Raw genomic sequence first — 250,183 nt, 5'->3', positions numbered from 1 at the left:
GGTCTTTGATATAATTTTGCTCTCATTCCTATCATTTATCTTATATAATTATAAGAGTATTCTGTGGATTCTGAACATATTTACAGAGCTGCACTGTGATTACTTCACTCCTGAGCAACAAAACTGTTTATTAATGTAAATAAAATGGCAATACACAGAGCATTATGATTTATTATTTATATTTTAGCAAGCTATTCTAAATCGATAAATACATTATGTATTTCCTATGTTAAACAAAAAACAAATCTAATCAAATATAATACAAAAAATATATGACAGAGTAAAAGAACCTCATGAAAAACACTCAGATTTAGGTTCCCCAGTCTGACATACAAAATAAGTGTGAAAACTGATCCCACCAATTAAGAGAAAATGTTCCAAAATTATTAGATTAGGGAAAAAAATAAAAATAAAATTCCAACAAACAAAAAGTCAGCCTTAAAGACTATTTAAATCCTTCTTAATATCCAGAAATGTCTACTATAAAATCTACTGTATTGAACAAATAAGAGGTTATACAGATAAAAGAAGCCCTCCATAAATACTACACAACACCCAACTCTTGAACCCGTCCTTTAGTCCACTTGGGGAAGAAAATATTGTTTTGAAATAAACTAGAACTAGAATCAGAATCTTTCCCATGATAACGCTCACTTAGCTTCTATTTCTGTCTTTCAGTGAAGAAGAGTGACCCCTAGTGGCCAAAATCAACAAATGAGGAAAACACAGTATTCGGCACACACACTGTGATGGTCAGGTATTCACAAACTTTTTTGCCATAAAGTGTATTTCTTCACATTAATATCTGAGCTGCTCATTTGTACAAGGGTAATTTCTGTTTCACTCATTCCAGTGAACATGTTAATGTATTCAACAGCTTTAAACACAGGTGTAAACAATAATCAAGTAGTTCTTGTAACAAAACAAGCAAAGACAAAAGACTCTGATTTGCACGTTATGAGCAGGACAAGACTTTAAAAGCAAGTGCTAATCTAAAAGGGTAAATATACACTGTGTAAATGAGAAACAGGTGAAGTTGATTGACTGGATCAGTGGTTTTCAAAGCTGGCTAGGCATAGTGTTGGAAAACCTAGCCAGGAGTAGGAATCAGTCTCTGACAGCAGATATGTGTAATGCAGCCTGTCTCCTAAATTGAGTTTGACACCATGCTGTAGATGAATATTCCAGATCCATTTGCAAGAACACTTGTTTGTGTTAACTAATCAGACTTCTCTTCAAACTACACTGTACTTAAACCCCTTGTGCCATATAATTTTCACAGCCTTTTTATATTACTCATTGGTGTAGTTATTTTTGGTTGCAGGGTTTGGGGGTTGTCCTTCACTCTTCCTAAATAAAGTTTAAAGATTTGTTTCTCTGTGATTATTGAGAGCCACAATATCATTTTATCTACAAATAAATTTGTATTCTAATATGCGATCATATTGTCATGTGTAGATAGATAGATAGATAGATAGATAGATAGATAGATATACTTTATTGATCCCAAGAGGGAAATTCTATTTAACATTCATTAAAAAAATCTCATAGACTATTGATTAAACCTGAAGTTGTCCATAGCTCTTGCTATATATTTAATGCCAACATCTTCAACATTATAACTATTTGTTAACAAAGTACAATTTCAGTTGCAATGAGGAAATACTGTTTAATAATATGGCAGTTCACCCAGATTGTGTTTGATTGACACAGTATGTTCTTTCAAATGTGGGAGCGGTACAATTTAGACTTTGCATGAAAAGAGCATTTATTTGAGGTGTGGTTGTGCGTGTGTTTCACTTATTTAAAGAATCTGGCCCAGGCATTTCTATCTTACCTATGAAGTAATAAATGTGCAGTGGCAGACACTGACTGCTACATGCTCACAATGTTCCATGTGGACAAGCAGTGACTGAAGTGTAGGCTTTTTAAAAGGTAAAAGCCAGAGTCCTCTAACCCTGTGCGAGATTAATTAAACTCTCATCACCTGAGTGCCATGCTAGTAAGCAATGTGCTAATGCAAAAAAGATAAAAAATAAAAATAATTAAAGGGGGCACTGGTTGGCCAAGTACCACATCTAGAGAGTCCTTTTAAAACAAGACAGAAAGAAAGAATATGTGAGGAGAGAGATGATGACATGCTACCAAGGTCATCTTGGTTTATTTAATGGCCATGGAAAATACTTGTTTCTCATATGCTGGCAATGTCTGTTGTTGTCTTATAAGAGAACACCACTAATTTATATCCAGTCAAAAACATCATAAGGTTTTTGAAGCAGTTCTCCTGCTATTATATAATCATTGTGGAATGTAACCATGACAATGAGCAATACTAACGTTTTAGGCTCAGCCTATATTCAGGGAGTGGTATCTCTTACATATAAATCTCTAGCAGGAGCAACTGTTCCACTTGTTTATTGTTCAAGCTGGACAGAGAATCAGAGGCACAAAACGTAGCTGTCATCAGTCTCAAAAATGGATGGACGGATGTAGATCGAGCCTGCCTTTAGCCAAGCTCAAACTTTAGCCAAGTCCCGGCTTAATATTTAATACCTTACAGAGAAATGTAGTACTAACTAGCGTCATAACACATTCCATAAAGAATGTGCTACAACAAATGTGTTAGAAAGAGGAGCTGAAGTATCGCTGGCTTTCTGAGAAGTATAAGGGTAGCAAAAAAAGTGTGATGCGACAGACCCCAACAACTGTTCCAGCATCATGTTTCTGAATAAATAGCAGAGTCACCTGTCTAGGATGAAAGCTAGCTTGACACAGAAGCATTTGTCGGCACTCTCCCACTGTTGTTCCCTGTGTGTGTGTGTGTGTGTGTGAGTGACATTTGAGATGTTGGATTATCCCATCTTTATTACCTTGCCATGTGAGACCTACAGATTCTTCTAGTGAGAAGGCACATGGCATTCAGCCACCCAATGGAGTAAAGGCAGACTCCATTTTCATTGTTTGTTCTGAAATATATTTTGTTGATAATCACTGAACTGATCTAATCAAGTTGTAATTTTAGTGCAGTCATTCAGACACTAGAATGATCATATGAATACAAATCATATAATATGAGTCACCATAAATACTAGAGACTATAAATCTTTCATTCATATAGCAAACAAATGAGGCACTATGACCCAGAAGCATTGCAAGCCCTTGGTGTAGTGACTAAATGGAATGTTTGACCTCCACTTACCATGAAGAGGTCCTGATGAGGTGCAGTTTTGGAATGTGGATACGGGACATTCTTAACATATCACTGTGCTTTACTGACAGATAGCATGCTTGCCCACATGCTGATAATTTACTGGATGAATACAGAGGTCCCTTTAAGGTCAACTATTTCTTTTAATAACAAGATCTTTCTCAGGTCTAATTTTGGTGTCTGTCAACATTAATGAATTTGGTTTTAGTATTTATAATGCTGAATGGTTACTCATCATTTAAGTATTCATTGTATACGAAAACATTAATGTGTGTCAGGATTAAATAAATAATAAAAAAAAAAAGATTAATTATTAAGTACAGTGGAAACATCATATGTGCCATTATAAATCCAAGAAATTAAAAATTCTTTTAAAAGAATATATGTAGTTATCGGTGTCTATTTGTCCTAATATGAAAAACAGAATAAAGTTGAATTTGGTTATACAGATATGTAGGCTACATTCATGAATTCAGTAGTCAGGTTTCACTGAATTCTGCATCATATTATCATGTGCCATAATGAATAGGATGGTAAAAAGATCTACAAATTTCAGCCAACATTTCAGTATTTTATTTAATGTTAGTTGTACTAAAAGTTCACAGTACATGCAAACTAAATAAAAAATTGGGTATGTGTGTCCCTACATCTAACCCAAGCTTGCGCATGGTGTATTAGCCAGCCCTCATGGTGGGCGATATTTAATCCATGAGGGCCTGCCAGCTCATTCCTCAGGACAAACGCTTGACTATATCTGCTATCAGTACATAAAAGGTTCCATTGTCTCAGCAGCCTGTTGTTCTGGTCTCAAGTAAGGTGGTCGTCAACTAGACAGCACAGAGGTAACCAGTAATAATAATAATAATAATAATAATAATAATAATAATAAATTGTATAGCATCTTCACACCTAAGGATTTTTTTTTTTACAAATGTTTTTCATGTTGTCTTAATGGTTTAGCATTCAGAGTTTCATTTCACAAAGAAATATTCTTTGGGGCACATTCCATTTGTAATAGCAATTCTTTCTTCCTTTTTATGTGCTAAAAAGTGTCACCATGTCAAGGTAAGTATTCCTGTTTTTCGTTTTTGATTTTGCTTATGTGATTTACATTAAAATAGGCAATGGTTCTTTATCTGGGTAACTGTAACAACGTTATATTGCATTTACTGATAGAGAAAAAAAAGATTTGTTTGTGGACTGAACGGGACATGGTAGTTGAACTTAGGAGTTGAACAGATACTTGAACTAATACTGTTATACTAGAGTACCACTGGCAAAATATCATTCAGTATAATACATATAAAAAAAAATACTTCATTACTTTTCTCATTGACACTGTTTTCTGGTATCTTTATGCTCTCCATCGTTTGATTCTGACAGCTTGGTAAGCATACTTTTCAATATTATTGCATATAAAATGATTGCATGTTAATGTGCAGTAGATTTCATTGGTATTATGACTATACCTACAGTGTAGTATTCTATATGTTGAAATTAAAATTAAACTTCTTGTATGATTTGTCTTTGGCATGAATGCCCTGTTCCAGGGACGTCCAAGAGGAAACCCAAAGGCTTTTGACAAGGTATTTATAGAAATCATCTCACCACTACTTAGGTTTATGGATGGATATTACTGATATCAAGTATGACAACTTTTGATCCTCTCATTTTCTTTCAAAAATCTATCATAATATAAAATAATAATGTACTTTTTAGCAAACAGATTGTGACTTTTCTTCTTTTGCTGGTGCATTGCGTGCACACTCGCACACACACACACACACACACACACATATCTATATATAAATATATATCAATCCAAATAAGGTAACACTTAATCATGACAGTATATCACAAAATAAATAATTAAACTTCAGGAATATAAATCAGTCCAGTTAGGAAGCATAAGTGATTATGAATCAGTATCCTTTGCTTTGGTGTAAATGAAAGTAACAACATGTGCACTGGAGAGGCAACAGCAAGACAACCTCCAAAAAGGGACATCCATACGTGCTGTCGCAAAGAGGTTTTGGTGTGTCTCCCAGCACAGATAAGTGCTAAGAGCATGGAAGAGATAATGAGAGATGGGCTGTTATAAGAGGTTAGCTGGACAGAGCCTTAGAAGGGGCTGTAGAACAAACCAGAAGCAGGACCGGTATCTGCTCTGTGTGCAAAGAGAAACAGGAGGAGCACTGTCATAGCCCTACAACATGACCAGCAGCAGGGTACTGGCATGCATGTTTCTGACCAATTTTTCAGAAATAGACTCCAGGAGGGTCGATTGAGAGCCCAACATCTTCTAGTAGGACCTGTGCTCATAGCCCTGCACCATGCAGCTCGTTTGGTATTTGTCAGAGAACACCAGAGTTGGCAGGTCCTTCACTGGTGCCTTATTCTTTTTATGGATGAGAGCAGGTTCACCCTCAGCACATGTGAAAGAGTGTGGCGATGCCATGGGAAAGTTATGTGGCCTGCAACATCATCCTGCATGACAGATTTGGTGGTGGGTCAGTGATGGTCTGGGGAGGAATATCCTTGGAGGGTTGCACAGCCAACTGTACCCTTACTGCAGTTAGGTATGGGGATGATATCCTTTGAACCATTGTTAGATCTTATGCTAGTGCAGTGAGCCCTGGGTTCCTCCTGGTGCATGACAATGCCAGGCCTCATGTGGCCAGAGTGTGTAGGCAGTTTCTGGTTGATGAATTCACTGGCAAATGACTGTCTCCAACATTCCTCAGACCTAAATCCAATTGAGAACCTCTTGTGCATTATGTACACAAACACACACACACACACACACACAATGAGCATTTCAATGCATGTTCTTGATGTTAGGTATTTAACATAAAATTATTGATATCTTTTGGTTAAAAGGGCTGAATTGAGTTTTAATTTGCATGCAAAGTTTTTTGCAGAGAGGACATGTGAGGTGAAGGTGTCTAAACTGGAGACTCTTCTTAACTCAATAAAATTACTGAGTTCAAAATTTACTGGCTTCATTTACATCAACATAAAGGGATATGTTGGATCAAGTGCTATGTTGTTAGCAGTATTATAATGGGGTGGAAGCCATACTGTTAAATTAAACCAAATGGGCAAATGATTAATGTGATAATTGATTACTGTGAAAAATGATTAATGTGATATTTGCAATTAGTACTATTTATGTAGCAATAATTAAGCAACCTTATAGAAGAGTGCTGTCATACTGAATATCAGCATGTCTATGATTTAGTCATAGGCACAGGCCACAATGCCAAATAATCTTTAACTTTTTACCTTTGCTAAATCATATAATTGAGTTTGCACTTAATTAACATGCTTTTATATCCTTACAGCCCAAATGCAAGATTTCTGCATCTCGGAAACTCTCTCTCAAGGTTTGTCTCAATGAGTCAAGACATTTAGTTACAAACTGCCATGGTTTTGTTGCTTACATGGATGAAAGCAGATGAATCTGAAAGTTTGTTATGTTGCAGCCTTGGTGCTTAAATTCTTCAAATTCTAATGGAGAAAATACATGCTGTCAAGTCTCTAGAAAGAAGAACCCTTAGTTAATGAGAGCTTGAAACTAATTTATATTTCCATGTACATAGTTTGCAAAATGGGTCACATAATTTCATGTCCAAACGCGTTGGATGAAATTATTAAGCATAACTAGGATCATAGCAAGATAGCAAGAAGAATGTTCGGTTATGATGTGTTCTCTTAATTCAGAGAACAAACATTACAATGTAAACAAGCATTCTCTAATGTATTGAGACTATCTCTCCATTTCTTTACATATTCCATATACATGGGGAAACTTTATTTGCTACAACACGAAAGGAAGTTTCAATTAATGGACAAATTATGTATTTACATATTTATGGTCTTGAGCCAAATGCCAGGCACTACCCATGCTCAGCTCTCTTGCAAAATGCTAGAAGGGGGAAAAAAGAGGCCTTTCCTATCACCCTGCCTGATGCAGGGATGACACCACAGCTGGACCACAGATAGTGGCTTGCCACAACATTCTGGTTTAGAGCATACAACCCCTTACAACCCCATAACCATCTGGAATTAACATACAGCATCACTGATGAACCTAGAGAGCCTGGAGGTTATTGTCAAAAGTAATGCTATTTTTAGAGACAGCAATTTCAGTTCCACAGATTCAAGGGGCTTAAATGAGGAGTGCTGTAGTTCCTTTGGGACTTTGTCGAAGTCACATTGAGACATGATATGTCTTATTCTGTGTGTTGTACATCTTTGCCCCCTTAAGCAATGTTATAATATTTTGTGATCCCCAACTAGCTGGGAGGTATCTGTTGATACTAGCTGCTGCAGGCATTCTGGGCCCAGCATTATGCCTCTTATCATGTTTATCCCACACTTCCACCAGTGGAGAGCTACCTCAAGACACTGAGTAAGCAGCACTGAGTAAGTTGTCTGAGCTGAGACACAAAACCCTGGTTCACTTTCGGGCCTACTCAAAAGTGAAAGAGGCAAGCACTGAATCAGTCCTGTGTCTTGAGGAATAACAGTTCAGAGTCCAAAATCAGACACAGGAACTGAGTGACTTGAGATGGCTCCAACAAGCTCTTCTTCATATTGAGACAAATACTCAAGTGTTGGATCCTGCTACCTAGACAGCAAAGACGTGCAAATACTGTGTTCATGAATATTCACAAGGCTAAGGAGATGCCAAAAAGGAGGACTCAATATATGTAAGACCTGTCCTGAAACTGAAACCTCAGGAAAGTCCCAAATAGGCACCTTTGAGATCTACAGTGGCAAACCAGTCATCTCCATTTATTGCCTTGTCGTACCATTGGAACCATCAGCATCTTGCATTTCAGGGGCCAAATTTGTTTAATCTCATGATGTCTAAGATTAGGTACTGTCCCTCATCTTGTTTGGGTATGGGGAAATAATGGTAGAAATATCTGACCTGTCAGTTACATTTTCGGATCTTCCTGATGGCTTTTTTTCAGGGTGTCCAATAATATCCGCTGCATTTCTCTGTGTTCTGGGACTATTACTGTGGTTTGTAGAGGAGCCATTGTCTGAGGAGGTACATACTAAAACCACAACTAATACTCCTGAGTCATTATTAGGGCTTTGCCTCAGGGCTGCCCAAGCTGCATCGCTTGCCAGTGAGGAACAAAGAGAGCCTGATTCTGGCCCAATGTCGAGGTGATGGGTGCACATGCCCCCACCCACCATCCCTCATCTGAACCCGTTGCTAAGCCCTTTGCCTCTGAGCTAACTCAAGCTGAGGCCTCAGGCCCCACTGGAGTCTAGTTAAGTTTACGGCTACGTCTATGCCGACAAAAGTGCCTGAGTGCTCCCTAACACAGCGTTAGGCGTATTGGGCCTACTGCAATAGGCAGAGAGCATCTGGCCCAAACATAGTTCAACAAGCAGTGTAAAGAGACAATCCCAGTCATCCATTTGGAACCAAGACTTTGACAGCCAGAAGTGGCAGAAGTTTTTCTGCTGCTACTGCCTGCACTTTCATAACTACTGCCAGAAGGAAACATGCCTAAGATTGTCCGACACACTTAGATATCGCATCTTAGACAGAAAACCATCCATCACTGCCCAAAACAGACTGTGGAACATGATATAAAGGCTGCCATGGGTTAGGGTTAAGGCCAATCTTTTCTGACCCAGCCTCATTTGCCAATCTTCTGCTGGTCCTGGATTATATAAGAGATGCTGTGGGTGTGACAAATTGCTTCTGCACAACCGCCTCAAAGTCTGGAAGAAGGGGAATATTGACAGGGCCAGGCCAAGTCTTTCAGTTTTTGCTAGTCAAACTTAGCTACCAAATATGAAAGGGTGGAAGAGAAATTAATCATTGCTGTTGTTTGACCCAATCAGTTACAAACTTGCTTCCAGAAGTTACCAGTATTTACATCATTTGTAAACCAAAAACATATGCAAGTGTGGTTGGTTGTTTCCATATTCTTTTTTCATTTAATTTATAATTTATACAGTACAATTTTGAAAGGCCATGAAATTCTATCTGTATTAAAAACAGTCTGACGTTTGTTCATTTAGATGCTGCTCCTCAACAGAGCCATGGAAGAGTTGGAGAGGGAGAAACAAGAAAAGGATGAAGAGAAATCACGCTACCTGAATGAAAAAATGATTCCTCTACAACTCTCAGGACTCTCACTGACAGAATTACAAGTATAATTATATTAATATATATTTATTATACCCCCCAAAACAAACAGTTGTGGAAACCTTATATTGCAAACCACCAAGCTGGTTTCCTTTAGAATTACTAGAGTATTTCTACTTGCTCATTTCCTTACCATGTACAATAGCAAAACTTATAATATCTCTTGACCATCACACCATGTAGATAGCCTATGATTGTCCTAACTATGTTGATTTCCCTGTAATTTCTGTCACTGCCTTCTGAAAGGATGGCATGTTCAATAAGCTAAAGAGTTCTGTAAAGTTCTGTAAAACTCTGCATTTGCCACTGCTCTTCTGGCTTTGCCATACTTTTCAATTGAATCAGAAGAAATTTGTCTATCAGGGAAGATTTTGCCAAATGTTCCCAAAGCAGTCCTGAAGGCTCTCCTGTGTTAACCTTGTGAATTGTACCACTAAATTATCATTGCTCTGAGACAACCTGAAGTACTAAAATGGACCAAGTGTGCATACTTCTTTAAGTTAAGCACCAGTTAAACAAAGAAAAACACAAAGAAGAGTTTTAAAGATCTAATAACTTAAAAAAATAAAATAAAATAAAAATACTGCAAGAAGAAGACAATAGATACAAACTTTTTATTTGATTATTAAAGCATGCAGTGTCTCATCACTTGCCCTCAGCTGCATGGCAGAAACGCCAAAGTGCTCGCATGGAGGGATGTTAGATGCATGGGCCCACATCTCTACATTCAGAATGAAACTACAACTAAAAGGAGGGCTACCAGACTGCTGAAATTCTTTGGGTTGTTGAGAATACCCAGAAGGTGGTTGTGATATGGCATCACAGTCACACTCGTAAATTGGCGGTCTTCAACTCATTCTTAGAACTGCAGTTACATTTGTCACCTTCTGTTTTGACCCATCAGATTACTAACCTTTCTGTCAACCATTCAAAAAAATTTGCAACAGGACAGGGTCTAGGGTATAAAGTGTAAAATGCTACTGTGGTACTGTCTATAAGTTGTTGGATTCAAAATAATTTGCATGCTTGCTTATGTCTTTTTCAGAATCTGTGCAAACAACTCTATGAAAAGATTGACATTGTGGATGAAGAGCGGTATGACTGTGAGGCTAAAGTGATGAAGCACAATATTGATGTAAGTTATGTGAGAAACTTACACCTCCACCCCAAATAGATACTGTTTGCTATCACTACAGGGAACGTTGTCAGGGATTGGGGAATAATTGCATGCTTTTTTCTTTTTCAAATTTCCCTATAATCTAAGATTCGTGAACTGAAGCTGAAAGTTCAGGACCTGGGAGGGAAGTTTAAGAAGCCAGCTCTAAGGAAGGTACGTGTTTCTGCTGATGAGATGATGCGAGCTCTGCTGGGCTCCAAACACAAGGGTTCCATGGACCTGCGAGCCAACCTCAAGTCCGTCAAGAAGGAGGATATCAAACAAGAAAAGGTATGAGAGGCTCTAGAAATAAACTTTATAAATAGTGTACAGCAAATAATGTTTATGGTTAAATAAAATATACTCTTTTACATTACAACAGTGGTACTTTCATAAGCCGATATTTAGTGCAGCTCTCTCTATATAGTACTTAATATATTATTTACGTTGGCTGATGGTTAAAATGTTGTCTAAGGGCATTCTCTAAAGGTCAGTTTACCATTATTGTCCTTTTTTATTCATCAGGTCCTGACTTCAGAGGTAGGCGACTGGCGTAAAAATGTGGAAGCCATGTCTGGTATGGAAGGAAGGAAGAAAATGTTTGATGCTGCTGGTGGAACCCAGTAAACCTAATCTGGATGTAACCTTCTAGAGTCCTGTAGAGAGAAGACTCAAAATGGAACAAAAGAAAAAAGTAAAAAAAAAGAAAGAACGTTGCAGTCTCTTTTTTTTAATGCGGCCTAATGAACAAATTTAGAAATTTAATTGGCTTGAAGGTGATTTCACTTCATGTCTTTAACTGCATATTTATTCAAAATATAATCTGAAATGTCCTGTTCTGAGTTACATTAGGGCCATATAATCGACCTTATATTTTGAGTGTAATTTTATATCTTTATTTCTTTAACTGTCAAAGTAGTTCAGAGATTATTTCCATGCATTTAAAACTATGGTCCTAAGTGTATTATTACTGAAATACATCATTGTATAGATGTAACAGAGGTAAAGACCATGAAGACTATGTTTATGTGCTGTGTGAAAGTCTTAATTAAAGATATGTAGCTTCTATAGCATTAAACATTTAGCTAGCAGAGTGTTTTCCTTTTATGTAATTGAGACGTTTATTATTTTTGACATTTAAAGTCAATATTACACTATTATATATTTTATCTAACTCCATCTATGCACACAGTCGTGGTGATAGTGATGCCTATTGTATTTAGTTTTTGTGTTTATTTTGTCAGGGACTGGGTCCAAAAATGTTTCAGAAGCAATATCCAGGAACATCAACTAAATAAGTGCAAAATGCCACGCATTCAGACAAAGTTAATAGCTGTTTCCTTCAAGTAGTTTATTCAACAAATTCATATCTGTCTTTGTTCAGTTTCCAAATGTTTAGGTATATTACCCTAAGATATAGGTAAAGGCCTGAAATGATGTCAGGCAGTTCCTTTCATTTATTTTTTGCCTAAGACTAAACAACAAGATGGTAAATTATCTTAATTGAAATTATAGTAAAATAAATTAAGATTGATGATGATCTGGGTAAACTAGCAGGATAATATATAACAATGCACTTTCACAGAAGACCCACTCATAAATGGGGAGAACATGTAAAATTCCACACAATTCAGGACTGAACCAGGGACACTGGAGCTATGCACCTCACTACACCACTCTGCTGACTTGTTAATGAATACACCTGGTATTTAAATAAATTTCCAAACAAATCTGCCCAATAATCACATCCATACAGTAGTATGACATGACAGTGGTGCTATTTTTACAAATTTACAGTCTTATATATGTAGTTTTAACTTTTCAATTTACATAAAAGTTTCAGAAATGTGTGATGTCTATAACATTTAGTGACAATAAGTACATAAAACAAGTCACAGGTAAATTTTTATAGGTGAAGGGGACCCACATCTCTCTATACACTTACAATGTCTCACAAGTTAGTGTAGTGGGTTCGAAGGGTTTAGATAAGAGAAAACTGGAGGCAGGGATGGAAAACTCAAAAATGTCTCTGTGTGCTCAACTCTCTCTCTCTCTCTCTCTCTCTCTCTCTCTCTCTCATTAATATCGTTTAGCACAGGTGTGTGATACTTACATCACACTTCTCTCGGCTCCACCCTCCATTCACAAACTCAACCACGCCCCCACTTCCACAATAAGCCTTTGAAACGTCATCGTACCTAATAACACCTAATAATGACTAATGCAGTTTTGGTAATCTTAAAGCTTCTAAGAATTATGTCAGAAAGCTCCTGATTTAGCTTAAAAATGAGTATATCTATATCAACACACTCAATATAATGTTTATTGTTATCTTTTAAACATGGAAACAATACATATAAAACCAAAGACTGCCATTTTGGGCTTGAGATTCTCCTTTATTAAACAGCATTAGAAATCACAGCAGGTCTTTCTAGCACTAGTGTGTTATGGCAAGTTTGTTTAGATAAATTCAATAAGTACATTAAACAAGTTACAGGTAAATTTTTATAGGTGAAGTTAGTGTAGTGTCTAAAAATATCTGTGTGTGCTCAACTCTCTCTCTCTCTCTCTCTCTCTCTCTCTCCCTCTCTCTCTCTATAATGAGAGCAATCATTAATATCGTTTAGCACAGGTATGTGATACTTACATCACACATCCCTCAGGTCAACCCTCCATTCACAAACTCGACCACACCCCCGCTTCCACAGTAAGCTTTGAGGCGTCATAGTACCTAATAACACCAGCTAATGCAGTTTTGGTAATCTTAAAGCTTCCAAGAATTATCTCAGAAAGCTCCTGATTTAGCTTTCAATTTTTTAACCAGAAATCTTAGTGTAGTGATTCAGGACTACTCCATCTACGTAGTGTTGGGATTATGTTTGTGATCTTATTAGAGATATGCTAACATCGTGCCAACACATTGCAGAAATGCCAAAGCACCAGAGATAAAAATAGTCACTATGTTAAGATATTTGTATAAGCTAGTGACCTAGTGACTACTTTCATATTTGTGTATATATCTTAACCTAGTCATTACTTTCATTTCTGTGCTGTGTCAGAGATTTTAATGCACATACACATGTCTCAGTGTGCTCAACTCTCTCTCTCTCTCTCTCTCTCTCTCTCTCTGTCTCTCTCTTTCTCTCTCTCTCCCTCTCTCTCTCTCTCTCTCTGTCTCTCTCTTTCTCTCTCTCTCTCTCTCTCTCTCTCTCTCTCTCTCTCTCTCTCTCTCTGTCTCTCTCTTTCTCTCTCTCTCCCTCTCTCTCTCTCTCTCTCTCTCTCTGTCTCTCTCTTTCTCTCTCTCTCTCCCTCTCTCTCTCTCCCTCTCTCTCTCTAATGAGAGCAATCATTAATATCTGTAAGCACAGGTGTGTGATACTTACATCACACTTCTCTCGGCTCCACCCTCCATTCACAAACTCGACCACACCCCCGCTTCCACAGTAAGCCTTTGAAGCGTCATCGTACCTAATAACACCAGCTAATGCAGTTTTGGTAATCTTAAAGCTTCTAAGATTGATCTCAGAAAGCTCCTGATTTAGCTTAAAATTTTTAACTAGAAATCTTAACATAAGAATGATTCAGACCAATCTATCTTTGTAGTGTAGGTATTATGTTTGTGATCTTATTAGAGATATGTTAACATCGTGCCAACACAGTGCAGAAATGCCAAAGCACCAGAAATGAAAATAGTCACTATGTTAAGATATTTGTATAAGCTAGTGACCTAGTGACTACTTTCATATTTGTTTATATATCTTAACCTAGTGACTACTTTCATTTTAAGTACTTGGGGTCAACAGTCCACAATAATGGAGAGTGTGGGAAAGAGGTAAAGAAGCGAGTGCAGGCAGGTTGGAATGGGTGGAGAAAGATGTCGGGAGTTCTGTGTGATAAAAAAATATCAGCGAGAATCAAGGGGAAGGTGTACAAGACAGTGGTGAGACCGGCCATGCTGTATGGTTTAGAGGCAGTGTCACTGAGGAAGAGACAGGAGTCAGAGCTGGAGGTAGCAGAGCTGAAGATGTTGAGGTTCTCTTTGGGAGTGACACGGTTGGATAGGATTAGGAACGAGTACATCAGAGGGACAGCTCATGTTGGACGTTTGGGGGACAAAGTTAGGGAGAGACCAGATTAAGATGGTTTGGACATGTTCAGATGAGGGAGAGGGAGTATATTGGTAGGAGAATGTTGGACATGGAGCTGCCAGGCAGGAGGCAAAGAGGAAGGCCAAAGAGGAGGTATATGGATGGAATAAATGATGATATGAAGCTAGTGGGTGCAAGTGTTGAGGATGCAGAAGATAGGGATAGGTGGAGAGAGATGATTCGCTGTGTTGACCCCTGAAGGGAAAAGCTGAAAGAAGAAGAAGAAGAAGAAGTTTTTAATTTAAAATTTTTTTTACATAAATTGAGAAGCAAATTGAGGAGTACACAAACAAAAACTCTTATTTGTATTATTGTTATTTTATCGGTGTCACCTTAAGAGCAAAACTTATGACAAAACCAAATACTCTTTTTAGTTTAGTCGTTATCTTTTAGTTTTGCTGAGGTGCTTGTATAGTGTTAGGCCAGTAAATCCGGTCTTACCTGTGCACGAAGGTGCATGTCAAAACTCGTATTAATTAAGTTTTAGACACAAAGGTTTTGCACCTAATCCTGAAACGCCCCAAATCTTGACTTATTGTCATAGGTCAGTTTACGTGCTGCTGACCCATTATTAGCTGACTTGATAATTAATTGAGCAGGTTTCCAGGTGTACATAACACACACACACACACACACAGACACACACACACACACACACAGACACACACACACACACACACACATGTATATATAAGTCAGATGAGAAATTGATAAAAACAAAATGAGATTTAATGTAAGCATAATATTGCACTGAAAAACTTCTTTTTCATTATATTTATATATATATTTATATATTTATAATTATATATTTATATATAAATATATATAATAATATATATATTTATATATATATATATATATATATTATTTATATTTATATAAATATATTTATTATACAGAGTCTGTAATTACAATATAATACATTATTATGCATATACTTGCAGTTATTAGAGTTGACAAACTTTAAGTCTGACATAGGCATACTAAGCAAAATGCACAGGTTTAAAGATGTTCATAGGTTTGGCTAGTTCATCAAGTAGAAAATAACAATGCTCATAAGCTATATATATATATATATATATATATATATATATATATATATATATATATAAATACAAGTATACACAAATAAAAGTGTGACACTGTCATGCCATACAATATTTTTACACCTGTACAGTACAAATGCAGCATACATTCAAAATATATAAAAAAGAAAAAAATACTGAAAGTCTATTAAAATTCTAGAGTAAAATACACAAACCTTGTATCAGTTAGTACATAATGTCCCTAAATAGATACATACATTCAATAAGAAATTAATGGAATGAATAGGATAAAAAGGAATGCATATACAGTGGCGGCCATTTTTTGTTGTTTTTTCATTAAATGCAAAACCAATTTTCATAGTTCACTTGCCCGGCCACCGTGGTTATGAATGGCCTGTTATGATCAGACAGGAAAAAAGTGCTACACATATGTTGGGATTTTTCAAACATTGTTGAAAACGCTGTAATCAGGGGTTGTTTTTAAAACATATCAAATGTGTCACGGTTTTAAATTTACTTAACACTTTTGGTGGATCTCTTATTTAATCAAAAGTAACACGTTTTTTTAGCTAAAAAAAGGTTTTGCTTTTTAAGTTTTTTAAAAACTTAAAAACTAGGGCTGTCAGTTTAATGCGTTAACTTAGTAATGAAAAAGTAACGTGATTAAAATACTTTAAGGCAGTTAACGCACCCTCTCCCGCCCTGCCTCGCGCCAGACCTGTACATCATCTTAGCACTGTAAGCTGTAGTGACGATGCAAAACCACGACAAAGATCTTCCCTCTGAAGGGACAATGTAAATTTAAAACTCATCCAGATGGAGCCACTGATCAAACCAGTCATCTGCATTGTCTGCAGTAAGGAATTTGCATACCATCGAAGCAGTTCTAGCCTGAAATACCACATGAACTCAACGCATGTTGTAGCGAGTTCTACAGTTAGCACAACCCCGGCTGCTACAATCAACATGCTCTGCCAAACCACACTGCCTGAGGCTAGTCGCGACAAAACGAGCAAGCCTACATCGGAAATACTTGCAAATACGATAGCTAAATGGATTTCTGTGGACTGTAGGCCTGTTAATATAGTGGAAGACAAGGTTAATGGATGCATTTCGAATAGTCAAGAACTACAGTACTTTCGAAAATAAATCAGCTGTTTGACACTGAAAAAAATCAAAAGAGGAAAGATTAGCTCAAGCTAAATATGTTGTAGTCTAAGTGATAGGCTGTTTTTATAAAAAAGTATTTGTTGTAATGTCTATTTAATGCTCGTTTAACACAGTAATGACTTTAAATGATCATTTTGGGGGGAATTTCTCAGCCATTGTTCATGTTTGATTAAATGCGATTAATTAGATTAATTAATCGTCACATCATGTAATTAATTAGATTAAAAATTTTGATCAACTGACAGCCCTATTAAAAACACTTCACAACGCACTGCGCGTCCTTCTATCAGTTGCTGTACAGTACATGTTGTTTCATTCATTGTTCATTCGTTGTTCCACATGCCATGCTTTGAATGGTAGAAGTGTAAAAAATTCCTGATGTTCAGTCGCTCCACCTCCAGCTTGTTCAGTAGAATTCTGAATAAGATATGAACAGCATACAGAATAAAAAATGATAAACTAATATCTGAAAAAATTAATCTTATTGTTAGATTTTGGGGTGTTACATATTATGTGAAAATAATATGAGTAGCTATGAAATAATAATTTATATATAATTAGATGACATTATAATGGATGACATAAACTTGCATATGAGTTATTAAGTCAAAATTATGACATAGATGGTTGTAAACATCACTATGAAAAGTACTTCTGTACTTTTAAACGCTGAGATGATCTTTCAAATTTTATTAAATATTGGCCTGTACTTACCGGTCCAGCAATTCCCAGTCCTCTCCACCCCACTTGTCTGTAAATTCTTTAATATTCATTCCTCCAATTTTAACCATGTCTGATTTATAAATTCCAACCAGACCATATCCCATTGTTTCCCAGAATCCTGTGTCACACAAAAAAATAGTTATTATAACAAATATAAAAGACATGGACTGTAGCCTAAACATAAATTATCTAAACATAAATTATCTAATGTGTGATATAACATTACAACCTGCAGGGGCCTGGACTGTTGCACCACATTCCAGTCTCATTACTACAGGAGCAAACACCATTTTCCCTTGCACACAGTGTTTACGCAGGGAGTCTAGTATTGTCACAGGATAGTGGAGATGCAGGTCAGACAGAAACAAAATGCTGTTGTCATCCTGATGGAGGAAAGAGAAATTAGCAAAAAAACATAGATTAATAGGTTAATGTTAAATATAGACACAATAGATTAGTGTTAAATGTAGTGATACAGATTTAAGTGTTTCATATAAAGTCTATAAAATGTTTATTATAAAGGTTCTAAAATTATAAATATAATTAAAAAATTATAATATTTAATTATTTATTAAATTAAATGAAAAATGGTTTCCTACTCTAACAAGATCTATTCCTGCTTGGAGTCCTGGTGATCTGCCAAAAGGTCCACCCAGACTCACAAACTGGTAGCTGTGTATAGTGCCAAAAAAAAAAAAAAGACAACACACAAAAAAATATTATTTGTCCATGCATATCACAAAAGTTTATCATGTACACCTGGTCCATCTGGGTTTGATAAGCAAAAGTTCTACCTTGGTACATTTGCATTTTTCAGTTCCTTCTCTACATCAACGTCGGTGCTATTATAGTCTATGAGAATGATGTTGAAGTTTTTGTCTCCTGTGGCTTTGTACACTTTCTCCATTTCCTTTATGAAATGTATGACCCATCTTCCTTGGTTTCTCACTGTTGAAAAAAGTACCAAAAAACAGAGACTATTAAAAAGAGAGCATTTGAGCACAACAAGGCCTTACACCTGGGACTTCAGGATTTCAACTTAGATACTTAGACTGATTACGTTGGATAAGCTAATAAATCACATAGAAATATTATATACAGCTCTGTGGGTGGACCTTAACAACTTTGCTGTAAAGAAAGATAAGAGGAAAATGACCAGATTGGTTTGACCTGTCAAGAAGGATATAGTAACTCTAATAATCGTTATTTACAACCCTGATGAGAAGAAAAGCATCCCAGCTTGCAGAAAACAAGGCTATATTCAAGGTTCAAGGTTCTTTATTGTCAATACCACCATATGTGCAGACATACAGAGGAATCGTAAAACCGTTTCTCTTCTCTCGTCAGTATTAACATTGTAATTTCAGTCAGTGCAACAAAGAACAGATTTTGTGACGGTACCAGCAGTATACTTATAATAAATAGATATAAATAAACCAGAGAAAAATAAATTGAACATCTGAATGGATATATATCTGAGTAAGTGTAAAACAGTGAATTCTATTAAATATACAAATATATTCTAAGGTTCAGGAGCAAGTGTGGGAGGAGGGACATGATGGACAGAGTATGTGGTTTATATTACTACTCTTCATATGCCATGGTTACTGGCAACTGGCAATAGATACTTTCTACCTGAATGCCTATTCAGGACAACATCCTGTTCAAGATATAAGTCATATGCTTCTGTGTGTGTGTGTGTGTGTTTGTGTACCAAAAGTTCAAATAGCCCTGGTCACTTAGGAAAACTCAATGGATTTAGATTTGAAGTGAGTACAGCAGTACACACAATATATAAGCAAATAAATTTTAAGTAATTTATGTGTGGATCTGAATTTGTAACCAATGAGACCACAGTTAGGTCCTAACTGTTTTTAATTTGAACTAAATAAGCAGATAATTAAGGATTAATGCACACAAGTGGAAGAAAACACAGAACATTATTTTTTTTTTCTAATGGGTTTGTATTAAAAACAAGTTCCAAAATAAATGTGCCAAAGAGGTGTTAATATTCTGTGTATAGTTGGATTTTGCCGATTTAGTGAATGAGTTGAAAACAAAAATGTACAGAACGAAAGTTCAGACTGCCTCCAAAACAATATCCTGAATATAAGATATAATTGGTTTAGAGTGGCATGGCATGGTTTTGAGTGACAGTTACGTTAACCTGTAAAACTGGTTAAACAATTCATCACGTTAGGATGTGTTTACTGTCATTATTACTGAGAAAGAAGTTATTACTTATTATTGTCAGTCCATATGCAAATGAAGGCCAAGCTTTGTGCGAGTTAACTCCTAATTAACAAAAGGTAAAAAAAAAAAACCCTTGCCCTATTGCTTTAAAAGAGCTATTATTATAAGTAAATAAGTTCTGACCTGCTAGAATGACATGGACTATCGTGTCTGGATTCCAGGAGAAACCTTTTGGGCTGTAGAGGGTTGGACGTTCTGGATTCTTCTTATTATTTTTGTCCTTCAAAGCATAAAAATACTTGGAGAGCAGAATGATATCCCCCTGTGTGTTCTCCAGCTCTAGCTCCAACAGGTATCGACTGCCCACAGCATCATCTGTTTTCTTCTCCACATTTATCACACGCTTTAAGACCAGATCCCTGCACATCCATGAAAAGTCAAGTTAAATCCTAGGTTATATAAATTAGTGGCCACCAGTCAAAAAGATTCAGGATAAAGAAATAGAGGGTGTGGAATATATACCTTGTTGCATCTGCTTTGCTTAGTTGACTCATGAAGGCTTCAACTACAGGCATGACTTGTTTTTTGATCATTATAATATTTCCAGCTCTATTGCAAGTATTAACAACAAAATCACTCTGCTTTGCTTGGAAATCTGAAACATTCACACTGAAGACCTGTTTCCATTTTGGATTGTTTGTGTTCTCTGTTTTTGATTTGTCCACTTTTAGGGATAACAGAAAACAAAGATTGATCATCAATTAAATTTTCAACATTAGATCAGCTGGATTTTAACATTAGAATGGTATTAGTACTGTTAGCTACCTATTTCTTCATCTTCTGGTCTGTTTTCAATTTTCAGATATTGACCAAATCCACCTCTTGAAAGAAAGCAAACACATGAACGCATATATGAATAAATTAATTAAAGTACATATACAATCAATAATATGAAAGAGAGAGTGTCAAAGTCTACATTACCCTTTATCATATGTTTCATCCTTTTGGTAAAAGCATATCTCTCTCTCAATCCCTTCATTAGCTAGTCTTGTGTGGTCATTGGGATACACAGAGGAGTAGTGAACCTTTAAAAAAAACACAATTAACTGTTATTCATTAGAGTATTAAGGTACGTGGGAAAATAAGAACATTTTTTTCATTTCACTGTCTGTACTGCTTATCCAATCTATGTGTGTGAGGCGAACGTGCTAACCACTAAGCCACTGTATACAGACACCCTATACAGAACATTTTATATAAGATAATAGATAATTTTTCTGGAGTCTGAAATACTCTTCCTATAATTGCTTTAGTGTTTGTGTTTGATAGATGAAAACAGAAGGCTTTCATTCATTGTACATTCATTAACTCTCTTTTCTCAGTAGATCTGGACTCTATCCTGGTTTGGGAAGTGTGTATTTGGAAAATGTTTTGGTTGTATATAAATACTATCCACTTCAGTTAGGGTTCTGCAGCAGGAGTATGGGGAATGTGAAATTTAATGTGGCCCAGCTGCACACTATTTATGAGTATGTCGCTTTCTCTGTCAGTCTATCTTTCTGTTTGTTTGTCTGTCTGTCTGTCTCTCTCTCTCTCTCTCTCTCTCTCTCTCTCTCTCTCTCTCTCTCTCGCTTGCTCACTCTCAGTAACCCGAGGCAGATGTCTATAGCAGCTTGAAAGCATCCAAGCAGCCATCAGTTCAAAGCTCCATTTACTTCACATTCTTTTACTTTTCTTTTTGCTATTTATTTCTGAAGAATAGTGCCATAGAACACAACCAATCTAAAAAGCTCATGTGTATGTTCACTCTGAGTCTGCTGGGTTCCTAAGAAATATTTCATTGTCACTGTCACACAAACACCGGCAATTTAGTGAGGCCAATTTAATGAGTTCAGAGGTTACAGGAAACCAGAAAACCCAGACAAAAACCCACATGTACACAGCTTAAACATGTTTTTCTTTTAATATCGTTTCATTTTAACCATGATTTTCAATTTAGATGTACATATTAATTATAATTTTTAATTCAAAGTATAATTCCTTACAGAACACAAATTAAGGGTGTACTTACGTAATTTATCCCATCATATCTCTCAATAGTGTCGTTATTAAATATATGAAGTGGATAGTATTCACATTCAGGAAAAACATTTTCCAAATCTAAGTTCTTCAGCAGAGGTACTGTTGAGAGAAATAGAGAGGATATAAGTCATGAGAAATGAGTCTGAAGTTTATACTACTGAGAGTTTATTCACTCTAAAACCAGAAAAATCTGTAAAACATTTATTAAGAAAGGAAATGAATAACCATAAATATAGAGGAAACATGAGAAGAATCTCATAAAGATGTACTGTATTTAAAAAGGCTTCTGCCAAAAAATTGTAGGCACTAAGTAAAATTAGTAAATAAATAATTATATAAGTAAGTAAGTAACTATGTAAAGGTATAAATAAATATCCCCAAGGAGCTTTCAATATCCCGGCTCATGAAAATCCTGGGAAAACCTTTTTGAAATACTCACTTCTATACATAAAGTCTCGTGGGTCCGCTCTGACCATGTCCACTTGAGGCTTCTCTGGCTTGAAAACGGGGTCAGGGGACATCCTTTGATGACTGGCTTTTGTTTGAGGGATGTGATTATTTTCCACCAGCAGTATATTAGACTCATCTGTACCCACACAATGATACACACAAATTTATTCACTTAGCAGATTACTCCAAATTTTCTTGAGAAAGAATACAATGAATTCATCTGTGTCATTCAAAATTTGTTTAAAGACAGAATGTCTATGGTTCTGCACTGATTTTAAGTCAAAATTGCAAAGAAGTTTAATGACAGAGATACCACTTCAACTTTTGCTGCGGTACCCGTATTCATTTTTGTATTTGTTTTTGTACTATGAATAAATTGCATATGTTTTGTATTTAGCGTATTGTACAATTTTGTGGGTGAAATAGTAAGTTTATGCTGCTTGTACATGTATAAAATTGACATGGAAAAAGGTTTAGGAAAAGCTTAACAACCCACAAGCACTGCTGATTTAGAATAATAAGAGGAATGAGAGCCGTGCAACTCACCAACATAGCGTGACAAATACTCCGCAGTGATGACCTCAAAAGTACTCTCATCATCATTGCGACGCCACTGAAAACATATGTAATAAAATCCCTTAGTAAAAGACTTACAAGCTTTCACTGCGTGGTGAAAATTCACTTTTTATTGCACACATGTTAATGCAGGATCAGTGTTAGAAATGTAAAAAATGCTGAAATATACAATACAGATGAAACAGACATACAGCAACCTCCAGGTGATCCATTCCTTCACTTTGTTTGTAGAGAACTTCAAAGAAATACAGCATGTATTTTGATAGCCTAAAAAAGGTATTGTATTGGATTAATACACATAAACATTATGTAACTGATTAAGTCAGACACAGAAAATAGTTCCACTTACAGTTTATTCATTTATATATTTTATTATTTGAAATAATAATCATTATTTTCTATATCATTAATTTACTAGAAAAATCTGTATGAAAAAATGGTACTTACATTACAGGCTCAGATATTTGAGATGCAAATTTCTCATACTCTCCTGGGGCTGCCCATTCATCTCCTGACTGAGCAACAATTCAAAAAAGCAATAAGGCATGGGATACTTCTATAATATTGTTAAACAGCATACGTTGCCATTCATTTTACTATTACTATTACCTATATCCACCTTCATTTACCAGCTTCTCAATAACTTGATGTTAAAAAGTAAACATACATGGCAATTTTTACCTTGCCAAGGTAGGCCATCAGATTGACTTTTTTGGTGCTGTCATCTGAACTCAGCCAGAATTCTGCATTATTATCAGAGGCAATAGCAAAAATGTATTCACCTGGTAAAGAGCAAGCAGAAATGGTTAGACACACACAGCAGGACTGCCTAAACTTATTCACCAAAGGCAAAAGTGGCTGCAGACTTTCATTTCAACCAAGCAAGCTTCTACTTGTTTAATCAGTTGACTTTAGTGTTCAGTGAAAAGTAATTATTTGAGGAGCATATTTGCCTACAATGAAAACCTGCAGGCAGACCAGCCTGGGACCAGGTTATATTATAAAAAAAAAAGAAGAAGAAGAAGAATGTACCACTATATCTAGGATGAAGGTATCCAAAGATTCTCAGACCGTAGTTTTTCCATCCAGCACTAACAGCCAGCCTGGTGATTGTGGTTCGAACCTAAAATAATAATACCATACAACAGAGCTCTTAGTAAATGGAGGTTGCCTTTAAAACAGCAATTTGTAAATGTCTATCATGTTGTTTCATATGTATCTAAAAATCACCACAAATTAATCAGTCACATGTATTTACAATTAACAGCTGATAAACAAATATATTTGTTATACAATTCTATTATCTAATTCAGAGCACAACTTAGGGAAGCCTTATTAATATACAGTTCAGTTTGTAAGTAGCATAAGCACAAACTAAAATTGGAAGTCAATCAAAAAGTAAAAATGTACACTATGTACAATGTAAGGAATGCCAGCTTTAATTTTGTGGCATTCACATCTACATCATCATGATGAGAGCAAGTTTTAATTGTTGCATTTGCATTCAACTGTGTGTGTACAGCAGGACCAGGAAAGTACAAAAGCACATAGAGCAGGCCATCGTGATGCAGAGATAATCAGAATAAACTTTTGGTACACATTGAGGAATAACTTAACTGTAGTTAATGACAAGAGAAACCAACAATGACCCGAGAATAAACAAAGTATGGGCTTATGTATTACCCTGACGTTTGTGAAATTAAGCAATTTCTTGCACAATATCAGCATACGCTAAGAGCAGCATTAAGTCCAATGCCACTGTCAGTGTTCCCTGGATATACTCTTGATCTATCCATTCAGAGGATCATGAATTAATGAACTAATGAATGAACAGTGAAAATGCTTAGCTTGAGGAATGAATATTGTACAGAATAAATGTATATAACATGAACTGTAATTGCAGCAGATGAGTGCTCATCTTTTAATCCTCAGAGCAAAAAAAGTCCTAGGAAACTGAAATCTGTAAAAGCTTGCTAGTGAAATTTTTGTGTGTACTTTCAGTTGGATACCTGGAATATAATTTGTGCAGTTTTAACTTAGCCTTTAATCAAACTGCATTCACAATTGCACAATTTAAAGTGCGAAAACTTATCACTGATCTGTGTGTGTGTGTGTGTGTGTAAATGATTTCACCAACATGTGGGTAAAGAGGGTACAGCACGTTCGTCCTTAACTGACGTACAGATCCTCCACACCAGTCTTCAAAAATATGCATGTTCACTTCTCCTAGAAACTGTTACACATGATAAGGTAAGTTATTGAAAAAAACAGCAGTATGGAAATGTTTTTTGGCGCCCTTAAACACTCAAATGCAGCAATTTTTTGTAAAAGAAAATGTTTATTTTTTCACCTCGGGTTTCCATAATGGCTGATCATCTTGTGTGTTTTTCATCTGAGACAGATAAAAAAAATAACCTGTTTTGAATAACCTGTGCTACAGAATATCATGTTCAAATTCTCTAAAATGAAAGATCACAGCAAAGCAATGTTGATAAAAAAAATTATTCTACCTGTCTGTCCCAAAATCCTGAAAGAAAAAATACAAGTCTGTGTCATCACAAGTACAAAAACAACTAGAACTAGACAGAAAAACAAGAAAAACAAGCTTTGGAACATAGGAACCTAGTTGGCTAGCAAAATAAAGAAGATAATTTCCAATACAATGTACACTTCATCAGATCAGGGACAAACATTCATAGGAAAAACAACAACCTGCACAATGCCCTGATTTTCTGTTAAAACAAGGTTTTGCTACTTTTTTTGGGGGACACTGACCCCACAGTTAAATTAAATTAAGTGTCCAGGGAGTGTACACTATATAATCATGATCAGTGAAAGACCTTTTTTGACCCCATGTTCATCTCAGTCCACCCCATATAAGTTTGAGAAGCTATGTGTTAAGTTAAATGATGTCCAGTATACAGTATGTGTGGCAGCTTGGGCACCATTAATTTGTATAAGAGCAACTACCAGCTCTTTAGCATATACTGTAAATAAATTTTAATATCAGCCTTTATTTATAACCTAGACTGACCAGTTAATCTTCGACACCTCTTGGTGTCTTCATGCTCAACCAGTTAGCTAAATGAGAGTTGGGATAATCTCTAAATATTCAATGATTTATATATGGGCATCATGCTTCACAAGTTATTTAATTGGCAGTAGTTCTTGAATATCAAATTAGCTGACTGATTATAAGTAACTACAAGCCAATAATGTGGGAATTTGTTGGATTTTTGGATTTTTTTCCCCATATGAATCTCTGTAAGTAATGGTGAAACAGAATGAGAGTACACAAGTCTTGACTTGACTTGAGTCTGTTCAGTTAGCATCCTGAAAGTTTTATCAAAGTGAAGCAGAATTTAATCTGAGTATAAAGTTGTTATAGTATAAAAATAAATAAAAAGTATTGCAAAAATTCCTGAACCAAGTCATCAAGCACCTACACAAACCACCATTTATACTGGTATTATGGTTAATGTACTAAGATTATCGTTTAGTTGAATAGAAAACTAAGCAGTAATTACTCACCAAGGCTCGGTGTTTCACTTTTATCTTCATAAACAGAAAAACACGTGAAAACGATCAGTGCTACCACAGTCAGAAGCAATACCCTGAAAAGGTAAATTCTTTTGATACTGCAATATGCTCTGAAATTCTCCATGACCATCTTACTCGGAGAATCGCACCTGTCTGAATGTGAGAAACTAGAACACTGTACATGTTTGTGTGTGAGCATGCACCCAAGCAACACACACACGTGTGCATATATACACACCCAAGCAGGCTAATCAACTTTCCTTTGTTGCATTACTAATTAATGATTAGTTTAACTTGACTGATAAAGTGCTGTGATCATTTATGTGTGTGTTAGGGTAAAAATATGTGCAACAGGAGACCAGACTACCAGAAGCAACAGACTCTTCTTTATTTAGCTTAAATGCTTTATACATTTTCCAAACACAAATGTAGAAACTAAATACTATTTATTTTATAAAAAAAAAAAACATTCTTATATAAATTATCTTTTCAAAATATAATTCTGATTCTTACTTAATATTAATAATATTCCATACATAATATAATATTCTTAATAGTTCTTCTTTAGAATAATTTTTCAAAACTCTCACTGTTGTAATGAACAATTAAAGAAATAACTCCTAATTAATTAATTAATCTTAAACATTTCTGTTGTGTTTAAATTGCTTTCAGCACATATCTGTGAACATCTGCCCTACCCTGTTTGGGTAGATTTGCAGCTAGTGCTCCAGGGGCATCTGTGAAGACTGAGGGCATCAGCATACCATATATGACCAGGGTGTGTAGACACTCCACCATTACATCCACATGTGGCTCTTCCAACTTTTAACAATTTTTACCACAATGTTGGAACACCCCCAACCCCACTGAACACCTTTGGGATGAACTGGAAAATGACTGACCCTCAGACCTCCTCACCTAAAATCAGTCATCACCAACATGCCAACATCCAGTAGAAAGCCTTTCCATAAGAGTGGATCAACAAACACAGGGGGAATAAATCTGGAATAAGATGTTCAGCAAGCATGTATGGGCTTGATGGTCAGGTATCGTTTAATTGTGTTATTCAGTTTACTTTACACTACCTTTTTTCTCTTATTTTACTTGAGTTTAAGAGTGGACCTTAAAACTTAAGCAATTATGTAGTTAATACTATTTAACACCAATATTTATTACCGGATTAATACCTTAATTAATCTTAATTAATAATATATTAATTAAGTTTAATACTGGATGAGTGTTATCTAAATAATATGTGCTTGAGAATCTGGAACGTGACGTACACCATTCTCAAGTATAGGCTTTCAAGTGTAATAGGGTGGGTGTGGTGTATTAGAATGCTTTGTGTGGGTGTGAAAAACAAAACAAAACATAATTATCATAGTCTTCTAACTGAGAATAAATAATCAGTCATGGACACACCTGTTTTACGTTGCCCAAATTAAAAGAATGCATTACATTAAAATCCTGTATCACCCCACCCTATAATTATCTGCCAGGGGCAGTGAATACCAATATATTCCATTCTATTTTCTTTGAATCAAATTTGCAGCTTTTCAACAGGTCACAAAACGGATTTATTTAATTTGCTTTTGCTAAAATTCATCTACTTTAACACACAGAGAATTTCTTTACTTACAGTTATAGCTAAGTCAATACAACACATTTTATCATAAATGAGGAAGTCATACACAAACATGAGGAAAAACCTAATGAGGAGGAACCTTGTGTGTTTAATCATGACTGGTAAGATTTTTTGTTCAGTATGTCTACACTGTAAAAAGTTTAGAGCATACACAGCAACATAAAAATCTTAGCACCAATTTCCATTAGCTGTTTCCAGTTTACTCAAATTTTTTGTCAGTCAATTATATTGACTAACACTTTTTTTTTATCAGCAGTAAAACAATATTTATTTGATATAATATATAAATGATTTTTGTACTACAAAATTCAGCTAGTTTAGAGCAAATATATCAATAACGTTTTGTTACACTATATTCAAAAGTTTGGGATCACTTGGAAATTTCCTTGTTTTCTAAAGAACAACCCATTTTTATCCATTTCATAAGCATAAAATGAATCAAATAATTTTTAAAGAAAGATCTACATTGTAGCACAGAGGCCCATTATCAGCATCCATCAATCTCCTGTTAAGTTTGCTAATCCAAGTTACTTATTTTATAAGGCTAATTGATTATCAGAAAACCCTACTGTAGTTGGGCTAGCACAGCTGAAAACTGTTGTACTCATTAAGGAAGCAATAAAAGTGGGCTTTTTTTTTTTAGGTTAGTTTAGTATCTGAAGCGTCAGGAGTTATGGGTTTGTTTACTGCCTCAAAATGGCCAGAAAGAAAAGGAACTTTCATTCTTTTCATGGTAAAAACTTATCTTACCATGCTGTGAACTACTTCATTCATAGAACAGCACAAACTGGTTCTAACCAGAACAGAAAATGGATGGGAGGCACCGGTGCACTATTGAAAAACAAGCAGATTTTCAAGTGGTCCCTTTATCAACCTTTTTAAACAAGACAAGTAATCAGTCGGACTACGGAGGGAAAATGAAATGAAAAGTCTAGAAGCCTGTAATAACTTCATCTGTACTGAACTCTTTAGACCTGTGACTAGACTGGGGTTGGTCCAGTTGGCTTGGACCTCATTGGTCTATTAGAGACAAACAAAAATATTGTACTCTAAACAGTGCCTTATATAGACATTTATATCAATGTTTATATAACAGCTACACTGTTGTTTGCTTAACACAGATTTCTGAATTTGTTGAATAAGCAAACAAACAAACAAATGGTAATCATTTTATTTTTAGGTAAATGGTAATCATTTTATAGTTTTTCCATTTAACTACACCATTAAAGTTTGTCAAGAATGAAAAAACAGTGAATTTAAATGAAAATATGTAATTGGAAATCAGTACCAGTATTACATTTGGCCAAAACACACATTTCATGTCGAACTTGAAAGATTTTAGAGTCCAACCAATAAAGCTACATGAATTAGGTGATTTCTGTAAATCACTAGATAAAGGTGTGGTACAGAACACTGCACCCCTGAACACCCATGACTGTTGTACAAGCCTAAACACACTGTGCGTGCATGCAATTGAAAGTGGGATGTAATTTTGGGCATGGATGCAGAATATGGCACATTATCGACCACAGTGAGACACATTGTTAAACATAAAACCCCTAAAGCTTTAATAACATGCTGCCAAAAATAACGCTTGCTGTCTAGCACATTAGGCATAATTAACATGTTAACAGATTACTGAACACATCTTTAACACTGCTTTGCTAAATGCAATGAACATTTAGCTTTTAAAACCATTTCAAATAATTACAGTAATAATAATAATAATAATAGTAATAATACAGAAATACATACTGTAAATGATGTTCTAAAAAGATAAAAAGAATCTAAAAAAAACACAGCAAACTATCAAATTTACTATGACATCAACAAAGTTAACTCGTTTAAAGGAACGATTCATTAAATGTTATTCATCAAACATATTCTTAAGTTTAAGAAATAAGTCATTATATAGGTTTAAGAAACTTAAGGTTTTTTGTTGATAAATCACTTTACACAGGAAGCCACTGTTGGAAGTCATTCTTGTCATTATTATTGTAGAGTTATTGTGTGATGCATCATATAGTGAGGTTTTGGCCATTCAGAGAAGTTCTTCATCGTTTGAAGAGCTGTCTGTAGAAACTTTGTGCCATTTGGAGATGTTTTTACGCATGTTTGATTCAAAGCATTTTACTGGTTACAGATGACTCTTTTGAAATTCTGTCTACTTTAGAAATTCTTCTATTCCCTTAATCATCATTAATAATATAAACTGGAAGCAAAAATAATACATTACAGTATAATACAAACAGTGGTTACATTCCTTATCACTTACCAAACAGATACTGTATATGTATATTCTTCATATTATTCTCCACATTTGTTACTAGCGAAGTGCCAATAAACTACCTCAAAACATAATGTATAAACCATGTTGACCTATGGTTCAGCTAAGCTTCTTTTAGTGGGTGGTACAGATATGACTGGTTTAGCCACATATTGGAAAAATGAGCAATAAATTTATTCAAAATGTGTCCAGGTGAGTCTGGGTGTGTTTACGTGACTCAGATTTTCTTTCTGCTCCCTCAGACACCCTGAGTACTCTGAATCTCCTGTTCTGTCTTTTTTTTTGCCTATAGGCAGGTAATGTCCTGAATGGCATCAATAGTAGGAGTATCAAAAGAGCTTCATAATGTGCTGAATGTTGATTCTGACTTGCTCATAGCTATTGATACTAGGCTGGAGACGGCAGGGCTGTCTCTGGCATTAGGACTGTTGTCCTAATCTAATGTCCAGTTATAATCTGGATCAGACTCAACTCGTGCACTGGTAGGAGTGGCACTGTAACTCATAACAACTAACTGGATTTGATTGTCTAGGACGGATGGACCTGAGGGTAATGTGGTCTGGATGTTGTATGCCTTTATATACAAACTCTGTCGTCTTGAGTGGAATTGAGTAGCATTGTCTATCACTTGCATCATTATCCACAGCTCAGAAGGAATTCCCATCCAAACAAACATACTTTCCACGCAACTTAGCAGAAGTGTAATTTTCTATATCACATGGAAAGTAATTCACAACAATGATATATTTCTTATCACCTTGCCCAGAACTGGTTGCTATATTTTGTATAAACTTGTTCACCATGCAAAATACACAAGACTTCACTGTCTTTGTAATATCTCTACAAATTACATGCCTAACCAAACCCCTACATTTTGTGAGGCCCTGCTAACCCTCATGAGCTGTAAGTACTCTTTTCTCTTAGAGCAAAAGTTCCACAACTTCAGTTGCCTCATACAGACTTCTAATTATATTGCATTGCAAATGACATTTTCCACAAACTTTTAAACTACAGCTTTATAGTCATCACTATTATTACTAATTATATATTAGTAATTTTCTTCACCCAATAATTGTTACACACTGAATATATGACCTTCTATTGCCCATGCCTATTGTACATCTCAAACATGATAGCTGGAGGTTATTATAGTAATTATTATTGTAAATTTATTGTGTGACATGTTGGCTGTTTCTATACATAAGCCTTCTATTCTATTTAGTTCTAGATTTAGATATTGTACATAATCACTTCTTTGTACTTTTCTTAGTTTTCTTTTCTACTTATTTTTTCTTTATTTACATTTTTTAATGCACAGTCTAAGGTGAAGAAGGCTAGGATTAAATTTCACTGCAAGGTAATTAATTTGTGTTCAGGTTAGTCTAGGTGTGTTTGGGTGACTCAGGTTTTCTTACTGTTCTTACATACAGCCTGCCTCTCAGGTTTTTCAAGGATGCTTGGAAGATGTCTTTTGACCTGTCAAGTGATTTTGACTTGGCATCAATAGCAGAAAAATTGCTATTGTTCTACTAATCTTTGATTCTGGCTTGTTTATAGTCAGTGGCAATAAGCTAGAGATTCTTTGAAAAGGAAGTCTTTGAAATTAGGACTGCTGACATAAAGTAACATCCAAAGACTACCAACAACCAACCACTGTCAAAGCCACATCATCAAAATAGATGATGATCATAATTTGGTAAAAACACCTGAATTTGAGTCCCTGATATTCATGGAGTAAACTAATATCAATTATTATTTTTTCAATTGTATTTGTATAGTGCTTTAAAAAATGGACATTGTCTCAAAACAGCTTTACAGAATATAAACATATACAACAAAAATTTCAAGGTTTAATATAAGACTTATATTCAAATAAATATTTATATTTATCCCTAATGAGCAAGCCTGAGGCGAGGAAAACTGTGACAAGGAGATGATAGGAGGAAGAAAGAAGTGGAACTACAGAGTGTGATTATAATGTTCTTTCTGCAGTCATTTAGAGGTGTGTAACCAGGAGCTCCTAAGCAACTCAATAATAATAATAATAATAATAATAATAATAATAATAATAATAATAATAATAATAATAATAATAATAGTAATTATTATTATTATTATTATTATTATTATTGTTGTTGTTGTTGTTGTTGTTGTTGTTATTATTATTATCAGTATTATAAATTTAATTTATGGGTGCCTTTCAAAGCACTCAAGGACACATTACAAAGTAGTTAGGAACAGCAAAAGTACCATAAACTCAGGCAAAACAATAAAATACACAAATACAAGAAAATACTTTAAGTATAGTAAATTAGATTAACATTAAAGTGAATATGCAAGTTTAAAAAAAATGTGTTTTGATACAGGATTTTAAGGTGGAGAGAAAACTACAACAGGTACAGATGTAACCCAGTTCCTTGAGAAAGGAGCGTGACACTGCATCATGGCTGACACTATTGGAATGCTTTATTGAGGAAGTTGTTTCTGAAGCTATGTGTTCACACATGCCAATTTAATGGCTCGAAAAGCACATATGACAAAGGGGATATATGCCAACAAGTCCATCTATGTCACAATACTCCAACTTCTACTTGTCTGAAAGAAGTGAGAGTGGACACCTGGGGTGTGGCGAGCAACACAGTGTCTCGTTCCCTTCTTAGGGAACCGGGTTACATATGTAACCTAGTGTAGTTCCCTTTTGAGGGAACTCAACACTGTGTTATGGAGTGGGGAGTGGAACCTGGAGTGGGGTCCAGGTCCAGGTTCTAGAACCTGATAAAGGTTCGCACCTCATAGGCCTGGGTAATGGCTTCTAATACCCAGTGTCCCAGGCCTCAGCCACCTGGCACTGCACAGAAAACAAGAGACCATAGGGTGCCTATCCAAGGAGGCCCTGAAGACAGGTTTGTGGTTCGCAACAATGGCAGCCACAAACAATTTTAAAGTAGAGGGGGACAGGAGAAAAAGGGGAAAGGCGAGACTGTAGAAACGCCAGCACTGTTCAGATCTGGCAGTGAACTGGGTCCTGACAGCACTGATCACACCAGAGGCATAAAAGCCTCCACTTCACAGTGTACAACTTTTTAGTGGAGGGAACTGTAGCATTCAACAGAGTCTCCACTACCTCTCCACTACATAGTCTCCACTACCTCATGAGAGACCTGCCTCTAGGAACTGGTCCTCCTCAGGGGCCAGACCCAGAGCTTCCACATCTTGGGGCGGGGGTGTAGGATTGCAACCTGTGCTTGAGACAGGAGATATTTCCTGATGGGAATCTCCCAAAGGGGTGCCATCTAGGAGGTACACTAGGTCCACCTAGTGGCTAGGACTTCTGGGAGCAGAGCTACTGGGGAAAGGTGTACAGGCAGAGCCTCAGCCACATCTGTACCACTTCTGCCCGACTGAAAATCTGCCAAATGTCCCCAGCCGTCCTTTTACACATAAGAAGGGTACGAAGCCTGTGGGGCGTAACCCTTGTGACCTGTGGGGATGAAAGCCTGCACCCCTGAGCCAGAGCTGGAATGGCCTAATGTGAAAAAGATGAAATGGATAACATTGGCTACTGCTACCATGAGGCTGTGCACTCTCTATGTCTCAGTGGCAGACAGGCTTTGGCTTAGCCAAATAGCTTTCACTGCTGAGAGGAGTGAAGCCACCAGAGCAGGAGACAGACATGCCTGCATCATTGTGGAATCCAAACCTACCCCCAAGAAGGTGGTTCTCCAAGAAGGAGAAAGCACACACTTCTATGTGTTCAACTTGAGGCCTAGAGACCTCATATAAACAAGCACAGCATCTCGATGACTGGGAACCATAGTCGTTGACTGGGCCAGAATGAGCCAGTCGTCCAGGTAAATCAATACACAAATATCCATGCACTTCATAAATGTGTGTGGTGATAGAGTTAGACCAAAAGGAAGAACACAATACTGGTATACTTCAACCCCAAAGCAAACCTGAGGAATTTCCTGGGTTCTGGCAAAATGCCTAGGTCTTTGAGGTCTATTGTAAAAAACCAGTCCTCGGACCTGATCTGAGTGTGAACATCTTGAACTTAAACATCTTTAGTGCACAGTTCAGAGCCCGCAGGGCCAGGGTTAGAGCCAACTGGGTGTGCTCGTCTCCCAAACAAACAATGCAAAAAGAGTAAGTGTCATCCTCTGCGATATAGCAGGGGCACGGATGCACACACCTGCTTGCTCGTCTTTTAAAAATCTTTGTTTTTCCCTAGTATAGATAGACAGAACAAACAATTGACACGAACATACACAGAGCACTTCCTGAAAACAAAGAAGCTGGAGTAATGTGATGTAGTTGCCCTTATATGGACTTGTTGGCATGTATTCCCTTTGTCACTTGTCCTATTTGAGCCATTAAATTGGCACACAAAGCTTCAAGACAAGACAAGCTGTCTCAGTGAAGCGTCAGCCAAACGCTATAAGGGTCGAGTACCCTTGAAAAGGAAACAATACTTTGCATGTGATAGTTGTTAGGCAGATGAAAGTATGCAGAGCGAGTAATAATGTGTGCAACAAAGTATGACAAGATGACACCTAGACTTTTCACCTGAAGAGAAGGAGAAACTATGGAATTATCATTCTCAACAGACAGCAGCTGATTTTGTCATTGGAGACGTAGTACCAACCAGAAGAACCTGTTTTATCACTGTTAAGCTTAAGAAGGATTTTGACTCAAAAAATTAGAATGTCAAGGAAACATTAATTTTTTTCCCCACAATTTAATTAAAACATTGAAACTTTCATATATTTTAGATTTATTACACAAGAACTGAAATATTTCAAGCCTTATATCTTTTAATTTAGATAATTATGGCTCATACTCATGAATATTAAAATGAAAATCAAAAATCCAAAAAGTCAAACTTCTAAGTAAAGTATGTTAAAGTATTAACTCACTAAAGTATTTATTCACTTAATATTTGGTTGAGGCTCCTTTTGCACAAATTCCTGTGTAAATGAGACATGGCATGGAGGCAATCAGCCAACTGCTGAGGTGTAGTGGAAGCCCAGGTTGCTTTTATAGTGGCCTTCAGCGCATCTGTATTGTGGGGTCTGGTGTCTCTCATCTTCCTCTTGAAAATACCCTATAGATTTTCTATAGGGTTCAGGTCAGCTGAGTTGGCTGGTCAGTCAAGCAGAGTAATACCACGATCAGCAAATCATTTCAGAGTAGTTTTGGCACTGTGGGCAGGGGCCAAGTTCTGCTGAAAAGGAAAGCAGCATCTCCATAAAGCTTGTCAGCAGATGGAAGCATGAAGTGCTCTAAAATTTCTTGGTAGATGGCTGCATTGACTTTGGACTTAATAAAACACAGTGATGACATGGCAACAGCAACAGATGACATGGCACCCCAAATAATCACTGACTGTGGACACTTCACACTGGACTTCAAGGAGCTTGGATTCTGTGCCTCTGCCCTCTTTCTCCAGACTCTGGGACCTTGATTTCCAAATTTCTTCTTCTCATTAGCCCAGGTAAGACCCTTCTGAGGTTGTCTCTGCTTCAGGAGTGGCTTGACACTAGGAATGTGACACTTGTAGCCTATTTCCTAGACACGTCTGTGCGTGGTGGCTCTCGATGCACTGACTCCAGCCTCAGTCCACTCTTTGTGAAGCTTCTCCATGTTCTTGAATTGGCTTTACTTGACAATCTTCTCAAGGCTACGGTCATCCCTGTTGCTTGTGCACCTTTTTCTACCACACTTTGCCCTTCCAGTCCTTTGGCCTTTCAGACTTTCCATGAATATGCTTTGATACAGCACTCTGTGAACAACCAGTCCTTTCAGCAATAATCTTCTATGGCTTACCATCCTTATGGAATGAGTCAACGAGTGTCTTCTGGACAACTGTCCAGGAAGATACTGGAGATACAAAGATGATACAGCATATACAGAAAGATATTTTGTTTATTGATTAAGAGGTTCTTATCCTCAAAGTCCTCAGGGGGTTGTCATCTTCTCTTTGAAGGTCCAAAATTTTCATGAAGCGAAATCCAACTGGAGCTGGCACTCTAGATGCTTCTAGAATGGGGAACTCGAGGTAGATTAAAAGAAGCAAGTGGAGAGGCATTAGTGTAACTGCTGTTTATAAAATTAACAAGCACAAGATGATAATGTGCATTTGATCATAACCCATCACTGGGTTATGGTACACAGCTAGTAATATGCAAATATATAGTAGTAATAGTAATATATCAAAACATCAGTTTCTCATTATTGAAAAGGTATTGAGTGATGCATCATTTGGAGCTGTGTGTTATTTGAAGAGGTTTTTCTGCCTGCATAGAAACAAGCAGGTTCTGCAAGTCTGTGAGCATAAATAAATAAATATAAACATTTACTTTTAAAATAGAGTGACTACAGTTAAAAACAAGATTTTTGGTGGAGAGTCCATCCATCCATCCATCCATCCATCGTCTATACCTGCTTTATTCCTAATTAGGGTCACAGGGATCTGTTGGAGCCTATCCCAGCACACACTGGGCAAAAGGCAGGGGTACACCCTGGACAGGCCATCACAGGGCCACAAATAGACAGAAACCACACACACTCACTCATATGAGCAATTTAAAATTACCAATCAACCTAATGTACATGTTTTTGGAGTACCCAGAGTAAACCCACACAGGCCCAGGGAGAGCATGCAAACTCCACACAGAAAGGCCCCTGCCTGTTTGAACCTGGGATTCAAACCCAGGATCTTCTTGCTGTGAGGCAACAGTGCTAACCACTAAGCCTTTTTGGTGGAGAGTTTACTCTGAAAATACAGATTGTGGTTGGTTAGAAAAAAAGAACAACTAGACCAAATCTACATATTAAAGTCTCAAGTGTACTCTATATGTACTCTACTTTTACAGGATTTCATTCACCACAAGGGTGCAGTATGACATCAGAAAATAAATTCAGTGTTCTCCTGCAGTTCCATAACTAGCAAAAATGACATTTGGTCAAAGATATTAAATATGGTAGATCAGAAATATCTGCATACATAACTTTAAATAAATACTTGTGCACATCCTTTCATAATTAGGGATGTGACTTAACCAGTCATGTCTGTCCATTGTGTTTTTTCATCATCAACCTTGTTTAAACAAGCCATGTCATCAATTTTCATCAATCATGGAAATCAAATGAAAAACATGTGAAAAATCTCTGTCTCTGTTACTGGGTCTAGTAAGTTGGCTTGGGCTATTAGAGAGGAGCACACAAGCATATTGTATTAGTTCTGGTGGATTATGCAGTGCGATATCCAGAACAGAACTCTGCATAACATCTCAGCTTTCAGTGTTGTGAAGGCACTATTCAAAATAGCAACTATCTAATCAATGCATTAAGATGTCACAGACACTATGCAAGCTATATGAATTATTGGGGGTTAAATTGATCATTATTGGTTGATTAGTTAAAAGTGTTTACTGTCCCCAGTAGTCAGACATTAAAAAGCAGACTGCCAGGATCTAACAGGAAATTTCTGATGTTTTTTTTTCTTGTACCCAAACGATCCTCATAATGAAACACAATAAGACTGCCCCAGGCTGCTTATGCTGCCACACCTATCATTTATCCACCAACAAGAGAAAATGCTGTCTAGGATGAAATCAAGGCTATGCTAAACATAGGACTAATTGCGGAGTCCCACAATGACTGGAACAACCTTTCCTAAAGTTGAAGTCATGATCCATTTTTGGTCAAAAGGTGTTGAAGTACATATGAGAGCAGAAGGGTAAAGTAGCTCAAATCAACATACTATGTAATCAAATACCCACTTAGTAAGTTGTGGGGCTAAAGGCCTCAATTTCAAGTAGTTCGCCTGATATAAATATTATGTCAGTCAATTAAAATCATATGAGACTCACACAAAACCCCACATTATCACATGCTTAACCATGGGGCTTACGTGCCTCAATTTCAAATAATATATTAATTTGCCTGATATTAATATTATGCCAATAACTGAAAATTATTTTAGGCTACACAAATACTCAGCTGAAAAGCCCACAGCCTCACATGCTTAAGTGTGTGGCTTACAGCACTTTCATTTAGCAGATCTAACATATACACAATAATTTTTCACAGTTACCTAAAAGGAATCACACAAAGATTTCTAAAATCTTCATAAACAAATGTATGCTTAGCATATCTAGTTATCCAAAACATCCCACATCACAGCTATGTTCTGATTCTCCTCCTCATCCATATTTTTGGGTTTTCTGCGGTAGTTCTATGTCCTTTGGTCCCCCACAACCTTACATAAAGGACTGGATAGAATTTGGCCAGGAAGGGTCCAACAAGATTCAGAAAAAATAAATATGGCATGGTGGATGTGTGCAGGAAGGCAAACAGTTCAGTTAATCAGGGATGTCTTTTCATCAGAGTCTCTGTACTCTCTGTAAGCCCAGTGTCAATTCGCTGACACAGCGATTCAACTACAGTCTCTCCATACATCAAACTAGTGTCCAGTATTGTGTGTAAAGCACTTTCAACTCCTCAATAAACTTGTTATATCAAGTTTTATATGGCAACCACCCTCATTCAGGTCACATAGTGTACTCTAAATTCTTAGCCAATCTTAAGAAAAACTACATTTGGTTATGCGTTTTGTTGTTGGGTTTTCCTCTGTTCAGTGTGACACCCGGGAAAGTGTTATCCTGGATTTCCCTCTGGCTATGCCGCTCCGACATGGCCTCAAATTCCCCGTGAATTGCCTTGTGTGCCAAAATGATGACACTTTCTCTTTTTTGAAGCTCAAGTGACAGCCAGATAATTCTTGTAATGCATCGCACATGATGCCTAGGCTGTTTACAAATGCGTGGGAAGAGATGAGCAAAGTGAATGTTTGCTTCGTAATGCCATCTGAACACAAGGGGAATCCTCTGTTGCCATTTGAAAATGCACGCAGAATGCTGGGTAGTTATTTGACACTGCTTCTACTTTTCTATAACGTGTATCCAATATCCAACCGCTTTTGCATAGCTGGACGTCTCAACTCTCAGCTCCATTCGATTTTTGTTAGATGTGCTATAAATTGCATATAGCTTGTACATCAATATTTTAAAAGAATTGATATTGCTTTTAGTACTTAACCTAGTAATAAAATTTGAGGAAATATTACGAAATGGAAGGTAATGGATCCAGATCCTGTTCCTGGCAGGAGCAGGTACAAATTGTTTTAAAAAGTGAGGTGATCCTAATATGATGTATAACCAGTGCTATGTATTGCTGTACTGCTCAATTGGTTTGTACCAGGTTCTTTCTAGAAATAAGCAAATCTGTAAAAAAAAATAAGACAATAACAATCTTGAAATAAGTAGAATCATGTAGAAATAAGCTGAAGGATCTTATATTTATATGTCTAATATAGAGAAATAGTTGCATTCAAAAATCTGTTGTTGCTTGTTATAAACTTGTTATAAACTTTTGTTCTTCTTTTTTTTTTTTTAGCTCACGGAAAACCCAAAGAAGTGTGCAACTAGATTAGGAAGACATCTGATATCTGGGCTTCCACTTGGATCATGGGGAGGTGCTTCCCCAAATTGATAAGACAGCAATTGCAATCCCAAATCAAAAAGGGGGTGCAGCTGTGCTTGGTGCTAGCTGGCATTAATTGTATGTTTTTAGCTTCTTTGTACTTAATTATTTTGATGTCACCAGCTCTCTGAAAAAGGGAGTACCAGATCTGGTCTATTGGAGCATTTGTCAGGTAAAAAAAAAAGCAGTTCTGTTGCATTCTGCACTCTTCTCTCCCTTTTGTTCTGCAGACTTACATGTCTAACAGAGGGCTGGGGGCTATTTTGTCCCAGATGGTGGAGGGGGAGGTGTGCCCAGTGCTGTACATCAGCCGTAAGGAAGAATGCGTACAGTATATGTTTTATTTATTCAGTCTTTTTCAGTTGTTCAAAACAGTCTATATTCTACGGTTTCCAAGGTTTCTTGCAAAGTGTTCAACAAATCTTCACCATTGAAGACCTATGCCCTGTTTGAATTGACTGCTTTAAATGCTTTCTTCTCAGTTTTGTTGATTTATTTCTGTTCAGTTCCATTTTCAGTTTCTGTTACATAAATAAATTCATTGACATTCAAAATCTCTGCTGTTAGTCAAAAATCAATATTTATAAAAACAAGGGCTTTAGGATGGCAAGAATCAGACTTTATTAAGATACCACAAAACCGGGAGCCCTGTAGATGATCTGCCTTCAGAGTTTTTTTATACAGTTCCGAAATGACATCCCTTTCACACCTTGATCTTTTGCCACTACCATTCCCATGCTTATTCCCATATGGTTAGTATCATCAAGAGACCAGTACAACCTTTTAAACCTAGCAAACTCAGACGTTCGTGTTGATTTTCAGGCACAATTAAAGAAAAAATAAAAGCATCACTTCCTTAGGTTTCCAGACACCTGTAAACTGGTTTATCACTCACATGGTTGTTTTCCAGCACAAAAGTAAATTTCATAGTAAATTTTCAAGGTCATTTTTGGGCCTAGATTTGAGTGAGAACTCAGTGGTTGTATTTAAACTGGGTTTTATAATATATATCACATAATGCACTAAATATTACAAAGAAAGCTGCACTCCTTTCTAGGTAGGCCCCATCCCTCACACCCCAATGACAGTCAGCCAAATTGGGCTGCGAATTTATGGGTAATGGTGGAAGATCAGGAGTGGCACCGGCAAGGGATCAAAATCATAAGTGCTAAAACATACCATCATATATATAATATTAAGAGTTTTATAATGTCATATGCAATGTCAAAAATAGCATATGATGTTGGAAAATATTCCATAGACTCAATACACCTAAACACACACTTTCTCATCTGTTATAATCAACTGAAGGTTTTCATCAGATTTAGTGAAAAAGCTCAATAGAAGCTTGAGTTGAAACTGCTAGTTTGCACCAAAGTTTTCACTATTGCTCAATGAATGATGCTGGATACAACACTAGAGGGCTGTGGAATACTATATTTTTCTTTGTAAAATTATTCTGAAATTTATGCATCAAGTCCTTAATGTTTCATTTGCACATTCTAGCAAAGGAAAACATCCTCTTTAAGAAATGTATCACTTTTGAGTTTGGAAGTCATTCATTATGTTACAGATTTGGCTAGAAAAATGCCTGCTAAATAAACAAGATAAAGAATGAATTGTAAATCTGTGAAAACAGAAATTGTGCCTCAACAGATCTGTCAGTGCTCTGTTCTCTTGCAGGACTCATGTAATGGCAGCCAATCTATCAATAATATTACACAGAAGCACAACACCATGCCCAGCAAGTGCCACTTTATCTCTGGAGCTCGTTAGGTGCATTTTATTTTTTTTAAATCCATTTTGATGCACAAGGACAGCTTTCACTATATCCACTAAAAGTAAATTTAGACAGTGTGCACTGCACTGAATATAAAAAGGTATGCTTTTCTTTCTCTTTAATATGTGTCTGCATGCTGGAGCATTTTCCACTCCTGATGGAAGAGGCATTATATTTCTGGGCCACTAGATTGTGTCTGCATTCAATGCTAGGATTTTTTACTGTGTGTTTTGGCATAATTTTGGCAGCAAGACCCCCCTGCATCTAGTTAATTAGATAAAAAGAAAAGCCAGGTAAAAAAAGTACAGTCTGTTTGTTAATGTTTGGAAAACAACTCAAACTTCTGTTCTGAGTTACACTGCTTGTGTACATTGTATTAGTGATGGTAGTAAACCAGTGGCGGGCCGTGCATTTCACACCTAGGCCTTCACTGGCCTTCACCAAATCAAATTCTTCTCTGCTGTCAGCCATTGTGAGTTAAAATATATATATTTTATTTAGTTTGTGCGGTTCGCTGCCTCTGACTACTCCAATTATCCAATCAAAGGATGGGAAATTGCTGACGTAATCTTATGCCTGCTAGATGGCCCCAGTGACACCAACTCAAAATCTGATTGGTTAATGGAACAATTTCATTGCCACTTATTTTAAGCTCCGGGCGCCTGCTTTATTGATTCTGAAGGCCTTACGGCAGATTTCTTTCACCCTGGCAACACATGATGTCAGCCACTGGGTGAAATATGATTGGATAAATACTCTTATCATAAATATACACTACTGGAAGCAGCACAACCGAGAGAAAAGCTATGAAATGTAGAGAATAGACTATTGGGAATAATTTAATACACATTCATGGAAAAATATATTAAATATATTAAAATGCAAGGCAGTGATTCAGATCACTGCTGTTTAGGCCAGCAGAGAAGGCCTTGCTGGCCCTGACGGCTCACCACTGTAGTAAACCTTTATTTCCCTCATAATTTTCTTATGCCTAGTGAATGTTTCTAGGAAGTTCCCTTTATTATCTGTAAACACAAGCAATTCACCTATTGTTTCAATTGTCCTGATTTTCTTTACTGTTTTTATTTACGGCATTTTACAATGTTTTTCACTTTTTTTATATACAGCCTTCTAATAGTCCTTTCCTGCAATCATTGCTTGCTTTTGTCTTCCAGACATTCCTCTTTGTATGACACCTTCTACTTGCTAAATCCGGATAGTTAGTGAAAAAACTGCCTCTGTGCTTTTGCAAGGACTTTAGATGTCTGCAGGCGCAGCAATACAGAGTCTGAATCTTCTGAATATTTAAACTCTGAAGGCTAGCAGAAGAATGCATGGTCAATTCATCCTTCAAAGACATTTTGCTTTACCAGAGAGCATATTATTGACAAACACACTCCTATTATTTTATTAATTCATTCATGAATTATAAGTGTAATAAAATACCCAACCACCTGTGTATACATTATTTTTTCATGACCACAATTTACCAACTCTGGGTGTTAGTGCACAGTATAAAAATTTAATTTAAACTAACAGGATGTGCTGACTAGTCATTTTTACTTATTCAATTAAGATACAGTCTCATCTCTTACCTCAACAAATGAACAGAGTATTTCTAGTTCACAGAATCACACTCACAGAATCAGCGTTTATAATCCTCAGGACTACTGCAGCCTCATGGATCGCTGCAGGCAATCATTGGCAAAGTTAGCCATCCTGGAGGAGCCCCTGATAAAAGTGCTAAATTTTCTTTCATTCCTTCAAAAAATAAATGGATGTGACCATATGAGTAAACCTTCTTTATTCTCAAGTGCTCTAGGATAGACCATGATCAGTGCAGTCTTCGACATAGCATTTGTCTCACAGCTCTGATATGTTTTTTTAATATAGACTACAGAGCACTTCTATAAGTTGCTCTATAAGGAAGAAAGGGGGGGGGGTGCTAAATGCTGTAAATGTATTAAAAACAAACAACAACAGTAAACTCCGTATATAAAAGTACAGGAATTCATCCAACTCATAATTCAAGGAAGGCAGCTTTAATGAGCACACAAACAAGAAATCTAAATCAGCAGGCAAGATCATAGTCAAAAAAAATAAGCACAAGTCTAGCAATTTTGCAAACAACACACTGTGGGCTAGACAAGAACCCATGAAACTAGATCCAGAACTAGGTCAAGCCAAGTAATCAAAAAACAGCACAAAGGCTTGGTAACATTGAGAAGAGCAAGTGAACTGAGCACATACGTTGCAGTGAACTGAGTGTGTGAGAGTCTTTCAAAGTCTGTGAGCATGTATGTGGCTGATTGAACACAGGTGTATTTATTCAGTAGCTGGGTGACTGAACGTGGCAGTAGGTGAATATTCTGGGGAGTGTTAGTCCATGGTGGCCATGCTTGTAAGCATGCTATGAAATGGAGTTTGTGAAGTTTGTGGATTGTGATGTAGAGCTTGCGGATTTGTGATACATACTCTCAGGACCTGGAGTAGAACACAAACGATTTTCATGTTCATGAATACCAATTTTCTTTTGTAATTGCTCATAAAATTCTGTTTGTTTCCAGCTTGATCAATGAGGTCCAGTGTTCTTATTGTAACAACTTTGAGAATAGAATGTTTTCGCACAGTTTAACATCGAATGATAAAGTAAAATATTTGCTATCACATTATGATAGGTGAATATCCAATTCCATATTATTGTGTCTGAAGTTATTTTGTTTGTGAACTTACATCAAACACAATCTGGCACTGATATAAAACGATCATAGGAGTGAGAACAGAAAAGAGCAGATGATACAAGTGAGAGAGAGAGAGAGAGAGAGAGAGACAGAGGGATGAAAGATAGAGATAGAGAGCGTGGGATCTGCAACTGTTAACATCCCACTGATTTAGCCCTTTAATAGCAGAGCAGTGGCTTTAACACCAGCTGCCTCTGTCCTTTCCCATAGTAATTAATGCATGAACAACCAATAACACAGTGCAGGAACATCAGCAAAGTAGCTTTTAACAAACATAACATGGACTTTCCTTTTCACTGACACTCTAATAGTGGCGTTTCTCTGAGATGAGGGAGCCTAAGGCAAAATCTCCTCACAGACCCTCAAAGTCCTCCCTCTGGTCAATTAAACTTTATCTCCCAAATCCCTCCTAAAATGTTTTAAATAAAAAAAAAAAAGGATCTCAGCATTGCTGGGCAAGCAGTTACTGCATTGCAAACAGCATAGAGAATTTATGGACTACCCTGCACTTCTAGAATGAGGAAGATTTGATTTAATGTATTAGCATATTATCTATTTACTGCAGATCTAAGCCTGCTATACAGGGAGAAAAGATTACTAAGATTGTCTGAGATCCTGGCAACCTATAGTGCCAAGTGGTCTTTGATGGTTCCAAGGGCTTATAATGTGATGCAATGCAATTTTATACAATAAATTAACCAATCAGTGACCTGTTATTAGCTAGCCATATTTAACAACTGAACTGGTGACAAGTATTTTGCAGTTTCTTACATTGTATTTTCCCCCATTTCTTGCTGTGGTGTTACTTCAGAGAGACAATGATGACCTTAAAAAAATATTCTTCATTACTGATATTAATGAACAATATTAAAGTTCTTATAGTTATAAGAGCTAAGAAATTTCAAACAACAAATAACATTAAATTTGGTCTGTGTCTGCATTTCTTTAGTGATAAAAAATAATTCTATCTGTTTTTGTATTTGCATTTAAACAAGAAATGTGCAGGGTCTCTGAAGTGTCTTTTATGTGAACCTAACCTTTAAAAAACTGGTAAAGGAAGTGGATTTTCGCTTACAAATTCTAACAGATAGTAATGTATCAATTGAACAAGAGATTGGCATAACAAGGATGCTTGTTGTGAAGCCTATAACATAGAGATGACACCCACACAGTTGGCAAATTCTGTAGGTATTACTAGTGAACAATATAGCATTTTTTTCAAGTAATATTTCAGATAAAAAATAAACACAAAGAAATAACAAAAAACAAAAGTTGTGTCAGTTCAGGGATTGGTTTAGCAGGAGTCTGCATCAGGAGCATGGGGGAGAGGGCGGTTAACATGGCTTACATGCTGCTTATCTGTGTGGGCTATATTAGCAAGCTGTTTTCCTTCCTTTGTCTCTTATTGGGCCGAGATGGAGTGCTTGTGTGTGTGTTTGTGTGTGTGTGTTTGTGTGTGTGTGTGTGTGTGTGTGTGCGTGTGCGTGTGCGTGTGCGTGCACGTGTGTGAAGGAGTAAGCCAGAGTGAGTTTCTGGAAAGCAACCAAGCCGGCATTATGTTTCTCTTCTATTATTTTGTATGTCTTAGATAAAATAGTGCACATGCAACCTCTACCTAAAGCCACCGAGTCTCTTTTGCTGAAAGCCGAAATGTGCCACACCAGTGCCATAACCCAGGAGACCAGCAAAGAATAGAAGCTGCAGACTTTGAGGCAACTCCCCTGGGACAGCTGCCAATGGGAAGGCTGGATTTAGTACAGTGCCACCAAGCAGAGTCCCTGGCCATGGCCTTCAACCTGGGGGATGATCACATGGCTGCATGTGTGGACTAAGGAACCCGGTGTGGCCCTATCAGGCCCACAAGCAAAGAGCTGCCTACTCCACCAGCCCCGACTCCCATGACTTCAGCAGCCCAGTCAGGCCTTTCCTTCACATATCTTTAAGGGATACTGAGAAGAGAAGCCACATGCTGTAGCCAAGAGAATGGTATATGGGCAGAACCAGAACCCACCCCACCTCATCTAACATAATTTTTTTGCATTATTCCTTTTCTCCAGGGTGTCACAATGGGCTGGAGAGGGCCTGAGTATGGCTGCTGGGGCTACGGAGAACTGGGACAATTTTAAGCAGTGTGTCCTCGGATGGATGTTAAGCAGGTGCTCTGAATCTCTGTGGCCCTGAGGCCCTCCCACAATCTACAGTCACCTTTGATAGTGGAACAGCAAAGCCAATTCTAATGCTTTTGCTATACACTGAAATCATTTGGGTTTGAGATGTGAAGCTTGGAACATAGCTCCTAATGTTTGCACCTACCCATTTTTATCTGACAGAGCTCTTGAGTTCACCTGTGAAGAATGCCAACATGAAGTCTAGAGTCATGAAGTCATTTTGAATCTGAGAAAAGAGGAATAATCAATCAGTTCAACTGCACAAGTATTGGGCATAATCAGAACAACAAATTTTCCAATTCTTTGTGCGCAGGGGGATTGTCATGCTAGAACAGGTTTGAGTCTTTTAGCTCTAGTGAAGGAAAATTGCAGTTAGTGTGCATAGTGTGTTTTCCTAATTATAGTATATTACAATTAGTGTAATGGTGTATTTTGACATATGTGAAAGAGCTACTCTATTACATGTGCAGTCATCAGAACCAATCCTGAAATATTTCATAGGAACAATAATCACATGTAATTATATAATGGATGGTTTATTTTGGTTCCTAGTTTGTTTTCTGTACATATCATGATTGCTAATTACCAACTACCTACTAAATTCCCAGAATGTGAAGAAACAAAGTCTCAATTAGTACACTGTTTGCAATAATATGAGCCTCTGTAGATCACCAGGGTCCTGACACTGATTAGATACCGGCTTTATATCCTAATTTATTTATTTTTAGTTGTTTTTAAATACCTTGTCTAATACTGAAATCCTAAGTTCACACGAAAGGAACAGTATCAGTCTTGAAAGAGTGAGTAAAGCATTGTGTCTCAGATGTGAGCAGCTTAAGGACCATTGTGGTGTTATTATCCTCACTTTTAAAAGAGGATTAGAAATTTATCAACAAAAGCTCACCAAAAGGTAAGGAGGTATGGATGTGCTCGGCTGACCTGACACTGTGTCTGACAAGAAAAGCTAGTGACATTTAATCTGTACTTTGATGGAGAGAGATTGGGTGTGAGTATCAAAGTATGTCAACACGCTGCAAAGAGAAAGGAGGGAGAGAGTCACTATGCTGTTTTTTTTGCTACTGAGGAGTTATCTGGACCATTAGCATAAAGCATTATACATAATTGTGTTTTATAAAGCATTCATTTCATCTACACACATTAATCAGGTCTTAATGTCATACTGCAAAATGCTGCTTGATGGTAGAAAAAAAAAGCCTGTGTTTAATTGTGAATAAACCATTTAAAATAAACTATTATAATATAATGTCTTTTCTATTTGCCATAATTTGGAATATACAGTCTTTAGGTTCTTGGCTGTTTCTACATACACCGTCTATTCTTATTCATTTCTTTTTGTCAGGCAGGCTACACTTGCATGTAATGCATTGATTGAAAAACAACAACATCAACATCAACAATAACAACAAAAAAAACAAAATGAAATTGTCGGGTAAAGAACATGAACAAGGCCCAGGCAGAAGATCTGGTGATCAGCGAGCAAAGTTAACAGGGCAAAACCAGAACCAAGAAACCAGAAACAAGATCATGAACCAGAGAATCACAAACTGTGAACAAAAGGGATATCAGGGATATCAGGTACAGAATACTGGAGGATACTTTGCATCATGGGATTGTTTGTGAGAGCTTTATATATAGTGTCCCTGGTTATGTGCATGTCTGATTGAGTGTAGGTGTAAGCAGTCAGCAATCGGGTGAAAATGAATGTGACAGTGACTGGGCGGAGCTGGAAGTGTAGTACATGTTTGAAGGTTGTTTTTTTTCTTTATACTTCTTTTTTTTTAAATCTTTGAGTAATCTACACAGACAACAAATGCTTAAACCAGACAAGCAAATCAAAGAAGTCACTGCGGGAATATAAATGAAAGGTTAAAAATAGACATGGTTCTGTATTCTGATATTGTCACTTCTTCAGTGACACACCTCTTTCCACAGCCCAGGGGCACATTAAATAGAAGAAGAAAGCACATCTTAACCTGTTTTCAAGTATCATTTCTTTTAGCCAGTGGGCCAACCTATCTTTAAACTGTGAACTCTTTTTAAGGTGCTTCCCAAAGGACAAAAACAACTTGTCAGTGACCTGTCAGTTGGTGGTCACTTTCATTTAAGAGAATTTAAGAGCACCTTTGGACAAGGGCTGGGCTGGATACATTGTCATCTGTAAGAGCAGATAGCTTGATGGTTTTATAATAATAATGCGGTTTCAAGTACTTTTGGCTGGTAGGCTGGGTTCACATTTGCATCCCAACTTGATTGCCAGCGAGCTAAAAATCGTCATTTTAAAAAGCCTCTTTATATATTAACAATTCTGAGTTTGGTTTGAGACATTCAGCAGCTTCAAGAAAGCTTCTGACTATTTTATATGTTTCAAGCATTAAAACATTAATCTACACCTGTTGTGCAGAAAACACTCCTAAATACACATCTTATAGATCCAGAAAGACATGCTGAGAGGTTGCTCTCAGGGACCAAGTACAGTCCTTCATGATTTGTGGTCCACTGTGCTCCAGTGACCTGTTCATCAACAGGTGGAACCATGGCCCAAAATGCATATACACAGTATGGACAAAAGTATGTGCACCCATATGTGCTTCTTTCCCAAACCACAAAGTTGGAATCACACAATTGTCTAAATTGACTTTCTGGTTCCCGTCTGGTTACATTGGAACTAACTCTAAACCTTGTCCAACATGATATACCTGTGCACAAAGCAAGGCCTGTAAAGACATAGTTCCAGGTTTGGTGTAAAAAAAAAAAAAAAAAATCAAGTATTCTGCACAGAGCCCTGATCTCTATCCCACTAAACACCCTCCAGGTGAATCGAAATGAAGATTCGCCAGACAAAAAGCTTGATATTAGTGTTCCTGTGGACAATTGGGCACAAATGTCTACAAGCATGTTCTAAACTCTAGAGGAACTCTTTCTCAGAATAGTGAAAGCTATTATAGGAGAAAATCTGGGTTACAACATCAAATTATTGCCAATGGATTTAGAATTGGATGCTTAACAACAAGATACAGGTCAGCTGTCCACATACTTTTGGCTATGTAGTGTTTCAGAAAACCAGGTTGTATTGTCTGCTGGATATACTGTTTGTAAACCAGTAATAGATGTAGAAAGAACTAAACCTACTTGTTAATTACACGCATCCTGCAAGACTAAATCTATCAGACCGGACAGTTGACATATGAAGGTGTGCATATGTCCAATTCAAGAACCTCACCTCGACAAACTCTTGTCCCATGGGTGGTAATATACCACCATCCTGCAATCTATTTTAAGGTTATTGAAATTTTTGCAGCTCCCTTTTGAGGATTTTGATATACCGTGATGTTTTTTCCTTTCTATTTTAGGTTTTTCCATACCTCCCCCTAAGGCATCTCACTATTTCTTTATTTTTCTTTTTCCAGGGAGAACACCTTTAGGCATCTCAAATGAGAAATCATGCTCTGGACCATCACCTCAGGGTATGTGCACATGCCCTTGTTGCTAATACAGATATCTGCCTTTACAGTATGACTCAGAGACATTAAGAATGCAGCCGAAACCGAAATGTTCTGGTGGCCTTTCCAGTTTTACTGCTGGGGTCACTGCTGCCAACATCGCTGTCAATGTGCATAAGGTGTAGTGTGTGGTTAGTTGCAATTTCCTGTCAGATTTCTTAAGAAAATTATTAAATATTTTGTCACCATCTATAATTGGTAAAGCAAAACAATAATTTTTATTGACAACTAATGTGTAAACCATAGCCTGGCAGTTGAATTGCCTAAAAAAGAGAAAATTTCAGGTTTTTCCTGGACAGTGAGCACAAACACATTCTGTAGTATATTACAACACTCTTTTACACTAAGATTAAACATCAGATCTAACTGAACAATGACATTAAAGATACAAGAATGCAAATTATGCAAATTACCCCCACACACGGCAATTCCTTTCTCCTAGATGATATAATTCTTATTAATAACGTTACAAAAAGTGAGAATAAAGTAATATTAGAGTCTGGAACATTAAAGGGAAGACAATAGGGGGCAATCAGTCAGAAGAGAACAGGCAGTCAGAATAACTGAAGTTAAAAAAGTTACATTTGCCTGAAGTTAAAAGCAATGAGAGAAGAATTTCCATTAGTGAAAATTCTACAGCATTAGGAACACATTAAAAACACAGTAAGTAGTTTCTGCTGCCCAAACAGGATATTCATCAAGATGTGTTTGGAACCAGCAGCAACAGCTATGCACACAATCTCAGCCAACCTGGAAGCTATGGCACTTATGTCAATATTGCACAGGTCTGAATACATCCAAGTGAATGTTGCACACTTATTCCATTTGCCCAATAGACTGTGGTTGATAACCAGGTGATAGACTGACATTGAGTTGGTGACCCCAGGCTCCACAACCATCTGCTGTGAACTGCATACCTCGATCCAAGACAATATACTGAGGAATAACATAATGGTGAAATATTTCACTGAATATGACCTCAGCTGTTCTGGCAGATTGGTGATGAAATCAACTGAAACATGAGACCAGGGGTGATAAGGAGCTGTAAGAGGCTCAAACTGTCCAGTAGGTCAGTGTCTGGTGGTGTGGGAGTATGCATAGATATAAGAGGAACCTTGAATTTGGAGTTAAGTCCAAATTCAGAGCACACTAATGCTTTAGGATTGATTGATAGAACTATTGATCGAACTCTTCTTTGATGACTCAAATAAGGTCCACAGTGGCAGATGAAATTCCACTGAAATACTGAATGCCAGATGAAAAAATTTTCAGGTGCATGAGGATTAAAAAAGCTAAACACAAAATACTGAGAAACAAGCAGAGGGTCAAAACACAGGTAACGCACAAAACAGTACTGTTCTAATATAATCTGATACAGGAACAGGAAGTAGCAGGTCAACTGGTGTGGAAATGTCATGACCTGATGTTGCATATGCATTAAGAACTTCTGTACAGAAGGGGCTTCCAAACATTTTCAACCCCAAGCATATCTGACAATCAAATGATAACCAAATCCATTTTCTTCCTGTCAGTATGTTTTTATTGTAAACTCTGTTCTTATAATTCATTATAAAAGGCAAAGTTAATGATTGTTCAGCAAGAATTTCACAATTGAGGAAAGCCACAATCAGGCCAACAGTCACTCTGAAGGAGTCACAGAGTACAGTGGCTGAGAATGGAGTGAAGGTTCACCAGACAACCATTTCAATAGCTATGCATAATTGTATTGCAGGTTGGTGGAGAAAAGAAATTGTGCAAGAATGAACAATCAAGTGAAAGCCCAGCTCTGAAGTCCATTGAAATTTGTTTAAAACTTGCAGCCGACATTCAGCATTAAACCAACCTGAAGAACCCGGAGCATATCTGTCAAGAATAATGTAACATAACAGAATGTACCGCAAAAGACTTAAAGCTGCAGTAAAATGTGGCTCTACTGAATACTTGTCTGAATTGGGTGAATACTTTATATATTTCATGTAAGTTGTATTTTGCAGTCTTTAATTATTTCAAAAAAATTGACTTGAAAATGTATTTTAAGAGCATATTGCTTTGCAGTACAAGTATTGGATGAAACAATCTGGGCAAGTGTCATTTTATGCTACAGAATAATCAGCTGACTTCTAAGGCGATTGAAGACTTTTGTAAGGCAGTGTTTCCCAGCAAAATATCTAATCTACCAGCACTACCTGATCAAACATGATTAAACTACATGATTCTTTTCATCTTCTACTTTTAAATAATCATATATTCTCTGTTCACAACATTGCACCACTGAGCCACAGTAAATAATATTGTTGTGTGCACTTATGTGCTGATGAATGACACTAACGAATCTTGAATCTCAAATATTGAATATTGAAAATAAATGTAAATAGAACGCATCAGCCTAAGACAGGGAATGAACGAGTGTGAGTGAAAGATTGGGAGACGAAAAGAATGAAATAAGAATGAGAGAGATTTGATCAGTGCTCAGAAGTACTGTAAATAAATGCAAAACTCCAACATATAAAACAAAGGAACAATTCAGATCAAATTTGTTAGCCAGTCAGTACATGGGAAATTAGTGTAAACAGATCAGTGGATAAACAAGAAAACAGGTCAAACACAGCATGAATGATCAGGAGAATAACACAGCTCAGAACATGCACAACAACAATAATGTTTGCAATGAGTGTCTTTGTGTTTGTATTTACAGGAAAAGGAGTCAGGAAGTGAGCTAGATTTGTAGTGGTAGAGGTTATGCTATATTTCGGGAGATTATGACTTCTGCTAGCAGGCGGGGTCACTATTACGAAAGTTAAAAAATGATAGAAATAAACTTTTTGATTATGTATTAACTCTGAATGGTATTTTAGTTACACCTTGTGCAGCAGTGAAAAGTGTGATTATGTACTTTCATTTAAACCACATGCAGATAATATTATTACATTAGGGAAAATTTGGAATAGGGACAAAATTTCAGCACATTCTCTACCTGTAAGAGCAAAACTCCACATTTTAAGGCACTTAAAACAGACAAATTTGAGTCAGGCCCAAGAACAACGATCCTGGCCGCATGTTGCCTGGCTACAAGAATTTGCTCTGGCAGACGAGGTACTCATTTTACTACCCATGTCATGCTCTAAATTACTTGTGTAGCAAGTTATTACCCTACGACGATGAGGTCTGGTGCACATTCAAATTCAGTTCAATTCAGGTGTTCAGTGGGGTTGAGTTCAGGGCTCTGTATATGACACTTAAGATCTTTCAGACCAACCTCATCAAACTATATTTTCATGGACTTCACGTTGTACACAGAGGCAGTGTAATGGTAAAAAAAAATGTTTGAGTTGCCTTTATTTCTGAGGAAGGGGATCTAAATGCTATTATAGACAATTCTGAGCTTTGGTAGTAGTTTGGATATGGCGCAAATATGGGTGTGATGTTCAGGTTTCTTTTTTGGAAATATAATTACATAAAATGTTGTACTTACAGAATTCACCAAGAATTAAATCTTCCATATAAATGGATGGTTGGTGCCATTGGAACATAATATGAAAATTCAGCATCTGTCCTAATACTTCTGAATTCATCCTGCATATAAATTAATTGCATATGTATTCACCCCTATCACTGCTAAAACCTTTCAGTTAGTTCTCTTAATCCACGGCACACATGGGAGAAGCTGCTCATAGGTCATACAATGTCCAGGCCTGGACATCCAACAGCAATGGCCTTTACGAATAAGTGAAAAAACAGAAAAAGACATTATCAAACCAAAGAAAAGCCACATGAAATCTAGTCTCAAGTCTCTGCAAACATGAAAAATTCTTTGGTTTCCGTTCAATCTGAGCCACTTTAACAAAAAGAAGAGCAAAAATATAAGGATCCAGATGTGAAAAGCTGTTAAAGAAATATCCCAGGAGACTTAGCGTAATTGCATACAAATTTGAATCTTTTCCAACCAGCAAATTTCTGCTTTATTGTTTATTTAGCCTTTGTCACACAGTAAAATAAATACACAATTAAATAGTAAAATTGCAATTAACTCCGATTCACTTCCACATTGTAGCAAAACAAATGCTCAAGGCTTGAATACTCATGCAAGAAACTTGTTGTTAAGAGAATTTCCATCTCAGGAGGTGATTTGACTTAATGAGCCATGCAAAAGAATATTTCTTAGTGGTGTTTTGCTTTAATTTGCTCTACTTTTACACAACATAATCATTGTATCACTAATTCAGATAAATACAAATTAACAATGCTTAATTATCTAAACCATGTTGTTCTTCTGCTGCTGAGTAGCGATGCTGTATCTTCAGCAAAGGAGCAGAATGCAATTTTCCTCACAAATCATCAGCAATTGTGTCTTTAGAAATCAGCTGTCTATGAGGAATATAAGTCTTGGGAGCAACTGTGGTCGGGTTTAACAATCCACGCAGTTGTGGGTGGATTGGCATTTGTGATCTGTCTGCAATGTTTTGTTAGATTTTCCAATGGTGTTTAGAGGATAATAACCATCAGGAAAGGCTGGATTTGAAACAGAACACATTTGTGTGGGCAGCTAGCGCAGTTGTTGTGCTTCAGCCCGGACTTGGCATGTCTCAGCTTATTTCTTTGTTCTTTTGCTTCCTTTGTGAACTACACAAGCAGCGCAGACTTGCTGGGTTTGTCATTTTGCATCAGTGAGATTTATATTAATCTGCATGCATAATGTAGCAGACTTCATTTGCTAGCACAGTGTTTGAGCTGTGTCTTGTTTCATAATGGATAGTGAGATTTGCAGCAGAGCTATTTTAAAATGGGTACATTATGTATGAAATGGCTTTACATCCTTTTCTTATTGTTGTGAATTTGGACCTTTTCATGCCCACATGTGGACTGAGTTGAATACAAGGTTGAAATACCTATAAAGCAAGACTATTATGTAAATTGGCTTTACGAGACTTGGACCTAGTCACCATCGACCCCATACCCCAGCATCACTACAGAAAAATTCTCAATCTGAGCAATAAAAGGTTTATAGCATTGGTGTATAAAAGAAGTAAATGGTAGACCTCAAACTATTCTTACATAGCCTTACTGGGGCACTAAGAAAGCATGCATAAGTAATGGAATAATAACAGACAAACAATATGACACTTTATGTCATAAGACATAAGGTAGTTAAAGCAACTGTACATTCTGATGATGAACTCCGTGTGAAAACTCCGAGTGAATACATCCAATACAACAGGGAGCGAGAGAGAGAAAATAGTAAAAATAAGGAAAGATAGTTCTGACATTTACAGAAATGCAGATCAGGAGGAGTATTTTTGTGGAGGCTGAAGTGAGTCATTTGTTGTTTTTTTGGTCAAAAGTATGTGGACAGCGCACCATGACACCCATATGTGTCGCCACAAAGTTTGAAGCACAGAATTGTCTAGAATGTCTTTGTGTGCTGTATTGCAGTTTCCTAAATCTGGAATGGGAGCATATGGCTGTAATTAGTCAGGTGGCCATACAGTGTATCTGGTTTTCTGTGCAATATCTTTGGTTCAGTGATATATTTGAATATTACACTCTGTGTCTCTGTTCATCAGCATGATTTGACACTGACTGGATAATATCTCCATTTTTAAGGCATCTGTGAATATCACTCACATTAGTATTTCATGCTTCCAGCTTTTTTGTGTAAGCTATATAGATCATGTTACATGTGTATTCATTTTAGGCTCCAATAATATGATCCTGCTACAGTATAAAGTCTATGGGTTGCAAACATACAGTAATGTCACTATGAATACATAAAAATGAATTGAATAATAATCGAGGTATGCCAGTCAAAGAGCGTCACTGCACTACAATGCCAAACTTGTAAGAGTTTTCACATGCTAGTTTCTTTAGGGATTTTGTTACAGGCCATATCAGTAGCAGTGGTGGAGTTAGTTTGGCTGTCTAACATGACAAAAAAACTTCTATACTGACACAAACATGGGGGAGGAACAACCTGTAATTACACTGCACAACGTGGCTGATGCTAGCTGCATGTTTCTAATTGCATACTGTCAATAGGACAAAAAATGTCTTGAACACTGCTGTTGCCTTGGCAACTAAGGGAGAAATTGATGGTAATTAATGGGTGCGCAGAAATATAGAAACAGAGTCTAAACTATTTATACATTGATCTCTTAGTGCAGACTTGTCAGGGTGTTTTTAAGACTTTGAGTTGATTTCAAATGGGATCTATATAATGGGTAATATGAACATCATGGTATAAGCTGCTCTGAGATTTGGAAAATCAGTTTTGTCTTGCACATGGAAATATGGCTTGCTGAATGAATCATTGAGGCTTAGTGAGCTGTTACAACTGTGTGTCATTTTATGTAGATTACTCACAGGTTGACTATTTTGACTGAGATTGAGTCAGAGATGTAGACATGCTCTGTCATTTATTTTTATTTTTCACCGTATGCTCACAGAGTTGAGGTCTGCTCTTCAGCAGAGAGGTTTTCAGGTCTAATTGACTTTGTCACTAGTCTATATGCAGGTGTCAGGACACAGAAGCTGTGACAGTTTAATAAGCACAATAGCAGAGGTACAAAATCTGCAGGTCAAGGTCAATATGCAAGCAATGGTCAGATGATTGGCAACCAGTGTGAATGAGACAAGTTATGGGTAAAACAAGAAAAACAAAAACAGTGTAGATAAACCAGGAAGAAAATTGCGAAATATCAAGGCTTGGTAAAAACAGACAACAGTGACACAGAGTGCGTACTTTGCGATGTGCTTGGTTAGAAAAGTGTTTTATAAAGATGGCCAGGTGTGGCCAGGCTCACTCAGTCAAAAGCTGAGTGTCTGTGAGCGTGTGTGTGTGTGTGTGTGTGTGTGTGTGTGCTGGTGAATGTACTCTGTAGCTGTCATGTCTGTATGTTGCAGTATTTGCTGGGAAATGAAGTTCGGGGTTGGCAATAATATGACAGCAGGCCAGTCTCTAATTCAAAAATAACTGCTTCATCAGAACCAATAAACATTTGATCCAGATGCCTCTCTGTCCAGCCAAATATTCTAATTTAAAGTAATTTCTACATTACTGGGTCCAGAAATGCACACAGTAATTAATTTTCACTGTTGCTTTATTTCAAATGATTTCAGATTTGTCAGATTTCCCTTAGGTTGACATGGGAGAATAAATCAATGACTATCAAAAAGAGAAAACCTTGGACTGTCAAATTGAGCACTGCTCTGAAGAGACAGTTCTGATCACAAAACATCCATTATCTGATAGAATTCTGTCATCTTTACAAATCTATTTTAAACAGCATATTGACGAAATAAGATCGACCCAAAGCATGAAATCTTTTCTAGCTTTAAATGCAGATCAGATATTGAATGTCGCACAAAAGTGGTGTATGACTTTTATTGTGATTCACTTTGTTCAGTTGTTCCAAATGAGTGTCTGAAAAACAACAACAACAACAGCCTTATATTTCTGTGTTGCACAGCCGTGTTGGATAAAGTATACATTTTCAGTTTCCGCCAGCTTGCACTGAAAGGTGTGGGATGCTGATCGAGGTTCGATTTTTCTGTGTTGACAAAGCTTTGTGTAATTGGTCATGAACGATATATTTGTTTCTTACAAGTTGATAACAGTGCAATTATTCAAACAATTAAAGTGCCATTTCTGTCTGCACACACTCCTTGAGGACGGTGACTGATCGGCAAAACTGAACAAAACCACTTCAAAAGTTGCAGTAGAACTATGTTATTGATCAGCCGCTGACTTAAAACTAAAGCATAGATAGATTTACATTCATTAAAAAGAAATATACCAGCATGAGTAATGTAATCATACATGCATCTCAGGATAATTTGAAAATGAAATCCTATACTATAATACATCATACAGACATCAGTATACATTGTAACAACAGTGTGGGTATGTGAAGGGCTTCATTTTAGCAAATTGGACACTGTCTATACCAGAAGATGTTTTTTCCTCCTTTTTTTCTTCTATTTTTTTTCTCTCTTTTTAAAACCAACTGTGCTTTGAAACAATGAGCATAGTGGTGCTTTTGTGAGTCAAAATGGGGTCCTTAATGACAAACTGATCATTTACAAATTACAAAAAATACATGCAATGAACTTACAAGTTGAAGAATGTTGTAGAAATTATTTAAACAGTTGGTTTTGTGAAGAGCCCCATGCAGATATGCTGCCGTGTGAGCATCATGTAGTCTGTGATAGCTGTATGGAGCATCAGTTCAAGAAGTGAAAGTGTATTTATTTTGTTTTTTAGAAAAATGGGTTTGGGGTTATGGGTTTATTTTCCCATTCATACAATGTTAATTATATCTTAATCTATATATTTGGTTCTGTTACCAGGGTTGCCTGGTTCTTTGTATAATATCTGCAGACAGATAGATAGATAGATAGATAGATAGATAGATAGATAGATAGATAGATAGATAGATAGATAGATAGATACTAAAAAACTAATAATAATTTAACCAAAAAGCGCTTGCCTCCTACCACCTGTCAATCACATGACCTGATGATCTGGTACAGCCACAACTCACAAACCCACATTTGTGCTCCAATTAGCAATGTAGAGATAATAACTGTATAGTCTGTATAGGGTTACACCACAGTGGGAAATCACACAGCGAGTTAAAATGAACGTTAGCTAAAATGCTATTCACACAGAAAACCAGGAGAGATTTTTCTTTTCCTTCTTTTTTTCCCCATGAGTTTTTGCCCTCCATTGAATCAATCACTTTCTGTACACTGTGAACCTTATTTAAGATCATAATCTACAATGATTGCACAACTTGTTCGTGCATAGCAAACTGTTTGCATGTAGTTTGTTCACTGGCCCCACTGTCTCATGCCTCATTTGATTTGACTGTATTGTAATTACAGCTGCTCACTTTCAATTGTCCCAATCCCCAATGTTCCATTAACATGATTGTACATTTGCTTAGTGCAAGTTTAAATCAGAATTGAAACCGTAGTCTAATATGAGTATCACATTTCAGTATTGAAATGATGAAATGCTCATCATGTAATATTGTGTGATTTAGGCATTTTAAAAGCTTGATACCTGTGTCCCTTTTAAAGGTGTAATTTCATTCATGTATTATGGGTACATGAATCTGTCAGAACAGTGGTGTTGAACTTAATAATGCTCCTCGCTTGAGCTGATTTTATTGTGCAAGAAAAAATGGGCATAAGTTCAAGATTACGATCGAGCATAACTCAGTCATGTGTCTGTTTTCCAGCAAACTCTTCACCACCTGTGTAGCTCTTGCATAAATTATGACTAGAGCTTAAATACATAGTTATGATTTATGTCGGAATTCAGGTGTATGCAGTTTTTGTATTAAATCTTCACTACAGTTGCTTAGCTAAACTATGATTGTGCCCAGAGACAAACTCTTTTTACAAACATACTGGTGATAATCAACTTTTCAATTAGTATAAACAAATGAATTATTTTATCACAAGTCTGGTATAAAATTAGTCAGGGCACCATTGGCTTTTATTATGAGATGTTCTTTCCCTCTGTTGGGATATCCTCACACAGAATATTAGTCGTTAAAATAACACCTTCAAATTTTAGATAATCACTAGAGGCATATCAGAGCGCAGAAATGGGTTTTGATTTTTAAAACTTCTCTATGATTTTATTGCCCCGTGTAGACTGGGTATAAATAGAAATACTTATAAAAATTACAAATTCTCAAAGCACAGAGTGTCTACATTCATATGAGTCATTAAGCACCAATGTGCAGTGGGAAATGACAAAGAAATCCAATGCTGCATATTGGCACAACAAAAAAGGTGGATAAAAGGATTTTTTCTGGATTATTTTTTATAGTGAAGAGTTCATGCAGTGATAAAACATTGTAAGGGTACATTGTACATTGTTCTAATAGCTGTTTTAGTAAGAGTTCTAGCTAGTAAGGGTTCTAGCTCTTCAAACTACATATTATAGGCACTTTATTATTAGGCCTGCCTTTGTCAGAGCATAGAATACCAGAGTAACTGATTTTAATTGTAATTCTGTAAAATTCATGTGAAATTTTTAATGAAGGAAACCAAATTTTCATAAAGCTAAACTTTATCATGGCTAACTGACAGTCCTGCTTTCTATAATGGACCCTTGGTTGTCCTCCTGGATATGAGCTTGAATTATATTCTTTCAGAAGATAATTTTGATTTATTAATACATTTATTAAGTTTTTGATTTATTAATACATTTATTAAGTTTTTGATTTATTAATACATTTATTAAGTTATTTATTTCAAGTGTTTAGTTTTAGAAAGAAGTAAAATTAGTTATTAATAGAATGAGACCATTTTAAGCTTGAAATTAGTACCAAGTTATGTTCAGAAATAGACCTGGTTGAATGGTATTTGGTGTATGTACTCAGTGGTTTTATTTAACATAGCAAAGAGGGCTGAGACGTAATCCATTAACAGGTAACAGGTAAGGGCTAGGCGATCAACAAATAGCATACACCTAACTAGACAGAATCACAAAATGGGAAAATAAGAACTACATAGGAATGTGACAGTAAAAATTAGTTTTGATATTTCACTGATGCATAGTAACACAGAAAGTATACTTTGGTGTGATTGTGAGAAATAAGAGTCATTTGGTTTACACACCTCATTACAGTGTGGTGTGATTGTAATGAGGTGTGTGTAATGAAAATCTGGTGAGTGAGAACTTAATAGGGTCTGGCAGGAGCGGCCATGTTTGTAGACGGCGCTGAAATTTATGGAAAATTTTGTTTGATACTCATCAACATGACTTCTCTTACCAAGATACCTTTTTTTGCTGTGTCTGCCCTTTTCTAACAGGGTTTGACCTGTACATATATCATCCTGATTCAACAGTTTTTCCCTGTGATTGGAATTATTACTCAATCACCCAGTTTTCTCATGAGTCTGCACATAAGTGTGTGAGAGTTGAGCACTGACACCAGAACACTGGGTTCTTATAAAGTCACTTCAAACAAGTCATGTTTCCATTTCTTGACAATAACTTGACATTTTGATTCTTAAACTCACTGAAATGATTAATAGGATGGAGTTTGGATTAAGGTGAGAGGGAATATGACTGAATATATATATAAATTAGGTAGGCTCATAAATCACCTCCAGCATTTCAGGACAAGGACAATCTTAAACTAGGAGCTGAATTCCAGTGTCTATGAAGAGACGATATCATTCAACATTCTGAAATGTTTGAATGACCTATAAAAATGGTCAATTTAGCCAACAGAACAGCACTCTCGAATCAATCTGTGATTATTTCCTCAACTTTATTCAAGCAAACAGATCTTTAGAATAAAGAGCAATGATGAGGCTGCTTTTAAATGTCATGATGATCGAAGTAATTACACAAATCCCCAAGATCAAATTTTTAGTTAGTATTGATTCAGAGTATCAGGTCACTAGTGTTGCCTTATAATGTTACAAACATAGACAGGGCTTTCTGTTTCCTGTCAGCTAAGGTTATTATTAAATCACGTTGCCATAGTTCTGACTGACACAGCATAGTAATGACAAAAATTTATAGCAATGATTCTATAATTTATCATAGTTATAATGAGCTTTTCAAATAAAAAAGGTGTTAATATAAATGAATTGATATTGTTGCTAAACATTGAATGAGTACAAGGTTGGCTGGATTTCTGAATCATGCATCAGTCTGTAGGCTATGAATGAATGTGTATAAAAAAATGTAATAAATATATAATTTATTACATTGATTTATTTACATATTAAATGCAGATGAAATCAATGGAATTGAAATTTATGAATCTTAATGTTACCTATTTGGGTAATTAATGGTACCCATGGTGGGTAAACATTTACCAGGCTATCACATAATCTCTGGGTGAAGTATGAAGGTCGGTCCACACGAAATATTGCCACAAGGATAAGAATCTGTGAGCTTTGACTTTGTGGAGAGGCTAGTTCCCATAAGATGTTTTTTTTACACAAATGCAGCTACTGTACAGCTATATTATTAATTTTGTCAGTGAAAGGTCATCACAAGGTATGACAGATAGCTAGACAGACAGACAGACACACACACACACACACACAAACAAAACAGCTTATGTAAAGGAAAACAGCTGACACTACTTTTGCAGGCACACAAAATCAAAAATCCTGTTTAGCAATATATGTTACGTTGTTGTCCTAAATAAACCAAAAAACCCATAGTGGAGTCCAATATAAAATACAAACATAAAACTTATTGAGAGGCTAACCTACTGAAAAATCAACAAATGAAGTGAAACAGCAATAGTGTGTCCTAGCTGCTCAAGCACATGACATCTGATGCAGGACACAATAATGAATAATAAATAGTAATAAACTCCAGCTCTCAACGTGCCTCAGCAACAACCTGTCCCCCAGCACACACTCAGCACTCCCATCTCAGCGGAAGTCAAAACACATTTAGCTTTTTCCCCAGCTAATTAACAATGCAATATTACTTTACCTCACACACTTCAGCTCTGCACATCAATACACCCTTCAAGTGCTCATGCTCTTGTATGTCAACTCTTGATCATATTCCACTGCCATTTTTTTTATCTAATACTTGTAATAGTCCATCTTCATGTGACTCACATTATCATTTTCTAGTCTCTGTGTGTAATCTGGTTATCAGTTTACACTACCCTATTGATGAGCTTTTGATAATAAAGCCTGCACTTGGATCCTACCATGCCACCATCACACCCATTCTCTGGCTTTTTGTAAATTCTTCAACCATATGTAATCTAAACTTTCTGTTTAAGAAAAAGAAGAAGCCTTTTATTACCACACATATACATTACAGCACAGTGAAATTCTATTCTTTGCACATCCCAGATTAGGAAGTTGGGGTCACAGCGCAGGGGCAGTGGTGGATCAGCGGTTCTGGGGCCAACAACCCAGAGCCTTAAACACTTACGATCTTGAGATAACAGTTTGTTTATTTGATCACAACTGAAATCGTGGGTTGTTCTACAAAAATGCATCTATAAAGCATACGGATCATGTACATTATTCTTCTTATTTTTTAAATTGTTAAAGGTCACTTCAAGGAGTAGGTCTGTTAAAAATTGATACTACAAACCTCTACAGCAACAAACCACTGCCTAAAAATGAATGAATGAATGAATGAATGAAGACAATATGCAGCTCAAGGACATTCAGTTCAGTTCAGTTTGGCTCCACTCTCTCTCTCTCTCTCTCTCTCTCTCACACACACACACACTCACATACACACACACACAGGTCCTGACAGACTGACAGAAAACAAGTACGTTATATAAGCATCTACAAATGAGAGACAGGTGTGCCACACTAATTTGCTCACTGCACCACACTACCACTGCAGACTCCCACTCAACCACACCCCCACCTGCGACTTGAATGAAATTGGAGAAATGTACATTGAGTATTTATGACTCCTCGGCATAAGAAACATGAAAGATCTGCCAAATGTTTTTGGCACACTGATGATTTTGGCACACTGATGATCCCTTAGTTGATGAATGGTTTCATTCAATCATTCAGGTAGAGTGAAACATTTATCCTGCTCCAGGTCAGGTGGCTCTAGAGCCTATCGTATGAATGCTGGATGCAAGGCAGGAATAACCAGAGAAGCCATGGTCCCAGGGAGAACATGCAGCAGAAGCTCCACACAGGCAGTAATCCGAGCTCACCAGGGAAGTTGGAGCTGTGAGGTGGCAATGCTCCCACTGTGTCAGCACCTTGAATAGGATTAACACAAAATAATTAGTTCAAAGTGTCTGTAGCGAGCCTGAAAAGCGAGCCTGAAATATGTGTCAGCATAACAGACGTATACACATTCAATAGGTTTATTTTAAATAGTAGGTTGATTGTAAAAACCTACTTAAAGAGCTATTAATTTGAACCGAACGATTTCCCTCTCCACTGGAACTGAGGGGCGTAGCCCAAACATTTTTTTTGCAGCATTGTGTGTGAAATCTACATAGATAAATAGAGATATAGTATGCTTCGATTGTCATCTCTGTCTATGTCTGACTGTCTGTCTGTCTATCTCTTTCTCTCTCTGGTTATTTCTTCTGGTATCTGAATGACTCACTCCTTATTCTGTAGCCAGAGGCCCCCAAGGACATATCCCCGTTGGTTTGTTTTCAATTATACTTCTATGGCTCTGTAGCTCAAGGCTCCAAATATTTTCTTTTCTCCTCCACAGTGACACCGCTTGTCAGACCACAGTTCTAAAGGGAACCAAATACACCATGTCCTCTTAAACATGTGCACCACTGGGATTTTAGCAAGGTGTTTTCTCTAATGCTGACTAGCAAAAGTTCCTTTTCTTTTGTATATTACAGTTTTTATTGATGGATCATACTACCTTTCTGTGACATTCGATTTATTGTATTATATTTATAATGATAAGTTTTAATACATCAACAAAAAAAAAATGTGGGGATGAAAAGAGAAGTGTGTTTCAGACTTGTTCAGATTAAGTTTTTTTTATTATTTAAAATAAAAACAAGTCCAGCTGTAAGCACTCCATCTTTCTGTCTCTCTCCCTTTTTCTCTCTCTTCTTCCTTATCATGTCTCAGCCTTCCTTCATGTCATCTCCTTCATGGATCTCTTCACACACTCTGCTTTTTGCACAGGGCTGTTTAACTAGGCGTTCCACTGCCTGCAAATTGAGACTATTATTTGAGCCATCACTGTCCTCGTGCTCGTCCTCCTCATACTGAAGAGACACTTAAAATAATAACATCACAAAACTGGTCATGGAGGTTAATAATGCAGCCATGGTGTGAGCCACAGTGTAGTCTAATGTCACCTGTCTGCTAATATCCTAAATAACCTTGGGCTCTCACATTCTCTCTCTCTCTCTCTCTCTCTCTCTCTCTCTCTCTCTCTCTCTCTCTCTCTCTCTCTCTCTCTCTCTTTATGTGCACCTGTGTTTGTTTGTGTCACTCTGCTAATTGTGAGAGCTTTCAGAAGGTAAAACCATGCTGATGGCTACTCTAAACAGCAAACATTAGGTGCAAGCTGGCAGCACATAGAAAAATGCTTCTCTGATACAGCAGATGTAAGAATATAGATGAACTTCATTTCTATCATTTTTATGAGAATTTTAATTAATATAGCATATATCTAACAAAAATGTTGTTTTCTGTTTAAAGAACACCCAAAGACATCTTAATTAGTATCCTTACTTCGTCACCCATATGATGAAACATTCTAACAGCCTGAATTCCTCTTTATAGTCATTATTTTCAAATATCCATACTGATGAAATGTTTGTTACGGAGGGACCATCGATTGTGCTATGGTTTGAACATGGAGATTGTATCCAATATAACAAATAAAATAAAGTGTAATAATAATTATATTGCAATCGAGTGTAACTTCTGCAAGAAGTACCTAGACGTCATTGTGTTTAGTTTAGACTTCTCTCACAGGCTTTGGATAATGTTGAATTCTGTACAGTGGTGGTTGGCACATTAATAATAACTAACAGCTAGTGTGACTGTACAGAGAATTCTCTTTTTGGAAACACTATGTAAGTACATATAATGAAAATTCTGAAACATTTGTGGCAGCTGAGGCTATGGCATTGAACAGTGAGAGAAGCAGGAGTGTTGGGGATTGAGAGACAAGAGTCCTGTGTTAAATTGTTTATTATACCACACCTACAAAAAGACTTCCACTAAACCACATCCACACTCACCACAAGGATCAATATATATTCTGATATATTTAATATATGTTCAACAAAGGACAAACATAATTCAATATTTGTGTTAATTAAATCTGTATAACTAACAGAATGAAGTGCAGCATTTTTTAGTAACATTGACAGCAACTGTCCACACACACACTCTCTCTCTCTCTCTCTCTCTCTCTCTCTCTCTCTCTCACAAACACACACACACACACACACGCACACACACACAATAAAAACAAAATGCAGATTGACAAGTGGTACAGTGAAGCTATCTATTATAACTTGACTGATTGTTTTTCATTCAGACTGACGTTGAGACATTGAGATGTTACGACATTATAACAGTGATTATAGGTTTTGTCATCAGAGCTCAAATGCAATGTTCTGTCATCAGCACACAAATTAGAGGTTCTGACATCAACACGTTTCACATCACTGCTGTGGATTCTGCCCAAGATTGGTCAACGTCATTGTATTTGACTACTGGTACGTCATCATCTCCCTGATTCAGACCTGCAGGTTGCTTTGCCTGCCGTTTTCAGAACAAAGAGACATGATGTGATGTAGAAAAAAAGGACTTTTTTGGGACAAGACCACATAGAGGAGCCTATTCCTCCTGCTGTTATCATAATGATCCCTGTGCAGTCATCTCCTGTCATGTGGTTTGACCCAGACGCAAAGAAAGGTCATGGTTTCTGGTTTCTGAGCCATACTTTACAAAGGAAAAAAGCAGAAACGAGGGACATGAGCAGAGACAGTTTCTGAGCTGAACCTCAAGAAGGAAAAAAAAAAAAAAAGAATGACATGAGCATGGATCTTGATCTTGTTACATGGATAGAAACTTCAGGAAGGCGCAGTGGGGTTTCCCATGCTGATTCTGTGGTAACATTTGAGATGTAATGGAGATGTCTTTCTTTTGATTATATTTTACATTTAGAAATACTGTAATGCTTCGACTTAGAGCAAGAATTCCTTACAATGTGCATGCTATCCAGACATGGACACATATACTGTGTTTATGGATAGTGATATGATAATGCTTCCTAGATATAATAGATATGCGATGGTGATGCACCACTCTAAACTTATATGTCTAATCATATTAATCATTATAACTAATAGAATTACTGAAGCTAATGCACCTAGAGAATGTGAACATCCTAATGCTTTACTGCATTGTTTTATGAAGGCTTCCCTCTTGAAGTTGAGGGAGTGCTTTGAATGCTTATATTTTCTATTATATTCACTGTCATATTTTATTAATTTACATATGCCTGTTAAGCTATTCATGGATTCAAGATGGAGAATTATATCACAGGGAAACTCAAATTATCAAATGAAACTGGATAATTGGTTTTTGTTTTAAACAAATCATATAATCTTCATATTAATATGATTTTTTTAGTGGATTTACTGTGCATATATAGTTATCTTCGAGAATGGTAATAAAGTTGAGAAATTGTTTCTAATTTAGTCCATGAGTTGTAATTGAGATGTAATGTTTGCATGGTATTGGTAAGATTAAGATGTCTACACAGTAGTAAAACACTGAGAATAGTAAATAAGACTCTTCTGGCACCTAATTGGGAGTTAGTATGTGTAAGGCATGTTTCCTGTATTGTTACAAATTATTTTCCACAGTTTATTTAATACAACAGAGAACTGCTGCTGCCGGGGTTCGATTCTCAGGCAGGGAACCAACCCAGCCACTGAGGGGTTAACTCTGGCTGCTGGTCTCAAGCCCAGATAAAATGCGATGGCTGCATCAGGAAGGGTGTCCGGCATAAAACCTGTGCCAAAATCACAATATGAAGACTGGATGATTCGCTGAGGTGACCCCAAACAGGGCTGAAAACATGGAGAAAGTGAGAGTGGCCATTCTCAGGATGCTGAGGCTTTCTTCCAGTGCCAGGCTTTAGCTTTTTTGGCAATTGAAATCTCACCATCTATGCTGCCTGTTAACAAGGAGCTAGAGATTATCTGCCCTCCTCTTTGCTGTGTATTGGCTGTTCAAAAAACATGTGTTTCCTCTGCCATGCCCTATACAACGGAAAATTGTTGGGACCCTGAGATTAGTAGTTTTGACTTTAAAAGCTGACATGATGGTTCTGACATCAGATTTAAAATATTCATTGTCAGGTAATAAGTGATGTAAAACCTGTGGAATTTGGTAAATCTTTGATTTACTGAATTTACAGAAATCCATTGTTGTCATTGTCTTTACAAAATAGGCATAAGGAGGCAGCATCGAGGCCACGGTAAAGGCTTACCCTAGCTGTCTGGCCCTACCATCCATATTCCTCTCCAATGTTCTCTCTGTCAACAATAAACTGGAATTCAGCTAAGTACCCAGTGGGAAGTCAGGGACTGCTGTGTTCTGTTTTTAGGGAAAGAGAAATGCTAAGTGAACTCTACAGGGCTATCAGTAACTTACAACAATGCACTCTGATGAATTTTTCAACGTCTATAGGGAATTTAACGGCAAATCTGAATGCAAAACAGTGCTTCCAGAATTCCACCAGCATGTTGATTTTGCAACCAGTGGTACGAACATTTTGTTTACGCCTTCAGTTTACAGGAACATTCACTGGTTACTAGTTCTGCAAGAGCATAGATGGCTTTAAGACCAACACCACATGCGCAAATCAGAAATGACTGATGGATGACTGCTAAAGTGGACTTGCTGCTGAAAACCCAAGACAGGTCTGTAGACAAGGCAGCCCCCCACACAGCAAGGCCCAATCTGTCACACCATTTCTACCCAAAATTGACAGCTCATACAACAATCGCTGCATCCACAAAGCCACAAGAACTTCTCTCACCCCTCTCATAGATTCTTCACCTCCTGCCATCTGGCAGAAGGTACAGAGGCACCCATGCCACCATCAGCAGACTCTGCAACAGTTTTATCCCTGAGGCAGACAGACTACTTAACCCCCCGCTGCCTCCCAGTGCTCACCTGGGCTAGTCAAACACCTAGGCCAGTATGACTCAATAGCACTGCACACCACACTTCACAGAGCTGCATTAGACAGTTTTACAACATTAGACATTAGACTGCCACCTTCTACTATACTTAATGTATTTCAGCTAAACGACCCAATAGTTTACAGTTTATAGCCCATGTTCTGGATATTTATTGTCCTATACTCATCTCACACCATTGTGTCTAACTTTAAGTAGTCTTGTGTACCATCGTGTAGCACCGCGGTCTGCGAGAAACAACATTTTGTTCCAGTGTACACAAGCTACAGTATACAGAGGAAGGACAGTAAAAACCCACTTGACTTGCATAAAGCATGAACTAATAATATCCCCGAGTTGTACAATTGTGTAGCCTGCTTTTGTAGAGCATTTGTACAGTCACAAAACTACAACATTGTCTGTTACTATTTCATTTACATTTCAGCAGTACAGTTAATATGTAAGCTCCTATACGCTGCCTTTGATCTGTATGCCTTTTCTTGAATATGGAAAACACCCACTCACAATCTGCATTACTGAGAGGATTCAGAACTGCCTTTACTTTACAAAGACATGGAAATCCTTGCCCTCCTAGAGCTGTTCTCATTCTTTCCACCTTTGCCCAGAACACATCAACCCTGTAGGCTCTGCGCAGCTGGTCACTGGCAACTGCTCAAGCTTAAGTAACTGCAGGCCCTCAGATTCATCCTTTAACAGTGGAAGTGCCTAATATCAATGAAGAATAAGGATATTTAAAATAATCTTTTATTTTTTATAAATGAAATGAAATGAAATTTTCACACAGTCAGTGAAACCTTGAATCATTTTTCATTGCTTTTACACAAAATGCATTATTCATTACATATATATATATATATATATATATATATATATATATATACACACTACCAGTCAAAAGTTTGGACACACCTTTTAATTCAATGTTTTTTGTTTAGGGATTTATTTTCTACATTTTAGAACAATACTGGAGATTTCAAAACTATGAAATAACACACATGGACTTCAGTAATCCATATGTAATGACAACAAAAAACAGTCAGTTGTTATTTTAAGACACGAAGGTCAGGTGTTCTGGAATAGTTCTTGCAAGAACAGTATTGTCAAGTGCATTTGCAAAACCCATCAAGCACCATGATGAAACTGGCTCACATGAAGACCATCCCAGTAAAGCAAGACCAAAACTGACCTCTGCTGCAGAGGAGAAGTTCATTTAGAGTTACCAGCCTCAGAAATCACCAATTAACAGCACCTCAGATTAGAGCCATTATGAAGGCTTTACAGAGCATCAGTAGCAGACATATCTCAATATCAACTGTTCAAAGGACATTATTGTGTATTTTGGCCGCCTTCAGCATTGTTTTACAATGTAGAAAGAAATAAACATCAGGAAAGACCATGGAATTGTGAAGAAGAAGATGTGTCCAAACTGGACTGGTAGTGTATATATATATATATATATACATATATATATATATATATATATATATATATATATATATATATATATATATATATAATAAATATTGAATGCATTTTGTGTAAATTGTTTGTGTAAATCAATGAAAAATGATTCAAAGTTTGGTCAGCATAGATTTCTGTTTCACTGACTGTGTGAAAAGTTTTCATTGATAAAAAATAAAAGAGATATATACGAATAACACTATATATTTGCAACACATTTTTAAAATGCTATCATGCTGCTTTCAAAACTGTTAAAAACACATTTAAAACAGAATGATGTTCAACCTTGTGCAGTTCGACAGTAAACATAATGAAATAAATTTAAAAACCTTAGCTGAATATTTCCATTAAAATCAAATAATAATCATCCCCAACATGGCTAAATGTAATTTCAGCTGAACGCCTACTTTTACTGAAGTTGCTTCAGTATTAACCAAAGCTTGTTAGCAATTTGAATAAAAAAAAAAGTTAACAAATATGAAAAGTCTTTACAAAGATTGTATAACTCTATCTTTATCTGAGAGCATGTCTCTTGAAGTTCTACCCACAGCTGAGTCCTTGGCCCCATGCTGATTGCTGTGGTTTTCAGTCAACCTGACTCGCATATGCCTTTCCTTTTTATAAACCTCATTGGCATGAATTTCAACAGTGGCTTTGTCAGAAATTGATTCATCTCTGACATCATGACACCAATTTTGGTTTAATCTGCATGGAATTTCAGATCGATGTGCTTCACTTTCTCTGAAAGAGTTTGTTGAAGTCATTTAGCAGAGGGAGGATGAACTTCAAGTAATGTAAAACTAGATCAGTGAATGGTTCTAAAAACCAAATTCTTGAACTTTATGAGTCACATGCTACTCCTTAGATACCAGTGATCCTGACCCATTCTGCTCCCCGGACCTACCTGATCCATCCTGATGCCCTAGTTCTCATCATCTGGAGGCTGCTTAGTGCTGCTCAGGATGGCCCACATGAAGACTGCTGTGGATAGTAAAACTTATAAAGCATGAAGATAGCTTTAGAACAGTTTTGCACTCAAGTCTTCATCAGTAAACAGTTGATAACTTCAACAAGAAAGACTTCATGTTAAAACTAGAATGAAAGTTTACATAATTACATTGTTTTTGACCATACAGTATACAGTTATAGATGGGAAATCTTTTTGGTGTCACCCATCTGAGGTTTAATCATTTTTTCCTTCTCAAGGTTTCTTCTTCATATCATCTCAGAGAGTTTTTTTCTCACCACTCATTATGCATTCATAAGTTATGTCCTGAATTTATACATTTCTATAAGCTGCTTTTTGACAATGGCCTAAGTAACTTCTGAAAAGTTTTAACACTCATTCTAGCACCCTCCCTAGAGACAGCCACAATGTAGGACTTCAGCGTGTGCATTTGTGCACAAACTCCTTCACAGCCTCTTTACTTTTAGAGCTAAAGGAATAACATTTATTACTGGGTGAAAAAAGCAATTAATCAAATTGATATTTAAGGATTTTTAAAGGAAGCAAGATCTGTTGTACTGCATAATAACATAGCCTGAGGCGCATAGCCTAAAGACTAAAACCTACATCCAAATCACAGCTATGCTGCTTTTAGTACAACAGCATAATTGTAAAAATATGCATTAACTGCCCACATAATTAGGACACTTGCACATTCATACAATTATCTAATCAGCCAATCATGTGGCAGCAGTACAACACCAAACCTCACGCAGGCCAAGAGCTTGAAATCAAACATCAGAATGAAGAAAAATGTGATCTCTGTGACTTTGATCATCGCTGTTGGTACCAAATGGGCTGGTTTGAGTATTTCAGATACTGCTGTCTTCTGGGAATTTCACACACAACAGTCTCTAGAGTTTACACCATGCCACAGCGACAGAAAATGCTTGTTAGTCCTCCTGTCACTGGATTCATCATTCATGAGCAAATATGGCCTTATGACAAGCAGGCACAAACCTTCTTTTCAGAATCAGCACTAGCTTTATATTCCTACAAGGAAACTGACCGACAATAGGACTGGCAGAGGCTGGTGAAATGGTCACAAAATGGTCATTAGTGAGATTATGTTTTGACACTAAGTTGGTCAATAAAATATCTGCACTTGTAAGTGACTCGGCTGTAGATAGTATACATAGGCGGTAGTATCAGTTTTCTGAATAAACATCATGACTGAGGTGCCTTAGTGATTCTACCTTTTTGTCGCTTGTGTAAAGATTTGCTATGAGGTTTTAGTGTTGAACACTATCTTTATATCATGCTTTTCTACAAAATGCATAGTGTTCCTTAGTGTGCTTCGGGCTTTTCCACTCAGTCAAACTGAGCACTTTACTGGAAACATAATGATGATTCTCTACAATAATGTGGTGTTTCGCTAACAAACATTTTGATAATGTGTTTTGTGTGTAAAAAAGCCATGTGAGCAAAAACAATGAGTCTCAGAGAGAAATTGTGAGACTTGACAGCTAGGTTAAAGGTTCTGACACTCACAAGACTCACAGTGTTGTGATTAATTTATAATGAGTTTCTGCTTTTTTTTTTTTTTTTTTTAACATAATCCTGATTCAGCATAGAGCCTTCCTTACACTGTGTGTGTGTGTGTGTGTGCGTGTGAGATAGATAGATAGATAGATAGATAGATAGATAGATAGATAGATAGATAGATAGATAGATAGATAGATAGATAGATAGATAGATAGACAGTGAGTAGAAAATAGAAAGAAAAATGGGATATATATATATATATATCGAGAGATATATAGCAAAAACAAAATACAGAAATAAACACTGAAAATGAGAGATGGACATAAAGTGGGAAGAAAAATGTGAGGTGAGGGGGCTGGCAGAAAGGGGAAAAAGGAAGAGAAATAGAATATGAGTAAGTAGTTAAAGAATAAAAGTTAAAGAAAGGATGATGAGCAATAAATATAAAAGAGAAATAGAGGACAGATAAAGGTAGAGAGAGAGAGAGAGAGAGAGAGAGAACAAGGAGCAAAGACATAGAATGACACATAAAGGTAAAGTATAGAAAGCTGTAGAGTAAGGAAGAATTGGTAGAAGAGAATGTGTGCATGAATGAGAGTTGGCACATTCAGAGAAGGAGGTTCTGGGTAATGAGGTACCTGCCCTTTCCCCATAATTTTCAGAAATGTCTCATTAAAGAAAAAGTTGTAATGCCATTTTAGCGACTGGACTAAAATGATGATATAGGGAAAATCATATATAAAAATGTAACAGACTAATGAAATTTCTGAACATTGCCCTTCTTTCAGTTGTGTATGATTACCTCCTACCTCATCCAAATCTCTATCCTCAATTTCTCATTTTGTCTGTGCGCTTTAGGTGAAGCTCAGCAAAGCACAGAGAGCTAAATATTTAAATATTTAATTATTAGATGACTTTGCAGTAAGCACTGATTCATAAATCTGGGTATGCCTTAGATTGCTTGCAAGTAAATAATTAAGTTTTAACTTAAGCTACCATTACCAAATTATAGTATTAATGTATGAGTATGTATGAGTACATTAAGCACATTTACACCACAACACAATTCTCTATTCTGATGATATTTAACATGTTGGTTCTAATATGTTATAATGTCTTTAACGATTACAAATTTACATGAACCAGCACTGTTTTGCATCATTTATTATGGTCAAAAAATAAACAGAGCTATGGTTTAGGCAAGTAGACATTTTAGACAGGAAAGCTACTCCATTGTCAGAATCTTGAGGGGGTAGTTTTCTTGGGTAACAATGAAATTTAATGCTGTTTTAGGTTTTTTGCATTTATGGTAACATGTCCAGGGACAAGCACTTTACACTTTTGGTAGGTTGCACTTTCATAAGCAGCAGATGCTGAGAGTGTGGTAGGGAAAAACTCTGGCAGTAAATACATTCAAAAGCTTGAAACAAATTCCACCAAATCCATGGATTTGTTAAATAGCACTTGAAGCTGGCTAAGTTCAAGAGAAACAGTCTGAAGCATTACCTTAGTAAAAGAATTATGCTACATTCCTGGGTTTTGAGTCCTCAAGAGGGAAAAGGGAGAGTATTTATGAGCTATTGAGTTTTTTAAATAGCTGCTATAACATAAAGTAAAAGCATTCAACCGCCTGAAACATATCATATTTGTCGCTCAAAGAAATGATAACTGCACATATTCTTCCTGTCAGTATTTTTATTTCCCCATTATGGATTTTTAAAAAAAAATTATTATTGGTCAAGTATGTCAAAAGAAAAACAGTAAAATGCTGCTTGTATAAATATTCAACTCAAAAGTTGAATCTTCAGATAAAACATATTGTCCTATAAGTCCCAGTTGACTTACAATTGCTCTTCACCTGTGAAATATTAAAACAGCTCCCATTTTCTGAACAAAAATACCTCAGATAACTTAATTCTTAGAAAGAATTCATTGCTCAGGAACAGCCATAAGTAAGTATAAGAGTGGGTTTTTTAAATCAATACATGTGTCACAAACCTAACTCAGGTTATACCTTAATTAACTTTTAATGTACACCATCACTACAGGGAAATATTGTGGAGGCACAAATATGCTCTGGGCATGCTTTTCATCCTCAAAACCCAGACTTCCTTCAAAACTGAGGGGAGAAAGGATGAAGCAAAATACAGGGGGGGTGTATTACAAGAAAATATGCTTCATTCTGCTAAAAAACAAACAAAATAAAAACATGGGAACAACTTTACATATCGGCAGTACAAATGTCCCAAACTTGCTGTCCTAGCAATGCAGGAGTGGTTAAATGTGAATGTCAGTGTTTTACATTGGCCAAACCAAAGCCCAGATTTAAATCCCATTGAAAATTTGTGGCACTGTCTGAAAACTGTAGTCAACAAACATCCAACCAACCTAAAGAACCTGGAATAAATCTTCCAGGCAGAATAGATGACTCCTAAACGGTGTACAAAGCCATTTGAAATGAACCTCAACAAACTTAAAGCGTTCAGCAAGAGGCAGTTCAATCAAATGCTAGTCTGAAAGAGGTTGGAAACTAATGCACACTGTATTTTTTAAAGAACTGCTGACAAATAATGAATTGTCTTCAAAGAGCATATTAGTTTGCAGTAAAAATGCTGACTGGAACAATCTGAGTAAGTGTCATTTTATAATCCAGAAAAATCTGATGACTTTTGAAAGGGCTAAAGACTTCTGCAAAGCCACTTTTGTAAGTGATAGCAATGACTAAGTTGTTCCTTGATGATCCACAACATTTTCTTATAAATGGACAAGCATGTAATGTTTTCTTTAATAAAGAAGAATGTGTACCAGTTTGCAAGCTGCACTGAAAAAAAAGGAATAATGCAAGACCCAGAACAAAATAATCATCTCATGGCCACATATTACACTAGCACTTCATTCATTATTTCTCTATAACAGTGTGGCACATTGTGCTTTTTTTCAATAAGCTTAACAAAGTACAAGGAATACTGAACATTATGCACTGTATAGATTATGTATGGTGTACACAGTAATTTTATGACAGAACAGTATATAAAGTATAAGCTCTTTACTACAGTATATTTAGCTGAATCTAAGCAGATAATATAGCCCTACACTTCAGAATCCATTCTGCTGATGTTGTCAGCAGTCACATCATCAATAAATACATGAGAGCCAGGTCCAGTCTGGCAGTCATCCATGCCCATGGCATAAGATGAAGTGGTAAGCAGATCACAAGAGTTCCTTTTTTTCTCTCTATATATAGCTACAAAAGCATTAGTGAGATCAGCCCCTGATGTTGGTTGAGGAGGTCTGGGGTGCAATTGATGTTCCAGTTCATTTCATAGGTGTTCAGTGGTTGAGGTCAGGGCTCTGTGATAAAACACATGAGTTTTTCTACTCCAACTTTGGCTAGCTACTGAATGTCTTCATGGAGCTCGCTTTGTGCACAGGGACATTGTCATGCTGAAACAGGATTGGGTTTATTAGTTCCAGAGACAGGAACTGTAATGCAACTTATACATATGTACTCCTGGTGGTCCTGCGCTCTCATTGCCGCGGCCTGGGTTCAATTTCTGGGCAGGGTGCTAACGCAGCCACTGAAGAACTCTCAGTGCCGGTCCCAAGCCCAGATTAAATGGGAGGGTTGCGTCAGGATGGGCATCTGGCATAAAACCTGTGCCAAAGACAAACATGTGGACCAAATGATCTGCAATGTATTTTGTTTTTGTTCTGTGTAGCATCTCTGGTCCAGGAGGAACATTGTTTCACTTCACTGTGTACTGCATAAGCTATATATGATTGAAGTGACAATAAAACTTCTTTGACTTGACTTGAGTTGATCTGCTGTGGCGACCCCAAACAGGGAGCAGCCAAAAGAACAACAACAACATATGTATAATATATATATATATACAGAATATACAGTTAATGTTATGGAGCTGAGTTGATGTTCATACAGATTTCTCTCGCAGATCGTCTATACATCCCACTCCCGAGCTCCCAGTGTTCTGAGTTTCCAGTGTGAACTCAGAAACTACCCTGACCTAATAGTTCCTCATGTGCCCTTGGTTGCTGTTGTAGAAAGGACATTAATCAGTTACATTTACATTGTTTACTGTTCAGTGTCACCCAAATGAGGATGGATTCCCTTCTGAGCCTGGTTCCTCTCAAGGTTTCTTCCTCATATCACCACAGGCTTGCTCATCAGGGATGAAATAAATAGGGATAAAATAGTAACTTTAATTTAAATTTATGTCATTTTATGAAAACTCTCCTGTCCTGTCCTGAAGACGTCCTCGTGACGGAAAATTTCAAAAGCACAGTGGCTGTAACAAAATGCTGACAACAATAAATGTTACACAATTTTGTTACACAAAACCCTCATTATTCGTCTTATATTTCCTATGTGGATCGTCGGCCATACCACTCCCTGTGTATGAGCTGTTACTATAGAAACAATAACGTATTAGAACGAGCGCATGAATATGAACCTATCGTTTATTTTACAGCCGGAACTACTGTCCGAGCCGTGCTGTTATATAAAATTAATCCACACCTTCTGACCAATTAGATTCGAGAATTCAACCGCGCTGTTTCACACACACACACACACACACACACTGAATGTGTAAACAAGTGTGTTTGCGGCTATGAGATCAGTAGAGAAAATAAAGAGAGAGCGAAAGAGACATTGGGGAAGGGAGGAGTAAAGAAAAAGAGTCAAAGTGATAGAGACAGAGACAGAAGGGGTGAGAGAGAGAGAGAGAGAGAGAGAGAGAGACAGAGGGAAGCGAGTGCATTTAATGTTTGCGCGCGACAGTGTCGAACTAGAGAAAGTCAGAGGGATTGAGACAGACGGAAGAGCTCTCTCTCTCTCTCTCTCTCTCTCGCAGATGAAGCTGATCATCTAAAGGCAGCAGGGTACATGTGCAGCGGGCTCGCGGGATGCAGCATCGCAAAAACCGACGCTAATCCGCGCGCGCTGATGCGGGATCCAGTGGTGAGCGGGGGCGCGCGCTGATCACGGAACAGAATGCACAGAGTCTCCCCCCCACGTGCTGCAGGCGGATGTGAGCGTTAAAGAGCGAGCTGCGGGGCCGAGGACACAGGAGCAGCGCGAACTGGAAGCGATGCTGCGTTAAGTTAAGGCGCTGGTAAGAATCTCAATCAGACTGCAACATATGTACACGGCGATGACTTTAGCAGCCTGGTAATAACACCGGATAATTTGTGAATGAGTATGCGTGCAGGTGCAAAATAAAAATAAAATAAAATAAAATAAAACTTCGTAAAGCAAAACTGTTTGGTCGGTGATTTGAAGGATAATCGCATGTTAGGTAGTTTGGGTCAGTCGCGCAGCCTCATGCTTTAAGGCGGTTATTGTAGAAGCGCGATCCGTCCTCCCTTCCCACACTGTCGCTCATTTTTGTCCTGTGCACGGTACAATTCACATCAGACAGACTGGAAGGGAAATGCGCACGCCCGCTAAAAATAGACATACAAACGGGTGACAAATTCAACGAAAAATAAGGAGGCTATGGTATGCTGTGAGGGGCTTTTCGCTGGCATTGTTTGGGTCAACTTGTCCCATTATAGGGAACTGTAATGATTCCGAAGTTATTCTAACTGACCATCTTTATCTTATAATGCAATATTTCTATCCTGAAATGTTCCAGGATGATAGGATATCCTCATCCACAGGGCACGAGGGCTCACTGACTAATTTTATGAATACATAAAATAGCCTAATATAAATCACATGCTATGGCCTTTACAGTCACACGATCTCATGTCAGTGGAAGATAATGGACCGACGTGTTAGTCAGAGCTCTCCATTGCTATCAGCAAAACACCGATTGAGGAAGCTGTGTAGGAAGAATCGTTTATCCTTCTCGTTCCAATGAGTTGTAGAATTTATGCCAAGGCTCAGTGAAGCTCTTCAGTCGGCTTTCAGGTGGAATATTTCGCGGAAATTTCAGTCCTGCTCTTTCAAACACTTTATTCTTAATCGGCTTCATAGCAGGGTATGAAGGACTACACGGGGTACACTCAATGTTTTTAACTTTTGTGTAAAGAAATTCGTTGTAGGCTGGAATGGCATCTCGAAATGGTCCAGATTGTGTGTGTGTGTTTGAGAGAGAGAGAGAGAGAGAGAGAAAGAGAGAGAGAGTGTGTGTGCATGTGTGTGTGTGTTTGAAAGAGAAAGAGAGAGTGTGTTTGTGTGAGTATGTGTGTGTGTGTGTGAGAGAGAGAGAGAGAGAGAGAGAGAGAGAGAGAATGTGTGTGTGCGCGATGGGTTGGAACCGCATCCAAGGTTGCCCCCCATTCAGCCAATCATGTGGCAGCAGCCAAATGCATAATATGCAGATACAAGCTATGGTGGGTACAGGTCCAGCAAAAGGCAAAAGTTAAAGATTGGCAAAAAAAAGACCAAGTAAAGATTTTCCAATTTTCAAGTGTTTAATTTCGAGCTTTTGGCATGGTGATGCATTCTGAGATGCCTTTCTGCTCACCATGGTTGTTAAGAGTGGTTATTTATTATTTAAGTTACTGAGTCAGCTTACAAGGCAAATATTAAAGACCTGAAAACAGCCAACAACGTGGGAGAAGAGGGTAGTAAGGGAAATGAAGTATTTAGACACTTTTCTTTTCATAATTAAATAATGAAGTGTATATATTATAATATCCCCATTGCATATATCCACTTAAAATGTACACACATAATGAAGCAAAAATAAATATGTTTAAAAACTGGTTGTTAAATTCATGCAACAAGTAGCAGACATGGTAAGGGTGAAGAAGTTTTCAATGGCTCTTAGGGAGAATATTATTAAACAGCACTTGATTGGAAGAAGCTATAGCAAAGCCCTTAAACATTACTATTAGTAAAACTGTTGAGATAATATGCAGGTAGAAAGTATCTAGAACTAATTGTCCCTAGACAGGTGCACAATAAAAGAAGTCAAAATGTGCTCTTGAAAAGAGCACAAATCCAACAGAAAAGCCAACAGTCATGTCAAAAGAATTGCGGGACAACCTGAAAGCAGCAGAGGCAACAGTTACACAGGAAACCCACACAAATCTTCTCTGCTTAAACAGAAGCCTAAAGATGGATCTAGACAAATCTGGACCATTATAAAACAATATTTTCTGGTCAGATGTAACAAAAATAGAAAGAAAGGTTACATGTATCTTACAAGAACATGATACATACAGTGAAGCATGGGGGTGGGAGCATCATGATACGCAGCTCCACAACCTCTAACATGCCTCAACAATTCAATACTGTGTTTAAAACAGAAGTGTGTGTGGGTTAGTTATTTACAGAGGATTATGAAATTGCTGGCCCACCTTTATGGGTTTCCGACAGTTTCCAAGAGAAATGGGGCAAAATTAAATGACAATAATGCATAAAGCTAATTACTGTACAGCTTAACATACTGAAAATGTTCAAAACTGTAATCACCCATTACAGCTTTGCAAATAAAAGTAATTATGAATACATTTTTCCCTAATCAGCTTTACATTTTCAGTGTAAGTTTATGCCTTACTTTTTCAAATTATAAGTCAAGACATTATGTGAGTAAATTTGAAGTGGAAGGATTATAAATATCAAAACGTATCTGAATACTTATTTCCCTCATGTAATGCTAACTTTATTTAAGCGTAGCTGCTGGATGGATAGCAGCATGCTCTGTCTGGACCATTAAACTTTAAAATGACGTCCAAATAATAGACTATCTATCCCAAAGTTTGGGTTGTTAAAATAACCCAATAACGTACAAGTTACCCCAAACAAATACCCCAAGTAATCTGCTTAGGATGTGTATGCTATATTTGTGTGTAATGCATTGTACTCATATAATCTTAGAGTTTAATGTAAATTAAGAAATAAATATAAATAATTTATAAGGAAATGCCAGAAAAAAAAGTGAAATGCAAAACTTTTTAATTTTTTAACATTATTTTTTTGTGATTTTTTTTTAATCTACTTATATAATTAATTGAAAAAATATATTATGTTCCCCCCAAACCCTGTTATTCTTATTACTGCAGTAAAATGCAACTGAGGACAACATCTTAATATGTAGCAAATTTTACTCAGCTGACATTGTTCATAAAATATATTGATAATGATACCGATGATGAATGAATCCTGTTACTGAAATTCTATTCATGCCATGAAGAAGTATACAGTACAATAAAAAAATCTTTCTTTTTTTTTAAATGTGTCATTGCAGATGAAATTAAGACTGTGAAAATATGTATCTCAAATTGACAATGTTGCTGTCCCAAATGAACAAGCACATTGTCTTAAAAGCCAAAACATGATAAACATTTCTGGCATTTGGCAGATGCCGTGTTCTAGAGTGGCTTACAATTGATTTCATTTTATACAAGCATTTCATACTAAGCAATTGAGGGTTAATGGCCTTGTTCAGGGGCCCAGCAGTGGCAGCTCAGTGGACTTTGGCTTTGAACTCACAATCTTACAACCAATAGTCCAACACCTTAACCACTAAGCTACCAGGTCAACAACATGCAATTAAAATAAGTTTTTAGTCAGTCCTGACATAAGCATGAGCCTTTCTCTCCTGGAATACAACATAAAATGTTTTCCTTTACATATAAATAGTCTATAATACATAGAATATGTTAAGCATATAAAGCATATAATAGATTCATAAATGCTTTATATGCTGTGGGCATTCATAATCTGTTCCAATATATCTAAATATAATCTACAATTAGTTTTAATATGTGGATTTTATTTCCTGTCCTTACCTTGAAGTTTATGTGTAGTTAATTAATTAAATATCAAGTGATAGCTGTTTGTTTAGACAGGACATGGTACTAACTTATCCAGAAATGAGCATTATTTACATCACATGTAAATACATATTAATTCCATGTTGTTGGTATGCTTTTTTAGATGTTGACTAGACTAAATACTAAAACTATGAAACAATTTTGCATACATACTGTTTCCCATTTCTTTACAGTGACTTAAAGTGCCAATGGGGATTGAGGACCTGAGCATGAGGAATGGCCGGGCGCTGTCCGACCAGTGGGCGGACGGTGTGGTGGTACGACCCCGGACCACTGAACAGCACATCACTGTGCACAAGAGACTTGTGCTTGCTTTCGCTATCTCCATCCTCACACTCATCATTGTGACAGCCATTGCCGTGATGCTGGGTGTTCGCTTTGAGAAATGCAGCGGTGGCAGTGAGAGAGTAGTTCTACCTGCTACTGGGTCTAATCAGTCACGAGACGGAAATTCTGAGCATAAAGGGGAAGACACGCAGCCGTGGCGGCATTCACGCCTACCGGCTACGCTACGCCCACGCCACTATGACCTCCAGCTCTCTGTGTACATGGACAATTATACCTTCTCTGGCAAGGTGAGCATCGAGTTTGAATGTGTGAACGCTACCAAGTTCATCGTGCTGCATGCGGACAGGCTGGATGTGGATAAGGTGGCTGTCTACTCAGACAGTAAAAAATCAGGTGCAATGAGGATCCACCGTCACTTCCACTACGCTCCCAACCAGGTCTATGTCATCACTTTGCACCGAGAAATGAAGCCACTCAGAACATACAAGATCAACATCACATTTGAAGCTCAAATCGAAAACGAACTGTTGGGCTTCTTTCGCAGCTCGTACATGCTGCATGGAGAGAAAAGGTAATTAGACCTTTATATTTTGATGCTTTATAGCAAAATCCTTGTGTCCAGCTGGACTTGCATAAACATTCTAAGTGTGTGTAGTAAGAAGGGAAAGTCTATATACACAAGACTTTCTCTAGAGTTGAATTAACACTGCATTGAAAAATGATTGACGGTACAGTTAAATATTAATCTGAAATATTATTAAATGATTCTAGAGATGTTATTAAATGTTGTAAGTACAGATATCAAAGATTTTGTAACCTCCATCTGTGCTTTGATTCTTCTATATATTTTCAAGGTTACAATTTTATGCAAAGAAACACTAGAAATACTACAATACTAGAAAATATTGTAAAGCAGCAAAGGGACTCACACAACTGCCAAGAGAAACTTCATTAAGGCTACTTTAGAACCTAATCTAAATGGCAAAGTTTTTTTTACTGGTTTATAGTTTCTGCCTTCTGCCTATGAATTTTTTTTCATAATTTTACTCTAAGGAGTGAGGACATTTTATATGTACACTATATATACATACACTACCACTCAACAATTTTGGATCACTTGCATATTTCAGCTTGATTTCCGCTATGGAGGAAGACTCCATCAGCCAATCCATCTTGTGGGAGATGCTCCAGGAAGCATGGGGTGAAATCTCTTCAGATTATCTTGAAAAATTGACAGCTAGAATGCCCAGGCTGTAATTACTGCAAAATGTGGCAACGTTTGAAGAAACCATTCATTATTTCCATCAAAATCATTATTTCTAACTCTGACATGTCAGCATGTCCTGTTCTTTTGCTATATTTTCTAATTTCGCCAGATTTACACAATATTTATGTCTCTAATGAGATATTAATTAATGAATTAATTCAATATTAATTAATTAATTCACTTACAAGGTTTATGCAGGACTATATCTTTACAACAATGAGCTCTTTTGCCCTAATGAATATGCAGTTTGGGGCATTTCTTCCTAAAAGTTCAAAATCATGCGTGTCATGGTTAATTGAATACGTTTGCACTATGTAGGGTCATTTACTCAACCTAGCCTTTAATAACAGACATGTGCTTCTAAATGAATTTGCAGTTAACATAAAATGCCTGCTCTTGTACGTCTTTGGCAACAGCTGAAGGGCATTGCTTTAGAGCAATGTGACATAAGTCATACTTTACTGGTGTTGGGCATGTGAGATATATAGATGATATTATCGCTCCTTACATGATATTAGGTATGATATCATGTCACTATATTATATGATCTGACCTGATAACTGTTACAAAGTTTTGTGTAGGAACTCTGAAAAAAGCCCCAGCAGAAAAGGCTTATATGAGTTATCACTCAAACAATAGCATTATAGCTGTCTTTTTCTCCCAAATGAAATGAGAGAGCAGCCTCAATAGCATGTGTATATTATAGACGCTTCTCCTTTACTCAAGCTCATGCTTTTGTCTCTCGCAGAGATGCTCATTTGGCTCCTTTACATTCTATCAACGTAAATGGAGAATATTTCGAGTTGAATAGGTGTGAGTCATTCAAATATAAATGCTTGTTAACTTGATATAGAATATGAGATTCCTCACCACAAAGGAAGGGAGCTACTATTTACGGAGTTATTTAAGAAATTTCCATTCATCTTCAATGACCTCCTTATTCTAGTCAGAGCAAGAAATCTAGGAAAATCTCAGTAACACTGGGTTTGAGGACGGGAATACACCCTGACTGGGATGCCAGTCCTTTGTAGGACACCATCTGCATGCACACACACACACACACACACACAATTTAGCATAGCCAATAGAAAAATAAGAGTGTGCTTATGGCTGGCTTATGGCTTTTATTGGAGTGTATAACCTCATTTGAATGACTAGAGAATCGTATCTTATTGAATTATTTTGGATGCAATTGAACCTGAAGCTATCAAATAAACCTAAAGTTGTTGAATATGGCTGAGAATTCCTTTATGTGGCAAATATCCTGCACAGCATCTCTAGTGGTAATTAGTATTTAGAAGCCACCAGAGGTATAAAAGTTCAAAAATGTGTAGATTCGTATACGCCATTTGAAGACAAGATGAAACCAGTATTCTACAGTATTAGATTTCATATCAGATAATGCAGGTTCCAACCTACAATGGCAGTTTCATCTAGCTAAACCCTGTGATGTAGAGTCTGTTAGAAACAGACCATGAACTGATTTCCAGTCTTTTATTTTGCGTAGTGATTAAAATATATGTAAAATATTTTTTTTCCTATTTCTCACTGCCTGTAATAGACAGTTTTTCATCTGGCAAGATTTGGTTTTCTTTCAGAGTCTCTTTCAGGTCCAAGTTTATCACAGCTAAAAAAACCTCACTCAAATATTGTTCTTCTCTTTTTGTGAACAAAGTGTTGTGGGGATGACAGGTTGTACATGATCTATAGACTAAACATAACCCCAAATTCTTATCTGACCTTCACTTAGTTCGTTGACATGAAGATTAAAAATTGGATGAGTGAAAAAAAACAAAAACAAACAAGGGTAGACTCTGAGTCTGTGGACACTGAGCATACCAGAAGACTGTCCTGATTTAATTGTGTTAAAATTCAATTAAATGAATTCAATTAAATCAATCAATTAAATTAAATGTGCTGAAATTTTACACCTTTTTGTCCTGATCATATTTCTAAAATGGTGGTGGATATACAGTGGAAAACGTCCATTATACAAAGGTATGCTGTGATTTTTTTGTATAGCATATATAAAAAACACTCTCTGAAAAACCACTCTAATCCTGAACGCATCGAACTTGTCCTGAATTTATCTTCATCTACGTGCCCGGCCTGTTCTTGAACCCGTTGCTTATACTTCAGCCCTCCGTATTGCTCTAATACATCAGTATGGAGTCTGTAGACCTTTCACCCATGCAGCAGCTGACCCTAGTGACCGTTCGTGCTACAGGCAGTCCCCTTTATATCGATACACATACAGCACTTTGTCTAGGATGCAGTGTAGAACAAAAACCGGCTACAAACTTTGGGCTTGAAAAAACCCAGTTTAACACAGGGGGTCTAGGCTGTGGGAAGCCCCAGGCACTTTCTGTTTCACTAGAGGATGCTGGCAAATGGTTTGACACAGGCCTGCTCCTAGCAGCAACTCTCAAATCCCAGAATTCTTTTGGCATTCTAGCCAAAAACACTGTGACTCTCACATCAATGCCAGTGAAGTCTTGCATCCAAATCTACAGGAACCGTTCGCACTAGTTAACTAGCACGTAATCATCTCAGTCTGTTTGGCCAATTATGAGTTTTTCTAGAGAGCCAAATCATACTTTGTCCAGTAAATATGGAGAACTAGTGTTAGAAGTACTGTTGACTTGCCAAATAACTTTAATAGCTAATTTGTAGCTGTCAACATTGATCCAAAGAGTTTACAGGTTTATAACATTTACTATTTTACTACTGTATCTGCCCCCACAGCAATAGCAATTCTGCTGTTTACAAAGTTCTTATCTGTTCAAACCACAAGAGACCCATAATCCCATGTTGAGATCTAATTAAATGTGGTGGACAAAACTTCAATAATATCAAAATAACAGCAAAATATTTATGCATAACAGGCAGAACAAGGACTTAATGACAGCGGCCTTATTTACAGCCGTTTCTACAGTAACTATAATCATCAAGCACAAAGAAATGGCTTACTCTACATATGTGGACTACATAGGGCGGAGCATAATGGTCTCTATGTCCTATGTAATGCAGTATATGACCAAAAGGAAGCACTTTATGGTATGCCCTGTGGTTTAACAGCTCATTTCTCTGAGGTTTACCTAATCAGACTTTTATGGTTCACAAATATTCATCTCATTTGAGGTCTAAGCCAAAGTGAAAAACATATTAGTTATGTGGGAGAACCTGCCAGAAGGACAGCAATGTCTGCAGCACTCCACCAATGAGGCATTTATGCTAGACCGGCCAAACGGAAACTATTCCTCAGTAAAAAAAAAAGAGGATATGACAGCTTATGTTGCCAAAAGGCACCTAAAGATATGAGCTCATGTGCAGATATCTAGGTTTAGAGATACATCTCAGTAGCTAATCCACAATAAACCACATTTTCTCTGTATTCTTTTTTAATATATCACAGGCTGCAGATTAGTTATGAAGTTTGTCTGTTGAATTTAGACAGTGGGCAGAGACACAGGTGCTCTGTACTGTATCTGCACACGCATCAATGTAAGAAATTGTAAGAACTGGCTTACATTAGACTGTACTGAATCTTATTTTTTTGTGCCATTAGAGTTTTGTAGTGTTAACAACATCATGTTCCCCAGATATTTTCATTCTATCTGCACTAGTAAGAATAATAAAATGTTTTGCATGAAATTGCACTCAGAGGATCAGAGGAATCCATGCAGTTGCTTCCCTCAGTTTAGCATCAGTCACACTCTACCACCTCCATCTTTCACATCTGCTTAGTGTTCCTTGATTTGCTCTTTGCTGGAGATGCAGTGACAATCTTCCAGCAAGATGATGATCCAAATCTCTTGGGTGGGAAAGCCACATTTCCTCCACTTACTCTTAGACTAGCGCTTAACTTTTACTTTGGAGAGCCCTAATGGGAATCTCCATCAAGCTGTCAATTGCTGAGCTGCTACGACTGTGTGGAGAATTACCCCTAGCCACTCACCAGCCACTCACTGAAGGATTTTTTTTAAATACACTTCTCATTTCCCCAACTGTGGAAATAGCTAAAAGACTGAAATAACATTGAAATAATATTTTAGAATCTGCCTTCCAAGGCACAAAAGAATTATAACCAGATTATATACGGTAGAGATTTAAAATTTAGTTATGAAGTGGACAGGAGTTTATTAGGCCTCTTTTTTATTCCCAACATGGCAACAAAAGAGAGGTAATTGCTCAGGAATCATCCTGAATCCTGACAGCTAATGCAGGCAAAGCTAATGCCAGGCAGGACTAATTATAAAAAGTGAAATTTTGGAGGTCTTAGTTCTTTGCTTCTCAACAGCCCACACTTTCTCTTGACTTTAACTTTCTATTTGACTTTCTTCAGTAGCTATGCAGATTCCAGCAACTGCCAGTTCAAATCCACAAACATCTGTGGCCAGGAGCCCAAGAGAGCAAAATTGGCCATGTGGTCAGGGAGAGGTGGCATGCACCCATGATTGGCTGATGTTGCTGTGATTGACAGGAGAGAAAGAGTATGCCATCCATCCCTCCCTTATCAATCACAGTGGCACTAGCCAATCATGGAAATGTGTGAACTCAGGCATGCAAAAGGGGGCAGATAGCACGTCTGAGTGTTACACCAACCCCTTAATGTTGCATGAGCAGCAGTTTGAAAAGATGCGGTTGGCTTGCTTCACGTGCCTGTTGTGTGATGGGGAGAGCTGCCTAATGGGTGGGAATTGGCCGTGACTAAATTAGAGAGAAAATCAGGGTGAAAACAGAAGAATCTGCAGCTGCTCTCATCCTTATCCAGGTCATGGCTGATGGCTAATGTGGTGCTTGCTGAAATCCTATATTTATATTTCTATGCATATTTTTGTGAACATAAACATGTTTAATCTATAACAGTCTATAATTTGTACATTATATGACTATATTAAAATGTCTCCATAAAACGTTTTCATTGATGCTTTTTACATCTGAGGAGTATTTTTTATTGCTGAAGTGTACATCAAATAAAGCTGCCATCAGGAAATCTTCCACTATTATTTAAACTTTTAAAAGTCACTGTAACTTTTTAAAAGGGCTGGGACAAAGTGAAATTACATTTTAAGTTGTGATTGATTGTTCACTTAAAAATCTTCTGAAATATATTCAGGGTTTCTTGTTGAATCTTTTTTTTCTATTCACTCTCATTTCATCTCCTTTTTTTTGCCACATAACTCTTTATTTTTTCCTCACTTGACCCGATTCTTCTCTTCTTATCTCTCTGATATCCTCTATTTTTCTTTTCTTTGTCCATGTCTCTCAATTTCTTCTCCTAAAATCTTATCTTTGTCTCACCTCTCCTTTTTTCAATCTTCACCACTTCACAGGTATCTTGCTGTGACCCAGTTCTCACCGACTCATGCGAGGAAGGCTTTCCCGTGTTTCGATGAGCCAATCTACAAAGCCACCTTTATTGTGAGACTTAGGCATGATGCCTCTTACCAGTCCCTCTCTAACATGCCCATTGAGGCATCCAGCCTTGATGAGGATGGTTGGATCACCAATCACTTTTACAGGACGCCTCGCATGTCCACTTACTATCTGGCCTGGGCAGTTTGCAACTTCACCTACCGAGAGGCGATCACAGATAGTGGAGTTGTGGTAAGTATTACACAAAGGTTTTTAACCCAGCATGCGTTTCTATGTGCAGAACATAGATTTACTCTGTTTCTAATAGAAATTTATGTTTAGAAATATAGCTAATGCATTAACAATGTGTGATTGAACTAGACTCTGTAAAGTGTGAGCATATATGTACATTTATTGAAACATAGATAAAAAACAGGCAAACATCCGTGTTAGTCTAAAGTGAGAGTTAAACAGAGAACAGTGAGGAGTTAAAAACAGAATAGGTAATCAGGTATCATGTATTGGCAACACTTTGCAATAACCATGTGCTTATATAGTCAGATAGTGAGCAGAATGTGAACAATTTAATTACAATTCTGTGACCTCTCTTGGCAGGGAGGGGTCACAGTCCTTTGCTGTGACTCATTATATACTTAATATATTATATGTTTGAGATGACAACATTTGCAGTAATGCATATGAAAACAGGAACCGAGAGCAGGAATATGTAGCCACACAAGATGCTGATGTAAAAAAAAAAAATCCAAGACCAAGACTGCCAGCTACCAGATTAACCAGTGAGGATGAGCCTGATGATGTTTCCAACAAGCCAGGTGTGAGGAAACAACAGAGGAGGTTTACACCAGGAACTAGTCAGCATTGTGATTATGCTTTAAAGAAAATAAAGGGCACAAGTTAGTCTTGCATGACTATGGAGTAATTGCCATTTTCATGACTCAACAATTTCTTGCACACTTCTCATATGAACCCTTTAGATATTTTCTTAGGATAATGCTGCAGTTTTCAAGATCAGCTGTCAGATTTCTGACTGCAACAAATGTTTATCATTAGTGCTAGATTCATAGAACGACAGAGTAATGTGACAGCTATAACTGCATTAAGCAACAGTTACACTACATTTTTGCATTGAATATTTGGTCATTAGGGTGCATCTAAGTCAGGTGTTTATGGGAAGTCCTGGTGTGACATGTTTCTGGAAAGAAACTAGTACTTCCATGAACAGCTAGCAATAGGCAGGTAGCTTGTTTAATATAATATTCATCTAGTTGCAAGCTGCAAACTTTGCCAAAGAGTGTCAATGTTACCCGCAGTAGCTAGTTCTTGCAACCATAAAGAATCCAGAGTACTGTGACAATACCTCAATGATGATAATGTGAAATGCCTGTTAAAATCTGATTGGCTGACAGTGGCAATGTTTTTGAAAAACATACAAAGCATTTTATACAATTTACTGTATACTTAAAAAACAAAACTTTGTGGGCTCTGCCCCACATGTACTCCCAACTTTCAGTACTTAGACTTCTAATGATAGGCAGTATCTCCATGTTCAGTCTTTAATCCTATTGCCTATAGCAGCCTTTTTCTGAACATGCAGGTTTTATTTGTATAAGGTATGATTGCTGCTTTAGTCTAGATGTACATGTTATACATCAGCTACTAATGTCTAGTGTTTCTCCGGTAAATCCTTGGATTGCACTTAGACATGACCATTTTAAGGTTCATTAGGATTATAACCAACGATGGACACTTTACACATTCATACATAATTCATTTATGCTACTACAGTTAATTGAATATGTAAAGAATTGGACCCGTTTACTCCAACCGCACAGATTATGCCCGAGTTAAACGAGTTAAAACATTTTTAATTAGTCTTACACTCCGTCTGTAAGGTTCCTCATAGACAGACTCTCTACGGGCATTATGTGTTTAGTGAATATGCTCACATCTGGTGCAGTACTAAAGAAAAGAAGAGTATTGTGATTAGAGTGGAATCTGATTGGTAATAACTAGCATGATCATCTGTTTAGCAACCCTCAATTATTTAACCCCTCTGGATGTAATCAACAAGCGCAAATGTTCAAGAAGGCTTCAGCAAGCTAACATGATGTGAAAAATAACATCTGTTATTTATTTATAGGGTGTGCTTTTTGGGTTTGTGCATTTCAAGCAGTTTGAAATGTTTTTTTTAACAGTTCTTTCTCTCTGGAAGTGTAACTCTCATTCTCGTTTTGCAAGGCAGCTAATCTAGCTGCTACTGTCACCTTGGAGTTGATGCTATCTCCCTCATTTCACACACCATGAGCAAGGTACTCCCTGTGCGGACAGCATAAAGTTTCATACTGTGTGTGCAGAATATGTAGTACATTTTATATTGCTAGATTTTGCTTGTTTGTTTCTTCCATTTTTATTAAAGGGTATAGTCATGGTTTCATCCTGTCTTGTATGTGTGGGTGACAAAATCCCCAATAAAATGGATCGCAATTTCACATTTAAGAATTTGGAAAATTTTACATTCAGTATTCATTAAATTTGTAGGTACAAAAGTAAAATTGAACCACTGGTCCATAGTGCTCAGAAGATACTACACCTGCTGTCTTCAATGAGCAGCTCAAGCTGATAGATGTCTGTAATTCCTAATCTAAAGGGTATATTTGAAAATAATATGAAATGCTGTTGTATGTGATCCAATTAATAAGAATTGACATAAAAATATTTCTGCACAAATATTTGTATAAATAGTGCATGCTTTTTAAAGGGTTTGCTTTGACATTTAAATGCTCATAATATAATTATTAGTGGGTAATTCTCTATTAGCACTAGACACTCAGTCTGGCACCACTGTATGGTTTTGATCTTGCCTAGTCCTCACTCTGCCCTCTAGCACCTTCCGGAGAACTTAATCAGTGTCCTTGGCTAGCATCCTACTCTGATTAGTGTAATTACTCTCACCACCATCTGGGTCATTTCTTTCAGCAATGACCGCTCCCATTTAGTTTTACATTTACTTTCAATATTGTGGTTTGTAGCAGTTAGCCATGCACTAGCACTCTTCATCAATCACATTAGATGGGCAGGCTTATCTGGGGAGCTCAATCTGTCAAACTGGTGAAGCTGTGCGAGTAGTATGAGAAGACTAAAGGAATCATCTTGGTGTCAAGATATACAAATGGTCATACTTAATGTGTGCTCCAATACACTGTTCACACTAAATGTGTACACATACAAATACACACTGTACAGTAAACTTTAATGAATAAGTTCTAATCAGTTTGCAAAACAGGGTATATGCAGATATTTACATAAGTACTATTTTATCAAGTTATTTTTAAACCCTGAGATGACTATTTTACAAAAGTATTCATACCTTTTAAATGAAACCACTAAGACTCTTCATAGAGCTGGCCACCCAGGCAAAATGAGAAAAGAAAGGAAAATGGCATTAGTCAGAGTGGTGAACAAGAAACATGAGGTAAATCTGTGAGGTCTACAAGGTCATATCTCCCCAGAGATGGTGAATCTGCCAGAAAAAGAATAAAAACTCCAGCCATCACCAATCCGATGTTTTTACTACCCCTTAATAAAAGGCATGCATTAGAAACAAGGTTGGCTTCTTTGACCTGTTCCTTTTCTTTGTCCAAAACATCTCATCACCTGGCTAATTCCATTCCTACAATGAAGCTTGGTAGCAGCATGATCCTGTGACTATATTTTTCAACAGAAGGGATAGCAGGGACTGGGAAACTTGCCAAAATATAGTGTCATCCCTGTGAAAAACCTCTCTAGAGCACATAGGATTTCAAATTAGGGCAAAGGGTAAACTTCCAACACATCAGTGACTTCATGTCCCAAAATGAAAGCCAGGACATGCAGAGCCTGGACATGAATCCAAATAGAAATCTCTAGTGAGACATGAAATAGAGCAAAATTAACCATCCCTATCCAACCTGTCAGGTCCTAAGAGGTTCTGAATGGTTCTTAGGTTGTAGCATCATCCTGAATGGAGCCGAGTATGCATTATTAAATGCATGATCTGTGAAATTGCATGCTTAGAATTCTTGTCCTGTTGGAAGTTAAAACAAAGAGAACTACATTTCCATGTTTACTGAGTGTCCACATGCCATTTGTATGGATTCTTTTCAACACTGTTTTTCCTTTATCAGTCCTTAATAAAGCCCTGATTTGAGGTGTGTCCAAGCTACACAGTGGCCAAAAGTATGTCAATACCTGATGATGACAACCATACTTGTGCCTTCCCTAAACTGTTGCCACAAATTCAGAACCACAAAATTGTCTAGAATGTTTTTTGTATGCTGTAGCATTAATATTTCCCTTAACTAGTCCAAACCTTACCAGCATAACAGTGTCTCTGTGTACAAAGTGAGATCCATGCTTTGCCAAGATTGGTGTGGAAGATCTCAAGTGGCCTGCACAGAGCCCTGACTTCAATCGCACTGAACACCTTTGGGATTAATTGGAACGTGGACTGTGTGCCAAGCCTTCTTATCTGACATCTTACTAATGTTGTTGTGGCTGAATGGGTACAAATTCCCTACAGGCACATTCCTCTAGTGGAAAGCCTTGCTAGAATAATTGAGATTATTATAACGGAAGGACTAAATCTGGAATGGCATGTGCTAAAATCACATATGGGTGTGATTGGTCAGGTGTTCACATACTTATGGCCATATAGTGTAGCTGTAGGGAGCACAGGAGTTTAGTGTGGTGCTGCTGGAAGTGATGTGAGGTCCAGGTTCCAGATGAGAAGAGGTTGTGAAACCCAGGATGCTCAGCTGTTCTGTAATTCAGTGTGTGATGACTGTGGTGAATAATGAACTGAAGTCTGGGAACTGAATACTAACATAATTGCACTTATTCGTTCCAGGTGAATGCAGTGGACTAGGTGTTATATATGTTGGAAAGCTGTTCTTTCTGTTTTTCATGACTAGCTGCTTGTAGAAATTCATGATGATTTATGTTGAGTGCTACTAGCCAGTAGTCACTGAGGTGGGACACATGATTTCTTTGGCGCATGGAGAACTGTAGTCACCTTGAAGCACACAAGGACAACTGCCTGGAAGACAGGAAGATATTGAAGATATCTGTGATGTCTGTTGATAATGTTAAGCTGAACAGCACATCCCTTGTGCATGTGACCAGGCAGATATAAGGATTGGGTATTGTAAGGACCAGCTGCTTTTAATGGGTGACAACTCATGACATCCATTAATGCCCAATATGCCTGTCAACATACACTATATTGCCAAAAGTATTCACTCACCCATCCAAATAATCAGAATCAGGTGTTCCAATCACTTCCATGGCCACAGGTGTATAAAATCAAGCACCTAGGCATGCAGACTGTTTTTACAAACATTTGTGAAAGAATGGGTCGCTCTCAGGAGCTCAGTGAATTCCAGCGTGGAACTGTGATAGGATGCCACCTGTGCAACAAATCCAGTCGTGAAATTTCCTCGCTCCTAAATATTCCACAGTCAACTGTCAGCTGTATTATAAGAACGTGGAAGTGTTTGGGAACGACAGCAACTCAGCCACGAAGTGGTAGGCCACGGAAAATGACGGAGCGGGGTCAGCGGATGCTGAGGCGCATAGTGCGAAGAGGTCGCCAACTTTCTGCAGAGTCAATCGCTACAGACCTCCAAACTTCATGTGGCCTTCAGATGAGCTCAAGAACAGTGCGCAGAGAGCTTCATGGAATGGGTTTCCATGGCCGAGCAGCTGCATCCAAGCCATACATCACCAAGTGCAATGCAAAGCGTCGGATGCAATGGTGTAAAGCACGCCGCCACTGGACTCTAGAGCAGTGGAGACGCGTTCTCTGGAGTGACGAATTGCGCTTCTCCATCTGGCAATCTGATGGACGAGTCTGGGTTTGGCGGTTGCCAGGAGAACGGTACTTGTCTGACTGCATTGTGCCAAGTGTAAAGTTTGGTGGAGGGGGGATTATGGTGTGGGGTTGTTTTTCAGGAGCTGGGCTTGGCCCCTTAGTTCCAGTGAAAGGAACTCTGAATGCTTCAGCATACCAAGACATTTTGGACAATTCCATGCTCCCAACTTTGTGGGAACAGTTTGGAGCTGGCCCCTTCCTCTTCCAACATGACTGTGCCCCAGTGCACAAAGCAAGGTCCATAAAGACATGGATGACAGAGTCTGATGTGGATGAAATTGACTGGCCTGCACAGAGTCCTGACCTCAACCCGATAGAACACCTTTGGGATGAATTAGAGCAGAGACTGAGAGCCAGGCCTTCTCGTCCAACATCAGTGTGTGACCTCACAAATGCGCTTCTGGAAGAATGGTCAAAAATTCCCATAAACACACTCCTAAACCTTGTGGACAGCCTTCCCAGAAAAGTTGAAGCTGTTGTAGCTGCAAAGGGTGGACTGACGTCATATTGAACCCTATGGATTAGGAATGGGATGTCACTTAAATTCATATGCGAGTCAAGGCAGGTGAGCGAATACTTTTGGCAATATAGTGTACATGTCTTTGTTGTGTAGGAAATGCCTGTGGATACTTTTTGGTATCATTGCACTTTTTCTGATAGTCTGGAGCAAACTGGCCCTTGCTCTGTGGACAGCTGACTTGTCATCTGACCTTAAAGGCAGTGTCTTGGGTTTTCAGCAGTGCACACACTTTTACAGTGACTTATGGTTTCTGATTAGAGTGTGTGATCTTGAAGGAAGGAATATGCTCCAGTCTGTGTGCTCCATCTCATCACTTCAGGAAACAGAATGGAGCATATTCCATCCTTCAAGACCACACACACTTCTGCAGTGACCTATGGCTTCTGCTTATTGTGTGTGGTTTTGAAGGAAGGAATATGCTCCAGTCTATGTGTTCAACACAATCCTGAAGTGATGACACGCCCCGCTCAGAGCAGATTCCTTGCTTGCTCATCACTCAACCCTTTGCCAGTTAACAATTGTTATCCCCCAATCTTTTTTGATTGCCTGTGTTTTAGTTCAGTAAACTGAGTCCTGCTCTTGCATCCACTGGCTATGTGAAGATTGTGCCAAAAATGAATGCAGCAGGTTACAGTGAGCTTGTCAAGCTGTCACCATTCAAGGGTGTGTTGTTGGAGAGCAACAACAGTAATTTGCTGATATCCATGCCACATTAGGGGAACTCAACTCTAACAACTAGCATTTACTCCTGCACTTTCTCCTATTATGGTGTCTCAGCTGCCCTACTATTGCTTAGCTCAATAGGTATGATGAAAACCCTTCAAAATGTCTGGAATTTCTAGTGCAATGATTATAATATACAGTAAGTACTTTTTTTTCTTCTGATGTCAGACAATACCAAGATACTGTAAGTTGCTTTAGTTTGGTATCCTGACATCAGGTCTAACCAGGAGAAATCACAATCTCTTTGCTGAACCCTTCCTTAACATTTTTAATCATTCCTTTAAGGGAAAAGAGGCTGGTGAATGGCTGAGAATATCGAAACAATGGCAACATACTACAGCAGATATACCTTATAGTTTTACACTATAGTTTCAGGCAATAAATTAAATGAAATGAACCAGCCCTTTGAAAAATATTGACACAGAATTTATCTTCAGACACCTTAATGAACTTAAGTCTTGACATTTGTCTTAACAGAAGGATTAATCCAGCTCAAGCCCCTGGCTTCACAGTGAGAGCGTCGACTCAAGTTCATGAACCCGTACAAAAGAGAAATACCAGGTTAACCGCAAATCAGAATGGGTGAGAAATAACAGGAGAAATATCTGTGCTTCAGATGAAGGGAAATATCTGATCACATCACCCAGTGCCCCTACATTCCAGAAATCTATTTTCGTAAAACATTTTTTTTTCTCTTTGTTGTCTTGCAGCTTTAAGACATCACATACATCTTACAGTATTAATCGACAATAGAGCAGCTTGGGACTCCATAGGCCATGGAACCATTTATCATCTGTCTGAACTCTGAATCAAGTATTTGATAGGAAATGATTAGAAGAAACAATCATCACACACTGCAGCACACTTCCGTGCCTTGTCATCAGCATCCTTAGTAAGGTACCCAAGTAAGAAAATGTACACAATAGTCACATAATTCCCCCAATTATCCCATTGTCCTAACATGTCCCTGACTTCAAACACACACATTTTAAGACAAATTAGACAGTAATTAGTGTACAATTCACTCAATGCTATGACCTCACTATGTGATCACCAGTCTGCTCATACACTATACCTGTACCTTTTATCATAACCATTGTCCTATCCATTGTCTCTTGTAGAGAAAAGAAAAACATAAAAGAGTTGAAGGACCTTGGTCTTCATTTATGCCTTGAATACTCGGGTTTAATGTTCTCTTTATTTGCTTCCTCAGCGCTAATACAGATAAGCAACATGCCAACACTTTTTCAAGAGCCAGGATAATGAGCCATCTTGCTCCTTTAATGTGTTCATACAGTAGAAATAGACAGGAAGACAGACAGCTGAATGGAGTGAAACAATAATTAAAGTATAATACAGCAAATGAAAATGGTGTTATTGTAATCAACAGTAAAATCACTATAAATATGTATAAAGAGGCTACTGACATTAAAATATTTTAAGGAATCATTAGTACAATGCACTTTAATGTATAGGCAATCAATAATATAAACATCTTCATTCAAACCAATGGTTCAGATAAGAAATATCTTTAACATCTATGGTAAACAGATCAATAACTCAATAAACTTACAGCCATTGTGTTCTGAGTGGTTTTAAACAAAGGATTAGCTTAGATTCAATCTCAGATCTCCACTGTGTTTACAGCATCATGAATACTAATATCCAGTATGCACAGGTGAGTGTTTCTCATCTGATACAGTTCAAAATACAAATCCTCATGTGTCTATGCAGGCAAAGCTATAAATAAAGCTGAACATTTAATCAAAGTTTTTAAATGACTAAAATAATTTCTGTAATGTGGACGGTCGTAACTTATAAAAATAGACCCAGAAGGAAGACATGGCATCTAAATCGAATTACAGCAAAATACTGCATCAATATCTCTTGGACCTTCAGTGTTTGAGCAGTTAAAATCTGCTAGTATATTTGCTAAAATGTTAGAAAAGGATATTCGTACCTGCTCTATGACTTGTTCTATGCCCCCTTGGTATCCCAAGCCTTCACTAATGACATACTCAGAGGAATGCCTGGACATTTAATGGGCTATACTGGTAATATTGAGAGATACTGGCTATCAGAAAAGCCATAATAGAATGATCTCATCGGCTCATGGGGGCAGAGCAGCCTTTTGAAGTCTACACTCACCACAGAAAATTAAAGTGGGGCATTTATATTCTATTGCATGTATATTCTTATTATATCACATATACCATGCCCAGGGTTAAAGCCAATGGCATTCAAAAGCCAATGCCCTTTCATCTGACTAGTGCCAAAGAAGAGACAAGAGAATGTTATTACATCACAACACCGTAATTGCCCAGCAACACCGGAATTGTCCAGCAGATTCCAACAAAGCATATATTTGTATATAAACATATAAGTGCCTCACACCTAGACGCCCACATTAAATATCGGTGAGACTCCATGCTGACAGACTTTCAAGGATTTGTGAACTTGTTACATGACCAAGCTATGACCATAATCCTAGTTGTGATAGACATCTCTATCTACAGTCTTCTTAAATCAGCTGATGAGCCTTCCTCTAGGTTTTCTGGTTCCCTTCCACTGTCCAAAAACATACAGGTAGGCTGGACTGACTAGGCTGAATTTCCCATAGGTGTGAATGTGTATATGCATGGTGTGATGGACTGGATGGATCTTCACCAAGATGAATTCTTCTACCTTGCTCGCATTGTTACTCTTCTGTGTAATCTCTTCTGTCTTGAAGCATGTGATCAGATGGATTTGATCTGAAATAGATCACAAGGTCTTGCACAGTTTGCGGAGTCCATGCCAGCTCACACAGTGTGCACTGTCATTAAAGCACAAATACCAAGAAACTCTGAAATTCCTGTCAGTATTTCAAAGATTCTCAAGTTGGTTTTCAATAATAGAACTTGTAAAGATAATTGTTGTATTAAAAAAAAACATTTTCGCTGTCACCCTTACATACACACACACATTTGCACTTCAACCCATTCCTGAGTTAGACAACGAACAGCTGCAGGTAGGATGCATTTCCAGATAAGAAACACATTGTCTGTAGCGTGCTAATGGAAAAGCCAGGAAAGGGATTTATTTCCCCCTTGAGTGCTGCATGTCTGCCATATGCTGAGTGCTATTATCCGTCCTCTGGGTATGCAGGTTACCTCAAGACAGCACAGCCAAAAAGGAGCCAAACACAAACTACGGGAAAACACACAGTGGATTGTAATTATGAGGATATGCAAATTGCATTGACGGATTTGAACTTTAGCCTGCACTGTTAGATCAAAATCATAGCTTTGACCTGGATTCATTAGCAGAATCACATGTGTGGGCATAATTAACTAGTACAGACTTTTAAAAAAAATGCTTAATGTTTAATGAAATAAGGATCAGTCAAGAAACGTGACTCGTGAGTAAATGATTTTAGCTAAATTTGACCTATTCAAGTTTTAAACTGTCTACATATATACACCTACAATATACCATTAATTTCAGAAATAAAGACGTTAACTATGCTAAACTATTTTTAGATGATTTTAGTATTAGATAATGCTTTAAAGATGCTTTTTTTTTTACTTCCTTGGCTTACAAATAAGAGGAATCTGTTTAATGCTTTCCTTTTATTGGCTCAATGCCACAGCGCACACAAATTTGTGTGTGTATTTGAAATTAGCTGTATGTGACAGCAACCGCCAATTGGCAAACTGTAATAGGTACTCATTTGTAAAGAACGTAATAAAAAAACATAATGACTTAGGGCCAGTGAAATTCCAGGACAGTGTTAGGTTATACTACTTTCTAATTTACTAATTCCTATACGAAGATGAAAAAGGCACCTCAGAACATTTTAAAAGGCATTTCTGAGTTGATGGCAGCACCTGCATAACCGTAAAGAGATTAACTCATATTTCTGCTCCTCTCTTATCCTCTCCTTGCTAATTTCTGCAGCTCATGCAAATCATTTTTCATGTTTTCCTAGTTTCTTATAATTTACTCATGCAAAAGCGTGACTGATACAGCTCCACATTATCTCCAAACCCCCACCACTGGCTCTTTTCAAGCTTGAAACTTCCAGTTTCTGGATCAGAGTGTCATGCATATGAAAGAGGCTCTTTTGGTATGGAGTTAAAATGATTTCTTTCTTCTCAAAGTGCCACTTGTTTCTGTGATGTACAATACAAGGACAAAAATATCATGATTTCTTATTTTTATGCTCTGTTTCGGTTTGATTAGGATATTTGCTATAGCCAATTAATATTCCGTGCGCAAACATAACATTTACAAATTAATTAGACTTGTTAAAATCCAATCCGACATATTTGAGAGTCTCTCCAGCAGTTTTTAGAAGCCTGATCTGACATCTATTATGTCTTTAATTTAGTCTGCTGTATGTGTACGGCTGCAGCTGGCCGTTCTCATTCAGACTGGTCTCAGCAGCCTGCATCCTGTCACGATTGTATCGAACACTCTGCTCTCTCTGGACTCTCCAGCTACATATGGTTTCCTGCCACCAGTTTGGCCTCCAGGCTCCTTCACAATCATTAATTCTGCAACACAAATACCAGTGTTACTGTGGGATGTCAGACTGTTAAGCTTTATTTTCAGGCCTAGTAGAAGAAACATCAGTGTAGGATTAAAATGACAGAATCAGCCTGAAATCGTCCTGTAAGTCAAGGGTCATCTATTAGAAATTTTATGAAGAATCAGCATTGGATCTTATCTAATAATATAAGTCAGGTTTGTACATGGTAAAGAATAATGTATAGAATTAATGAACTATTGTGGATTTTTACCCCGATGAGGGCTACACAACATTCTGAAGTCGCTTTGGATAACAGAATCTGCTAAATTAATAAATATAATTTTTTTCATTTCATTGTCTGTAGCGCTTATCCGATCTATACTCGGGTCACGGGGAGCCTGTGCCTATCTCAGGCGTCATCGGGCATCAAGGCAGGATACACCCTGGACGGAGTGCTAACCCATCACAGGGCACACACACACTCTCATTCTCTCATGCAATCACACACACTACGGGCAATTTTAGAGACTCCAATCAGCCTAGAAGCATGTCTTTTGGACTGTGGCAGGAAACCCACCAAGCACAGGGAGAACATGCAAACTCCACACACACAGTGAGCAGGAGCGAGACTCGAACCCAGGAGGTGTGAGGCGAAAGTGCTAACCACTAAGCCACCATGCCGCCCAATAAATATAATATATATTAAATATGTTCAAGCCTTTGTTTCATAGACACTACTTATGTATGTACACAGTATGTAACTGTGTATATGAACAGATAACAAGCAGCGCAGTCAGAAACACCTGGACACCTTCTTGTGCACACTGATCTTGTACACAGAATCACCTCACTAAGACAGTATTTATGGCCATTATTGAGGATTTCTATAACATATGTAAATAACATTTTATGTCCTTTTTAGCTTCTATGGAGCAACACCTTTGAGGTGTTAACCAATAATTGGCTGTACTGGTTACATATTACATAGTTAATAATGCCACCCAGGGGTGTAACCTATCTTCATAAACATTTATTAATGATCAAATTTTGTTTACAAAACAGACCATTTTGGTTCTGGCTGATTGGCCAAACTACGTATGAAGCTGTTGTAAAAACAGCTGTGACCTCAATGCAGTTAAGTAACATACGCGCCAGGTTTTAAGCCATTGTTCTGCCCGTAGAATACCCAAATCTTTGTTATGTTGCTTAGCAACCTAAGATTATTGATTTACAGAGTAAATTGTGTGACGGAACACTAAAGAAAATGTTATCTTACTAAGCTTAAACAGGCTATTTGCTTGCACAGGCTAGTAATCAGACAGCTTTGTAACATGAAGTCCAATGTGTACTAATGCATAAGAAGAAGGGGAAAAATGCTGTGTATCACATTGATATTTATTGGTTCATATAGATAGATAGATAGATAGATAGATAGATAGATAGATAGATAGATAGATAGATAGATAGATAGATAGATAGATAGATAGATAGATAGATAGATAGATAGATAGATGCATAATGATGATCACACATGCATAAGAAGAATCTCACCACCCTTGGTAGATAGGGAGGACAGCACATAATGTTTCCAAAAACTCCTTCCACCTCCATCCAAATGCTTGATTCTGTAAGACAGTGTTTTCTCATTTTTGATCCTGGAGTTAATCATGCTGCATTCATTATTTTAGCTGCACATTGTTTTTTTTTTTTTTTGAGTGTGTTTGTTTTCCTCTTTCTAACACAGCTGAATAAACTCACTAGCTGATTAACATGCCATTCAAGGGGTGAAATGAATTAAAAGGTTTAACAGAGTGAAATGTGCAGCACAAGATTGGGATTCCAGGAAAACATTTAGGGACTCTCTCGTCTAGGGACAAGGGTAACTAAGATGGCTTGGCTGTGACGTGCAGATTTGTTTCTCTTTCTCCTCTGTTTATTTCCACAGTTCTTTCCACCAGCTCTTAAGTGTAAGGCTCCTCATCTCCTCTGCGGAGATCTGATAGGATCAGAATCAAAGCATTTTCACTAATGGGAAGTGAGGCACATTGCCATTGCAATCTGATACACTGATTTAGTGCACCATCATGTAACAGATACAGTTTTGTGTCTAGGACAAATATGCATAATGTGTAAACATGAAAGGATAAAAATCATTTTAAAATGGAGTTTGAAAATGCCAGAATATATAGTGACCACTTTATTAGGAACTTACTCATGCAGTCATCCAACCATCAAATCAACCAGTGCATAAAAGCATGCACTTACAGTTCAAGAGCTTCATCATGTAGATACAAGTTAAGAGCTGGAACAGTGTGATCTTAGTGATTTTTATCATGGCACAGTGGCAGATAGACCGGTTTGTGATTTGTCTAATCTCCTGGAGTTTTCATATCACTTGGTCTTTTACCATTTTCAAGTGCCCAATTTTGCCCACTGGATATGGTATTTGCCACAAGATTTGATATGTTGTGCATTCTGAGATGCTTTTCTGCTCACCATGGATGTAAATGGTGGCCATCTTAGTCTGCTTGGACAGTCAGTCTTGTCTTTCTCCTCTGACCTCTCAGAGAACCACCAATTTTTTTAGCACCATGCTGTGTAAACATATTTTCAACATTTACTATTGACCTGTATTTGCATGATTTTATGCTGCCACATGGTTAAGCAGGTATACAGGTGTTCCTATTAGTGTCTGGCAGGTGTATGTGTAAGAGGTATTACTGTATAAAAATAAGCGAGTAGTTAAATAAAAAAAAAATATATATATATATATATATATATCCAGGACCTGTGCTGGTTTGTGGGCTCAAAATCAATTTCACATTGAAGAATTCCTTCTAAACCATGGATCAGTTGTATAGCTTCCTGTTATATATATGGAAAATATCAAGCGCCGGGTTTATAAGCGCCATTTTGTTTTTTGTATTTCCCTGTGGTACAAACACTCAATAAGAGAGAACAGTAAAGACCCATGTTTTGTTAAATGGATAGCATGTCATCATGCAGAAATACCTGCAAAGCACTCGCCCTGTAAAGGTGAGACAAATGCATTGCTCCAGTCCTATGAAAGTGTGGTTTTATTATGGTTCAGTAACCATAATAACACTTTCCCCAGCACCATGAAAGAAGAACCAGGAAGGAAGATGACAAGTTGAACTATGTTACTTGACATCAAGCTCAGTTCGCTTCTACTCCGGATGCAGACTGCACAAGGTTTAGTTGACACAAAACTCAGGAGGAACAGGAATTGGTTTTCTGGATCATCCCTGGGCTTGAAAACAGTGTTAACACTACACTAATCATGCCTAATAATTCAGGCACTGTGTGAAAGTGAGAAAATGACATAAATTAAAGAGAATTTCTATTAAATAAGAGTCTTTCCAGCTCTCCATTAGTGTTCAGAAATAAAATGTTATATTGCATACTGGTTTGGAGCCACTGGTTAGATGTTTGCGGTCATGTTATAGACATATGCGTGTGGTATCTAAATTTGTAGTATCAGCTCAAATATTTAAAGCTCTGTTGGATTTTTTTTTTTTTTTGCTTCGTTCCATTATATGTCAATGCAGGTTGTGTGACTCAGGACCCTTAAGAATTCTCTCTTCCTGTGTGTGGGCTGTGTGTGGGTTGTATCCTGTCTTAGCAACTTTAACACACTTCATTCTGTTTCACTTGTCCATGAACTGTGAGATGCTAAAAATGTTGTTTAGTGTCATTAGCATCCAGTCCAACTATAGATAGCCCTCTGGAACATATACTATCTATTCAGACCAACTGACCACAAACAAACAAATAAATCCTTCAAAAAATATTTCCACATGCTAAACAATACTGGCAACATTTCTATCTTTATTTAAACAATGACATGCTGTATATGAAGTGTTCTGTATATAAATAACATCCATGCAAAAAAAAAATTGTACTTATATTAACTTCTATTTTTATTCTTCAAAAAGCATGAAATTATTCACTCGAAGAAATGAATCACTACAGTATCAACATGTGAAGTGAAAGCATATAACTGCTGTGAAACAATATTCTTTTCTTTGCTGGTGACTGTATGAGTGTGTTATTCCAGGCACATGAAGCCATTTCTTTCACCTGGGTAAGAAACTGTGCAGAAAAAGACACAGCAGCTTCAGCTAGTCGAATAGAGCGATCATTTTCTACAGAGGAGCATCTCAAGCAAACTGTCACATTTTCATATTCTTTCACTCTCTACCCTTTTCTCTTTGTTTTACCTTTAATTTCTTTCCTCAACTCCTACCGCTCTCTTTTATTGGGTGAAAATTACTGCAAGCTTTAAAACACCACATAGTTATACTAAATATGCTGACTGATAAAGGATTTTTTTTTTTTTAAGTTGGAAAATCATTATAAGTTACAGGGGTAACTTTTCCTTTGCTTTTTTTTTTATGTGAAAATATTAGCTGGACATCAGTGTCAGTGGATTCAATTCTCATATCACAGATCGAACAATATTATGCTCTAGTTCATTCAATTACCACAGAGACAAGATAAATGTACTGCCTCCTTCTTTGTTCAGATGTTCAGACCATCTTTTTAAATACTGCTTTAAAAGTGCGATGAAGTTTTCAAGCAGCGCAGTACCGAAGACTATTAGTGACATATTTTCCTAGGGAAAACTATGGAAGCATAAGGACTAGACAATGATGTTGATTATAGCCTTGATTTTGACTTATTTAACAGATCGAACTTATGTGACTGCAAATTTTAATAGCAAAGCTTCTCAATCACAGCTCCAGGTTTTCTGGTTTTAAGATCATGTTGCATTTCATTTTTTCTTCTTATTGGAATCCTATTGTTTTTCTTCCTTGGCTATTCTAAATTTCCTCTAGGTGTGACTGGGATATGTTCCACCATGAGCCTGACCAGGATAAATTTGGCTATCCAAGAATAATGAATAAATGTCAGGTTTTAGTAGTGAAGGCAGAGGCAAGTGCAGATTAGAGATTATTAAAGTGAAGCACACAAGCAAACAAAACTAGATACATGTGGTACGAGTTGAACATGAAGACAATGAGGAATAAGTGGCGTACAGCAACATCCAAATCTGAACAGTGTGACACAAAGAAACCAGAATTTTAATATCAGCACTAATTAGGTGAAGAGGAAACAGGTGCAAATGGTTATTGACGCCATTACTTGGCCGACTGATGGGTAATGTAGTTCTGATCTGTTCTGCGCTACCATGACAACAAATAATTATATTTATTTATTTTAACAATAAAATGAGAAAATGATGCATTGTGTTATCTGTAGTATACAATCTACTTGTGATTATTAGACTATTATTTTAACCATTATCACATCGGCACTGTGAAGAGTGCATTCAATGTTGTTATGATTTAGTTACTAGATGTGTAGATACTCTAAATAATTGTACATCTGTATTAATCATTTTTTCCCCTGTCAGAAGCTCAGTTTAAAATGACAGATTTACTTTACTTGCCAGTTAGTATATGATATGTACCTGTGTTATATAATCCTGAAGAATGTTGTGAACAGATGATCCTAAAAAGTGTCACCAAAAGAAGATATCTTAGCAAGTGAAGCAATCTTAAACAAAGGAAAAGTAATTTCATATCTATTATCATGAGATTATTATATAACAGATCAAATTAATAAACCTGTATGAAATGGTCTTATTCTATTAACAGCTCATTTTATTTCTTTCTAGACATAAAAGCTTAATATGAGCAAAATGATCTGCCAGTAGAATAAGAATATTTCAAGCTCGAAATGAGTAAAATTGTCTACATTCAGGCTTAATAATCTTATATTTGTTTAAAAGCAATCTAACGAAGAGAAGTATTAGAGATAACATTTTGTGCAAGGGTGTGAAATTCAGTGGTGTGTTTATATCTGTGCATGAAGCATGATTAATGTGAACTTCAGTCATCTTAATTTACTTTTAGTAGCAGCAGTAATTTAACTACATTACGGATTAGACTCGTTTTGTTATTGTGTTTTTGGGACAGATCCGGCTGTACGCTCGACCTGATGCCATTCAGAGCGGATCAGGAGACTACGCCCTGCAGATCACCAAAAGGCTTCTCAACTTCTACCAGAATTATTTCAAAGTTAAATACTCCCTGCCCAAACTAGGTAAGCCTGACTGTGTGCACTTGTGTCTTTGCTATTGGCTGGCTGTATAATGTACATGTTGGTGTGTGATTTAGGTGTGTGTTTGAGAAAGAGAGAGTGTGTAAAGGTGTGTGTGTGTTTTCTTGTTTGTGAGTAGCCAGCATCCTACTCTGTTCCACACAAGTGTGTTTCTGTATCTTTGATGTGCTCATTTAAATTCAGCCATCAGTTTCTAGCCTACATTATCCCCACACCTCTTTCTGCGATACCCCATCCACTCAGCCCTAACCTGCTGACTTTTAGTTTAACCTCCCAGAACTATAATCAGTAGTTTTTAATGTCAGTCAGTATCTCTTTTTCCCAGGAGCCAAAAAAAAAAATTGGAATTTGGTTGTGTCCATTTTCGGCATTGAAATTCTTTGTCATGTCATACTCCAAGATAGTATTTAATATCTCATAAAAAAGGGTTTAACAATTATTGTTTTTCATTAGTATTTCTGTTTTACCTAGCCCATTAAGGACAATATATTCATAGAAAAGTTCCAGCAAAGCCCCAATAAAAGCAGTTTTTTCCTCACATTTTATATCTTTAAAGTAAATGATGATATCAAACCCATTTCTGCTCTCTGTGATGCCGCAAGCATCTAAAATTTGAAGGCGTTTTCTTCAGCCACTAAAATTTGTGCAAGGTTATCACAACAGAGGTAAAAACTTCAGACCCTGAAAGCCAACAGTGTCCTGAATAATTTTATATCCGACTTGCAGCTATAAAATAATTCATTTGTTTATACTGATTGAAAATGTCCGATAAGTCAATTTCCATTCAGCCGGGGGAATTGAAACGGCAGTGTACTGGTGAAAACCTGTAAACACTTCAATCATAAATCTCCCAGAGACTCTGATGGTTTGGACACGCCGGTTTGGTTGGAGTACTGTATGTCCTACTAGAGCTGACAAAGACAGCAGGACAAGACTGATCTACATGCAAAACAACAGCTTTATTTTAACTGTAATAATATTGGGCTGATGGCATTTATGTTGCTTGAAGAACAAAGAAGCAGAGACACTGTCCTAGTAATCACATTTTGCTGTAGGGATTAATGTAGAAATGGGTTACAGACTTTGAACAACTGTCACAGAAGTTAGAAAGCTGTAACTGACTTAAATGGTTATATAATGACTTCTAATGTCATTGCTTCCTGTCTGACAGCATCAGTTTGCAGGATGCTCCTCAGGTGTGACCATGTCCTTAGAAAGCTCTTTGCCTTTAGTCCATGTCTCTAACAAGGCTGTTTCATTAAGGGTATGGTATTGATTTATTGCCTAAAGGCTTGTCTTGTTCAGTCTTTTTAAACAGGATAAAGCCTATTTATTAATCAGCCGAGAGATCTTTTTTCCCTTCGAGTTGTCAGCTGGTTAATCTAGGTCAACAGTTTCATAAAAGTCAAATATGGCAGCTAAACATATAAAGATAACATGTTAAACATAGAAAGATAAACATTTTGCTTCTTCTTTAGCTGGATATGCAGCACCTCAACATCCTCCAACACCAGTGATGACATGGATGACTTTAGTGCCTAACACTGTGAACAAGCATTAACAGTTTACCATTTTACTATATTAAAATAAAATAAAATAAATAAACAAATGTGAATGAGAATAAACATTGTAAAGATGTACAATTGCACACAAATGTAAGCAATTACACACAGGAACAACTCATGAGCAAAAGGTTTGGGTTTTAATAGTTAATAGTTTAATATTTCAGGCTCTAGTTCTATATAAATAATATGACTACTTAAGCAAGGGTCATGGTGCTTAGTGGTTAGCTCATTTGCCTCCCACCTCTAGGGTTAGGAGTCCAAAGACATTTGTTGCCGGCTGATTGACATCTCTAAATTTTCCATAGTGTGTTGGCACACCATTCAGTGTTTTGTGCCTCAAGTCCCCTGAGATAGACTCCACATAGCCCTGTATAGGATAAGTGATACAGAAAATGGATGGATGGATAAAGTAATTCAACCGTAAGATGTAAAAGGCATCATATGTTTACTGTGTTAAACTGGCTCTTCAGAATAAGACTACTTTTGTCATAACTGTGCATGTGGGGGGGTGAATTCAGGAGCAAGAGTGTGTTCCTCTGTGAATTGAGTCCTTGAAGGGGAAATGATGTGGATGTAATGCTCGCCTCACTTATGTAAAGGCACCATCTGTGTACTGAGAGAGGCAGCAGTTGCAGGGCCTCAGGTCTCTGATGGCAGGACACTGTCTTTCTGCTCATCCAGAAATAAGTAAAGAGAATTCAATCAAATCCTGCACATTATTACCACTATAGTGTGCAAATTCTACACCTGTGAACTTCTTAAGTCCTTACGAGGTACAAGTATGTTTGTCTGACAAAATATATTCATTTTTCTTTTCATTTCATACAGCAGAATGGCCATTTTACATGGATTTCACAGCATAAAACATTCAGTCTATTAAGCTTGCTATTTAGACCACTGCGAATGATTGCCCATAGATATGAAAAGGTGTAAAAAGCTTATTGGGCTTCATTCCAATTTCAGCCCATAGCTGAATTTATAATGTCAACAAAAGGACTCAACAGGGACCAGCGAAAATTCTGACATCTGTGTTTTTATTTTATGAGATTCTTCATGCTGGGAAGCTAAAGCTGGTGCCTAGGTGAGGTTATAATTTAGCATTTTGCTAATTACCTTTATCTTGACCTTTATTCTTGGTGAATGTCCTTAAAAATGAATGGTACATGTGAAGTAAGATATCATTTTCAGTTATGTTTAGCAGCAATTTCTTATTTTATGTTTTGAGTTATAGAACCAGAGCTCGAGCTTAAGCTTGGTTTTGCTATTCATTCTTTTCCACTTTACTCAAACTATGCTTCATAGCTTCATGATGGATTTAATATTACCTGTACAATTATGATATGATCTGATATGATATGACATGATAAATGACATAACATTACACCATAAAATATATAAAATCTGGAGGTCTTTTGTACCAGGAAATACATATAATTATTGATAAATATTGATGTTGAATGAGAAAAATATATCACACAGCCATAAATAAAAAGAAAAAGGCTTTAGCAGTGAGTAGGAAGTATGGAAAGGCATTAAGAAGAGACTAATTACACATTTATAATAATACAGGCTCAATTAATGTTGAGAAATTACACCTTTATGTGTCTATCTAATTGTGTCTGTGAGTAGCAGAGAGTGAGAATTTGTCTGAAGCTTTTTGCTGGAACTCAGGACTCATAGCTACTGCTCTGACATGGTGGTGTGATCCCTCATCTTGGATGATGGAGTGTTAAGTGCTATTTGATGTTCTCTAGACACCTTTGCTGATCTATGGAGGGCAGAACATAACATACAATAAAAGGAGGGATGATAAGGCCAAAACAAATCAAATGAGTTCAGGACTCTCTTCCCCTCACCTGTCAGACAACCATGACTGGTTTGACACCTTATGTTAACACTTAGCTCGTACCCTCTGAGAGCAGCATGGTGTCTCTCACTGTCTGATGTGCAAATGTCAATTAGCCATCTAAAACCCAATTAGGCGTTTAATTACTGCCTACTTGTCAAATGGAAGCTCAGTGAAGAAAGTGATGCTCTGGGGAGTAATGATGCTAAATGAAGCAACTGAGCAATATACACTCTGATGTTAATGAACATGGCCTTTCTTTCTGGCGGATTGTTCTCCCCTTGTGAAAGTAAAAGTTGTCTGCTCATGTGACTTTTTTGCAGGGTTCCCTAGTAGAAGGGTGGTATGCCTGCCCTGATCCCAGAGAGGGCTTTAGTTTGGGCATGAAAAGATCCCAAATACCTAGTGGATTAAGAAAAAAAAAAAGAAAGCACCAATTCCAGACCTTGTAGCTGTGATTATTCACAAGATTCCAGAGACTGTTAATGAATTGAATAAAATTCAATACCAAAGCAAAATAAGCCTCTAGAAAGTAATTGTGGTCATATTGCCACAAAGGCCGTACAATACATAAACAGATCCGAGAGACAGAGCCTGATGTAGCTTGTCATGTTGATGCAGTTGTCAGTAATCTGCCACCCAACCCACACAAACTGAGTTTGATTAAGTCAGCCACACAGGAAGATAGCCAGTGGCAGATCATAAAGGGAGGCTGGCCAGCCTGTCAAGGTAATTGACTTTTTCCTGTGGAAAGATTCACTTTTAAAGTGTGAGGAACTGATATTGTATCTCTGTACACAAAACAATGAGGATAGAAGTCACTGCATGTATCCATAACAGGTTTCAAGGGTTATTAAAATGTGAGCAAAGAGTCCACCAGACTGTATGGTAGCTGGGAATATCAGTAGATATAAACATGTAGGCATGCAAGAGCAAATTTTCACAGCAGAAAGAACCAATAATGTTCACACCAAGTAGACAGATCAAGGCAATAGTTTGCTCTCAATGTAAAATGAAGAAACACATTGTAGTATCTTATTGTAACTCACATTACCTAGAGATTTGGCTCCCAATTTTGTTTTTACCTGGACATTTTTCTCCCTCATTGAGGTCATTGAGAATCCTAAGCCAAACTTTGTAAGATAACTGAACATATGCCACATGGAATTGTAGACAAAGAGCTAGTGATCTAAATAGAAAAGAACATACAGGGCAATAAACAGGGCAATCCACTCCTTGTGCTTTTGTTCTATTGTGCTGCAGCATCAGCTTAGAAGAACTACTGACTGGATAGAAAATCTGCATCACTGTGCCAGTGCTGAGAAATTCAAAAGCCAAAATGCCAGTGAGGACACTTGTCAAAGAATTAGACACAGCAGCTAAACAGCAATAAGCATACATGTTCCTGATCCAGTTGGATTGAGATAAATGTTGGCAAGGTCCTTTATCAGTTACGATTGAGAGTACTGGGTAATTGATCACCAGCTGAGAGGAAGCAAAATTACACCACATTCAAAAGATGCCAGCTCAAGCCACTGAAGCATGGACTTATGAGAACATGAGGTGTCAAGCTATACCAAACGATAACACTACACCAAAAGCAAACCTACTGAACAGACCATAGCTTGAAAAGGACTCAAGGTCTTGTGGCTTGTCCCGCCCTACAGTGAAAACTGTATACTATACCTATAGCTCACAAAAAATGTGATTAGATATTGCTTTCAGGGTTTTTCAGATTTATACATGACAAGAAGTTGATTATTTTTTTAGCTTACAGTTAAAAGCTGCTGTAATGTTATTGTTTGCTATTCTTTAAATTAATCGATTCAAAGCCAGTCAAAACCTAGAAGACTTTTTTTAGTTGACACAAAGATATGATATATGTTATATTGTGCAGGATAGAAGGCTGCTGAACAAGATGGCAGATATCATGGTATTAAGTAACTGATTGAAATGTCTAATACATGATTAGCGGCGAGCATGAGCAGCTCTGTCATGGAAATTCATTAGTTATGCATGAGCCATGTTAGGCTAGTTGTGAGTAACTGAGTCTGGTAATAAAAGATGGTAAGTGCTAATGCAGACTGGACTGGAGAATAGATTTTTTGACATACACCAACAAGAATATATTTGCTTTAGAACAAGAAGTCGATGTTAGTGTCTGAAGGGGCATTAGACATGTCCTGTATAAAAGAGGTGGTCTATATTGGCACATTGATTTGTAGGGAGTGATTCTGAAAAAGAGAGAGAGAGAGGAGAAGAAAGAAGGAGTGTGTGTGTGTGTGCATGTGTGTGCTTGCGTAAAAGAGGAAGAAATTAATGGACAATCAAATCCAGATGACCTGTAGGGTGTCTCCGGCTTCCGCTATGGGCTGATAGATCATCTGGTTTGATGAGAGTGCTGTGTGTGTAGTTGCTGCTGATGATTCTGTGTGTAAAGTGAGAACTAATTAGGGCAGTGTCAAAAAAGTTAATGGTGATGAACAACAAGCCAAATAGTTCCTGAATTGATTTGGAATGAATGACAAATTATTCAAAAGCCTAAATGATTTAAAATATAATGAGATTTCTGTCTTTTCATTTTTAGCACTAAAGATTCTGGACTTGACTGTTACTCTGCTTTCTAAATTGCAATGTTTTTGACATTCAGGTCAGGTTTCCTCAAAGATTTATATAAATATTTCGTTTTAGAATTGATCAATATTGTAACCATATTCCCCCTCTTTCCATCAGTCATCTGATGATAAAAAGGACATTCAATAGATAATGTCAATCTTTGTCAGTCCATTGTACCTATACTAAAAGCTGTTGCATAAAACAAAGAGAGATTAACTGCAGTGTAAAAGTACCACTGGGCCAGTATTTGTCTGATGATTAACAACCTGTGAACCTCTGAGCCACTTTATGCATCACACAAGTAAATTATAGAGCAAACGTCAGGTGTTTTAATATAAATCTTTGATGCTTAAGAGAGCTTAAAAAAAGGAACGTAAGCTGTCTTGTGAAGGACGGTACAACCATGTGAATATCAATGTATGTAGTCAGATTTTGTTTGATTTTTGAACCATTTATTATGGTCAATTCCCAAATAATAAAACATGTCTAATTGAATGATCTGGAAATTCATTCAATGCATTTAGCTCTGCTGCTTCTCCTTAACAAAGAGCTCATTCTTATCTTTCATATCGGATTTCCTTTTCTACATTTTGCACTTGCTAATTCTTGTGGAAAATATGTCAATTTTCCAATATAGCTATTTTCGTTTGTCCGAATCAGGAAGCTGCTTGACAGTCCAGCCCTCAAGATGACTGAATTGTTTGCCTCTCAGAATCTCTTCCTCTTCAATGTTTTGAGTGTTTTTATTTTTTATCCATCCTGCAGCTGTGACAAAGAGGAGATCTAATTCAAGCCCAAGCTAAGAGCAGTCCATTGTACCAGCCTTGCAAATTCACCCACTCATTTAGCATCTACTAATGGGATTTGTGTGTGTATGAGTGTTTCTCTGTGTGTGTCCCTGTGTTTTGCATTTGCTTGATTGTTTATCAGAAGAGGTTATTAGCACAGAGATTAGAGGGCAGGAAAAAAAGCATCTCTCTATCTAATGCATGTTGTCTCTCAGTTCATGCACTGGTGTAAGAGTAGACATATCTACGCATCTATGAATATGGTAATTAGTCATTGTCCCTCCAGTGATAAACAAGCAATGACCTATTATTAAAAATATTGAGGTAGGACAAGCTTATCGGCCATTGTGTAACTGACAAAGAAATACAATACAAATACTGTTCCTTATTGAAATGATATGAGATACATTATATTATTCATTATCTTGCATTCTTGCATGGAGTTCCACGGTTAGGATTTAATGGATCTTTAGTTTTATGAACCAGCTCATTTAACATAAAAATAAATTGGAGACAGATACAAAATGATGTTGGATAACTGATTATTATATTTATTGAAAAGGAACAGGAAAAGGGTGTCTAGGGTTTGGGAAGAGAAACCTTCAAAGATAGTATTGTCAGCATCTGCAATGAGAGACAGAGAGAGAGAGAGAGAGAATGATAACCCTCTTTTAACATCCCCCAGCCCTTTCACAGGTGGGGCAAATTAATTGGCACAGCCAACACTTCTCCTCCCATCACATGCTCCCCAAAAGGATTCCACTATTAGACCTAAAAGTAGCAAATGACAGAATCAGACTTTTTGAAGTTTGAAAGCCTTCCTCTGTTTTTTTCTTGCATTCAGGGCCCTATGAACTGTAAAGGTAGAGAGAGAAAGAGAGAGAGAGAGAGAGAGAGAGAGAGAGAAACCCACATGAACACACACACACTCAAACAAACAATGATTATGCCTTTATACTCTGGACTGACCTTAAACCACTACTTTACAAATGTGCCCTTGATGTTGTGAACTTTGAGGTGTACGCATTACAGGATTACTGGTTGGATCTTTATACAGTTAATAAAAATTAGTGGGTTGTGGTCTGTTTAAACCACAATAGGAGCAGTGGAGTAGAGAGCGGTGAGACCATGGTGGCAAAATTGTGGTAAAGCTCTCTGTAAAAGCCAGCTATTCAAGGACTGGTGGGGTTCTCAATGTTTAGATGTTTAGGGAACTAATGCAAGGGTTAAGTGGGTCACACCAAGCACTGCCCTACAGCTTTGCCTGGATATGTAACTGTGATTTCCCAAATACTATTTGGCAGGATTCCCAGTGAGATTAGCTTTAGCTTGATATATAGAAAGTTGTCAAATCTGGTCAATGACCAGGAAGAGATATTAATGTCTATAAAAACAGGCAGGGTTCACATCCAGGTTACCCAAACAATGCCTGTTACAAGGCACTGGAACATGACAGGAGCATTAAAGACTCCAAAGGGCATCACTTTATATTAGAGAAAATGATTGTCTTTGAAGGTGGCAGAGAGTTCTTTTTTTCTTGAGCCATTAATGGCACTTGCCAATAACCATTGGGCAAGTCAAACTTATGTTGCAGACATATGTAGCAGATCCGACTCTAACATAATATATGTTCCTGTTTGTCTATACGAGCCATTAGATATATTAACAGGAAGACAGGGTAAGCTCCATGCACTAAAGCTAGGCTTAGTCAGGTCATGAGCCAGCAGATATTCCACGTATATTTTTTCTCCTTTTTCTGGGATTATCACAGTAAGGTTGTTGTTTAATTGGCTGAGCTAAGCCTACACCAATGTCATGCTCAAGGACTGTTGCACGGCGAGGGACATCAGGGAAAATAGAGGGAAATTAAATGATGCAACAAGCAGACAGATGTCGCATTTTTTACCCTAAGACCAGTGAGAAAGTTACCAGGCTTGTTCAGCAAGCATTTTACCAGAGGACAGGATTTTTACACATTTGGCTACGTCTTCAGAGATTAAATTGTTTAGATCTAGGCATTGCAAACTAATAGTTAAGGAGTCTAATGAACTTTCAGTAGCAGGATCACCTAACAAGGAGCACACAGCTGACACAACACCATCAGGTAAAGATCTTCCGATGTGGTGGAGACGGACACCTAACAGTGTAGGGGCCAGCAAATCTGGCTTGAAAAGGACTAAAAGCCTCAGGTGACAAAGCTAATACCTGATCAGCAAGTTTAAAATGGAGAGACTTGGCTTTGTGATTTGCAATTTCAGCATTTGACACTAGGATTTTGCCAGCTTTTTCTAAGCTGCAGCACAAGATAGGTAGAGCCGGTAATGAAAACTGCTGACTTATAGCTGTTGAGTACCTTAGCTGGTGGATCAGATGTTTGCCACTCATCAGTGAGGACATAACAGTATGCAGACAGAAGTGTCTGGCCTAAGATTGGTACATGGGACCCATACAATCAATAATCAGATGTTCAAAAGGGGTCAAAATAGCAAGGATACCTTGAAGTGGAGTGGCAGGTATGCTCTGTTGCACAAGACAAGGTTCTTTAACAAGCAAAGGTAAGTATATAATGGCTCATAGCTTACCATCGAGTGTCACTGGCAACCAGCTGATTGGGGGTTAGAGTAATGTGAGACCTGTCCTTCCTACCAAAAGCAAAACTACACGTCTTTAGTTGAGGCAGCATTTAAACTCTGACCTTGCAACAATCCAATAGTGGATCGTTTGAAATATGCCATGCAAACATTATGTTAAATGTCTTAAATGTGCATTAGACAGTAGGAGACTATGCACACTAAGGTTGTGGCAATGTGATTAGTGTCTGGGGATGTGGTAGCTTTGTGGTTAAGGCATTTGACTACTGCTTGGAAAATTGTAAGTTTGAACCCCAGGTCCACCAAGCTGCCACTGCTGGGCCCCTAAGCAAAGCCCTTAACAATCAATTGCTCAGTTGTAAAGAAAAATGAGATAAAATTGTAAGTTGCACTGGATAAAGGTGTCTGCCAAATGCCAGAAATGTAAATGTGTCATCTACAGTATGTTATTGTTAAGTTAGCAACAGGATTAAGAAACACAACATAACAGACATATATCATTCTAACTGCAGACTAAATATATGTAAACTTTACAGAGCAATATAAAACAGGAAATATACAGAACAGCATGTGCACAGTGGCAACTATGGCCACTTTAGATGCAGGTAAAGCCTGTAGACTGTGAAATTATTGTTCACTATATTTATATTCATAATTACTGATTAATATTAAAGTGTCATTGCGGTTTCTGCATAGTCAGAACTCAAGCTTATAAAGCACTGATAAGGTTTCATTGGGGAGCTAATAACTTGGAAAGTGATAATGTGTGCCAGTCTGAATAAGTACATCTGCCAAATTATGTAAAAATAAGTAAGCTGGGACTTTAAGGGGTTAATTAGAATGACCTCGAAGTCTGAGTGAATGATAGTTGGATAACTGCATGACCAAAATCTTAATAGGGATGACGGATATGTTGATATTACCCAAGAGCTTTCTATTTCTATTTGAAAGATACAATGCAACCTACATTCCATACATAACAGCTTATTTTTAGTTGAACATGAACAAGAACAACCTGAGATGTTTTGTTTATTTAGAGCAAGTCAGTCATTATTAAACACTTGGTTCATAGCAGAAATCTGACTCATTTATCAGAGGGTCAGATCTCTACAGGAAGCCCATTCATCACCCAGAATGACTGCTTGTGACTGGGTGAGTGGCAGTTCATGAACAAGTGCAGGAACTTTATGAACGAAATAAGAGATTTGCTCTTTAAATGCCACATAATCAATAATATCCAAAGTGAATGGGGGTATTTCAGCATGCTTCTCTAGACACATAATGCAGTGCTGAGTATTTAGTGCTGAATATACCAGCACTAAACTGTGTTAGAATCACCAGTGAATTATATTGACAATTAATTCTGAAAACAGGGATTACATCCAAACAAAATGGCCTCCTGAGCACTGGTCAATAATCTGTGATGTAATACCATAATTGTATTGATAATGACAAAGAGGAGACAAGCTGCAGCTGCAGGGGGAAATGACATACTGGACATGATTCTGAAAAGCAACACACATTTACATAAGCTTCTGTAATTATGTAAACCTGCAGTTTGTATTGTTGTCCACAAGAGCTTCAGGATCCTTTGGGTTGTAAAGATTTCAACATTTGCACTCATAATATCTTTTGAATTTGTACTTATAAATAGAGTATGACCAAAATGGATGTATTTATAAGCATAAACAAAGATATATTTGGATACTACAAATTATAGACATGCATATAAAAGTCTACAGTGACAGTTAATCAGCTTTTTGCAGCATTGGTATTTAATTTTGGTCGATTCCTTTTGCCGAATTGTCTTCAATTCCCCAGGGTAACAAGAGTCCCAGTGATGGACATGCATTTTCATAATCTATAAATTATCAATGAGATGAAAGTCAGGGGATGGGCTAGGCAATGCAAGGCCATTTTTAGTTATTTAGTCTGAATGTTTGAGGTTGTTGAAAGGTCATTTTCTCCCCAGATTCATTTTCTTAGCTGATGAAATTAAATTCTCTTCTAATATGTCCTGGTTTCTTCCTTCATCCATATTTACTGTGATGACATGAAATGTCCCAGTACCATTTGCTCCCAGCTCCTTACTTCACTCTGGTTATGGTGTTATTGGGATAATATGTGCAACCATCCCTCCAGACACTTTCCGTAAACCCTCCTTTGCCCACAGCTTGACCCTGGATGAGAACTCCTTGGAGTTAATGATACATTGCGCCAAATGGAGATTGAGATAATGCAAGGGTCTCACCAAGTATGACTTGTGCTTCATGTCAGATCATAACTGTACTTTTAACAAATGGATTAGATTAGAGTAAAGTCTTAAGACCCAGCCCATCTGAACCCATGCTAAATGGGGTGGGGCATAGAGCCAATAAAAATTTAATCTTATGTAGACTTTCCAAAAGTATCATATTAAGTTTGGAAAGTGCAGACCACCTCTGTCTCTATTAGGGAAATAAAGCAATGGCAGAATGAAGAATTGGACATCTGCAGTTCCAGATAAAGTTAGCAAAAAGCCTCTCCATTTGAAAGAAAACTAAATGATTATCACAGTTTTTCAATTTATGAAAGCAGGAGTGACGTTCATCTGGAAATATGATCTTGTATTTGAGTAATTACTGTTTCATAGTTTGTAGGAATCAATTTCTGAAGCTTAGGTGTAATAGTGATCCCCAGGACAGTTAATGAATGGATGATTCGAGGTTGGACGTAGTATCTCTTGTTACAGTAATTAAGATAAAGACTAGATGATTATGACACCCCTGGTGGGTTGTAAAGGGAATTGAGGCCACAAGAGGCAGGCTTTGCAGCGCATGACTGAGTCGTTGCTTTTATTGAGCTTGTCTTTTCTCTTTCATTTCTCTTTCCTCTTACAATGAGTACTTTGTTTGTCAGATCAAAAAACAGTTGACATGGGCTCAGTTGAAATGCTCTCTGTGCAGCCTTTTCCGCTTCACTGCAAGACACGTATAAAAAATCATGTTAAATGCACACAAGTGTACTTATATTCCTGAAATTACTGACTCCTTCTATGGCAAATACAGCTCTCGTCAGTGCCTCCACCATCACACTGATTTAGATTGTGTGTACTCTATATCCAGAAAACGTGCTCCTGCAGGCTTGCCGCTGTGCTATCTGACCCTTGCATGTGATCCAGAATTTAGCTGAATACAGAAGTTTCCCACAGTATCCCATTGCTATGCTCCCTGTAGGCTTTCTGTAGCTGCCCACATCAGATTTAAAACACTAATGCTTGCCTACAAAGACCAGTGCCTGTCTATCTTAAGGCATTTATTGGACCCCAGTCTACACCATTCTCACATCTTACATGGCTCAACCAGACATACCATCCCTCAAGGTACAAGAAAGACATGCATCAAGACATGCATTTTCTCTGACCTGGAACCCAGGTGGTGGAATGAATTGCCCCTGGCTGTCCAAACAACTGAGTTATCTGTACAAGCAATGGGGAATATATATATATATATATATATATATATATATATATATATATATAGGTATGAAAATAGCATACACCTGATACCTCTAAGGCTTTTAATTAGTCATGATCTTCTCAGTCTTCCTGACTGACATATCACTTCTCCAAGTTTCACAGACTCCTACATTTCTTTCTTTGTTGCTTTGCTCAGAAATGCATTTTCTGTATGGATGTCATGCTCACATTTCTACAGATCAGTGTGTTCTGAATGACAGTGAAAAATCTAAGGGGTGACTTTTTTCTGTCTTCAGAATGCCAGCATTGGTGCAGAAAGAGAGGTCAGAGTGGGTCATGTTTAAGGGCTCGGTCAGGGAGTTTCTGCATTATTCAAAATCAAACAAGCTCAGAAATGACTGGCCAGAGAAAAAAAGTGAGCTGAATCTGACTAAATCTCCCTCTCTCTCTCTCTCTCTCTCTCTCTCTCTCTCAGGCCCTTATTTATTAGATGTCTTATAAGGCTTCAAACTCTGCCATTAAGTGTGTGTTGCATTTAATTTATTTATGTGTGTGTGGCTGAGATCTACTGTGATTTCCCACAACAGTGTCAGGGTGATAGCTCTTCAGTTGCTCTGTGCTGTGTGATGATGTAATGTTGTGATGGGTGACAGTGACAGACAGAGAGAGAGGGAGCAAGAGAGAGAGCAAAAGAATTGTGTGAGGCAGTTGATGGACCGAAAAAAAGAATCACCCTCACATACTACATCTTATAGATGCATTGGGTCAACTGCACTACAAATAGGGTGGTAAGGGATACTCTCACTCTCCTCGTTTGTTTTATTCATTTGTTTTATTCTGAATGCTAATATTTTGAAATGCGATTCAGAATCACTCAAGCCACATTTAAATGATTAGTGTACTTGGTAATTTATTCATTTTTGTTACTGTCCTTACACAATCTGTAGTAGTGTAGGAGGAAAATGTTCCATCTGTCAATCTACTTAATGGCTTTCCTATTACACTTAGTGGTTGAATTTTAAAAGCATCTCATGTAACCTTCAAGGCAGCCGAAAGGTCTGTTTTGTGTACCAGTCTTCTGGATCTTTCTAAACCTGTAAATACTTTAGGATACTTATACTAATACTAAATGAAGGGTTTTTCATTTAAGACACAGCTCATGACAATAATGATGACGACAATGGGAAGTTTTAAAATAAACACAGCTTGTCAGTGTGTTTAAAATTGCTATGCATGAAATGCTAAACATTTTGCAGTTTGACTTGGAAGCCTGACAGGCAGATATGTATCGCCTATGATGTGGAAACTAGTGGATGTCACTTTTAATCCTTGAGATATATATAAATACACAGGCGAGTGTGTGAACAATGTCATTGCAATGCACACACGATGTCACACTTCATGTTTATCCAGCCTGGACCTACAGCTGGCATTATATCACATCACCTTGATATGGATTATTTTGAACAACACACCCCGTCATGTTTTATTTCTTACGTACCGTTAAAAGCAGAAAGAGATTCACATTTCAAATACATTATTTGCCTACTCAAAACAATTGACTCTATAGTTATTGTTAGTTAATTATGTTTGTATATAATAATGTATAGTTAATTACACAAGCCAGTGTTGATCTAAAGCAAATACTATATAGTAAATTTGTGCTACTTTGTTTACTACTGATGTCAAGAGCAGTTTAACTTTAATTTGGGTTTGATGAGACTTCTCTGCCATTTCTAATAGGAATTCTGACTTGACGGTCACTCTCTTTGGCTTTTACTAATGTGAAATTCAGAGTTATGAGCAAATGCAGCATAATAGCATTTGTTGATAACAACAATTAGCCTGGGGGATGTTGTAGTTTAGTGGTTTAGGTGTTAGACTACTGCTCAGAAGGTTGTCAGTTCAAATCCCAGGTCCACCAAGCTGCCACTGCTGGGCCCCTGAGCAATAACCCTCAATTGCTCAGTTGTTTAAAATAAAATTGCAATAAATTGTAAGTTGTTTGAGTAAAAATGCGAATAAATATGTTGCAGTTGATAAAAAAATCAATGTGAGAGGATCATCAAGAGCATCACAATGCAATTATAAATAGAGGAGGTTATTTAAATGCGTGTGACTATTTATAACCTCAGATTTTTATTGTGTTGATCCATGTAAAGACATTTGAGCGATTTTATCTGACCATTTTATCAGCGATTCCCTATGCATAGTTTGTAAACAGCAACAGTTATTCAGACAATTAATATCTGTGGATCTGTTTAATAAACTAATTATGGCAAATAACTTTTTGTCATTTTGTTGGCGTCTGACGTCTGAACAATGGTGTAGCTTCTGTCATGCTGGCTGTGGCATCAACTGAGAATCTGCTGAGAGTCTTATAAACCGGTCAGAGGAGATCACACTGGTCTAACATGACAAATCTGCTTGTGTGGAAATCATGGAGAATTATTGTGCACAGTTCTTCCACAGAGATCACAATGAAGGTTTAGATAATCTCATGTATGTTCATCTGGCGACAGTAAAGACTGAGACTGACATGGGAAAACATAGCTGTTAATGGAGATCTTAAGTCCTATGGACATGTAATAGATAGATGTGAGCTTCTCAGAGTTATATGTCTCCATGATGAGATTATTTTCTCAAATAAATGTACATAGAAACATACAGTCTGTGCTATAAGCTCAACTGAGACGTTGATCTGATACCAGTGGACCATAAGGTCAAATGCCTTTTATCTGGCCAAAGCTGCTTTGCCCTTGAGCATGGCAGTTAACCCAGATTTGCTCCAGTGACGTTTAAATGAGGGCTCACTGTGTCCTTGCTTTCCCTTCAAGCCAAAATGGTGCTTCTGTAACCAAGCATGTTATAACCATGCAAAAATAAAAGAAACAATAGGCTATGGATATGAGTGCAACAAATAAACACAGTTTCCTGATCCTCATACAGCAAACCCAGTGACATTAAGGATGACATTTTCAATATATGTGATGCCTGGGATAATTAAAAGGGACTGGATCATGTTAGTTTGTTTTTGACATTTGTATAGTATAAGATCCTTCGAATTGATCAAATAGAAACCTTCAGCAGTTGTTTATTTATTATTCCTCTTTATAATTAATTCTGTTGTGTCAGCTTTGTGGCGGTTGTTTCCAATTCCCTTTCTACTCTTTTTCTCAAGAAATCCAGGTTTATTTTGTAATTGTATCATTCATTTCATTTCTTCCAATATGAAAGATATAGATATCATAACACCATATGTTTTGGTACCATCCTCCTGCATGATCACAACTACACAAATTACATGTGCTGAATGTGCAAAATTTCAACAGAAAGATTCAAGAGGTTTGAAAAGTAATGATTATTGTACTTGATGTAGATGTAATGATAGTCATGCATTCAGAATATTGTTTAAGGAGACAACAAAGAAGATAAAAAATAGTTCCTAAATGAACTTTCTACATAAAATACCATAACAAACAGGTCATTTTCCAACATTAATTTTAAAATTTTAACCATAAAGAAGTAAAAGACAAAAAAATAGTGACCTTCTAGCGATTGTGAATTAATGTGTTTTACCAGTGTGTTGCTTTGAAAATTCATTTTCTCTCAGTGACTAACTGACCTACTGCTGAAATGTAAATTCCAATCTAAGTACACTTAGCTAGCAAGCAGTAATACCTGAGATGTTCTGTGACACACATGGATTTGCTGCCTTTGCTCAAAAACTAGCCCAACTCAGGCCCAACTCTGGGCTAGTTCATAAGGGTATGTGTCCATGCATGAAATATTATTGTTATATTGTACACAAGGGTTGTAAGGATGCAATGTGGCATGAACGCATGTTACAGTCGCTCAATTTTGTGATCATAGTAATTTACTCAAAATCAGACAAATTCTGTGCCATTCAAAGAACCACCGATTTTTTTTTTTTCAGATTTGGACCATTGTAGAATGTCACTATAACACCCATTCAACCGAAACCCTCTTTGATTCATGTGCATTGAACATGAGCACAACTACTTTTAATTGTTAGGAGTTAAAATGAAGAATCATGTTGCAATTTTGCTAATTCAAGTAGTTGATATATACATTTTGGCTGCAACAGTTCCCAACCAAATTAAGAAGGAACTGATTTGTAGCTACATGTTTATTTTCATGAAAGGTGTTCTGAGCTCAGCTAGCTATATATCTAATGGTGCCACAGCAACTTTTTGAAACTTTTAATATATCACAATATAATCACACTGTTACTTGAATGGAGTCGATCAAATGAATGGAGTGTCAAATGGACTGAATATAAATATACCTGATGCTGAAATGTCCTGGAGTTTGCTATAAAACATGTTGAAACAAACATCATGAAGATCAGTGCGCTACTAAAAACAAGTGAAAGTTCTTGAAAGGATTGATCAGTGTTTGGTTGTAAGAATCTGGCTTTTGGTCGATGGCCTCCTTTAGACTCCTAAAGTCATGCTTATGCCATATTCATATTACTAATGTATTAAATAATCCATCACAGGATGTTCATAGTTTGGGCTATTTTTCATAACCGAACATTGATTGATTCTTGTAAGAACTTTGCCCTAGTCTTATATTGATGTCTCCCTGGTCTTCATGATGTTGAAGAATATGCAGCTGTGTTTAATATCTGCAAATCCATCTAAATCTTGAGGGCTACAGCAACATCCTGAGATTAAATCTGTTATAGGTCAATATAAACTCTTCCAGCAACCTTGCATCATATTTTAATGCAAGATAATCTTTGCAAGTAAACCCTGAGATGAAATAAAATTCCTACTGTATAACGAGACAAAAAAAAAATGTCTTACTGTTCCTCTGGTTTTAACAAGGACACTGCCTCAGGTAGGTCATTTCCTCAGCTTACCCTCTTTTGATCAGAATGAAGCCTTTGGTAAGATCTCTCCTTTTTTCCTCAAGAAATTGACACAGGACTCTGCAGGATTCACAGAATTCTGACTAAATTTTTTGTCACATTCATTTCTGATTAAGAAGTATAAATGTATGCTAATGTTCATTTCTTTCTTCCTTCTCACACTTAGTCCCCCTTTCTTTCACATTTATTGGTTACATCTCAAATCAGACATTATTACATTTTTGCTCCTAATTTGTTTAACATTTAAACATCACTGGTATCTGATCGTCTTGCCCTTTCTGCTACATAGAAGAAAGAGGCAAAAAGGTCCAGTGTTCCACATTAGGGCTTTTCACACTGGGCTTAACTCCGGTGTTATCATCATTAGAATCTGTGATTTTAACCCTGGTAGAGAAACATTTCACACTTGTAATTTAGAAGCAGGGTTAGCATGGCTTTCTTTCTAGGGTTATGAAAGCCTGCTCTACTTTTGCAGTGTTAAGGCTGCATTGTGATGTCATGTACATGTACAGTATGAAACAATGTGGGGTTTGAGTGTTACACCTTAGCAATAGACACCTAATCAGAAACCAAAAAAGTTTGTTTCTTTCATTTTCTTTTCTTTTTCTTTTGCGCATCAGGAGGCTTTAAACAGCCAAGGAGGATTTACATGGTGACTTTTTCCTCACTGATGTGAAAGCATGAGAGAAGCCAACATTTTAATAAATCAAAGTTTATCCAATCAAAGTTATTGATGGTGTAAATATGTAAATAAGAAGGTTAAGACAGAGTGTAGGAATGTATGGTGTGAAACGTTTGATTATTTATAGCCAGAATTCATATTTAACCTCGGGTAAAGTATGAGCAGTGTGAAACGTGAAACAAGATAACCCAGGATTCTGTTTACCCAGAGATCACAATCCCCCAGGGGAAGTGTTTCAAGTATGAAAAGCCCTAATGTGTTCTAGCACACATGACTTAAACTCATTACTCAGTTTCAAGTATTAAAAATAGGACTCACATGTTCTCCTGCGCTCAGTCCCGTGTTCACACAGCAGTTAAAACTAGCAGACACAACACTGCAAGTGTATGATAATGCTTTTTATTTTATTTTCGCACACACAGTATAGCAGCAGTATAGATGATTTATTTAGATGATGATGTATTCCGAGTTTAAGAGGATCACAGTTGGACGGCTGGAAGATTAAGTCTGTGTTGTGCTTTTATTCTGAAAAGATTCCATACAAATATGGTTATGTTGTTCGACATGCTGCCAGAGTCTGATGCGTTTGTCTTATTCTATACACTGCTGCAGGAATATTTATGTCACAGTTTTGTGTGTAAGAATTAAACTGCATTAAGACGTGTATAGTGGACCCATGATGGAAAGTGGCTGGAACTGTTCTCAAGATGATTTGATCTCAAGATGTGGCTGTGGTTCTGAAGATGTGGATAAATGAGTGGTTATTGTATGCAGCTGCATATTTATCATCATCATCTGCTCCTTCATCACTTTCTGTCTATGCATTGTCACAGGATTCCTCCATCTGTGACATTCTCACTCACACGCAGAGACACTATGTCTGTCTCTCAGAATCTCTGATGCTTTCACTTGCCTATTCATCTTCCCTTGCTTCGCTCCCTCCTTCTCCTCTCCCTCCCTGCCTCCCTTCCTCCATGTCTCTCTCTCTCTCTCTCTCTCTCTCTCTCTCTTTCTCACACACACACACACACACACCACCACCAAGGTGCATTCTTTTCTTTTTACTTTTTACTTTTTTTTCCCTCTCACTCATTTTTCTCTCTTTGAACCTATTTTTGTACTCACTAGCTTTTTCTCTCTTATTCCCCGCCATTTTTTTTCCTACACATCACTTCTCTCTTTTTTCCATGTTGTTTGTATATCTTTTATAGTAACGATGTGCCTTTTGAGAATATCATACATCAGAACACCCTAGCACAGACTCAGGTTGTATTCAGCTCTTTATGGGGATCATATTCTGTCCACCAGCAATGCAGAGCATCTTAGGAATATCCCAAAACATTGTAAGCAGTCCCAAAGTGAAAGCTGGCTATCCCACCTACACAGACTTCTACACATACATTGTACATTTGACCACATTTCTAAGTCCGTCCATCCGTCCGTCCTTCCGTCCTTCTTTCTTTCTTTCTACTCATTTTACCTTTGCCTTGGGATTCATAAAAGTCTGGAATATATAAATCTCCCCAATTGACTGACATCACGATTCACCGAACACATTTTACAAATAAACACATCTTCTTGTTAACACACTTACACACTTTTCTTTTACATTATTGTCAGTTATCTACAGAGATATTGCCATGATGAGGAGATCATCAGTGTTATTCACTTCACCTGTCAGTGGTCATTATGATATGCCGGATCGGTGTATAGATAGATAGATAGATAGATAGATAGATAGATAGATAGATAGATAGATAGATAGATAGATAGATAGATAGATAGATAGATAGATAGATAGATAGATAGATAGATAGATAGACAGATTTTGTGGCTCAGGCACACAGGCCACATCATTTTTTTTATTGGGATTGACAAGTACCAAAGATTGACAAGACCACACCTGCTTTATTAGAACTGACCTTTTGTGCTAGCAAAAAACAACACGAGTCATTTTGCTTCACTTGGCACTAACCTTTTAGACCACCCAAAAAAAATAAGCTCTCAAGTCAATTTAGCACATTCCTGTGCTTATGAGAACAATCAATCCCCTGAGAGATATAGCAATACATGTGCGCATGTGTGTGTGGGTGCACTTGTGCCATCTCAACAGCGATAACCAATTCCTGTCTCTGTGCTCTCCAGAGGCCGGGAATACAGAGACTGAGATCGGCTTTTGTCTCATCCTGACTCATATCAGTGGAACTTATTACCTCCACTTGTCTGTCTCTCTGTCTCAGATCATGTTATTTGTGTTGTGTGTGTGTTTATACTAATGCATATGCTCTGAGTGGAGCTGAGTAGCCTCATTATCAAAGCGTTGAGAGCTTTTGAGCTCATGATTATGTATTATCAGGATTATATTCAGTCACACAGTTCAATATTATGTCTCTCTCTCTCTCTCTCTCTCTCTGTCTCTCCACTCTCTCTCTTGCTCTTCATGTCTCTCTCGTTGTCTGTCATTCTTGTTCTTGTCTTTCCATCTGTTTGTGTTATGAGAACCATCTGGGATAAAGAAGCTTTAGCTTGTGTTAGCTTGTGTAGTGACTAGTATCAAAGATTATAACCCAAAATTTAATGGTGTACAAATTGATAATGGATAGAGCAGTTATAAATCTCACAATCAGCAAAAAAAAAAAAAAGAAAGGTTCACATTTTTAATAGGAATGCTTAAGCAAGCTGCCTTGTTAGTGAGGAGGATAATGAGAAAGGCCAAGAAAAATCACAGTTTCAGGCTTGTACAATGTAGTTGATTCTTGTGGGTGTCACGTTTCAAAATTGAATAATCAGATGCCACCTACACAACAACAAACTATTTGGCTAATTAGATGAAAGAAGCCTTTCATAAGAGCAACTCACACAATGCAGCATTCAGTGCCAAGCATCCTTTAACCTATGATTTCAATCATCTGTTATGAACAGTCTAAATAGTTTTAACTTTTTTGGCTGTACATATCACCAGTAAACACAGGAAGGAAAAGCCTACATACCCACCGGAAAATATTATTGTGCATTATGTCTGGTTTGGGGATATTTCAAGGCTAGAACCTGACCTCCTTTTATCACTTCACTTTACTAATGTGGAAATTTAACAGCAATTACCCTCATAAGGATTGATGTGGAAAATTCACGGACATGAGGGCTCGAGTATAATTCCTCAGAATGGACCCATGTTTAAACAGAAGCTAGGACAAACACACTGACACACGTCACTCAACACCGTAGTGGAGCGAAGTAATCAAGAAAGAAAGTCTAAATCTAATGAGTAAAAATAGGACAGATATCTAGAAATGAGAGCATTAGTGATATGGAGCATTAGTGATGAAACTAATGCTGGTTGGTTCAGTCAGTATGCACTGTACTAGCAGACAGGTATAAGCCGGCAGTAAACCAGGGAGTTTGAGATGTGTATGTGTGAATCCGAGTGAAATACTGTTTTATGCTTGCAGGTTTGAATGACACAAAACCTAATTATTATTGTTAAAGAAATGCTAATGATGTCCTGGGATTTAAGGGCATCTATTTAAAAAATGACATAATGACTAATAAATAAATAAATAAATAAATAAATAAATAAATAAACAAACAAACAAACAAACTAATGCGTATCAAATGTACCACTGTCAACCTTTTTCAGCACCTCACACAAAACACAGCACTGATACTCAGGATGCACAAACAGAACTGATTTACTCAGCAGATGTTGCTGGATGTGATATTGTTCATATTAAAGAAAATCCTACCACCCTAGCTGTGGCAGTGTGTATCCTCATGTATACTAAACAAGTTCCTGGTGTGTGTGTGTGTGTGATACTCTGCCCATTGAGGATGGCTTCGCTCATTCTCTCATTTACAATGCAGTCAGAATTCTCATCCATATTTAAGCAGCGTAATGAAACTTTTAGCTCAATGACTCAATGGTAAGTGTTTTATTTTCTTACTTTTCTTTCTCCACTTTGCATCACTTGGTTGGTGCTCCCTTGTTCCGTTCCTAAATTTGTGCTTCTTTCTTTTTGCTTTCCTTTCCTCAATTCAGTTTCCTAGTGCAATTAATTTAATTAATGCCTGAGGAGAGCACAAGTTATTTCCTTCACATATGATTGACAAGCGGCTACTTTTCTCAAACCTGAAGTCTTGTAATGTTTGTGTACCAAAAACATTTGCCTTAAGCTCGGGTTTGTACATATAACTGACTAATTTGGCATTACACTCTTGATGTACATATATAGAACACGGTGCATTAGGGTGTGGAAGATTAGTCGGTAAGGAAGGTAGAATTTTAGAAAAGCTCCAGGCTCACGTTTATTCAGTCCACAGTCAACAAAACAGAACAACTTGACAGCAAACGGGTCCGTCATGGACTCATGGCTTTCCTTTTCTACTCTGTGAAGTTTACTTACTCCTCCAGCTATATCATTCTCTCTCTTTCTCTCTCTCTCTCTCTCCCTCTCTCGTTAAGGGAGTCACTGAAAGAACAACCTCTCTTTCCACAGCTGACACTCAACTCTGTAAAGCAGCTGCTGAAGCTATATAACTTAACAGATTAAAGAAATCTAAATGGATACACTCTTATTTTCATTAAAATCATTAATGAAACAATCCATCCCTCCCTCCCTCCCTTCCTTCCTTCCTCGCTTGCTCTCTCTCTCTCACACACACATACACTATTTACATCTCTCTCTCCTCTCTTTGTTTTTGGAGAATGTCTTATACTCTATTTAAAATGTGTGAAATGCGTAAGAATATTTCATTACTCACAGAGAGGATAATCTAGGTGCTAAGTCCTGTAATTCACAGGGAAAAGCTCTGCCTATGGTTATATACCACAATAACCATTAGTGCACTAGTCTGTATCCTGTATGTGTGCCAGAATGGTCTGACAATAAATAATTTGGAGATTTAGACAAATCAGAGTGTTTTTTCCCCCTGTATTAGAAGAAGGTATTATTGATTTATTTTTTTATATATAAAATACTTTTACGGACGGCACAGTGGGTAATGTTGCCTCTATCAAGCCGTTCACACATATCGCAAGAATTTAGCAAGCGGCATGCCATGTGGATTAGAGCCATGTAAAAGCAATTATGGGTGGATTATACAGTATTATAATATAAAGCCCTCATGTGCTGCTTCAAATGTATATTCTACTTTCAGTTCTCAGTAATTGAAGTGAAACTGAAAGGTCAGCCTGAATCCTTTGTAGGGAGTCGTTTGTTTCCCACAGAGCGCTAATTGAATGAACACCTGGCTGCTGGCAGGCTATAGTCCATTGAGAGAGAGAGAGAGAGAGAGAGAGAGAGAGAGATTCTCGTATGGGTCTGCGTTTATAGCTAAACTGTTTTACAGTGGCATTTATGCTATTTTTTGGTGTTGAAGTACCACTTTGTGTCACATGAATATGCGAACACACACACACACATACACAAATACACAAACTGTAGCCGTTTCACATCAGTTTAAATGCAACCAAGTAATCTGTTTGGAATCAGACTGATAGCTTCATCAGGTTCATCCTTTATTTAAACACCTAAACTGATCAAGTGAGATTGATCCAAATTGTGGTGACTGAAGGGGCTGGTGTAGATCTGGAATAATCCGGTAAACAGGGGAAAAATAGTCATGCCTGGCCAGAAGTTATATTAGGTGTATATGCAATTGATGTGTAAACAAATATTTGAATTGGATTTCAATGTTTAGAGTAAATATAAACAGTACTTTTGGAATCTACATTAGATCTAATGAATAGATGGAAATAGTCCTAATGAGACATATCCTGCTCTATCCACTCAGAATGAAAGTACACTTCTTTATCCTGCCTGCTGTTCTGGATGAATGAGTGATAAACACAATAAACCCACATACAAACTGGGTGGTTTTTTTTAAAATGTATTGTACTTGTACTTGTTAGCATATCTAACAAATTTGTTCATAAAATGGAAATTCCGGTAAAATTCCTTGATTTAAGGTTTTAGAAAGATAAAACATTTGCTATTATGGTAACACCGGTCTGAGTGCTTGAAACAGTGAACACAGAATAACTTATATGCTAATGTGAATGCTTAATTAGTCAAGGCAAAACATTTTCTCCAAAGCGACAGCAAGGTGGTCAGTCACACTTCCCCACCTACAATTTTCAGGTCAAGCAGGGGATCTGTCACCAAAAGTAAGTCACTGTATATGTAGAAAAAAGGTGTCAGGTCAGAATATTCAGTAGTTTGGAATACCAGAACACTATCATCTTCCTGGTGGTGGCAGCATTCCAGATACGCCCTATTGAATTCATTTAGAGCAATAAAAATTTTATTCAGACAGGCTGACTAGGTGAGTTTAAAGTTTATTACTGTTTAATACATTTTACTTTCTCATTAAAGCGGTCTGAGGTTCGATTGTTAATGTTGTTAATATTTGGCACTACAAATTATCAGAAGCAGTGGAGATTGTCAAGTGTAGATTTTATTGAAGCAGTGTAACACAAACAACCAAGTAAACCATAAAGTAAAAACAGGGGGAATACGAGCAAGGCTCTTGATGTGACATGATGGGGCTGATGGATAACGCAGTTCAGTGTTGATTCCGGCATAACCACGACATGTATATAAAATTAAATTATAATAAATGTTTATTTTTGTGATTGGATTTCAGATTAGATTTGTATTGACTTTGCTCTTGCTGTTAGTTATATATCATGTTATAAATAAACCATGTATGTATTAGTTTTAGCGAACAGTATGCTACTTGATCAATTTATGATGTAAACATATTTTTCCATGATCCTAAAGATATTTTTATACATGATACTATGTAATTCATATCATCTTGTTATTGCTGGTTCCGGTTTTATGAATGACTCTCTTAGGATTTATTCTTATCAGTTTGTTAACACAATTGTTTCTGTAGTTCAGGTGTGTAGTTCAATTAAAAGCATATAATGTTTACTCAAGCGAATAACTTCTATAGATTTCACTATAGATTACATTATTTTTGCACGCCACTGCTTTTCCAAAGCAGTTAAATCACCTTCAATATGCAGAATTATATCGTATTTTCACCCATGTAAAATTAATCAAGTCATTTTCATTGTCATTGTTTGGAAATAATATTGATTAGCTCATTATAATGGCATCTGACACAGGGTGGATATATTAGATAGCAAGTGACCATAGTACAAAGATGGTGTGATGGAAGTAGGAAAAATGGACAAGTGTAAGGATGTGAGAGAATCTGACAAGGGCCAATTGTGATGTCTAGATGTCTGGGTCAGAGCATCTTCAAAAAAAAGCAGGTCTTGCGTAGTTTTTCCAGTATACAGTGGTTAGTACCTGCCGAAAATGACCCAAGGAAGGACAGCCATTGAACCAGTAACAGGGTCATGAGCACTCAAGGCTCACTCATGTGTGAACGGAGTGAAGACGAGTCTGTCTGTATCAGTCCCATAGAAGAGTTGCTGTAATACAACTGATGCTGACTAAGATAAAAAAAGGTGTCAGAAGACACAGTGCATTAAAGCAGGATAATGCTCCCTGCCACACTGCAAAAAAGTATTTAGGAATGGCTTGATAAACATGACAAAGAGTTCAAAGAAGAATTGGCTTCCAAATTTCCCAGATCTCAATCCATCTGTGGGTTGTGCTGGACAAACAAGTTTGATCCCTGGAGGCTCCAGCTTACTTGCAGGACTTAAAGGATCTGCTGCTAACATATTGGTGTTAGATACCACAGCACACCTTCAGAGGGCTTGTGGAGTCCATGCCTTGACAGGTCAGGGCTGTTTCAGAGACACAAGGGGAACCTACAGAATATCAGACAGGTTATCTTATGGCTGATTGGTATATTATTAACCATTCTTGGATTTTAGTTTTTTAGCTTTAAATCTATAGTCAAGTGAAGCTGTCCATTGAATAATGAAAAGACACTTCGGTATAAGCTGTCTTCAGTAAGTGTGATCTGGACAGCAATGTTTTACTCTACTTTCAGCCATTATCAGCAGCATTGAAGACGACACAGCTACACAGTGACATGATGATTTGAAGACCTCTCAAAGGGCCTGAATATAACCAACTGTGAATCATTGAAACTTTAATGCACATGACTGACATCTCAGATTTATACATATTGGTGTCAGTCAGAGTTGCTTGGAGCTGCATTAGTGCTCACTAGACAAATCGATACGTGTTAACCCCACTAGTATAGCTTGTATTATTAATAATTCATATTGTTTAGTTATATTTGATTATTTGTTTTCATTTCACAATTTCTTTTTGTTTATTTATGGGTGTAGCTAGCTAGCTTTCACTCCCTATTTCAGTGATATTTAGCTGGCTAGTTCGGCAGACACTACTAATGTTATTGATCTGATTTTGGAAAAGCTTTATTATGGTCTAATTTATGGGGCAAAGACTGGGAATTGAACAGGTGGTCATACCACCATATTCAACAGATAATCCAAAAGACACACAGATATATGCCTTAATAACAGGCACCCGTGCCTTTCTTATTTTAAAAAACATGCCATGTGAAACAGCTACATTAAATTGTCCTTAAAGTGAGTAACAGTTTGAACAAGTGTTCCAGTGGAGATGAACTGGTGAGATGCTGGTTCGGGGAGCATTCCCACTTTTCCACTTCTGTAAGGATCCACCGTGAGCCTAAACTGGATAAAGTGATTCCTAGAGTTAAGTGAATAATGTATGGACAATCGATATAAAACATTAATTATATCTCATGTACAATTAATATTCTGTATGATTATAGTAAAAAAATAAAAAGAGAGCTAAAACTGCACAAGAATGCCAATACTGTCTCAACATGTAGTGCTTATTCTCCATCTTCCCTGAATTTCTGTCTCTGTCAATTTTCCTTTCACAGAGAAAGGACAGCATAAATTGATGAGCGAGATGAGCCAAGGAGTGTAAGGTGACCTTAGCCTACATGATGTCTAGTGCTATATAGTATATCTTATGGTCATCTTTTATGACAAATTGGATTTGATGTGAGCGTGGATCACTGCTCACTTTTATGTACTCCATTTGTTTAGAGCTCTCAAAGAGCTCCCACCTAGACATAAGCTGTGATAAATGGATGATTGAAAAGAGAATGATGGAGCGGAAGAGAGATAGATGATTAGAGAGGCCGAAGAGATAAGAAGAGAAGATAGAGGGAAAGAGAGAGAGAGAGAGAGAGAGAGAGAGTAGGGGGGTGATGGAGCAGGTTTAAGCTTAGTGCACACTACAATTTTTACCCTGATTTCCTACAGTCACTACTCACTGCATTCCTGCAGTGACCGCTCATGTAGTGTGCATTGTTCAGCAATGCGATTTTCTCTGTCTGCGAGCAATCCCAGAGGCTCTGATATTTTCAAGCATTTTTTTTCATGGAGTGTGAACCCCTAGTTGCAGCGAAGAAGTACAGTATTGAGGAAAAAGCCGATGAGAGTCTGAGAGGAAGTCAAATACAATGATATACAATCTTTATCATCCCTCTCTCTGTTTAGCAGGACGAGGCCAAAATGTAAGCACAGTAATATTGCTTCTATAAGAAGTTATTGTGTTGGCGTGTCAAGAGAACATCTTTCCTCGCAGCACAAGGTGTAAAAATAGTTACATTTCTTTTCACTATATGCCGCCTGCGACTCCCCAACCAATATTCCCACCACATTTTGTTTTCTCTTGTTTTGATACAAAATAGTGAAAGTCACCCTGTAGACAACCATCGCATTTCATTTTTGTGAAAAGCAGAATCTGAGAGATAAGGCAGTCTCTTCAGATGAAAGGTTGTAAGAAACTAAAGCTGTGTAGTCTGAAAGGGTCAGCAATTTTGAGATGTCCTGTATTTTGCACTCAGCTTTAAACAAAAAAAAAAGTGGGAGATATTGATTAAGCAGTAGATTAAATAGAAATAGAGTAAATAACACAGTTTGTTGTATTGTTTAGAATTATTTTTTTATCTGGAGCAGAGTGTTATATAAAAATAAGTCAGACTACAACAATAATAGGCACAATCTTATGGCCTAATCTTATCAGTAGAAGGAGTAAGAGCAGGAGAAAACTGAGTACTCAAAAGCGCTGGTTAACGGCAGGGAGAGAATTTCACTCATCTCTTATGATAATAGCAGCGCGAACTCTCCCGGCATTGGAATTTGGGCTGACAGACTCTTGTCTGTAGTTTCATTCTAGAGGGAAGCAGTTATTCACCTGATATAGTCTACAGATCACCCAGCCCTCATTAAACAGCTCTTCAAGCTGCTGGATGGCAGACATCTGGGCTCTCGTTTATCAAAGTGTGCATAAAACAAGTACTAAAATTGTGTGAAGGAGCCGACCATATGAGGAAGAAAATTGTTATTTATCACACGTGACCATCAGTGGCCATTGATGAATCCTACACATTCTTAATTGATGTGCTCTTATGGTGCGTTCACATGTCAGAAAGAATTGAAAGAACGTATTTACGAGATGAAAGTCACCACAAAGTCATAATTACGAGTAGGGAAACTATGGATTTTCTTTGAGCTCAGAGTTTCCCGATGTGAAGGCGTGCCAGTCAGAAAACAGGGTGGAATTAACAGATACAACATCTGTAGCTAATGGTTAATTTGTTGAAATTGAACATTTAGTCGTTTTACAAATCCGATTTTAGTTATTTTCAGATATTATGGTTTGGTTTATACAGCAAGAAATACAAGTAAACTGGTTAACATTTAAGCACCAATCGGAGAGAAATGGTTTGATTACAGTATAATATGAAGCAATAATGTTTACCATGGCTTCCTAAATTGATTAAAAACCATTAAAAAGAAAGCAAAAAGCATTCTTTGTTCTAAATTTTCTAATAGCCGTGCTGTATTTTTTTGTAGTTAATTACAAGTACATCCCACTTGTGTTGACTAAAATGACTTGAACACACCTGACATCGTAATTATAACTTCCCAGCTTGTAATTCTGCACTTCTCAGGAGGACTTGCACAAAAACACTGCCATGCAAATTTGAAAAGAAATGTCTTTAGATAACCATATATGGTAAACAGTTTCCCTTAACATGTAGTATAAAAATAGATAGAATATAAAAATATATACTCACCTTCCACTTATACAACAAATGCACATGTAAATTCATCCAGTTATCTAATCAGCCAATCAGGCGGCCACAGCATAATGCAAACAAAAGCAGATTAATGTTCACATCAAACATCAGATTAAAAAAACTGCAAATCTTTGTGATGTTAAATGTGGCATGGGTGTTAGTACCAGGGTTTCACACATAACAGTCTCTAGAGTTTAAACACAATGGTGCAAAAAGCAGAGAGATGAGAAAGAGGAGAATGACTAGACTGGGCTGAGCAGACAGGAAGTCTATATTAACTCAAATAATCTTTACAATCAGAACTCTTTACAACCATGGTGATGAAAAAAGCATCACAGAACACATGAAACCTTGAGATGGATGAGCTACAACTGCAGAAGACGACATCAGGTGTCACTCCTGTCAGCCAAAATCAAGAATCTGAGGCTATCATGGGCACAGACTCACCCAAACTTGACCGTTTGGTCCATAAGACTGGAAAAAGACAATGAACAGGTGAACAAGACAACTGCAGTATCTGAAAGCCATAGTCACAGAGGTCATCATTAACTGAAGCACTTGACCTGTATCTGCATGCTTTTTTGCAATGTGCTCCTGCTAAAAGATTGGCTGATTATATTATGAGTTTTTGTTTGCATTCTATTCCCCAGTTACATTTAGAACCTCTGCGATTGCATGAACATGTTGCTGTCTTTTCTGCTGATGATTTTGAAAGTGTATTGTATTTCAGTGTCAGCAATATGAATAATGGTAAGATATGTCATCATTATTCAGCTGGTAGATGGTTGGGAAATGCCAGTACGGTCTCCGGTTTCTCTGTAAAATAGATCTAATCCCATAATCCCAATCAATCCTTAAATGTGCAGTTACTGTACATTTCATCTTTGTCTGCCTCTTGTAAGCACCAAAATCAGTAATTACTCTCTCGGTTATGCTGATATGATTGACAGTAAGTGATACAGACGCTCTGTGTAGTCATAGAAGATCTATTTTTATTTTGTACAGAAGGACAGGGACAGAAAATACACACACATCTTCACATAAAAAATGCATCAATAAATCCCATTCAGTGAGCAGAAACATGCATACACATGTTTCACGCACAAAACTATGCTTGTGAATAATTGAATAATAAATAAATGAAGCCTTTGGTCTGTTGTAAAGTTGTGGAACAATCAATCCATAGTCCAGTCATTCAACCTTGCATTAAAACACTTACCAAGCTCTTAATATGGGTCAAGTCAAAGGGTTCAGGCTGTTCAAGTTCAGCTCATTTATTCTCTTTTAATGCCAATGCAAGACCAGCTGTTTGTCCCAGGAGAGTCCAATGAATTTACTGTGCAAAAGCTGGTTTATATTCACCAATTCAGACAGGCAGCATCCTCTTCCGGTCACTCATTCATCTTCAGTAACAGCTTTATTCTGGTCAGAGTCATGGTAGATTAGGGAGTCAAATCCCAGAGACACTGTCCAGGAGGCAGGAACTGACCCAGGGTGAGAAACCAGTCCATCACAGGCTGCATTCATTTCTATTCCTTCATTATTTGGCTTTAATTCTAACACTACTGAAAGTGTCCTCTTCTCATCAGTTCTCATCCATCTTATGTATGTGTAGATAACAGCGGGTATAAATCAGCCTTAACACATTCAACAAGAGTAAAATTGAAAAGCAGAGATAAAATATGAAAAGTGAAATGGGTAGAGGTGAAAGGGAAAGAAAAAAGGAAGGTGAAAGGGGAGGTTAAGAAGTGATAGTGGGAGAGCAGTGAAAAATGACCAGCGAACAGTGAAAAATGGAAGGAAAGAGATATGATGGGTGGCGAGAAAAGGAGATTGAAATAGAACAATGAGAAAAGGAGAAAGGCAGTGAGAGAGAACATGACAGAGATGGACAGAGAAAAGCGGTAAAAGAGAGGAGGTTGTGCAGAGGAGATGAGAGTGGAATTGATGAATGCAGAGCAAAAAAAGTGAGAAACAGGTAAAGATTGTGAAAAGGTATAAAGAAGCAAGAATAAAAGAAATAAAAAGGGAAGGAAAGAAGGTGAAATGAGAGATGGAGTATGTGAGACAGATGGCGTGAAAGAGAAGGATGGCTTAAAACATCTGGGAATATCTGCTTTCAGTCTTTATAGTATGTGTTATACAGTAGCTCTTTTTCAGTACAGGGCTTTAGAGTGTGTTCGAGTAGTTAGTGTGTGCCTTTTAAAAGAAAGGTCAAAACAAAGAAAACCCCATTTGTGTCCCAAATTGGTGCTAATGTAGTAAATAAATCTCAGGATATTACAGATACTGACTCTGAGAGGGAAACCTCTAATTCCCCTAGTTATTTAGGATTTCACAAAATAAAACGGTTTTCCTAACTTTTTTTTACTGTAATTAAGGGGAAAGGAAATGTTAAGGTTGAAGATTATTTTCCTAATTGTTCCCGAGTTAGAGGGTTCAATTCCTGCCTCGGCCCTGTTTGTTTAGAGTTTGCATGTTCTTCCAGTGCTTCAGGGGTTTCCTCTGGGTACTCCAGGTTCCCTCCCTCAGTCCAAAGACATGCATGGTAGGATAATAATAAACCTCTAAATTGTCTGTAGTGTGTGATTGTGCACTGTGATAGATGGGTTGGCACTCTGTCCAGGGTGAACCCCAAGTCCCCAGGATAAACTCCAGGTTCCCTGTGTAGGATAAGCTGTGGATGAGTGGGTTTAATAGTTTCGTTTCTAGGAATGTGTTGTAAAGCCACAAGAGCTCCACTAATGAGGGTTCTGTACCACTAATAATGCTGCTCTTCAAAAACCTTTTTGCACCATGTTGTGAATATTAATAGGTGGTGTCAGATGGTTTCAGTCACCAGCTCAAGTCACAGCTACATAGAAAAAGGTCCATGCGAAGGTAGTGTCAATTGTGTGTTTGGAACGACTTTGAAAACCTGTCAACCAAAACTGACATTGGCAATTACACAACATGGCCAAAGGTTTGTGAACGCCTAACCCTCACACCCATGTGTTGTTCTTCCCTAAACTGTTGCCACAGAGTTAGAGGAAAACAATTATCTAAGATGTCTTTGTGTGAAGCAATACAATTTCCCTTCACTTTAACTATAAAGCACAAACATGTTCCAGAAAGCCACAAAGCCCCTGAGCTCCATGAAGACATGGTGTGTTAAGGTATTAAGGAGTGGAAGAACTGGAGTGTCCTGCACAGAGCCCTGACTCTGGCTCAACCCCACTCAATACCTTTGGGATGAACTGGAACACCAACTGAACCCCAGACCTCCTCACTCTTACAACATCAGTGTCTGATCTCACTAATGCTCTTGTAGCTGAATGATCACTAATCCCCATAGCCATGCTCCAACATCTAGTGAAAAGCCTTCCCAGAAGAGAGGAAGTAAAAATAGCAGCATCGGCATACTAAATCTTGAATGGCTTAGTAGATTTATTTGCACTGGCAGTATTTTATTATAGGAGCTATACAGATATCTTAGCTGGTATGTATAAAGCTTCTGAGAATTGTTCTTTAAAATATTCTTCGAAATCTACCTAAGACATAGAAATAATGACACTAAATTTCTTTGGGAAAGTTTTCCGAGCAGCTCTGAGCCAGCAGCTGCTCTTAACAGTTTGAGACTCCACTGTGTCTGTGTGTGTGTGTGTGTGTGTATGTGTGTGTGTGTGAGACTTTCGTTAAGTGGGTGCACGAACCTCTGTTTCTTACAGTTTTGGTAGTGTCAAGCAGGTGAGGTGTCAAGCTGCTGGGTTGATTAGCCATGGGGGAATCTGTTAACCCAGAAGAGAGAGGTAAACATAATTATGGAGGCTTTGTGATTTCAGACTCAAGGATGCACTGAGCCAATGCTGAGTAACTGTGTTTACTTTTAGAATTAAGTTATATGTTAACTATTCAAATTATGACCTAGCGGAATAATTATTCCCTGATCCAATGACAACATCTGTTTATATTACAGTTTAAATAATGAAAAATATTTCTTTAAATGGATTGTTTGTATTCTTATTATCCCTTTATCTAAACTGTAGTAAATATGTGGACTATGTGTAGACATGCATTTTAGTACTTTAAGCATCATAACAAGCCACTTACATAATATTTTTGTTAATATTAGGCTAAACACAACTGATGATTTTACCATTTTTTAGTGCATTCCTAGTGAGGCTGGCTTCCTCAGTGTCCTCACTTGAAATGTACAAACCCAGTACACTTATTTTTGATTTTGAGTAAGCTGGTGTCTGAGCACAGGATCAGATATGATATGATGCCCCTGGAGCATTGTGGCTCAAGGGCATTACAAAAAAAAGGTCCAAACGTGCTGGGGCTTGAACTCATGATGATCTGATCTGATTGGTTGTAAAATAAAATACTGTAAATATTCTCTTATTTGAGTGTGTTTTTTTCTGTTCGCTTGTATTTCAAGTTTATTTACTGCTTTGTTTGTTTGTTTTTATTGAGCTATCATTAAGAATTTATAGCTATTTTCAGGGTCGTTAACTCAGACTTGTGTAAGTTCTGAGCCACATTCCACCCTGTTAGACTTTTATGCGTCTCGACCCTTAGCCTGTTCATTCGACAACTCGAAGGATTTTTCTCTGGTTCTCAGCTGATGCCTGATTATCTTGACCCGTGCCTGCTTTACTGGTTTGGATTTTAGTTTTTGTATTGGTATTTCCTGCATATTGAGTCTGGTGTGTTGAAGGAGCTTTCACCTGTTCACATGGATCCAGCAGACATTTGATCAACAGTAATGTCTAAAGGCCAATGAATGGGATCTCATGTTCAACAGCTACATCACGTTTCCTCCACCTCCAAGAAGTTGACATGTGTCTGTCGATACTGTGCCTATCAAACTCCAGAAGCAGACGTGAGTCACAGATAGGAGTCAGTTAACCAGGACGTCAATGAGCTCATGCTTCATAGTGTCCTACATAAAAAGTGTAATGGACCCCCAGGCAAATGCAATGGTTTCTTAATGTAACGTTCTCCCCTATTAACTAGCTCTACCATACTCCACTACTGAGACTTTGAAAACATAACTCTTATCATAACACCACTCACTGGAAGAGTGCTCTATTGGGCCACAGCTCCTTGCAATTCCCAGGAGTCACAAGTCATTGCTAACATTTCAATTCTGAGCTCATCCTGTTTTATTAAGAGACAAAGAACAACAACTATTTTCTCTCAAACATATGAAACACTCAGCCACGGACTATCTCAGCTCTTAGCTTTCATCATTGACTGATCAGTGACTGATTTGCAAAACCATGTTGTTTAGTAAATTGCCCACTGCCATGGAAACAGCAGAGCAGGATTTAATTTACTCATGTATATTTACTCATGTAAATTTAATCTCATGTCTGGAGGACATTCTGCCTGCCTTCCACTGGCATCACCCCAGTCCAGTGTGTTTTGAGCTGTCTGTCAGTTTTAACCCTGTTCACGTCCTCGTTTGTAATATACAGTACATGCTCACAGTAGTTCATTCAGTAGTCTTGCCGGGTCTCTACCTGATGAGCCTTGTTCATTCCTGTTAACCTTGAATTTATCCAGACCCTTTGCCTGTTCATTTTGATGACACTTTGGTATATTTGCTTGATACATGATAGTGTTCTGAGCTTATAACACCTTCCTGCATATCGATTATAAAACTTCCCCTGGGTGCAATGTGTCTCATTTATCTCTTTTTTTTTTTTTCTCACACTCACAATGTCTAATTGAACCTCAGGGTCAAATGGAACATCCATACTTGTTTAACCTGTTTATAAAAATCTTGTTTTGGCTACATGGGTTAAATGATTTGCCCTTATTATTGTCTGGTTTAGAAGGACTAGTTTTCTGAAGTCTGAAGCCCGTTTTTTTTTTTTACATATTTCATATATAGCCTCTGGTTTTAACATTGTTTTTGTTGGTGTGTATGTGTGTTTGTGTGTAGATCTTCTTGCTGTGCCAAAACATCCATATGCGGCGATGGAGAACTGGGGTCTTAGTGTATTTGTTGAGCAGAAGATTTTACTGGATCCAGAAGTCTCATCGTTCTCCTACCAGATGGAGCTCACCATGGTGGTAGTGCATGAGATCTGCCACCAGGTACAACACACACACACACACACACACACAAATATATACTTGAAGTTCCAAAAAGTTTTAAAGTAGCACAATGCACACAGAGCTGACAAAAGTGAATTGATTAGCCATAATTTTTGTTGTGGTACATAACTATCCAGCAGCTTGATCAAGGCCTGGCATTCACGACATAAGGAAATAACACTTCACTGGCAAGCTAACAATGTTTTAAACATTTTCTTTAGACAGCCTGGTCATTTTGACTGCTCCTTTTTTGTTGCTGTTATATTGGCTCCTTATTCAACAGCAGTTCTGCAGGCAGACAACCAAATCAAAATACAAAGAAAATAATAAAAGAAATCCTATAAACTATATAAACTTGATTCTGGTCAAAACCTATTGTTTCATTATTTTTGCATCTACAGCTAAATCCGATTGTTTTTCCCCAGACTGCCCCACAAACAGGACTTTCAGTTCCTTCCGATGCTTTTCTCAGGTCCACCTTACAGATAGGAGTTACACTGATATTGTATGATATTCTGATAATTTCATTCCCACTCAGAATCATTACATTTTTTTTTTTGACTGACAGATTAACACCAATTTGTCAAAACACATTATGGGAACCTTTGTACAGTAGGTGGAAACACACAAGACATGTACTAGAAAGTGTATGGTAAAACTGGACAGGTCTAATCCTCAAACAGTTCTATGATCAGACCTTTGAGAGCCATTTTTTGTAAAATAGAGATGGATATCCAGCTGAAGAGAACTGCCAAAATACAGGTGGAAATTACAATGTTTTTCTGATGTGGATTTGTTTTTTGTTTGCTGTTTTTGCCACAGTGGTATGAATACCTTAAAAATCCTAATGATGCTGTGTGCTAGTACTGAAAAATAATACGCAAAAGGAGGCTATGTGTAAGCCATGCGAGTTATAGAAGTTATATATCTGTGTTTGTATGATCATCCAGGTTGATAATGCTGAGAGATCATTTAAAGTTAGAGCACGCTGTATCGTTTCATTTTGGTGTGTATCCATGCTTGAAGTACTGTAATAACCAATAAGAGGAGATACAGATCTATAAGGGTTGGTAGGACAGAATTTATCTTGACTATTATTCCTATAACATATGGAAACTCCTCTAAGCTAGCTTGGGTGTAGTAAGAAACTCTACTCAAATTCAATACTGTTCCATAAACAAGGGGAGCATCTCTGATTATGTTTCACTGAAACCAAAAACCTCCTTTTTAATATCTTCCTGTTTCTCTCCATTCCATAATCAACTATAAATCTAACATTAAATCTGTAGCTCTAACATTTTCTAAACAGTACACATTGCCATTCCTGCTACATCATAGAGGTGTCCACTAACATGGGAAGCCATAACTGTCTAAACAGGGAAAATTTACAGCTGTGCATGCAGGTTACCACGCACCCAATGATGGTCTGATTGCTGTGGGTTTTTTTATAGAACAGAGACTGGCTGAGAGAGAAAGGGATATAGAGAGATAGGGCTAGAAATGGATAGATAGATGGAGAGAGAGAGAGAGAGAGAGAGAGAGAGAGAGAGAGCAAGATAGATGGAAAGATGTTGACAGAATAAAACAAACACAAAATAAGCTCGCTCACACACACACACACATAGCAGAAGACTAAATTGGATATCTGGGGAATCTAAAACCAAGCATAGTCTCTATCTGAACACCATACAGGGTCTGTAGGGATTGTATGAATGAGGCTAAAGTTATTTATTTATTTGTTTATTTATTTATCCCCCTGTAAAAATTTATGTATATGCACTGTCTTATCAATTAACTGATTCAGTAATGTAATTGCACTAATAGCATCCAATTACAGTTTTTTTTTTTTCAATTGCTTACATGCATCAATCAATTCTGAAGCAACTTTTTCAAAATTCTTCATACAGTCTTATTTACCTGCATGAGTCTTCGGGAAATAGTTAATCTTATCTCCAAAACTTGCTCAAACCACCAAAACACATCATTCCTGGCTCAGAATAAGCTTATTCAACCAAAACACTGGCAACAATTCTCAATTCTCAATTTAGAAAGCATGCAGGTTCTCTTATAACACACTGACCTAAAAAAAAAAAAAAAAAACAGCAGCAAGCATTACTGAAATGAACTAAATTATATCTCCAGTAAATCAGTATTTTATTCTACAACCCCTGGCAAAAAGTTTGGAATCTCCCCTCTTGGAAGATGTTCATTCAATTGTTTAATTGTGTAGAAAAAAACCCAATCACAGACATGCCACAAAACTATTTTCATTTAACATTCCAACCTTCTGGCTTTATGAAACACTTAAAATAAAAAAGAAAGAAAATTGTAGTCAATTGCAACTGTTTTTACAGATCAACAGGAGGAAAGAAATATGGAATCACTCAATTCTGAGGAAAATTGTATGGAATCACCATGTACTTTGCAGTACCATTGCCAGCAAAGTACATGGTACCAGCAAATCACCACTGCATGCTTCTACTTAAATGCCTTACTTTCATGATATAATATCAATGTAGCGTGAACTTTTTACATTTTCCATAAATTTCACCCAAAAGCCAAATATCCTTAACTTTCTGTGAGTAGTGTATATTTCACCTCATTTGGTGCTCATTTGGTTCTGACACCAAACTGCACCACATTTGCCACCATTCTGTTTTGAAAGTGTTTTAACGATTTTGAAAGCAGTGTGCTAGTGTTGAAAAATTTGCTGCACAATATACAGTATAGTGTTTTGCAGGTGGTGGAGTAGGAATGAGAAAAGAGTGCAAGGATTTTGGATGATGTGTTCATTAAATGTATTTTGTGTAAAAGCTATGAAAATTTTACACATAGTTTGATTCATTTAGACTTCTATTTTACTGACTATGTGAAGATTTTTGACAATGATACTTAGCCTAAAAATGAAATACAGGAAATAACGACACTTTAGGTAAGTTAGTTAGTTAGTTTTTTGTTTGTTTGAGTTAGTTAGTTAGTTCTTTCGTTCCTTCCTTTAGCATCATTTCTTTAAAGAGTGCCCCTATAGACTACCATTCTCTAAAATAATTCTGTTTACAGTTTAATCAATTCTGGTGCATTATGTGTGTTTTCTGTAATAATGCAAATCAACCTACCAAAAATCCTGTACATTCCGAGGTTGAGTCTTTCTAATAATAGCAACAGCATTTGATGATGAATCATCTGAGGCACAGCCTGCTACAAAGCAGCCCACAGTTGAGGGTGACAGGCAGTCTGATTAGTCCAGCAAGGTTGAGATTACAGAGGAGGCTGTGCTCTCACTATGTAGTACTGATATAAGTGTTGGGAAGAGGATCGTTTCAGCAGTTAAATCCTTGAGGCTGAATCAAGAAGGAACAGGACAGGCAGTGCAGGTTTTACAGTGCTGAAAAGAAGATTAATTAAGTTTTCAAAGTACACTTTTGTACCCAATGGTACTGCACTAAAACACAAAAGTTAAATATGTGTAAGATATGTAGGATATTATATTTTGTTTATATTTTATGGAAGGTAATACTCTTTCAGAGGTTGACGATCTTTTGGAGGTAATAGACATGCTCTTGTCTAGTCTAGTATGTGTGGGAGACTATATACCTAAAAATATTCATCTTAATTTAATATCTAAGCACTTGGAAAAAATTACAATCAATTTTTATTACATCTGTAGCTATAAAAATAAAACCACACTACTGGTCCATTGTCCTCAAGAGGCACTTCTACTGTTACCTTAAACAGGCAACTCACCCAGTCAGTAGACATGCAGAACTTCTAATGTAATTGTTGAATTTAGAAGATGAAATTTATTGAAATTTTATTGAACGTAATCAAATTTACAGAAAATTAATATAAGGGGGCCAAGAACTTAGGTTGTGTAGCCACCATATTGTTATTCTTCCTTTTTAAGAGGGCCAAGCACTGTAGCTGGTTAGGTTCCCTATTGTTATACTCTTCTTCTTCTTGGCACAGTGATTGAAGAGGGTTTACAGAACATTTTGACCAAATTTGGGCCAAGTGTTGCTAACACTTTGGTGCCTGTGGTCAAATTTGTCCCTAATTAAGTACATTTTTGGTCATAACTTTTAAATCATGTGCACAAAATCTAAAGCTAGGCATCTTAACTTCAATACACTCTGTGACATCAGTTTTTTGCCTAATTAGATTTTCCGCCATCTTGGACTTTTTGAAACAGTGTCCATTAGTCAACAAATATGGCATGTTCACAGTAAGCCTCACAGAAGAATTTTGAATACTTTAAATGGTTTGCCCATATTGAGCCAACAAATCCGACAGCCATGTAGCTAAACAGAACATGAGGCTGTATCTCAGCAACAACCTTGCACATTGACACAAAACTTAGTAGACATGTTAAGGACCATGCCTTGAGGTTATGCAGGAAATTGCCTTCCAGCATCAACTAATAGTCAAAAGTTACAATAACATGCTAGAAAATGCTTACATGTAACTGCCATTATTGCTACTCCTCTTCCAAATGATGTCCAGTCTTTGCAAGATTTGGCTCACGTTCTCTGACCACATGTCTAAATGTCAGTGTAGCAAAGACAACCAGCACAGGCCACAGAAGTCTGTCCATTTCCTCATACAGTCAGAGAATTCCACCACTGTCCTTGGTCAGTGACAAACATCGTGAATGAAAAACAAAAAAACAAACATCGTGAATGAAACAACAAATCACTTGTGGATCAAGTTGACAGAGGTTATGGCTCTAATTTTCTGTGATTTTTTAGATAGCAAGTGTAGCATGTCATTATTATTATTATTATTATTATTATTATTATTATTATTATTATTATTATTAATGCATACAGTATTTCATTCTGTCCTTTTTAAAGGATTAAAGTATTAATAACTACAATGTCATGTAAGGTTTCTTTTTAATGAACCTATTTTTGCTTTTTGTCTTTTCTTTATCTCTTTTTGCCTTCTGAGTGAGATTTTTTTTCAAATGTACGTGGTAGGAATAAAAAGGGGCAGACACAATGGGAGGTGACTTTAACTGCACTTCACTGCACTGCACTAACTTTACATTATATCATTATTGGTAGAAAAAGCCTCATATACAGTCTACTAGCATGGTCCTCATCAATCTTAAAGACTTTGATTTATTAGATGAAGTAGGAGCAGTATCGTAAATAGAGCAGTATTCATAAATCGAGTCTACAATTACATCATGCAAGATTAGATGGTTTTAAGTGCTACTATGGGTCTTCAAGTTTTTTTTTCTGGTTGTAGTACACTTTCTATTGATTTTAATATTAGACAACACTGCAAAATATTCAACACTATTGGCACTTTTACTACTGTAAAGCCCCTGCAGGATAAATCATTTTCTGAGAAATTATGTTAGATTGCTCTTGGGAAATACAGACAGAGAAAAAATAATGATTTTGGAAAATTTGACTTAAGGTGGGAGGTTTTTGGAAAAATGAACTAATTTGGGAGGAAATTAACAAAATGATGTAACTAAAGAACAACAATTTGTACAGATATTACACTCCCTTATATGATGTTGCATGCATGTAGTCGTGTTATTTATATTAAGCAGTTCCACTACTAGGACATGGAATTATAAGTTTTGACTTTCACTAGTTAGACCAGGACATTTAAATTGTTAAAGGGATTTAAATTGTTTAAAGTGACATTTAAATTGCTAAAGTTAATCTGTCCCAATTTCCTTGACATCCCATTTTTCACAAAGTTACACTTTTCAAACCTATACGAAAAATAGCAGCTAATCTCCAGGTGACTGCTGAATAAGACCGTAAATTTACAAAACAGCTACTCTCCCAGGACTATTACACAAGAATGCAGTGTCAGATGAGTTGGACAGCAGCATAGGGATTGAGAAACTCTCAGAGTTTCCCATATGTCAGGCACCGGAAATAGTTTGAATACCTCACTACAAAACACTTCTGAGGCTTACTAGACAAAGACGTTTATGATGTACTTTAGGAATGCTTGCAAAGGGACTCATTCCTAATGAGATGTCAGCGGGATATACTTTCACTTCTTCCAAAAACAAGGAGCTTTGGGGTTATTGAAAAATTGGTGGCTTGTGCCTCAGAGTCTGGAATTGTCTAAAATAGCACAATAATGTTTAGACGAGAACTATGAAGTACTCAGTCCTACTCAACAACAAAGCATATTGTGCATTGAGTTTTGCAATAAGGGACAACGTTACATATGTAATTGCATAAGAGAATTTTTTAATTTGGGTATTTTCTGAATTTTTTTTTTTTTTTTGCTATAGCACACACACTATATTTCCAAAAGTTTTGAGACATCTACTTTTACATGCACATGGATGTAATTATGGAGTTGGCCCACCTTTTGCAACTATAACAGCTTTAGATCTTCTGGGAATGCTTTCCACAAGGTTTAGGAGTGTGTTTATGGGAATTTTTGACCATTCCTCTAGAAGCGCATTTGTGAGGTCAGGCACTGATGCTGGATGAGAAGGCCTGGCTCACAGTCTCCGCTCTAATTCATCTCAAAGGTGTTCTATTGGGTTGAGGTCAGGACTCAGCCAGTCAAACTCACTCATCCATGTCTTTATGGCTTTATGCACTGGTGCACATGTTGGAAAAGGAAGGGGTCATCCCCAAACTGAAATTGTCCAAAATGTTTTGGTATGCTGAAGCATTAAAAGTTCCTTTCACTGGAACAAACGGGCCAAGCCCAACCCCTGAAAAACAACACCTGAATTCAATGATTTTAAAACCTTTGGCAATATAGTGTATATATACACTATATACATACATACTTGATTGTTCTAAAGGTTTTCTAAAGAGACTTTTATTGCTTTTGCATTTGTCAGTGTTGCTGTTATAACAGCCTTGTTATTAAAGTCTCTGTTGTGTAAGCTGAGTCAAACTGTACTGTATAGTTTTTATTTTCCAAGATATGCAGATCATGCCGCTATTTATATTACAACCCTTATTTTTTTATTATGAGTGTATTAAGAGCCTTGAGTTAAAACCTCACAAAAAATTTATGTCTTGGGCCAGTGGAACAGGGTAAGTAAATAAGTATGTTTAATTTATAAAGCTCATTTTAAAGCATAGTGCTGTGCATGCAAGTATAACATAAACAATAAAATACATACGAAACAGCCACAATAGACACAGACAAATGGTTTAAAGAGTGAAGCAGGAGAAACAGACCTGAGCACAGCGACTGCAAAAGCACAGTTAGCTTTGAGTTTCATCAGGGACCATAGAATGGCCAAATAAGACAAATCTGGGCACATTAGAAACCTGAGGTTAGAACAGGGACTGAGCAGGTCAGTAATGAATAGCTGCAAGTGCTTGAAGGATTTGCTTATAAGGTCCTATAGCTTGGATAGGATTTAAACGAGCTGAGTACTACACCATAAAGCCCACTGTGCGCTTGAGGTGCTCATGAGGATCTTGCAAGAGATTGTCTAAGCAGCACTGGGGTCTAGTAGGATTAGTTTCCAGAATCAACAGTAAAATAACAGATCCTTTGTTAACTTTAACAGCACACATTCTGTACTGTGATTCATTTCTTGGTAGTTTTCAAGAAAAAATAGTCTGAAAAAAATCTCATTACTTTGGAAATAGTGTTCTTTCTGTTTTCTTCAGAAATGGCTGCACTGTGCACCATCTGCATGTTTGAAACATGTAGGAACAATGCCAGAGATAAAGCATCCATTTATTAATTTCTTTTAAGAGATGTGATGGAATAGCATCACAAGTATTAACAAGTAACAGTAGTTCCCTTTCGAGGGAACTCGACACTGCGTCATTACTGACGCTATGGGAACACTTTGTTGAGGAAGTGTGTCTGAAGCTCTGTGTGCACACACGCCAATTCATTGGCTCGGATAGGACACGTGACAGAGAAATATGTGCCAGCATGTCCATATAAGGGCATCTAAGTCACATCCACTTAGCTTTTTTTGTCTTCAGGAAGCACTCCGCTGTATGTGTGTCGATTATCTGTCTGCAAGTATGGCGTTTAAGAATTTAAGGTGAGGTGCGTGCATCCGTGTCCACGTTTTATTACGGAGGATGACACACACACACTCTTTGCATGGTTTGTTTGGGTGAGGAGCATGCCCAGTCAGCTCTCAAGTGATCCGGCTGCATTGCCGGAGATTCCCTCCTCGTAAACTCCCATTGTCGGCCTGCACTTTTACAAAGTGCATGGATGCTACCCTGGCACCGCTGCATCTCCAGGGCATCCGTGACACCTTAATTTCCATACTTCATTTCCTGTACAACTGGCTTTTCCTGGCCCAGTCGTAGGCCATGGCAGCCAGTCATCGGGATGCTGTGCTTGCCTATATGAGGCTCTAGGCCTCAGGCTGAACCCAGATAAGTGTGTACTTTCTCCATCTCAGGGAACCACCTTCTTGGGGGTCATTTTGGATTCCAACGCGGTGCAGGCATGTCTATCTCCTGCTCAGGTGGCTTCCATACTGTTAGCACTGGATGCTATTCGGCTAGCGCACTTTTACAAAGTGCATAGATGCTTCCCTGGCGCTGCTGCGTATCTAGGGCATCCGTGCACTGAATTTCCTGTACGACTGGCTCGTCCTGGCCCATTCGTAGGCCATGGCAGCTGGTCATCGTGATGCTGTGCTTGCCTACTGTATATGAGGCTCTAGGCCTCAGGTCGAACCCAGAGAAGTGTGTACTTGTGGGGCCATGAGAGAGCATTAGCGGACCAGACATACAGCGGAGTGCTTCCTGAAGACAAAAGGCAAGCTGAATGGATGTGATGTAGATGCCCTTATATGGACATGCTGTCGCGTATTCCTCCGTTATGTGTCCTATCCAAGCCAACGAATAGGCATGTGTGCACATAGCTTCAGACACACTTCCTCGACAAAGTTTTCCCATAGCGTCAGTCAAGACGCAGTGTCTCGTTCCCTTCTCAGGGAACCGGGTTACATACATAACCTGTTGTAGTTTGCTTTGTGTGTTACTTAAAGTAAAACAAACTGCTGAAAACCCTCATAGAGTTTAGATGAAACTCATGTTATATAAGTTATGACAAATTAGAGGCAGGAGTACAAAGTTAATTAATAAAAAATATGCTTTTTTTGTTTGTCACAGCTTCAAGATATTCCATCATCAAAATAATTTATATTTAACAGCTTTCTGAAAAACAGCTGGTCAATTAAAAAATAAACCTTGATACTGAGATACTGAGTGCGTTTCATTTTTACAGGTAGAAACAACTCTGCTTAATACAGTAGGGAGGGGTAAGAGTTCTTTGGCACTGCAAAATTATAAATAATAGAAAGTCTTCAAAGCACATTAGTGTGCTTCGATCACTGGACTTGTGCAGCTGTGTTGTTCTTACCAGAAGAGGAAAGACAAGGATTGGTGGATATAAAGACCTTCATATCTTTTGCCTCTTGGGACTCTTTTATTGAACTAAATTGAAGATGCTTCTGATATTCTGAAGAAAACAGCAGGATTTATCTGGGACAAAATACGACAGAGTTGAGCAACCCGACCAGTCCATGTTAACAGCTTGTTATATATTGACATACGAGTTTCTGCACCATATCAGTTTAGTATGGACTATCCAGAAGATTTAGGAACTGCTTATTGGTGGTTGGCTGCCCCATACCTTTTGAGAGGAGACTGGGTGGAGAAATGTGGCTTCCTTCCATAATTCAATAGGAATCTGGTCTCTGTGTATTACAAGTCGTCTTGGACCGATTGCAGACAGTGCTGCCAGATGCCTACAGGGAAAGTCTTAAACACCAACCTCTGCAGGCTCAAGAGAAAATATAGCCATCTGTCCATTAGTGTTTCAGCAGAAAAAGAGCATGAAGCTGTAGAAAGGATTCTGTCTGATATACAGACACTTTATATCACATGTGTAAAGGTGAGCCATCAGTCTGCTGTGAAAAGTGTGAGAGTGTGAAAGGAGTGAAAAATGTTTGGATAAGACACTTAGAGAGGATAGTGGATGTTTCAGTGTAACCTCAGATTAGAAATGTGTGGTGGATTTACAGAGAAGAGTGATTCTCAGAGCCAGAGCTACAAACATACCTGGAACACAGTGGTGTCTGTTTTGTAAGGCTGAGGAGAGACGCTTAAACAGCTATTCTCATTGTGGGAGGTTTTTCTTAGCGGTCTGTCTCAGGTGACAGAATGAAGTGAAGTGAAATGAATCCTTTTGTTAAATTGTGTTTTATCAAAAGTCACTGGATTTGTAATTATACTGACTTCAAAGCGCTTTTGTCTATTTTGATCAAAATGGGACAAGATAAGTTCAGACTGTTCTAAGTACACTGCTAATTTATTAATGTAGCTGCTGAACAGTGTCACAGTGTTCTGCTCTCTCTCTCTCTCTCTGTGTGTATCAGTTCTTAATGTTAAATTCAAGTACTTTTGATTTAAATTATTGTAAATAAATTAATGTAATATTTTTAGAATTTAACAGTGTTGTAATGAGCCATTCAGTGTTCAGTGATTAGATAATTAGTTAGCTTTTATATGTGAATTATGTGAATATGAATATGTGAAGGTTAGTATAAATACTTATTATAAATACAGTATTCATGTCAGTATTCATCTCTCTCTCTCTCTCTCTCTCTCTCTCTCTAATAACCTACTTTTAGGAACTATGCATTGGTACAGCTGTTTTGAAAAAGGTCAGACCATTGTAGTGTAATAATAATAATAATAATAATAATAATAATAATTATTATTATTATTATTATTATTATTATTAGTAGTAGTAGTAGTAGTAGTATGCTGAATATCAGGTCTCTTTTATATCTTTCATCGTAATAGATTATTAGCGAGAGCAGCAGGATTTAGGATCATAACCAGGCTGCATATATGATAGGGAAGTAAGTACAGTAGTAACTTTGACAGCTACTTCTCTGACGAAAATCTTATGATGGGGGGCAAGAAAGCATATTTTACCTTACCACTGCATCCTCTGGCTGCCAGTTCTTGTTTGTTTGTGTCTTTATTAAAGACAGACATAGATGAGAACCTTATATTAGATATATTAGGTTTTCTGGATTCTGCCAGTCAGTCATTTTATCAAATCATATAAGAGTGTGGGTGTGTTGACAGACAAGCCCTGGAGCACAGTGTTGCCAGTCAGGGAGGTTTTGCATCTGTAGATGATAGCTAAAACCATGAAGATTTTTTTTTTTTACACAGTGAATGAATCTCTTTAACAATTTGAGCCTCGCTGTGGCAATTTGCGTGAGAGATTTGTTCCAGACATTTACAATTCTCTAAAAAAAAAAGACATTCTTAGCTTAGAGGTCCATGCATGACTCCTCTATGCCATGTTTATTTTAGAGCTAAAAGCTTCAGAAAAGGGAAAGGAACAGATATTTCAGAAATATAAAAAGAAATAGCTCTTCTTTATTTGTCTAAGTGATTTAGACTTAATGTGGTCCAACAATTCTGCAGGGAATACCATTAAAAAAAACATTAACAAAAGCATCATGCTTTAAATATCATTACCCAAGTCCATTTTGTCCTTACTTCTATGTGTAACATATAATGATGAATAATGATGAATAAATTTCTGGAATGTTCCTGAATTATAACCGTGTTAATATTATACATTTGTTTGCTACTTTTCTCACTCAGTGTCCACCTGCTGTGGAGTGTGTATTTGTGAACAGCGGAGATAATTAAGGGTGAACAGGCTGTAAATGAGGGTGTATGGAAAAGTCAGAGGAGTTTAACACTATTGCTCTAGTGCTCTTCTCTCCTCATTAGCAGTAGATACACTCTCTGTGGAAATTTGCATGAGCTGTACATATTAGCATTCCTAACATTTATTGTTGTACTTGGGTCAAAAAAAAGAGAAAATAATCAATTCCTAGCTCTGAAGGTCTCACAAGATTCCTCTGAGGCTCCACACCATGCCTACATTAATGCTCAAGGCTTAGGAAATTGATGGGAAGGGCCCTTTAGAAATATAGCACTCTCTATTCTTCTTGTTAGCAACACACACAAACACACACACACACACACACACACACAGTAATCAAATTAAGATTAAGATGTCTGTGCAGTGCAACCATTCAGGCATACAGGTCCAATTACAGAGAGCAGGACTGAGTGTCTGGGGTGGTGAAGAGAAAGAGACACTAAGGCGTAAGTAAGTGTTGAGTATTGAGTGTTGATATCACCTGCCAAGCTCATAGAAAGCTCCCTTTCGTTAACTTTTTCTCTCAGGAAATTTTGTGCCTGTTAGTAAATTTATCACCATGGAGCATATTCATACTCAACGATTTAAGTTCAAATTTTTTTTTGTCAATATTTACACAGGGATATGTTATGTGTATTCAAAGATTTAAGGATTAAGCATCTGTTTAAATCATTTTTTTGGGCTCCCCATTCGGATTATGCAAATAACCTGTGAGTAGTTTACGCCTCTGACTTTTCCGGACTTTTCTTTAATGGTGGTTTTCATTAAAACACTTTCCATAACACTTTCTATATATATATATATATATATGCTTTTAGGGAAAAAAGAGATACAATGACGTGTGAATTTTTACTTTAACAATATTTTAATGAAGCACCAAGACACTAAACTGTACCCAGGAAATGATAATATGTGTGCAGGATGTAGGCTATATTAACTTACCTTTCGCGTGCTGAATTTCGACTGTTAAATTTAAAGAAATTATTACCTGTGCTTATAGTTTGCAGGATATGTTGTCCGAGGACCAATCACCTATGCTTACTTCATACTTTCATTTAATTCATAACATTTTCCATTTTAAGAAAAAAAAAAAAATGAAAGGGCAGTATTGCAATATTAAAGTGAAAGAAAAATCACAATTAAATCAACTCAAATTTATCTAGTACATTAAATGATTACAGACACTTCTAGACATTTTTTATATTATTTTAAAGCTTTAAATAGCTTTTTTGCTCTCTTGGCAGACTTTTCCTCTCTCACAGTTATTTCTAGAAAGTAGAACATTATCTGGCAATAGAGTAAGAACATTTAAAACATGAAATACGTACAATCTTTTAAAAACAGGCAGATTTATATTATTTTATTTGAGTTAGAATAATCTCATAATATGAAATATTAGACAAATCTGTCCATGTTCAATTAGCATCATATTTCTGCAGTGTAATTAATTAACTAGTTAATTAAATATGTTGTTAAATTAATTGTATCATATTAGTTTGATCAGCAATAGCATTAAAACCCCTTGCCTAATATTGTGTAGTGTAGGTTTTTTTTACTGCAAAAACAGCTCTGACTCTTTGAGGTATGGATTCCACACGATCTCTGAAGGTGTGCTGTGGTATCTGACACCAAGATGTTAGCAGCAGATCCTTTAAGTCCTGTAAGTTGTGAGGTGGAGCCTCCATGGACCTGGATTTGTTTGCCCAGCACATCCCACAGATGCTCGATTGGCTTGAGATCTGGGGAAATTAGAGGCCAAGTCAACACCATGAACTCTTTGTCAGGTTTCTCAAACCATTCCTGTACATTTTTTTTGCAGTGTTACAGGGAGTATTATCCCGCTGAAAGAGACCACTGCTATTATGGAATAGCATTACTATAAAGGGATGTACTTGGTCTGTAACAATGTTTAGATAGCTGGAATGAGGCAAAGTAACATCCACATGAATGTGGAAAATTTGGGTTTGCTTCCAACACAGCAACTTGCTGCCTAATATACCCCACCCTTTGACTGGTGCAAATGTAACAAGATAATCAACGCTATTCACTTCACCTGTCAGTGGTTTTAATGTGACGGATGATTAGTGTATGTCTTAATATCTGCCTAAATGCGTAGCTATGAATATAAATGTGCCTATTTTTGTAACCACTCTCAGCCCCTCCACTACACATTTGTGTAAACACTCTCATTGTGTTTATATTTGTCATGTCTAATGTAAAATGTAAAATATTATGCTTCTAATTGAGAGAGAGAGAGAGAGAGAGAGAGAGGGACTTTCCATCAATTTTGGGTCATTCAGCACAATATAATTAGTAGCCAGATGTCTACCTCATGTATACAAGACTACCATAAATATTTGTGTGAACAGTTTTGTCTGAAACATGCAATTCCCTGTGATGGATAAACTGTAAATGAACACCTGAACAGATCTTCAGCCATATGTTTGACAATCTGTGTTCATTTTAATAACTCACAGAGGTGCTATACAGCAATAAATTACCTTTCAGCAACATAATTGGTGACTTAGTTACTAAACTAACCAAACTCTCCATCAAATTTACCCATCAGCCCCATGCGGTGCAGACCGGTCACTGGTCATTATTAGCCGGAGATTGCTACGCAACAGATTGCAGCTTAATTTGGCCCAGCAAGAATGATGTAGTTAATGTCACACTCACTCAATCACAGTTAATAGCTTATATAATTTTGAAATGTAGAAATGAGGCAGTGGAGGTGTTCTCTTCTTGCACACGGGAGGTTTAATCATTTTGACTAGCTTTTATTGGGTACGAATTTGGCACCAAATAAACTCTGTGGATAAGGAAAGATTTGTGCAGGGTTGGAAATGAGTGGGATCCTTAAATTCATGTTCGTTCCACATAATTCTGTCACCGGTTTTATGTGCAACAAGTGAAATTCCCCTTGATGGAAAGGAATAAATAGTGCTATTGAGTGTAGCTCATTTCTTTTGGGTTTGTTGATCCCATCATTTAATTTAGTGCACTCCTCCCTGATGATAATGTGCATCATCTGTGAAAAGATGCCGAAATTAGTTTTTCTTAGCAGATGAGAATGTGTGCCTCTTTGCAGTAAAATCAATAACTTCTCTATGTATAGAATACCAATGCTGGGAGTTCATATTCATGTTATTTAGACCTTGAAATGTTTTTGTTTTTACAGTTTTTGCATCTTTCACAGTTTACAGATGCAAATGTAAAAGCTAAAAAAGAGCAAAGCCAGACTGTCGGTTTGAGAACCTTAAGTAATATATACAGTGTATATTTTAAAAGCTAGCTCTGAAACATTGCAAATTGACTTCATACTGTGTGAACTGGTTGTTATGATATTTCGTATGCCACTTGGTTCTTTATAACAAAATACATCTGCTTGTTTTTAGCTGGGTAGATTTTGCTGAATTGTAGAATTTTGTGACATTTACCGTTTGCTCTTTTTTTGATACTTTGATACAGTGAGAGGAACCAAGATGCACCAAGATTTCTGTGAAATTCAGACACATACCGATTCACAAGCGCTCACCTGACTATCAAAGATTTGTCGTTTTCCTCAAAGATATATCTGCATTTATTTTGACATTTGATATGTTTTGTATTACATAACTGAAACCAGGAAAGTTTAAGATAGAAATCCAGACAAATACAGTTCAAAATTAGAGCTACAGAATACAAAAATATAATGTTAAAGCTTTATATTTGGTTATATTTTTGGTCCTGATCCATGAAGTAGCTTCAGCCTAGACAGCAATGTCATCGATTGAGATAGCAGAGAGAGAGAGAGAGAGAGAGAGAGAGAGAGAGACTCCTCAATTTGCCAGAAATCGTGCAGAACGTTTACATTTAAATTTAGGGTATTTGGCAGACGGCCTTATCCAGAGTGACTTACAGAAGTGCTTTTGAAGTCTCTATCAATGAATATACCCTGATTCTAGTTCACTAGGTAACAGATTAAGGATACCATCAGTCTAAAAACTCTATTGGGAGGTAATATAGCAAGAAAAGACCATTTTAACTACTTTAGGAAGAGGTAGACGTTGTTTAGTCACTGCCAGTGACTGTTCGGACATCTAGGAGAAGTTCATTCCACTGCCTAGACACCAGAACAGAGATGAGTCTTGATAAGTATACCCTGAGAGGTGGTGGGAACAGACGTCTAGCCATGGCAATGTGTCTGCTTCTCTGGAGATCACAGATAAAAGCTTCTGACTCTGTGTGTATGCATTTCAGCAAAAATCATACAGAAGGTGCAGTCATAGACTCAGTTGAGTCAGCTTGTACAAAGATTGTGGACAAGGACTTTGTGACTCACTTTATAAATTTATGTCTTCACTAGAAGCTCCATATATTTCCTGCAAACGTGGAGACTAAAGACAGGATCAGCCAGAATTAAGGGTCAAAATCTAAATCCCAACTCACAGATATTTGTATTTCTGGACTTTATACTGAAGTGTTATGTATGAGGCAGGTCAAGGTTCCTGCCTCTGTTTATTTAGTGGTGCTGATTGATTGGAGTTCCAATTCACACATCTCAGCGACTCTGCTTTTGAGACAAACAGTGTCCTATTCATAAATTATTATACCTAGATTAACTGTAGTGTTGTGCATTCACAAACCTTATTTCAAAGTTCCAGGCATGATTAACAATGCATCTGACACCAAACATGACCTAGTTGTTGAGTTTCCAGAGTCAAAAATAAAGAGTCTGCACATTCATGCACTTTTCACACCAACAACATAGTATAGGAAAAAGAAGGTTGTGAGCAATTTTCTTATTAGATCTCTTATATTTAACAACTTTGCCTTTAAATTTTATTGATTGATTTTTTTCATTAGAATATGGAAAGAGTCTCGCACCACTGTATACTGCTGCCTCCATTCTATTTATACTCACTGGAAATTAGTTGCTCAATCACAACAGGAATAAAAATAACATAACGTCCTTGGGGGTTTTTTTTATTGCATCGCTTATTTTCAGAGAACAATTAACATCTTATGCCGAGAGCTTCAGGGAGAGAATTGTTCTGACACCTTTCTGTCATAGCCAGAATGAACTTTTTCCAGCAGTTTGTGCTACAGTAGCTTTTCTGTGGAATCAGATCAGACAGGCTAGCCTTCACTACCTACGCGCATCGGTGAGCTTTGGCTTCCCATGACCCTTTCACTGGTTCACCAGTTGTTCTTCCTCGGACCACTTTTGGTAGGTATCCACACAACGTGCTGCTCTGATGCTCAGTCGTCTAGCCATCACAATTTGATCCTTGTCAAAGTCTCTCAGATCCTTACACTTAACCCTTTTTCCTGCTTCCAACACATGAACTTTCAGAACTCACTTGCTGCCTCCCCTTGACAGGTGCCACTGTAACAAGATAATCAGTGTTATTCACTTCACCTGTCAGTTTTACTGTTATGGCTGATTTACAGTATATATAAATATCCAGAATCCAGGCTTTTTTACCTCATATATGAAGCTTAACGGTTCACTGATCATATAATAATGAACCAGTGGCTCCACCACTAAATCCATGCCATTTTTTGAGAGTGCTTTCTGTGTTTCTGCTTTATTCAACAAAGTAAATGAGTGCCATCTTTCTCTGTCTGCAGAGAGGAGTTCAGACTCTTAGTTCTGAACCAGCAAAAGCCATTCTGAGCGCACAGGGCCTGTCAAAGTAGAAGCAGCCCTCTGAGATTGAGATAACAGCCTATTCAGATACAATACACAGTAACTTGAAAGTCGCAGCACTTTTAAGCTGTGGCTGTCTTAGTGGAGGACTGTTCCTGAAAGGATGTTTGGAATTCTTTTGCATGAAAAAAGAGCCCTGGCTCACAGAGAAATGTGTGTGTTTGGGGATGGAGGAAGACTTTTTTTTTTTTTTTTTTTTACCACAAGAGGCTAATCTCCAGGCTCAGCAATGTACCCGTCTGTCCATTCTCCCAAAACAAAACCGAAACAAGCTCCTGTGCAGCCTGATAAATTCTCTCACTTCAAAACAGGCTAGCTTGTCTTTTGTTCATAATCAGTACGCAATAAATGTTGTTTGTGATATATTGTATAGGATGATGGACACACATTTCCATACAAATGAAGCAATTCACAACACAAATGGCCTTCTGTCTACAAAACCAGTTTCTCTCAGTTTGATTGAGAACATTTGCCTGCCCCAAATTGTGTACTTCGACAGTACACACTTCATTTGATTCAGTGTCTACTGCATTTGATATGGTGTCTACTGCATTAGATTCACAACCTACCGCATTCAATTCAGTACCTACTATATTTGATTCGGTACCTACTGCATTCAATTCAGTACCTACTACATTTGATTCAGTACCTACTGCATTCCATTCAGTACCTACTACATTTGATTCAGTACCTACTGCATTAGATTCAGTACCTACTACATTTGATTCAGTACCTACTGCATTCAATTCAGTACCTACTACATTTGATTCAGTACCTACAGCATTCAATCCACAACCTACTGCATTCGATTCACATTCAATTCAGTACCTACTACGTTTGATTCAGTACCTACTGCATTCAATTCAGTAGCTGTTGCATTTGATTCAGTACCTACTGCTTTCAATTCACAACCTACTGCATTCGAATTCACAACATACCCTGTTCAATTCAGTACCTACTACATTTGATTCAGTACCTACTGCATTCGATTCAGTACCTACTACATTTGATTCAATACCTACTGCACTCAATTCAGTACCTGTTGCATTTGATTCAGTACCTACTGCATTCAATTCACAGCCTACTGCATTCAATTCACAACCTACCACATTCGATTCAGTACCTACTACATTTGATTCGGTACCTACTGCATTCCATTCAGTACCTACTACATTTGATTCAGTACCTACTGCATTCCATTCAGTACCTACTACATTTGATTCAGTACCTACTGCATTAGATTCAGTACCTACTACATTTGATTCAGTACCTACTGCATTCAATTCAGTACCTACTACATTTGATTCAGTACCTACAGCATTCAATCCACAACCTACTGCATTCGATTCACATTCAATTCAGTACCTACTACGTTTGATTCAGTACCTACTGCATTCAATTCAGTAGCTGTTGCATTTGATTCAGTACCTACTGCTTTCAATTCACAACCTACTGCATTCGAATTCACAACATACCCTGTTCAATTCAGTACCTACTACATTTGATTCAGTACCTACTGCATTCGATTCAGTACCTACTACATTTGATTCAATACCTACTGCACTCAATTCAGTACCTGTTGCATTTGATTCAGTACCTACTGCATTCAATTCACAGCCTACTGCATTCAATTCACAACCTACCACATTCGATTCAGTACCTACTACATTTGATTCAGTACCTACTGCATTCAATTCAGTACCTACTACATTTGATTCAGTACCTACTGCATTCAATTCAGTACCTACAGCATTCAATCCACAACCTACTGCATTCAATTCACATTCAATTCACTACCTACTACGTTTGATTCAGTACCTACTGCATTCAATTCACAACCTACTGCATTCGATTCACAACCTACCACATTCGATTCAGTACCTACTACATTTGATTCAGTACCTACTGCACTCAATTCAGTAGCTGTTGCATTTGATTCAGTACCTACTGCTTTCAATTCACAACCTACTGCATTCGAATTCACAACAGACCCTGTTCAATTCAGTACCTACTACATTTGATTCAGTACCTACTGCATTCAATTCAGTACCTACAGCATTCAATCCACAACCTACTGCATTCGATTCACATTCAATTCACTACCTACTACGTTTGATTCAGTACCTACTGCATTCAATTCACAACCTACTGCATTCGATTCACAATGTACCACATTCGATTCAGTACCTACTACATTTGATTCAGTACCTACTGCACTCAATTCAGTAGCTGTTGCATTTGATTCAGTATCTACTGCCTTCAATTCACAACCTACTGCATTCGAATTCACAACATACCCTGTTCAATTCAGTACCTACTACATTTGATTCAGTACCTACTGCATTCAATTCAGTACCTACTACATTTGATTCAATACCTACTGCACTCAATTCAGTACCTGTTGCATTTGATTCAGTACCTACTGCATTCAATTCACAGCCTACTGCATTCGATTCACAACCTACCACATTCGATTCAGTACCTACTACATTTGATTCAGTACCTACTGCATTCCATTCAGTACCTACAGCATTCAATTCACAAACTACTGCATTCGATTCACAACCTACCGCATTCAATTCAGTACCTACTGCATTCAATTCAGTACCTGTTGCATTTGCCTCAGTACCTACTGCATTTAATTCAGTAACTACTGCTGATCAGTACCTACTGCTGATATGTACTGATCAGTATATGTGTGTAGTACGTGTACAATCCAAAACAAACAACATCTGCATTGTTGGCATTGTCATGTGACCTGCAGTATTACGTTTCTTTTTCTTGTATAAACCTTTAGACAGTATACAGTTTAGTTAGGTGTTGTTAAAAAGGAACAGTGTTTAATATCTACAGTACTTATGCTTAAAAAGGTTCACCTACTGTATAGTACAGTAGTAGGAATATTTTGATGCAGCTCATGTGTACATGGTACCACTGCATGATTTAAACTAAAGAATAGCTTATAAAAAGCAAGATTTTGCACTAGCCAGGTATGACCAAGATATATGAGATTCTATGATAATTATATGCTGCTGTTCTAACATTGTCCCATGAATTTCTCACGTCTAAAATAATTTCCTGAAATAACAGCACATCTTGAAATAATGAGATTATTAAATGGAAATAATGAGATAATTACATTTAAATAATGAGATTATTAAATGGAAATAATGAGCCCATTAAGTTAAAGTAACAACACAATGTGACTCAGAGCTTTTCTGAATTTATACTTAAGACTTCATGACTTTATTTACAGAGATCTGTGATCTGTGAAATTATTTACACTAAATAGTATTTCTCTTACTCAGAATTTACTAGTTTGTTTACTGTTCAACACAATATCATGGTTTTGCAGACGTCATGCTATGTATAAAGTTTATACAAGATGATGTTAGCCATTGTAGCAGTAGTCTGGGGTTCAGGTTGGTCTTAGCACTGGTATTTCATCAGCACAACACAGAAACAGCACTTTTCTCATTTTAATGAAGTAGGACACACACTGGAGCATGAAGTGTATATTGTAATGTTGATGTCTATAGTGGGGGAATATATTGAGGAATATAGTGTAATACACTATAGACTCTATGCTACACTGATATACTTTTATTATCTCTCTGTTTTACATCAATTGTGATATTAAAAAGCCAAAAGCAATCAATCAATACATATATTCATTACAGTTACATTTACATGTTGAACTTGAGCTAACATATGTGTGTGTGATATCAGCTGTGTTCTTCTATTGTACAGTGGTTTGGAGATCTGGTCACTCCGGTGTGGTGGGAAGACGTGTGGCTCAAAGAAGGATTCGCTCATTTCTTCGAGTATGTTGGGACTGACTTCCTCTTCCCAAAGTGGAATATGGTAAGCTCCTGTGATTTGTTTTGGATAAGTAACATTTTGTGACTAAATACGATTAAAAGCAATATCCATTTAATATTACAGTTAATGTTGTCCATAAACTGCATCTCAAAAATGTATAATATCAATATACAGATGTTCCACTTTTTGTTTTTCTCTCTCATTTGGAGGTCTGTATACAGTATACAGTGTAAGAGTATTTTCTTTAAGGAAAATTAGTTTTTCCCCTGCAAAATGATGGAATATGAACATACAACAGACAAGTTGTTTTCTTTTTTTCTTTTCTTAATAATTCTTATAAATAAATGGAAAGATGTTGTGATTCTTGAAAAAAAAAAAAAGTTATCTCCTAGGCTCTCGAAACTTGCGAAACACACATGTAACATCATTTTGGTAATACATCATGAAGGGGAAAATAAAAGTGCTTTTAGCTATTTGAGACAGATGGTTGATGACTTGCACCAGTCAGATAATGGATAAAAAATACAGAACAGTTAAAGATACCATTATACACAATCAGAGCCTATTGAAAACTTTGAAAAGTCTATTTGCCCCCAGTCCCCAGAACAATGAAACGTGTCATTAGAATCACACTGATACGTTTTGGCCATGCACACCATTAGCATGGCCGAGGAGTCTACATAAATAAAAAGCTCCCATGGCCATTGTAAACTATACTTGATACATTGATGTTTGGGGCAGTTTTACATGATATGGTCCAGGAGCTCATTGAACATTGATGGCATTTGTGATTTTATATGATTATATCTATTATATCATCATTCTCATTTATACACACATTCACACCTATTTTGAGCAGGGTAATTTACCATAGCCAATCCACCCAATAGCATGTTTTTATGAGTTCACAATTCCCCTGAGGACTCTAGATCCTTGCCACTGAATAAAATAATAATATCAAGAAGTTCTGTGTAGATGACTGCACCAAGTTCTTTCTACAATTGTCATCCAAATGTGAGAGTCATTACACCAAACTCACCCACAAAGAGCTGATATGGCTGCAGGTTTTTACTCCAGCCAAATAGGTGGCAAACTTTTTATTTGATTGGAGACCAAGATGGACAAAAAAATTTCCATTCAAATTCCATTTAGTTTGAATAAAAACCTGCAGCCATATCAGCTCTTTGTGGGTGAGGCTGGGTGAGTGAGCCACATATTGCAAGCAAATCCCCTGCAATAGGAGTATCTAGTGGATGCATCATAAAATAGTTTATGATGACCAGTGTTTTGCAGAAAACATTGCCTTACAAAATTAAAGATGATGCTGATTCAGTTATATGGTACATGAGTCATGTGATGCAGTAATAGCTGGTTGTGTTCATTGATGGAGGATCTAAAATCTTATATCGTTTAATAACCTGACAATGAACTATTTACGCACACCTTTTTAATCACCGCTGATGTGTTGCAGATGAAAAATATTGGATCATGCACTTGAAGTCTAGAAAGCATTTCACTAGACAGACAGACAGACAGACAGACAGACAGACAGATAGATAGATAGATAGATAGATAGAATCATCAGTATAGAAAGTATCATCTCTGGCAGACTCTGAGATACTTAGCAGTATCAAGCAGAGAGCCTCCCACATTCAGTTGTGCCATGTGGGTAAGACACTTCTATCCACCTCTATCAGAGTTAAAGGCTCAATAAGGAAAACTTTGATTTGTGTTTATGAACCAAATTGCTGTTTGGAGCATCCTGTCTTCTTGATGAAGGTAGACCAGGTGCTTAAGATGGTACCTCCTACTGACTCAAGAGTGTTACTGGAGGACTTCATTACACATTTGGGGAATGATGAAGAGACATGAATGGGAGGAATAGACTTCTGGGTCTGAACATAAGCAATAAAATCTTAGACTTTTGTGACAGTCAGTGATTGTAAAGAGAAAAAAAAATAAAGTTGTTCATAAGTATACAAGGAAACAGAGTCCAATGAACAGTTTGTGGTTGTGTCATCAGACTCTAGGCCACATATTTTGGACACTTTATGCTGACCCTTTCCCCCTTTTTGGGGAAAAAAGACTGCCTTAATTCAAGTACTATTTGTCAGACTGTGAATCTGGAAAAAAAAGAAGAAATTAGAGATAAGCTTATAAACATTCACAAGATTGGAAAAGGCTACAAGATAATATAATTAATAATAGAGTGCTTGGATATCCCAGTGAGCACCGTTGGATCAATTCTGAGGAAATGGAAGCTGCATCATACTGCCACTTTCTAGACAAGGCTGTCCCTCATAACTCGGTGTCAGAGCTAGAAGGGGAATTGTGAGAGAAGGCACAGAGAGGCCAGCAATCACTTTGAAGGAGCTGCAGAATTCAGTGGCTGAGAGTACAAGGAGATACTGCAAGACAACCTGCTTCAGTCTGCTAAAACGCTAGGGCGAAACCCTCAGCTTTCAGCAGGACAGTGAGCAACACAGGAGAGGTTGAAGAATAAAAAAAAGATGAATAGCCAAGTCAAATCTCAATCCCATCAAGAATCTGTAGCACTGTTTGAAAATTGCGGTCTACAAGCACCATTCAAGTAACCTGGAGCAAATGGGTGAAAGTCACTCCCAAATAGGGTGCTTGTTTTGTTGTGTCCATGTTCAGCATTGAATTTCTTTATCATGTCACACTTCACAGTGGAGGTTAATGGCTTATATGAAAGTAGACACTCAGTGCTTTAGGAATGTATAGTTCAGTATAAGCTTGGTAGAGGTAATATATTCATAGAAAAGTATAAATACATAATATAAATAAATAAATACCTAGATAAGTACTTTTATATGTATTAGCTTGTTAGAAGCAATATATTTATAGAAAAGTTCAAAAAGGTTTTTTTTTTTCACAAATAAATGGTGATATCAAACTTGTTTCATTTCCGAAAGTGCCTGTTGAAAAGCGTCTAGGTGTTATCTTCAACCACTAAAATTGGTGGCCGTGTAAGGTGATACAAATAGAGGTAGAAAATGTCTCACATTGATAGCCAACACTGTCCTGACTAATTTTGTATCAGGCTTGCAGCATTAAAATAATTCATTTGTTTATACTGATTAAAGATATCTGATGTGTCAATTTCCAAAAAAAAGTTGGTTGTTGGTTGAAAACCCCATGTTGGCTCCCATTAGTGATGTATCAGGTATATCTTGCTGGATGGAGAACCTAAGGCAGATGTGGGACCTACTTGAAACATTATATATTACAGTTTGCTTGGGAACATCTTCAGAAGGAGCTGGGATTTTATTTTGATTTTGTTGCTGCAACAAATCATCTCTAACAGGGTTTGATCTTCAGAGGATTGATTGACCAATAACTATTTAAATGTTTTGGAATATAGTAGAGAAATTTGGGCTTTTGTTTCAGTGGTCCATCCATCCATCCATCCGAGATTCTGACTTGTGATGTCAGGGATTGGATGTTAAAAGGTATCATGTTGTAGATGCTGTATGTTTTAAAACTATTGTTACATTGCCATTGCAGCAACTGTAGATTGAAATAGAGTTGAACGATGGCTGGTATGTTGTCATGACAACCATCATACCTGGTGTGTTGTGTTCTAATTTAAAAAGCTGTTTAAAGTGTTTTCACTCCTTAAGCCTGTTAACATGTTAAATATAGGACTGAAAGAACTGATTACACTTCGCTTCATATGCAACTGTTTTGTGGGATGTAGAAGTGAGGTGAAAAAATAAATGTTTTTACATCGTCTCAGCCAGAACCCATGAGCGCAATTACAGTCCATCTTATCACACTACATATATATCTCGTTTTTTTCATTACTCAAATATTACAACAATCTGCACTAAGCTACATGAAATACAATTTGGACATGACAAACACTAAATCTGCTATAGTAAAATGAAATTCAACAGTTCTAGCAATTAGCGTAACCTGGGCAAGAGAAAACACACTTATGTTGAAGAGGCTCTTAATGCAGTCATCTGGCGATGGACAAAATCACTTGAGGCTCAGGGGATGAACAAATGGAAGGAGGACCTGCATCAGCATAACAAAAAACACTGAGTGAATCGTGATGATTGTGTTCACCATTCTGGCACTTTACGAGTCACGAGTCAGCCACAGTTATTTAACGCTTTAGGCTACATCTGTGTTATTAAAAAGTCATGATTTGGATCAGGCATGCTTCCAGCTATGCTGTTTTCTGTTGAGGGGTTCATCCTCTCCTATTTTTTTTTTTTCACCCACTCAGTCCCTGCATTTATCACATTGTTCGTTGTTTATTTGCACACCTTAATGATGATCACCCTGTGAGGCTGTAGCAAATTACGATAAACACATACAGAAATGCATTTCATTAATTGCTATATTTCAGGGGTATTTGGCTTTGTCTTCTCAACTGTGGGATTTTAGACACTTTTCAGCTCATTTCACTTGCTGATTGTGTCTGTTATATCTGCCTAATTTGGACAACACACTTTACTGACTCCCACTGATTGTCCTGATTTTCCCAAGTGACATTAAGTAACATTTTAGCCAATTACAGAGTAAATGATACCTAGTCTTTCTAAGAATTGACATCAAGCTTAAAATACTCAATTGTGTAGCATAAAAGTTCATTAGATAAAGTGGCTCTGACCTTTTGTTAATTAACAACGTACAAGAAGGCTTCAATGTAAACGATAAACAACATACGACAACAAGAATGTGCTATAGTGAGGTACTGATCCAACTGAACAGCTTGAATGAGCCTTCTCAAGTGTTCTAAACTGTACAGGAGGGAGGACAATACGTCCAAAAGACATTCCCTCAATTGGTGTATTGATGATAGTGTTGGAAAGCACTGTGTAGCACATTGGCCCAGAATCTTGGACTAAGTGCTCAAGTGGGCAGAGATCTGGTGGCTGTGAAGGCCTTGGCGTGTGATTTATATTATTTTCATACTCATAAAACCAGCCCTTCTGCCCTGTCAATGGAGACATTGTTATCCTGAAAAAGTCCTCCCACACAGGCATATAAAAGTTTTATAATAGAGTAAGTGATCAGATGTGCAGTGACCCTTTCCTGTAAGGAGACAAGTTGACCAAACCATGCTAGCACAATGCTGTCCTCACCATTCCGGGAAAAAGCAGTCATTCCACCAGTTTTTATCACTTGTGTGCAGCTTACTCTAAGTAAGAAATGCTATTATACAGTTTTCTGCTTTGATCAAGTTCTTCACTGATGGCAAAATAAGACAAACTGATTTTTAGAATAAAATTAGGTTTGAAATCCGAGCTTATTCCAAGACTGGAGTGACTCAGACAGCATGTTATGTTATATAAAGTCTAAACTAAGCAAAATCATTAGCTAAGATGGATTATCAAAATTATTCTTCATTGAATGACTGATTCAGCCTATAAAACCATATTGAATATTCAGGAGATTAGCACTCGCAGCTTGTACTCAAGAATGAGTAAGAGGATGACAGATGAAGAGCAAAACTGATACAAAGCTGTTTCGAGAGCTGTTATTATCTCTATTTCAGGGTTGTGTTTGATTTTAAGGAACAAGATATTTCTGATAAAAAATGTGCTATGAAGACCTTAAATGACCCCCACTGTTATCTCCCTACAAACGTCACTGCAGAACAACCAAGCTGAAATTCAAGCTGGTCAAGACAGACACATTAGTTACTAAATCATTTAAAAAATTGTCACCAAACTGAGTGATTGGTCACTACTGATCCTGTTTGAGCTCATTTTGAACTACAAAACATATTTCCATCACTTTATTTACAGTGCAGAAGGTATAGCATCTGGCTAAGCGAAGGTAAAGATGTTTTTAAAATCTTTCTGCACCAGTGTTCTCCGATCTCCTGGTGAGGCATTAGGGCTGCATGCTGCCAGATGCATGGGTCTAGGTCTCTCATCTGCTTTTAGCACTTTACTTTCATTTAAGAGTCAGAGATGAAAGACTCTAATTGAAATGGCACTGGGCATCGTCACGCTAATAAAAGCATTTACTGGCCAGATGGAGACTCTTTTAATGCTGCTCATTTTATTATTAGTAGTAGTATTGTGAGAATAAGAAAATCTGCACCTATACAGAAGCTCTCTCTCTCTCTCTCAATCTCTCTTTCCCTCTCTCTCTCTCTCTCTCTCTCTCTCTCTCTCCTCAAAAAGTTATGACAGTCTAATTGCAGAATTTACTACAGACTCACTGGAGTGTCTCATTTCTGTAAGATGTATTCGGGCTAGAGATTTTGCCAACCCTGGCTATATTTCTGATCTCAGCTCTGCACCCCAAGGGATGTAAAAACAGCAACATGTGCAAGAAATGTAGAAAAATGCTTTTGCTAGCCGAATTCTGTTGTGACTACACATTGACAATCATGTTCATGAACACACATGAGTTTGTGTGATGCATCAATAGGTGATTAGTGTACACAAATGCTTCATAAACAGTTTTGACCGAACAGATGGAACCCTGATTGAATACAACACAACTGTTCCTGACATTATTATTAATATATCATGGTACTTAACAGAATTTTAAACCTTTCTTGTACTGTTTAATATCAGTTATATGACAACCTCACTCTCTCTTTAATCTATAACCAGTGGTTATAGATTATTCTTACATATGAGCAACTTCATTTCATTCTCTAAACACATTTTTTCATTATTTATGTCATTAGCTCACCTGTCAATTATAGGTAGATATTTGCATACCATTCCTAGCTGTAAAGAATGAGCAATTAAATAGATTTTAACCGTTTCAGATGAATTAATAAAAATTTTCTGGCTTGATAACCACCCAGAGTTTTAAACCTGAATATTAACCAGTGCGTAAATGTAGGACACGATCTTCTAAAATACACTGATGTACTTTTCTAATATCATTATAGTGAAATATGGTAGAAAAACCTCCCATTTTGACATGCGCTATTGAGCGAATCACATTTCCCATTACATTGTTGCCTTATCCAAAGGTAACTGTGCCATGCACTCAATTCTATTAGAAGTAATTTCACCCTACATTAGCATCCATTTCTTTTAGTAATAGAAATTTGTTGATGCATACTCCTCATGTTCACTCGGTGTTATTGGTATAGATTTGTGTTTTAGTTGGCTTTATTCACTCTTTTGTATTTCTTTGCTCTATTGTTGAGCTGTTCCACATTTTGCTATGTTTTGAGAAGAAAAAAGAGAGAGAGAGAGAGAGAGAGAGAGAGAGATTTGTCTAAGAAAGAACTGAACTGGAAAATTGTTAAAAAGTGCAAATAATTACAACTAAGCCAGATTGAACTGCGCTGTATTACATGTATGTATATATATATATATATATATATATATAAATCCTGTCTGTCATTATAAAATGGCAATTAATATCTTTAGAAATGAATTATTTTCTGTATAATGTTTATGTTTAATGTGTAATGTATAAATTATCTAAAGTGTAATATAACGTGTGTGTGTGTGTGTTTGTCTGTCACTATAACATGGCAGTTAATCAATCAATTATTTAATCAATTAATCAGTCAGTGTTATTGGTATAGATTTGTGTTTTAGTTGGCTTTATCCACTCCTATGTATTTCTTTGCTTTATTGTTGAGCTGGTCCACATTTTGCTGTGCTTTAAGACAAAAAAGAGAGGGAAAAACAGAGACAGAGAGAGAGAGAGAGGGAGAGAGAGAGAGAGAGAATATCAGAATATTCTGTGCTTAGTTGTACAATGTTGTAACACTTCCAAATTCATTTCTAATGTGGAAAAGCTTCACATGAAGAGCTTCCTGATGACACTGTAAATGTTCACAGTGCATTATAATGTCCATGTTTTAAAGGAAACATTATCATTTTAAATAATTCATTTTGTATGTTATTAAACTTGTCAATAAAAGGGTGTTATAATGAACAGCCAGCTGTATAAATGTTAATGAGACAGTAGAGTTTGTGTAGAAGCATTGCCAGCTGTTTTAAAAATGTTGCTGTATGCAAGTCTTATACAGAGTTGCCCTTACAATTTCAAGTATATACATCAAGTATGGGTTTTATTCAGGTTTTTACGGTAGTGGAAAAAGCGTCACTCTGAGCTCATATAAATGTTAGGATTTGTGTGTAGGTCTGTATGGTACGACTTGCCTAATGAGGATTTATTTTGCTATACTTGTCACCTTTTCTTGACTTCAGAAACACCACAGAGTTGTCAGTTACTTTCACATGCCTTTTAGTGATAGTTATTTATATAACTAAAGTTTCCTCCTGCTCCATTTAAGTATTAAAATGTTATATTTTAAGTTGCCAAGGCTCTAATGGACAAAATATATTTGGAAACGTTTAAATAAAAAAAATCTGTATTATAGAATATCAGTAAATGGAGGAATTGAAGTGAAATGAACTTGTTTCTGTGTGTGTGTGTGTGTGTGTGTGTGTGTCCTGCAGGAGAAACAGAGATTCCTGACTGATGTTCTTCATGAGGTGATGCTACTGGATGGTTTGGCAAGTTCTCATCCCATCTCTCAGGAGGTTTTCGAAGCTGCTGATATTGATCGAGTTTTCGACTGGATTGCTTACAAAAAGGCAAATGTCTCTCCCGCATTTTGCTCAATAGGCTTCATCAAGAATAGAAGCAGAGGAGTTGTTCAACCCAAAAAGTTCTACAACTGTGCTATTCTCTTGAAACTGTTCTGTTATTCTAACATTAGTCTCAGCTCCTAGATGAGCTTTATTTATATTTCCCAAGCAAGAAGTTGATTTAATTTCTGATCCTTTTAGATTTATTTACATTTTCCACAGTTGTGTTTGAATGTTATTGGAAAGTAAACATGATACTCTTGAAAGTATCCATTAGTTCTTATTTATTATATATATTCATTATCTGCAAATCTTACAACTAAATAAATAAATAAAAATAAGTGTATTAAGGAACGTGTTGCTGATAACATGCAACAAACCTGGGGTTTTAGCCAATGTTTCATCCGAAGAGTCACACATCACTGACACACAGCTGTTATTAGCAAAATTCAAGCTGCATGCATAACTTTTATAGCGTTTCTGCATAGCTTTTAAATCCGTAGAGACATTTAAGGTGTAACACATGTTGACCTTAAATGTGAATACAACCCAGATAGAGCAAATAAGATTAGGAAAAAAGCAAAGGCTATGGAAAGTTAAAACAAACATTACATGCTGCATAACAATACAAACTAATCTACTCAAGTAAATGTTAAAGTACTGTTTTAGAAGTAATCCAAAGAAATAAACAGGCAAAAACACTTTAGATACTTTTTTTTCCCCCCAAACAGATAAATTAACCTGACAATCCATAACTAGAAACCCTAACACCCTTTAGTCTCACAAAATAGACAAAAGTTTATTAGAGAGTCTTTATATTCAGGACTTTATTACAGAAGTTACATAAGTTGTGCATTACATTGTATTCATGTATGACTGGATTAAACATTTGGGCTTATTTTATTTTCTTAAATTTGAATGCAATGAATCATAGTGCCATTCTAAGTGAAATAATTTAAAACATTTTCCTGCCTGCAGGTGAGCAAGAGCATAGTTCAATTAAACCTATTCTCTAATATGAGAAGAGGAATGGTTTGAATAACAGAATAAAGTGTCAGCCTAAGGGGAGCAAAAAAAACAGATCACGCTCCTCGTCGCACTTGGAAGAAAAAAAGGAAAATTCTTAATTTACTTGCATTTGGTTTTAGAATATATATATAGAATATAACACAAAAATGTCAAATTAACATATACTACATATGTTCTGCATTAGGTGATAACTAGGTGTCATGACTAGGTGTCATAAAGAAGAAAACTGGATCAGGGAATGAGAAATGATCTGAGCCATTAGAAGAGAGTGAGATCTGGAGAGACGCAAATATTTGCTTGCTCAAACAACATTGTTAAGCATCATCTAATTTTGTAAACCAATGACTTTGTAATTTTAAAGCAGCACGTAGAGTCTGTATTTAAAAGTGTATGGTACGGCCTGGGGCCACTAAGGAAAGTGATTCTGTTTGTACTAGATGGCTGCTTTGATTATAAAAACAAATTCACTGCATGATTAACTTCTCTTTAACTTTAACAATGATAGTTATACTCCGAGTCATATTATATAAATCGTATTACGGCTCATACTGTAATGAACTGTGTGGTTTAAAGCAAACGTTTACATAAATAGATTCAGGTTAATTGGCTCTGGAGTAGCGTGACAGAAAACATTCATCTGGACATCATGAGTTCGAATCTCTGGAGACAAGGGACCGAAACTGGCTGTGGGTGGAAAGGATGGCATCATTTCTCTGCATTGTCAATCCCAGCATCGCTAGAAAACTCTGGGCTTCTGTGAGCTTGTGTAGGCTGAGGAGGGCAGATAGGACTTAAGGCTTTCCTACAAGGGTGTTACACGGTCCTGTTCCAAAAGATAAGGCTGGTTTTCTCCATGTTCTTTAGAGGAAACAGAGGACAGAATGCAGCTTCTCTGACTGGTAGCTATTAAGTGACAGGGGAAAGCTGGCTGGTGGGTGGGAACAACAATACAGTACAGGGTGGGGTCTGATTCTATTATTAGTTAACCAGATTAAGCGAAGGAAACAAAAAGTAGGTCTTTTGCCAACTAATACTATTAAAGATTCTGGGAAATTGACCAAGAAGCAAAAGTAAGGTATTTTGCCAACCAGTACATCACTAAACTTTCTGTGAAGGACAAAATGTCTTTTATCAAATAGCTTGCAATAGCATTTTTCTACCAGGGTGAATATTGTGTGCTTCTCACTTTAAACAAACATGTCAGAAATGATTTTGGATGTATGAGTATGACACAACATAATCTTTATTTTTTTAAATGAACAGAACTGTGAAGGTGATGTGTGACTTCATGGCCAAATGTTTGGACACACCTGACCATAACACCTATATGTGCTTGTTGAACATCTTATTCCAGATTTATTCGCCTGTGTTTGCTGTTATAATGAACTCCACTCTTCTTAGTGGAAGTCTTTCCACTACGTCAGATATAATGTTGGAGTGTGTCTGTGGGGATTAGTGATCATTCAGCTACAAGAGCATTAGTGAGATCAGACACTGATGCTGTAAGAGTGAGGAGGTCTGGGGTTCAGTCGGTGTTCCAGTTCATCCCAAAGGTGTTCAGTGGGGTTGAGTCAGAGTCAGGGCTCTGTGCAGGACACTCCAGTTCTTCCACTCCTTAACACCTTAACACACCATGTCTTCAGAGAGCTCAGGGGCTTTGTGCACAGGGGCATTGCCATGCTGGAACAAGGTTTGAGTCTCTTAGTTCCAGTGAAGGGAAACTGTAATGTTACAGCATGCTGAGGCATTCTAGACAATTTTATTCCTCCAAATTTGTGGCAACAGTTTGAGAAAGAACCACATATGGGAGTGAGGGTCAGGTTTTTACAAACATTTGGTCATAAAGTGTATGTATTAATGCATCACTGATAAATTAGTGTAAAATGGTATGTGTGTTTGTGTGTGTTCTGCAGGGAGCTGCACTGATCCGCATGTTGGCGAATGTCATGGGACAAGCTGTATTCCAGAAAGGCATCAATGTAAGTGAGCAATAAACATCTTTCATCTCATATCTCTTATTTGCTAATTGTCTATGTCTTAACACATTCGCACCAGGACATTTCTTTCTGCTGCTTCATGCTGAAATAAACAGCTCTTCTATTTTACCAAAACTTTAATGAAACACACTCATTAATGTATCAGAAATATGTGCTTTTTAACAGATCATTAATTGAATGCAAATGAATCAACCCCATATTTTCTTATTCAATCTCTCAGAATAATTTTCACGATGTTTTTAGCATGAACACAACCTATTTGTACAAATTAGATGTGTGTTGCTGAAAGCTGTTTATGTATGAGACATTCTGATTTGATTGCTGACTTAATAACATTTTCAAAAGCTAATAAGGTTCACAACCCTCAGTCACCACATGAAGAAAACAACAACAACACGCTAATGAACATTATTAAACCCTTTAAACTCGGTTAATCTGTTATTCATTTTGGGCTTCAGAAAGTACTCTGATCTATTTGGTGTTAGTAATAACAGACTAATAAAAAAACAAATAGAATTTTTTTTTTTCAAATCTATACACAATGATCTAAACAGTGGACAGAGAATAGAAATTACTTATATGATGTAGCCACTTTATTAGAAATCTCGAGCCGAGCCACAAAGCAAACACAGTGGTGTTACATCGCTCATTTCCACTTCTGTATTTTCATGTGTTTGTATTGTTTATGTTGCCACATGTGTATTGATTTGATTCATGTCCTGTCTCCACCCCTATATAGTCTTTGGCTGTTACTCTCATGTCTTGATTAGTCTCTTCTGGTTTGAGTTTTCTCCTTGATTGGTTTGTCTATTTAAACCCTTGGTCGTCTTGTAATTCCTGCAAGGTAAGTCAATTTACACCACGGTTCTGACAGTACCTTCTAGCCATCATATCACTTCATGGTTTTGACCATTGCTCCTGTTTTTATTTGCCTTGCACATCATATCTAGTTAATTGGTTACCTGACATATTGCCTGCTTTTTGGCCACAAGTTTGCCTCACATTTTCAATGCTTACCTTTATCATTATTGTGACTTATATCCACCTCCTTGAATCATTTGTGTCACTACTATTTTGTTATGCCCATTATTTAAATTATTAGCTCAAATGTCACATTGTACATTCATAAGAATTTAAATCATTTTAATTAAGTTTAGTGTTGCATATTGCTTTAGAGGGCAACTCCACTGAACTCCTGTTATCATCCCACTCTTCCTCAGACTCATTTTGCATAAAATTGTAATGGCTACATGCTACTTAACTGCGAGGTGATGACCTCTGTACTGCTAGTAGATTTTAAAAGTCCATTGAAGCAACATCAACACCATGTGCTTTTCCCTCCTTGTTTAAATAAAATAGCATTTTATTCCAGACAAATGAGATAAATGGCCTCATACAGACTTAAAATTTTGGCCCAACAAGTAATTATATGTATAATAATTTGGTAATTTATGATTATAATAACCACACAGTCTTATATAGACTTACATATGTTTACAAATGATATGAGCCTTCCTTCTCTCCTACGTGACCGCTGTGAGTCATACCATTTCGCTATGTAATTAATGTTTGTTTGTTTGGTTCTTTGGTAGTAAGTGTTATTTCCTAATTGCTTATACTGCAGAAGTATAACAAATATGGCTATTATCCTCCTCAAACTGCTTTTGTGACCAGGAAAAAGAGAAAACAAGTGACTCAGAGAAAACAAGTGAATGTTTTGAAATATTTTCATAGTTTCATTTCTGACCACAAAGAGGATTACAACAGCGTCAAGACTTTGTTGAGCGTCTTGAAGTATGACGAGAGTGGCTAGGAGGTCTCTCATTCCTGAAGGGTTTCCGAAAAGGTTTTCCTGCCAGTTTTGTCTTTAAGACAACAGAGACACCAAAGCACACTACCAAAAGCGGGACTGGTCACAGCAGACTGAGTGAGTTCACTGTGGGGAGAAATAGCATCAATTGGGAGTCAATGGTGGACCCGGAAGGTGCTGATGCCTCACTGAGCATCAAATTTGGCATTATGAAACCTGTCATAGCACTAGATATGGAGTTGGCAGCCTTAAAGTATCTTCAAGACTTATTTCCCAAGATGTCTGAGGGAAAAGTCAAAGCTGGGTGCTCGTCATTGGACTATAGATAAAGTAGATCCTGGAGTGCAAGGAGCTCCCAAAGAAGCAGCTCACTAGGCAGGAGAAACCAGCTTGAGATGCAGTGGTTCAGAGTTTCCTGGGTTTCCTGGTGAAGAACTACTGTACCAGATAGTGGACTTAGGATGTTTCTCAAAGTCTATATCCATGATGTTTATCTTGATTCACTCAAATAGAGCATGGAAGCCTACTCTGAGGAGCAAGGCAAGCATTTAAAATTTAAATTGCCTTTATTTGTCACATATACATTACAGCACAGTGAAATTCTTTTCTTCACATATCCCATCCTTGGGGTTGGGGGTCAGAGCACAGGGTCAGCCATGATACAACACCCATGGAGCGTTAAGGGCCTTGCTCAAGGGCCCAATAGTGACAACTTGGCAGTGCTGGGGCTGGAACCCCTGATCTTCTGGTCAACGACCCAGAGCCTTAACCACTTGAGCCGCCACTGCCCTCAGTGCCCCAATATAACAAGATGTACTCATTTCTAAATCTTTTATGGTATACTCACTTTTAATTCTTTTATGTTCATTTTTGTGTTACTTTAGTATAAATAAATGTCAGTTTTGTTTTATCTTTTTTCAACGAAGATTTCAAAATTCCTAAACCTAAATTTCAAAATATCATGGGTACAAAAACAAAGTTTGAAGCACTTAATAGTCATGTTCTGTATATGTCTTATGCATAAGTTAATAGAAAATAACTCTTACTACCCAGAAACAAATATTATGCTACATAGTGTTTTAAATTCTAGACTCTTCCTGAAAATTCCATTTCAGGAAATATCGTTGTTGAATTTGACATTGATCAGGCATTACTCATAACATCGTTCAATAATAAATAAGTAGAGATCATTTATGTGACATTCAGGCCCAGAAATCATATTTCATTTGCATTTCAAAACACCATAAAGAAAGAGAATAAATAAAACAAAACAAGTTTGAGGCATTGTGAAAGGTCACTCTGCAACTCAAAAGCTATCTCTGCAACAGCAAGTCATTTTTTGATACAAACAGAATTGGCTTTGTAGTTTTTCTCTGTCATGAAAATAATATTTGAAAATCTCTATAGTTTAATACATTTTTGTCATTTTCACATTTTTACATAATTGCTGCTGTGCCCTCAGTAACTAGTGTCAGACAGATAAACATGTTTGAGTTGGATGGACAAGTGCAGTGATGCGTTCTGACAGCTTGGCAGTCAAATGCTCCTGTTTTGTTTTTTGTTTTTTTTCCAAATGTCCTGGCACATGGCTGTAACATCATCCACAACTTTAGGATATGTTTTCAGCAATCAATTAGAATCTGACATGGTTGCTTAGACTTTGTACAAATTTTACATGAGCGCTTTTCACACTTTTATGACATATATTTGCTGGTAAATGGGCAAAATACAATGTAAAAGCTGAGCTTTTAAAGCCACAGGGAGCCCTAATTTGTGGTTGCATTCAACATCCGTCGGGTAAATGCTGGTCTTGTGGACATATGACATGCATGGTGTCTTTGCTATATATATATATATATTATGGGTTAGGGTTGGATGATTATTGAGTAAAAGAGAATGTGATTTCCTGGATGTTGACTCAAATATATACATATATGCTTATGCCTGCCTGTCTGTAGATATGTTATGTAGATTCAGCTACGAGACTGAAGAATGCAGGCCTTGGAAATAAAAGATTTTGTTCTGGTGCTTGTATTTCCTATTTAGGTTTTAGCAAGCTATGCAGTGCTAGAGAGAGAGAGAGAAAGAGAGAGAGAGAGAGAGAGAGAGAGAGAGAGAGAGAGAGAGAGAGAGAGAGAGAGAAAGAAAGAGAGAGAGAGAGAGAGAGAGAGAGAGAGAGAGAGAGATTGTTGGCTGGCTATCTAAACCTCTCCCTCTTTCACTGTTAGCTGTTCAGACTAAGCAGATGCCAAATCGCGTAATGCTTTCGACTTTGGAGAGAGCAGATTGTTTTTGAAGGAACCATATGCTATTTGAATTACATTAAAAACTCCTTACAATCTCAGCATACTTTATTATTTACCTCCAAGTATATTCTTCAGTAACTGTTATTAAATTATTTATTATCTTTAGAGAAAACTCTTGAAGTTAGAAGAGGTACGAAGAGAAGTATGTTCAGCTGTGGGTCCTGGGAATTTCAGAGTTTAAAACACAAGATATGTTTTAAATAAAGTACTTGCTTAGTGCATTTTAGTACATTAAGATGTTCTGAATGGCTGATGCACAAGTTAGGATCAAAAAGTTTAGAGTGGCCATTTTGGGGTTTAAAAATAGGAGTTTACTGATGTGACAGATTTCGTGGTGGGTAAATCCAAGTATGTTAAATTATTACTCATACTAATACAAATATCCATGCACTAGATTGTTAGACAGAACACAGTCTGGATGCGGATCCAGAAATTTAATTCTAAAGATTAATCCAATCGCTTGGAGAAAAAAAAAAAATTGAGTGTGCTGCAAAATCTTGTGTGATAAGTGATAATATTGTGCCTATAGTCACATTTATATAGTATTTCCTGTTTCAAGGTAGATTAAAATCAAACAAATATTAGATACTAGAATATTAAACCTATATATGTTTACTCTATATTTTAAGCTTTACATTTTTTTCATTCGATTGCCAGATTGCTTTTCTTTCTAGAAATTCTGTCACATACACAACCGTACACAGTATAACATTTTGTGAAATGCTTTTTATTTTTAACGACTGTCCGTTTATAAAGGAAACCGAGCTAAAGATTTAAGAAAAAGAGTATTTAAAATAGACATTAAAAATAAAATGTAAGATATAAAATAGAATCTACTGTACAGTAAAGTGGGAGACTGTACAAGGGAAAATAATAGACAAAATAAAAAGAATATATGGCATGTGGTCACAATGACTGATATGTTGATATGAGTAAATAAAACTTGGGTGTTATATTTGGTTTGTTGTAATCCTGTACTAGGAAATACTAGAACAGTTTGACAGGGTTCAAGCTATTTACACTGGTTAAGTGTGGTTACTATCAGTTTGGCTACTATTGCTGACAACAGACATACACTCTGATATACAATGAGTTAATAACAGCAGTTAGTGCCTTCTTTCTGTTTTGCAAGGCATGTCTGACATATAAACTCCCAGCCAAACACAAAATTGCCATGTAACTAAAAACTTGGCTATAGATAATAAACACAAGGGACATCTGTATGATCATATGACGCAAAAGCGTTTTTCTGCACAAAGCCTTTAGCCTTAACGTGTTTGTAGTCTGCGGTTTTGAACTAGTTTTTCGAAAACTATGGCAATTTTCCTGCCATGTACAGGAACAATATAGGATACTTTAGCACAATGTACCTCATTCTAGCTGAAAGTGCTGTAGTGATTTACAGCAAGAAGAAGGAGAACGTTTTTTAACTGAATGATTTTGGTTAGAATTGCAGTTCTCCGTCTCTGTCACTGTTTGTTCGGCATTCTGTCCTTCAGACACTGTGTATGTGTGTGTGTGTGTGTGTGGTGGACAACAGTGAGGCTGTGGTTGACCCATCACCCTTTATTATATCTTTTTGCCCTGTGCTTCACTCTTTACTGATTGAATGCTGCTCACAAAAAACCAGAGAGATGCACTTTAACAAGACCCCGAGAGTCCTAAATTAGGACTGAGTGGCTCTAAAAGCTCTGAAGGTACAGCCTCAGGGTCCATACGAGCTGCCAGTTTTTATCTCCATCATGAACTTATCGCTTTAGGTATTTTTTCTTACATTTTTGGAATAAATGTTAGACATGTAGCTAAATAAGTATGAAAAATTACACAGTTACAAAAAAATGATTATGGATTCCACACACACTCATTCTTATAAATGTTGTTTATTAAAAAGGAAATATATAAAACACAAAAAATCCTCATGTATGTATGTATGTATGTATGTATGTATTTATTTATTTATTACACAGCAGTGCTTTCAAAATGAGCAGAAATCCTGATAGGTAAAAGCTGCTTTGGCATCTTTTGCCAGAGGCAACATTGGACCTTATGGTCATCTAGCCTTAGGGTTATGAGAGAAAGCACAACATGGATGGACACAGCAGTCCAGGACAGACCCAGTGAAACAGTGGATATGACTTTTATCTGCTTGATCTCCAGTACATTTCCCAGAATGTTCATTTCTTGAGCTCGGTCATGCCCTTGCGGTCATAGGTCACCGTGTCTATGCCAGTCAATCTGGGTTCAGGGGTTAGTGCCAGATCACTGGAGACTTACAATATCACTGAAAGACAACATGAAGATCCAGAAAATATAAGTAAGGAGCCAAAGAAAAATGCCTATGGAATAAAGCAAGAGAGTGAAAAAAAGGGAAAATTATTCTGCTCCCAAAAAATGTTATGCTGCTAATTTAATATATTAAAATACATCCAGCTTTTCAACACCCCATCATGGGAATTATGGGCTTCCGTAATGTAAACAAACATTTTGCTGTGGTGTCACTAATCATTCATTCTTAGCAAGAGGAGGAATCACTTGAAAAAGCTTATAAAGGACAGCTTCTGTATTTACATCTCAAAACTGGAAGTGTCACATTAAAAATGATGATGATGATGATAGTGATAATAACTAGTATTAGGTTAATAGTAGTAGTATTATCTGAGCTCTTAGGTCTGTGTGTATCTCTCTACTTTAAGTCACAAATGAAGTCCTGCCTAGTTGTCTGTGCAGCCACGAGCAACTCTTCTTGTTCCCGAGCCTCGTAATGACATTTTAACACATTCCCGCCTGAAGCAACAAAACAGTCTTACTTTTTAACACACACAAATCACGACAAACAACACCTACAGACGTCAGATTAACCCAGTCAATTTCCGCCGGAAGTTATACCTATAAACGTTTTTACAGCAGCAGCCTCAGGAAAAAGGTGGATATATAAAAAAAATATATATAAGTAATTTATCAACAGCAGCCCTGGTTGATCAATAAGGCCTTTCTTTGCCCTGCGAGTTTCATATCAGACCAACTGATCCCAATCACATGAGCATTAAAAAAACTGCTTTATTGGGGCCTGCAGGATCATAATTGCAGGCTCTGAAAAGTTATTAGCAACCAAATGACCAAATTTCCTTTTTCTCCTTTTATTGGTTTCTGAGTGCTCTTTCTCCACTGAATATGTGTAAAAGGAAAGCCTACTGGAGGTCTTGACTCTACATAGTCTTTAAGAAGATAATGAGGTTAAAATGTGTGTTATATCTGTAATGGAGTCTTTCTATCATGTTTAGCTGATCTAGAGCTCTCCACAGCCGAATAATGAAAGCTTGTTATTTTTAAATTTAAGATCGAGTGTTTTGTTTTTTTGTGGGGTTTTTTTCTTCTCTCATTTCCCCTTTTCGGAGTTTTATTTTCATAGATTAATGAGACTCATTCAAACGTTGAGAAAAAATGGCTTCTACCTAAAATAATTAAAAAATTATTATCTGCAGCATCTGTGATCCTTCACCACACACAGGTGCGCTTGTACTTGCCTTGTCTGCCTTGAAGTGTCAATCACGATTACATTCAAACTAGTCTGGCTATAGGCTAGATTTACAAGCGCTGCACTGAATTCAAATCGGGTTGTAATTGACGTGATATTTTCCCGTTTGTTTAGTTTGATGCTGCTGAATCAACAAAACATTTCCCTTCTTCCTGTTTTGCAGGACTACTTAATGACGCACATGTACGGAAATGCAGCAAGGGATGACTTGTGGAACAAGTTTTCAGAGGTAAGGCTTCAACCATACCGGTTAAAAATATGCGCCTGATGTAGTCTCAGTAACAGGAAAAATGGGGCTGAAAATGAGAGTGATAAAAGAGAGAAATGAGAAGATGGACAACGGGGGAGAGAGAAATAGAGAAATAGACAGAAATTTTTGTTATTCAGTCCATCTCCTGCATAGGTACGAAGTGTTCCTGCAGAAATGCAGCATCGAGGTCAGCATCCAGTGTGTATCTGTGCGACTTACGACACACACACAAACATACACACAAATCAGAAAATTAAATGTTACGGCAGACAGACCAAGGATTGCTGCTAAAGAAATGAAAGTGATCCATCTTTTAAAGCATGGCCTCTACCAATGGCAAGAGTTTAAATGAGGAGGCAAGTAATGGGTATTATCTCACCCTGTCTTCTCAATTTAATAAACACTGTTAAAACATGTAATGGGGATTGTGAGAATGTAGCTCATTATAACTATACTGTAATAATAGCAAATAAGTAGAAATCTTTTCTTTTTTTACTTCCGCCTTTATGCAAGCTATCATTGTTGATGTAACGTTCATGCAAACATAGCATTCATACCCATTTATGGGCTTTCCACTAACTGTGCCACAAATTTGGAGGAACAAAATTGTATAGGATGTCTTTGTTGCCAATAGTATATGGACATCCATTCTATTGTTAATAAATGAATAAAATAAAACACATAGACATACACTGACAGCAGAATGGGTCAAATGAGCTTATTGACTTGAAACATAGCACCTCCATAGGATGCCACATTTGCCAAGAGTCAGTTTGTGAAACTTCTGCCCTGTTAGATCTGCCCAGTGCTATTTAAAATGCTATTATTGTGAAATAGAAGTGTCTCATAGCAACAACAGCTCAACCCCAGAGCAGCAGACCACACAAACTCACAGAGCAGGGCCACCAAGTACTGAAGCACATACTATGTAATCAACCACTATCCTCTGTAGTCTCACTCACAGCAGAGTTTCAAACTGCCTCAGCACCAGAACTGTGCTATCGGAGTTTCATGAAATGGGTTTCCAAGGCCAAGCAGCTGTACACAAGCCTAAGATCACTGTGTGCAATGCCAAGCATCGGCTGGAGTATACAGAGTAAAGTGTAGAGTGGTGTAAAGCGCACTGCCACTGGATTCTGGAGCAGTAGGAATGTGTTCTCCGGAGTGATGAATCACACTGCACTGTCTGGCAGTCTAGTCTGATGGATGAATCTGGGTTTAGCAGATGCCAGGAGAACGCTACCTACTAGAATGTATTGTCCCACTAGGAAAATTTGGCGAGAGATAATGGACTGAGGCTGTTTTACAGGGTTTGGGCCCCATACTTATGGTGAAGGGTAATGTTATGGCATACAAAGACATTTTAAACAATCGTACATTTTCATCAGTTTGGTTACAGTTTGGGGAAGACCCTTTCCAGTTCCTGTGGCTCTGTGCACAAAGTAATATCTATAAAGACATGGCTAGACATGTTTTGAGTAGAGGAACTGCAGTAGCATGCACATAGCTCTGCTCTCAATCCTGTTAACGAATCTGGATTGATGGATGAATCGATGAGCTGTCGATTGAGAGCCAGGCCTTCTCATCCAACTTTAGTGCCTGACCTCAGAAAAGAGCTAAAATTCACAAAGGCACACTTCACAATCTTGTAGAAATCTTTTCCGGGAGATTCGAGACTGTTGAATGGAGGAGACAAGGCGGGGCAGTCGTCGGCAGCTGATTAGGGCTGAGAAAAAGACACAAACTATCTTCATCCATGAGTCTGGCTGTATACTTGTACTTGTTCTTGGCATGAAATCGCTCCAGGTTTAATCAGCAGTCCTGCTGTGATGACTACAAACCACAAATTGCTAAGCCCAGGTGAATTCTTCCAATCAGCAGTTAATTAGTTATATCATGTTGGCTGTAGGCGGTTCCATTATGTGAGAATTTTATACACGCATTCAAAATGAAAATTTTCCTGCGACTCCCATCTGCTACTATTTTGTGATCCCCAGGGGGAGACAAAACCCTCAGGTTAAGAACTATACTATACTATATTATACTATGCTATTCTATATGCTATACATATGCTATGCCTTTGTGCTTTCTTGAGCAGAATATATATATATATATATATATAAAGCCTAAAGTCAACTGATTATTCAAATGGTTTCAATTTATTTTTTTATATAGAGGAGAGGTTTCTAACCACTGCACCTCAGATAATTTATTTTCAGGTACTCAGTTTTGGGTCATTGTAGCAGGTTTTCCCTCTCCCCTGTTAAATACACTAACATGCAATGAAAGCTCCAAATGCTTGCTTTCTGTTTGCTTGCTAGCTGTATTTTAACCACACTTCATAGAGTATCATGGCCAGGGTAGCCTGCAGTGCTTTGGGAGTGAGCTTAAGAGATATTATAGAGAACGAGTACATAGACACATAAGCTTCAAATATCTTTTCAGCACATAAGGGAGGATTTGGAAGAGGAATACCATAAATACAGAAAGTTGCACAACCAAAAACAACATAAATGGCTCATGTTTGAGGCTAATTAGCTGCTAATGTAGGTCATATGCATTCTCCATAGTAATTTCATTGGCTGGAACGTTGAATTGTTTTTCAATACTGTCAAATAATAATAAGTCAAATGAGAATATTTACAATATACAGCTTATATGTACTACAGTGTCTGTTTCCACAAGAGGAGGCTCATACAAAAGCCTTAAGAGTGTTTTCACTGATTTTATATGTTTTATTTATTTACCTACAGTAATATTTTCTTACCACATATATTTGATTCAATTCTAAATTCTAATGCTACCCCTGATCCACATAACCTCATCTTTTTTTTTTACTTCCGAACATCATGTTAATACAGACCATCATTTACGCTGATATGCACTGCATGTTGTTTCTATACACAAAATCCAATTTGCTACAGTAATCTGCCAGTGTTAAGTGCCACAAAGCCTTTTTCAAGCCCAGGAACTGTGACTACACTTCCTTTAATTATTTCTGCTTGGCAGTGAAGCACTGAAACATCACTTTGAAAATTAATCTTAAGATAGACTTGCTTTACTTGCCATCTGTCTGCCTGAGAGACTCGATAGCTTTCCATGTGCCATATTAAACAAACCGTGACTCATTGACAGATGTGAGAGCCTGCCTTGAGAGGACTTTTCCCGCATAGTTTATGTACTAATACCGGAAGACTGAATTATAGATGATCCACATTAATCTCTTCTCGACTGTGCACACCTCATGCTTAATGTCCAGTATCACTGTCATTTAATTTCCTCCTTCAGTGAAAAGCATCCTTTTTACTGTCCTGAACTCACTTTAGCACAACAAACGCAAGGGGCTTCACAGCACTCCAGCATCACTGTTTTCGTTCAGCCAAATATCCCAATATCACTCAAGTCTTTATCAGTGAACAGTTGATAACAAATTTCATGTTTTAACTAGAATGAATTTCCTGGTTACACAGTTGCACTTTTTGATCATATAGTACACAGTTATAGAAGGGAAATGATATGTGTGATGTCTTAGTGGTTAAGGTGTTCTACTGAGGTTGTGAATTCGAATCCCAGGTCCACCAAGCTGCCTGTGCAAGGCTTTAACCCTCAATTGCATAAAATGGGATAAAATGTAAGATGCCCTGGATAAGGGCATCTTACAATGGCATTACAAGGGCGAATGGCAGAAATGTATATTTATAATCATTTTCTGGTGTCACCCAGATGAGGATGGCTTCCATTTTGAGTCTGGATCCTCTGAAGGGTTCTTCTTCATATCATCTCAAGGAATTTTTCACCACCACCATCACCTCTGACTTGTTCATTAAATGATAAATTTATACAATTTTTATACCCTGTATTTATATATTTCTGTAAAGCTTCTTTGTGACAATGTTCATTGTTTATACAAAGAAATTGTAATTGAACTAATGATTCTACATAAAATATTGCAATACCTCCAACATCCAATTACACAATTAATAGGATGGTAACAGACAGAAAAAAAAAAAATCAATGTACCTGGTGGGCTTTTGAAAGCATCCCACTTTCCATTAATGAGAACTCTTAGAACATGTTTGAAAGATCTAACAGATATTGCCTTTGTTCGCTTTGCGAGTGAAATATGTTCTTGTCTGGAAGAGCAGGTTTAGCTCCTCCAAAAATAATCCAATGTAAAACTAAACTCTGAGAAAGTGGATAAAAGTACCCTTATAATGAATAGAATGTAAGAATCCTTTATGTTCAACATCCCCATGCTTTTAAGATGGAGATGAAACAATGAATGTTCACTAATATCTTGCTTTTAGAGGCACCGGTTGTTACGGTAACAGCATGTGCGAGCTTTCCTTTGTAATATCAAGTATTATAGCATTTATGTTCGTGTATTAGTAACGTTAACCATAATAAAAAAATATATATATAGAAATCTGACAGAATTTAAAGACCCAAGAAGATTAGGTGCTTATGTGGAGATGGAGAGGAAACTTTACTACAACACTAGAATAGAAGCAAAAGGGCTACTTGTTTAAGTTTATCAGAAAATTTTCCACGCAGTCCAGCAGGAGGTCATTACTGGTATGCTTTGTAAAGTTCAACTCTTTTAAGATGATCAAAAGCCTTTTATTTAAGAGTTCGAACACCTAAAATTCATCTGAGATCTCTGCTTTTCATCTGGTGAAGTAATGAAGTGTGCGGTTTATAAGTTCTGAGAATAAGATTTGTGATCTTGTGCAGTCTCTCATGGCAAGAACATACTGTAAATGCCTGGATAAGTGAGACAAACGCATTTATTGGAGAGAGAAATGTTTTGCCAAGATGGAGAAGTTGAGATGAATGCTTGTTTCTGCTATTTTACACCCACAGTCTCAGTCAAGCCAGAATGAGAATCCTAGAAACTCTAAGACAGATATTTCTGTTGCAACTATAGCAATGTATGATTATACAGCTCTGGAAAAAAAAAATAAAACCACTGCTCATTCTCCAGATTTGAACCCTATTGAAAACCTCTGGAATGTCATCTAGAGGAAGATGGATGGTCACAAACCATCAAGCAATGCTGAGCTGTTTGCTTTTTTGCAAAAAAGAGTGGTATAAAGTTCCCCAACAGCAATGTGAGAAACTGGTGGAGAGCATGGAGCCAAAACGCATGCAGATCGGGGTTATTCCACCAAATACTGATTTCTTAATGTTATTTAGCCAAAGCATTAACACAATTTTGGGTTATTTTGATGTGTTGTCATTTCCTTTAAATATACACTCTGAATAACAATAGTTATATTTTGAATTCAGGAGAAATATTGTCAGCACAAAAAATGAAACAAAACTGTTCATCTCACCAATACATGCACCTGTAAGAAAAAAACATTTCTTATTTTTTTCCAGAGTATACCTGTATATGATATTATTTATATTATCAGCCAGAATATCTCAGTGCATTTCAAACTCCAGGCATAACATCTCTCAGGCATGGACAACAGAAGGTTTACCTTCTCCCAGCTTTTTTCTTTTTTTTTATTTACATATCCATTAACTATGTGTTCATTCAAAAGTGTAAATACTAAATCGGTGGGATGCCTCCACACGCCTTCTGTCACATAAAATATGTAATACTCTATGTAGAGTGTAGGCAGTTTGCCAAAGTGATGTGTGAAAAATATAATTACTATTGAACTGAAATGTATTCCTGAAACCATAGGACAGCACAGCATACTGATTCTCAACTGTTTTGCTTGTTTATTAATGCGATTGTTATATTTATATTTGGTAGTATTGATTTGAAAAGCAGGAAACCTCTGTTCATTCCATTAGTTAATAAACCCTTCCTCTCAGTACACTGATGTTATATTCTGCCAGTTAATTAACTGAGTGAATGGAGGTCTCCTGGATTCCAAAGCGAAATTAAAGCGAAATCGACTTTTTGGACAGTTTCAATCAGTATAAACAAATTAATACTTTTAGATTGTTATATGATTTGCCAGGACACTGTTGGGTTTCTGTGTTTAGCTGCTAGCAAGCAGGGCAGTGGGAATCCATGCTGTGCAAACAATTCACACTTTAACAATAAAACTTGTATCAAGATAAAACAGATACATATTCATAATTCTTATGAAACACTGCAAATTCTTAAAGCTCTTCTGATCAACCACCAGTGTGTAGTGTGACATGACAATGTGAAAATCAATGCGGAACACAAATAGTTTTTGCTCTCTAGCAAATCTAGTTAAGTAGTACTGTACTTGAAATAGAAACAGAATAGTTGAATATAATAGCATAGATGTCACAAGGCACAAATAATGTCCAGCAATCTTATAAATCCTTATAAGCTTATTTTTTGGTAATAATTGCTGACATTGTGCATTGTCCTCCTGGCATAGTCCTAGGGTTATGTTCATGAGGATATTTTGGTTTAATTTGATTTTGACATCCAATTTTGATGGTTATGTACTCTTGGTAAGTATGTACCAGTCAATCAGAGATGTTCCAGAGCAGAGCATCCAGATTTCAATGAACGTCACATGACTTGCAGTTAATAAATAAATAAATAAATAAATAAATAAAAAAAATGTAGAAAAATATGTAACATTTTTAATTTGTGAACCAAAAGGTGTTCGTGATGCAGTATAATGACCCATTTGCTGTGACATTAATTTTTATTTTTATTATTTTAATTTTGCTTTTATTTTACCAGTAAAATAACAAGCAGCTTGAGATTAAAAATCTCTCTTTTTTTTGGCAAAAGCATTCTGGCCAAGATAGGCAGCAGCACAGTTTGTGCAGATTTTAACAAGTAGCAGCCATACCAGTATCAGTACATAACTGAATCAAATAAAGCATCTATAGCCAGATGCTTTTGTCACTTAGCCATTTAAAATCACTTTAAAACACTGTTCAAACACACAAAGACATTGTAATAGGATGCAAGAGCATTTTCACCACTGCTAAATCTTATATTCAAACAACCAAACATGCTCCAAACACATACACTGCACATATGAGTAATCCTTTTTTATTCTGATGACTGTGACCTGGGGTGTGGCGTTCTGTGTACAGGCCATGCAGAGTGAAGGGAAAGACATCAACATAAAGGAAGTGATGGATGGGTGGACTCTCCAAATGGGCTATCCCGTGGTCACCATCAGCAAAAACGAGAGCCTGGACGACATGGTTACCATCAACCAGGAACACTTCATCTATGACATGGAAGCCAAGATCCGCAACCCAGATTTTTTCAACAATAGGTACAGTCTTGCCTATTTTTTTTAATGCCATGTACATAGCAGTCAAGATTATTGCTCTGAAAGTCCAGCTCATGCAGGAAGAAGCACCTGACTGTTTACTCATCTAAATCAATCACTTCTTATTTACCCAATAGAATGAGGTGTGCCAGAGCAAGAAATGCATTCATTTGTGCAGTGTGATAGCTTTGTCCAGTGTGTAATCTCTATGATTTGGTGCACTTGGGGACTCATCTGTAATAGCCCTTGCACAGGATATGTACTGAATATACAACCAAATTTATATAGAGTACATATAGAAAGGATCATTTCTTTATTATTAGGAAAGAAACAGGAAAAATGGTTGAGCACCTTGAAGAAATCGAAATCTGTAATGGAAGTCTATCATTTAACATCTAGTTCATTGCACTTAACTTTCGAAGGTCACAGTGTAAGAACACAACAGGATTTCTACTCTTTCCACAAGCACAATGTTTACTACACAGAACATGAACAGGGATTTAGTCATTTCCTTTTCTATGTCTGTAACCGTCACAAATGCTAATTGATTCGGCTCATTGTTTATTATTTATGCACCTTTCCGTAACCTCTAGGTGCCTCCTGAAATCCTGCAGCATTTCCAGACGAAGAATGGGACTGTCAAGGGCAGGCATAAACTTTATCTCTCATTAATGGTGTCATAAATAATTCATCATGCCCTCTGGAAACCTTTGGTTCTTATTTGGGTCCAAATGCTGGTAGAAACACTTATTGGCCAGTGAATGTTAATGTTAATGTCTATCTCAGTGTTGGAGTGTAGGTATTTGTGCTGCATTTACAGGGACCATTAAGAAACAAGAACGAACAATATGTATAGAGAGTAAACACATAATAAGCTGTTTACAATGATAATGAAGTATTTACAGTTTAAATGTGTAGCCTAGTGCTTAAGGTGTTGGACTACTGAATGGAAGGTTGCGAGTTCAAATCTCAGATCCACCAAGCTGCCACTGCTGGACCCCTGAGCAAAGCCCTTAACCCTCAATTCCTCAGCTGTATTAAAAAACAGGAAAATGTAAGTGGCTCTGGATAAGGTCAAATGCCAGAAATGTAAATTTTTAAAATGTAAACTGTTAATTGAACATGCATATACACTATATGACCAAAGTAATGTGGACATCTGACCATCATACATGTAGTACTTGTTCCTCCTCTTTACTACTACAACCACCTCTACTCTTCTGGGAAGGTTTTCCACTAGATGTTGGAGTGTGGCTGCAGGGATTGGTAATTATTCAGCCACAAGAGCATTAGTGAGATCAGACACTGATGTCAGGTGAGGAGGTCTGGTGTGCAGTCAGCATTCCAATAAATCCAGTTCGGTAAGGTCGAGGTCAGAGCTTTGTGCTTGAATTCTTACACATTGCATCTTGACAAACCATTTTCTTTCTGAAACTTGTTTTTGTGCACAGGAGCGTTGTCATGGAGGAACAGATTTGGGCTTCTGTAAAGGGAAATCTTCATATTACAGCATACAGAGACTTGTAGCTTCTGCATATTTTAGCCATATAGTGTGGGTTGACTGTTGTATGTGCTTGTTCTCTATCTATCTGTCTATCTGTCTATCTATCTATCTATCTATCTATCTATCTATCTATCTATCCATCCATCCATCCATCCATCCATCCATCCATCCAACTGTATCCCTAATGAGCAAGCCAGAGATGATGTTGGCGAGGAAAAACTCCCTAAGGCAATATGAGGAAGAAACACTGAGAAGAACCAGACTCAAAAGGGAAGACATTGTCATCTTGGTGAAACCAGACAGTGTGATTATAAATCATTCCCTTCTATAACTGTCAAAAAGTGCAATAGCTTAACCAGAAAATTCATTCTAGTTTGAATATGAAGTCTATCTTGTTGAAGTTATCAGCTGTTCACTAATGGCATGCAAAACTAAACATAGTGGGTTGGTAGCAAGCGCTGGAAATTCTAATAATATTTTGATGGTGTGCTAATAAAGAAGAAGCTTTTCTCTGTTACATACATTACAGCACAGAGAAACTGTTTTCTTGGCATATCCCAGTTTAGGAAGCTGGGATTAGAGCACAGGGTCAGCCATCATACAGCACCCTGGAGCAAAGAGGGTTAAGGGCCTTGCTCAAATGTCCAACAGCGGCAGCTTGTGAGTGATGGGACAATCTTGTGATCACTAATCCAGAGCCTTAACCGTTTGAGCCAGCACTACCACTGGCTTGAAAAACCAAAAGCATTGTCTGATTCTCGTAATCAGAATTCTTGTCTTTCTCATGTTCCAAAACTAGAGCATGAGAGAGTAGTGTGTGGGCAGCAGAGGTGAGGAAAGAAGAGCCAGGGTCAGAGTAATGGAAGTGCATTTGCTGGATGTTGGTTTTTTTTTGTACATTTACAAAACATTTGTAAAGAAATTTTACCCTTGCTAATACTCTCACAGTATGCTACATAGAATATGAGTTATATTTGTAATTACAGAGATGCACTAGTGTGGATGTGTGTGTTTTTTAGTTGTCCAGAAACAATGTAATTATTCATTAACAGCGTGATCACAGTTTTTATGCTTACCCCTACTGGAAGCCTAACACTCAGTACTGCATGGTTATGGTTCGGTTTCAGATCAGTACCAGACGTTAAGATGAATAATCACTACTTCGACTCTTCATCCATGTATTAGTCATTGTGTGTGTGTTTATGTGTACTGAGAGTTCCCTTAAACTGTTTGAAGAGATGTTTCCTACAGTAGCTGTGCTCTTGCCCTCTATCTCTCTCCCACCAGAGAGGGGTTTGTAAGTTAAATATTCTCTGACTTGTCAGCTCAGTAAGGGATCCCTCTCTTCTGTAACCATGCTGGATTTTGTCTCCGCACCCCACAGACAAGTCGATGAGCCATCTCTTCTTTGTTACCTTTGGAGAAACAAAGAGCCTGGGACAGTCAGGGACACGGAGGCTTAACTGTACTGTTTTTCGCCTATACTTATTCTGTCATGGCTATTCAAACCCACTCTTTTTTTTTTTACCTTCGGAGCACAGCTACAGGCTTCACATTCAGCTGCACAATAGAAACAGAGTGGAGTGAAGCTCCAGAAATAAACTGATTTATACCACCAGATTGTGCAGGAAACATGGGTTATTGTTTCAGGTTTTCTACTAAAAAGATTTTCTTTCATAAAAAGCAATTCCTTTTCAATTTAGTTGGAAATGCTGTTTAGTGCTTTTTGTTTCTCTTCTTTAAACGACTGACTCCATTTTCCAGCTGCACTCGGATGTTGTTGCATTTTTTTTCCTTTCAGAAAGAGACGTTTTTCATATTGATAACATGATATGATGGAGTGGTGGAAATAGATAGTTTGGAATAAATATTAGCATCTGAATGTTCCAGTCTCTCCATGACAGTATGCATTTCATTTCAGTCTTTTATTGAGGTGTAAAAAATAAAATGTAGTGATTTGGGTGCTTTTTTTTTTTTGAAACATGCCTCACAAGTCTCATTATCCAGTGTTAGGGTCAAACATGTGAATTAAGTGCAGATTAACATTTTACCCGAAATTATAACGGCTTTTCCTTTGGGTTTTCCTTCACGAACATCTGAGACTGGCCATTAATTGCTCTTTCAAAGGCTAAATCAGAAAATATCACGCTAAATCAAGACTGAAAAAGCAGGATTAGGGAACATTAAACATTAAACACACACTGTGAAATTACCAGTGAAAAACGAACACATAATCTGTGCACAGTATGTCTATACTAGTTCCAAATTTGCTCAACAGATGGAAGGCATGTGATCATTTAACATTCAGCATGTGGTCTCTAAGATTAAGCAGATGCTCATCCTCTGTAGTCGCATGTGATGTTTTAATGTCTGAGCAATTTAGAGAACTTAACTCGTTGAAGAGCATCAGTGTGAGAGTAAATAGAAGTAATTAAAAAGGAAGAGATTGTCTCTACAATCCATTTATAATTTCTCACAGGATGGCCAGGTAGCATGTATTCCGATTCCTGACACAAATCATCCTGGACTGGAGATTAATTAGAATCACATTACTTGGCTTGTTGTTAAGTGGTACCTTTCTAAAACAACCGCCTCTCGTTTATATGGTAATGCCACCGTCCTACGTTTGCAAAGGAGATCACGTCCTCGGCAGCAGTCATGGAGAAAATAGATAACTAAATCGAATTAGAGGCTGGAGCCACAAATTGATTTCCTTGTCACCCGCCGAGCAGCATGACTGTAATGGGGATGATGCAGTTACTCCCCTTAATTACGTTAGCTCCACGCTCCAGGTGAGTGAGGCACAGATCTAAGCATATCTCATTATGTTCAGCTAGCTGTTAGACCACACCAGGTGGTGTTATTGAAGCAAAACTTTACCATGGAGCTCAACACGGGTTGATGTTGGGGTACTCCAGGATCAGTCGGTTTTTTAAATGCCAACTGGTCACACATGGCCAAAAGTTTGTAAACTCCGAACGTTCATAATCATATGTTCTTATTGAAAATCCCATTCCAGATTTAGTCCTGTTACTGTTACTCCACTCTACTTTTTTTTTTCCACTAGATGTAGGAGCATAGCTGTGGGGATTAGTGATCATTCAGCTACACGAGCATTAGTGAGATCAGACACTGATGCTGTAAGAGTGAGGAGGTCTGGGGTTCAGTCGGTGTTCCAGTTCATCCAAAAGGTGTTCAGTGGGGTTGAATCAGAGTCAGGGCTCTGTGCAGGACACTCCAGTTCTTCCATTCCAACCTTAACACACCATGTCTTCATGGAGCTCAGGGGCTTTGTGCACAGGGGCATTGCCATGCTGGAACAGGGTTTGAGTCTCTTAGTTCCAGTGAAATTAAACTGTAATTCTACAGCTTACAAAAGACATTCTAGACATTTATATGCAAAGTGTATGTGTGAACTGAAACAGGCATGGGTTCTATGAGTTATCAGACTTGTTTGTTCTCTGAATGTAGAGCTGATGATTGATGTATTCAATCTGTTATTTTTAGGCAAGTTTCTTTTTTCACGCAGGCCTGGGATAAAATCTTGCCATTGGCCATAATACATCCTACCATATATCTGACTTTTCTGTTATTCCCAGTAGTTGAATGTTCTGCAAATCCATACTGATGAAGTAATCTTTCTTTGTGAAAATGAATGAAAAAGCCTCATTTGTCACATACTGAAAATCCTTTCTTTGTCCCTATACAGTATATTGCTTTACTATTTCAGTCTGTTTGGTGATAAAGTCAGGTCCAAATGTCCACTACCAAGAACTGTTTCTGTTCCAAACATGTATGTTGAAACAAGTATCAAAACAACATGTACCTATTGGCTGAACCCTTTAGGGAATTGTAGAGGCAGTGGATGTGAATGCATGCTTTTATTATGCACAATGTAAAAAGTACAACAAAACAGTGACTACAAACCAAAATTGTGAATCCTACAGACTATCAGCAAGGCTTTAGAAGGCAAAGTAAAAAACTATCAACATAAGCATTATAATGAGGTTCACAGAAACTAGAACTTAAGTAGGGGTACAGCGAGACATGTGACAAGGTAATGTGACATGCAGGGGCTGATGGGTAATGTAGTTGAGTGCGGATTTAGATGGGACCAAATCACGTAAAGCACGTTACTGTCAATGTCAAACATTAGTCTTCTAAATTGTCGCAATTATTTACAAGGCATTTTGAAAAAAAAAAAAAAAATAAGCAAATCATGTGTTACGAAGATGCACGGATTGATTGATTTCACTTTCATACATGAATTTAATTTCTCCCACAGGATGATCTCAAGGCTGCAGCACTCTTCAGTGCAGATAATTGAGATGTATCTCATGCAGGTCACTAAAAGAAGGGTTACTCATCACCCCTCACGTGCAGTGCTAGAGCTGTGATTATCTTTTTCCATGACATGACCTTTACTGATTTTGGGAACCTTTGGATCATCATAATCAAGGATTAAAACAAAAAAAGAAAGAAAAAGAAACAGTGAAGGCTCTATAACATCAGTGATCATTATCATCATTTTTGTTTGTTGCCTTGGAAACAGTATAGTTAGGAAACAAAGGCAGGGAAAATTAGATCTACATTAATATCTCATAAATTATATAATTAAAATGAACAATTACTGGTTTCATCTTCTACATCTCAGCTGGTGAAGAACTTCTGTTTAAAATTATGTATTACAGTTATAACTAAATATGGATATAATATTTGAATTGATCAGATAATTCATCCTAAATATGAAAATGGGCATGAAGTTTAAAACTTATTTATTTATTTATTTATTTATTTATTTATTTATTTATTTATTTATTTATTTATTTATTCTTAAGACTGTCTGCTTCAGGGACTGAGATGCATCCAAAAAAACCTTTTTTTTTAAATTAGTAACTGTATTTAAGCTGTGGTCAAGGTGTGCACATTGTCCTGCAGGACAAAAGAATAAAAGTTGTGCAATGATTTTGCTTGAACTGCAGAACAGCTCACAGAAGCTGAATAGCTGAAGCCTAGATTACAATGGACGATAGTTTTATTAGGCACATTTATTACTCCATAAAAATATCATTTTATTTTTATATTACTTAATATTTTGATTTTTGAGAGATTTATCAGACAAGGCTAATATGATTAGTTCAAACTAAGATTCAAGCCTGATGCTAATATGTTCTTTAAATCATACTTTCATGAAATGGTGCAATTACATAATGAAAGGTCTTTATTCAGAGAGATAAAAAGCCGCGTATTGTCTGGCTCTGCAGGACGTTTACTGTGCTGTAATGGCATTAATTACTCTGTGGTGGGTCTTTTTGTTCGAGGTAATTAGCATTGGCAGGCAGCAGACCATGACTATCTGAGTGCTTGCCATTTTAACAGAACATACGTGTTCATAACAAACGTCAGGCAGAATTTTAAAGAATGTGATAGGCTTGAGATACACCGAAACACCTTAAAGACCAGGCAGTGAATAAAGACATACAGAAATATGCTGTGAAGTTTACAAACTGTCTTGTTACATTGCGATTTGTACCAAGATTAAAGTTTTATACTGTGTGATGACTGAGGATCTACCTGAGGGCAGTCTGTTTTCCTTACTTTTCCTTTTCTGTCATTGTTATTGATAAATCTCTGCTCAGGAATACCACTGACACACATTTCTCTACCTCTCTGTCTCTCTTAGTTTCCAGTGGCAGATCCCATTGACCCTAGCAGTGGGAAACACCAGTCACATATCAGCCGAGACGGTCATATGGGTCTCTAAAAAGACAGGCAAGTTCTCCAGAGATGCTGCACAATCAGAACTGTACAGAAGAATAACATATCTGATACACTGCCATGACTTCTCAGACACTGGGTTCAGAATTAGAATCATATTTATTGTCAAGTAATGTAGGTTTACAAGTACAATGAGCAATCAGCTATGAAAACTATATAAAACAGAAACTGTGCAAATGCTCAGAGTTTGAGGTAAGAACTTACAAAGGTGCAGTATTAGCATTCTGAGTTCTGACTGAAAGGTATAAAGGTATTTAATCCAATCCTGTGGTTGAGTAAAGTTCCACTTTCATTCTATTCGAAATAACCCCAGGGAAATTTATTGTTCATATTATTTTAACTAAACCCACGCCATCTAATACTGAAGTGATGATGCGTCCTAAACAAATACAAATATAGGCATGATATACAAAGAGTATAGATTGCCAACTTCGGGGACTAAGATGCAGCCAAACAAAACAAAACAGAAAGGTTGGCATCAAAGCTACATACGAAGTTTGTGTATACGAATCCTGCAGGACAAAAAAAAAAAATTGTGCAAGGTTTTTACTGTAATGTTGAACTTTAAAGAACAGTTCACAGAAGGTTGTAGGAAGTGTTGCCAGGTATTAGCAAAATTCCCACCACTTAAAACACTGCTATTTATTTACCGACATTTTAGCTGAACCCTCATCATCTAGTATCAAAGTAAACCCTTTAAAAGCACCATTATCACAGTAAGTGTTGTTCCTAAGTGTTATGCTTGCTCTCTACATTGCTTATCCTACTGAATCACAGGGAACCTGGAGACTATCCCAGGAGACTTCAGGCATAAGTTACGACCTGTACAACCTGTGCCAGTTTATTGCTGGGCAAAATCACAAACACACACACACACACACTACAGACAATTTAGAGATGCCAATCAGACTACAATGCATGTCTTTGGATTGGGGAGGAAACTGGAATACCCGGAGGAGATCCCACACACACAGCAGGAACCAAATGCCCAACCCTGGAGGTGTGAGGCATACATGCTAACCACCAAGCCACCATGCCCCCTCTACTTGTTGTTTTTTTCCCCAGTAATTTGTCAATAGAACATTTTTTTTGGTGCCATTACTAAGGTCCCTTTTTTTTTCAAATTTTGTATGCTCACTACATGGAGAATAATTATGTGTCAGCTGTTATTCCCTTTAGTCCCATTCCACTCCTGATATGGATAATTTATAGGCCATGTCTTACTTCAGCAATAACTCACATCTAGGACCTTATCCTTGGAGCCGGTTACATTGGTATTGAATTCAATTTAGGTAGTGACTTTCCTTGCTGAAATTTCCGGTGTTAAGGTATTCTTCATGTGTCACTCTTCATGTGTGACCCAATGCAGCTAACCACCAAATGGTGAACTGGAAACTGGTCTATCTTTTGTTTGGGTCAATTTTTCTTTTCATTTCTTGCCAGTGACAGGTGCCAAGAGTTGCTAGTGCTGGTAAATGTGGCCTTTTGGTACCAATCAGAATAAGCCAATGGCTCCACGTTTACTCCACAAATAAAATGAAGAAACTCACTCAGCTTGTTTGTGGCTAAGCAACCAAGAAAGAAACTGATCAGTGGATCAGTGTAGCTTTTTAAACTAGCTGGAAGGGTGTAGCAGTGTTGTGCTACACCCAAGACCCAAAACAAGAGCATTGTAGAAGTTCAACAACTCTTACATACTTTACCAAGACTATATACACATCTACCATTTGTAAATTGCTATTAAATGAAAGATCTTTAGTATTACACAGATGCTTTAAATCTAACTGAGATCCTGACAGGGATTTGTTGGAGATTTATACAGTATGCATTAAACTACATGCTGTTTTGCCTACAGTGCTTTTCTACTATAGAAACCTTAAACAACTGTTAATAAGGTTTAGTGTTAATATTGTTATATACATAATATCAATGCTCATGATTAAGCAGAGTAAACAGAATTCGGAGGGAAGGAAAGGGTGAATGATAAACGGATACATAATACATTTACTGCATAGTAACAGAGCTGGATTTCTCCTTTCATCTAACGGAAAAGAAGAGGAATACAGGAGTATGCTAGTTGGCATATGCAATATGGGTGACATACTCGTTTGATAGTGTATGAAGTATTTGCTTATGAGAACCATTGAAGCATACCGTGTATTGTTGCCATTGTCATTTGTTTCAGCATAGTCGTCCTTTGTGCTGTGGAAATTTTCAGCAAATTCATTAGCGACTAATACAGTCAGGGTACAATTTCCACAATAAAAAGCCTGAGTGAATATAGACATTCCCATTAGTAGCAACCATTTATCACCCAACCTCTATGTGCATCTCTTTTGGGAAAAGGAATAAAATGTGGATGTTCTAATGATGTTAGACTTTGCTTTAATGCATTGTCACCTTGCTATTTCTCCATGTATATATTTATAGAGACACACCGGGTGGGCCACATAGATGAGAAGACGTGGTTGCTGGGAAACATCAATCAAACAGGCTATTTCAGGGTGAACTATGACCTTCACAACTGGAGGCTCCTTATCCAGCAGCTGATGATCAACCCTACAGTATGCAGCTACCACATTACTCTCTTATTGCTTTATATCATCAACTTCTGTGTTTAATTGAACTCATTCTCTTTTCATCTCTCACGATTTGTTTTCATAAACTTCTCCTTCGATGTCCCGTTTTGTCATCAGTTCATTAGTTTTTATTACACCGCCTTCCCTGTGTTCTGTATTATTATACTTCACTACTATTAAACTTCGTCTCTGTTTCCTCCCTGACTGTAGATCATCTCTGTAGGCAATCGTGCAGGCCTGATTGACGATGTCTTCAACCTGGCCAGGTGGGTTTTTACAGAGAATACTTTCTCAGACAATGAAGCAGCAGCCTCATTGAGGGTAAAGCTGGTTCAGGAATAATGGAAGCTTCTTTGCTCGTTCGCCGTCTGCTTGAACGTAAGCACATGTTGGCACTTGTGTCAAAACACAGCCCAAAGCGAAGCTGTGCTGAAAGATAATAGGAGGAACAGAAGAGCGTTATGCATTCCTCTGGTCATGCCTCCTCTCTCTCCTTCTCCCTCTCATTCTTTTTCTCTTTACCTTCCACAAACAGCAGCTCTGTGAAAGTATCCAGTAGAGCTCAGTTGTTTGCTCCATTCTCCTAAGGCTCCATGCTGAGTAGGAAGGCTGAGAGGGATGTGTGATGAAATAGAGAGATCACGTCTTCCACGGTGGAGTCAAACCTCTTTCCTAGGATATCATATAATTGTGCCTTGTATAGATGATGCAACCTCTGCAGCATGGCACTAGTGTCAAACCCGTTTTGAATAACAGACCACATTTGTTTCATCAACACACACTTAATGTAATGTCAAGTGGGACCAAAAAAGCTTAGTGGACCAATAATACGTGCGACTCCTCTTAAACATGTTCACTTGTCAAGAATATATGTGGATAGGTATGCTGAATGCAAAAATGGCCGACAGTTTGTGGACACCTGACCATCAGATTTATTCCTTGTGTGTTTGCTGTTTAAATGAGCTCCACTCTTCTGAGAAGGTTTTCCACTAGATGTTGGAGCGTGTCTGTGGGGATCAGTGATCATTCAGCTACAAGAGCATTAGGGAGATCAGACACTGACGTTGTAAGAGTGAGGAGGTCTGGGGTTCAGTCGGTGTTCCAGTTCATCCCAAAGGTGTTCAGTGGGGTTGAATCAGAGTCAGGGCTCTGTGAAGGACACTTTTCCACTACAACCTTAACATACCACGTCTTCATGGACCTCAGGGGCTTTGTGCATAGGGGCATTGTCATACTGGAACAGGGTTCAAGTCTTTTAGTTCCAATGAAGGGAAACTGTAATGCTGCAGTGTACAGAAATATTCTGTACAAACTAGCCCTTTTCAAATCTCTCAAGGCCATGTGCTGCTTGCATTGAGTGTAGTGATTCATTTTCCATTTTGAATTAGTGTTGCTCCAGCAGCGTTGTTTATATTTGTGCGTCTTGTGTTAGGAATCGAAGGTAATAGAGATTTTATATAAGATGCAGATAGATAAAGTCATAATAATGACAAAGTCATAATAAATGTCCAGGCAGTCAACAAACAGCATGAACTAGGCAAGACACTGGGCAAAAAAAAGCAGAAAAACAAGTTCAGTTCCAGAGAGGTACATGAAAGCAAGCTACAAAAAGATTCAGCAATGACATGAACTGAACATTAAGGGTCTACTTTGCAAGTATGTGAACTGAGAGTCCTCATATACTGTGAAAGTGGCTGCAAGTGTAATTTAGTCCAGGTTTGTGCAATCAGAACGCTAGTAAAGGTGAATGTGAGAGAGTTTGTAAGGGTGGTGGGTTTGTAGGCCGTGTAATTATTCTGAGACTCATAGCTGGATTTTGAAGCTGGAATTAGAGTGACAGTTCGTCAGTATTCTATAATCTACTCAGTCTATCATCTAATTATAATTGTTGCACAGCTGTAATGAATTCACTGCTTTATTGATATATCATCCCTCAACAGCTAGCACTGCTTATACATCATGTGCATACAGTATGTGTGAGCCTTGACTGGCAAATTCCAGCTTGAAATAGCAGAAATAAGTTGAATTTCATTGATGGATTTCACAGATCCTGAATTGAAGTTTATTGGTAAAAAAAAAAAATAAGCATGGCTGTTTCAAGCCCTACTTTTATTAGCTCTCTTTGTGTAACACTAGCTTAGCTCTAGGCCTTGGTTATGTGTAATTTGTGTGTGTGTGTGTGTGTGTGCGGAATATAACCGAAAGCAAATACACTGTTCAGATTGATCATATCATGCATTCTAGGCAAAAAAGAAATAAATAATACAGATATGAACAATAGATGTAAAAACACAAGAAGGGTTTTTTTTTTTTTTTTTTTGCCAGAAAGCCTTACAATAGATATGGATTCTACAGAACAAAATGGAAAAAGTTGCACAAGGAGATGTGGGAAATTTAAGAACATTTTGCCAAAGGTGATGGAAAGGGTTGCCATGCTTCAACAAAATACTCACCCTAACTCAAAAAACACCACAGGACTTAAAACTAGCCAAGAATACTTAGACACGGGAGAAAGTATTTGCTTTATGCAGTCTTTTTTAGCAACAGCAGTACAGTAATCCCCCTCTATATCGCAGTTCATATATCGCGGTCCCAGTATATTGCAGATTTTTATTTGGAACATAAACATTTTATTTGGATTTTCCCGCTATATCGCGGTATCCGCAAACCTTATAGTTGTTGTTTTTTATGTTGAAATAAGGTAATTTATAAATAAAAATACAATTATTAATTACAAAATATAAACAAATTAAAATAAAGTAAAATGTTAATAATATATCAAATACTGTACAGCGTAGCGTTGTTTAGGAAAGTGCGGCGCGGGGATGCTGAAAATCTAAATACAATACAACTGAAAGAATGAGTCTGACCAATCGGAATGCCCCATTCATTTAATCACGGTTGTGATTGACACGCAAAGAACTTGGATGCTGGTGAATTCTGCTTCCCCTTTTCCTAACTGCACACATAGCCAGCAGCCACTGTCCCGAGTGCTTTTTGCTTTTGTTCTGTTTTTCTACAAGCCCTATTATGTCGCCCAGACGCTCTGCACCTTCTATGGCTTCTGGCAAGGAACATACATACATACATACATACATACATACAGTACTCTCTATAAATGTGATATTTCTATGCATTTACCCAAAATTCGTCTGGCTATATGCCTGCAAATGTTTTCTGTGTGTGTTTAAAGAGTGTGGGAGGGTCATTTAAGGTTTAAACAATAAAAAAAAAAAGTATTTGGGGGTGGAGTCCGTGTATCGTGGATTTTCGTTTATTGCGGGTGGGTTTGGAACGTAACCCCCTCGATAAATGGGGGATTACTGTATATATCTGCAGTACATGGCAACCCTGCTTGTGGAAATATTGTATAGAGTTCATTAACATGATGCTAATAGGAGATGCACTGTTTGGTTCAGCAATCCAAAATGCTGCTTACTGAGTTCTGAAATAAAACCATATTTCTGTACAAGAAGCACAATACCATGCTTACACAGAGCTGCACTAATGTACAGCTCACACAGAATATGATCCATGCGCATGGCAGCATATCTCTGCAGGGTGCTTTAATTCATTTTTTAAAAAATTTGTACATTTTGTACATGCAGTGTGCTTATTTTTGTCATACATAAATTATCACTTTCCATACTCTTTAAAAGATCGTCTGTGAAGATCACACAGATTTCAAGAATTCCACAAAGCCAAGAGCATACAGACTACAAAAGAAACTGTGGCGCGCGCGCACACACACACACACACACACACACACACACACACACACACCCTACATGAACATCAACAACAACTACAACGACATCTTGTCAAACACACAGAAACCAGAATTTAAATAGGGCTGGTAATGGAGAGGTTAAAGGTGTAAGTGTTCATTGGGACATGTGACATGATCACGTGATGTACTGGGGCTGATGGGTAATGTAGTTCATCGCTGATTTCGGCATAACAGTCGATACACAGATTTACATTTCTGGTTTAAAGCTGCATACAAAAACAATTGTTTTTTTTCCTTCTAGGGGAAGGCAAGATGGCATTAAATCTCATGAATCAACTGCATTAGGAAACATATAAAAATAAATCTATATGCTGATTTTACTGAAGTACTTTAGATTTTTTTTGAAGCACATTACAAAAGAATTAAACAAACAAACAAAAACACATCAGTGCTTAAAGGCTTAATTCCACAATTGCTACTAATCCCCTTGTGACTGGTTGATCATCTTTCCATTTTGCGTTAAAGTCATGTGGAACAGTCCATAATTGCTTGTGAATTAGCATGATTAATTAATAATTCTAAGGCTGGTTTAGCTGTATTTTATTTTTGTTAAATACACTGGGCCTCATTTATAACATTGGATATATATAGATTTATTCATAATACTGAAATAATGAAATTTGGTCTAAAAAAAAATTAAAATATTTATTTACATTTTATGCTCCTGAGTGTGTGCAAGTTTATGCAAAACAAGAGTACCTAACTTACCTCGATTGATGGGCGTTAAATCATCTACTTTTTAATTTACATAATTGTTATATATAATAATACTGTATATAATATAATAATTATAAATAATTTACATAATTATTATAAATAATGCTGATTTATAGACAGTTCCCCCGAACAACTTACAGCTTTGTAAAGTCGCCATCAAAAACAGATCTTCAGTTCTTTAGGTCAGTAGCTAACGGTGTCAACATGCTAAAACCCTGTGTTTTAAATACACACAAAAATCCAATAAAAACTGTGTGAAAGCCAGTTGTTTAATATTAATGTGATCAATTGAATACATGTTAACTATTAAAAAAATAATAGAAGGAAGCCAACCCAAATCTGTAAATTAAAGTCAAATAAGAAAAGTCATTGATTTAGGACAAATACTGCCATAGAGCCTGAAGCCTCCTGGTGGTCCAGCGGCAGGATCCTACGCTCTCATTGACTGGGTTCGATTCCCGGGCACGGAGCTAACCCAGCCACTGAAGCGTTAACTCTCAGTGCCAGTCCCAAGCCCAGATTAAATGGGAGGGTTGTGCCAGGAAGGTCATCCGGCGTAAAACCTGTGCAAAGTTGAAACATGCAGACCAAATGATCCGCTGTGGCGACCCCCAACAGGGAGCGGCCGAAACAACAACAACAACCGCCATATAGCTAGGCCAGGAAGATAGTGAAAGACTTCAGCCATCCGAACCACAGATGCTTGTCTCTGTTGTGATCAGGGAAGAGGCAGATTCTGCACCATGAAGGCAAACAGAGAGAATGAGGAGGAGGTCATTCATAAGCTTAGACTGGACAGCACACTCACCTACACAACCTCTACCAGACTTGGTTTGCAGATACACTATAAATGCACACATCTGCATTTTATTCATAATAGTTCTACTTTTTTAAAATTTTTTACCACTGATCTGCATTCATATACACTATATTGCCAAAAGTATTCGCTCACCTGCCTTGACTCACATATGAACTTAAGTGACATCCCATTCCTAATCCATAGGGTTCAATATGACGTCGGTCCACCCTTTGCAGCTATAACAGCTTCAACTCTTCTGGGAAGGCTGTCCACAAGGTTTAGGAGTGTGTTTATGGGAATTTTTGACCATTCTTCCAGAAGCGCATTTGTGAGGTCACACACTGATGTTGGACGAGAAGGCCTGGCTCTCAGTCTCCGCTCTAATTCATCCCAAAGGTGTTCTATCGGGTTGAGGTCAGGACTCTGTGCAGGCAGTCAAGTTCCTCCACACCAGACTCTGTCATCCATGTCTTTATGGACCTTGCTTTGTGCACTGGTGCACAGTCATGTTGGAAGAGGAAGGGGCCAGCTCCAAACTGTTCCCACAAAGTTGGGAGCATGGAATTGTCCAAAATGTCTTGGTATGCTGAAGCATTCAGAGTTCCTTTCACTGGAACTAAGGGGCCAAGCCCAGCTCCTGAAAAACAACCCCACACCATAATCCCCCCTCCACCAAACTTTACACTTGGCACAATGCAGTCAGACAAGTACCGTTCTGCTGGCAACCGCCAAACCCAGACTCGTCCATCAGATTGCCAGATGGAGAAGCGCGATTCGTCACTCCAGAGAACGCGTCTCCACTGCTCTAGAGTCCAGTGGCGGCGTGCTTTACACCACTGCATCCGACGCTTTGCATTGCACTTGGTGATGTATGGCTTGGATGCAGCTGCTCGGCCATGGAAACCCATTCCATGAAGCTCTCTGCGCACTGTTCTTGAGCTAATCTGAAGGCCACATGAAGTTTGGAGGTCTGTAGCGATTGACTGCAGAAAGTTGGCGACCTCTTCGCACTATGCGCCTCAGCATCCGCTGACCCCGCTCCGTCAGTTTACGTGGCCTTCCACTTCGTGGCTGAGTTGCTGTCGTTCCCAAACACTTCCACGTTCTTATAATACAGCTGACAGTTGACTGTGGAATATTTAGGAGCGAGGAAATTTCACGACTGGATTTGTTGCACAGGTGGCATCCTATCACAGTTCCACGCTGGAATTCACTGAGCTCCTGAGAGCGACCCATTCTTTCACAAATGTTTGTAAAAACAGTCTGCATGCCTAGGTGCTTGATTTTATACACCTGTGGCCATGGAAGTGATTGGAACACCTGATTCTGATTATTTGGATGGGTGAGCGAATACTTTTGGCAATATAGTGTATGTATTTTTCTTTACCATACTCTCTTTCCTTACCCACCTGTATAGTTCATTCTAGTTTTAGTATAATTCTATTCTTAGAACATTTTGGTGTATATCGTTTTATCTTTATTCTCTTCTACTCTTATTGAGTCTAGGTTTAATGACACAGTCGGTCAAGAAGTATTTCACTGCATGCCGTATTATGTATGGTTATACATGTGACAGATTATTTGAATTTACAAAAAGGGGACAGGTCAGTCTGTGCATAGCCAAAAAGATTTAACAGTAGATATATTGAATGTCATGCTTTTGAGTGAACAGATACTTAGAAATGTATGATTTTTTTTTTTTTCAGAGCATGAAACCTGGCTTATAAATCGGTTCTGCTTGCCATGGTATCTTTTTTAAATGCGGTGCAACACTTCAGAGGCAGCCAGTGAAAAAAAAATTTTTCTGCATGTCCGGTTGAGTAATGTGAAGATTTATTTATTGTTGCTGACCTTTAAATTAAAATAAGTGACAGACTGACGCATGAGCATCGATCATTTTATTGGCAGACTTCTGACAGTCACTGAGACACAAAAACTATATAAAAAGCCTTCACATCTGATGTACTTGATGTCCATGATCACCTGGATACAGTGTAGGTTATTCTCCTCTCTATATACAATACAATCTATATACAATAACACAATTCCAACTTGATTTGAGCGTGTATTTTCGAATAAAATCCAACACTGAGCTAAGAAACAAACCCAAGATGCTGGTGTTCTGTAACAGACACATTACCACTGCATTGTTCTACTATGCAGGTTGCCTAAATCTAATAGTAAATGTTATAGTGCAGTTCCCATCAGCACCAATATCCTCCTGAGATTTCACTACGTAACTGCGTAACTGTATCTGGTTTATGTTAATACTACGTGAATTGACCACACTCACTCTACATCATTTAATCTAGCCATTAGAAACCTATTTAAATTAATTTTAGTAAGCACTGAAATCACATTTTGTTGAGAAACATTTTGTTTTGTTTTTTGGCAAAAAGTATGTATTATTTTTATTTAATCTAACTGACCACATATTCCTTTGGTACAGATGTGAGTCAAAATAACTTCCACTTTTGCCTTTTCCCTCTCTGAGCTTTACCTTTTATGATGTGTTTTGTGGGTGTAATTACATGAATGTGCTTTCATACACACACACACACACACGAACACAAATTCAGCATTTCTGATACTTTTGTAAATCTAGTGCAAAATTTTGATTAAGGTTTGCCTAACAACTATATAAAACTCCCCAAAGAAGATTGATTAATGAGATTCATTTCTATTGTGAGAAATATTTGCTTCAACAAGCACTTTTCCACTTCCTGTCAAACAAGCAGGAACTCTGGCAGATGTAGTGCCCCCCCCATCACCACCACCACACACACACACACTCTGCAGCCCAGCTCCACTCTTCATCATTTAGTAATGGATAGACTCGTGTGTTTTCAACTGTTCACAGCTCATTCCCAAAAGTAATCATTCAGATTACTAAACACACTACACCAGGGAAGCAATCAGGCAGCCAAGCACTGAGCCATGATCAACTCCATCATACTACTTCTACAGCAGATATAAAAATATATATATATATATATATATATATATATATATATATATATATACACACACACTCTACACACAACTGCAGTAAACCAAAATATGAAAAACAATGACTGTGAACAACAAATAGAATGTTTTAGGGAAGGAAAATATTACAATAACCTACTTGCATAAGTATGCACACCCCTTAACTTAAATTCTGCTCAAACCCATTTTGCTTATAATACATCACTCAGTTCTTTTGGGTCTACCAAAATCTTGATTTGGCCAGTACATGATATATATATCTTTAGTTTGTGGTCACTTACTGTGCGTAGAAGAGCTTTGTATCTGTGTTTAGATGAGGTCTTCATGCTAGGGCTTGATCTGTGAAGTTCCAGACAGAGAAGAAGGGCTATTGCACAGATCAGCAGGATCATGGTGAAGGTTCAGCTGTAGGCTCAGTTGAGGGATCATGGACAAGACCTTCTGACTCACTAGATACTAAATGAGACTGATGCAGGATTAGATTTCATGAGTAATGCAGGATGTAGCTGAAAGGCCAAACACTGTGTTTGTGTGTGTGGGGGTGTGTATGTATATATGTATGTGTTGTTGCTTTAGCTTTGCCAAGTCCTTCTTTTTCTGGTTCATTCTCCCTACTGAAAAGAAATAAAAATAGCCACAAAAGTAGGCTGCTGGTAATACACACAGGTGAGAACAATCACTCGTTACCTGCTGATTCAACCCACCATCTCCTTCCATCCACAGCGATGCTTAGCCAGTGCCTCAGGGTTTCAATTTTCTAGGATTTCTAAATAATTTTACAAACACAAGAGAATTCAGAAGACTCAGGTGGCTATCGATTTATTTCCGTTTGGATTTGGAAATATGTTTGGCTTCATCTTATTGACACGTAATGGAATTTTCTGCAATTGAGGACATATTACATTAGATGTGAATTAGGTGGAGTGAGTTAGGTGAAGTGATGAGCAAATCTTTTTTGACATGAAAACAGAGGGGAAAAAAAACTACCCATGTCCTCACCATCTGATCCGCTGCATTTCTTAATTAAATGACAGGTCTTGTTTGTCTTAAATTACGGTTTCATGTTGGCTTGCTTTCAGAGATTTTTTCATCTTCAATATTTCTTGTCATCAGTATGAAATGTCATTAATGGAGAATGACCGTTTCACAAGATTTTCATTATACATTGTGTGTGTAATTGAAATAAATATCATAATTAAACTCGACACATTAATTTGTATATTCTCTAAAAGTGCTGTAACTCATCACAAATTATATTATTTGAAGCCGATCAGTCAAGGTTTCCGTGAGTTCGCACACACTCTAGACAAGAGGTGCACTGTACAACCTTGCTAAGTTCATTTAACTCAAAATAATTATTGACTGATGATGATTAATTGACTAATAATGATTGACTGAAAATTTTAAGTGACACTAACTCAATTGTGTGAAGGAATATTGTATTTATTATTCCTTAAGTGGCTTTTACTATGTTATTTTAAGTGAGACTAACTTGCTTTTAACTAATTTTATATTATGTTAAAATTAAGTACAGATAACTAAACCATTTTTATTACATTTATTGTAGTAACAAATGGTCCACTTTAAATTCATGTTTTTAAATTAAACAAAGATATACAAACTCCCCTATAATAATTAGAAACTATAAACATTCATTTCAGTTTTGTCCTTAAATTCTTTAAGTCAAAATTCATAACTGTACAGTTTGATATAGTTTACATCTACATTAGACACCCTTATCCAGAGCGAATCACATTTTCTTTACAACTGAGCAGTTTATGGTTAAGGGCCTTGCTCAGGGGCCCAGCAGTGGGAGTTTGGTGATCTTGGGATTCCAACACACAACCTTCACTAATCCAACACCTTAACCAATGAGCTTCCACTGTACAGTTAATCAATCAATACAGACAATTTAAATGTAAATTCTTCTTCTTCTTCTTCTTTCGGCTTTTCCCTTCAGGGGTGTCCACAGCGAATCATCTCTCTCCACCTATCCCTATCTTCTGCATCCTCAACACTTACACCCACTAGCTTCATATCCTCATTTATTACATCCATATACCTCCTCTTTGTCCTTCCTCTTTGCCTCCTGCCTGTCAGCTCCATGTCCAACATTCTCTTACCAATATACTCACTCTCCCTCCTCTGAACATGTCCAAACCATCTTAATCTGGCCTCCCTAACCTTGTCCCCCAAACGTCCAGCATGAGCTGTCCCTCTGATGTACTCGTTCCTAATCCTGTCCAACCGTGTCACTCCCAAAGAGAACCTCAACATCTTCAGCTCTGCTACCTCCAGCTCTGACTCCTGTATCTGCCTCAGTGACACTGTCTCTAAACCATACAGCATGGCTGGTCTCACCACTGAATCAAAATGTAAATTATTATTTTATTAACTAACCATTAAACATTAATATTGACAATAAAAAGCCTGGTATATGGAAATGCTGTAAATTCTTCAAAAACAGTGCAAGGGCCTTGAGAAATTGTGTTTTATTTATTCATTTATTTATTTATTCATTTATTTTGTTTTGCTTTCTGAACTTGCATTATTTTCTTAAATACCAACATTTCTATTGAAAATGCTCCTTTGAACAGTTAATGAAGAAATCCCTTTGTACCCAGCTTGACTAATTAATTAGGCCCAGATCTCAATCTGGCTATCAGAACACATCTACAAACCTTTTATCTTAAGCATAAAATGAGCCATAAAACATGTTGGGGCAACAATGTGTAAATGAGAAGGGAAAAAAAAACGTATTTTGCCTAGAATCAAAATTTAATGAAATCTTTAAACATGTCCAATTTGGATATTTACAGTTAGACCTGTTTTGGCCTACAGTACATTTGTAATTGCTGTACTTATTGCTTTATTGTGCCTAAATTCACTGATAATCTGCCATTTTCCTAACGAGATAGCCATCTGGGGAAAGCAAAGCACATGGCTAGAGAATCTGCCTCTGCAATGTGTTCTTCTACTACTGCCTCTAAGTGAACATGAGGGGTGAAGGAGCATCAAAGAACTAAGCATTAAGCCCATTATGCAGATGAGCTTTTGCTTGCCTTTTAATAACACATGAGTGATTAAGGCCTGATGTAATTGTGTTTTGTCAGCTGTCTTTAAAATCTATTGCGTAATTAGGCAGTCTGGGTAATTAATGCATAAGGGCAGCAGGATTTATTTGCCTTGTGGGATGTTTACCAATTTGTTCTGTTCTCTCCACACCGTCCTCCTGTCTCACATCCACCCAAGGTGCTTACAGTATTAAAAGCTCATTTATCACTCCGCTACTGTAAATCAATAGTTACACATTATCGATTGTGTTTTTCCGACGGAAACTAAACACACAAAGAAACAGTGAATGATGAAGTTCAGATTAAACAAATGGAGGTGGAAACATGCACAAAAATGAGAACTAGATTTGAATTAGATTTGCTCTTAAGGTGAGATGTGCTGTTTTTTTTTTTATGTTTATGCCTTTACCTAAAAGTCAGGTCCAGATTTTTTATTTTCTTTTATTTTAGATTTTTTTTGTGGGTCTGATTGTAATTCAGGACGGTGCTGCTTTGTGGGTGGTCAAATAGTGGGGAAAAAATGTCCTTAGACTGTTCCATTGAGGTTGTTTGAAGCCTTTCTCTCTGTTATTTGCTACATGGACTCCTGCTTTCTCCTCAGATGGTGTTAGAAGTCCCTGAAAAGCCCCGGGCTATGGAGAGCTAGGGCTGAAATGGATGGAAGTGGTGTAGTGACTAATCTTTGTGATAAAATACTGAGTCATATTTGCTTCAAAAAGCCTCTGGAATCATACCTTGTGTTTGATATGCTGCTCTTGATGACAGTGTATGGGGTTTGAACTTCTTTTCTAGTGCCAGTGCCTTTTATCCTCCAAGCTTCTGATCCAAGTTTATGGATTTATACAGCATAAACAGGACTGCAGCATTAGAAGAGGGAGAATGTGCATTCAGGAGTATTTTTTTTTTTTTGTGGAAAGCTTTATCCATGACAGTAACCCTCCCTCAAATAGTGTTATGATCTATATACTGCCAAAACACAAACTCGTTTTGTTCTTTCACTTTAAGCAAAAGTGTCACTTTGGCACAGAGCTGTCAGCTTGTGTTTATGGATAGCCACAAGTTTACCTTTGTTATATGTCTGGACCACTGGGTTCCTATTTATCTTTTTTTTTTTTCTTCTTCTTCTTCTTTCTTTTTACATCTGCAATTGTCTCTCTACTGTTCTCTCTCTTTTACATATGCGCCTGTCTCAGAATATCTATTTCACTACCTAAGTGTCTCTCATTCTGTGTGTCTCTGCAGGGCCGGCTATCTCCCACAGAGCATCCCTCTGCAGATCATCTGTTACCTGTCTGAGGAGGATGAGTTTCTGCCCTGGCATGCTGCCAGCCGTGCGCTGTACCAGCTCGACAAGCTGCTTGACCGCACCAAGGACTACAGCATCTTTAGTGTAAGAGAATCTCCATTAGCTCTTGTGACGCTTCACCACTGACCTGGGATCAACATCTGTAGTGGAGTTTAAACATTTAAACACCGTTAGTCTATTTGAACACGAAAAGGCAGACATGGAGGTTATTTTGACACATCTGTACAATGAGAAAAAGAAATATGGGGTCAGATTTAAAGAATAAATATGATGTATAGATTACATAAAATATTAGGTTTATGAAAAACTAAAACATGACTTCATTATTTATACTAAATTGAATTTAAACAAGTTTATGAATTACTTGATTGGATTGAGAGTGATCATGTAGTATTAATTGTGAACTGGTTACATCTCAAGAAATCTCAAGAGGATGTTGCCAGTGATGGGAAATATGACTATAGTATTACATTTAGGGCCTTAAATTATGCATAGTAGAATAGCACAGTGGTAAAGTGTCTGTTGCAAAACACCAGTGCTGTGGTTTGCTTTCTCGACTCAGGTGCGAGCTCTGTGTTTTGTTTTATTCAGGGCTTTGTAAATACACACTCAAATCATGTTGGATGTTTGAAAAAATTATTGTGTATATATTTCTCAGTTCAATCATGTGGAAGCAAGCAGTAAATTCCAAAGGTTTTTTTTTCTTAAGTTAGAGTTTTCAACCTCTTTGAGCTTTCAACAATGATCTGAAATCGGTTAAAGGCCTAAATTGTAGGACATGTCAACACAGAGTTGGCTTCAGATCTGCAGTAATGAGCTGCTTCACCAAAAAGCAGACACAGGGATGGTAGGGGAATTGTTAAACCAGAAATGATCAGACATTATTTCCTGTCATCTGTTTCTCCGTGTATATTTCTTCTTCTAATGAGCTATGTTTATCTGTGAGCAAAGCAGGATCTTATAGTATTTGGATTCTCATCTCAGTAAGGAAGCATAGTAAACTAGGTTAAATTAATCAGATTACCAGCTGTGGAAACATACAGTACACACACAAAAAACACACACAAATTAACACAAGTGTATACGTGTATTAGCTACTCTCTCCTGTTTTTCCACACTCCCTCATTTGATCTCTCCATCCCATTTTTTTTTTTTTGCCCCTTCCCTTCCTCTCTTGCTTATCTCCTTCTCTCTCTCTCTCTCTCTCTCTCTCTCCTTCTTTGTGTCCTTTATGTTCAGAGCTATGTGTTGAGGCAGGTTGAGCTGAAGTATCATAAGCTGGGCTGGCCAAGTGTGAATGCAGACGGCTCCTTCCTGCAGGCCACCTATCAGACTGAGTAAGTGCCAAGACTTTCACTGCTCAAAAGAAGAGACACACACAGTGAAGATACAGTAAATCTCCATCTGGGATTTACGGTTAAGGGGACAAAAACTTTAACAGGAACCAGCTAAAGATATTCTACCTCATATATGTTAGATTTCTTTCACCTTTATTTCAACTTAACATATAAGAATTGTATTGCATCTAACGTTTTATATACACCTTTATAACTGTCTCATTGAACTTTCTGGAAGATTCTAGAAATTTGTCATGACATTTAGAACCTTTTGATTGGCCAGTTGTCGTAATTAACAATTAATTAATTAATAAACAGCTGAGTGCTGTTAGCTAAGCTGTGCTATAACCTGCAGTGCTACAGCGCTCGTGTCGGCGTTGTTCAGTGTTTTCATGTGTTTGCTTTGTTTGCATTGCCAAGGGAGGTTTGTTTGATGCATGTCATATCTCCACCCCTGCATTGTCCTAATGGTTGTCGTCCTAATGAGTCACATGTAGTCTTAGTTTTGAGTTTTTCCTTTGATTAGTCTGTCAATGAATCCCTCATGTGTCTTGTATTTAGCGTGAAGCATTTGTTCAGTTTATGCTACATGCCTGATGATACCAAGCCTTTTGTCCATGTTGACAGTTTCCATTTTTCCAATTCATTAATTAAATTTATTTAATTCTTTGTTATTAATGTTTTCTGTCCACACTATTTTCAAACCAAAATTACTTTATACATCTATACTCCCTCTTCTCTTATTCCCTCTTCCCCTTATTCACTTTCTTGCTAACACTGTGCCACCGTTATTACACCTTTCTCTCTCTCTTTCTTATACCTTCTTAAATTTTCTGACCATTTCTCTTCTCTTTTATTCTCTACCTCTCTTATTTTCACATTGCCTTATTCCCTTTCTCTCTATTCATGTCCTCACTCCCATTTTCACTTCCTCTCTCTCTTATTCCCTCTGTACTCCTCTCCCATTTACTTCATCACTATCTCTCATCATATGGCATCTTGCATTTCTTCTGTTTTTCATCCTTTTTTCATTCTCTCAATCCTGTTCTCTCTCACCCTTTACTATACCCTTTCCACATGTCTGTCCTTCCTTCTACATTCTGTCACTACCCCCACTAGAGAGCTGCAAAGGGCGGTGATTATGTTGGCCTGCAGTTTTGGGAATAAACACTGCCACCGGCAGGCTGTGTCCCTTGTGTCCGAGTGGATATCGAGTAACAAGAACAGGTAAAAAGACACACACACACACACACACACAAACACACACACATGTTCAAGACATTCCATTCACATAATTATCAATAAAGTTATTTAATGCCATGCCTAAACTTAACTCTAACATCAGGAACCTCAGGAAATCTGTGTTTTTTTAATATTAAAAATAACTGCAGTTTTCTGTGAAAAAAGAAAGAGAATACAAACAATGACACAAAGAAAAGAGTAAATGAAAATACAGACAGACAGAGAGACAGTCAGTCAGACAGAAAGACAGACAGAAACAGACAGAGAGATAGTCAGACAGACAGAGACAGACAGAGAAACAGACAGACAAACAGACAGAAAGAGAGACAGTCAGGCAGACAAACAGACAGACAGACAGATGTGACTTGGTCCCCACTAAGATATAAAAAGATGATTACACACACTGCAACAGATGCTTTTTATCACCACATATAAACCCTGTAACACACATCTTAACAATTTAATTAGCATTTTAATTACTGCAATTAATCCCCATGAAATAAATACCTGAAATAAAGTCTGTAGAGTCAGTACTGTAGTAACGGTGGTGTGTGATTTTAACAGAAAGTGTGTGCAAAGGTGGCTAAAGTGAGCAGCTGAGTGTGAGAGCACGCTGTGTACTGGAACTGAGACAGTGTCATTGGTATGTTTTGACAATTTGACATCTGATCAATATATTGCACTCAGGAATCACTGCAACCCTCAGTGTGTTCCCACTGTCTGCCAGGCAAGCACAGCGACACCTATTTGTTCATCTAATAGCTTTTGTCCCCAAACAGCCTTGTATACATGGCAGTGATCCACAGGCAAACACAAGCTGCCATAAGTACCAGCTAATTGGGAAAATAGAGCTTATGAGATGTAGGAGCAGCTGCTGTGCTTGTGTGCATGTGTGTGTGTGTGTGGGTGATTTTTTTTCTTTAACCTGCCACTGTGTTATACTTTATCAGGCAGCTTATTATTATTATTGTTATTATTCTTATTATTACTGTTCTTATTCTTATTCTTATTCTTATTCTTATTCTTATTCTTATTCTTATAGAGTACCCCTACTGTACTGAATATGTGATAATACAAGGGATAATTATTAAAGTATAATAAAAGAGGTACAGCTTTGTATTTGGCTTTGTACAGATCGCTGCTCTCTGAGTGAAAGAGACTTTATATATAAAGTATAGTGATGCTACATAAAGCTAAAGTAAAACATGAAGTAAACAAGCTCTTGTTTAAAAAAAATGGAAGAAAACTACAGACTGTTAATGACAATTTAATTGTTGTCATTACTCATGATTTTCATGTACCACATTTGGCATTTATCCAAAGAAACTTAAGACAAGATACTGATAAGGGTTAAGGACCTTGCTGAAGCGCCTAGCAGTGACAGCTCGGTTTTACTGACATTTGAACCTTTCAGATTATGCACATTACCTCCATGCAGTTCACACCGCCAAGGTTGCCAGATTTGTCCTGAGTAGAAGTGTCAAGAGACAAGGATTTTCAATAGCATTTACCCCTGCAAAACCTGCACACTTGCCTTAAAGCCCAAAGTATATTAGCTTAAAAAGCAAGATATAGTTAAAATAGAATACAAATTGCCCTTAAATTGCTGCATAAATAGTCCTAATTGAAAATTGTAATCGTATTAATCACAGCACATTTTTAGTTCAACTTAATAAATATGGCTGTCACCCACATTATTCAGCTAATTATAAAATAGCGCTTGTCACAGCGCATCATTTTATTTTGCATTTTATTATCATTTTATTAGTTAATTGTGTACACAACTCAGGAGTGTTTGCTTTGAATAGCCGAATTAATAAAATAATGCCTGTGAATTAAATGTTAATTTAGTTCAATCTTCTGTAAAAGAAATGTGCCCTGGGTTTAGAGGATGATATGACTGAGCGCTCGGCTAATTGGCGCACCATTTATCCATAAGAATTCGCTCTTTGAGATTAATTAGAAATGATAAAAATGACTTTAAAGGGATACTGTTTTTAATAGTATTTAATAGTATAGTTTTTTTTTTTATAATAGTTTTTGATAGTAATGCCTAAGACTCATATTTCAGCATGACACATCACACAGTGCAAACTGTGACACTGTACTGAATACAGCTGCTCTCTCAAACACATATCACACAACACAATGATACTAACACCCAGTATCAGTTTTAGGCAACATCCATCCTGTGTGTACAAGAACTCCAGTATTAAACCCCCACTATATGATGACCAAAATAGGGAAAATGCTCCTGTTTGGTTGTGTCCATGTTCAGCGTTGAATTGTCACACACAGTGGTGGTTAACGGCTCATATGAAAGTATTTTTTGTTTTTACCCAGCCTACTGTGGCCAATATATTCATAGAAAAGTGAATTGAAAATTGAAAAAGTTTTTTTCAGACACTGTAAAACATTTCATGAGAGAAATCTCAACTCAAATATAAACTTTGTTTCAACTCTCAAGTAGTCAAGACAATGGATTACTATAAGTCTCTTTCAAAATCTATAAACTTGAGTTCAATTTTCAAAACTTGCCATGATAATTAGAGTAAAGATAAGAAGTATGTTCACATGATCAAGCTATCTTACAGTGCACAAAATGTTTCTATCTTCAAAGTAAATGATGATATTAAACCCATTTCTGCTGTGTGAGATGCCCCAAGTGCTTGTTCATAATTATCTCAAATTTGAAGCCATTATCTTGACAACTACCCCAAAAGAAGGAAAAAACATCTCACGATGAAAGCCAAGAGTGTGTTCCGACTCATTTTATATCAGACATGCGGCAATAAAATAATTCATATGTTTATACTGATTGAAAATACATCAATTTCCAAGCTGTAGGGAAAATGGAACAGAACTGTACTGGTAAAAAAGGATTAACTGGACTTTGGACAATGGAATATGGTCCAAAAACTCAACAAAGACCCAAACAAAATCCATCCGTCTTTGTGAGAATACTATTGTAACTCAATAGCACTGAAATTGCTACATGAACTTGGAACATGTCTTAACTTTCACATGAGGCCAATCCTCATATGACCTCTTCGTGTAGCTGTTTTATTGTACCTAGGCCAAAGTTCCTTGAGGCCATTCCTGAATAATGTGAAATCAGAAAAGGTTTATTTCCTGGTGTGAGAGCACAGCGCTTCCTTTGATCTGTTCAGTCCTCCAGAGATGTTTGTTTATGATATCTGTCCATTTCTCTATAAATCTGTTTCTAATGGAGCTTCCACGTTCAGTTTCATTCGGCAGCAGTATCAGTATCTAAATTTCACAAAATGTTGTAGTATAAACATCAGAAATGAAATCATACACACAATTGCCTGGTCTGTTTCTCAATATAGTATACTGAAGAGCAAATTTAGAATGTATATGGTTAATTTTAAACAATACAGACAGACCTTGTTACATTCTCTGAGCTGAGTTCACCAAAAATATTATGTGTATGCTTTACTGTATTATATAATTTCCTGTGCTTTTCTAATTAATGTTATTAATATTGCTGTTTGTGATATTATATATCATGTTGATACTGATAAATAATTCATTATTAAGTAGTTAAAGTAATATTATATACTTCATAATTTATTATTAAAATAATAAAATATCCTTTAATCAGGAACAAAGTAAAGGGTCAATTCCACAGGCTCCGATTAATCACATTTAAGGATTAATCAACCAAATAAGAAGCAAATGAACATGAATTATTCACTCCAGATCTTACTAGGTCAGGGTAGACTTATTTTGTATTTCCTTAATTTTTTATACATTTGGCCAGATTATAAAAAGCAGACCACCATGAAACTTTTCCAATTTAACTACAGGCTAACTGCGCAGTCTCAGTCATTGGCATTAGAAATAATAACTGCATTAGACATAGTTGTTCTGATTATTACCAGAACAAGGGACATAAAAAATTTAGAAATTGTGTGAGGAGAGACTGGGCTGGAATTTATAAAATAGATTTCCTATTAAAGAAAAAAAAAAGTGTGCGCAGTTTAAGCTGATCGATCCCTCAACTATTAGGTCTATAAATAATAATTAATAATTAAATTAATTGATCATTTTATCCATAAAAATGTGCTCTTTGGTATTTGTCAAAAATGTAAATAAATTAAAAGTAAATAAATAAATTAATTTGTTATTTTTAATATTATTTATTAGTATTTTAAATAGATTTTAATAGTAATGCCACATTTAAGCCTGACATGTTGTTATATATTAAACTGGCAAATAGTAGCACTGCACTTAATACAGCTCCTCACTCAAGCCCATATCACCCATAATGCTCTGTTTCCTACACACCGTAAAGAGGCATTTAAAGACGAGATCTTCTTGTGGATTCTTTATTCATATATATCAAATTATGAACATGTGCAACTGCATCTATAAGAAGTGTACATGTAGCATTGTAATTTATTATAGATATCCTTTCCTCTGTATAAACATCTCTGCAATACAGAATAAATGCTAAAGCCACACAGTTTACATCATGACTGAGGCTTTTTCAAGGCATGAAAAATTAGAGCAGTTTGATCCTTCACCTGAAATTAGGCCAAGTCAAGAGGAGGGAGCATAACGTGATTTCCAAAAAAAACTGTAGGCCGCTGTCTGTGAGATAGAAAGCAAAATGTAAACTGACTTAATGAGCAATAATGGATTAAGATGCTTCAGTAAATCCTCCTTGAAGCTAAAAATTATTTCCCAAAAAGAATGAACCTAATGCTAATCAGCACTGCTGCAAGAATTTTTGTAAGGTTATATGCAAGATCAAGACTGAAGTCCATATCAAACCATCATGAAAAAGAATTGAGTCTTCTAATAGACATGTTTAATCAGTCCCTCCAGGGTTGCTTGATTTTGCTGGGGATTCTTCTGTTTTATTATTATTATATTTTTTGTGTGTATGTTTTTTGGTGAAATTGCAAGCACATGATTCTTCTCCAACCAGTGAAGGGTCATATGCAATTACTTTTTCATGACAGCTGTGCTCATGTTACACACACTCGAATGTAGGAAGTCTTTGGCTGAATGTATGTTGTGATGACGTCGCACAACACATCTTGGCAAAAATCAACAGAAAATCTTCTGTAATTGTGAAAAATTGAAATCTCCTCAGTATGTAGTGCAGTTTGCTTGATTTTGCTTTCATTTCTGCAATCACAAAGTCGTGAAATTTTGGACAGAATGATTCAATTTATGTTCCCAACCAAGTTTACATGTATCTGTACTATGTAACTGGATATAAACTAGAGAATAGAAGTTTAGTTGGCAGAGTTTGTAATCAGGTAAAGCATGTTGTTTCACAGTGCGTCTAATGTTGGGTTTAGTGATTGGTTTGATAAATATGATCAACTTGTTTACTGTATAGGACACAGAAGATGAAAATGCTATAACAGACCCTATAACATGGGTCTGTTTACTTTTATTGGAATGCTAAATCATTATAATTCCACTAGGATTTAAAATAACATTCAAAATTATTGTTCTTTTGGTCCCCAATTGAATTGTGCGCACATGCCACACATGCTATCCATGAAGTTTAATTATATTGTTTGTTTATGCTAAACTAAGTACTCCTCCGCAGGATTCCCCCAAATGTAAGGGACATTGTCTACTGCACGGGCGTCTCTCTAATGGATGAAGATGTATGGGAGTTTATTTGGATGAAGTTCCACTCCTCTATGGCCATCTCAGAGAAGAAGGTCCTGCTGGAGGCCCTAACCTGTAGTGACAGCACTTACCTACTAAACAGGTGAGATCTGATATGACCAGATTCATAAAAATATGACAATGCAACATGCCTATGTGGCTACCAACATTTAACACAATGCTATAATATCATGAGAGCATGTAATAGTAGCTCAGTGTTTGTGAGTAGTTTCGTAAGTCACAGAGCTGAATACAGCAACGTCTATCTTCATGTCTGGATAGCCAGGCACCAATTACGACTTAACAAAAAGAATGTAAATATGCTGAGATTGGATTGAATAAAGTAGCAACTCTGAATGTATAAAGTAGCAACTCTAGGAATCTTTATACCTGTACTTCTGTAGAACCTCCTAGAGCAAATGGCTGATGAGGAGCATGAGGCTAGCTCTTCTCTAAATGCACAAAACATGACTAAACTAGAATGTGAATTATTCTCCAACAATTGAAATAGATTTTGTTGTAGCCCTTTTGGTTCTCCTATACCATCTTAATTGAATCTGGAGCTTCAGCGTAACAGCTTGCCACACCATTGACATCTTAGGTTTACTCTCCTGATAGACACCAACAGCTTTCTAGTCGCAGATTCTTTTCACAGAGATTTCACATGGTCCATCCAGTCTCACCTGTCTGACCCTGCACAGTTTAAGGTAGAAGTCTTTTAAGAGATGAAAGTTAAATTGATCTCCACAGACTCTCTTTTTTCAGGATAATAAAGCTAGTGTCCTGTGCTAAGTTTGGTCCAAAATTTTATATATCATGTTAAGATGACACAATCACAATATGTATTATAATATATAATCACAAAATATATTCATGATCAATCGTGTGGTACTGTCAGTATGTGGCTTGCACAGATGTCTTAAAACAGGTTTAGATCTAGTCTATCCCTATTGTGACTTTCCATCGTGTCCACCATGCAGACTGAAGTCCGCTTATAGCAATCCGCAGTTAGAAGGAGCACTATAGGGACTGTATGAGCACCTGCTCTATGTTCTCCCAGAAGGCTGAATACTGTAGACTGCTCTTTGGTCTATATGCACAGTCTGCATTTTCCTTCCTGAGACTCAAATCCTCATAGAGTTAGTACAGACAATCTCCTTGTCCATTGGGAACCCCACCTAAGGTCTATCTCCGGTCAAAACTCCAGACTGGGAGAGAAACTGGAACCTGAATTCACTTCCAGCTCTTCTCTCAGCAGTGTATTGGCATTTCTTGTTCCATGAACAAAAGTCAGTTTCGAATGTATGGTTAAGTTGTACAAAGTAAAAGGTGACAGGTGAAAGAAAATTTGGATGATGATTTGAAAGATGGTTTGTTTGTGAAACTCCTCACGAACAATAAGTCACCTAATTATCAGTCAAGCACGGAGATCTTAACTTAATTTCTAGTTCTGCCAATATTCAACATCCCAGAACAAGAGCCTTTACCCTCTGAAGGCTCTAAGAGGTGGAGCTTAGATTCATTCATCAGATTCATTTAGCATCTGACATCTACACTCTGTCACACAAAAAGACTACCAATATACATATAGTATATCCAGGAGCTGAGGTCTGATTTGACCCTCCATGTCACCTATGTCTGATGGCTTCTTATTTGTGGAGAAAAGATTGTAGGGATGTGATTACCATGGAGTGAACAGGATCACAAAAAGTCCACTACCCCATGTCAAACATACAGGAATAATTATTTGGAGCCCAGGTCTTCACCAAGCTCAACATGAGGAGTGCTCTCATACAGTATATACCCCTGAGGGTTATTAGTGGAACACTTTCTTTTCTACAGCCATCAATCACTTAGAGTGCTTGGCCAGACCAACTGGAGACTATGGTTGCCTTCTCTCAAAATGTACAAACTACTGCAGGGTTTTGAAAGACCATACCTAATAATCTGTTCTTACTCTTTCAAGCTGTACAAGCACTATTGCTGCCAGTACTAGATCCTGACACACTTCTACTGCTGTAGAGATTACTCACTTGTGCCTGACTGTCTGCTACTGTGAATTGATCCATATGGATTTCCTTAAGATTGTTGTTGGTACTATACAAACAAAATTGCTTTGAATTGAATTTAAGCCACATGGTTTGGCCCAAGTTATGCTCCAGGCATTTGTTAACAAGTTTGTGACAACAAACTCTGTGACATGGTTAAGAGGTCTGTATTGGTTTACAGTGATGACACCTCTCTGTATTCTCACAGCCTGCAAATTTATTTGTTAAAACTACTACTAGAACACTGATGCTTTACATCAAAGTAGGTAAATGTCAGTTACACTTCTCCGATCTTTCATTCCTTATGTACATACTGTTACTTGAGGGGATATCTGCGGAGGAACAGGACATACAAGCAGTTCTGGAGTCATCTATGTCATCTCATCTGGTGCAGAAAAGCTGTTCACTTACCTCAAGCACTGCATCACCATGGTACCAATCATGCAACCAGTCGTTGCTTGCTGTTAAGCTGGCTCTGATGGAGTGGTGTCATTGGCTGGAAGGGGGAGCCCTTCAACCCTTTATTGCAATGATCATTGTAAGTAGAGTTCATGAACAGAGTCTGCCATCTACCAGCAGTAACCCCAAAGCAAATTCTAGAAACCTAAAAGGGATTGCTCAACTCTCGAGAGTCATTCTGCAACAACGCCATAATGTTAATGGTTTGTTACCAGTTCTCTAAGAGATAGAAGGAGTGAGAATAGTCAAAACACTCTTCTTAAATTCCAATCATTACACCTTGATGACCCAGAACCATGAAGGTGTAGAAAACTTCCTATATAATGTTCAGTTGCCTCAGGAGTGGCTCTTACAGTGGAGGCTTTTATAACAATCTTAAACTCTCATCATGCCTTTGCTATAGCTAATTCCAGCTCATCAAGGAGATTTGTTTAATATATATATATATTCAGTCAGTCTGTTGTCCTTGCACATTGTCAGACTGCACTAGTATTTCTGATTTTGCTCAGTCAGAATTACACACTAACTGAAACACTTTATATAAGCACACTTGGTGACCTACCCAATATATAATTATTTTTGTTTACATTTTCCATTATGACTAACTGGACCCCAGGGTATTTATTTCATGCTGAACTGTATTTATAGGTCTAGGAAAGACAGTGTAGTTCAGGGGAGAATAACCCTGCCATTGGAGAAACAATACATTTAAACAATCCAACAAGGAGGACAGACCTTTGTACAATCTTTTCCATTACAGCCAAGCCAAGAAGAACTCCACTCGGGCAATTAAAGTGAACACTGTCACATTAGATTAAAGTTATTGGGTAATACATGTTCTTGTGAAAGGATAAACTACTATTCAGTATCATCACTTCCCAAAAGTATAGAGTGTTTATTAAAGGCAAGAGTAGAGAAAGCTACTGAACCTCCCAAAAGGCCACATTATTCACCCTGCCATATGGCTTACACACCCCCATGGCCTGCAAACATTTACAAGTTCAGGACCTTACGTACATCTTCATATTCTGTGTATCTAGTACATCATGTACTGTATATAAGAATCTAAGAAATAAGCCAAAATCTCTCACTAGTTGTCAAAGCAAATAGACACGTTTGAAAGAAAGTGCTGTAGTGTGTAACAGTGGAGAGATTCAGTCAGCCATATGGCCATGTTGTACTGCTTTTCGCACAGCACATCCCCCTGACAGTAATCTACTTCACAAGTGTCATTCTAGACCGTAAAGTGAATGTGTGAACCTGCCAGTGTGGAAAACAGAAGGAGTGATGATTGTCAACGATCCTGCTTGTTGTTAGCACTGAATAAGAGATTCACTATACTGAAACCATGATCATTTCTCCTCCACAGTAACACAAAAAGGGAAAAAGGCTGAAATACAAACTTGCATTGGGTCTCAAATAGAGAAGTACAAAAACTTTGAGCAAAGATGATGAATCTCTCAAGAGTGCAGTGAAAAAAATGAATGTATGTAATTGCAATTGGAAAACAGTTTTTTTTGGCAGTGCCTCACTTCCCCTTTTATTTAAACACAACCTTCCGCACAAAGGGAATGTCAGGATTATTGTTTCTCCGGATTCATTCTCTTAAAAATATCATTTGTTAGCAATACAAATATTTTAGCTCTCTCAAGACAAAGACAATTCAAAGATCCCAAATACGGAGTGTTCATTTGCATGTGCAATCTGCTGACTGCATAAACAACAGAGGGAGAAAATAAATTAAATGATTTAAATTCTGCTTTTGCATGTGCTAATTGTTCTCAATAGCTGTGGCGAGGAGAATCAACTGAACGTGAAATTTCAGCTGCCTGCTTTTGAACCTACTCAGTTACCACTTTATAGCTTTGGCTATAATTGAATACAAATCTGGATCAGCATCTAACTTACTATGACAGCAAGTGTGGCTAGCACAATCCACATAGCCAGACACATTTAATTCAAAACTGCAAATATGTGCCAGGGTTGCCGTTTGGGCCTCTGAGAAGAGTACAGGGTTAGGAAACTACAGTCCAGCACAAACAAACAGACCGGCCTTGGAGCATCCTCACATCACTTGCAAGCCAAATCAATGCTGTATATTTCATTGCTCACATATGTTTTAACTGAGTTCCAACAGGAATATAGGACATCCCCCTTACCCCATATCCAAACACCCCCATTCACCACCACTAAAGGGCCATGTTGACCCTGATCCTTGGACAGAGGAGTGATTAAAAAAGGTAGACCCCGTGATTCTTTGGCTGTTTTTTTGTATGATTCTAGCTTTCATAGCGCTGACCTGCATCATAAAAGATAGTTATGCGGAGTCATGTATGCAGACTTGTGAGATGCATAATTCAGTGCCCCCATTGCCCTAGAACATAGATATTTTTTTAAGGTCTGCCTTCAAGAACCAAAAATTCAGTTCACATGCTTCAGTCTCTGTCTAGCATTTCCATGCCCCCTACTGATTTCTGCTGTTTTTACATAATTCCACAATTATGTCACAGACTGTTCAAGGCTCCAAAATGTGCCACTTCTATTACTAAACATTCACATGTAGTGTCCCAAATGGACCCATTTAACACCCTCTGACAGGTTACCTGTGCCTGTGAGCCTTATTTCGAGTCCAGGTCATGGATTGTAACTCACTAGTCCAGTAAATGCTCTTGAAATCTAGATCTAGTACACAGGACTTGTTCACAGGTTTACTGCTGGGACTACTGGATAGTGAAAAGTTCTCATTCATGCTAAAGGTGGATATAGTGATCATTGTAGTGCATCAGGTATCATGTATGGTGTATTATTGGGAGCTTATACAATTATTATATCATTTATGAACAGAACAAGGCACCTTCGTCTACCATGTGTTCCCAAGAACCTGGCACAGGATCTCACTCTTGTGCTTCTTTAAGTCTTATAATTATGAGCCCAGGTTGGATGTCGAACCTTGTTGGATGCCAAAAACTTGTTGCTAGTGATTATGTCTGCTAAACAAGTGGGAGAACTGCATGCCTTTGGCAATAAGCTCAGTGCGAACTTGGCGACAGGGAACGATGTCTGTATGACAGCCATATTTATTTCAAATACTATGTCATATGGTCACTTGTTATAACTTGCACTTGATACACCTTGATACGCATGCACGAGTGCTCAAGAAACTATTCAGGTGATTCTTACTATCTCTGGTATTTACTTGGCATTCACAATAACCACCAGCATTTATTTTGTCTTAGTGACCGTAATCACTGTTCCTGCTGTGACTTTTAGGCTTTTAAATCACACTATGGGTGCTGATTATATATATATTTGTTGTAACAACACCTTTTTTCACTTTGAGACATAAATCAAACATGTAATGCGTTCTACACATTTTTTTCCTCATGTGCAGTGCTTTGTAGACCTTTTTAGTAAATCAGCCTGCAGGATCTTGTTTCCTGTTTTGTTATGTTTTTTTACAGTGTACATGGATCTTTATATTCACTAAAACTTTAGTATATTAAAGCCTTAACATTAGAAAGGAACTGTGATGCTGTAAGTGGTAGTGGTTATTCTTTGCCATAATAGATAGGAATTATTAGTAGTTATGTTGTATCACAGAGTTGGCCATCACATATTTAAGGCCATGAAACCTGCTATGGTCTTCTACAAGCTTATATGGGACTCCTGGGTTATTGTGTTTGATGTTTCACACTGCTCATACTTTACCCAGGATTAACAAGCAATCCTGTATATTCATAATCTGACGTTTCACACTGTACATTCCTAAACCCTGGTTTAACCTATATTTATATATTTGGCTTAATCATATCGATATATTTGTGGTGTCTACAACCATGATTGGATAAATAGAGAGTATGGTCGCTTTATATAATAGGACAGCTTTTAATTAAAGGAAAGGTCGACCATTCTTTACCTGAGGAGGCATTGTTATTATTTACAACTTTCTTATATCTTTGTTTTTGGGCCATTTTATTGGTTAATTGACCAGGTGTTCCTTGATATCCTTCTAACTTCTGCTCATTTTTCAGTGTCACGTATTTCCCCCTCACTATGATGCACACTTGATGTTCAATGTTTTGCCTCCTGAAGCTACCGAGCTGTTTTGTTAAGTGTTGCTAGGTCATGGTTTTTGCTTGATATGAGGCACATACTAGTCACTATCTGATTGGTTGTCTGTTGTTAAGTAGCCATAACATGCATCATTTTACACTGTGCTCATTTGGCATCACAATGAAATGTTAACAGCACAAAAATACATGTCATTAGCACAGTGTGAAAAGCCCTAATGTTGTTTGTTTGTATTTTTCCAGACTGCTCAACTTGTCTTTAAGCTCAGATCTGGTGCCAGATCAAGATGTGATCGACATCATCATCCACGTTGGCCGCAACCCGCATGGACGGCGTTTGGCATGGAGGTATTTCAGAGAAAAGTGGGACATATTAAACTCCAGGTATGCTTCTCAAGCAGAATTCAGCTCCCATCTACTGTGAAAAATATATATGCAGTTTCTGATAAATGTATGTATGCATTAATGTACATTGTTGATTTGGATTTTTCTGATTGAGTGTGAAAGTACATTTATTGTCTGTGTTGGCTGTGAGGCTTATTAAAAGCAGTGCTTCATTGAATGTGACTTTCTTGTTGTGCAGGTATGGTGAGGCTTTATTTATGAACTCTAAATTAATCAGTGGTGTGACAGAGTTTCTCAACACGGAGAGCGAACTCAATGAGGTGAGTTATGAAGCTGAGATGAACATCACACATTCATCACTATGACTGACAGTGCCAGAGGCCATGTCTTCTTCATCTGTACTGCTAAAGAATAACGGGCCCAAGTACACCATAGTGTTTTTTAGCCTAATGTTGATGTAACGTTGTGAGAAGAAGAAAAAAATACTTCGAAAAAAATCGATTTTGTTCCAACTGTTTTGTCAGCAGTTCTGGCCCTTAATTTCTTCTTTTTTTCCTAGAAGATTTATCTCTGTCACATTAATCCACACCTGAAAGTCTTTTCCATCCATCTATAGAACCAACCATCTGAAAAAGAAAAAAAGATGAAATGTCTCAGTGTGAATGTTGGTTTAATTGTTAGTCAAAGCCATTTCCTTTTCCCCTGCAGTGTACTAAAATTGTAGTCAATTATTTAAATAAAACAAGAACAACAAAAACAAAAATCAACCTTCCAACAAAACATAAACAATTTTCTTAAATAGCCTGTTATTTTATATGAAAATTTTTTTTAATACAATATATAACAGTATCCAGTGACTACGCTGTAAGACTTTTATTTAATAATGATGACAAAAGCATTTATAATGAACATACAAGCACATTTTTTATAATTAATTAAATTCAAATAGTTTGGAGACCACAGCGTACAGCATATTGTTTGTGTGTACTATATGGAATAAAAGGAAACTGAAATCATATTTGCACAAGCTCCACCCAAAGCAAGCAAATAAACATCACAGCACAGAGGCTGGAGTAGCTCCGTGACCACTCGGAGTGATGATAACAAAAGCAAACGCTCCATGGCCAGTGCACATCTGTAATGGAAGATCAAAGCCTGGAGAATTTCCTATCACGATGCATCTGCAGCTCCAATACAACAACACAATAAGCTTCCAGTGTTATGGGAGTTGTTTTAGATCCACTGCAAACCTAAACCTTGAAGTGGTTACTGAAAATGAATGAATGAATGGATGAATGGATGAATGGATGAATGAATGAATGAATGAATGAATGAATGAAAAAACTAGACAGCAAATGTGGTCAATGGTGAATGTTTTTTATCACTAATCCAGCATGGTACACCTGATTTTTGGTACATGCCTTACTTCAATGATTTTAAATAAATATAAGTAATAATGCTGTAAACAGGAGTCAAACGTGTGTGGACACCAGACCATCACACCCAACTGTGGGTTTTTTCATCAAACTGTTAACTGTTAAAAAGTCTTTGGATGCTGTAGAATTACATTTTCCCTTCACTAAAACTAAGAGACTGAAACCTGTTCCAGCATGACAATGCCCCTGTGCACAAAGCCCCTGAGCTCCATGAAGAAATGGTGTGTTAATTTAATTTATTTGTGTAGCGCTTTTAAAAATGGACTTTGTCTCAAAGCAGCTTTACAGAAGTATAGAAAATTATAAAGTTAAGGTTGGAGTGAAAGGACTCTGACTCAACCCCAATGAACACCTTTGGGATGAACTGGAACACCGCCTGAACCCCAGACCACAACACCAGTGTCTGATCTCACTAATGCCCTTGTAGCTGAGTGATCACTAATCCTCACAGCCATCGAGTGGAACGAGATATTCAACAAACACCTATAGGTGTGATGGTCAGATGTCTTCATACTTGGTTCCTATAAAATCTGGATCTTTAAACTACTTGTTCTACTTTCTTTCCCCCTCCCCAGCTGAAGGATTTCATCCAGATGAGCAGTGGAGGAGCAGTGTCTGCATTCACTCGAGCATTGGAGATTGTCAAGGCCAATGTGAAATGGCACAATCTTTACAAGGAGCAGTTCTTCCAGTGGCTGAGGAAATCACCCAATGACTAATAATTCACTATGTTCATTATCTTTTAGCATGGAGTCTCTATCAAACATTTATAGACCATTAGCCATGGGAGAAGAAAAAAAGAACAATAAAATATCATTTTTGGACCCTGATAATCTTTTGTTTTTCCTGATAGAGAAAAGGCCAGGCAAAGTGAAAGTGAAAATGAACATGGAATAAGTCACATATGTGTTGCTGCAAACAGAATCAATGTTAAATGTTGCCTGGTGGTGTACATCTCAAGTGACATTCCTTTTTTTTTCTGAATATCCTTCAAATCTTCATACTTGTTTCATGCATGAATACAATTTCGTCCCTTCTATGATCCAATTTTCAAAGTTCAGACCTGAGTCCTGGGATGCTCAGGTCAGCTGTCAGCATTTTGTGGACTGCAAATTGATTCTAATCCGAATGTAGATAAGCACAAAATCAGCCAGCCTGACAATCAGTGATTCAACTAAAATGGTCCAAAGAAAGGAATAAAAGTTGGTGTTTGTTCCCTTTCTTCAAGCCATAGGAAGAAGGACAGAGAAGATCCGGGCAGCAGTCCTTATTGGTGTATCGAATGATTGTGTGTGTTTCGGATGTATTGTATGTTAGTACTTGTTTTCTTCACACAAGGCCTCACCTTGTATATCTAGTGTAAATGCTAAGTGGAAAGTAATCACTGTGTCGATATTTTCATATTCAGTAGTTTCTTACCCAGGAAACACTGAGAAGAAGAGCTGTAAAGGTGTATTGGAAATCAGACTTTTACAAGTTGTAGTATTAGTAGGAATATGCTATAAATTTCAATGTCAGCCCAAATCCCTGATTTCTGCTCAATTGAAAATCACATGCTAACATGATGCATATGTTTCCAATGAGCTAGATTTACTATTAAAATATCAGTTGTGTAAGCAGAGGATACAGACTCAAATATAATTTGGATATATACAGTACCGTGTTGCCAGTTAAATCAGTAAAAATGTACCATATAGGTGCACAATTTGAAAGTGTATCATTATTGACTGGAGGTCATTTGAGCTATACACAGTTTGTCATCCTTCTTCTACCCTGTTTATCGATGTACCACCAAATAAGAAACATATTTTATCAGATATAATTTGGATGGTGAATTCTCAGCACGGTAGTGGTACTGGAATGGTAATGTGTGGTGATGGTAGTGCATTAGACACAAAGGCCTAAATGTTACTGGTGGGTTGAGAACAGTCCACCACCCAAAAACCACCATCCAACCCATCACTAAATAAAGGAATTACATTTATTCTCATTTTCAAGCAATGTCTTCTCAGAGCTTTGAGTTTATAGACGTGTTTAGGAAATTGTCTGCATGATGAATTCCTTGTCAGGAAGTATGGCTTCACACAAGGGAATATACTCAAGCTCAAACAACTGGAATGAAGCTGAACAGAAAGGATTCTATTCTAGTACTGACTGGTTTTGGTAAAAAACAAAACAAAATAAAAAACAAATTTTGTCAAACAAAAAGTTTGTTTGACAAACAAAGACAAAGACAAAAAAAAAAACAAAGTTTCCATTGTTTATAATGCAAATAAAAAAAACAGAGTGATGTTACTGACTGAAAACAGTAAGCAGCTGTTGTGGACTGATCTGTATCAGTTGTAAAGATATAAGTGTTAGGACCTACTTGTGTACAAATCTAACTAAACATTATGGTGAGATATGTGAACAGTTAGAAACAGTAAGAAAATTAAGGTTTATGGTAAATAAGGTACTATATTAATGAAGTGATCCCACCTTTGCCATGTGTGTGTGCATGTTCTCCCCATGCCTCAGAGGTTTCCTCTGGGTTCTCTGGTTTTCTCCTCACATCCAAAGACATGCGTTGTAGGCTGATTGCCATCTCTAAATTGTGAGTTTGTGTGCAATTGCGCCCACGATGTACCCTGGTTGTACCCTGCCTTGTGCCTCCTGGAACAGGCTCCAGCTTCCCCGCAACCCAGTAGGATAAACGGTGTAGAGAACGGATGGATGGATGGATTAACTGAGTGATATTAAATAGATATTTTATTTTTATCCGCTGTTGTTTTCCAGACAGCTAAACTCTAATGCTAAGCTCTGCCTACACTATGTGCTGCACTTGACATTGCCATCCATTTCAGATTCATGCCAGCGTAAAGTTTTTTGTTTTTTTTTTCAACACGAGGAAGAATATGCTAAACTCCCAGCACACATCTCAATCAGTTTTCCCCAACGTCTGCTTGAGTTCGAAACTCTATAAAAAACAAAAACCCAGCAAAAACAAATAAAAAATAAACAATGATATCTCTGATATTTCTGATATCTCAGAGTTCTGCATGCTCAGCCTGCAGCTTTCACTTGGAGTGGCCTTGAGAAGTGTACTTCAGTAATACATGTGGAGTTTGTAAACATTGTAGTGCATAAAGTTTCCTAATAAACAGGCAATTTCTGACTTCTCGTGTTGTGCAAGTAGAATAGCATGGCGGGTCTAGATATTCAGCACAATTGATTTCTCCGAACATTTACGTTGTTCAGAACAATAGTTTCCGCGAGTGTAAACCCGGATTCTTAAAAAAAGTTTGATTGGAAAATGAAAAAGTTTCAAAGTCTTAATCTGTAAGCATGGCTCCTACTAAGAGGAATTTTTATATAATTTGTTTATTTTTATTTCTTTTTTTACTTGTAATGGAACATCCGTGAGTCTTTTCATCAACTGTACTACATAGTAATCTTGAAAATCTACATGATTCACCCAGAAAATCCCATTAATGAGCAGGTTCATGCATAAATATTTAGTTCAGTTCAAACTCTAAACTGTTGTATAAAATGTCTGAAGGGCAGTGACTGTACTGTGAACAGTAATGTGACATTATCTTCCTATTTCCTCTCAGACTGCTGTTCTGCTTGTTCTCATTTTAATGTGCATCTCATTAACAAGTGCTTATTAGAGAGAGACAGAAGCAACACCAAACATTTACTTGCCATCTATCACATGAAATCAAGAACACAAAGAAAAACAGCACCAGTCTGCTTCTCAGCACAAATACTGCATTTCCTGTCTGTACACTTCTGCTAAGATGGATGAAGGTAAAAGTGCATACGATTACATAGTATTGAAAACTGCCACTGAGAGAAAACAGAAGGATGCATACACTACACTTAACTTCTTAGCATGGTAAAATATCTTGAACATATATATAATATAAATTTTACAGACTTCAAGCTGGAAATAGTCTTGTTCAGATACTTTTGATCATTTTTAATCATTCCTTCCAAAAACAAATCGAATTATCGGAGAACATTTAAAGCTTAAAAATAGTCAAATACACTATATTGCCAAAAGTATTCGCTCACCTGCCTTGACTCGCATATGAACTTAAGTGACATCCCATTCCTAATCCATAGGATTCAATATGACGTCGGTCCACCCTTTGCAGTTATAACAGCTTCAACTCTTCTGGGAAGGCTGTCCACAAGGTTTAGGAGTGTGTTTATGGGAATTTTTGACCATTCTTCCAGAAGCGCATTTGTGAGGTCACACACTGATGTTGGACGAGAAGGCCTGGCTCTCAGTCTCCGCTCTAATTCATCCCAAAGGTGTTCTATCGGGTTGAGGTCAGGACTCAGTCAAGTTCATCCACACCAGACTCTGTCATCCATGTCTTTATGGACCTTGCTTTGTGCACTGGTGCACAGTCATGTTGGAAGAGGAAGGGGCCAGCTCCAAACTGTTCCCACAAAGTTGGGAGCATGGAATTGTCCAAAATGTCTTGGTATGCTGAAGCATTCAGAGTTCCTTTCACTGTTATAAGGGGCCAAGCCCAGCTCCTGAAAAACAACCCCACACCATAATCCCCCCTCCACCAAACTTTACACTTGGCACAATGCAGTCAGACAAGTACCGTTCTGCTGGCAACCGCCAAACTCAGACTCGTCCATCAGATTGCCAGATGGAGAAGCGCGATTCGTCACTCCAGAGAACGCGTCTCCACTGCTCTAGAGTCCAGTGGCGGCGTGCTTTACACCACTGCATCCGACGCTTTGCATTGCACTTGGTGATGTATGGCTTGGATGCAGCTGCTCGGCCATGGAAACCCGTTCCATGAAGCTCTCTGCGCACTGTTCTTGAGCTAATCTGAAGGCCACATGAAGTTTGGAGGTCTGTAGCGATTGACTCTGCAGAAAGTTGGCGACCTCTTCGCACTATGCGCCTCAGCATCCGCTGACCCCGCTCCGTCAGTTTACGTGGCCTACCACTTCGTGGCTGAGTTGCTGTCGTTCCCAAACACTTCCACGTTCTTATAATACAGCTGACAAGTTGACTGTGGAATATTTAGGAGCGAGGAAATTTCACGACTGGATTTGTTGCACAGGTGGCATCCTATCACAGTTCCACGCTGGAATTCACTGAGCTCCTGAGAGCGACCCATTCTTTCACAAATGTTTGTAAAAACAGTCTGCATGCCTAGGCGCTTGATTTTATACACCTGTGGCCATGGAAGTGATTGGAACACCTGATTCTGATTATTTGGATGGGTGAGCGAATACTTTTGGCAATATAGTGTATGTCTAGGATTATATTTGGTATACTGTAATCTTAGAATTGGAAATAGCAGATACATTTGACTATATTCAAGATATTTTTCACTTGCTAAGGTGTCATGTATGCAGTGTATGAAACCGAGACTTGATGACTTTGTAGAGAAAGTCCATTAGAACTGGTGAAGGCTTTCACTGTGCTTGTTTTCTTGTTACTGGCACCTTGTGACTATTAACGTATTCTGGTAACCTATGAAAGGTGCCGCCTACTTCATGTTCATCTCCCGTCTTCACCTGTTTTTTTGTTTTACTGGTTTCCATGTTTTCCATGTTTCATGGTTACTGGAATGTGGAATGATGCATCTTTCAATTATGTGTGCTTTGAAGTTTTGTGGGAATTGTTGTTCACCACTTGCAACATGCAAGTGGAAGGAAGGAAGGAAGGAAGGAAGGATGGAACGAAGGAAGGGAGAAAGGGAGGGAGGGAGGGAGGAAGGAAGAAAGGGAGGGAGTAAGGGAGGGAAGAAAGGGAGAGGAAGGGAGGGAGGGAGGGAGGAAGGAAGGAAGGAAGGAAGGAAGGGAAAGGAAGGAAGGAAGGAAGGAAAGGGGAAGGAAGGAAAGGGAAAAGAAGGAAAAGGAAAGGAAGGAAAGGGGAAGGAAGGAACAGGAAAGGAAGGAAAGGGAAAGGAAGGAAGGAAGGAAGGAAGGAAGGAAGGAAGGAAGGAAGGGAGGGAGGGAGAAAGGGAGGGAGGAAGGAAGAAAGGGAGGGAGGAAGGGAGGAAGGAAGGGAAAGGAAGGAAGGAAGGAAGGAAGGAAGGAAAGGGAAAGGAAAAGGAAAAGAAGGAAAGGGAAAGGAAAGGGAAAGGGGAAGGAAGGAACAGGAAAGGAAGGAAGGAAGGAAGGAAGGGAGGGAGGGAGAAAGGGAGGGAGGAAGGAAGAAAGGGAGGGAGGAAGGGAGGAAGGGAGGAAGGAAGGAAGGAAGGAAGGAAGGGAAAGGAAGGAAGGAAGGAAGGAAAGGGAAAGGAAAAGGAAAAGGAAGGAAAGGGAAAGGAAGGAAAGGGAAAGGAAGGAAAGGGGAAGGAAAGGGAAAGGGGAAGGAAGGAACGGGAAAGGAAGGAAGGAAGGAAGGAAGGAAAGGGAAAAGAAGGAAAGGGAAAAGAAGGAAAGGGAAAAGAAGGAACAGGAAAGAAAGAAAGAAAGAAAGAAAGAAAGAAAGGAAGAAAGAAAGAAAGAAAGAAAGAAAGAAAGAAAGAAAAACAGAAAGAAAGAAAGAAAGAAAGAAAGAAAGAAAGAAAGAAAAACAGAAAGAAAGAAAGAAAGAAAGAAAGAAAGAAAGAAAGAAAGAAAGAAAGAAAGAAAGATGAACAGAAAGAAAGGGCTTTTGTACAATAGTCTTTTTGTTCTGGCAGTGAACATTGAGTGTACCTTTCTCTGCCCCTGAATATTTTTGCTAGTTTCAGGTCTTATTGTGTGTTGTTGTTGTTGTTGTTGTTTTGTATTTTTTGTTTGTTTTTATTACTGTAGATGTAGCTGAGGTGTTGAGTTTTGTAGAAACTTTTTTTTTGTAGTCTTAAAAAAAAAAGATTCACATTAATCATTAAAAAAGGAAAAAATTCACACTTGTGCAAGGGTTGTCTTTGGGTTTTTGTCCATCTTGCACACACCTAGTCTAAAGCTTCCTGCCAGGCTTTTTCTTAAAAACAAATTGTCTCTGTATTCATATTCAGTTAGGATGCCTTCACTGTCCAATCTGAATAATGTATTCACAGTCGGTGACTCTGGTGTTTGGAGGTGGTTGACAGTGATAGTGTAAATGATATCCTGAGGATGGTGTGCTTTATAGTCACTGATCTTCTGCTACAGTCATGCATTTCAGTTGCAGAGAGGAAACAGGACATTTTTTAAATTAAATCCTAGATCCTTTCGCACTTTCAACAAACCCTGGGAGCCATTTGTGTTGTGCTGCTGTGGTGACACAAACATAACGTACATTGTGTAACTTCATCCACTCTTTTGGATTCAAAAACCCTAAAAATATTGTGACAGAGTTTTGCATTCCTTTGAAACAAAGACTGGGCGGATGTGGCAGCTAAACTTGCCTTCTCATCTGCAATAACAAAACCAGTAATCTACCACACTCTGCTCTGATGCCTGTTATTACATGGAGTGCTGTTTGTTGGTTTTCTGGACACTCTGCATCTTCAGATCTGGAGACTATCAGGCCAGTAGTCATTGTGCCACCGTGTTGAATATTTAGCCAACATATTTCCAAACCATCATATGCATTGCAAGTCATTGTGTCAGGCTTATGTTCATTATGTATAGAGCATGAATTTGTCCTGTAGTAAAGCCACTGCAGGTTTTAATCTCAGCCCTAGTTTTTTCCACCTTTGCCACTGCAATGAATATGGATATCCATTTCTACCTAAAAAAAAAATGGCTCTTTAATTAAACTGGCACATCGAGGAAGAAGTAATTCACAGTCATGTAAATGGGTAAGGCACAGGGTGATTGATTGTGTAGGAGGCTGCCTCCAGCTCTTTACTTAAACTCAAAGACTTATAAGAAGCCACTGAGTGTACTGTCTCATTATGATTCAGGTGACTAACCTAAGCTCCTCTGAGGCTCATTCCTGCTGCTAAATGCAGTAAAGATCTTGACTCTTTTAACTCTAATAGATAAAGTCATATGGCTGTTTTCTTTCTTGCTGCAGCCACCACAAATGTGTAAGAAGCTTACCTTTTTTCTTTACTTTATACTTCAGCATGGACAAGGTTCTTTACTTTTTTCTTAGCTTCTCAAGTCTAAAATACTGGCCACTGATCATATTCATCATCACCATACTCATTAGATGGTTCAGGATTAACAAATATACCAATTATTAGCAAGAAACAAATGATTTACCGATAGCACAATATTTAACGTGTGCACATCCACCTGGCAAGAAGAGCATGGGAAAGAGGACCTTTGTGTGGTCCTGGTCACTTTATTTTGACTCCTTAGATTAATTTGTAAGTCTTAAATGTAAGAAAGGAGAGCAGTATCATATACACTTAAATTGTATTCATATTTCTATAATAAATTGTATTTGAATGTGCATTTATGTTGTAAGAAGTCAAATTCACAATCCTGTACTTGCTACTTTCTTGACAAAGAACATCTGGTTTGGTTCACAAGTGGTGCAACAGACAAGGTTTTGTTTCTTTCTTTCTTTCTTTTAGTTTTGTTTTTTGAAATCTCAGTAAGACTAGCCAATCATGGGTGTATGAATTTATGTGTGAAAGTGAACAGATAGCAATTTCCTTTTATAGTGCTAAGCTGCCATATGCTGTCTGGTGGGAGGAAACTGTCAGATGATCAAATTAGGTATAGAAATAGCAAAAAATCCCCCACAACAAATTGACCCTCAAGTGTCAATGCTAAAAGCAAATTTTTTGGTTGGTTAAGTAAATAAATGTTTCTAACTTGCCTCATCCTTCTATAGCTCATGTTGGTTCATTTTTGTATAGTGACTCTTGCTGGGCAAAATAAACCTGCTTCAAACATTCACCTAGGTCTGGTAACTTTAAATAAAACACTTTCAAGAACAGCATACATAATAGATGATACAGGTGAAAATACCTTATAGTTTTTTTGCTGACCAAAAGAGCTACCGGTTTTGTCAGTATCAACTGGAGAAACAGCTAAAGCTAGAGAATATCTCCTGACATTTGAGATATTTATGAGTTATTCTGTTCATGTGCAGAAATATATCCAATCAGGATTTGGCTCATCTCAGTTCCACAGTAAATCCTGATAGTATATACACAGGTCACATTCACAAGGATTGCTTAAACCTTTTTATAATCCACTGTGGGAGAATTTATGAGAGGCCTTGTTATAGGTTTTAAGTAAATTTGTCTTTACATTTAAGAGAGAAGACAGACCAAAATTCAAAGATTATATGATAAAGCTAGATGTTTGATTGTTATTGTACATTAAGCTAGAAACTTCTAACCATACACATCCCCTCCAACACAGTTTGCATTTCCTGCAAACTATCTCAGATTCACATTTCCTTCCTGTTTTTAGCATTTATTAATACATGAAAGTCTCTGTGTCTTTGCAAATTGTTATGGCTGAATATGGATTTCTACTCTGCCTATGTATAAGTTGAGTCTTTATCTACAGAATGGTTTTTGGAAAAAGAAAAAAAACAACAACTGTCAATAAATCACGTGCACATAGATCCTAATTTTCCCACTAAGACTCGTTTGTTACACCATTTTAGTTTGAAAACAGTAAAACCATCCGCTAAGCTTTCATATAGGCTTTGTGTTCAGTATAAGTGAACTATTACAGGAATTAGCATAATCTAATATGAATAACAAATGTGTTAAATAATGTGTTCTAAAATGGATACAAGGAAGCACAAAATCCCCTATCCTTTTTTTTGGGCTTCACGCTGGTACACCACAAAAGACCCACTCTTTATAGAAGCACCTTTGGGAACAATTATAGCTTGTAGTCTTCTTGGGTAACTCCCTATAAGCTTTGCACCTGGATTTATACAATTCTTCCTTTTCCTCCTGGTCAGTCATCTCATGGTCAACCAGATTGGATGAGGAGTATCTGTGAACCGCCATCATCAGGTCTTTCAACAGATATTCAAGTCAGGCCTTTAGCTGGGCCAATCAAAAAGAGCTGCCCCAAAGCTTTGTCTTAGCTGTATGTTTTGGGTCATAGCTGTGCTGAAAGGTGAACCATTATTCCAGTCTGAGGTTGTATGCATTCTGGAGCAGGCTTTCTTCAAGAACTTCACTGTAGTTGGCTCCACTCATCCATGTTTCAAGACTACATGTCATGCTATGTCTTCTGTTGCAGGCTCTGTGCTTTTCACACCAATAGAAAGTACACCAGGCATAAATACAACTAAATTAATCAATCATAATTTAAAGTGTTGTGATTGGTCCATGCCCTATGCCTGGTAGCTGGCCTTAGATGATGTAATAATATCAACCAATTCTGAAAACAGCAGCAGCTAACAATGTTATGGGCTGATTTGTTGATTGTAGTGTCTTTCTAACATAACATAACATTTGTCATAATTCATTTATTTTGGTATTATCATTTTGTACAAATAAATACAAAGGACATACTTACTGTAGGATGTATAGTATAGTCTAAGTATAGCTTTAAGATTTTGACCTTGGACTACAGTACTTAGACAGCAGAAGGTCTGTAGCCTATAGCAGCTTTAATTGGCTAAGCACTGCCCAAGAGGTTCGTTTTGTTCAGTGTCATGTTTAGAGGTGTGAAAATGTAAAGTCGAAGTCCCTACAAAAAACAGATGCCTATGCAACCATAGACCGTTCATTTAAAAATGTCTTCCAAATTAATGAGTCTATACCATCATTTGGAAAATCCATTGTTTAGCTGATCCTCACAAGTGCTCATTGTCACAGTTGTAAACGCAACAACTTCCTTCTTCCATGAGGGAAGTAGAGCATCACGACAGCTTTTTTCCCCATGAGGACCATAAAAAAACAGGACACTTCTTCCGGTAATCCTGTTAAAACCAGAAGACGACTTCAAAACTCGTGAAGTGTTTCCAATTTTGTGTGCCATATGCACCAGACGTTCAGCTAACGGTTCACAACGTCTGAGGCTGAGACTAGAATACAGGTGGATACTAGAGAACCCAGAGGAAACGCACATGAACATAATGGGAATGTGCACAAAAACCCCAAACAGACAGGTTAAAGTCCATATTTTTTTAATTCTGCAAAAGCAATATATTGGCAAATATAAATTTAGTAGGTAACAATATCCCCTTACTGTTTTAGATATAAGCATGAATAACACTGTTCTTAGTAGGTGATGGTAAAAAAAAACAAACTCCACTTTACTGTTGCTTGAAAGGAATATCAGTCTATTTACTAAATCTTAGAAACTTATTTCTCAAGATGCTGCATAGCCAGATCTCGTATTAACAGAAGCATTGTGGTTATCACACTGACTCATGCACATGTATTTATGTGTACTGGAAATAAAAGGGGATAATAAAAAGTCGATGTACATTGTTACTGGAGAAGCACAATAGACGTTGTTGTGATTCATATATAAAGCTTCTCAAGTAGTAGCGAGTAATTAAATGAGTTCATGACTTTAAATAGTGTTTCAAACAATTGCAGTCAACTGAATGGTTCATTGTGGGGAGAATACACTGAGTTCACTGTAACCCGCTTATGTAGCATATGTATATTTCAGATTTAGTGCACATTATTAGCTTATCTTTACAGCATGATGTATTTAGCCAAATAGGTTTTTCCCCAAACTCATTACATTCACTTAAGCAAACAATGCATGCTTTGGTGCTGAAACCATTCTTTCTGATTCTTAGTTAAAAGAGTAAACAGTTGCAGGATAACTGACAAGTTAATGTTTATTCAAGCAGTGTGTTTATCAGAAATGATAGAATAAATTATTTAGTATTTTGGATTGACAGCAGACAAAAACACTCCAGGGTATTAATAATGTGTATCGTTTCTTTATACATTTAATGAACTTTCCAACCCTACTTGCTCACCAGATGAATAAATAAAAAAATTAAAAAAACAGGAAAATGGTATAAGCAAGAACAACCCTGATGCCAAATACATGATGAACTAGCGCTAGTCCAAACGTACTAATTATAACTGCTCCGGTAATTATCCTGGAATGACAACATTAATTGCATCCATATCTGGCTGCCAGAACACAGCCACAAACAATAATGGGTCATTATCTCAGGCATGATGTGGACCAGAACATACAGTTGGGCCACTTTTGCATAATGGTTAAATAGCAAACAAGCATTAAGTACGGTTGTTGAATTTGGGTGCTTTCCTCCCAGATTTTATCCGCTATGAAAACCAAACACCAAATGTGTTAAATTGGGCTGTTTACAGTCAAACCACTTTCAGCTCAAAGTGAATCTGTAAGCACTCTATATGTCACTTGCATGCTTAAACTAAAAATTTAGCATGGAGGCATATACTATTTTCTGAACCTGGCACAAGGCTTTGTAATGTGTAGCTATATCACTATTAAATGTAAAGACATTTCCTGGGTCAGAAGCAGAACGGTATCAGCGTAGTGAACATAAGGTTTGAGGAGCAGCAAAAGACCAGGTAATTTGGCCATTATGTAGATGAGCTTTATCATGACTGTTTAAGGCACAGAGGTAATTGCGTTTTATAATCTGCCTTTAAAATCTATGGCATAATGAGGCAGTGGGAGTAATTAATGCACAAGGGCAGCAGGATTTATTTGACCTCTGGGAAGCTTCACATTTTCTGGTTCTCTCTACACCATCCTGTCCCAGTATCTAGTGCATTAAAATCTCATTTGTCATTGAGTTGTCTCATTTGTCATTGAGTTGTCTCATTTGTCATTGAGTTGTCTCATTTGTCATTGGAATCCTTTCCAGGGTGTCCCCTGTCTTGTGTCCTGAGCCACCTGGGATGGATTCAAGGTTTCGTGTGACCGTGTGTAGGATAAGAGGGAGAGAAAATGGATGGGTGGGTGGGTGGGTGTTTGGGGGGATGGGTGGATGGATGGTTGGGTGGGTTTGGATGGATGGATGGTTTGTTATAGTTAATAAAATGAGGGCTGTTTCTAGTCAGAAACTAAGTACACAAACTTTCCTTCAGCTAACTTGTTTTGTAATAATGTAGGTACTGAATGAAGGTTTATTGGTCCGAAATCATGTAGATTTCACCCATTAAGTAACAAGTATCCTCATGTTATACAGGATCGACTATTATTTAGAGATCACTTGTAGAATGAAAGTCAGATTTTTATTTCATTTACAAAGAAATAAATACTTTAATTAAATGGTTGTTTAACCCTTTTGATAGAATCTCACATTTTTCAATAAGTATAAACAAATGAATAATTTTTAATGCTGCAAGTCTGATATAAAATAAAACAGGACTCTGTTGGCTTTTTACCTCTGTTGCGATAACCTTAAACAGAATATTAGTCATTGAAATAACACCTTCAAATTTTAGCTGCTTATGAACAAACACTTGGGGCATCACAGAGAACAGAAACAGGTTTGATATCACCATTTACTTTGAAGATATAGAGATTTGTGTGAAAAAGCCGAATCAAAGTTTTGGTTTTTTTTGTAACTTCTCTATAAAAATATATTTCCCCTAGTAGCCTACGTAAAAATAGACATACTTATGAAAGACTACAAATTCTTAAAGCTCCAAGTGTCTAGTTTCATATGAGCCATTAAACCACTGTGGAGTGTGACATGACAATGAATTTCAATTCTGAACATGGTCACTACAAATTTTTAATAAAATAAAATAACAGTGAATACTAACAGAATATTATTACTAATACTACTATGAATAATAATAATAAGAAAAATACTAATAGAAGTGGGAGGGGTTTGGATCTGGTCTGATCTACTGTCTCGGTGAGGTGGTATGTATTTTGCAGTCAGTGATGCTGTGCACACTTCCCCACAGAGACGTTGCTGAAGGTTGGGATTAGTGCTTGGGCTGAAAATTGAACGCGGTTAAGTTTTTCACAGTAGATGACGAAGTGCATGTCTACCTTACTGCACACTCTCTACTCTCTGGGCGCTGAGCTTGTACCTGGTGACGATTTGTTTTCTCTGTTTAGAGCTAGATAATGCTCCGATTTCTTCTGACTCATCTTTTACCTGTATAAGGAGAATAAGCTCTTGCTCTGGAATGCTGCAAACTGGACAAGCTGATGGACTACACTGAGGACTAGACTTTTAGTGTAAAGGAATCTCTATAAGACAATTTGCACTGAGCTGAGATCAGATTATGTAGCGGTACGTATACAGACTTCTGGGTAAGAACAACAGCAGTAATGAGCTGTTCTTGAAGAAGCAAACACAGAGAAGAGGTTAGATGCAACTGTTAAGCAGAACTGCTGATACTTTATTCTCTAGTGTCTCTTCCAGTGATTGTTGTTCTTATCCTCCCTCTGATGAGCCACCCGCTCTGTGTGTGTGTGTGTGTGTGTGTGTGTTTATTCCAAATCACTTGCCGCATAGCAGGATCTAATTTCCATCACTCTCTTGTCTCAGTGAGGGAGCATGAAGGAGATGAGCCATGCAAAATTATCCATAACATTACCCGCTGTGGACACACATCCACTTACTCACACACACACACACACACAAAATTGTACAATTATTTACACACACAGTTTATTTGGTACTCATTGCTGAAAGATCAGGCTTCAGTGATACACCTCATACACACATCTACATCACACACAATCATTTTTGTGTATGTGTGTGTTGTAACAGCCAGAATTACTGATGCGTAACTTTAAAAAGTGCTTATGTCAGATACATAATGAATTATGCACTACATCACTTGCAGATGATGATGTGGCAGGAACAGTGTAACTCAGATGAAGACACTGTATCCAGATCTATTATATTATTTTAGTAAGCGGTAACACACCCCGGTGCCTTGGGACTGATTCTTGTTCATCTGTGAAGAGAATATTAGAAGCTGTGAGATCTGATCAATGGAGCTGATAAATAACTATTTGAGATCCAGCTTTTCCTCAAACTATTTGCAAATCGCTTTTCTCACTCCCCCCTTTGTGTTAATGCGTTATTTTTTACAGTAGGTGTGTGCTGATTTGAGTGCCTTATTATGAGTGTGGAAATGCATTAATATTAGCCATATTAGGTATATATTGTGTATTATACACAAAGAGACAGACACGCTTGCTTAATTTCTTATCATTTTGAGTTCCATTACTTACTTTAATGGGCTCAGGGACAGGATCTAGTACACAAGTGGATCATTTATATTATTGGTATCTATGCACCACTGTCTGTCTTATTCCTACATAAGACTAATAAAAGTACTAATAAAAGTACTAACTAGGAGTCCAGGATTAGTTTTATCATCTCCTATTAGAATAGACTGATAAGCTGTGGGTAGTAAGAGCTTTTGTGTAGTTAGGAAGGTTGTCCTTTCATGTCAAACATCAGAATAAAATCAGTCATGCATTATGAGAATATGTTTGTAGTTACATAGTGCTGAGCCCACTAATCTTTCCACACATATCATATGACCTCTTAGTAAAGATGCATTTATTTATTAATAGATAATGTGTATATGTACTGTGTATACTGATGTACTGATTAGGCATAACATTATGATCACTGAGAGGTGAAGTGAATAACACTGATGATCTCCTCATCATGGCACCTGTTAGTGGGTGGGATATATTAGGCAGCAGGTGAACATATTGTCCTCAAAGTTGAAGCAGGAAAAATGGACAAGCGTAAGGATTTGAGCGAGTTTGACAAGGGACAAATTGTGATGGCTAGACGACTGGATCAGAGCATCTCCAAATCTCCGGGGTGTTCCCGGTCTGCAGTGGTCAGTATCTATAAAAAGTGATCCAAGGAAGGAACAGTGGTGAACCGGTGACAGGGTCATGGGCGGTCAAGACTCATTGATGCATGTGGGGAGTGGGGGCTGGCCCTGTGTGGTCCAATCCAACAGACGAGCTACTGTTGCTCAAATTGCTGAAGAAGTTAATGCTGGTTCTGATATACCTAAGCATTGTTGCAGACCATGAATACCCTTTCATTGAAACGCTATTCCCCTTTTGGCTGTGGCCTCTTTCAGCAGGATAATGTTCCGTGCAACAAAGCAAAAATGGTTCAGGAATAGTTTGATGAGCACAACAACAAGTTTGAGGTGTTGACTTGGCCTCCAAATTCCCCAGATCTCAATCCACTCAAGCATCTGTGGGATGTGCTGGACAAACAAGTCCGATCCATGGAGGCCCCACCTCGCAATTTAGAGGACTTAAAGGATCTGCTGCTAACATCTTTGTGCCTTGATGGGTCAGGGCTATTTTGACACAATATTACACAGGTGGTCATAATGTTATGCCTGATTGGTGTGTGTGTATAATAATGTATAATATATAATAATGGAAAAACTTATAATAAAGTTCTAAAATGTAGAAAATATAAAAACAACATATGTATAATATTTTATTTATAAAACAATTTACAAAAATGTATAAGAAAATGGAGATGTTTACACTCTGGCTTTCTTACTGTGCACTAACCTGTACACAAATCCATAAACATCACCGCTTGGCCTGTTTCTCCATAAAATATGCTGAAGAAGAAACTGGGTTTTCGAATGGATATTCTGGGTACCACTTTAGCCCCATTAATCAAAAAGGTTTTTTTTATTTTTTTTTAACTAATACACATGGCAGGCTATGTCCTGAAAAAGTTATGTCCTGAATTCACAGAAAACAAACACTATAATAAATTTCTTGCACTTCAGTTCACCGACTCGAATGTGTCTTCAGCATCTTAGTTCATCAACTCACTTCATTTTCTTAGGTTTTCTTTTTCTTTTTCTTTATTTCTTTATTTATTTTGTCTGGCTGTTTGTTTTATTACATTTTTAAAGTATTTTTGTCAGATTTTGCCATGAACACTGGGTCCTCTGGGAACACCATTTCCCAGCATCTGCAGTATTTTTTTTTATTATTTTCTCATCTATTTATAGACTGTACCGCTGTAAAATTACCCCTCTCTACTCTTTGTAGTGCCACCAGCCCTTTGTGGAGCCCGATACACCACCAGGCTCTCCCACAGTAGTGCACACAACCCAGTAAGATGAGCGGAAGAGAAGATTCATTCCAAACACTGGAAATTAGGAATACTTGGTTATGCTGTGCGGTTTGGTCAGTGACCCTTAGCATTAACTAATGATATGCTGAAAGGAATTTTAGATACATAACTGCCTAAATTGATTATATTTTGATTTATATGAAACACGTCCAAGCTGTGCTCCAGAGAGTTTCACCAATAAAAGCATTACTATCCTTTGTACAGTTACCATTATTGAGGTGAGGTGGAGGCAGACTTAAACTGGCCTATCCTCAGTAATGCCAAGTATCTACAGAACTTTCTGGGGTTTTTAAATTTTACAGAATTTTTGTAAGAGAATTTTGCAGCTTAGCAGCTCCCTCAACTGCTCAATAACCTTCAAAAAATGCCCCATAAGCTTCAATAAAACAACGTCTTTCACCACAACGCACCTATTCTCAAATCTCTTCACTATAAATTATAGTGGAAGTTAAAGTTTCTGATATTAAAGTAGGTGTTGTCCTATCACAATACAAAGGAAATCCCCCCCAACGCATACTCTATTGCATGATTTTCCTGGAAGTTATACAATCAAAATTATGGTGCTTGTGGAATAGTGCCACTGGCTGGAGTGAGCCACTCACCTTTTGTTATGAGAATCTTAAATATCTGAAGAAGGCAAAACGTATAAAGCCATTATTTTTCAGTCACGTTAACATTCAGTCAACCTGCTATACACCTTGAAACCAATGCCCTGTTTTTCCTGCACCTGTCTGAGAAGCCCCTGTTACCCAAACCTATCCTATGTTACTTTTGAAAATTTACAAGAAGCTGTCAGCCCTGACAAGAAGATTTATCAAATATCTACAGTCTCTCATATTCAATAACATCATTCACCAGTTCACCACATTTGCATAAATTTCTGATGAAGAGGATCAGAATTAACATTAGGTCTAAGATGGAGATATCATTCTCAATCACATAACTAGTCTTAGAGGGTCAATCAAGAGTTTGGAAAGTTTCTACACACCAACTTTTGGGATCAACAGTCAAAGCATGGTCTTTCTTTCTTTGTGAGTTGAAATTAAATCAAAAATCCATTCCTCTACAGGCCTGCCTCCATTTCTGTGCATCTTATGGTATCAACAACTCATAGTCCAGTGGGATTCCTCTTCCAGAAACATGTCTGCACTGGATGATTGGAAAAAGCTAGAGATGGAATAGAAAGATCAACACAAGGGAGAGATCCCCATCTATCAAGCAAACATGTGAGCATGCTTGGTTATCCATTAAATACTTTAAAAACTATCTAATAAATACTAAACCCTCATATACTGTTCTGTTTGGTGTTGCCATTTGTTGTTACCTATAAATTGTAACTTTCGCCTCAGCATTATACTTCACCCTTTTTTCTGTCTTTTTTAACCCCATCTGGTCTTTGCCAGAATGTGACACCCCCCCACCACTGGCTTAAGGTGAAGACTCTGTTGGTCATCTTAAATTTCAGACTCTTAAAGGACTACCACTAAATCCATCCTGACAAAGCAGAAATCTTTCGCTTTGCCCTTTTTCTCTGTTAAAACTACAGTGGAACCTTGGCATATGAATGCCCTGCCTTACAAATTTTCGCCTTAAGAATTGAAATTTTGCAAGAAATTTGCATAGCATACAAAGCATTTTCGGCATATGAACAATACGAACTGAACCTGAATGCCAGCTAAGTTGTGCGTATGTCCGGGAGGCATTCAAAAAATTTTTGCGTCAATGAAAAGCCAAGCGAAGCCAAGCAAAGCAAGTTCACGAATTTTACAACGATCTTCGGCACGTGTTCAAAATTTAGGTGATTTTTCGGGAGTGTTTTTGTTGACAGATTTGTGGCGTGGGTGGTCTGTTCTATTTTTAGCCCAAGCTTGGTGCACGACTTCCTGTGAGGACCCTTGACATGGAATGCTTGTATGGAAGCAGCCAAACAGTTTACATACGCTTCGTATTGGTAATATTTTTTGGTGGCTAGAACAAAATATCTGCATTTACATTATTTCTTATAGGAAAATTTGTTTCACAATACAAATTTTTGCCTTAAGAACTCTACGAATTAAATTCATATGCTGAGGTTACACTGTAGTTTAGTTTTGTGCCATTGTCTTTACAATTTGCACTGTTTATTTATTTATTTATTTATTTATTTATTTATTTATTTATTTCTTGGCCTAACATTTTGAACGATACTGATAGATGATTACTGTAAGTGTAAAAATAAAAAAATAATTTAAATGTTTTGTAATTGGGTAAGATTTAGATCATTTTTTTTTACAGAGGGTAAAATGCATAGGATGATTCAACACCACTGTAAAACACTGCTAACTATGTTGCTTATCACAGTTAGCTTTAGCCAGCTGATATTTATAGAAGGCTTTGTCTTTATTTTAATGTTTAGACTGAAGTATTATTTTCTGCAAATACTTATTGCTGTTATGTCTATTTATTCAGTTCTTGGGGAAACCAAAGGCTACAGAGGAGCTGAATGTACCAGGGGATTAAATGTCCACTTGTAATAGTTGGAGGTAACACATTTTTTACAATGTGCTACAATTTTAAGTAAATTCTCTTATTTTATTGGACAAGTAGAAATGTGGACTTGCTAAAATGACTCACCTCTCTCTCTCTTCCACAGCTCTCTTTTAACACACAATAGATAAAAGGCATAAAAGTTTTTATTTTCTTTGATTGCCTTCTGTTGATATAGTGATATGTAATGTTGATATAGGCGCACGTGTGGCATTTGAGGCAGGGGATGCAAAACAACACAACACACTCCAGGCTCGATTGCCTTTGTCTAGCTCCTTGGTAGCCTTTTTTAATATCTTAAAGCCAGATTTAAATCTGAATTTATAATATTTTTAAAAATATTTAATTATAGGTATGTGATTTTTTTAAATAAAAAAAAAAACAGCACGATTAAAATGTGAATCTCTGACCATTGATATAAAATTCATGGAGATTTAAATAAATGAATAAATAAATAAATAAATGAATGTGTGGGTTTTGAATATATTTCAAGTGTTTTTTTTCCCGAATAAAATCTTCACTTTTCTGTCACCCTAAATTAGTCACTTGTTTCTTAATCAACATTTAAATAAATAAATAAATAAATAAATAAATAAATAAATAAATAAATAAATAAATAAATAAATAAATAAGTGGGCTTTAAATATATTTCAAGTGACTTTTTTTCCTGATAAAATCTTCACTTTTCTGTCACCCTAAATTAGTCACTTGTTTCTTAATTAACAGTAAATAAATAAATAAATAAATGTGTGGGTTTTGAAAATATTTCAAGTAGTTTTATTCAAATAAAATCTTCACTTTTCTGTCACCCTAAATTAGTCACTTGTTTCTTAATCAACATTAAATTAATAAATAAATAAATAAATAAATAAATAAATAAATAAATAAATGTGTGGGCTTTAAATATATTTCAAGTGACTTTTTTTCCTGATAAAATCTTCACTTTTCTGTCACCCTAAATTAGTCACTTGTTTCTTAATCAACAGTTGATTGATTGATTGATTGATTGATTGATTGATTGATTGATTGATTGATTGATTGATTGATTGATTGATTGATTGATTGATTAATTAATTAATTAATTAATTAATGTGTGGGTTTTGAATATATTTCAAGTAGTTTTCTTCAAATAAAATCTTCACTTTTCTGTCACCCTAAATTAGTCACTTCTTAATCAACATTAAATAAATCAATCAATCAATCAATCAATCAATCAATAAATAAATAAATAAATAAATAAATGTGTGGGCTTTAAATATATTTCAAGTGACTTTTTTTTCTGATAAAATCTTCACTTTTCTGTCACCCTAACTTAGTCACTTGTTTCTTAATCAACAGTAAATAAGTAAATAAATAAATAAATAAATGTGTGGGTTTTGAATATATTTCAAGTAGTTTTCTTCAAATAAAATCTTCACTTTTCTGTCACCCTTAATTAGTCACTTGTTACTTAATCATCATTAAAATAACAAACAGACAAACAAACAAACAAATAAATGTGTGGGTTTTGAATATATTTCAAGTGGCTTTTTTTCCAAATCAATTCCACATAAAATCTTCATCTTTCTGTCACTGTTAATTAGTCACTTTTTCCTTAAATCAATTAAATCCTAGTTTTTTCTTTTCTTTTATTTCTTTTTAGCCTAGAACCTAACAATAGTGTTGGCACGGCAGTAAACAAT

The 250,183-nt window shown here is 37.3% G+C and overlaps 3 protein-coding genes across 3 annotated transcripts; 2 read left to right on the top strand and 1 right to left on the bottom strand.

Annotated features, from left to right (window-relative positions):
- The first annotated feature begins 4,680 nt into the window (after positions 1–4,680).
- Positions 4,681–11,597, top strand: tnni1d (troponin I, skeletal, slow d). The gene is made up of 6 exons (XM_058416770.1): positions 4,681–4,794; positions 6,553–6,594; positions 9,263–9,394; positions 10,435–10,524; positions 10,654–10,836; positions 11,071–11,597. The coding sequence occupies exons 1-6, from the start codon at positions 4,741–4,743 to the stop codon at positions 11,170–11,172; spliced, it is 603 nt and encodes a 200-aa protein (XP_058272753.1). The 5' UTR covers positions 4,681–4,740; the 3' UTR covers positions 11,173–11,597.
- Positions 11,598–15,824: 4,227 nt separating this feature from the next.
- b4galnt3a (beta-1,4-N-acetyl-galactosaminyl transferase 3a) lies at positions 15,825–26,680 on the bottom strand. The gene is made up of 20 exons (XM_058416768.1): positions 26,465–26,680; positions 25,444–25,460; positions 25,284–25,325; positions 25,071–25,166; positions 23,966–24,056; positions 23,615–23,715; positions 23,381–23,448; positions 23,125–23,200; positions 22,904–22,970; positions 22,347–22,493; positions 21,897–22,006; positions 20,807–20,910; positions 20,651–20,706; positions 20,348–20,549; positions 20,009–20,244; positions 18,427–18,580; positions 18,232–18,304; positions 17,862–18,015; positions 17,624–17,750; positions 15,825–17,326 (listed from the first exon to the last, which is right to left on the bottom strand). The coding sequence occupies exons 1-20, from the start codon at positions 26,670–26,672 to the stop codon at positions 17,233–17,235; spliced, it is 2,223 nt and encodes a 740-aa protein (XP_058272751.1). The 5' UTR covers positions 26,673–26,680; the 3' UTR covers positions 15,825–17,232.
- A 50,727-nt stretch (positions 26,681–77,407) lies between these two features.
- LOC131370316 (thyrotropin-releasing hormone-degrading ectoenzyme-like) lies at positions 77,408–232,187 on the top strand. Its single transcript, XM_058417577.1, has 20 exons — positions 77,408–77,946; positions 81,796–82,481; positions 88,514–88,787; positions 106,223–106,349; positions 141,821–141,975; positions 163,109–163,222; positions 171,610–171,747; positions 174,684–174,749; positions 182,582–182,647; positions 189,719–189,906; positions 197,091–197,179; positions 199,616–199,749; positions 199,975–200,030; positions 212,375–212,522; positions 213,678–213,775; positions 214,895–215,002; positions 220,611–220,778; positions 227,496–227,636; positions 227,836–227,917; positions 229,609–232,187. The coding sequence occupies exons 2-20, from the start codon at positions 81,811–81,813 to the stop codon at positions 229,750–229,752; spliced, it is 2,967 nt and encodes a 988-aa protein (XP_058273560.1). The 5' UTR covers positions 77,408–77,946; positions 81,796–81,810; the 3' UTR covers positions 229,753–232,187.
- Positions 232,188–250,183: the final 17,996 nt, after the last annotated feature.

Source organism: Hemibagrus wyckioides, linkage group LG19 (assembly GCF_019097595.1).
Source record: "Hemibagrus wyckioides isolate EC202008001 linkage group LG19, SWU_Hwy_1.0, whole genome shotgun sequence".
Taxonomy (NCBI): domain Eukaryota; kingdom Metazoa; phylum Chordata; class Actinopteri; order Siluriformes; family Bagridae; genus Hemibagrus; species Hemibagrus wyckioides.
The sequence above is the reverse complement of the archived record's forward strand: the minus strand, read 5'-3'. Positions and strand labels throughout refer to the sequence as shown.

Coding starts and splice junctions, on each gene's coding strand:
- tnni1d (XM_058416770.1), top strand. CDS start 4,741: ATGAATGCCCTGTTCCAGGGACGTCCAAGAGGAAACCCAAAGGCTTTT. Junction 6,595..9,262: donor CTCGGAAACTCTCTCTCAAG/GTTTGTCTCAAT, acceptor TTGTTCATTTAG/ATGCTGCTCCTCAACAGAGC. Junction 10,837..11,070: donor AGGATATCAAACAAGAAAAG/GTATGAGAGGCT, acceptor TTTATTCATCAG/GTCCTGACTTCAGAGGTAGG.
- b4galnt3a (XM_058416768.1), bottom strand. CDS start 26,672: ATGCTCACACACAAACATGTACAGTGTTCTAGTTTCTCACATTCAGAC. Junction 20,911..21,896: donor GATATGATGGGATAAATTAC/GTAAGTACACCC, acceptor TTTTTTTTAAAG/GTTCACTACTCCTCTGTGTA. Junction 20,550..20,650: donor ACCAGAAGATGAAGAAATAG/GTAGCTAACAGT, acceptor TATCCCTAAAAG/TGGACAAATCAAAAACAGAG.
- LOC131370316 (XM_058417577.1), top strand. CDS start 81,811: ATGGGGATTGAGGACCTGAGCATGAGGAATGGCCGGGCGCTGTCCGAC. Junction 141,976..163,108: donor TGCATGAGATCTGCCACCAG/GTACAACACACA, acceptor TCTATTGTACAG/TGGTTTGGAGATCTGGTCAC. Junction 227,918..229,608: donor CGGAGAGCGAACTCAATGAG/GTGAGTTATGAA, acceptor CCCCCTCCCCAG/CTGAAGGATTTCATCCAGAT.